Genomic DNA, 288358 nt, shown 5'->3' on the forward strand with positions numbered 1-288358 from the left:
GATATCCAGTGACAAAATCCAAACCATACAAACTGGAGGCTTGGCAGGACTTGAGAAGTCAGCTATTGTGCTCATCAGCTTTACTAGTAGACTTACACTTACATCTGCCATCCAGCAGTACGCGCCTCTGAAGCCCATGTCTCCGGAGTCCTCTCCACATGCACATTCCCCTGGCTGCTGGAGAGATCTCTCAAGAGATCTCTGTCTGCACTCATCATCATATACCCCTTCTCCCTTCTACTATTCAGTGCAAATGCAAAGAAACAGCAGTTGTAGAAAATAATGAATTCTGCTGTGTAAAGTCCCTTTGGAATATCCAGGTAGAAATGTTCAGTAGGCACACAGATGTAAAGTGGGGAGTTCAAAAGAGAAATGTGGATTTGGGAGTCAGTGGTGAACAGTAACAGAAATCTCGCTGAAGTTGATTGAGTTACAGAGGGAGAGAGCGTAGCGCACAGAGAGAGTAGAAGGCAGAATCGTGGTGCACATCGACAAATGGAGGAAACATGAAAAGAAAGTAAGAGGAGCAGTGAGAAGTCAAAGGAGACACAGGCCCACCACGGAGGCTGAGGGAAGAGCTCATGCAAAGGGGACAGCGACCTTTGTCTTACCCAGTAGGAAGACGTGAGTGAGAACAGCCATGGGGGTTAACAGTTAGGAAGTCATTCATTTTACAGCAGAGAAGATGCAGAGATGAAAGAAGATAATTCTTTGAGGATGAAAAGACAAGTGGTAATAGTTACAGGGGAATGCAGGGTGGAGGGAGGGTTTGTATTCTTTTTACAGACTAGGGAAAGATAAAGAGGGAGTGTGGATGATATGGGAAAGAAGTGGGTCTAGTGGTGGAACAACGTTCTGTGGATCTGGAGGCTGGAACGAGGGCTAAGCCACGAGGCAGAAAGAAGAGATGAAAGAACAGATGTTGAAGACATAGATGAGTCTGGAAACAGAATCGCTTTGCAAATTTTCAAATTCATTATATTACCTATTATTTCATTTAAAATATTTGCCTACTTTTAAAAAGCCATCTCTACATTTTAAAATTTTGATACATTCATTTAATTTAGCACAAAGGTCAGAGACCTTATTTAGACATGAATCAAAATATTCTGATCTCCTGTAAATGAAAGGAAATTAGTTTGTGCCTAAAACTCTCAGCTGTAATTATATCAACCACAGTACAAGATTATGGCCTCTTAAGATAGTCACAGAAAGAAATATAAAAAGCACTGGTTTCAAAGTGAGTTGCCTGCTGATTAAAACACTGCAGAATTTAAGACGGGAAAGAAAAATACATTAGATTGCTCGTTTCTCCGGAAGTTAAAACTTAGACATTAAACATAAATAAACCCAAACAAATGACCTCATCAAATCAAAGTTTTTTCAGCCAAGGCAAGCAAGAACCTGTAAGTATCTAAATATTTATTATAAGAGTTGGTTATAGAAAAGTTTTTATGTTCATCCTTAAAGCAGATATTATGTACTTTTCTCAATATCAGGACAACTACTAATTTTTTTAAACTCAAAAAAATCATGTATCTTCCCCATCACCTCAACTATATTACGATAAGTAACACAGGTATTTTTCTTAAGAGGATATTGCGCATTTTTTTTTAAGTGTAAGTAATGAACTATCTAAAGGTGGGAGAAATTATTTAGAAGAGTAAACAACTAATAGGTGCTAGGTCCTATGGGAGTACAATGACAGAAATTTTGTGCTGTCAAAGAATTTTAGAGACTAGTCATCTGATGTATACATTAATAATAATACAAGGTGGCCCATGTTCATTGCCATGCCAGCAGCAGAGGAGAGAGCAATTCCTGTTTGTTTACAGATCCAGAAAGCCAACACAGAGGACAGTTCATGTGACCTAGGGGTTTTGGTGGGCTAAAATAGTGGCCCCTTAAAGATACAATGACTTCCTAATTTCTGGAACTCATGAATATCACCTTATATGGCAAAATTGTATTTATTACCTAATTCCAAAAAAGAGTCTTTGAAGATTTTATTATGTTAAGGATTTTGAAATGATATTATCCTGAATTATCGAGGTGGGCTGTACAGGTCGTCATAGGTGCTTTTTATGAGAACACTGTGTTCTGTATGCCAGAAATTGGGCACACAGACTCACATGAAGAAAAAGTGGAGCAGAGAGAGATGCAGTGACATGCTCAGGAATGTCAACAGTCACCAGAAGCTGGAAGAGCGAGTAACAGATTTCTTGTAGGGCCTTCAGAGGGAGTACAGACATGCTGACAACTGACAGCTTGATTTTGAATTTTCGGCCACCAAAATTGTGAGATAATAAGTTTCTGCTGTTTTAAGCCACTCAGGTTGTGGGAGCCTGCTACAGCAGCCTCAGGAAACTAACAGGCATCTTGAAAGATGAGAACTGCAGTGTGTGAAAAGGAGCATTTTATTTTGAGAGAAGGGTGGGGTCAAGGCAATAGAATGGAAAAAAAATGGCAAAATTTTCCAACAAATAGTTCAGTTCAGGTATAATGTAAATATAGAGGGCTAGGTAAGAAGGGAGGGATGGGGCAGTTGTTTGACAATGTGGACACAGTTAAGTTTTTGATCAGAAAAGGGACATATTCAGGGCTGTGCTGAAGATATATATATAGATATATAGATATAAATATAGACATAGATATAGATATCTATCAGCTTGTGTAAAGTCTTTTGGACTTGCTAGAATGATTTACAGATAGTCTATATAAACTCTACTCAGCTCCCAACATGGGATTATATTTATATATTTTTATATGTATTTATAGTTTTTTATTACATAAAAATAATAAATTTTTATTGTAATACTTTTTAAAAAGGTTTATTTTTTTATTGTCATTTGAGAGAGGAGGGGGAGAGAGAGAGAGAGAGAGGTGAGAAACACTGATCGGTTGCATGCTGCACACGCCCTGACTACGGATAGAACCCAGAGCCTAGGCATGTGCCCTGACTGGAAATCCCACTGGCAACCTTCTGGCGGACGGGACGATGCTCCAACTAACTGAGCCACACTGGCCCGGGTTTATTATAATACTTTTTATTTTAACAATTTCAGACTTTATAGACTCCTTCAAACTGGAAAAGTTACAAAGTCTTTTTGTCTTTCATGACCATGACATTTTTCGAGCATGTAGGCCAACTAAATTACAGAGTCCTTCCACTTGGGGTTGCCTGGTGTTTCTTCAACATTATATTCAGGTTTTCATTTTGGGCAAAAGCGCTACGGAAGTGATGTTTAGTTGTTCTCAACAGATCCTATCAGGAGCACCTACTATTGGTTTGTACCATTACTCGTGATATCAACTTTGACCACTTGATCAAGGTGGTGTCTGCCAGGTTTCTCCACTGTAGAATTACTATTATTTCCTTTATTATTAATAAAAATCGTATAGGGAGGATATGTTGAGTGTATGTTACTATTCTGCTACTAATCAAATTTTTCACTCACTAGTTTTAACATCTATTGATGTATCTTGCCTTAGTCCATTATTTCTGTGATAGTTGCCAAATGGTGATCTTTCTAATTTCATTTCTTTTACATCTATTGGTTGGCAAGGACTTTCCTTCTCACACGTATCTATTTATCTACCTACCTATCAGTATGGACTCATCTATCAGTATCTATCATCATCTATCAGTATTTATCACCATGGACTTATGAATTCTTATTTTATTCAGTTATAACCTATTGTTATCATAAGTAATATTGATGAGCAAATTGTCCCATATTTGATGAGTGGTAACCCCTTCAAGATGATTCCTGTGTCCCTTTGATAGTTCCCACCATTTGTTGAATATTTTTTACTACCTGGAGCAGCAGGGTATTTATGGCTCATTTTACACTTTCTCAGCTGCAGCCCTAGAATTAGTCAATCAGCTATTTCACCATGAAGCTGTGGTTTCTTTTACTGGAGAATAGGGGAGAGTGGGTTTTGAAACCAAAATCTGGGCACTCGGTATATTCATTGCTACTGGAGTGTTGTTAGTTCTAGGCTCCCTCAGGGGACAGCTTGAAAATCTATGTACATTTATATATACATGTGTGCACAAATATAAACATCATATTTCTATATCAATCATCTACCTATCATTTATCTATTTTAGAATCCATGTATTCACACCAATACTTCCAATTTCAAACAAAAACCATAGGGTTTATTCTAGCATTTTTCTTTTCAATGTATGTAACTACTCCAACTGTGAAAAATCTGATTCCTATTATATATATTATATTTAGTTTTTGCTCAGTCTTTTTGCTCAGTCACAGAAAGTAATGCAGGGGTTAAAAAAACATTAATGTTTTTTCTTTCACCTTCCAAGTTCATCAAGGCTGGGCCAAAAAAATCAAATTCAGAGACACAGTAACAGGAGAAAATCAAGTTTTAATACACACACATGGGGAATTCACATAGTATAAAAAATTCCATGAAAAGTCCAAAGACAGTGAGGCAACATTGGGTATATAAGATATTTTTGGACATAGGAAAAAGTTGGGAAGATGGATTGTTAGATTTCATAAGTGAGAGTGGGCAACATAAGGAAGAGAGGACTATACGTGGCAGGAAAATGCTTGCTAGGCAACTCAGAAGCAGTGGGATATTAGGGGGTATCTAGCTGATAGGCTTGGAGGCTTCGTGCTAGGGCGAAGATTCTTAAAGTGATTAACACAAAACTCCCTTCCCAAAGTGGATTTCTCTGCCTGAATCTCTTGGACAGGAAAAGGGGGAGGGTCTAAGTTACCGTTTGTTTCTTAATAAACAGCTTAAAATCAATACCTCCAAAAAGCAGCTTTGATATGGCAAAACTTTGGTTCCCTTCATAACTTCAGAATTTCTAACCCACAACTCTGTGAAAACTTGTCTAACTATAGCTGAATATTTGTTTACTATTCTTTTAAAAAATCTTTTGCTGAAGGATATGTAGTCAAATACTCTGAGCTAAAGTTACCTGAATTCATTAGTTTCTCCTTCTTCAGTGTGACTATCTTAGTCATTTGAATATGGTTAGGTTTACTTCGGTCTATTTGCATATACTTTTAGAGTTTTTCTCTACCTTTATATACATGTACATTTATACTGACATTTTATTATGCGAAACAGTAACTATAATAGTTTCATAAATCAGAACTTTATAAATAGGTGTGTTCAAAAGCATCACACCCCTTTTCCTCTTCTATTCCTTTCCCACCCCTAATTGCTTAACCACTTGTATTAGTTTCCTATTGCTGCTGTAACAAATTCCCACAGAGTTAGTAGTTTGAAACAACAGAAATTTATTCTCTGATAGTTCTGAAGGCCAGAATTCTGAAATGAGCCCCATGGTGTTAAAATCAAGCTGTTAGCAGGGATGTGCTCCTTCTGGAAGCTTTTGAGAACAATTTGTTTCCTTGCCTTTTCCAGAGTCTAGAGCGGCATTCCTTACATTCCTTACATTCCTGATTCTGGGTCATTTCCTTCGTTTTTAAAAGCAGCAATGTAGCATTTTTTTGATTTGGCTTTCCTCTGTTTCTATTACATGGCTTTCTCTTCTGCCCGTAGTCAAATCTCCCTCTGCCTGCCTCTTATAAGGATATTTGTGATTATTTTTAGGGCCCACCTCGATAATACCAGATAGTCTCTCCATCTCAAAATACTGAATTCAATGATATCTACAAGGACCCTTTGTAGGAAGTTGTGAATAAGGTAACATTCACAATTTCCTTGGATTAAGGACTTGGATGGCTATTATTCAGCCAACTGTAGGTAATTAATCTCAATAGTTTCTTGTTTACGCTTTCTGTGTTTCTATATGCACAAATGATTACATACACGTTTTCTCATTTTCCACCCTTTCTTATACAAAAAGTGACATACTATTAAAACTCTTGCTATTGGTCTTTTTCATTTAAAAAATATCCTAGAAATCACTTTACATTAGTTCATAAAAAATGGCCTCATTTTTTTTACAGATGCATATACTCCGTTGTATATATGTGTCACAGTTTATTCACATACTCTCTTAGACATAGAAATTTAGTTTTTTTCATGATATTTTGCAATTACAAACAATACTACAATGATTAACTTTGTCATACTTTTGGAGGTGTATTATCAGAGTAGATTTAATTTGCATTTCACTTATGATGAGTGAATTTAAATATCTTTTCATATTTTTGAGAAATATGTGAGAAGTGTGTATGTGTGTGTGTGTGTGTGTGTGTGTAGAAGAAATTTTTACCTGGTTAGTAATTTGTCTCTGTTTATTTTTTTGTTGTTCAAAAGTGTTTTAAAACATAGTCAAATGTATCAATTTTATTTATTGCATCTGAATTTTGATACATACTTAGAAAGTCTTTTCCTACATCAAGCCAAAGAGAAAAATCATGCATATTTGCGTCTAGGCCTTACATGGTTTCATCTTTGACCTTTATGTCTGTGGTCCACTTGGAGTTTATTCTTTATTATAGTGTGAAAATTGGGTCTCATTTTATCATTCTCCAAATGACAAACCAGTTGTCCTACCAATATTTATTAAATTGCCCATCTTTTCCCAAGTAATTTGAGATACCACGTTTATTACGTATCAAATTTCCATTTGTATTTGGATCTATTTCTGGGACTTTCTATTTTATTCCACTGGTCTTTTAGTCTGTTCGTCCACCGGTACCATGAGTAAAAAAACAAACCAGATTTATAGTTATTTTAATGACTGGGAGGGCTAGCTTCCCCTCATAAACTTTTTTTCCCCTTGTTTTCCTGGCTATTTTAGCATTTTTGTTTTTCCATATGAATTTTAATGTCAACTTGTTTGGCTCCATAAAAATCTTGTTGGTATTTTTATTGGTATTTGTTAAATTTATAAGTTAACTTAAGAGACAACTGATATCTTTACATTATGGAATGTCTTCCCATTTATTGAAGTCCATTTTTGTATCTTTCAGTGAGCTTTAAAGGTTCTCATTTAAGGTTTGCACATTTCTTAATAACTTCATTCTGAAACATTTTACTATTGTATTCTCTATCTTCAGGGTACAAAGTAACTGCATCCATGAAATCTATCTTATTGACTCTGCTATTTATATCTATAATTATTTTCCTTATTTTTTGTTTGCTTGGTCTACTTGTACTAAAAGTGACATATTGAAGTTTCCTACTACTAGTGTATTTATATTAATGTTTCTTTGCATGTCCTATAATTTTTTGCTTTATAAATGTATTGCAGGATCCTGGTTGGGCAGCTGGGTTGGTCCCAATATGCCATGTTTGTGGATTCAGTCCCGCGTCCGCGTCAGGGGACATAAAAGGATCAACCAATGAATCCATAAATAAGTGGAACAACAAATCTATGTTCCTCTCTAAAAATTAATCAATAAATAAAAAAATTAAATGTGTTGCTATTTGGTGAATATAATTCATAACTATTACGTTATCATTGTGAATTACAACATTAAACCAGGCGTCAGGGACATTGCCATATTCAGTCCTTCACTCCTAGTGAACAAACTTTCCATCTCTCACCTGGCTATTAATATCTGAGGTAGGTGGTTTTACCTGTCATTGGTATATTCCCTTCTAAGACCCATGGGAATTAGGAACCAATTATAGTGGAACCTTGGTCCTCCAACTTAGTTTGCTCGGGAAGGCTCTTCAAGGAACGATTTCCTCCGAAACCGAATCAGTTTTTTGAACTGAATTGTTCTAGATGAGAGACTTCGGAGAACCGAGGTTTGACTGTATTATGGACTTTGGGAAAGTACCTTGAAAATAGGACTGTGTTTTATTCTTGAAATACCTAGCAGTCTTTTGTATAAGGTGGGGTGCAGCTGGAAAATGAAAGAATGCTTTTGGGGTTATTGTTAATAGGAATTCAATAGTGCATGCAAAGGACTTGGAAGAATGTCAGGTGTACAAAAGTGTTCGATAAATAATTTGCTCCTGCCTCAATTTTTCTTGCTGTGAATAGGGTTGTCTCCCAGATTAAACAAGAATATTCTGTGTGAAACAGCTTTGTAAACTCCCAACACTATCCAAATGGACTCATCTCAGTGCAATATATTAAGAAATTTTAGCAGCAAGCAGCCGTGTGGCGGGAAGGGCTCTCACCTGGGGGTGCGAAAACCTAACCCATCGTAATTCTTATCACTCATGAAATGACCCCAGACAGTCGCAACTTCAGTGTTCTTTTCTTCATATTTAGGAGCACCGCTGAACGGCCTTGGCGTCCACTCCGTGTCTCTTTGCCGGTCTTTTCTTTGCAATGGCAGGCGGTGACTGCGCGCCCGGCGGGACCAGTCCTGAGGCGGAACGCAGACTGGGCGGACCAGTTCGGGGGCGGGGCGCTGGCTGGGTGGGACCAGTAAGGGGGCGGGGCAGGGCGTGTCCCGGACGCCAATGCGGGGCCGGGCCGGCCCGCACGGGGGCGCTGCTGGAGCCGCGCTGCTTCAAGAGTTGCAGGGCCGAGGAGGAGGCGCTCGCTTCCGAGTGGGGGCCCCGCAGTGTCCGGCGGCCGCGCCGAGGGCCGGGCTGGCCGCAGGTCAGTCTGGGAGGCTGCCTACCCGGTCTCGCCAGTGCGGAGATCTGGGCTCCGGGTGGGCCGGGGGCCCGGGAGGCGGCAGGGCGCCCCGAGAAAGGGCCCGCGCCGCGCCGATAACACAGGCGGCCGGGACTGCGGGATCGGGCTTGGGGCCGATTCACTGGTCGCCGGGCCGCGGGGAGACTCCTGCGCCGCTCTCTGGTGTCCCAGCCCCTTTCATCCCACCTCGTGGGAGAAGCGCGAATTCCTTGAGCAGCGCTTCTCCAAGTGGGTCCGCGGGCAGACTACCGACCCCTCACACTTTCTGAACCGGACCTCGTGCCGTGGCCCGGGAATCTGCATTTCAGCAGGCATTCCTGATGGTTTTGATATAGCGGGTCACAGAACCTCACTTTGGGGACACTTCCCCAGAGGGCAGGGCACTTCCGACACAGTAGGACGCCCAAGTGGATGCATTTGAGTATGGGGCGCTGTGACTGGACTTGAAACGGAGGTGGTCCTCTGCCTTAGGAGAGACTGATTGAGGCAGGGGTTATGTGTTAAACCCTCGCACTGAGGGTGCTGCTGTGCTCCTGTGATGCTCGGCGTGCAGTGCCCGCGTCAGGAGCCTTGGGGAGGGGTTGGGCGTGAAGCAGTGCTGAAGGAGGCAGTGTGGGGTGCAGCAGGAAGAGCTTGGAGTTAGTCCTGCTGACCAGGGTTGGAGCTGTCTGCATCCCTTGCTAGCGGGGCAGCGTTAGTACAGACCCTGCACACATCGTTCTATTTCTTTCCCCAGTATTCTCATCTGTCAATAGGCGCAGTAGGTCATATCCAATAGGGCTTTTGTGTGAATTAGGTAACGTCTGCCAGCTGTCTCCTACAGCGGGAAGCACATAGTAAGCACTCAGTAAATGGGAATTATTAAGAGTGACACAGGCCCTGCCTTCCAGGGGCTTACACTCCACCAAACTAGAGATTAAACCAGTGAGGTAAAATGTAGGCAGAGGTATAAAGTGTATTTGAGAATTGTGCAAAGATTCTATCTTGGGGGTGACTGGGAAGGCTATGCAAGTAGTGAGATTTGTCTGGGCCTTTGAAGAATACATAGGATTGCAGGGAGTTGGGAACTGGGGCGGCATGCACCAGTTGTCTCCTGTGCCTCAAAGGTGGTTCTCTCACCTGGATCATTGCAGGGCTGCTCCCAGGACCTATAGGTAGCTCAGGAAGGCACGTCCGTAAGTGGTGTTGGAAAGCTGGGTCACTGATCTATAATAGTTTCTGTCAACTGGCCATGTTTGACACACACGGTTTTCCTCAGACTAATGGTCTCCTTCCCCCTTTTCACTGGAGACTGGAAAAATTGGGGCATCTATGAAAGGATCTGAACTGATCACATAGTAAAAGTGAATTGCCATGGATACAGTTGAGGCTCTTGGCTCATTTTACACTTGCTATGGAATGTGTAGATGTGGTGGATCTTAACTTGGGAGTATTTTTTTTCATCACAGGATTGTTTTAGGTTACATAGAAATGCCACAATCACCTGTGGTTCATCCATTCCCAGGACTGGTTAAGAAGTTAAGTTCTTAAAACTGCTCGAAAGCTTCAGCCATTTTAAAGTGAAGAAGTCAGGTGACTTAGAGATGTTATTTGTTGTTCTTCTGGACCAGTCTGGCAACTGGCATGCATAGGATTCTGATCTCAGTTGGTAAATTATATCTTCCTTAGTTACGTAACTTAAGAATTACAATAACCATTTTTATTGTAATAATTTCTGTTCTTTTGTCTCCAGAGCCAATATCAAATCCCTAGTATACACCTTATGGTAAAATTTATATCATTATAGGTAATATTTATTAAGTACTGACTTTGAGCCACAGACCGTTCTGTATGCTTTTTATATGTTTTGTCAATTATTCCCCTGATAGTCCTTGGAGGTAGGCACCATCCCTATATCCATTTTGTAGATGAGGACAGGGGTAGAGGAAGACGAAGTGTTTGCCCGAGGTCCCAGAGCTAGTAAGTGACGGAGCCTAACAGCCTCATCCCATGGTGCACGTGTCCTCTGCAGTCTAGCTAGCTCCCTCAGACTTACTGTAATTTAAAAAGATACGGGAATATTCAAGGTCATAAGCACATCCCACTGTTGCAGTACATATGATAGGCAATACATAATTTAATTCTTTAGACAGTCATCTCAACAGCTATGATTTAGCTGGTAATAGTCTGAGCCAAAGTTTTCCAGATTCTCAGCATATCTCAAACTTCTTTCGTGTTATAGAAAATCCTTCAGTTCGATATTGCCAGTGCTGAAAAACTTATTTGAAATAACATTAGAATGTATTTATTTTATTATCTATTGTTGGAAATGTCAGTGGTGATTGTCCTTTGTTTTTACAGAGGGGGACCAGGACCACTATTGTTCTGCAGTTTCTGAAAGTTTCGAGGGAAAAATTCAGGTGTCGGTAGGTGCAATGGAAGGCCACAAGGCAGAAGAAGAGATGTTAGATATTCTTCGACTGAACGTGGGTGGCTGTATTTACACAGCCAGGCGTGAGTCCTTGTGCCGATTTAAGGACTCCATGCTGGCATCCATGTTCAGTGGTCGTTTTCCTCTAAAAACAGATGAATCAGGTAAATGTCTACTATCTGTAAGCGTGATCACGAATATTCATTAAAATAGGAGTCTAGTTTAAATCCCTTTTGATTTTCCTAATTACAAATATTAGGTTAGTTTACTAATTGGTGGGACCATTAGGACTGAATGGAGATTTATTAAATACCAGTTTCTAGAATCTGTGATGGTCTTGCTGAAAGTTGACAAAAAAGTGAGAGTGTGTGAAGGCCAACCAGGACCTAATTATAGGGATTAATGATCTTTTGAAAGTTGTTACATTCATGAAATTCCTTGGATAAAGGTATTAAGGCTGATTTCTTTTTGGGGTTTTCAAATAAAAAAATATGTGTCTCTGGAAAAAGTAGTTGCCCTCAAAACTAACAGCGTAGTCATTGTTCGTGTAGTTAGTGTTAAACCCGTCACCTGGTCTAGCTGGAAGTAAGGCTTTTTGCACTTCTTAGAGGTTCCGGGGCTCATGGAACCCATTCGTGCTTCTGTGTTAGACGGAAGGGACTGAGGGGTCATGAGCATGAGAGGCTTTTAGTAAACCCTGGGTCTTGAGAGATTGCTTTGCCTGCTGAATGGCAGTAGAAAGCATGGCAAACTCCCTGATGGCTGGTGCCCAGGGCTTGTCCATCTAGACAGAAAGGTTGCTGGTAAAAGATGGTAAGCAAGAGATTGAATTATTTGCCTGTCCCCAAGTTTTACTTTCTTAATATCTTAGTTTTTAAACTAATCAAGGGAGAAAAGGAATTACTGAGCAACCTCACACAGAAGTGTTTTTAAAATTCTGCTAAATGGCCTAAGAAAAACATTTTACCATAAAGTAGTACCAGCATAGCATTTGTTTTTTAAAGTTTAGATTTTCACAGTACAGAAGGACTAATCTAATAACTGCAAATACATGGCATGCCTGGAGCTGGGAACCCTGGGCTTCTATGTTAGTGCTACAAATCAATACAAATGCTGGACGTAGTAGCAAGTATCCTGCAAGCCCTCATTAGAGAGGAGCCATAGGCCTTTCCTGGCCCAGTGGGGCAGGAGTTAGGGGTAAGCTTCCATTTCTACCTGCAGTTTGAGGTCTCCATGGCTTTTGCATTGGCCATAGTGGGAATGTGGTCATTGCACCCAAAAATCCAAACGGAGCTCAGAGTACATGTTCCTACATGGTAGGTGAGAATGCAGCAGACCATCAAGTCTGACTAAACCTATATGAATACTAGATGTAAACTTTCTTGTGAGAAACATTTCTCCCTTGGCCTGATCTTAGGTTGACATGCTGAAATTTTGTCAATGGTCATATGTATCTGTGCAATTATTTTTGAACTAAATATTTTCTAGGGGCTTGTGTTATTGACCGTGATGGACATCTCTTTAAATACCTTTTGGATTATCTTCATGGAGAAGTTCACATTCCCACAGATGAGCAAACCCGCGTTGCTCTGCAGGAAGAGGCTGATTACTTTGGCATCCCTTATCCGTACAGCCTGTCTGACCACTTGGCCAATGAAATGGAGACATATTCTTTAAGGTCAAATATAGAACTTAAAAAGGTCTTGGCATTTTCTTCAGTTTTAAAATATATATATGTTTACATATATATATTTATTATGCACAAAGCAATGTGTATTATTTTGCATAGTCTGTGTTTTCACATAAACCAAACATGAGACAGTTTTACCTTGTAATTTTTGAAGACACATTTCTTAATGACTCCTGGTAATTTTTTAAGGCCAAAGTTCTATTTTAGGAAGGTGTGTTACTCAAAGGTTTATGGAGTTTATATTCTTCATTGAAGATTTAACACTTTTTGATGGCTATTTTATAGAACTGTTATTCTCTTGAAGTCTTTTTTTTTTTTTTTAAAGTTAAGAACAATACTATAGTATTTGAAGGTATAGTGGTATTTTGTTTAGTGAAATGGTTTTTTAAAAGAATGATCATAATGAGTAAAAGATTGTATAAAATCTCTTACCTGATGTACGCATGATGCTGTGTCCTTTCTGCACTCAAACCGGGGATAAAAGACTACAGAGTTGGGACTTCAAAAGATGAATGTTAACCCACCCCAACCTTCCAGTTAAGCTTAGTGAGTTTAGAGTTTGTCACTTAGTTGAAACAGTTTGATTAATTCACTTTGAGATCAGTAAATCTTTTTAAAGATGCTTCTACTTTAAATGACATTTTAAAGATCTTACTACTAACTTACCTATTTTTGCCTTATTGTTACATATTATGTTTGCTATTAATACCTTTGGACATCTAAGAAAAATATTTTTCCAAGATAATTGTTAATAGTGAAAACTGATCTGCATTGGTATGAATTCTTTGATTTGGATAGTAGTTTTAAAGAGAGCAGTCTGATGCTGTGGTTATTAGGAATAGAACGTAAAGAGAAAGTTGGTTTGGTTCCAGATCCCCTTCAGGAATTAGCATGATTGTATGGGTTCTGCCACTGGAGTTATTTATAAATTTGCCACATCTGCAGAACGGGGCTAAAAAAGCTTAACTGGAAGGTTGGGGTGGGTTAACATTCATCTTTTGAAGTCCCAACTCTGTAGTCTTTTATCCCCGGTTTGAGTGCAGAAAGGACACAGCATGCATACATTCATTCTATCTACCAACATGTTTATTTCAAATATTTTTGGCATATGGAGCAATGTTCTAGAGACTGTGTGGGGCACAAAGAAATACAACATATAATTCTTGTCCTTGAACAGTTTATAATATAGTTGTGAAAAGTGTGCAAGTAATAAAGTTAAAAGCCGATATAGGAGTTAGATAGAGATATTAAATGAACATACAAGACATATCAGGGTCCTATTTTCATTCACTGAGTCTGTAAATATTAATTATTTCCTTTGGGTCAGGCACTCTTTCGGGCACTATTCCAGGCACTTGGGATGTAACAGACAAAAAAAATTTTGTGCCTGTCCTTATGGTCCTCACAGCAATAATGATGCCATTTTCCCAGGGAAGGCCCTTGCCACCCCACCAGCAGCGCCCTCCCCCTCTGTGCCCCTGAGCACCTCGCAGGCTCATCTAGTAGCACTTATTTAATGACTGGCTTCTGCATTAGCTGTAAACTCTGCGAGGGGCAGGACCCTGTCTCTTGCTCACCATTGAACTTCCAGGGCCTTAGACAGTGCTCAGCACATAGTAGATACTTAATATTCAAGTGAATGAATAACTAGGTGGATAAGTGCCAAATGAGCTCAGACACTATGTATTGAGTTGTATATTCATATTTTGCAGTGTAAAAGAGCAACTTAAAATCTGCCAAATCCATGATTGGATTTGGATTTAAAAATAAGCATCAACCACGGGGCTAGTCAGTAAAAGATGAAAGGAAGATGGAGTCAAATGGGGAATTTGGGGGGAAATAAAGGGAAAAGTAAAAAGGTCTAACTCTTAGTTATTATGTAAAGGTTTTAATATTAAAAGTGATTTTGAAATAAAATGTAATTACCATGTGGAAAAGGATTCTCTAGATAAAAATATGCTGGGTTTTTGGGCGGTGCTTTTTTGTGATTTGCTCCCCACTCCAAATTCAACATATGCATGTTTGGTTTTTAAAGGCATAAAGACTAGTTATAATCTTTTTATTTCACTTACGACCAACTGAAATTGCAGCTATACATGAAAGTAACAGCAAATTAATTTTTTATTAAAAATTACTTTCCAGAATTAAATTCAAATTGATATGTATATATTTTTTTGCTCCAGGCTTTAACAGACTTCTGTGATTCGTATGGTTTAGTTTGCAATAAACCAACAGTTTGGGTTCTCCACTATCTTAACACATCTGGTGCCAGCTGTGAGAGTAGAATTATCGGTGTATATTCCACAAAAACTGATGGAACAGATGCTATTGATAAGCAGCTGGGAGGAAGAATTCACAGTAAAAGCATTTTTAAAAGGTATGTCCATATTTCCATATTTAAAAATGAAAAGGAACAAAATTAAGCCTTGGCCTTTTCTACGAGGTGTTACTGAATGGACCTTGTGGTTGAGAAGAAGAGACCATTGACACCTCTGCACGGGCAAAATGGGCCTTCAGAGCTGTCGAGATGGGCCTGCTGCCAGGGGAGTTATAATTAAGACCATTTCACACATATATAAACTATGAGCCATCTCTGTGGTCTGTTACTGTGCTTCTCAGCTGGGAGTGGACATCAGAATCCCCTGTGAGCCTTTATAAAGATAGAAAAGAAAGAAAAGCAAAGCCACGTGCCTGAGTTTCGACTGTAGTCTACAGGCAGGTGGACTGGCCAAGGAATCAGCAGGCCCTCTGAGTGGCCCAGGACTGGCCTGTGCCTTGATGCCTGTTCTGAGAAATGATGAAAGACTTCCCTGGTCCCTCCCAGCCTTAAAATTCTATCACTGTAACACGTTAAATTTTTAAGGGCGATTCTCTTAATATTTTCCCTGTAATCTTATTTATACTGGTCTATTCACTTAGCAAAATTAAAAAAAAACGATTCTCTGGGATATTGGATTGGGGCACATATTAATGACTAATGCATGATCACATGAGTTTGTTTTTTAGGTAATTAAATGTGTTGTCATTGTCTGAATTCATTACAGGCAGAGATGTTTCTATATAGGATATATAATCGCCTGCCAAAGTGCTAGGAAAGTTTTAGTCAAAGTTGAGTCTTTCTAACTTTACTGGAGTTAGGTGGTTTTTTTTAGAAAAGTTATTTTAAAGATTTGTTGATTTGTTTGCATTGTCTACATTGTGAAATTAACAACAACTTTACAACCATAAAAGAGATCAAATGTAGGTTAGTATATTCATATAGTATATTATACTCATATAGTATATACTAATATATATGTGTGCTTAAAGGTCACAGAACAAACCTTTTCCTTAATGAATAAGCACTTACTGTCTATTAGCCATACACACACACACACACACACACACACACACACACACAGACACACACACATTTATACCTAGGTAGTATATTTTCATTACCTTTTGCAATATTTCTAGAGAGGCGGGAAATAATGTTCAATACATTTGGAGCTATTATTCAGTAGCAGAATTGAAGAAAATGATGGATGCTTTTGATGCCTGGGAAGGAAAAGGTACTGTACCATTCTTTTATTTCATGGCAGAAGGTAGACTTATCCTTAGTAAGACAAAGTACCTTAAATGAGAATTTCTTTTTTCAAGAAAGTATTTTGTGTGTATATGTACGTGGGCCCAGGTATTTGTCATGTCATGGTAATATTGCAATAATTTACTTATAAATCGTTAAACCTGATGAGTTGCTTGATATTATTAATAGTTTATAATCCAGTAACCTAACTTATGCTTCTCTTAGTTATGCTTATTTAGTTCAATTAAACAAGACTTTACTTAGCACCAACTGTGTATCTAGCATTGTCCTAGGAACTATGCCTCTAAATTAAGCATAAAATGTATAATAAAAAAAAAAGAGAGAGACAGAGGAAATGAAAATAATGCTGGGTAAAAGGTCTAAAGAGCCCTTATAAAACAATAAAATAATCTTTAAATGCACATTTGGAAATGTGGCCATTTTTACCAAACTGCTTATATGAGAGTTGGTAATAATAATGCTGTTTAATATCCAGTGTGATAATGTATTTTACATTCAGTATCCCAATCCTAAAATAACCTTCTATGCTATTTACCATTTTATTGATGAAGAAACTGAATCTCAGAGAGACCATGCCACTTGCTTAAGGATCATGGAGGATTAACTGTTTTATGCCCAAGTTATTTTTTCCCCTTAATTAATAAGCATTTATTGAGTGTTAAGTGCAGGTGCTATACTAAATTTTAAAAATGGGTCCAAAGATAAATAGCATACATCTCAGCCCTTAAATGATTTTAAAAGGGCTGATAGAAACACTGATGGCCACTCACGTAAAACTGAATAAAAGGAGTAAAAGGGGGCTTTAAGAACTACATCAGCTGTTCCTCCTTTAGGCGGTGTGCTAGTGTTAACATCCACCGTTCCTTCTTTTCTCATGTTTGCCTCTGCCACTTTTGTTCTTTTGTCTTTCCTTTTCATACCCCTCAAGCAGACAGGATGAAGTATAATAAAAGACGTGCTATTCTCTTTAAGCTTATTATTTTAGATTTAGTTGACTTTGAGACACTTGGATTTAAGTTGAGGAACAAACCTCATGGTGTTCTGTGTCTTCTTTTGTGCCTCTGGGCTGGCGGGCTGCCCAGGAGGCTTTGGGAAGGCCTGGCTGGGCTTCTTTCTCTACTGACTTAGGAAGCTGCGGCAGAGAGCTGGGGTCCCTGACTTTTACAAAGTGTGCAGCTACTTTTAACGTTTTAGAAGGCATGTAATGGAGTATCATTATTATTTAATAAAGTTCTGGAAGGTCTGTGGAAAAGCCATAAGGCAGGAAACAGAAGTAAGAGAAAGACCAGTTGGAAGGAAGAAGAGTGCTATTGTTATTTGTGGACAACATGTCTTTTTAGAAAACTCAAAAGAATCAAATAAAGATATTTAAATGATGAGTTGAGTAGACTTAAGTAGCTGGGTACAATATATGTAAACAAAGAGCAGCTTACTTGTGATAAATTAGAAATTATAGGAGGAAATCTCATTATAACAAGAACAATAAATAAAACAAAAAATAGCTAGGACTTTCCTAAGAAATACTTGAGTGTTTTATGAATAAAATTGCTAAAATGTACTTATCCATTGATCTATTTATATAAAAAAAGAAGACATGAAAATTATGATGAGGCATATGATGGTCCTGAATGGGAAATCTGAATACTACAAAGATTTCAGTTCTTCCTAGATTACATTGTAAGTTTAACACAATTCGTACTAAAATATCAGTAGGACTCTTTGGGAATCTTGAAGTGATTCTAAAATTCCTTTGAAAGAATAAACAGGTTAAATAGCCAAGAACATTTTCGGAAGTAGAGGTCATGAGAAGAATGACTATAACTCTGTTTGATAGTAAAACATGCTATGGATAATGATAATAAAAACCACGTTTCTGGTATAAAAATAGATGCAGAATTCAATAGTAAACCCTAATAAAGTTATAAGAATAAAAGTACTATGTAATAAGAAGGTCACATGGTTGATTGACTAAATAGCAATGAAAAAAGACATTATTTAATAAGTAATTGAGAAGTATGTTTGAGAAAAAACAACTTTAACCTTGCATCATTTATCAAAATGATCCTGAGTATATTTATAAATGAAAAACGAAACTATAATAAACTAAAAGGGAATTTAAGCAAAAAGTTGATTTCTTCATAGGGAAAGAAATGATAAGCTTAAAATAAATAATTAAATCAATAAATTCAATTACATAATATTTAAAGTATTTAAAACATAACATTTAAAACAAAAAATAAAATTAAAAGACTAATAAAAACTAGGACAAATAATGTTACATTAACTGGAAAAAGAATAGCCTTAATAGAGAGGATTTATTTTAATTGATTAGAAAATCAGGCCGGGCTGGTGTGGCTCAGTGGCCTGAGAGCTGGCCTGTGAACTGAAAGGCTGGTGGTTCAACTAACAGTCAGGCCACATGCCTGGGTTGTGGGCCAGGTGCCCAGCTGGAGGTGTGCAGAGGCAACAAATCCATGTATTTCTTGCACCTCAATGTTTCCCTCCCTCTTTTTTTCCCTCCCTTCACCTCTCTCTAAAATAAATAAATAAAATCCTTTAAAAAAAAAAGAAAAAATCAAATCCATTCCTACTACAAATTAATGTGCAGCGTTCATTAGCATAAAATTCCCAAAAAGAAAACATGTGGCAGGAGGTTCAAACTCATTTTTTATCAATGAAATGTTCATTAAATGACAACTCTTATTTGTGTGCCAGGTTGGTAAAGATCTCATACATTCTTGGCAGGAGTAAAAATTATTACTTTTTTAAAAAAGTAATCAGTACATATCAATTGCATCAAACTTGTTTGTATTCTTTGACCTAGGAATTCTACTTCTAGGAGTCTACCTTAAGGACATAATCAAATGCAGAAAAGACTTAAGAACGGAGATATTCAATTAAGCATTACTCATTATAGATAAATAAGAAGAATCTGAATTTTTTTCATTTTTAATTATATTTTATTGATTATGCTATTACAGTTGTCCCAATTTTTCCCCTTTTGACCCCCTCCACCCAATACCCCCCACTCCCGCAGGCAATCCCCACACCATTATTCATGTCCATGGGTCATATGTAGGTTCTTTGGCTACTCCATTTCCTATACTGTACTTTATATCTCCATGGTTATTCTGTAACTATTTATTTGTACTTCTTAACCTCCTCACCTCTTTACCCATCCCCCCACACCCCCAATCTGGCAACCATCAAAATGCTCTCTTTCCATGATTCTGTCTGTGTTCTTCTTGTTTCCTTAGTTTGTTTCTGAGGCTCATTGTTGATAGATACTTATTGCCATTTTATTGTTTATAGTTTTGATCTTTTTCTTTTTCTTAAATAAGTCCCTTTAACATTTCATATAATAGTGGTTTGGTGATGATGAACTCTTAGTTTTTTCTTGTCTGGGAAACTCATTATCTGCCCTTTGATTATAAATGATATCTTTACTGAGTAGAGCAATCTTGGCTATAGTTCCTGCTTTTCATGACTTTGAATATTTCTTGCCAATCCCTTCTAGCCTGCAAAGTTTCTTTTGAGAAATCAGCTCACAGTCTTATGGGAACTGCTTTTCTCTTGCTGCTTTTAAGATTCTACCTTTATCTTTAACCTTTGGCATTTTAATTATGATGTGTCTTAGAGTGGACTTCTTTGCATCCATCTTGTTTGGAACTCTCTGTGCTTCCTGGACTTGCATGTCTATGTCTTTCACCAAATTAGGCAAGTTTTCTTTCATTATTTTTTCAAATAGATTTCTTGCTCTTTCTATTCTCCTTTTGGCACCTCTATGATGTGAATGTTGGAATGCTTGAAGTCCCAGAGGCTGCTTGCACTATCCATGTTTTTTTGTTGTTTTGATTGGTTGTTTTTTGCTTCCTTATGTTTCAAATTATTGATTTGACTCCTGGCTTCATCCACACTACAGTTGTTTCTCTCTAAATTGTTCTTTATTTCAATTAGTGTATCCTTCCTTTCTGACCAGATCTTTATGCTATTGATGTCCTCACTAAGTTCCCTGAATATCCTTATAACCAGTGTTTTAAACTCTGCATCTAATAGATTGCTTATCTCCATTTTGATTAGCTCTTTTTCTGGAGTTTTGATCTGTTCTTTCGTTTGGGCCATATTTCTTTGTCATCTCATTTGGCAGCCTTCTTGTGTCTTTTTCTATGTATTAGGTAGAGCTGCTATGACTCCTTGTCTTTGTAGTGTGGCCTAATGTAGTAGGTGTCCTGTAGGGTCCAGCTACACAGTCTCCCCTATCACCCAAGTTGGGCACTAGATGTATGCCCTTCGTATGGGCTGTGTACACTCTCCTCTTGTAGTTGTGCCTTGGCTGCTGTTGGCAGGTCAATAGGAGGGATTTACTCAGGCCAGTCAGCTGCAAGGATTGGCTGTGACCACTGACCACCATCCTCTCCCCACTGGAGGATCAGCTGTGCAGAGGCAGGGTTGTGGTGCTCCAACATGCTATATAGCTGTCTATAGCTGTCCACTGGGTGCACTGGTCCAGGTGGTGCAGGCCAAGGTCAGTCCCCACCTGTGTTCTGCCTGGCGCAACCCTGCATGAACTATAAAGCAATCTGCAGATGGCTGCTACTTGTTCTGGGCTTGGTGGTTCCCAGGTGAAACTGAACTGTGTTCCAAAGCTGGTTGCTGCTGGTGTGGGGCCTGAGGTACCTTAGTAAGAAGTATAGAGGCTGGGGGCTCACTGAGGCCAGCTGTTGCTTGTTTGAGAGGATTTAGGAAGTTGTGAAGCATGAGCTAAGACCAGCCATTCATATGGAAAAGCCACTGTTAACAGTTTGGGTGGGCCTGTAAGTTGGGTGGGATGGAGTCTCAGGGGATCTCCGGGGTGGGGAGAACAGTGTTAGCCAGGTTGATGGAGTCTCAGATATGGCACCTGCCTGCTGGTTCTGTGGCTCTGTGGGAGGAGGGTTCAGAAGAGGGACAGTGGCCTCTGTCTACCTTTCTGTGTGGGATAAAGCTGTCCTCCAGCTCTTGACTTGATGCCAGACACTTTAGTTCCTCCCTGTTTGCCACTGGTGTGCCTTTCAAGCTGCTAACCTGGTGCTGGAGCTCAGAGGGAGTGAGTCTGAGTAAGTTCATGTGAGGGGACTTTAAGAGGAACTTCTTGGGACTCTAGAAGTTTCTTCCACTGACTCAGTCCCCAGTGGTTTTTCCAGCCAGAAGTTTTGGGGACCTGGCATTGGAATGCTGGGCTGGGGGTCCTGGTGTGGGACTTAGATTCCTCACTCTCAAGATATCTCTCCCGAATTTTTATCCACCACACATGGGTGCGGGACTAGACCATTCTGCATCTCTCCCCCTCCTACTTGTCTGGATGGATGTGGTTTCTTTAATTCTGTAGTTTTCAGACTTCCATTCAACTCGATTTCTGATGGTTCTGAGTGATGGTTGTTCTATAGTTTAGTTGTAATTTTGATGTGGTTGTGTGAGGAGGTGAGCTGTGTTTGTGTATGCCTCCATCCTGACCAGAATCTTCTAAATTTCAATAATAGAGGGTTAAATACATTTTGGCATATCCATGGGATAAAATAGCTATTTAAATTATTTTGAATAACTTTTTACATAGATCAGTGATTTTCAGCTGGTGTGCCACAATAATTTTTAAACCATGCAATACCTGACTATTTAGTCAGGGACACTGACCTCTTTTCCCTTAGATTATTGTATTCAAAAAATGACAATAGCCAACACAACAATAGCCATCTGAATGAATCAAAATTATACCTATTATTTTATCAGATTGGCAAAATATATATATTTTTTGGTGTGCTGCAGAATTTTAGTAATTAGTTTATGTGTGCCATAAGATGAAAAAGTTTGAAAATTCCTGCTATAGATGAATGCTCATGATAAAAAAAGAAATGGTCAAAAACAAGAAAGAAAATTATATGTCAAGTGTGTTTCATTACGTGCATATCATATGAATAGAAAAAAGACTAGAATGAAATACATCAAAATAACATAAATCATGGTTTCTAATTTTAGGATTAGAAGTGATTTTGATTTTCTTATATATACTTTTCTATATTTTCAGAGTTTTATACAATGAATATGAATTACTTTATAGGCAGGAAATAAGTGGAAGTTTTAAAAACAAATAGTGGTATATCCATACAATGGAATACTACTTAGCATAAAAAAATGATCACTGATACATATATCAACAAGGATGAATCTTCAAAGCATCAAGCTAAAGAAGCCAGACACAAAAGATTACATACTGTGTGATTCCATTTATATGACACTCTGGAAATGACAAAACCAGGACCTTTTGGGGGGCGATAGAAATGTTCTATTTTGACTGTGCTTTGGCTACATGACTGTATGCATTCATCAGAAGTCATTGAACTGCGTACCTTAAAAAGGGTGAATTTTATTTTCTGTAAATTATATATGAATGAATGTGACTGAGAAAAAAAAACCCTTAATAGATGAGATTTGGGAATGTTTTTGTAGCACAAGTAGGTTTGGGAGCATTATAAAGCAGTTCCAGAAAGTTACTGTCTTAAAATGAGGTTCAGAGAGTTCTTCAAGAATTGGACATACCTATTATATGTAATAATTTACATATTCAGCTTGCTAAGTTGTGTATTATTACCAGACCTTTAATGATAAAAAAGAAGATACTGAATCCCTTGTTGAGACTTCACTGTTATTTTTTTAATGCCAAACAATTTTTGTTCAACATTTTAAGCTTTTCTTTATGAGTCTATATATAAGTTTTTATGGTTGTTTTTAAAAATTGAGGTGAAATTCACATAACAGAATTAAAGTATACATTTCAGGGACATATATGGTATTGACAATGTTGTGTAACTACCACCCCTCTCTAGTTCTAAAATGTTTTCATCACCCCAAAAAGAAGCCCTTTACCCATTAAGCAGCTACTTCTCATTCGCCTCTGCCCTTAGCCCCTGGCAACCTCTAGTTTGCTCTCTGTCTCAATGAATTTGCCTCTTCTGGATATTTCTTATAAGTGAAATCATATGATATGTGACCTTTGTGTCTGTCTTCTCTCACTTAGCATAATGTTTTTAAGGTGCATAAGAATACATTTTCAGCTTTAAATCAGAAACATATCAGGTTTAAAAATGGAAATGAATTTGACTGGCATTTTGGCCTAACATATTGACTCAGATTATTCTTGTTGGAAAAGGCAGTCCTAGGGTAGCAGTATCTCATATGCACATAGCGGTTGCCTCTTACAGAATGGTTCCCGAAGTTTACCTGATTTGATGGTCACAGCAACCCAGTAAAGTAGACAGGACAAGTGTTAGAACCCCCACTGTCCAGTCCTTACACTGCTATCAACACTGGCTTACAATAAAGGTAACTAACTCTCCTGAGTGCTGAGCCTGTGCCAGGCCCTGTCCTAAGCAGTTAACATTTATTTATTCACTTAATCATCACAATAATCCTATGAAGTATGTATTATAATTGTCAACATTTTGCAGATGAGGAAATTGAGGCACAGATAGGTTAGATAACTTTCCTAAGGTCATGTGACTAGCAAGTGACAGTGGAAATTCCGACCCGGGTGGTCTAAGCTCCGGAGCCTGCCCCCAGCAGCCCGCACACTCTCAGCTGCGCAGGGCCCCGAGGAGACCTGCCCAGGGAATTTGTGGACACATCTCCCTGCATCACGTGGGAGGTGTGAACCTCAAACTCTCTTTCTGGCTTATGTTATACGAAACAATGTTTCTGGACATGTTGCAGTGGACAAAGGGTCTCTTAATTATGTCTTTCTATCTTCCAGGTGTTAGCTACTGGCGGGTACCTCATGAGCTGATAGAATGTTGGACTCTGGAAGAGCGGCCTTTACTTGGGAGCCTGCGTCACATGGCCCCAATTCGAAAGAGGTTATCTGTGCTTTGTTGATGTTTCTTGATTTTTTTTTTTATCTGTGACCTATATTTTTACTGCCTTTATTGGGGAAATGAACAATAGTTTTTGACCTTACTAAGTTTATTAATCACCTAGGTGAATATTCTGCCTTACTCCCAAAATATAAATCTTGATAAATTCAAAGTTACCAAAACTATGTAAAAAGTGCAAATCATTCTTTAAAACTGGGTTACAGTATGTTACTTTAGGGAGACTGTGATTTTAATAGCACTAATGGGCACAGCGGGAATGCTGTGGTAAGTAGTTTTCCCCACAAACGTGAAATCTAGGCTTCATTGGCAAGAGTCAAAACATGTGTTTATTAGACTTTATATTTGAAGTTTTTCCTGACTTATTCTGAATTCCTTTTCCTCTCATTGCCACAAATGACATTTTAATTTAATGGTATTTTCTTGTGTTCTATAAAATTATTAGCACTAATTTCACTCCACATGTGTGTCTTTCACTGTGCTTTAAATACATTTAAAAATCATCTTCCTTTTTTTAGTCCCAGAATTATTCATGGCTTTCAGATGATCCGATTCCTTGGTCTTCTGCTCTAGAACTTGATTCAGTGCCCCTGTGACTTTCAGAATGCTCTCGTGCTTGTGTCCTCTGGATCTTTCTCAGAAATGCTGAGTTTATTCAGTTTTTGGTAGTTAATCATCTCTTGTTAGAGATATTTTTTCTTAAAGGACCTCATTTTGTTATCATTATTTATTTTGCCCATTGAACCTACATTTAGCAAATATCATTTGGGCCTAGAGTAGTGGTTCTCAGCTGGGGGTGATTTTGTCTCTCGGGGAATATTTGGCAGTGTTGGGAGACATTTTTGGTCACCACACTGTGGAACAGGGAATGCCACGGGCATCTAGTAGGTAGAAGCCAGAGACACTGTTAAATGTCCTAGAATGCACAGGGCAGCCTCCACAGCAAGGAGTTATGTGACCCAAAATGGCAGTGGTGCCAAGACTGAAAAACCTTGGTCTTGAGTCTAGTGAAAGATGTGGACAGAAAACAAAGCAGCAGAAGTGGTGTTTTAGAGACTCTTCTCTGTGTTCATTGTCTTTCCTCTGGGGTTTTATTAAGTATCATTTTTGATGTATCAACAGGATAATGATAATGATGACTTACAAGCACTGGTAAGGTCCCAAAGAACCATCTGATTCACCAGATAAAATTTATTTATGTTCAACAGAGTTTTAGGGCTTAATACATTATAGAGTAGTTCCCATTATCCATGGGGGATCCCTTTCAAGTCACCTAGTGGATGCCTGAAACTGCGGATAGTACCAAACCCTAGATATGCTTCTTTAGTTTCATCGCTTTTGAAGACTTGTTTTGGATAATATCCTTTCTCCTTAGTCCACTTAACTCTGCCTGAAATGTGGCAGCAGCTTCATCAGAAGACACAGCCTTCAGTAATTTTTACATGTTCCAGTGCAAACCTACTTCTGAATCAGCATAACCATCCCTTGCTTGCAATAAATGGCCTGTTGTCACTTGTTTCAGGGGATCCCTTGCTGAGGTCTTTACATAGGCTCAGTGCTTTTTGTCACAATGTGTTGCCGTCAGTTGGAACATGCTTTCTGTTCCTGTCTTCCACCCATCTTCACAAAGCATTTGACATGCGCTGTGACCCTAAGGTTTGTAGTTTGAGGTGTAACAACAAAGCTAGTACAAATTTATTTTTTCTTCACAATTTCATGGGTAGAAGATTCATTCTTCTACATACAATGATAGAAGATCTTAGCAACCGCAGTGTATGATGTTTTTGTTTTTCCTTTTTAAGTCAAGAAATTTCACTCTCTCCCTTCAAAGAAGAACTTTACAGCCCTTCTTTGGCATATACAAATTGCCAGCATTACTGCTCTTGTGTTTTGGGGCCATTATCAAGTAAAATAGTGTTACTTGCACACAACACTGCGATGTCATGGGAGCCGATCTGGTAATCGAGACGGCTGCTTCCCGCAGCGCGGATGTGCTGGACAGAGGGAGGGCTCCCGTCCCCGGTGGGGCGGGGGTAGGACACTGCAAGGTCTCATCACACTGCTCAGCATGGAAGGCAATTTGAAACTTACAAGTTATTTATTTCTGGAATTTTCCACTTAATACTTTTGGATCATGGTTGACTGTGGGTAGCTGAAACCATGGAAAGTAAAAGCAAGGATAAGGAGGGATTACTGTATTTGCATTCTTTACTACATGGGGCAATTTTAAAATCACCATGCTATTATCCCATTTCCAAGAATCAAAGTTCACTAGGTTCTGTTTGCCTTTGGAAACATGACAAGGCCAGGTGAGAGAGAGGCGGCCCGGAGGGTTGCGGTTAGACTTTGCGTGCAGGAGGTGGTCTTCACGAAGGGAAACTGGGGGCAGCAGTGGAAGGAACGGGCAGGTTTTTGACAGTGGTTGATAGTTTTAAAGTCATTTAAAGCAATGTCCCCCTTTTAGGGCTTTATAATGAAAGAAAAACTCATTTGGAATCTTTGAAGTTTTATCCACTACTCAAATTCAAAAAGTATCTAACTCTTCTATGGGTTTGACTGTTTTAGCAGTTTCCAAAATGTGTCCCGTAGAGTGCTAATTTTACTGGCTGCCAAAAGTATCTTTGCGGAATGACTGGGAACTATGACCCAACAAAGTGAAACAGGTGCCCTCGCTGTGCGCCTTCTCAGAACCTTTTGTGTATTCATATAGATGTTAACACTCCAAGAGGAGACTAAAATATGCAGCAGCATTTCTCAAGTTTATTTAACTGTGACCACCCCCCGCCAGTAAATCGCTTGAAATTACTGTTCTGGGAAAAGCAACTTGGGATATTTCTGGTTATACTCTGGATCACATTAGGATTTTTGGGAACAGAGTGTCATGTGGTTTAATTCTCATGTAACAACTCATCTCCAAATTTTAACATGTTGGTATTATATGTGATTTTAAAAGAGTGCCTGCTCAAGTTGAAACACTCTTTTATAAACTTGCTAACTCACTTACTCACCTTGGTGGGCGATGAGAAATGAGGTATGTTGATACTTACAAACCTCTTGACTCTAATTCTTCACGAAAGCCTTTTTGTTCACTGTAAAGGTGAACTTTAGAGATGGTTTCATGGGCTGCTGAACATGTAGCTGCTGACAGTGGCTGCTTCTGTGTTTGCAGGAGACTGACGGCGTTCGGCGACGAGGAAGAAGGTGTGAACTGTAAGATGGCTCCTAAGCCTGTCAGGTTTCTAGGGCCTTCCACCAGCACCCAGATTAAGGTCAAGAACTCGGCTGCAGTCAGGGTGTCTTCCACCAGTGCCCTTCAGGCCTGGTTGCCGGCCATGGCAAACCAGTCTTCGGGCGCGACGACAGCTCAGCGCTCTGCACTGCCGAAAGCCCCGTCCGCCGCGGGCGCCGAGGTACCCGGGCATTCCCCGGCTGCCCACGGGACGGGGAGCGCTGAAAACGGAGCCTCGCTGCCCCCCTCAGCCAAGGTTCTGCCCTCCGACAAGAAGGCCACCCCACACCGAGTGATCAAACTGAGGCGGACTCCCCTGTGTGCCCCCGGGCCTTCCCCGAGGCCCGGGGGCGCCGCAGCGCCGCCACCGGCCCAGGCGCCCACCTTTGATGTGCAGACCGAGAACTTGCAGGGCAAGGCTGATTGATGTCCTGTTTGCCTCCGGAGCTTCCAACCCGGGTGATAGGGTGATACGCATACGGGGCACTGTTGATGCAGGAGAGGTGAAAAGTTAATGGTTCTTTTTAGGATAATTATGAGAAAAATAAATTGTGTGATATAAGAATGGAGGAGGGGAGACTTTAGGTGGTTGAGGCTATAGTTACTTCTCATTTTCCCAACTTTTAAGTGATCATCTTCTATAGGCAATTTGAATTTCAGGTTTTTATTGTTTTGAATGGTTAATTGGTAGTAAGGCAACAAAACGGTGCAGAGAACATCACTACAGAAGTTTACTTTGTTGCTGAAATAAGTATAGACTTTAGGCACTTTTGTAATGTTACTCATTGAAGCCCAGGGACAGGAGTGACTTTGGGTTTAGATCTTCCTGTTTGGTGAAATAGCGAGCGTGATATTAATGCTTCCCTGAGCTATGTCACAACCGAGAGAGAAGAGAGAAAACATAGATCAAGGTGAACTCACTACAGGTTATTCCCAGTCGCAAAAGGCGACAGGAAAAGAAATGATAGGGAGGGGAAAAATGATAATAATTTGAGATCACACTTTGTCTTTTACTTAATTAAATTATTTTCTAGATTGGATTTTTTTTTACCTTCTTCCTTTAGATTTATTTATACATCACAAGATTTCTTGGGATAAGGACTATATAACATCTCTTTAGCCTAAATTGTTAAAATATTTTAATTTGAACAGCATAGTGTTGAAAGTACTTTGGAAAAGAGAAGTTACAAGTTTAACTTTTTAACTAAAGTTAAGTTTTGTTTTTCAGAAGTGACCGTTGCAAAGTCAGTCTGATTATACAATATGATTTTTATGCATAAAAGATCCACATAACTTGAATTTAATATTTTTAAACAGAATATTTTGATTAATCCTCTATTTTTCACAACTGTTCAGTTGTGTGTGTTTACGCATACATGTTACGTTTTACAATTGGATCACATGTTGCTGCCTTCAGTGGGTTAAAAATAAGTTCATAAAGCAGGGTACTTTTTACTTAGTGCTTATCATTGTACTTGCATTGTTTTGAAAGAGTAAAGTAACTATATTCAAAACATTACTTTTTACAAAATAAAGTAAAACTTTTCCATAAAAAGTGACATTTTCTATTACTGTACTTATTGTTAAGCTTTGGAGCCCTTTAGTAGTTTGAAAGCTGGTCAATTTATATAGGTTATCTATTTCCACCTCCAAAATTGCTTTCCTGTGTAGGTAATACATGAAATAATTAAACCAGTTGCAGATGGCTATTCAAATACCAGCAGCCTTTTAAAACAGGTGGTTTATTTGGCTGGGAAAAAAAATGAACATTTAGCTGAAGAGTCATGAATGACATTCCCTGTAAATATATAAAAATACTCAGTTACTTTTGAAAAAATACTATTGTAGGGAATCCAGATATTCTGAATATCAAAGACCATGGTGAATTTTGAAAATGTCCAGTTAGGCCATTATTAATATCGCTTCATCTAGGATATTTGGAATCAAGGATTTATATAATAAAATATACTACTAATAAACATGTTTACTTTATACATAATAAATAGTTATCTGGGAAAGAAACATGTTGAAGATTAATCATGGATGATTCAGTCAACAGCCTTTATTTCTTTGCACCAAGTAATTTAAGGTGTAGCCTAGTTAGCACATTTAGCCTTTGTAAGAAGGGAGTTTTTGGAACAGTTACGGGGCTAAGGTGCAGCTGAGGTGGGAAGCAACAAATGGTCCCATACGGGTGTCAGGAGTTAAAGTCAAATTCAGAATGTTGGAGTGACCTGAACCTTACTTTGTTTGAGGTAGTTCCCTGGGGTTCAGGTTAACTTCACGTGAAAACAACATTTTGCTTAATACAAGACCCTGTAAACATGAAAGGGTTGGTAATTCATCATAACCCATTGTTCTTCCTGGAAAAAATAAAAATTAAAAAAAGGAAAGCATGGTGTATAGATATTCAGTATTATTACTTTGGAGGAGTAAGTTTATGTAGAAGTTGAATCAAGGGACACAACAGAAATTCTTACTGGTAAGATATTAGGTATTGTTCATATAAAAAAGGGATAATATATTCTGCCCTTCCAGCTACTCTCTCTGTTGAAAAACTGGTTTGCCCTGATTAAAACTGGTTATATCATGGAGAGCCTAGGGCTGGCAATGGCACCTAGTGAAGGGTTGGTTTTGTTTTTATTTTTAAATATTTTTGTTTTAGTATTGCTTTATGTTATAAAGTATTTTCATATATTTTACTTCATTGTGTTCAGTACAAAAACCAAAATGAAGCTAGTCTTCCCAAGTCCTCAAAGATCACGAAAATGAGGTTCGGCAAAGTGAAGGCTGTACAATAGTAACAGCCTCTGCCCCTCCACTCCGGCCCCCCCCACGTGGCCCCGTAATCTGATTTCTGCAGGATGCCGCAGGATCACTGACCACAGGATAAGCTGGAGGGAGGAAGTAGATGTGAAAGTGTGACTTTGTTTAATATTTAAGGTTTTTGAGCAGAAAGTATTAATATTGGATGACATGTCTCCTACTAGAGAGGGCCTCTGTCGGCTCTGTACCTGGTGTACAGTAGGCCTTCAGTAAAGTTCTGAACAGTTAGCGCACCGTCCCCCTCAACCCCCCGGGTATTTTAGAAGGTGTATCTGGTAGCAGTCTTCAGGGGGTGTGGACCCTGATTTGCCACCATGCAGAGTTTATGTTGTCACAACAAAGTGGAAGTTCCTCAGTACTGTGATTATTGCTCATGGCAACAATTACCATTAGTAATGACCGTAGCTGTTACATAACTTGTCAGGTTGTTTAAAGTAAGTCAGAGACATGGATCACAAGATCCCAGTGAGGTCGCTGGTGAGTGTTGTCTGACTTCTGAGAGAGGAAAAATGCAGGCTGGCCTCCTTCCTGTTTTAGTGCTCCGGTCTGGCTAGAATTGCTGATGCAATTTCTTTTTCATTCACAGACTGAATCCTGTTGCTTCCTTACCAAGTGCTAACACTGAAAAGAATTGTTGATTCACTTTCCAGTGTATGGTTAAATACAGTATAATTATTATCCAGCTATACTTTGTTTTTTAACATACAAGTCACATTTGGCTTTACCTGAGAAGTTGTTCATAGAAAAAACTTTGATTTAAATGGAGTTTTGAATATGCACAAGTTGTTCTGTAAAGGGAAGAATACTAACATTCACATGAATGTAAGGTTGCCTTATAAAGAATTATTATACCTGCAATCCCTTTGAATAGCTTTAATCTACATTTGGTAGGATGTTGGTTAGATACTAAATAGAAAGTATGAAGCTGATAAGATGAAGGGAAAGTGCTCCTATAACAAATGAAAAATATTTTTCAAATGATTTCCATGTGTGTATTCCTAAGTTGAGTAAGAATGTTCTAATTTTGGAAAATACTGTCGTTTTCCCATATGCCAAAACTTTCCCTTGAAAACTGTCAACAAGTTACTGATTCTTTAGTCAGTGAAGAGTGGATGAGTGATTCTTTGTTGAGGGCAGCAGTTAGTATGCAGGATTTCAATCATGTAGTGCAGCCAAAAAAGGAAACTTCAGGAAGAGCTAACAGAAGAAAAATTGGTTTCTAGCTGTTTTCGGAATTTCATATTCGCGGAATTTGGTTGGCGGTGCAGCCTCAGAGGGGACATTTTCACTGTCACCCTGTCAGCCTCATGAGACACACATGGTTTACATTGTTACAGAAAAGCTAATTTTTCTTTGTTCACATGTGTTGCCTCAGACGGCACATACGCATTTTATGTTAGCTAAATGGTTTCTGATGAAGGTTGTGGCTAAGACAGACAGAATTTTATGGTGATCCTTCAGTCATTATTCTTGCCTTGCTTGTTTATTTAACAACTTTTCATCTTATAATGTTGCTTCTCAGACTTTTCATTTCCTTTGTTTACCCTAACGCCCTCATTACATTCATAAAATTTTGCTCAGCTGCAAGAATGAGTTTGGGGGCCTGAAGCTTAGAAGAGAAACTCATTGTTAAACAGAGAGCATGTTATAGAAAGAAAAGGTAGCATAATTTTGGACATTTTCTTTCAATAGCTGCTCTTGCAGGAACTCATCCTTTAATTCCTCAGTTTGGAAGATGTGGGAACTCAGCTTCTGTGTAGATGACACAATAGCCCAAGGACCTCAGAGGCTGAACTCTGGCTGTGGGTTGGACAGTCTGGATAAGGGAACCCACCAAGAACCCAGTGTAGCTGGAGGAGTGAAGCAACACGCCTTTGTTTGTCTTCTCCATCTCTGCTCCCTGTCTCCACTTCCCTTGTACCCTCCGGATCAGGGATTTCAGCAGTGACACTACTGCCACTTGGGACTGGATAATTCTTCATTTTGGGCGACTGTACTGTGCTCTGTAGGATGTTGAGCAGTATCGCTGGCCAGTACTCCCTGCCTCCACTGTGGCAATTAAAATGTCTCCAGACTTTTCCAAGTGTCACCTTGGGGTGAGGGATGGGCACAAAATCGATTACCCCCAGGTGAGAACCATTGTTGGGTGATTTGACCTGAGCAAAATAACTGCCTCCCCTGGGGGGGGGAGGGGCAAGGACGAATGAGGGGGCGTCGGAGCTGTCAGTCACAGGCAGGGCTAGAGCCGTGGGAACTGAGGGGGTGGATGATCCCAAAGGAAGGGTGCCTCAGGCTGGCCGGTGAAGCCACCCGTCCTATTAGCTTCCACTCACATTTCTGGTTGCGGTGTAATACTAGAAATATTTTTGTTTGCTCTTCTGACTAACTAATGAAAACTCAGATGCACTCATCTAAGCCCTTATGTAGTAACTTATTTAATACAGCAACTCTATTATGCAGGCGTATTATCATCCTCATTTACCAAAGCACAGAGGGGCTTGGGAAGCTGCCTAGCAGCTAGTCGGGGAGGATGAGGCAAAGACCGGATTCACACGTGTGCACCTTCCTTGAGTCCAGGCCCTTGGGCACCACATTAGGGCCTCCTGTTAACAGGGGCTCACTCCATTCCCAGACATGAGTAAGGCAGACTTAGAGCCTCTGTATGCTGCAGAGTTATTGTTTATTTACCAAACGTTCTTACAGTGCTCTCTGAACGATATGCCCGTTACCAACTCTTTGCTGCTTGGCTCCAGATCCACTCTTTACTGCCTGCTTGTGATCCTGGAGCTGGACCCTGCGGGCACTTGTCTTTACCCAGCTGGCCTTGTCATTGGAGGGACACTGCAGGAGAAGGGGGCTCCTTCCGAGTTTAGTCTGTGTCTCTGTGCTCTGGCTCCTGCAGCACTTAGTTAAGCGTGGGACCCCAGGGGCCCTCACCCCAGAAAGTTTCAGTGGCAGCATCCAGTCCCCGGGGTCCCCTGCTGGCAGCCCAGATAATGCAGCAGCACTCCTGGGCAGTTGCCTGGCGAGTTTGGCAGGCACACCAGCCAAATACCCAGTTCCTTCAATGGCATCCCTGCAGGTGGGCCCTGGGGTGGGTCAGCCCCTCTGGGGGAAGCGCCCTCGTTCTCCAGTGTCCCGGGGGCGGCTCCCACTCCCAGCACCTCAGTGAGCTGCTTGTCCTCCAATGGAACACGGCCATGTCCTCCCCCGTGCAGTCAGAATCTCGGCCTTGTGGCCAGGAGTGGGCAGGAGAAGAGAGGCTCTCCCAAAATTGTCCCTTCTTTGGGCACTCCACCTCATTGCTGGATACAGCCTCAACTGTCCCTGTATTTGCTTTTTCTGTATTCTTTAGTAGGTAATCCCCTGTTACTAGTTATTCATATATAAAAAATGTATAAAGGAGTGTGTGTTTGTATGTGTGTGTGTGTGTGTGTGTGTGTGTGTATCCTTCCCCATATAAATTTATAAAGCTTCCCCATTCGTATTACTCTGTGGTTGCTATGGTTACTAGCCCTGTGTACCCACGGAGAATCTGAGGTAACAAAGTGTTTAGAAATGTGCCCAAGTTTAGACAGCCAGTAGTAAGAGGTGGTGGAGCCTGAATGTGAATCAGGACAGTCTGCTATGAGGGTTGGAACTTTAGCTGCTCTGCTCCCTTCCCATCTTCTCTGGATTATTTTGCACAAGTCTTTTAGATTCCAGAATTTTCTAGGGGTATTGGGAGTTGACCACTCTTCCATATCTGCTCTCTCTTCTTTCTATTTATTGAGTACCTACTGTGTCTCAGGCATTGTCAAGGGGCCAGCTTGCTACATGATGATGGCAATTTATAGAACGTGTTTTCTCAAAGATTAGGACTAGGAAAATATAGTTCCAATTTAAGTATCTAAAGTTTAAGGTAGTTTTCTGTTTGACAAGAAGGCTTTTTACACTAATACTTTAGGAATTCTTTGTTCCTGTCATTTTTTTTTTGCCAGAAATCTACATACTTTCTCAGACAAATGAACATATTTGCTTAGAATTTTTTATTCTCTAAAATCTGTGTTTGGCAGTTTCTCCTGTGAAACTTGAACTTAGTGATAGCACCAAAAGCTCTGCTGAGCCGCGGGAAGAAGCGGAGTTCACAAGCAAGGAGGCCTGTGAAAATCAATCACCAAAAAAGATTTGTAAGAACCTCGAGTCCTGAGAGCACCACTGTGCGCTTTCTCAGATAGCAGGGCTAGACCACACTGGAGTGCTGGTGCCTGAGGGACCGCCGAAATGGGATTAAGCGCTGCTTTGGCTGATCTGCCTCCAGGGACTGGGGACTTGGTTCTTGGAAACTAATAATAGAAAACTTCCTTAGGATTTAAAAGCTTGTTGTCAAAAGCAAAAGTGAAAAAAAGAATTCCTTATAATAGCTCATAATGAATTAAAATTGTGCTTCAAATTATGAGGTAACAAGAGAATCCCTGGGACTGAGCAACTCTTCATAATTTCCTCTCATAAGATGAGAGCTGTTAAGAGAATTTGGTACTTTCAGGAAAAAGCTGGAGCAATGTATTAGCCAATCAAATTGTTGTTATTAATTATGATCTTTGGCTATTTAATAGTTTCCTTAGGAAATTTTCGAGCAAGTGACTGGGTCTTTCTCTTTTGCTTCATTGTTGGTACCTGGGAGCAATCTGGAATCCTAACCGACCTGGGCCTGAATTTCAGGTATGGCCTCTGAAGCAAGTGTGGTAAAAAGGTGCCATTACATAGTTCCCCGATGGTGTCACCAGAACGTCCGCTGGGAGACTGCAGTCCTACCACGTCTAGACACAAGAGGGCACTCTAACCAGGCTGTACAACACAAAGGCTGGGAGCGATGGAGGGGAGGAGGAAGCTCAGTGAAAGGTGGTGTTCAATTCAGGCGTTTCTCCGTCTAATGGCTGTCTGTTTTGTTCCCCCTTCTCCTCAGTTGCCCCAGGAAACGAGCTGTTCAGACCCTGGATTCCCTCTTCTCATGGTTAAATAAAAATTGAGGCTCAGACGTAAGCTTTCAGAGTGTAGAGAGCGGGACCAGTGAAATGACGCTCGTCTGGTCAGGGTAGGATAAAGCATATAAAACAAAATGGCATCACTCTTGTCAACCAAGATGGCTGACACTTTGGTTCAAGAAGGAAACTAAGTCACAGCAGGTGCCCTGCCAAACGCCTGCCGGGGTGGTGCACCCAAAATGTCGGCAGAGAGGGCACACCTCCCGATAGAGCGCTGGGAGCTCTGGGCCCCACGCCACGGAATTTCCCAGCTCAATCGGGTGCCAAGGACTTGGGTCTCATCGAGGTGGACTTAAGAGCCACTAGCGAGATAGCAAATCTCCCCCCACGAGACACTGCTCGACACTGCTCGGGGCCTAGCACTGCCGGAGGCTCTGCGTGACTGAGCTCCGGGACTTCCACGCCGCCGGAGGCACTGCTCCAATTGCACCAAGACACAGGCTTGTCCTACCACCGATCCCGCTTTGGCCTTAGAACCCGTCAGAGCAGATCTTCTTTGCGAGGCGCTGATGGCTCACTGCCTGCTGCGCGCTGTCTCCTGGGCCTGGGCCTGAGACTCTGGAACTCTGCGTCATTAATCCCCTATTGACTGTTGTGTGTTAACTGTGTGCGATAATGGACAGGATAGAGTATTAATGTAATGTCGATGTTCTACCTCGTGCGAACCTGCATTTCATAAACGCTGAGTTTGAGCACAAGCTCTTGTGGCTCTTGTTTTCATTCCTTGCTGCTGCTGGGTATAGACTCAGCCTGGTGACCTACTTCCCCTGAATGGGAGGTGTGCCCTGACTTACAGGAAAGTGAATGTAAGGTGACCTTCCTCAAGAGGGACGGCCTACAGGGGTCGTAGTGAGGGTGCCCTTGACACAGAGTCAGAATTCCCAAATCTCTTTCTTTGGCAAAAATATGTAGGTCACTTTTGGTCTGGCAGCTTCTCTTATTAGCCTCTTTTGATGTTGCTTCCCAAAGAATGTTTAATTAGAATCTCTTTTTCTGATGTCAGCAGAATTGAACTGCTCATGAACTGAGCCTTAAACTGGCTATGGCGTGTTTCTGGTTTCTTCCCCCAAACTCTTGTATGGCCTTTCTTGGGGCTGAGGTTTGTACTGATGGGGGTTTAACTTTCTGAGCCTTGCTGCATTCGGCACCCCCGGGAGAGTCTCACCAGCACAGAGCTGGACTATGTAGAGATTTTCAAATGAAATGTAAACGTGAAATGTAATTGGGAACCCAACCAGGAGGTTTAAATTTCACAAATGGAGTCTTGATACAACATAGGTGAGATTTGAAGTTATTCCATCTTCATGGGAATTGAAATGTTTTAACCTCTGCTAGAGAAATGTTCAAGAAAGAAGACTCTCTTCTGGCTATTGTGCATTAAGTAGAGAGATGAGAGCATTCGCAGCCCATGGGTTTTTAAAAGGGGTTTGAAACATTTTAAAAGAATGGCTGAATTTGACCCAGATCTCTAGGGTCACACCAATGGTTCCACTAGAACAGATAAATAATTTAGTAATAGGATATTTTAATAGCCTGACATTGGCACCCAAAAACTGAAATGCAAGCTAGTAAATGCTCACATGCCCAGGGTCTACAAAAAAGGCAAAATCTAGGAAAACACATAGTCTGGTCTGAACATTTTCTAGCATTGTTTTTTGTTCCTTTTCAGTGAACTGGGAGCATTTGCTATGCGTTTAGGAATGCGTTTGAGCCCTCTTAGTCCCTAGAGCAACTTGAGCGAGTGAGTCAACGTTGAGGGTGACTGGGTCCAACTCTGCCAAAGGCAGGTGCACTCCTGACCTGGGAAAACCCATTGTGTTCCTGTTGCAAGGATTACTTGACTCATCTTTAAAGCTGTCACTTATAAACTGACATTTTTCATTGGTGAGACATATCTTGCCACACACAATTTCTGCAAAGTCCTTCTGTCTTGCACAATTTAAATTCAGGGCCTCAGATGGAGTAAACGGGGAAGGCAGTGCTGAACATTTATCTTTCTTATTTGAACGGACAACTCTTCCTTCCTTCCCGGAATGTGCCTTAACATTTAAAATTCCTATTAAATCTCTGGGTACACCCAGAGACCTCAGAAAGCCCTCTACGGAAAGAGCAAACATCCTCTTGCCCTTGGCAAAGGAAGAAACGGATGCTTGCGTGGTGTGCAGGCTCAGCTGATCAGTGGAAGAGGACTACTGAACCTCAGCTGCCAGAAAAAATGTTAATGTTGAGCTGAAAAATAAGCACTTGCACTTGAAAGAGATGAACAAATCTGTAGGACACATGGAAGTTTGGTGGGAAGGGGTGTCCAAACTGAGTTGCCCTGCAGTCAAAGAAAGGGACTGGGGGCTAGTTGGGGTTTGGCTCCCCTGTATCCATTCTTCCTAATGTCACATGTGCTTCTGGAGAGCTGCCCACACCCCAGCTCTGGAGGGGGGGGACCTGATTAGCCTCTGCTGATTAGTACATCTCATTTGCTGCTCCCTCCCCAGCTTTGATGATTAGATAAGGGACAAGACTATCAGCCGTGCAGACGGATGATATGCAAAACCTTTGCTGGGACTCCTGTGAAAGACGCTTGTTCCATGAGGATGCTATCAGGGAAAATTTCCTCTTCTTCCAGACAGTGTTGGGGATGAATTTGAATCTTAAGAGTGAGGTGGTCATTAGGAGCAATGGTCATTTGCGACCATTCTGAGTGCAATGTGAGTCTGAGTCTAAAAAGGAAGAGGGAATTGAGATAAGAGAGAGCCCTGATCAAATTGGACACAAGATATACTTGTATACCAGCCTTTTCAGTCACTGAACCAATAAATTTGCATTGTTTTAAGCTAGGCTGAGCTGAGGTTTATGTTACTTGCAACCAAAGTTTCAAACTGCTGCATAACATCTAAGGTGACTGGGGTGCATGTCCGTGTATATGTGAGGTACGTACTGGCAGGGGCCATTGGGTGGCATTACTTTTTCTGAAAAGACTACTTGTCCTAAGAGAAACAGTATTGTACAGAGCTCTGTGTCATGACCTCTAGTCTCTAAAGTTTTTTTTTTAAGTACTACACATACATTTGGTAAGAAAGTGGTCATCAATGAAAGAAACAAGCCAGGTGTCAAATGCAGCATATTTTAATTTGTTTCAAATAAAGCAATATATGTATATATATATATATTTCAGAAAAACACCAGATGTTAAATTCTACAAAAGCGCATGTGTCTTCAGCAGATCATGTTTGTCTGATCAATAAGAATTTTTTTTTCAACATTAACTCTCTAAAGACGATCAATGGACTGACATCACTGCTACAACATAGGTTGCTACTGAGCCTCTGATCTTTAGCCACATGTTGATTTTCCTAACAAATGAGTAAATACTGCCTGGCTAAATTGCTGCAATGTCTTGATGAGAAAAGCATCAACAGATCAAGCAAAGCCGTGAAAGTTATGAAGCAAGCTAGAGCTGATTATTAGAATTAGTAAAAATGATTAAGAGAGGAGGACACAACCCCATAGGGTTTGTCTATTCTGATTGACTCTCTTTTGGCAGCGAATTGGGTCAGCACCTCGGGCAGGGAACCAAAACTGAGTGAAAAATGCTTTTTTGTCTCCTAGCTCAGGCCACCAACGTCACCGCTGGGACTGAGAGAACCGCGGCGTCTGTGGAAACTTCTATTCTCGTGGGACAGAGATTGCACTGTGAAACCCTGGAGATGTTACCCCGGAAAGGCCTCGCCTCCGAGTTGTCTGTGGCGTGCTGCCTTCGGCGGGGCTTTTCTGAATGGACAGGAGCCTCGGGGATCTTGGTTCCCAAAGAGGCCTCTTGATTTTTGTTGCCGCCTTTGTTTTTGGGACGGAAGCCGTTGTGTGGCTGTCTTCTGTGTTCATGGCGGTTGTTGCCCTTCGCCATTGGATCAGCGTCATTACCACTGCCCTGCAGCCTGGCAGACCCGTTTAGTCTGTTATGATACTGAGGATTAAATCTTCGTCTTTGGCTAGAAGACCCATTCTACATTAAAAAAAAGAAAAAAAGAAAAAAAAGAGAGAGAGAGGAAGAGAGAGAGAGATAGGTATTAGATGCCAACAGACCACTGATGACACCAGTAGACAGCAGGGAAACCAATTCCCTAAACCACAGTTAGCTTTTTGTACACCCCAGAAGAATATGACGACGTGCAAATGAGGTCAAGCTGACAAAATCCTCCATCTTAAAAGGACAGTGGGCTGTCTTGTAAATGAAACTCTGAGGAGATTACTGATATTGAAAGAGAGGTTACAGAAATATAAGGCAGACAATTCAAGAACCAGGCCAAATAAAGTAAACTTCAAATATAACAAAATGAAATGTAACACAGAAAGAAGCAGGGCCATGATGATTCTCTATGATGAAAATTTTGGGGACATCCGGTACAGACTACGTATCCAAATTCTTGTTGCCTATATGTAAAAAATGTAAAATTCTGTTTGTAATTTTTCTTCTCTAAAATAGTTTTTTCCTATTTTATTTCAAAATAAATATTATAGTTCAGAAATATTATCTTGGGTAAACACAGGGATGAGGTGAATCCAACAGATCTTGGTGGGAGGTGGAGGCAATGTGTATTTTCACAGAGGTAATTCGTTCTTCTCCTAAATGTTGCAGTTCTCAACCAACAAATTTTGAAGCACCAAGTGAAAAACTGGCTACCTTCAACAAATCGGCAACCAAGACCATAAAGGGATGAGTAGAAAGAAAGCAATGGGTTGGCATGTCTGTGCCTGTTGAAGGGAAAATTTTTTAAATTCCTTCAGGTCAATAATAGCCAACATTTATTGAGCGCTCACAGTGTACCAGGTGCCATCTCGTTTATCACCACAATCACCCTTTAATATAGTTGCTATTATTTGTTTCATTTCATAGAGGAGGAAGATAAATTAAAGGGACTTGGCCAAGGTCTTCTGTTAGAAAATGGTGAAGCTATTCCCACTTTACACATTGTCTCCTGACAAGATTCACAGGTAGGCTGTCACATGAACACAGACCTTTATTGCAAATCCAATGTCTATTATTAAAATTTGTAATTTTATGAGTTACAAATACATGTGAAGTTCTTAATCTGTGCACTGTGACTATATAGTATAGGTGAGGGCAGAGCCACCCCAATCCAATTCTGGGCTCAGGGAAAGAGCAAAAAGACTGGCCCACATACCACCTGCCTGGACACTGTGTCTTCCCACCTCCGGCTCCATCACACATTGTGAGGGGCCCTTGCACACGTGAACGCGGGCACTCCGGCCTGCACACCCAGGCTTTGTCCTCACCCCGACAAAGAATCACCCTTTGGACGTAGGGGTCTGCAGACTGGTAGCGTGGTTTGCTCTCAAGAGGACGTATTGAGACCACCACCAGGGAAGTGGTTGCAACAGAGGGTAGGCTTGGGGCCATTTAGGAGTAGAATTCCAGGATCTCAAGTACTTGGAGCACTTTCCATAGGGAGAGGACAGATTTTGGGTTGTCTCATCCCCTTGGTCTCGCTCTGTAGAAAGGGCCGTGGCTGTGGGAGGCCCAGGAGGGGTTACTCTAAAGCACACGGCCCAGCTCAGGGTCCTTCCTTCCGGGCGTGTACAGTGTTCTAGCTTAGGTATTTCCACTAAGCCATTGCCTGCAACATTTTGCTGAAAAATCCAAAACAGTGAGCTGAAAAGAATCTATGTAGATAACATTTAATCTGGCCTCTTTTGCTTTTAAGGAAATTGTGAAAGGGACTAAATTTTAGACTTTTAACAGGGGTTTAATAATGAGCAAAGAACAAAAGCTGTGAAGATGGATTTAGATTACAAGAAAAACAGATTTGATTATGATCTTAAAGCTATGTGTGTACGAAATGCTCCTTGTTAAAATACAATTTTAAAGTCCATGAAGATATTCAGGGCCAGAGAAATGCCTGTCAGTGCCATTAATGAGAATTCTAAAGGTCCAAGACCACTAAATCCAACACTTGTTAAAAAAACAGCATTTTGGAAAGCTTAAATGTCTTTATAACATGCCTGGCTTCTGTAGCATCAAATCCCATTTCTTGTTCATTCTCTAATGATAAGGAGCAAATTACTTCTGAAGGACAGAGTGGAGACGCAGAAGGAAGACTGCCCTTTGGACACTTGTATTTTTAGAGGACATACTAGATAAGAATTAACAATGTCACTTTGACATGTGGTCTCTTTGCTAAAAGCCCAAGAGAAGAGAGAGTAGTTTGAACCAACTGTGGCCTCCTACAGATAAGCTAAACATAAACGGGAATTAAAGAATCTTAAAAAATAAATGTCGGATTTCTTTTTGCTCAGCATCAGGAGCCAGGTTCTGAATCCTGTTCCCATGTCTGTGTGAGTCCTTTCCATATGTGGGCCAGTGACGGGGACCTGGGGACAGTGGCACTCGAGGGCATGAGGAGCTGTCTCATTTAGGTGGATGCTTCGCTAATGCTGCTGGGAGCATGCAAAGGCCACTTCCTCCACATGGCAAGGCCCCTGTGAAGTGTGGACCAGAGGAGAACCGTGAGGCCAGGCCATGCACTGGGGGTTAGAGGGCCTCGGTGGGACCCCAGCAGGCTCTGCATCTAGCAGTAGCTGTTTTCTTCCTTGGCAAACAAGTGGTTGCTTCCTGGCCCCAAGGACCAGGGTCTGCTGGACCCCTGGAGGCAATGCAAAGAGCCTCCCCAGAGCGCTTACCTGCTTGCTAGGTGGCAGGGCCTGGTGAGGGAGGTCCGCGGTGCCGGGAAGATTGCTCACCATTTTGGGGTTCGCTGCTTTACCCTCGGCGGGCTTGTTGTGATTGGACAACTTTCGGGTAAAGTTACTCTGTTTTCCAGAGGCTGCTGTGTGAGCGGTCAGCAGCGGCAGCAGGGAGCTGCAGGGAGTTCTTGAGGAATAGTTGTTCTTTGGATGTGTAACTGCAACAAGAAAGCACGAGGCATTAAGGGCTGAGCCACAGACATGGCTGCTTCAGTAACTCATTAGGAGATGGAGAAATTGGCAGGAGCTTCATAAAACCATTACGAAAAGTTTTTAGTTTTAAAGATATCATTTGAAAGGGCACCTTGCTGCCTGGAGACCACCACATTCTTCTGTGAGAATCACTGAACTGTGATTACAGCATGATCATCCAAGTTGGGAGACGTTTGAAGGAAGTAAGACTTATCTGAGAAAGTTTAATATTATTCCTTAGGTCAAGAACCACCAAGGGAAGATAATGAAATCTTGAAGTGCCCCCTCGGCCCTGTCCATAGACGTGGATCCCCACTGTCAAACCCGCTCTTGCTGTCCTCGTCAGATCCCTCCTCCAGCTGAGATGCAGGAAGACTGAGAGGTACATGGGCCCTTGGCCCATCGCAGGCCATGATACTGCTCTGAGATCACATGACTGGGGTGACGATGAGTGTCAGGAATTTTGTCACCTGGGTTGTACATATCCCCTGACCACAGGGCCAGACAGAAAGCTGCCCTTAAAGCATCTTTTATGTTCCATTAGAGCTACATCATCTGGCCTTTTTATCAACTCCATTTTCTTCAGCCCCACTGCAAATCTGTACCAATTCCAATACTTAAGTCAATGCAGGCTAATCAGACAGGTCCCTGCAGGGCTCAGGCACATCTGTTCAGTGTTTATTATCACCATTCATGCTGGTTTTGAAAGGGTGGTTTCTGATGGGATGATTTCTACGTGATTACGCTGAACCGAGGCCAGAGGGAATCAATCCAAGGATAAAGTCATGATTCCCTTTCACAGGTCACCAGAATTTGACTGCCAGCCTGGAAAGCAAGACCTTTGAATTGTAACATTGTCACCAATTTTTAGAAGCAATTTTCTCTGCTACCTGTGTTGGATCAGACTTAATCCTAGGGTTGGTTCTTGCAGAGGATTAGCAGTGACTAGTGGAGATCAGAGGACATGAGAAGTGGAAAGAACAGGGGTGTATCTAGTCTGCTCGTTTTGCAGGTCAGGTGCGATGGCACACTGGTGGCGGTGCAAACATCCCAGGGGGTTGCAGTGGTGCTTGTGCTCACTAGATTCAGTTTCCTGGGGGTCTTAACTTCCTACAGCTCAGAGACCACTTTGCTTCTGGTTCAGTAGCTGTGCGCAGTCAATAAGATGAGAAGGAAAGGGCCTTGGACAACTACTGTCCCCAGCATGGGAGGCTGTCTTTCATGTGGACACTTGGAATTTGGTAAGCGATGGCTCCTCCCGCTGGATGTCACTGGGTGAAGCTGTACCTCCCCACCCCTCAGATCAGTGAGACTCACTAGGCATCAAGGTCTCCCTCATCATCAGGCTGAAGTAAAAACTAGGATGGGCAGTTAAACTTCCAACCGAGAATCAGACTGTTTACAAAAGCTGAGAAGGGCAGGGGGAGATGTCAAACAGATAGATTCTTTCATAAGGGAGGAAACGTATAGGAAAAAAAAAGGAAAATAATTAAAATCAGATAATTGCTGAAGATATGTGAACAAGGGTGTTCACAGCAGTGGTTATTTTAATGTAAAAGCTGGAAGCAACCTACATGCCCACAATCGGGAATGGTTGTGTTAATTTTATTTAAATAAATTATAGGTTAAATATATTGGCATGGAAAATAGTCAACCGTGTATTGTGAAATGATAAAAGTAAATTCTATTACTATATATGTATGCAGTATGGCATAGCAAATTATAATATGTAGTATAATATATTGATATAATTTATACAATAGACTGAATGTGCATAACAAGTGTGAAGATCCACCAAAGTCATGTCATATTCTATTTACTATAGTTCTGAAACTTTTATTTTTATTATTATTTTTTAAAATCTTCGCCCAAGGATATATTTAATTTATTTATCTTAGAGAGAGGAAGGGGGCGAGACAGAGAGAGAGAGAGAGAGAGAGATCAATGCGAGAGAGAAGCATGGATTGGTTGCCTCCCATATGTGCCCCAACGGGGGGCCGAACCTGCACCTTTTGGTGTACAGCATGACGCTCCAACCGACAAGCTACCTGTGGCCAGTTCTAAAAGTTCTGTAACTTTTAGATCAGGCTTATATTTTTTATACTCAGGGAAAAAAAAAAAAAAAAGACGCAATTTCTACTCTGACAAAAAAAAAAAAGTACAGCAAATCTTAACTTTCAGCTGACTGTGAAGCTGGGGACACTCCATGTCCCTCACTAGTCCTTCTTTCTCCTTTGTGGCTGTCCTTAAGGCCACTTTAGTGTTCCTTTCCGCCTTCCCTGGTGGGCGGGCTAGAGCAGGGGGAGAAGTATCAGCCAATATTTTTTTCGCACATTAGCTGCTCTAATTAAGGCTTACTAGAGAACAAAACTAAAGCTCATGGCTGGAGTGAAGTCTTTCATTGTGTGCAGACTTCCCTCGGCACAGAACCACCGGAGCAGCCCGGGTACTGCTGAGCCGCACCCACACGGCAGCCGGGCCCTTTGCGGCAGCAGCCGCTGGTTCCCAGACTTGCTAGGAAGACTCATTCTCAGGGTAAAGGTTTCTACTGTGGATGCAGGCAATTTCAAATGAGAGGCAGTTTATCTGGCAGTGCTTAAGAAAAGTTTGCAAAAGGTATATGCTAGTTGACCTGTTCTGTTCTGCTTAATAAATCCTGGGGATTTACTGATGGGCAGTGGCATTTGAAGACTCTAAGTTCAAATCTTGACATTTCTAGTGACTTGTGTCATGACCTTAGATCATTCAATCTCGTTAGACCTCACTTTAGCCCCCTGGGGGACCATACGCCTGACATTTCCGATGTCGACTCCAAGCTGCGCCAGGCTTACTCATCCAGAATTGGTTAGCAAGTATGCAAAACTCACTTTCTCCGCAGAGCATGATTTGGGACTTCAGCTGTTCAATGTCACAGGAGAATCGGGCAGCTTTCCCGAGCTCTTCATCATATTTACGCTCGCTGACAAAGTGCTGGAAGAGAGAGAAGTAAACCGGGAGTTCCGCAATGACAGACACGAGGGGGGCGCACCGCAGACGCGTCCGCTCTGCTCTTCTGCGACTACCGACTACCGACGGTGCTAACCGGGTGGGGAGTTTTGCCAGCCCTGGCACTGTGAGGATCCGTCAAGTTGGACTCGGTTTTGACCTGCCTGAAACGCGATCACCTTCTTGCCCTGGGAGTATGTGTGGGTCCCGACTTTCCTCTCTTGGGGCTTAGAAACAATTGTGAGACAGGGAAAACGTGTGTCCGACTCCTTAACCTTGTAGCACTCCTTGCCCTCCTTCGAGCATTGCGTGTCCGGTGGTAAGTGTTCGGGCTGCAGTCAGGCCGGCTTCCTAATTTGGCCGATGGCCTGCTCAGGTACTATTACTCCTCAAGAGAAAACATGTCACCCTTCCCTAGACAGCCATCTCTCTTTTAATAGGGAACCAGGAAGTCCAAACAGTCGTTAGTAACTAGAAAACATTATCTTGGTAGAATTCCAAGTGCTGTTAAAGGAAGTGGGAGATTAATTTCGAATGCCTTTGAAATTAAGATTTATGTGTAGATGACAGAGTGAGGAACACAGAAATAACTATGACTCAGTTCCTCCTTGAGTTTACCAGAGAGTTTGCCACATGGGAAGGGAAACAGATACCACTAAATACAATATAGGGTAGAATGTGGTAGCTACTTTAGGAATATAAAAGAGGAAGAAATTATTTCCCACTGAGGGGAATGGGGGATTATGTTAGGGAAGCATTTGGGCTGAAACATTAAAAAATGGGCCAAATTCATAACAGATAGTATCATTTTCATCTGATCATAGTATTATGAAGTCAGTACTATTATTATCTCTGTTTTACAGGGAGGAATTGAGGTTCTAAGAATACGTAATTTATCCAAGGTTGCAGGAGCTAGACTTTTTCACCCCAAAGCCTGTATTATTAACCCCACTGAACTATCAAATATCAAAAATATCAAAACATGTTATGTTCAGTGGGATTTTGGTAGGCAGAAATGAAACTTAAAAGATGAGTCAATTACAACAGACCAGGAAGTGGGCAACTTAATATTCCTCACTTCACGTTCTAATAAGAGGGAGGGAGAGGTTGGAAAACAGTCCAGTTGGAGTTGAAGCAGGAGTCCAGTTGGGGATTTTACGCTGAGGGGAAGGGTCGGCCACACTGGGGAAGCTCAGATCCGCTCTGTGGCTCTGACTTTGGCATTAGGGCGGGAAGCACCAAAGGCCAGAAGAGAAGGTGAGAAAGAAAAGACCTCTAGAGTCTCTCAGGACCCTCAGAAGGGGTGCGGGGGTGGGGGGGCCTTATTTCCCTGTTGCTTTTCCTGCCTAACCAAACAGAGGGGAGTGGAAAGTCATGTGCCACTTTCTGCCACACCTAATTAGTTTGATGTCCAGATGAGCAGACATTCCTACTTATAAAGCCCATGGCAATCGTGTCTTCAAAGTGCTCTAGTTCCCAAGAAGTAGGTCAGAAGCTGGAGGCATGTGTGCATGTGTGTATGTTTGGAATACTGGGGAAAAAGAACAGAATAAGGGGGAACTCATAAACTGTAACTTCCTATTTTATTGTAGACACTTGTTTCTGCCTTTCTGTTAACCATTTCTTCTTCTGCTAACTGTGCCCCAAGACGGTTTCAAAGATGCACAGTCTTGGTGGGTCTGCCCACCCAGACCTCCCTTGGCTAAACAGTGGGCGTGACCCAAGTGGAAGCCAAACAGAATTTCTCTTTGGGACCTGAATCCGGTGGGGTGGCACAAAGCCTGAGGACGTCTGGAGGTCACTTCACTGCGACGGTGGCCTGAGGAGTGTCTGGTAATTACTACTGCCTGCATTACCCAGTGGCTGCCCACGTCTCTGCCTAATTGTGGCCTGGAATCTTCAGATCGTGCTCTGCTACACTCATATTCTTTTGAATTTGACTTGTCCTGAGGTTAGTCAAGGTCAATTTCTGTTGCTTACAACTGAATAAATTTAATAAATACATACTTGTGGGTGGTATCCTTAGTGAAAGGGCAACTAAGCTAGACAAGGATGTAAGAGAGGCGTCTCCATATATTGTACATTCTTTAGAATCCTAGGTTCATACTTACTGTGTGTTCACATGGTGTGTTTAGATACATACACACAAATTACATATGGTGAAAATAATAATCCCCCATCCCAGCTATAATTAATGGTTGAATACATTTTATTTAGGTCAGTCTTTGCTGACTAAGAAAAGTAGCTTGTACCTCCCTCTGTATTACTATGTCCTTTCAAACCGCAGTATGCTTAAATATAGTGATTAGATGGTTCTTCACCATTCTGTTCTCTGTTTCAACCTTGTGAAAGGGAGCTGTGTATATGATGTTAGGTCCTCAGAGAGCAGCACTCTACGGGTGCAGGGCCCACATAATGGGGATCGGATCTCTCAGATCTCTGGCTCAGGATTCGGGCTGTGATCATTTGGAACTGACCTTAATTTCTGCCCTGAGTTCGGCCAGCTGCATCTCTGCCATCTGACTGGCTAGATCAGTGAGTCTCTTTAGTTCTTCTGCTTTCTTCTGACGAGCAGTCAGGATTTCCACTGCGAAATAAGAAGGAATAGTACATCAGAACCAGAGATTTAAACATATTAAATAACCTAATTTCTTGGGATCTGTTCTCCTTCCACAGTGATTGCTCTGTTGGACCATGACTGTGTGTTCTGCGTTGGTCATCAAGGTGGGTCTGCCATTGGTGCTCATTATTGACCACCCATTTCTGTATGTGCTCACCCACTGATCCCAAAGCCAGACATGATCCTTCTGATTCACTGTACACCCACAATTTTCTTCGTTTTCCTCTTTGGCATCTGATCTCACTTACTTAAATTTGGACTTTTTAATGTATGCATTGCTCAGAACAGCTATTTCTAAAAAAGACACTTATTAAAATCCTATCTGAATGATATTGCAAAGACAGGGAGTCCATTAAGCAAAATCCATTCTTGTATGAGCTCTAATATTAAATTCTAACAGTGCCAGACTTTCTGAACTTTCATACATACTCATTTAGGGCAACTAGCTGTGTTGCTGGAATATGACATAAAGGTTTTACTTGATTAGCTTTTTGTGAACTAAAAAAATATGTCTTCTTTTGATATTCTGCAGATATGTTTCCATTTTGCAATCAGATCAAAGTTCCAGACCAGCGTGTCCTGTCTTTGTTTTGTGTCCCCAGTGGAAACATTTCAAGGGTGAGTGAAAGCCCCTTTGAACTGGATTCGTGTGACTCTGTAGCATCTGCACATGCAGCAAAGGCACCAGGGAGGTTTCTGGCACCACATCTCACACATATGTCAGATGAGCTAAAGGTTCAAGTAGATGTAGTAGCCCACAAGTTAATATGTGTGCGTGTATCTGTGTGTGTGTTTCCCAAAAGATCACGGAACTTAAAAACAATGAATACAAACTTACAGGGTGAGATTTAAATATGAAGGCTGATCTTTCAATAGACAGACTTAGAGCTCTCTAATTCAAGCCACATACAAAATGCCTTCACTTCTTTTTGGACTAGCATTTTGAGTTATAAGAAAGGAGAGGTCCGTCTAACTAAGATAATATGCACTTTAAATTCACATTCTATTCTTGGCTGAACAAAGGTCAACTGCTTCATTAGACCTGATTCACAGCAAACATGCAGAGCCAAACAATGTGATTGCTCATTGTAAGAGTTCTTAATTTATAAAAGCAAAAACAGTCACCTTAAAAACCCCAAAAGAAGTTCAGAAGCAATCAAGAGTTAAGAGTTCCTACAAATCATAAATCATTCTTCAGACAGACTGAGAAACATTTTCTTTTTATTCTGCTATCAATGCTGATGTGTCAATAAAATAAGAAATCTATAACTCATAAAGCCTTATCGTCTGCCAAACTACTCTAATAATGCTTTATTTACTGAGTTTCTCCTGCTTCCCACTTACAATAAAACCATGTAGCTGGTCAGAGGCTGATATATGCCTGGCCGTCTTTCGGAATATAGAAGAGCCAGTGAAAAACTTGTCCCAGTGATGAAAGTGAAGGGGATTTTCATCTGAACATAGACAGTGTATTACTGAGTGATGCCCCAGGTTGCCCAGCTAGACCAGAGGACATGAAAACGTGACCCACTATCACTTTTGGCCACAAAGTATATGTTCTGTTTGGTTCACACGTTACAAGGTAATTTTTCAAGTTAATTGCCCACATTTGAAAATAGAGAAAGTCCATTTGAAAGCTGGATTTCTGGCTCCTCTTAAAATATTGGAATTTCTGGCCATAGTTGGCGAGCGATCCCACGTGGCAACAGCTGGCTAACCTGAGAACTCGTTGCCCTTTTTAGATGAAGCATGGTGCTCAGCCTGCCTCGGTCCCTCCCTGCCCTGTGGGGGTGATTATTGCTACCCTCTGGCCTCTGGAACAGGCATCCTCAACCACAGTAGAGACTGCACATGTCTATCGGTGTCCACAACACCGAGGGGCTGGCATACAGGGCGTGCCCCACAGGTTTGCTGAATGAAGGGCCGAATGAATGAATCAACCCATTACTTAAAAAGAATATGTGGAGAAGGATAGAAGTTCCTTTCCTACAGGGGCCTCTTAAGAATGTCTAGGACTTGTACTTTGATTATTTATTTGTTTTCCATTATAGTTCAACCTATGGATGGGACTAATGTCCAGAGCTTGAGAAAATTACTTTTGAGTAAGAAGATGGAACAAAGTGCTTTCTTCTTGCAAAGACTAAAAAAAATTCTGAAGGCGTAGACTTGACAAGCAGCTAGTACAGGGGTCAGGGGACCCTGAGTGACTACATAGCTAAACAGTCCGACTTTTCTTAATGGATCATTGTGGACAATTGTTCTTTTTGATTCAGTAGAACTTGGGCAATCACACCAGACAAAAGATTTTGTAGAAATAGATATAAGTGGGCCCTAAAATAGGAATGCAGGTGCAAGATCACCAATACATTCTTAGTTTACATTCATGCAAATGTGCATGGAAATGAATATTTTGCATCAGCGTCTGGATGAGATTTACATATAGTCTCATGAACATTTCAAAGCCTTTCATTATGAAAAAGCCTTAAAACTTGAGATCTAAAGCCAGAATTCTTTGAGGGGAAGCAACATTTTTACCTCAAAAACATCAATCACAGAAATAAAAAGCAAAAACAAAACCAGATCAGATATGACAATTCACTAAGCCCAAAATTTAAAATAGAATAAGTACATTTTGAAAGCACCGTCTCTTCATAATCTTCACAGGGGGACAGTTCCACATGGTTAGGTGTCCACTAACCGTGGACATTCAGGACTTGATTAATATTATTTAGCTACTTTTATAAACAGTATCTTCTATGCTGAAATCCGTTTTCTCAAAAGGATTTATAGATTCCTTCCAGTTTTTGAAACCCAGGGAAAGCTTGCCCTTATTGCTTGAACCATGGAAAATTTTAGGGCTTCTCCAATCATACGCAGGGGATATACTTGAAATCCTGAGGGACCGGGAGCTGGGGCAGAAGTAGTTTTTCAAGCACGAAGATTCTTTGAAATCCTTTCCTATTCCTAAAAAATTCGTGTGAGTTTTGCATTTTATTTCATAATATATCTGTGTTCCTATTAATATAAATAATGCTTTCTTCCCGTATCTCTTGTAAACTTGATACTCCAAGGAGGTGCCTCTGCAGTCCTTCAGTTCCCTGGGTATGCAGACCAAGTTTGAGACCACAGCACTACAACAAGCCCACTTTCTTCATCTGTAAAAGGTAATGGGCAGGCAGTAGGCACGCAGACCTTGCAGGGTTATTGTGAAACTCAGTGAAATAACTATGTGAAATGTTTAGTACAGTACATTTAAAAAAAGCTAACTATGGATATTATTAATAAAGCGAGATATGTTCATCTAGAATATACTTCCTCTTTTTGTAACTGTATTAACATTCATTGATATTGGATTCGACAGCCTATGGATACTAAGTTGATTATAGTACAATGATTTGTTTAACAAATATTATGAAGTACCTACAGTCTTCTCAGTGTTGTGGTAGGTGCCATGAGGGATATAGGAGTTTATATTAAAATTGAGGAAATATGGTTTATGCCATGGGCAGGAAATGAAAAATACTCATGAGACAGTTGATAAGCAAGCTCAAGATGGTGGTTATAAAGACTTAGTACTTTGTGGGGAGGAAGTCACTGGTTCCTTCTATCTGTGGAGAGGCCACATAGTTAACACAGGTATGTCACCTGAGAGATGCTGCATAGCCCCTGCGATCTCCACTCTCTGACTGTCACGTGAGAGGGCTGGGCCAACCTCTTTACTAAGAGCTTTTCCCTTCTTACACACATACTGTGTCAGGCACTGTGCTAAGTGCCTGGCATGTATTCTCTCATTTTATCTGTACAATAGCTATTTGGAATAGGTGTTATTCTTATTCCCTCTTTTCTGGTATGCAACCACAGACTTCAAGAAATTAACAAAATGGTTCAAGGTCAGAAAGCCAGTAAATGGGTAGAACTTGGATTTGAACCCAGTTCTCCTTGTTTCCAATGCACGTGAACTGGCTTCTCCGGGTCTCTGGGCAATTCTAACACCAGGAGCTACAGCACCAGTTACAGAAGTTAGGTGACTCCTGTCAACCAATCTAGCTGTTGCAGCTGGCCTGCCTGCTCCCTCAGGTTGCTGTTTACTGTTTATCCCAGGCACTAACAGTGCTTAGTGCACAAGGAAGCATGCAGAAAATGTTTATTGATTGAATGAGCTGTAAAAATGGGGCTGCTCTCCAAAGATGCTCCAAATTCCGTGGGTCTTGGTACCTAATATTGTCCCAAGAGGAAAGAATGAGCACATGCAATCTCAGGTTTTAACGTCTTAAAAAGTGATGTGCTAGCAACTTCGTGTTTTGGTACTGGAGAGAACATGTGTATCTGTGTTGGCTCTTAGCGGCTTTGCCAATAGGACATGAAACTGAAAAGGAAAAATAAGCTTCACCTGAGAAACAGGAAAAATCCTGTCACATGGAAATCTGCTTTTACTGAAGAAACCAACAAAGTTTATAAGAATAGAGCAATGTCCCAATCAAAGGGCTTGTGTAAATACCTAAATATTCTGCAGTTTCACCCTGGATCACATTTAGTTTTATTTAATACAACCGGTTCTATTTTAAAACCTAAAATGTTGTTTTAAATTATTTAGAAAAATTGGGTAACAAAAATAATTATAGCTATTTTCCACAAATGAAGTATTGAATTATGGCCAAGGGCCAGGTGAGAAAAATATTTTAAAAATGGAGAATTTGATCTGATCCTTCATTTTGGTAAAAAGAAATGTATTGCGGTCGAAGGTAAAGGAATTAAGCTGAAATCTGGCTGGGGTTGCAGGCTGCCATTTATCTAATTCCTGTGGTAAAGTTTCAGTAAAGGTGAAGAATTTAAAATGCCCAGGAGATAAGAATTGTAAAAATAAATCTCAACTTAAAAATATAGTCTTAGGGGTCCCATTAACATAGCAGACAGAATTAAACAATAAGAGAGAGCCCAGCATGTCCAACTGTGGCTTGTGTTGAATCTGACTGTACAATCTTGTCTCAGTTGAAATTTTCAATCCATGAAATTCACCCTATTTGAGATGGTAAATCTGCCCTACTTGCTGTTGGGTAACTTCACAACAGGGGCAAGGTTTAGAAATAAGTATAAAGATAATAAAAGAAATCAGCCCAGAGTACTAATATTTTGGGTAAACATCAGGAAAAGTTTTGCAATGATCAAGATCATCTGTGTGTGTTCATTATTTAAATAGAGTATTTGGTACATTAAACAATCTCATTTGTGATTTCAATTTAAAACATGTAACTCATTTTCTTTTGACGTGTCAAGTTGGCAGGTGTCAGTGAATTTGACTAAGCTTGTGAACAGAATTGTAGTGTTGTTAAGAAAACTTCACTGAGTACATCTCTAAGTTTGAATTATTAACCTTATAAGGGTTGCTTAAAAGCTTGGAATACTTTGCACATTAGGTTCGTGAGTTTGGTCAGGTGTCTGAAGTCCTCAGGAAAAAAAAATCAGATATATTAAATCTATAAATGTTATTCAAAATGTTTAAAATGCAACTAATTTTTTAGGGGCATTTAACTTGTTCAACTTGAGTTAGTCGAACCTAAAAAAGACCAAGTGAAGAGGATTATGTAAGTTGTATAGCAAGATTTGTAAACTGTGAAGGCTTAAAAGTTACCTTTTAAAATTTAATACTAAATTTAATGCCATTTAAAACCCAGCTATAAATGCCATTTATAAGTAGTTCATTATAGGCACCAAAGTCCCTTTGGACTTAAAAGAGCTCAGCTGACACCTACTGTTTGCTGAGCGCCTGTTCTGCCACGTGCTCAGTGGGTGCTCCTACTCTCCTTGGCCATGTGAGGTTACTGAGGTTTCCAGGGGCAAGGTGACTTACTTGCCTAAGGTTACAGAGCTCATGAGCCAGGATTACTGTGAACTTTAGGACCCCACTCAGAATCCATATCCCTCCATCTGACCTACAGATTGCTTCTGACTGAGAGGCTCTAATCCAATAACCGGGAGTCTACTTACTGGCTTCTTCTTTAACTTTATCCATTTCTGCCATTAATGAAACTTCTTTGTCAATAATGCTGGAGGGAAAAAAAACAAAAACAAAAGCAAAGAATGCTTAATCAAAGACAAACTTTTAATAAGCACTGGAAGTAAAAGAAAGATTATTTTCATTAAACAAAATACAAAATTACCATAAATATTTCTATGTTACAATGCCAGCAGCACACTCTGCTTTTCCAAAAATGAGCCAACGTGGAAGGGATGCTCCCAAGTATTACATAGTGACATCTGCTGATTAAATCATTGTCAGCAAATCTAAAAACAAAATGCCTTTTTCAGACTTTCCGAATGGCACTGCTTTGAATTTAAATTAGAAAGTACTTTTGTCCTACCAACCCCGAAGTAAGAAAACAATATAATAGGTATTTAAATGCCGGCACTCAGGTTATCCAGGCTTGTAGTTCTCAACGTCTCTATGCTCCACTCTCCCAGATTCTGGCTAGGGGTGGGGTGGCGCCTGCAGTGGGTCCCAGTCTGCTGCAGGTGGTCCCGTGACCTTCTCAGAGAAATACGGTCTGGGTCAGTCCATCTACGTGTTCTGTAAAACCAGTCTATGCCTTCTCATTTTCCCAGATAAGCATTTCAAGCAACATCACAGTAACGTTGTTCCAATATATTTATTTTTGGGTTAGTCTTTTGAAAAGGTATTACCTACATAAAGTAATTATTGGTCCAAAAGTTCATTTTTCTCCCATTCTGACTCTAACTCCCTGCCTAGAACTAACGCATCATCAGAAATCCCTTACATATCCTTTCCACAGATTTTTTATGTCTACATAAGCATAGATGTCACATGTGTTTTATTTTCATTTCAAACATAACTATTTCAGTATGTATCTAAAAAGATAAGGAATTTTTGGTACCATAATGGTGGTATTACATTAATATCTAAAAATGTTAACAATAGTTTAATATTATCAGATATTAAATTTCCCTAATTGTCTTATAAATTTTTTAAAAGTTTGTTTGAACCAGGATCTAAATAAAGCCTGTTTATTGCAACTGGTTGATTGTTTCTTAAATCTGTTTTGATCTATAGATTCCCTTCCATCTCTTTTTTCCCTCTCCTTTGTAATGCATTTGTTGAAGAAGCCAGGTTGTTTTGGACAGTTGTCCAAGGTTTGAATTTTGCTGTCTGCATCTCTATGATATTATATAACCTATTATTTTACATTTCCTATACATTTGTTATGAGATATAGAAATTTGATTGGATTCAGATTTGTTTTTTATTTCAGGAGAAATACTTACGTACTTTCATTGGCAGACATGTAATGACCCAACACACTTATAAATATTCCTCCTGAAACAAAATCAAGCCTGAGTGTATTCAAATTTCTACATCTTGTAACAAGTTTGTAGGAAACACAAAGGAAATCTCTATTTTTTTCAATGATGAATAGGTTTGGGACAGCTGGACAGGAATATGCCATTTTTGATCACTGCCTAGATCAATAGGGTTTGAAAAATGCGGATATTCAAATTTTATTACTTCTTCATTTACTTACCAGAAATTTTTCACAAAGAGAAACTTTCCTTTATCGACTATTTGGGTTATCTTGAAATAAAGCTTGTATAGGTAAGGCAGGATAAATACTTGTTTCTCTCCTTTTATTTATCCATTTTCACAATGATAGTTGGATCCTTAACATTCTCCAAAAGTAGCCAATGAGATATTTTGCTTGTTTGTACAATTATGAACTCATACTTAATGCACTTAAATATACTACAGTTTTTGTCCTTATTCCTACTCAGATTGTTCCATGAGATGTGCTTTTTTACCCCCCGTAAGATGTACTCTTAAAATTTAATGTGTGTTGAAAATTAGTTTCCTTTTAAGAGTTAACTATTTTATGTATTTGTCAAGATTAAGAAGTGGTACCTGGGATACATCTATAGGAGTGTTGGGGATCCTAAACTAGATGTTGCAACCTAAACACTTGAACTATAAGGACTGTGTGCTGAGGAGCTCAGCTCTTTCCAACCCGGAAATCCTAATGGAAAGAACTGACGTGAACAGTGAAAGGCAAATTCTCTAAGCCTAATCCATCAAGCTTAGACATCTGCTATTTCCATGACACACATGGCTGAAGGTCACCGGACAGGATAACAGGCGTAACCAGCAGATCAGGTTACTGGTACCTTACTTATTGACATTATATAGGTATGATGCCAATGTGTTTTAAGTATGTGATAAACAAATAAAGGTGTGTGGTGAGAAGGAAGTCTTTATCCCATCTCTGTTCCGACTTACTTAGTTTTCCTCCTTGGAGGTCTCCACTGTTACCGGCTTCTTGTGTTTCTTTCTAGAGACCATCTATTCATCAACTGGCATATATTTGTTATTGATAAGAAATGTTGAATTGGATCAACAGGCTGGCACTCCTGTGATTATGAGGTATATTTAGCTTCTCTGTCAAGTTCATAAATGTAGCCACCATAGAGGCCAAGTGATTTTTTGTTTTAAACAACCCTCTTAGAGAGGGCAATTCCACATCAGTTTAGGAAAACAAGGTTAATGGATAAGCGATTAAAGAGATAAGGTGAGAGCTTAGAGAGCTGGAGTCAGGAGCCCAAATTCCAACAACATGGTTAAGCTACTGCCTGAGAAAATGTTTTGAGTTTTTTCCCCGATAGAAGAAGAGACCAGAGAGAGAGAGAGAGAGAGAGAAGAGTCAGTATGGAGGCTGGGGGCTGTGTAGGGTGAAGATCCTGGGAGAAATCGCTTGCAGTGGGGCGGAGGGTGGGCAAAAGCACCTCCCAGAGCCAGAGGGTCTCAGATGCCACTGTAAGGTGCACACTGTCTGGTGCGCACTCACAGACACCAAGGAAGCGGCTTGGTTTTGTGTCCACATCAGGGCAAGGCTCAGCAGAAGGGGAGAGGCAACAACCTGGGGGCAGAGTGAGTGTGGGAATATGTCCCACTCCCGCCCCAGAGCTGCTGCAAATCTGCAAGAGGGCTTTTTATTTCCACGAGGCATGGACTAGGAGCCCCAGACAACTTCTTCAGGATTTTAGGGGCTGGAAGACTCCAGATGACTTATGGGTTACAGGTCACATGAGGCGTGCAGGCGACTTGTCCTCCACCTTCTTCCCCAGTGGTATATAACAGGGCTGCATAGTTTTGGGACGCCTGGACAGGAATATGCCACAGAGAGCACTACAAATAGGCGGAAACTGACATCCAGTGAACAAATATTTGGTGAGCACCTGCCATGAGCCAGGCGAGGACGGCGGGGTTGGGTACAGCTGTGGATAACAAATACCCCACCATCCGTGTGGGCTCTACGTTCTCTTTGGGAAAGATAAGAGGAAGAAGGTAACAGGATCTTCCAAAATTACTGGGAAAACAGTGAGAAATGAAAATGGGAAAAAAATGAAGATGGCAAGAAGGAGAAATTAGGGTTCCATCACCCTCAACCAGCCAGAAGGCTTCTCATTAGTCTCCTGGTTTTGAGAGCAAGTACACAAATTAAGGAAATGCATGCACGTGATACAAGATTGAGTGTCTTTATACTTCCAGTGGGGTGGGGGAGGGGAGCAGACTGCAGCGAGAGCGCCAGGACAGCCTCGCAAAGTACCCCCCCCCGCCCCCCCCCGTCAGTCCCCAAACAAGGCCATGGGCCCTGGAGGACGGAACCCTGCAGCCTGTGTGTGTGTTGGGTGAGAAGGGTGTAGGAAGGGGCCTCTGCTAATTTCTTTGCCAGTTACAAAATCATGGCAAATTTCTGTTGTTTAAATTTGTTGACATAATGATGTGCCCATAGAGTTTACAAGATGGGCATCTTGCGGTATAAGACATATCCCCAGGTCTAACGCTTATCACACAAAGCTGGCTATTCATACAATGGTTAGGTCTGGCCTTCTGGGCTAACAAATGGAGGGATGAAGGTTATACACAATAAATTGTTAATCTGCTTAATGCCCACTTGAGGATGTGAAAAAGCCTGTGGTGTTGGCATCAAACCATGTTTCGATTCCTCTGGGTATTTCAACAAAACATTGTCCTCAAGAGTCTTAGTATTTCAAGCACTGCTCTGTATAACTGCAGATAAAGGCGAGCCAGGGAATCTCTGCTGAGTCAGCACCTATTCCCAGCTCACGTTTGGAATGCAAACCAGGATTGGCGGCTGTCCTGAGACATCTTTCCCTGAGCCGCCCTCAACAGTCTCAACAAGGTGCACCTGAGGGTTTTCTTGGATTTTTTTTTTTTGCTTTAGAGGCAGCAGGCTTGTCTTGGAAGGGAAGAAGAGCCGTTGGAAAGTGGGTGCAGAGGACGAAGCAGTAGGGGCCAGCCTGTCCTCTGGCAGGCAGTCACATAGCGAGGAGCCAGCGTCATGGCAGGCTGAGCACCAGACTAAAGGGAGGGTCCAAGAAGAAAAACTGTGTCTAAACCCTTCCAGATGTCCAGAGGGCCTGGTGTCACACCCAGCGTCATGAGGAATTTCATCAGTGCCATTTGCAAGTCCTACTGCACCCCCTTAGAGGAACTGGGACAGCGATGCACACTGAAAAACAGCTCTGCGGGCTGGATAAGGAGAGAGTGCGGGCGAAACCCTGGTACGGAGTTACCGGGAGAGCTGGGGGTGGGGGGGTGGGGCGGGGCAGGCCTTCAAGAGGAATGACATCAGAGAGTTGATCACAGAGCAGAAAAATCACAGGCAGTGTCACAAACCACAGTCCCACAGAGGGAACAAAAAGGTCACCTGCTTGCTTTCGAAGTAAACCTGTGTAGACATATCAGCCCTAAGTTGCCCCAAAATGAGAGCTGATCATAGCTAACACAGCCTGAGTGTTTACTGTGTGCCAGACACATTGGCTAGGGCACTGGTGCCTTACTGGATAATCTCAGTTAAGCTTCATGACACCCTTGAGGGTATGTGCTCTGCGCTCTGCTCTCTACTCACCACAGGGCCTTAGCACATGTCCTTCCCTCCTCTGGAAGACAACTCTCCTTCCCAATCCCACCTTTGTTCATTTCATTAACTCTGAGTATCCCTTCAGGTCTCTGCTTAATCATCACATCTTCAGGGAAGTGCTGAGTTTTTAAAAACTCCTATTTAACTTTATGATCTTAGGCCACTGTGGGTTGTTCGACAAAAACTGCTTGATAGTGATGAATGTAAGGAAAGAAAACATTCGTTTTCCTATGGCATATCAGTAACGAAACTTCTTAATTGGTATATTGCAGTACTTGCATATAAATCATGTTTATACACAAATTTATATAATTTTTGTCCCTGATGGAATCTAATCATTTGAAACATAAGCTTATGAATAAAAGTGCAACGATATTCACCAAACCACACAGGGTTCGGCTTAGAATCAAAACAGGTAGTTAATGATTCTGTTTGCAAATTGAGGTGGTAATAAATTATTGAAATTTGTACTTTCTCTCCACTAATCATCTGCAATTCTAAGTTTTGAACATTTTTGCCTTTCAACAGTGATCGTCTGTGCCTGGCAGAAACACAGAATTCTCTAACTGACTTTCACGGAGTGCTGGAAGTTCTCTCAATGGTTGAATCAATTCTCCCGCAAGGCACCAGACTTAACATACATCGAACATGTCCTACCTGAAATGAACTCACATCAAACCCACGCTGACCTCACAGGTTCTGGATGTGCCCTTTATCCTTCCAAAAACACATCTCCTCATTTTATCTAAACTGCCTGGACAGTAACGTTTTATTCTGTTGCCATAAAAAAGCTTTTATTATCACAGCAATAAGGTGTAAGGAGGAGATTACCATGGCAAAGCCATAATGGTTTATTATATAGTTAATCACAGAGATAAAGTGTCATTTTATAAAAATGTTTCCACTGCCTTGATTCCTTTCTATAAAGGACTAATAATAACAATAATAAAAAGGATCAGAAAGCCACTTCAGCAGGAATAGATTTATCGCTTTCTGCTCGGTGAACAACCCTTCTTTCCCTTCGGGGACCGAGACACGGAGGGACAGAACTGCTTCACTGGGCAGCCCGGGAGAGCCCAGGAAGACGCTGCGGTGCGGGTGGCCACGGACTGGCGGTGGCTGATAAGCTGGAGAGCAGAGCCAGCTGCTGGACGATGAGGAATGAAAGCAGGATTTCAGAGGGGATTTAGAGAAATCAATCTGCCACCACAGCCAGAGTTAGATGTTAAAGAGTTAAAACTAGACCACCTTTCCTCTCAAGGAGTTTCCCTCAAGGGTACTGTAGTGAGAGAAACTGCCTGGGACCACCTGATCCCAGACGGTTTTGCTTCAGAACCTCCTTGTGGATGAAGTGCTTCAGGTGGAGCTTCCTGAACTCCTCAGCTGCCAAGCAGAACGAAGCGAGCAGAGAGCTGTGGAAGGAGGCAGAGCCTCCGCAGGATGAAGAGGCTGAAGGAGAGCCTCCTATCCCCCTGCCCGTTAAAGGGAAGGAGAATGTGGGAACTGCTGGGGGGAAAGGAGTCTGATGAATGCCAAGGGGATGTTTCAGCCTTTCTGGCCTCTGCGCTTAACATAAAGCACACAAAGGAGCGATAAGCTGTAAATCAAGAATTCCTGTAGAAGGAATTTCTGTTTCCCTCACATTTCACATATGTCCCCCACGGTGGGTCCTGCTCCTTACTATTGCATGAGGCGTAAGAACCGTGAATGCCAGCTGGGTTCCCGGCAGCCTAGCAGCACTGCGACGTGGGCCTTGCGCTGAGGAGTTAGCACGGATGGAGGAGGCTGCCTGTACTGCCCCCAAACTGAGGTGCCTATGTCCCTTCCCTGGGGTGCGAGGATTTTACTCACCGGGTGAAAGGCAGAAAAACCCCTTGTACACATTCTGGGTCTATAGCATCATGGGTGCCATTTCAGTCCAACTCCTCAAGTTATTACCCAAATTTTGGGCTCAGGGAAAAACCAGTCAGGGGTTTCAGCCTCTCCACGTCTCAGGCACGAACGCAGCAAGACTGTGTGGTTCTCGAATCCTAGGTCAGGAGGACTGGCAGCCCCAGCACTTATGACAGGTGCCTGCATATGGTGCCCCTGCTCTTGCATGGCTGCCAGTTCGCATTCCCCTTTTCTCTGTTTCACACCCTAAAGCGCAGCAGAATATGCCACCTCCAAATATGGCACTTTGGTATATTGATTATTTTGAGCTATAGGCATTTGAAAAACAGCAAAGAGACTTTCTCTGAATCGCCCTTATCTGCCTAAAGACAGATTCTTCAAAAGGAACTCAGTTCTCATAAATCCACATCCCACCCCCAAGAGTTTTATCAACCAGGGAAGATTGTTGACTCTGTCACAGAAGAGAAGACAAGGAGTTGACACCATCCCCAGACAAACCTTGTCGAAAACTCTCGCACTGCCCTATTTTCCTAAGTTCCATTCATCCTCCTCAAAAATCATTTACTCTCCTCTGAGAGGCCTATACCCCTCCTTCCTTGCTCTGTTGAGATGGTATTTAAGCTTGAATTCTAAACCACTTCTTTGAGTTCCTCATTTTTCCTTGAGTCACCTCCCATGTATACATGAGGTATACATGTTAATGAACTTATGTTTCTTTTTCTCTTGTTAATCTGTCTTTCATTAGAGGGATGTCTCAGCCAAGAACTCAGAAGGGTACAGGAAAAATTATTTTTCCTCCCATACATCTCAATTCCTCCCCCTCTCCTAAACCTATATGCTGCTTAGTGGTATCACCACTCACCCAGTTTCCACGACTCCTTTTCCTTCACTTTCCCATGTGATCAAGTCCCCTGAAGTCTATCGCAGAAATGTTTCTCATGCCCTACTCCACTTGCACTGTTGCCAATTTAACTCCAGGCTCATTACCAAGTATTTGGCTATGATTTTTAAATTCTTTTTAATTGAGATTCCTGAATCTGTTACCTTCTCTTCTGTCTGCTTTTGCATTTAGGTTTTACAAAAACGTGCATCTGGAAAAAAATAATTCTTTTTTTTCTGAGTGCAGCAGTGGTGACAAAGTGACCTTTCTAAATTTTCTGGAATCCCACAGTGATACTTGGCAAATATACAGAACCCAACATCTATATCCACAGCATGTAGACTGAGGGTGGGGCACAACCCTATGAGGAGATGCTGTGTCATCAGGGCTGTCAGGGAAATAACGTAGCTGGTGCCTCGAAGCATGAGCCCCTCTTAACATACGAAGCACTATTAAAAACCCTCTGGCTGTCTATGAATATGACAACTGTCCTTGATTTGCCCATCAGGCTGGGCCTGTTTTATTTCTATTTCTTTTATCAGAGGTATTATAATCTGTAAGAGTTAACACCTGTTAGTTTGTGTATTTTATATTGGAATCCTACAATGATTTAAATGATAGTTAATGAATATTTCATCACACTGCCTGAGGTACCTTTCTGGAATGAGATATATACAGATTGAGCACAAGGAATAACTCCCAACACTTATAAAATCCTAGCGCTCTTCAGTAAAGACATTGTTAACTGAAAAACAAACACATGGAATTTTTAATAGGACATCAGATTTGCAAAATCCTGTAAATTCTATAAATTCCACAACACCACACATTCAACAGAAAATTCTAAATGCCTTATACACCTCCATTTAGAACTTTAAATGTGATTTTGCTTAATCACATAATTTATCTTTGCTAATTATTCCTTAGTTTTGTTTTTTTCTTATGGAGGTCACTAGTCAAGGAAAGTCACTTCAATGTGTTCAGTTTCTATAGCTACAAAAATTATGTCATTTACCAAAACCCCCTGAAAAAACAAAAAACTGAAACTACATCTATGGAAAAGAAAGCAAACTTCTATCTGTAGGTGGTAATGGTCTTCCAGCACAAAGATTCCATTTAAGGTACCGGGTTCGCAGCCAGTGTTGATGTGCCCCGCTCCACGCACAGCTCCCCTGCAGTTTTTGCCATACGCTCTTCACAGCGTGTTTGTCTGCTCCCACTAGAACTTGGATTTTTTTTTTTTTTTTTTTGGAAAGAGATCATCTTTTACCCCTCCGTAATTTTAGCAATGTTCTACTGAATGCAGATTCCTGGTCCCCACATCCACAGAATCTGGGAATAGGGGACCTGACGCTCCCTGTACATTCCAATATTTGACAAGCACCAGACTGTCACACATTCATCCGTCTGTTGTTTGGATGGGCGAATGAAGGAAGGAGAAGAGAAGGTAGAGAGAAGGCAGGGGAAGGCGCGCAGGGGGTAGGGGGGCTGATCTGGAGGCAGCGGTGGCCATTGAGTATCAGGGGTTCCTTTGCCTTATGCATCTCTTCATTGAGCAGTAAATAGCAAGAAGTTGTGATGCCATATCTATATCTCATACCTGGATCCTGCATGCTGAAAGAACAGAGAGACGGACAGAGTAATGTCTTCCCAGGGTCTTGGGATAGTGGGAAAGAAATTTACTAAATGCTCATCTGGAGAAGAGAACCAACCTAGATCAAACTTCTATCATGGGGCAGGCTAGAGTTTTTCCAGAATAACTTAAGAAATGCATATCTTGTACTTGAATCTTCACAAAAACCCCAGGGAAGTAATGGCAATACCCCTGTTTTGTAGCTGAGTAGAAGACACTCAATCATCTTCAGAGCTAGAATATGTGGAGATGAGATTTAAACCCTATTCTGTTTAACTCTACACCCCATGCCTCCAAGCAGTTAATAAACCTTGAAACTGTGACTTTTATTGGAATATGGCCTACTAAGAACCAAACGTTTGCAGTCACTGAAAAAAATAACATAACACACATTTAAGAGACTTTATTATAGTAACTTCAGGTATTTTATAGTGTCTTTCATATGATTCGTTGCTGTCTTAGCTACAAATTGACCAAAAATGACATCTTAGTCTACTCTGTACCCATCTTATAGACACAAATAAGCTCCAAGATCCATTCAGAAATTGTGAGATAATGCGTTTTATATTTATACTAATATATAAGAACAAATTTGTCTTATTTTCCAGTGAAAATGGATTATACTATAAATTAAAAAAACACAATACATACTCTTCGATTATAAAGATAGAACAATTTTGCTTAATTCCTCTTTATATTTCTATTCTATGATGAAACTAACAATTCTCATTCAGGAGCAAGTTACCAAGCTGGTTTGATTGGTAGCCTTCATTTGCTGAAAAGATTCAGAAATCTTTTCAGATTTCAAGCTGAAATTAGAATCAACTTCTTGTTCTCCATCTTTGATGGTGGGTCTATTATTCTGCAAAGAAGGCTGCGATGAACAGAAAGCCGACTTCCCACGCTAAGTGCACGACTGACATAATGTATGGAGGTAATCACATGTGTAGCTCAGAAAGGTCCTTAATACAAGGTGCTATTTATGCCGGTTTCCTGGGGACTATAGCAAAACTGAAAAGGCTAGTTCTGTATTTTTTTTGTATTTATCAACCTGCTCTTCTCTCTCGTCGGCTGATTCACTCAGTCCTTGCAGTGGCCCTGGGGAAACATCTAACACAGAGAAAAACCTTGGGGAGAAAAGAAAATAGGAAAAGAGAAGCTTTCACCTCCAAAAAGCAAGCTACACCTATTTAGAATGACACATTCACAAACGAGGCACGATTTGAAATACACGGTACCGCAGGGACTTGCCTTAGTCACAAAGTCACGGGAACCTTGAGTTTCTCCATGGTATATGGTATTTACCCTTTTTACAATTTCAGAATGGGTCCTGGAGCATTTTTCTGTTTATTGGACTGGTGCAGAGTAAGGAAATGGAGTTATTTTGGGCAATTTGTCAGCTAGGACAGCAACAAAAAAATCACACATATGGCCCTCTTGAGGCTCGTATATTTATTAGCCTTTTCTATTATTGTCTCTTGATATCCTTTGCAGGTGTATGTTCATTTCTGTAGCGTGCATTCTTTCAATATGCTGGCATAATCGTGAACATTGGGTGTGGGGAGAAGGAACAGGTTTGTTTAATTTCCGTTGTACCATGCTTTGTACAATTCGCAAACAGGCGTACGCTTAGGAAAATCATTTGAAGAGAAAGAAAGTCTTGTTTGTACAGGTTTTGACCAATGGAAAGATTATATTCATTCCCAGAGCAGAAGGACATAGAGACCTTTTATTAAATTTCTTCAAAAAAACCATAAAAATACAATGCAAACTCTTGGTTTTATCTTTATTACATGCTTGATCTAAGGAGCTGGCAAAATCTGGCAAGCCTTTAACACATTGCTGATATTTTAATAGGGAACTGAAGGTTTTGTAAAATTATTACACAGCAACACCAAGTGGCTAAAAAGGTTCCTAACATCAGCTCTTCTGCTGGTAATTCCATTACCAATATCCCTTGCTGAATGGTGCAGAGAAAAGCATCATTTTATTACTGGACAACATACTACTCTGGACACTTTCGATGCTCATGGGGATACCAGGAATGTTTGCTATTCCAGCCACATGGTTTTAAAATGGAGTCTCCATTCATTATCTATGCTTATGTCAACATTCTCCAAGTTTGCTTGTCAGAGCACCTTTTCGGTGACACAGATCTGATTCTAGGACCTGTTTCACCTAATACTTATCTTTCCTATATTTACCTATCAAAGTATATACAGTGGCACAATTCCAATGACTCTCCTAATTAAGAGAGGGTAATTAAATGGTTAACAAGTATTTGTTCAACCACTGCTGAAGCATAAGATATGCAGAAAGACCAGTTTCCATTCAGTTTACCAAGCACAAGGGCTGGCACACCTGAGGATGCCACTGTCACTGGCGCTAGGGTAAATGGACATATGCCATGTGTGCCCAGGAGCACCAAGAATACTGCTGCCTGGCTGAAGGCAAAGAAAAACAAGAATCCCCTAGATAGAAATGTTGTGTCTCTCTTTACATGCTTTGGATCTTCACCCTAATCCCGGGCCTGACTGCGCTGTCTGGATTTATTGCAAAATGAGAAAAAGACGCAGGTAGAGACAGAATGGTTAATGAAAGTGACTGCCTATCATTAGCTACAAGCATTGGTTCTTAATATTTCCATTTTTTCCTAAAGACTGAGTTGAATTCTATAATAAAAATAGACAAAAAAAGCAAAGCCCTCAATTTTCTCTACACTTCAATACAATTGTTTTTCTGGTCGTAGGAAGACAAAACTGTAATTTGACCTTTAAAATGTGTTGCTGGAAGGTTTACATTTCAGGTAAATGGAAAAAAAGTTCTCCCACTTCACTGATCTGAAATGACAAGACACTATGGTTATGTTCTTTGGGTACGTAAATGAGTGGAGAGGAAATTTCCTGTCTCATGTCTCCAGGGGTGCATTCAGAGGGCGGCTGGGGGAGCGGGTCGCCAAGGGAGGAATCCCGTCCTTCAGCTACAGCAGAAGGTGCAGTGGGACTGGGTCCAATTGGATGGCGAAAGAAGACACGTAGGCCTTTCCTCACTTTCTGCGCTCAGGCTTTCTCAGCATTATCGATGTCTTGAGACAGATAATCCTTTGTCGTGCGCGTAAGTTGTGGGGGAGAACTGTGCTGTGCATTCTAGAATATTTAGTAGCATGCCTTAACATTATCTACTAGATGCCAACTGTGACAACCACAAATATTTCCAGACATTCTCTCTCCTGGGGGAGCAGATTCGTCCCGTTGAGGGCATCGCTCTAGCCTAAGACATATTCTTCCCTGCACAGGACTCTCAACCAGGGAGTTTCAAGCACAGATGCACAAGAAGATCACCTGGGGTCCCTTTAAAAACATTTTTCTGTGTCCACTTCAGACCAGTGACATCGGCAACTCTGGGGGTGGAACCTCAGCAAAGGATGACCGCAAAGCCCTGAGAGTTTTTAAGTATAGTGTACACCCATATCCTTCGGTGAGGAAATAAGTAAATATTAATTTATAGGCATCATCTTTCAGTCACTGTTAGTCACAAAGAGGACAAATAAAAACCCTGAAGAGCACAGAAGAACCGGGCTTTAAGCATTGTATGGAGAGCCAGGTATTCACCAAGAAGTTCGGGGAATGGGGCCGGGGGGCGGTGCGCTAGGGGGGACAACCAATGAGAAAAAACTCTTGCTATGTGATAAACCCACAAAAGAAGGAAAATGGCCTTATTTGGACTCAACCGGAAGTAGTTCCAAGGCTCTGTGTTCCAAGAGTTAGCTATTACTGGGGTGCCCAAAGAGCAGCAACCTGGGAATGTGGGTCAGACTGCTGTAGAGTCTGTTCTGAACGCAACAGCTCCAGTGGCAGCCTCCCTCTGGGGAAGCCTTCTCAAGCTCACAGCTCCGACAAAGGACACAATATGTATAACGCCGCAGTGATGGCACCTGGTCTGTGTGTGCGCCGACCTGCGACCGCCAGGGTGGTCTGTATGCTGCTTTGCTTGACTACCATCGGGGTTGCTGCAGCAGATGGGAGGCCCCCTTGGTAGTGGGACTTGGGGGAGGCCGGAAGAAGACAGGCTTATCTCAAAATAGCTGTTTCTGCAGCCTGAAATTCTCATTTTTAGAGTTATTCTTTTGGTTGGTGGAGAGTCTCAACAGATTTGGTTAACATTTGTTAACTTGCAAAGATATCACTTTGAGAGGGACGACACATGGTCAAGAAAAGGATGAAGTTATCATTTACACAAAAATGAGTTGTCATGGTTAGAAGGAAAAGGGAAGGGAACCAGGGACTCATTGCAAGATCCTGTCTTGTGGAGCGTGGTGTCAGGGTGAGGAGCCCCGGCCTGCAGCAGGCAGCAGGAGGTTTGAACCGTCTCTGCTTGGAAGGAAGAAACTCCAAGGCTGAGAGAAGGGGAAAGTGGGCAAGGGCGTAGGGCCAGGGGAGCTGGCGCTCCTGACCTACTTCCCAATGCTCCTTGAGCCAGACCTGGCATTGCTTCAGGAAAAAATAAACATGAGGTATTGAAACATTTCTGGCCCCTTTATACAGGAGGGCTGCTTTGGCTGATTTCCCTTTCCTATTTGAACCCCAAGCAGCCTAAACGTATGGTCCCCTCCATCCCCTATTGTCTGTGACCCTGTTATCCCAGCCCCCGCGCACACTCTGTTGGCTTATTACCATCGTCCATTTTCTTTGGCAGTGCTTTTAAATAGATACCAAATTGCCAATAGCACCTTAACAATCTTTACAGCTCTGTTTTGGAATCCTTCCTTCCCCGGCATATGGAAGAACTATCAAATAATACTCTCCTCCCTCAATGTTTTTTGAATTCAATGTTTTATTGTTCATTTAAAGCCTTCCCCATCAACTTGGACATGCACAAACACATATTTGCTATGAGAAGCTAGACCAGTTTGCACACAAAGCAATTAAATCTGGCAGCTATAATTCCAAAGAATGAATATTTTCCAGTTGTGGTGGGGGCCAGTCATATAGAAAAGAAACCAGCTGTTTCATGTTAGTTCTTGATGGGACTTTTCACACAGATGCTCAAGTTGCAAAATTTATTTTCTGTGAGGATGTATTGTGAGAGCACTGTGTCATCTTTGTTCTCCTCTCAAATCCCCAGTGCTTTCTGGGAAAATAACAATGATCCATGCAACGGTCATTTAGCCCTACGTAACTGTGTACAGGTTAAATGCCAACTTTGATATTATAATTTAGCAACTTAATGGTTTTCTTCACTAACTGTATTGAATGAAGCATTGTTCACCACCAGACAGGGAAGGATAAGCATTTAGTTCGTTTTATTCAGCTGTGGGCTCACTGGGTACTGAGCACATGCAAACAAGTGCCTCCTCCCAGCCTCATAAAAATCATCATTCCCATGAATTTCAGCAGTGTTTTGGGGGAAATTCAGTCAGGCAGGGTTCACCTCCTGAAGCTGGCCCTTGGGTAATGAAGTCAACGTTTAAAATTTCTTACCTGAGAGTTTCTATGTATTTCTACACTGGACACACGCCTGCCTGCTGAAAGCTTTGGGGAGAGAACTGGGTGGCCCGAAGGAAGGAAAGTGGGAGAGTTGGAAGTGCAGTGTCGCTTGTATACCAAGGAGGTGCTGTCTGTCTCGGAAACAGCGCTTTCCAGAACTCTCCGGAGGACTTGCCCCATGGCCTCCAGGTCTGGATATGTCTTACAATGTAATGCTGAGGTTTCAATTGTATCGAATCAATGGCGCTGCGTTCAAAATTCTCTGTAATGCCTATTGTTCATGATTTCACCACTAATAGAAAAGCTTAATTTAAAAAAAAAAAATTTAAGCTGCCTTCTTCAGTTCTGTGACCTGCTATTTTTCAAAAGCACCACAATCCCTAAAATTCATCCCTCAGAAAATGAAAGGGAAGCTTACTTCAAGTACATCAGCATGCTGGCTGGGCTGCAGGCTTGTTTGGAACAGAGTCAAAGTTTTACCATTTGGCAGAGATGCACATGAGTGGTTGATTACAGAATACTTTAATTTATTTTTAAGTTAACATTTCTGTTATTATTTAGGGATCATTTTTATTACGGGTTAGATCAGAAAACAACATACAGAAAATGGCTGATCTAAATTTTTTCTTCTCCAGTCGAGATGAAAAGTGCCATTTTGTCAGGCAGGTGACTTTAGGCAGCAGCGTCGCTTGGCAGAGCTCATTCAGAAGGGAGCCTTCCCACTAGTTCCAAACAATGTGAATTACAAGCCGAGGAACGATAACCAATGTCCCTGGGTGCTGACTTTCCCCGCCCCATGCTTTTAGCTCTTGAGGAGTGAAACAGTCAAAGAATCTGCTATAAATCTCAAAACGTCCCATAACCCACATGATGGTCATTTTACTAAGGGAATAAAGTAAAAAAAAAAAAAAAAAAAGGTACACAGAGCAGCTGGAGGAGGGAGGTAATTTGAGGTCATTGCTACACTTTGTCAATTAGTGTGTGAGTCACTCAGATGGAAGGTATAATAGGAGCCTCAGAGGAAGAGTTTATTCTAAAATGCTACACAAAAGGATAAGACAGAGAGGTCTTCTCTGAGCAGCTAACTAGTGCCTCCAGACAGAGGCTGGCCAACCGCGACCCCCACGAGCCAAGTCTGGCCCGCTGCCTTTTTGCATTATCTCTGCCTGCTTTTGGGCCACAACAGCAGAGCTGAGCTGTTGAAGAGACCTTATAGCCGATAAAGTTTAAAATTATTTACTAGCTCGCGCTTTGACAGATAAAGTTTGCTGACTTTGGCTCTACAGAACAGGCCTGGAAGTTTAGTGTGCTATGTATATATTAGGGTAACTTAAGGAAAGATTGGAAAAATCATACAGCTATGAAATGTAAAAGCCAATAAAAATAAGAGTAACATCTTTTATTTGTATAGTATCTTTACCTTCTCTAACAGTTTTAAACATATTCTTGGAGTGTGCTTTGAACAGTTAGGTTGTAATCTGATCAGAGAAGAGGTCCATGATGGTCCAGGTGCCGTGACTGGGGGAAGGGTAAGTGGTTCCTTGCTGAGTGATAACTGAAGGGCATGGATTTCTCTTAAGGGCATCTTATACACCCATAGAATCTTGTGTTATATGTAGCAGATAGTTCAAAATTCAAGAATTTTAGATTACATTAGTGTTAAGTGTAATCTTTAGTTTTACTCAACTCAACAATGAACTATAAAGCATACATATCAGTGTCCAAAAAAGCACTTGGAGTAGGAAAAATATATAGAAGGTGTGACCAAATTCTAGAATCATGGGAGGCCAATGAGATACAGGGAACATGCTATGGGAACATGGGCACTAAGGATGCATTTTCATCCTGTATTTTTCTTTTTAGTACCTCAATTTTTCTCCGGAAACCATATTTCTTCAATTCTCAGTTCATGGGTTTCAGGTGGCACTCACCCTACCACCAACTCTGTGGTAGACATGAGACTCCACCTGGCCAGTGAGAAGACTCTGTCCCTTTAGCTAGAGTGACTGGTGTAGAGACAGATACATGACCAAACCCAGCCAATGGGAATTGGCCCTTGGACTTTTGTTAGAACTGCTGGAAACAAAGCCCTCTCTTAGATGACAGGGGCTAAGGATTATGTAAGCTTGGAGCTGCTGGGGGCGGGGTGGGGGGGAGGGGGGCGCGCTTTGCTGCTACAAGGAGAGATCGTGCCTAAGAATGAAGCTGAGAATAAGCAAAACCAGGAGACTGCAGGAGATACTGGGTGAGGAAAAGAGAGGGTACGAGGCAAAAAAGGAGGAAGAGAGAGGAACTAAATCCTGATAACATAATTTTGACTTAGAACCAAATTTGCCTAAAGGAATCTTCTGGTGTTTTCATGTACATCAGCCAATAAATTCTCTTTTGTCTTTGACTAGTGGACCTTAGGTTTCTGTCACTGAAGCCCAACTGAAAGAGTTTTGATTGATACACTGAGAGCATTTTTCTTCTGATAAAAACTTAATTTTTACTAACAGATGTTTCTTTCCAGTTGTGGACCGGAGCCAATGTGCAGGACTCAAAGAAATATCTTCCAGCAAAATCAGTTGCAGGGCAGGGCAGGACCAAAACCACACCAGTGTACCATTTCTTCATTCTAGTTTTAAAAACCTGAGAATGGGGCTATCACTAAGCTTATGTAAGAGGTTTCTGAGTTTTGTTAAGAGCGTTTTTCTTTTATAATGACAAGGCTGGAAAATATTTTTTCTTAGTAGCATGCATGACATTGGCCTTCTAGAGATTTGTCAAAAACACCATTTGTTGAGGTTTTGTTCTTTGTTGTGTTCTACATCATTCATACACTTTTGGGCCAACTTCAAACACCAATGAATTATGTGTATCAAGTTTCTTTTTATTCAAACACGTTCTCTTCTTTTTATTCCCAAGATATATGCCTCTGCCTGCAGGGCTTAAAAAAACCTGCTGAAGAGTTGTTCTGTGATGTTTATATATTAAATAAACAATGTTTCCCATGTGATGCTTTTACTTATAGAAACAGCTCAAGTGCCATAAATTTATAGTTTCCATGTTGAATTACTTACCAGTTGTGTAATTCAGCAAAGGCAGCTTTGATCTTCTTCACTGAACTATCCACTTCTTCCTTGATCATGACGCGGTATCTAGTTAGAGACACGGTGCAGCGTTGCAAATCCTTCACCGATTTCTCAATATTTGGGCCTAAAATTAATGTCAAGAAAAAAAAATGTGCTTTTTAAATTTGAGCACTTTATATTTGTGAGCTGAACAATAACAACAAAATCCAACTAACTCACCCTCCTCCAATAAAGAGATTTGTTTTTGTTTTTCAATGAAAAAAGAATGTTTTGTCAAGAGGTTGTTTATAGCTCAGGGTTTTTAAAATCCAGATGGGTGCTTTGTACAGCCCCTGGGACCGCTGTGACTTCACTGGTGGATTCTCTGGCTGCGCAATTCTGGGCACGTGCGTCTCCTCTGCTGTTTGGAAAGCATGCTCTGATCATATGTTCTATCACACACTGCAGTTTCTTGGAGTGTGGTATGTCTAAAGACCATGTGTGCTTCTGGCTCCCACGGTAAACACCACTCTGCGTGGGTAAAAGCCAACAGGGCTTTTGGAAGAGGAAAATGACTTAGAGATTGGGAGAGGTACAAATGGGCTAGAGGGAGGAAGGAGCGTCGGTGCCAGGTACGCTGGCTCTGGCCCCTGCAGTCCCGAGCCAGGCCTGTAATTATAGCAGCGGCACTTAAAGCGGCTCTGTGGGTGCCAATCTAGCCCGATTTCCTGAAACTGTCACCAGGGTTTACAGATAGTGCAAAGCAAATCAGCAAACTGTATTTATCCCAACAAGGGCATGTTTCTTAGAAGAAAGAAATCTCCCTCAAGAAAAGCGAGAAAGTGTGTCAAACCAAAGCCAAGGAAATCGGATATAACTGAGGCTGAATGAGAAGAACATTGTTTAATCTTCTGGGGATCAGAAAGGAAGTGATTTAACCCCCTTTATTTTTAATACTAGTTATGTGTAAAGTATATCAAAGCTTGCAAAATAATAAAAATACGGCATGCCAAATATAAAACCCTCTTTCAGTGTTATATTGTCTGAAAGTTCTAACACAGAACTGAATTCACGTGAGAAAGATTGTATCTGAAGATATTGCAGCCCTTAGAATCATCTTTGTTCCATGCAAGTTCAGAACTTGTGTATCAGGGAAACATTCAGCATTCACATTTCAAAATGGGCTCCTGCATTAGCATTTGCTTTAGAAAACATTAGGGTAGAAAGTATTTGTGGTGCAAATTTACCCATAGACTACAAAGAAGAATGGTCACAGAGAGGCAGAGAAAGGGGGTGTAATTCCACTTAAACATTCAAGACCTTTAATTAACATGGGAGGAATCACATCTGCCTTTCAATCTATGTGGGTCATGGAAGGAAACACAATTTCCTGTGTCTCTCTCTTCAACTCACAGCATCTTTTGGAAAGTTCTGTCACTCTGGCGCTTTTCTCTGTGTGCAAAATATGTTGAATCATTTGTGCAAAAGAAATCACTTTACCTCTTTTCTTTGCCAACTCATCTGGCTTTATTTCAAGATGAGCTGCAGGGGCATTGGAATTAACAGGAGATGTTTTTGCCTTAGGCTTGCTTGGGTTACAAGGCTGCTCAGCTGACCACTGTAGGCCCTCTGACCTCTCTGGTGTCCCGTGTATAGGTTTGGGGTTGCCATCTAAGGATAGTTTCTGTTGCAGTGGTCTGTTGCCTTCTGTAAGAAAACACCAAATAATGACTGTGAAGTGATAAACTAAAAACATTGATGACAAAGTGATGGAGGATGGCACGGTTTTCTTTTGTTTACATGTGGGTGATAGCGTCTTTCACCACGAACAGTCAAGAAACTGTTTTAAAAGAAGCCCCAGCAGATTAGAGGATGTACTAGAAACAGAAAGAGCCTTGTACTTGGAGCCAAAACATGGGTATTTGGGCTCTGGTAATTTCTTGCAGGGTGACCCTGGGCAAGCCACTTAACATCTCGCAGCCTGAGTTTTCTCACCCAGAAGTTATTAGGAGGCGTCTGTGAGATACATAGGATGATCGGGTGTTTTCTTATTTTTTATTTTTCCCCATTCGGTAAAGGCACAGATGTCTTTAAGTGTGATTTCATATTGAGGCTGTAAAAATGTAGCCCTCCTGTCTCCAAGTATTCCATTAATGTCTTGTGGTATTTTATTTTGAATTAATGAAGGCAGAAGAGTGATTGGAGATGGGGCAAGAATGAAGTGACAACAGGTACTATAATCATTTCATTGAATTTATGGAGGGATTAAATCAGAAAACATCATCATAATATCTCAACTATATTTAAAATCCAGGGAGTCAGATTCTCTCTGGAGCTCTAATAGATGTTGCAATAAATTAGCAGCACGTTGCTCTCGGCATCTTTTAAATGTAGGTTCCCATTTAGTTATTATTGCTGGAGTGAATTAAAAGGCACCTTAGTGGCTGGAAAAGGAAATGTATCACCTTTAACATCTTACTACCAGATAGAGCTTTGGGTGTGGGAAAAGGGAAGTACTTGTAGTTTTGAAGGCCAGGTTCTTGGAGAAAGCTGGGTGTAGTGGGAAGAGTGCAGGTTTGGATGGGGGATGCCTTCCTTGTCTCTACTCCCATGGTGCCTTGTAAAAACCCATGTTCCGAACTTTCCGAGGTCCTGATGACCCTGTAGGCATGCTCTTGCTTTTCTGGCTGACTGTGGTGCACACTCAAACACAGCACAACATCATCGCAATGAAATCCAGCCCCCTTTTCAGACACTCGCCCTGCCTTCCTTCTCTCTACTCCCATGGTGCCTTGTAAAAACTTAGTGTACTGTGTTCTAACACAGTACTTATATGTCTGCCCCTTGCCTTTGCCTTGAAGAGGCTATGGTTTCCTTGAAAGCAAATATTAAAATATGATTCATTTTTAGGCTCCAGTACTTGTATCTAGCTCCACAGCTATCTGTAGAATTGTGATTGAATTAAAATATACTTAGATTTCGTAGAACAAAAAAAAAAAAGAAACAAAGAACAGTTTTCCCAACACCATCACAAACATCACAGAGACTGCACCTGGGGAGTACGAAAGAATATGATCTGGGTCCTAGTCAATTTGATTTTAGACCTTAGGCGATCTATGGGAAGTGTAAGTTTGAATCCATCATTCATAACCTACATATCAAGAAAGCACAGCATATGTTTTATGAGCTGAATGGTGAGCACTCTTTAAATTTCCTTAAAGGGAAATTACAGTACACAAGGAAATGTTCAACAAAGGCAGTGAACATAGTAATTACATGCTGAAAACAGCATTTCCTCCAGTAATGAAACATTTAATAGAATCCCCAGAAGATTAGAAAATACACTGGGAATGGAAAGAACCTTGTACTTGGACTCAAAAGACCTTGGTAGGTGTTTGGGCTCTGGTAATTACTTGTGGGGTGACCCTGGGCAAGCTACTTAACATCCCTGAGCCTTAGTTTCCTCACCCAGAAAGGATTTTAGGAAGACTTTAGTTATACTAAAGTGGAAGTTCACTTAGGTAGTGGTTGTCAAACTTTAGAGTGCGTGGGAATCCCAGAGGTTCCGATGCAGCGGTGGGCCCAGGGTTCTGCCACCAGGTGCTTCTGTTGGGGTGAAGATGGGTGGCACCGCCCACCTGGAAAAATTCTACCGCAAATGATGAAAAACTAAGTTTCTGATGAGTCGATAAATGTTTTGTTAAAACAGTAATTAAGTATAGGCTGGTTCCAACTCCTTCCCTCTCTAAATCATAGTTAAGATTCAGCCCTGATAAAATATTATACATTGAGAAACTAAAATAAAGCTCATGGTGAACAGTGTAGTAAATTAGTCTTATTTTTAAAAATAAGGGGATTTATATGATAACCTGATGGAAGTAATGACCTAAGGAAGAAAATTATTATGTGAAATGCAAAAGAATTTTACTGAAGACAAGTATGCAAATGAGGATAGGCTCACTTAACCGAGAGTTGAAAATATTTTGTTTGTGTATCAGAAAACTGATATGTGGGCTATTGGTTCAGTTCATCATTCATTCAACATATATTTATTGAGAAATTTGAGTAGAAGTTTTTTGTTTTTGTTTTTGTTTTGGAGGAGGGCCTTGAAAATCTGTTTCAACATTGGTGGGGTCATTGAACACTGGGATGATGTGAAGTTATCAAAGATTACTTGATATACTATTTGCACATATATTTTCAAGTGTAGGAAAACTCTGGAGTTCTTTCAGATGAAAGTTGGTACGGAGTTATTCACCTATAACAGAATTAGGTTCATTAGAATAGTGGGACTTCTCTCCTGGATATAGTGGTTTTCCTCTAACATTACAGGCCAGAAGTACCAACAATTCTCTGCATTTCTGGAATCCACTTGCAAACGTCAATGGACTGTGGCTGACTTAATGTTGATTCATAGCACTGTCTAATAAGGTGTCTACTAGACACGTGTGATTGTTGAACACATGAAATGTGGCTTGTCTCAATTGAGATGTGCTGTAAGTGTAAATACACACTAAAATTTAAAGACTCAGTACAAAAAATATCTTTGATAATTTAAAAAATATTGATCACATGTCAAAATGATAATATTTTGGGTATATTAATTTAGACAAAATATATTACCCAATTTAATTTACCAGTTTCTTTTTATTTTTTAAATGTAGCGACTACTATTTCTGTTTTGTTGTAGATGTTCTAAAATTTTCTACATAGGCTATAATGAAAATGAAGTTTGACTTCTCCTTTCCAATGTTGCCCTGTTGGGCAGTTAGGAATGCTAATACAATGCATAATAAGCATCCTTGTATTGATCTTGGATCATTGCATTCAATATTTTATTATTAAGTATGATATCAGCTGTACAATATTTCATGTTTTTCAGAAAGTTCTCTTATATTTCTAATTTGCTAGAAGTTTTTACCCTGTCAAGTGATTTTATTTTGCTTCATCTTGAGATAATCATATTGTTATTCTCCTTTATTTGCTAACAAAGTAAGTTACATTGATTAGTTTTTTAAATGTTAAACCAATGTTGCATTCTTGAGAAAAAGTACACTTGGCAATGATATATCACTTCAATTTACAAATATTTTGTTGAGAATTTTGCTTGTTTCTTTATTCATGACCAATATTATATAATTTTTCTTGTAATGACTTTGTCAGGTTTTGATATGATTATGCTGGTCTCATTCTTCCTATTTCTTTCTTTTTAAAAAAATCTTTTTCTCTCTATTCTTCAATTTGGATAATTTCTCTTGATGTGCCCTCAGGCTCACAGATCCTTTCTTCTTCATTGCCCAAATTGTTGTCAAGTACATTTGATGACTTTAAAAATTTTTTTTAGACACTGTACTTTTTAGTTCTAGGGTTTCCATTTCCTTCTCTTTAGAAGAAATTTTCCTTCTCTTTATCCTATATATTAATCTTTTTTTCCAATAATTTTTTTTAGCATATTTATCATTCTTGTCTGCTGACTCAAATATCTGGGTGATCTATAGGTCTGCTTCTAATGACTAATTATTCTCTTAATTATAGTTCACATTTTCTTGCTTTTTCCAATGCCTAGTAATTTTAAAAATTGGGTATTGAACATTGTGGATGACACATTGAAATATGTTGGATTTTGTTATTTTCCTTCAATAGTTTGATTTTGTTCTAATAGGTTATTAAAATACTAGATCATGCTCTGCTCTCTTCCCCTGCTATTTTTTTTTTTTTGTCTTGAAGGTAAATATTAGGCATTTTATAGAACAAGCTGGAGTAGAAGAGATGGTATAGGGATAATGGACTGTTTCTTAGAATACCTTCATTTAATTCCCTTGTTTTATTCCTTCCTTCCTATTCTTCTTCCTTCCTTCCTTCCTTCCTTCCTTCCTTCCTTCCTTCCTTCCTTCCCTCCTTCCCTCCTTCTCTCCTTCCTTCATTTTTTTAGAGAGAGGGGAAGGAAGGGAGAAAGACAGGGAGAGAAACATTGATGTGAGAGAGAAACAGGTTGGTTGACTTTCATATGCACCCAAAATGGGGACTGAACCTGCACTCAGACATGTGTCCTGACTGGGAATTGAACTGCAACATTCCAGTTTGTGGGACGATGCTTAACTGAGCCAGGGGGGTCAAGACATACCTCTTTTCTTAAGCTTGCCCTCCACCCTGTCTTCTGACTCTAAATCCAAAGCCTCTCCATTCTCTGCTGGGCAGCCATCCTCCTCATGGCCAAAGCTCGCTCCTTTGTAATTCTGTGCTGTAGCTCCCTATACTCTGCTTCATCTGTCAATCCTCTTCCACCTACTTTCCCTCTTCTATTAACTGAAGCTTTCTTTTCCTTTTTCTTCATTACTGTACTACATTAAAAAATTCAGTGGGGGTTGTGAGGAAGGAATACATGCATGCCTTTTTATTTTCTTAAAAAAGTTATTGATATGCACTGATGAATTATTTTCCAGTCAATTCGTATCCATTTACACTTAACTGTAATGCCTGCTATTGTTCTCACAATTAACTTTTCAATACTGAGGACTTTCAATTTTCTAGGGACTAAATCTTGGTGTCAACTTACATATTTAATTTGTCCTTTACTTGAGTTATTTTACATAGCAGAACATAAACTGTGGTGGTCATTTTTTGTTAACAGCATCAAAGAAAACAAATCTTCTTGGGAGAAATGCATGAACATGGATTCAAAGATTTTCATAATATATGTATAGCCATGTATGTGTTCATATTTCAAAATTTCTGTAAACTCTTTTTCCTCTTTAGTTTTTACTTTTTAGTGAAAGCTTTATGTATCTATAAGTAGACTGAAAGAAGTAAATGAAGTATTCAAATCTAACTTTAAAAACTGTATTAAACATAGAGTAGTTCTAAAATAATTAACTCATTGAGTTAAGGTGGTTTCATAATGTCCCATACATATGATTTCAGTAAAACATGTCATTTGATAATGATTAATTTAGTACTGTAGAGTAGTTTTACCTAAAATTTTGAAAAACAAATTATAATTTGTTGTTATAAAACTGTCTAAAATTCCTAATGTCTTTGTACTTAAAGCATGTTACCATTCTCTTAAAAGTACTTAAGTGATTATGAGAGTGTTTTATGATAACTGATAATAATATTTTGGTAGTTCTTTGATCACTGATCTCAAAATTCTTAAATATTCACAAAAGAAGAAGTATAAATGAAAATTAAATATCTTAAATATCTATTTTCCCATGAATAAATTTTACAAATAAAAAAATGAGATTAGTATAGTTTTTCTAGACAGCAATATATTAAGAACTTCCAAAATATCCATACCCTTTTGAATGTAATAATTCCACTTCTAGGGAAATATGCCAAGAAAATAATCAGAGTTGTTTGTAAAGATTTATATACAAGATATGTTCAGTACAGCATTGTTTATAACAGCAAACAAATGGAAAAAAATCTACAAGGACAATAGTTTGGTAATAATTAAAAGAAATATGGCAAATTCATAAATACATTACTTTAAAGGACACATAATGATATGAGGTTATGTTTATAATGTTATGTTAGTAAAAAAATATAAAACTTCATATACTATAATATGATACTTGAAAAAATATACACCTCTATATATGCATTTAAAAATTTCTGAAATAAAATTTAACAGTGGTTGTTTCTGGGAGGTAGAATTATTATTTTTCCTTAAGTCTTATTGCATTTTAAATTTCTTTAATTAGTATAAATTTCCTTTAAAAACAGAAATATAAAACTTTTAATTACCTTTAAAAAGTGGCATAGCAACTTGACAAACCAATTCAACTACACTTCTCTACATATTTTATCACTAATAATTCAACAGAGGACATGAAAAATTCTTGTTCGAGCGCTTATTATATCCAGTTCTCGGCACCAGAAATACAGTGGTGATCAAAGACAGATGTGGTCCCTATCTTTCCAGAACTTGCAGTCCAATAGGAAGACATATAAATCAAATCACCACACAAACAAATGTAGAATTCCAACTGTGATAAATGTTATGAAAGAAAAGTACATAGTATTCTGAAATATGCAATTAGCATCTTGACTTAGGGATAGCAAGAAAAAATTCCTCAAGGAAAAAGCACTTAAGCTCACTTAAAATCACATGAACTGGTCAGGCAAAGAGGGCAGAAAGTGCATCCTAAGCTCACTTAAAATCACATGAACTGGTCAGGCAAAGAGGGTGGAAAGTGCGACCCTGGCAGAGAACACTGGAGGCAGGAGGACGCATTGTGTGCCAGTTATCTACTTGTTCTCTCCCGTCACCCTGCTTTGCGATACTGGAACTGGACCCTGTAAACAATTCTCTCTTCCCAGCTTGCAGCATGTTAACTTTGTCAGTAGAGGGCAATAAAGTGGTCTTGCAAGCCTATAAGGATGGGAACATACATCTAGGTTCTGGTCCTTATTATTACTAGTATTCATCATGGGAAGCAGCCACTGTCATGAGTGGTCCCTGCTTCAGCCCCAACCATGGCTATGGTTTTGAGCAGTTCCAGTCTCTCTAAATCCTCTGGCAATGGTAGATCTCTTCTACAGAAGAACTCAGTCCATGCCCTGTGACAAGTCTCTTTTTTTCTCCCCACTATAAGCCTTCATGTTTCCCTGGTAGCTACATACCAAGGAATGCCAGTTTTGGATTGGGGGACGATCCTAGTCCTATTACCTTTATTGTTGAATCTTTCTGGAGATAGTAACTTTCTTGCTAAGTCTGGACCCCTTAGAGTCTTCACTCATCCTTTTAGTAGTTAACTACCTCCTGCTGTTTTAGTTAGCAGTTCTTTACATTACACTCCTCTCACTCAAATAACCAGTGTGGCTCTGTCTTCTCATGTGAACCTGACTGATATACATGGCCAGTGAGGGACTGAAAGGAGACCAGCATGGCTTGAGTAGAGAGATTAAGAATGAGCAAGCCATACAACAACACTGGAGCAGAACACAGGGCCCAGACTATGCTGGGCCAAGGTGATTTTGGTTTTTATCTTAAGAGCTCATTTTTGTTATGAAAAGATTACAGGATAGAGAATGATTTAAGGGGAACAAGAATGAATGCTAGGATATTAATGAGTGGACTATTGTGGCAGTGAAGGCAAGAGAGGATGGTTGTTTTGCTGGGAAGGAAAAGGGTAGAGATAGTGAGAAATAGATGGGGAGACCCAAGAAGGCGTAGGAGTAAGTGGAAGCTACACTACTTCCTTCCAGGACCAAACTGGAATTACAACTAAATCATAGAAAAATCATCCTGGATAACCACCTGAACACTAGCTGGAGAGAAGTCTTATAACCACGAACAGATGGAAGAAGCCACTTCACCACAACAAGACTGGTAGAGAGTGCAGGGGTGTGCAAAAGGGCTAGCTGGACTCCCATGGGTGGCAGCTGAAGTTCCAGAGGGATATTTCAGCAGCCAGGGAGCTCCCCTGAGAAATGTAGGGTCTAAACATTAAGCTGGGCTCTCCAGCCTACAGCACCAGAACTGGAAAAGGAACCCAAATAACATAAGGCTGTGAAAAGCAGTGAGGTTTCTGTCTGCCAAGGAGGGACAGCTGGAGACTCAAAGAGCCTCTTAAAGGGCCAACACACAAAATTCCATTTGCTGCCACTTACCCTGGGCTCTCGCAGAGGAAGGGCAGAGTGGACTAGAGACATTTGAGGAGAGACTGGGGCTGGTGGCTATTGGGAGAGAGCTGAAGGAACAGCCACCAAGGTCCCTGTTCTGAGTCATTCTCCATACTATAGGAGCCATCTCTCTCAGTCAGAGCAATGCCGTCCAAGTAGCATCAATCTGAGGGGAAGCAATAGCCCTGCCCACAGGAATAACTCTGCCCCACCTTGTGGTGCTTAAGCCCTGCTGCTGAAGAATACAGCTGGAAGACTTTCACTCAACCCTACTGAAAGCTGCAGGCAGAGATGGATGGCTGGGAGCTCTGAGGTTTCAACTGACCTGTCTGCAGGCCTGGTGCTGGGTAAAGCTGGCCTTGGTGCACAGCCTGGTTCTTTCTGCACACACGCAGGCCCAGCAGAGGGAACACACACTGAGGATCACTGATAACTCTAAGCAGGTTGCCCAGGGCCAGTCAGAGACAGGGTTTGACTTATGGCTGCACCAGAGTCTTACAGACCTACTTAATACATAGAACAAATACAAAGAAGCAGCCAAAACGGGAAGACAAAGAAACAGATCCCAATGAAAGAACAAGAGCATTCTCCAGAAGAAGAACTAGATGGAATGGAGGCAAACAATGTATCAGATAGAAACAAACTATAGAAATGATCCCTGAAAGTATAGTCTTATCAGATAGAGAGTTTAGAGTAATGATTATAAGGATATGCAACAGCATTAAAAAGGACATAGAAACCATAAAAAATGACCAGTCAGAAATAAAGAACCCCATATGTGAAATAAATAATACAGTGGAAAGAATAAACAGTAGGTTAGATGAAGCATAGGACTGAATCAGTGGTTTGAAAGACAAAGTAGAAAAAAAAACACCCGAGCAGAGGAACAAAAAGAAAAAAGATTTAAAAAAAAATGAGGAGAACTTACAAAACATTTTGGACAATATGAAGCATAACAACATTTGCATCTTGGGAATACCAGAAAGAGAAGAAAGTGAGCAACGGATTGAGAACCTATTTGAAGGATTAATGACTGAAAAATTCCCGAATCTGGTGAAGGAAAAAGACACACAAGTCCAGGAAACTCCGAGTCACAAATAGGTTGGACCCAAGGAGGCCTTTACCCAGACACTTCATAATTAAAATGTCAAACCTTAAAGACAAGGAGAGAATCCTAAAGCTGCAGGAGAGAACAAGGTAGTTACATACAAGGGAGCACCAATTAGACTGTCATCTGATTTCTCAACAGAAACATTTCAGGCCAGAAGGGAGTGGTGTGAAATATTCAAGGTGATGAAAAGCAAGGACTCATAACCCACCAAGGCTATCATTTAAAATTGAAGGAGGAATAAGGAGCTTCCCAGACAAGAAAAAACTAAAGGAGTTTAACACCAAAACAGTACTGCAACAAATGTCAAAGGGCTTACTTTAAGAAGAAGAGAAAGAGAAAGAAGAAAAAAAAAAAAAAAGCAGAGGAAAACAGCCTAACAATAAAATGGCATTAAGCATGTATCTATCAATAATCACCTTAAATGTAAATGGTTTAAATGCTCCACTCAAAAGACATAGGGTAACTGAATGGATAAGAAACCAAAACCCATACATATGCTGCCTCCAAGAGACCCAGCTCAGATCAAAAGATACAAATAGACTAAAAGTAAAGGGATGGAAAAAGATATTTCATGAAAATGGAAAGGAAAAAAAGTTGGGGTAGCAGTACTTCATATCTGACAAAACAGACTTTAAAATCAAGGCTATAGTAAGAGACAAAGAAGGACATTATATAATGATAAAGGGAACAATACAACGAGAGGCTATAACCCTAGTAAACATTATTGCACCTAACATAGGTGCACCTAAATATGTAAAGCAAATCTTGATGGACATTAAGGGGCAGATTGACAGAAATACAGTCAGAGTAGGGTATTTTAGTACCTATTTGACTTTAATGGATAGATCTTCCAGACAAAAAAATCAACAAGGAGACAGTGGCCATAAACAACACACTAAATCAAATGGATTTAATTGATACTTTCAGAGCATTTCACCCCAAAGCAGCAGAATATACATACTTTTCAAGAGCACATGGGACATTTCCTAGGACAGACCACATGTTAGTGCACAAAAAAAGTCTCAATAAATTTAAGAATATTGAAACCATATCAAGCATCTTCTCTGGCCACAATGCAATGACACTAGAAATCATTCACAAGAACACTTAGAACACACAAAGACATGGAAGCTAAATAACCTGTTACTAAACAATGAATGAGTCAACAATGAGATCAAGGAAGAAATCAAAAGATACCTTGAAACAAATGAAAATGAGAACACAACAATCCAAAATCTGTGAGACACAGAGAAAGCAATCCTAAGAGGGATATTCATAGCATTATCAAATGTCAAAAAACAAGATAAAGCTCAAATAAACCATCTACCTTTACACTTAAAGGAACTTGAAAAAGAACAACAAACAAAGCCCAAGGTGACTAGAAGGAAGGAAATAATAAAAATCAGAGCAGAAATAAACAAAATAGTCTAAAAATGATATAAAAAATGAACCCAAGAGCTGGTTCTTTGAAAAGATAAACAAGATTGATAAATCTTTAACCAGACTCATCAAGAAAAAAAGAGAAAGGACCCAAATAGATAAAATCAGAAATGAAAGAGGAGAAATAACAACTGACACCATAGAAACACAAAAGATTGTAAGAAAATATGAACAACTATATGGCAACAAACTGGACAACCTGGATGAACTGGGTAAATTCCTAAAAACATCCAATCTTCCAAAACTAAATCAGGAAGAATCAGAGAATCTGAATAGACAGATTACACCTACTGAAATTGAAGCAGTGATCCAAAAAAAAAAAAAAAAAAAAAAAAATTCCCAACAAACAAAAGCCCTGGACTGGATGGCTTCACAGGTGAATTTTATCAAACATTCTGAGAACTAAAACCTCTCCTTCTCAAACTGTTTCTTAAAATTCAAGAGGAAGGAAGGCTCCTAAACTTATCTATATGAGGCCAGCATTATCCTAATTTCAAAGCCAGATAAAGACAATACTAACAAAGAAAATTATAGGCCAATATACCTGATGAACATAGATGCTAAAATCCTCAACAAAATATTAGCAAACCAAATATAGCAATGCATCAAAAAGATAAAAAACCATGATAAAGTGGGATTTATTCCAGGAGTGCAAGATTAATAAACATCCACAAATCTATAAATGTGATTCACTGCATAAACAAAATGTAAGATAAAAACCCCTTGATTATTTCCATAGATGCAGAAAAAGCATTTCATAATACCTAGCATCCATTTATGATAAAAACTCTCAGCAAAATGGGATTAGACGGAACATATGTAAAGGCCAATAAATATGACAAACCCACTACCAGTATCATACTCGAAGGGGATAAACTACAAGCATTCCCCTTAGATTGGGACTAAGACAGGGATGTCTGCTTTCACCTCTCTTATTCAACATAGTTCTGGAAGTCCTAGCCACAGCAATCAGACAAGAAGAAGAAATAAAAGGCATCCAAATTGGAAAGGAAGAAGTAAAACTGTCACTATTTGCAGATGTCATGATACTGTACATAGATAACCACAAAGATTCCACCAAGAAACTACTAGAACTGATAAATGAATTCAACACAGTAGCAGGACACACAATTAATATACAGAAATCAGTTGCATTTTTACATGCCAATAACGAACTGACAGAAAGGGAAATTAAAAACAAATTCCACTTACAATTGCTTCAAAAAGAATAAAATAATTAGGAATAAATCTAACCAAGGATGTAAAAGACCTGTACTTGGAATATTATAAGACACTAAAGAAAGAAATTGAAGAAGATACAAGTAAGTGGAAGCACATACTGTGTTCATGGATAGGAAGAATTAATATCATTAAAATGTCCATACTACCTAAAGCAATCTATAGATTCAATGCAATTCCTATCAAGATCCCACTGACATATTTCACAGAAATGAACAATTATTTCAAAAATTTATGCGGAACCACAGAAGGACCCACATAGCAATAGCAATCCTGAGAAAGGACAACAAAGTTGGAGGAATCACGCTACCTAATATCAAACTATACTATAAGGCCAAAGAACTCAAAACAGCATGGTAGTGGCATAAAAACAGACATACAGATCAATGGAACAGAATAGAGAGCCCAGAAATAAACCCACACCTTTATAGTCAATTAATATTGGACACAGGAAGTAAGCACATACAATCGGCTAAACATAGTTTATTTAATAAATGGTGTTGGGAAAATTGGACAGGTATGTGCAGAAAAATCAATCTAGACCACTTTCTTATATCACATAAGAATAAATTCAAAATGGATCAAAGACTTAAATGTTAGACCTGAAACCATAAAATTGTAGAAGAAAACATAGGCAGCAAAATCTTGGACATAGCTCATAAGAATATTTTATTGGCTATCTCCCCACACAAGGGAAATAAAAGAAAAAAAATAAACAAATGGGACTACATCAAACTGAAAAGTTTTTGCAGAACAAAGGAAAACACCAACACAATAAAAATACAACTCACTGAATGGGAGAACATATTTGCCAATACATCTGAGAAGCGGTTGATATGCAAAATTTATAAAGTACTTATGAAACTCAACACCAAAAAAACAAACAACCCAATTGAAAAATGGGCAAAGGACCTGAATAGACATTTCTCCAAAGAGGACATACGGACAGCCAATAGATATATGAAAAGATGCTCAATGTCACTAATCATCAGAGAAATGCAAACGAGATATCACCTTACACTTGTCAAAATGGCTGTCATCAATAAATCAACAAACAACAAGTGCTGGTGAGGATTTGGAGAAAAGAAAACCCTACCTGTTGCACTGTAGGTGGGAACGCAGATTTGTACAGTCACTATGGAAAGCAGTATAGAGATACTTCAAAAAATTAAAAATGAATCTGCCTTTTGACCCAGGATTCCAACTTATGGAAATATATCTTAAGGGACCCAAAACACTAATTTGGAAAAACATATGCACCCCTATGTTCACCACAGCATTATTTACAAGTGCCAAGATACAGAAGCGGCACAAGTGTCCATCAGTAGATGAGTGGACAAAACAACTGTGGGACATTTACACAATGGAATACTACTCGACTGCAAAAAAGAAGAGAGTTTTCCCCTTGTGACAGCATGGATGGACCTGGGGAACATTATGCTAAGTGAAATAAGCCAGGAAGAACAAGGCAAATACCATATGATTTCACTCATATACGGAATCTAATGAACAAATTGAACTAACAAGGAAAACCAATGCAGACTCATAGATGGAGAGCAGGAGGACAGATGAGTGGGGGCAGGAAGGGGACGGAGGGATTGAGCAAAAAGGAAAAAGGACCCATGGACATGGACAACAGTGTGGTGATTGTGGCAAAGAGGGGCTATTAGAGGACTAAATGGTAATAATACAATAGAGAAATTATTTTTAAAAATGGATGGATTCTATGACTACTTGGAAATGAAAATTGATAAGACTTAGTGATTAATTTAAAATGTGGAGTGAAAGAGAGGAAAATGTCATAATTGATACCTATACTTCCGACTTGCACAATGGGATAGACAGTACAGTAAGATCAGATACGCTAAAAGAAAGTTAACTGGGGAGATCATGAGTTCATTTAGATCATGTTTTAAGTGCTTTGAATTGTCAAAGTGAACATATCATGCAAGAGTCTGGAGTGCAGAGAGTAGCCTGAACTGGGAAGATGAGTTTGTGAGCCAGCTTACCTTAAAGTTAGGGCATAGTTGAAATGATCTATGAAGAGAGTATAGCTTTATATAAGGATTTGGAACCAATCAAGCCTTGGCAACAAGCTTCAACAATTAACAGTGAGATAGAGAAGAATGACCATACAAGGAAACAGAGAAGCAATAAAGATGGAGAGGAAAACGAAGAGTGTCAAGTCATAGAAACCAAAGGGGAAAAAGAAGAGAATGGTTAAGGATAGAGTGGTCAATACTGTTGAAACCTCCTAAAAGAAAAACGGAAAGTAAAAATTGAAAAATGTCTGCTGGTGAGTATTCTTAAAGAAGGCTGTTTCATCTAGAAAATGTATCTCTTCCATCCCCTTTGCCTCCTGCCTCCTGCCTGGAAAAGCTGATGTGTTTGCAGGCATTTCAGCAGCCAGTTTGAGCCATGAGGCACTGCCTATGAAAGCCTACATATTAACGGAGCAAAACAATGTAAAGAGTGTAGGTCCCTGATGACCAAGTAACCACCCAACCAATTCTAAACTCCTCCTTCTGCACAAGAAAAATAAACGCCTCTCTTTTTTAAAAAGAAAAATATCTACTATATTCAATACATGGAGGTAATGGTAAATTTAGTGGGAACAATTACTTTGGAGTGATGGGGCTCTTAGCCATAATGAATAGGTTGGTAAGTCAGAGAGAGATGAAGAAATGGAGAACAGTGAGTAAAGTTAAACGTCTTGAGATGTTAGAGAATAATGGTCTATGATGAAGCTCCAAGAAAACTCTTTTCACAGTATAATTATTGTACACCTTGACTGCGCATTCATGTTCATCATTCTTCTATCACTACATGACAGGGTAATTAACAGATATTCAGAGGAACCAATAACTTTGGAACAGACACCAAAACAGATAGGTTTATTCAGAAGAAATAGTGTCAGCCAGTTCTGACTTTTCCTAACATCTTTATCAAGTACAGATAGAATTCATTATTTCATTCAAGTCCTGTTAACTTACTCAGCTCAGAGGGCATATAGCTGAAAACTTTCTAATTGAAAACAAATATTTTAGTTTTGTTTATTGTCTTTACAAAGTCTTATATGTCGTTAATACCTCTATAAGTTTATTTATATTAAGAGGTAATAGATAATAAAGTCAAAGAATTAAGGCTGTCAATGAATTAAAGCAGTCAATAACAGCAGGTAGGCATGTTAATTTGATTTGTTTCAATGATTTAGTTCCTCACAAAACAGGATTGATTCTTATTGCATTTTGATAGAACCATTTAAATCTTTGTTCAAAAAAATTTTCAGAAGGACTTCTGTTGTTTGCAAGGAGTGCACTCCATTTAATATAGTCTGTTTGTAACTGAAATCCCCCTAACAAGTACGGGTGCAAAGTTAGGAAGGTATTCAGCTATTCAGAGATGGGCAGTTTTGTGTTTTTGCTGTAGGGTTGCAGCAAAAGTAGCTTTTGAACAAGAAGGAGATGAGAAGGGTCTCTGGGTTTCGCTTCACCTGGGTGGCAGAAAAATACCAGTATTTCTTGTGCCCTCATGTCACTACACACCCCATATCTGTCTCTTTCTGTCCCATCTTACACAGGGAAAAGAAACAGGTCTAAGTCATTGAAAACGCAACTTAAGGCTTCCCCTAATGTTATTTGAACAGCTCAGACACAGTGCTGTTGGAAGCCGAGGTTGAGACTGAACAACTATACATAAGAGTTAACACCCAGTATTCAGAGGCTAGAATAATAATTAAGGAGTAACAATGAAAATATGTTTATGCACTTTAAAATATAAACTTTCAAAATGCATGTTTATAATAACAGTAGTTAATGTTGGCTGTATATATTAATAAGCTATTCTATCTTTAATTTAAAAAAATACTAAAATAAAATCTATGGTTATACCGCTACAGGAGTTTCAGCTACAGTCCTTATAATTAAGGTTTAAATAAAACATTGGCTCTTTGACTACCAAGGCCTGGTGTGACAGAACCTGAATTAAGGTATTTGTGCCTCAACGTAAATGTCTCTTCATTCACTCAAGTCACATTGTGGCCTTATCTGAAGTTGCTGTGCACAACCTTCAACCCCTGCCTTAGTCTCTTTCTTACTTGCTGCCTTCACCACATTTACTATAATTTATAATTATCTTGATAACTTAGTTGATATTCTAGTTTATCTTACATCTTTTTCCCCATCCCCCCAAAAGAACATAAACTCCATGAGGGTAAAAACTGTTGATTTCTTTACTTCCTCTAGGAAAATTCCTGACACATGTTAGATGCCTTAAAATAGTGACTACATAGCTAAAGAAATGATTTGAGGGTTTTCTGTGTGCCAGATGATGCGGGAATCTCTTTATGTATCTCACTTACTGCTCCCCCAGTCTGGTGAAGTGGAGTCACATTTTGTAGGTTAGGACACCAAGACACCGAGCAGTTAACTGGCCCAGGGTCACAAACCTAGTTAAGTGAGGACGCCAAGATTTGAATCCAAGCACATCTGAGGCTAAAGCCCTGGCTCTTAGCTACAATATTATATTGTTTCCATTTGAGAGCTGGCACCAGTTGCAGTCCTGGAAAACACACATTTGGCTTTGTGATTCAGGTTCTAGGGGAGCTGCTTTCTTCTTTTTGATTTTTCCTAATTCTCTGGTCCAATATGAGGCTTAGAGAAGCAGGGGAGTTAATCCTGAAGGGACACCAGCATAAAAAAGCCTGCTTGGAATTCTGCGGGGAGCCTCATACCATAAAAATACCATGCAAGAGTCTGGTGGGTTTGTTTGTTTGTTTGTTTGTTTTCTTTTATTTATAAGAAGCACACATAAGGGACAAGCAGACCATATTCCAAAATAACAGGAAGCAGTCCTGTGCCAGCACCAGGCTGAAACCCAGAATCTCCGCTGCCAAGGGAAAATGACGAGGCTGCTCCTGTTCAATGATATAGGTCAGATAGTGAAGTCCAGTGTGTGGACGTCAGCAAACACAGCACGGAGGCTTCTGTGTGAGACAAGTCACAGGTAACAGAAGAGCCGGCTTCCTAGGATGCATCACAAGATGAGGAGACACAGAGGAAGGCTGGCTGGGCTGGTGAGAGGAGCTGAAGCCAAGGAAAGCCCTGCCCCAAAGGTGACCTCAAGGGAGCCAGTTGGTGGCCTACAGTTCTGCTCCTTTCCTATTCAGTGGGAATTGTGTCCAATGGCAGAAAGACATCATGGGACTGTGAATTCTTATTATTCTGGCCTACAAGGTGATAAGCACCTATACATTTTGGCCATTTGAGACTTAAGAAAAACAGAGCAGGAGGAACATTTGGGAAAATTGGACCCTGAGGTCATAATGCGCTTAAAACATGCAGGTGGCGCCTTAGAAATAAAAATGACCCTTGGTGTTATTTTTGGTAAGAATACATCTTGATCTACCCTTTGTCCAGCTTTGTACTTGGATGTGGGATGGTCTTGATTGGATTATGTAAAAGATCTCATTTGAGCTGTTATTAAAAATTCTGAAACCCAGAAAAAACTACTCCAAGGCTTAAAGAAGTAATTTTGTACTAAGTTTAAATCAAACTCCCAAACTTCTAAGCTACGTGCTGACAAGCAGCATTGTCCCACTCAATAGTGCTATATTTACAGCCTGAAATGATGATGCTTTGGGTGGTTATTTTTCATGTAGGAAGTCACACTAACACCCCTGAACCACCTGCATATATCTTAAAGCTAACTTTTCCCTTCCCAGAAAATGATTCTGTATAAAACTTTTAAAAAGAGAGATCTTGAATGTCAAGGTGTTATAAAAAGATAAAACACACGCTGCACATGTTCACAGCCTGCTGCCCGGCAGAGCGCTCAGGGCAGGCTTTCTTGAGCCAGTTTCATTAAAGGGAAGCTTGATAAATGCTTACAACGAGCAGCCTGGAGATTTCTTTTAGGCTCATCCTTTGAACCCACTCAAGTACAGAATGTCATTATACAGCTTTGTTATGATTATTTTCCCTAGTTTTTCTTTTTTCTTTTTTTTTTTAAAAAAACTATTCTTTAATTGAATTTATTGGGGGTGACATTGGTTAATAAAATTACATAGGTTTCCGGTGTACAATTCTGTGATACAGCCTCCCCATATTGCACTGTGTATTCACCACCCCAAGTCAAGTCCCCTTCCACCACCATTTATTTTGAAGCCAGTCAGAGAAAGACAAGTACTATATGATTTCATGTATATGTGGAATCTAATGAACAAGATAAACTAACAAAATAGAAACAGACTCATAGATACAGAGAACAGACTGACAGTTGTCAGAGGGGAGGGGGCTTGGGGTGTGACAAAGGGGAAGGGGTTAAGCTAATAAAAAGAAAATAACCTCAGGCACAGACAAGAGTATGGTGATTACCCGAGTGAAAGGGAGTGAGGGGAAGCAGAAGAGGGTAAAGGGGGGATAAATGGTGAGGAAAGGAGCCTTGACTTGGGGTGGTGAACACACAATATATTTTTCAATTATACATAATTTATGAGTTAGGAAGCCCATGGCTTTAGCAATAACTGTCTAATGCATGTGTAAAAATACATGGATTTGGGTTAGACTTTTGCAGACTAAAGAGTGTGACCCCAGGGGTGTGGGTTATCTTCTCAGCTCAGTGTGGGGGGGCCCCGGTCTCCTGAGCTATAAAATGAGGGGATTAAAGGCTCAGTGCCATCCTTTCCGGTTCCAGCGGTCTACAGAAAATGGGGGGCAGGATGGCCACGATCTGACACCCACATGTGAAACATCAGTTAGAGATCTCCGGATTGCCAACAGGCTGAGCGAGCATTTTAAAGTCATCCGACAGTTTTGGCATCCACTTCCTGATAATCTCCATTATTTTGGGGAAGAAAAACGGAACTGATCGCAAACTCATTTCAAAATGTATGATCTTAATAAATGGGTTGCTAATGAAGTTCATGGTCAACCAGGAGTCCCTTCCTTTTGCAAAAACATCTAGTAAGCTTCCATTACCATCATTGATTCTTTAATGGAAAAATTTACATGAAGCCTAGATTTGTAATGAACCAATGACGTTAAAAAATAATGCTGACACACCCCAATGCCTTCGCACCAAACTTACAAGATGAGAGGGCTGTTGGGATGGCGCTTTGTGCATGAAAGGAATCTTCACAGGAAGTTTCATGGTAGGGTTTATAACAGCCCTCTTGAACGGGAACTCCTCTCGTGGGTACTTAACTTTCAAGGCAGCTATCCTCTGTGAAGTCAAGCTCTTCAATATTGCATTTGCTTTAAAGTCATATACTTGATAGAGTTACTGAAATTGTTTTAGGGAGAAGGTATAAATTATCAGTAAATGAACAAATATATGTGCTAGGCTTTTAGCCTATGATTGATATCAAAACAGCAACTTGAGTAATTAGATTTTGAAAGTAATTCATGAGAAAGCAATAACAAGCAAAGTTGGGACTCTGCCACTTGATTATTTAATTTCTTTCTCCTGTCCTAACTATAAATCAAAACATTCTCAAAATAGTAGGCATCATAAAAGTGGAATTAAAACATTCCTGGAAAATCCAGATTCTAAATGGAAATGGGTTCGTTTTGTTGTTTGCTTGTCTGGTTTTAAGAAACCACTGTGTACTAAGGATTACCTGAATCACAGCACTATTAACAGAGTTGTTAGGTAATGTGTTTATGGAAGAAAATTAGCGCTTTGCGCTCCACCCACAAAGCTACTAGTGTGTTTTATAGTGTGTCAGTTATTTAGTGCTGCCTTACTGCATCCCTGATGTGGTGCGTGTCAGCATGTGATTTTATATTTTGCACCTGTCTCTTCTGCTAGACTGAACTCTGCCTAGGCAGGGCCCCCTGTCTTATTCATCTTTGGTTTATCAGAGGATAGCACTGCCTCATATATAGCAGGTGGGGGTTGAGTCAAATTCTCCCTACTGTTTTCTAACCCTCCTAATCCTCTCTACCGCTTCAAGTCCATCGGTCCTTCAGTGCCGACAGCTCCCTGACATCTCCCTGTATCACCCAGTCGGCTGCGGCACTTCTCTTCCCCAAACTGTAGACTCACCAGAGTACACACAACCTCTGTTTTAAGGTAAGAATGATATTCTCCCAGGGTCTTGACCATACCAAATCTTTCTCTAAATCTACTGTGGCTTCTGGCACACTTCTTTGCATGGAAGAGGAGATTAAAAAGTCGCAGATTCAATAAACTCAAGATTTTATATATGGGTTCTCACCAAGGGATCTACCGTCTCTTCGGAGGCATTTTGAAAAACTGATGGGACGTTTTTGAAATTTATCAAAGTGATGTGGGTGGGAGGGGAGGGGTGGCTTCTATACGATTTACAATCCCAGGAATCCCACGCAACAAAGAATTGCCCAGTGTCCTGAAATTTCTCATTTCCTTCTAGACACCTTACATACAAACCCAAGGTATTTTTTTGTACTGTTTTCCTATGGTTTTCTATGACTTACTTGGATTTTCAGGATTCAGCTGTGCAAATTAAGAAAAGATTGTACTTTATGGTGTTCAAAACTTTACCAAGAGCATCTCACCAGGTAGAGAATCACACAGTCAAGCACACCAGCTCTCCTGGTATTTGAGTTAACAACCAGCACCCCTGGGTCGCTCTGCTTCTGAAGGGTCACTTCCCTGTGTACCTACAAATACGCTTCCTTAGCTCTTAATTCACATGTCAAATATAAAGAAGCAGTGTCCACAATACCTAGCGTGGCGTACTTTTTTTAAGTGCAAAGTGATTCATTATAAGTGGGTTGAACCTCTAGCCGTTTTATTAAACCTTCTATATTAGTTGTTTCAGATTTCTTACATTTCTTACTTCACTGGAACTCTGTTGCTAGGTAGATTATATTATTTATGGGTTTTATTTCAAGATTTATTGTGAAAATGGAGCTTTGGGTCAGGTAGTATTGAGGGCCACTGACCTAGTATATTCTAGTACAGCTTCCTTATTTTACAGAAAGGAAATGGGACAGTAGAGATGAAATGATGTACCCAAGGTCACAGAATTGATTAAGAATTAGCCTTTGTAGATTCATTAATATACAGCTGTAGCCCAAATAATTTACACTCCAGGTTCTAACACCCTGGAAGATTATGTTCTGTCACATAATAGAAATTACTACCTTTTAATAACATTTCATTTTGTCACCAATTATCCCTCCCTTATCCCAACAAAGGTGTTCAGAAAGAAAATTTCTTTAAACTTGGGATTTCTATTTTCCTAATGATCCTAATACAGACTAGAACTGTGTTTTTAAGGAAAAAAACACAATCCTTTGACTGAGTGCAGGTCTAGGCCGAGCATTGATTCTGGGCCCCGTTACACTCCTCCCTTCCCCCACCTTCCTGCAGGAAGGCTGAATCCGTGTGCGCTGAAGAACAGCCTTTCACTGGCAACAATATCAACAGCAGCAATGGCTGAGCCGATAGGTTCTCTTTGCATCCTTTTCTTCCATGTCTTCCTAAGCAACTTAACAGTTACTGACCTGTGACCCCACGGAGAGCCTTTGAAGTCTCCTCGAGTGTGGAGATTGCTTTCTCAGGAGGGATAAGGACTGATTTTTCACCGGCAGAGTCAGTGGATGAGCTGTCCTTCTCGCAGCTGTTTACATGGCCGTTCTGTATCTGTGGCGGCGGCTGCAGGGGCCCTGCCTCAGGCCTCTCTGCCTTGTCTTTAGCATCTTTGTTGCCTTGATGCTGCTTGGACTTGCTTCTTTTTCTTTTGTTGTTCTAGAATGAGACATAAACGAGAAGATAGTGTTATTTAGCTCAGACCCTTGAAATATAAGATGAACCTGAGAGACCAAGATAAGACGTTCTATATAAAATGTTTTTTTATATATATATTAGGGTGTGGTGAAAGTAGGTTTACAATTGTGAATACATGAAGCATAGAGTTCATTCTTGTGTTATTCTTTGCTAAATAGATACAGTTTCCTGGCTCTTCTAACAGAATGCGTGAACCACCTACATCTTTATTAACCACCCAATGTAAGTACATATTTTCTTTCTTAAAATAAGTTGTAGAAACTTTTACTTCATAAATGTAGTAAACAAAAAGGTTCCTCTAAAAGGAAAAAATAGCAGGGAATGGCTTAAATCCTGACATACTGTTGGAGCAAATCGAGGCACCGCACAAGTGGGTAATGCAGTGAAATCCTGCAAGCATGGCCTGCAAGAACTAGAACTCAGCTACCACGTCCTTGGAGGACAGCTCTTGTCTCTTAAAGAGGAGATGAGGGTGGGGGAGGCAAGGAGGACACTAAGGTCATGATCCTCTGTGGAGGAGGGGAGATGGACGGAACGACTGGCAGGAAAAAGGCAGGCCAGTCCTTGCAAAATGAGGACATAAAAGGCAGATTCCCCAAAGTCCACGTTGGGTCTATAAAATAGGCACCAAACAACCCGGAGATCCCAGGCAGCCACAGGACCCAAAATCAACACCATGAATATTTACGCCGGAGCAGATAACTGCTGCAAAGTAATGCCAAACTGACCTGTGTCCACTGGGTTTAGATTGTGCAGCATCCTGGACCCCTGGACCCTTGGCTAGTAGCTGAACAGCATTACAAAGCTTCACTACCCTGCATTTCAGACAACTACAATTTTTTAGACCTGAGTTACTACAATATGACAGTTTTACTGTTTCTCTCCTGAAATGTCATAATGATCAATGTACATAACAATTCAGAGGAGAGGAAGGTGTTGTTCCTAATTATGTTGTATACTTTATTGACTTTGATTTTGTATCCAGGGGATATTCAATGTTCTTAACGTTCAGCACGGTACAGGCCTCAGCCAATCAGAACAGATGCTGACCCATCAGGACACACCCTGTCCGCCTGCTGCATCCGTGGGTCCTGGCTGAACTTCAACGTGGCTTTGTTCTTCAACGCATTTGGAAAAGAAATAAAAAGAACAGCTTTCTTTTCTGAATTCTCCTCCCCGCTCCCTTTCTTTTCCTTTGAAACCTCAACCATGCCCCCGAGTAAATGCCCCTCTAGAGAAGTGAGGGAAGTACGCTCACTGGGTGACGGGAAAGGCCAGCGGCCCCTATTCCCACACAAGCCCCACGTCTCCTGGGCTGGGGCAGCCATTTTCCCACTGAACCCCTAAGAGGGAGGCTCAGTAATGAGTTGGGTCTGCAGCTGCTGTCTGCTCCTTTTTTCACATCAGAGAAATTTTTCCATGTAAGTGTAAATACTGCCTTTCAATCACATGTGAATCATCTTCATCTCACACAAAAGCCTGGGAAGCTATGATTAAAGATAAGCAGAGATTGTCAAAGATGGTGGCACACAAAGACTAGGAAAAAAGAATCTCATAATTTTTCCTGTTCTTCTAGGAAGAAACTAGGAAGAGGAAAAAGGGGGAAAAATAATTCCAGTGACCTTGGGATTTTATGAAAGTACAATAATAATGCTTGTTCGTTTCGTTTAAAACCTGTTTCGCAGGCCTGTGATCTTCCCTCACGGAGAAGGATAGACTGGTGCATCATATCCTATGATACCCAGAACGCAAGGCCCTGCTGGCGAACAGTGGCCCTGGACAGGGCAGTGACTTTGAAAAGAGCAGACTTTCCGTGCAGGCACGAGGCAGGTTATAGGTTGAGAACAAGGAGGGAGGTGCCCTGCAGGGGCTACGGAGCATGCTCACAAGATCAGGAAGGTGTGCGCTGGGGACAGAGGGCCAGTGTGTGCATATGTACACCTCGCAGGTGTCCCAAAGTCACTCTTGGTGACTAGGCAAGACGGCAAAATAATTTGAAAGGGGCAGGTTAACATCTTCCCTCTGTTTACAAGAAGGAATCTGCCAGGGTTCTAGAGAAGGAAAAACAGGTCCTTTACTATGATTTGAAAGTATTTTCTTTTTCCCTTCGTTTATTAAAAAAAAAAAAAAAAATCTAGCTTAGACCTCAGCAAAAAGGTATCTCAGCACAGCTTTGGACAGATGCTTTCAGTTGGGAAAACATGTGAAAATATATTTAGAGCTTTTTCAAGTATCTTTAAAACACTCCCTAATTTTTTCCTTTGCGCTACAGGATATGTTCGGGCAAGTTAATGTCTTGCATCCTTTGAATTCTCAGGCTAGGCTCCCCTTAATACTTAAAAAGAAAAACTCGGGGACTTCTAAAGCACACCTGGTGGTTAAAAACACTGAAGAGAAAACAATGGCATTAGTAGTGAGGGGGGCTGGTAATTGGCGAGCCATGAATTTGGAAGCTTTCTGGGTGTATATATTAACGTATTTGAAAGAAGCATAAAAATGGCAGCTTTGTTAAAATGATAACAACCATAAAAGTTTTGATTGAAGATGTTACTAATTTACAATCAATATTAATCTTACCTTCTTTTTTCCCGTCATATTCCATTCTTTTAGAACTTGAATTGCACTGCCTAGACAAAGACAAAGGATCTTTAACGTGTATTCACATAATAAAACCCCATACAAAATTCATCTCAGTCTTTCCATCTTGGTAGCAATTTTTTTCTTGGCATTTTCATTTGTTTTGATACATCCTACCTTAATAAAAATGCCAGTTTTGTGTTTTATTTCCAGATTTTCATTTAATTCACTGCATGATCTTGGTTTTATCAAAATATTAAACCCTACTACATGAAGCTTACTTATTTTATCATTATGTTGTCTTAAAGAAAATAAAATGTATCTTGTGAATTTTCTGATAGCTTCATTGCTATAAATAGAATTAAAATTGTTCTGTTTGATATATGAATCAAAATACCTATAATCTTGTTGACCAAACACGGGATTTTTGAGTATATTTTGCATATGAATCACAGCTTTTTGTTTGGCCATTCCTGCTCTTTTTTCTGCCTCCACTCATTCTGTTGGCGACTGGCAGGATGATAAGGAGAACAGAGGTTAGTTCTGCCCTCATCACGGTGGATAGGGAAGGGATGTGGTCTTTTCAATGTGTCCACTTTGAAACAAAAAGTAGTTCATCAAATGAGAACTGAGTCCCAGGATCTGTCAATGCCAGTCACACCCACATGTGGAACTGCACTGACTCAGAGGAAGAGCTTGACGTGATACAGGGCACAACATTTTAAGAGGAGTGTTTTACCATTGGTCAGCTACAGGGAGTGTTTTCACCTCTTCTAACAAAGTTCTTCCACTCATTCCGGCTTGCTGGGGGCAATTTCAACAATAACTTATTGGTAATGAATACATCAGTTTTTTAAAAAAAATATAAACAGGTACTTCTAAAAGAGTAGCTTTTAAATAATAATCTTTCAACAATTGAAGCCTTCTCATACAATCTCATTATACTAATAGTTCTCTACAATGAGTGTGTTGGCCAAACAAAGATAAACTTCAGCTTGGTCTTTATAACAAATTTCAAATCAGTAGGGTCCCAATTATTGAGTCTACTGTCACTGTTGGATAAGCAGAGGCCATATTGCTTTGACTATTAGTTTAGACAGCCTAATTATTCCCGTCTATTCAAAGTTTCCAATTCAATGCTCCTCTTAGGCTTTCTGAGTTATATGTACTTGAAATAATAAGACTGTACTTAAAAGTAAGCTCTAATTTAGACTTTTTATTAACTGGGCTGATCTTTCTCTAATTTTCCCAGAGAATTAAGGCTTCACAGTATTTTCATTTGGAAGAACTTTAGGAAGTCACTTTCATTAGGTTTTTTTGGCAAGTTGTGCCAGTGGTTAATAATTAGGGTAGTCCTTGCTGATAGCTAAACTTCAGTTTTCTAAATAAAATTTATATTGAAGAAAGTGTTAAAATAATGTCCTTTTTAATCAGAGGAAGGAGATGAGTTGCTTCCTGCTTTCAATTGCAATAATCAATTATTCTTCTGGTTTTCACATTTTGACATATATTCTATTGTAATTTTTTAAAATTGAGCTTTTAGAGGGTAATTCTGAAGAAGAAATGTCCATGTTTACAAAGAATTTTGAAACTGTTACTATTAAATGGAGACAACTGTGCTTGAACAACAATAAAAAAAAGAAACTGTTATTATTAAATTTTAATCACACTAAAACTGCTTGGAGATTTTTAGGCCACTTGGAAATTATGCCACATAAGTGATTCCTAGAAAATATTTTTGATTCTCAGTGTTTTTTAAACAAGTTGTCTGATTGGTCCCCAACCAAGATGACAAGAGGTTTCTCAGAGATCAATGAGGTTTGTTTTTTTTTGTTGTTTTCTTTTTTGTTTCTTGGTGAGAGCTCAACACTAACAAGGTGAACATTTCAAGAAGGACAAGCAATGCACTCTATTTAAATACAAATGGATTTGATGACAGTGTATCAGTTACTGAGCATCTGTGCGTTTCATCAGAATCACTTTGTAATAAAAACTTTCATTGTGGGGGCCTCAATCCAAGTGAAGGTGGGGAGCGATGGGGATAATAACCTTGTTCCTTTCCTACAGCTCTTTTCCAGACGGTTGATGTTGGCAAGTGAAACCTGTAAAGAGTTTATCTGAGCCGGGAAGTGTATAGCTCCAAGATTCTTTTCTTGAGACAAACTGCACTGAATGTTGCAAAGTCAGACTAATATTGCACTCTCTACTATTTGTTTTTTAATGACTAAGATTCTGTGTCTGCTACTCCATGAATCAGGGAAAAGCAGAAAGGCTATGCACTATGGTTCTGCTTGCAGGTCTGTTTTAAATGATAATCATTTTTCAATTCAATTAGGACCCTAAACCTTGACTGCAGACCTCAGAATGTGAACATGCTGCCTGGTTTCAAGACCTTGCCAGAAATGCAATTACACTTGTAGAGACTTGGGAAGATTATTCTACTCCTAGAAAAGTAAGTAAGTCAAAGTGTCCTTAATAAGAGTAAATAGGATACTATTGAGAAATGTGCTGATAAGTCTTCCCTGACCTTATTTGACAGATTATGTTAAGTTAGTCCATATTTACAAAATAGAAACTAATACCAGGACAAAAGAAATTATGATAACCAAGGATAGGTATGAGATCTTCTTTGTTCATATATAAAACTTAATCTCATTACGAGAAGAAAATTACCCCATAGTTTACAGGAAATCTAAAGCAGTGAATTAAACATTTATGGGATAAAAATATTCTGAGATTTGAGATTCTACAACATCACTGGCAGTGGGCTGTCTGAAAAAAAATTTTTAAGTAAAAAGGTTCTAGAAGTAAACAAGATGAACTGATGTTTTATTAATAAGGCAAATTCAAAATCATAAAGTAAGGATTTAAAGAATAAACCAATCCTCTCAGATTGGGAATGAGGTATATTATCTTCCATTCACAAGACACCATCAAATAAAAGACATGTTTAATAACAAATCTGAATGATTGGTAGATAATGGAATTAGTAGCATTATAATTGGAATCATTTAGAAAATATAGTGTTTTTTAATGATAAAAACTTTATGTTTATTAAGTATGTACATGTTTTTAAAGATGCATATTTTAATGAGAAAGTATTAGTAATGAATTGGCATACAATGCCTTTAAGAAAAAAATATTCAGAAGTGCATGGATTATTTAGTTCAAACATCTTCAGGTTCAGAGCACATGCATACTTACCATCCACAAAGGCCTGCACTGCTTTGTCTACATTAAAATCATACTGCTGTAGCACTAGAACTATTTCATTATTGCTTTTGTTGGGAACAACTGATCGAACTGCATAGATCTGTAAGAGAAAAGAAAAGGAAATGAAAACTAAACACTTTAAATATTTTCCATGCATGGATTTCTCACTGGATAGAATTATAACTGTTAAAAAGGCTTTGAGAAGACAACTAATCTATCTTCTTGCTATCAGGCATACTCGAGGCATTTCAGACAGGTAAAAATTCATCCTCATAATCACCTTGATACCCACTTCATTGTGTAAACATTTCTTACAAAGATCTCCTTGTTAGGACTGTAATAGCAAGTGTGAAAAGCCAACTCTGGTTTAGCCATTTACCCTCCTCTCAGGCTCCAGATGTACACAGATATGTTTTTAGTGAGGACACAGATGTTTTCTGTCTCAGGCTCTCTGCCCCACTGGCTCAGGGGGGTATCTTTGGAAAACAGGCAGAAATGGCCTCATGCTTCAGCTTCTCTTATCTGCACAGTGGAAACAGTCATCTTGAGGTTCACACAAGTGTGCTGTGAAACTCCACAAATGTTTATAGAGATATAAAAAATGTGGGGCATTGCATTTTTGAAATGGCAGTCTGAGCCATAATACAGAAAACGTTCCCAAATACACTTCTGAAAACTAAACATTTAAAACATAGTAAATACATACATGAGAGCTAAGGATTTCACGAGATTAAGCTGACAGTCAATTTTTAATGACTTACATGTATTTATTAGTCAAATCTAGCAAGTATTCTTTCATCTGGCTTAATAGAATGAGTTGATCTTAATCTCACAGAACTTGCAATTATTATAGGATGCTCTATCTACTTCAGCAATACCTGGCTCACCCAGCTTTCTCTCAAGGGGATCACTGCAGCTGCTACTGACAAATACTAGAGCACTGCATGGTGCAACGGTAAGTGGTATCATAATGATAACCACGGAAGCACTGCACAGTCTTTACATGTTTCAATCAATGGCGATTTATGGCCAGTTGAGTTTGAGAGTTACCTACAGTTTATTGTAATCAGACTTATGGCATATGGATTATATGGGTACGATGTGTGTAATGTGACTCTATTGACTAGAACATTTAATTATGCAGTATAGCCTTTTCCCTAATTATGTCAGAAAATAGGTAGCCTTCTCCATATAGAACTGTTATATATAAGAGTATTTAGATTATAACGAGAAAACAGTACAAGCAATGGGATATGACATGGAGAACTTCTGACAACACAGATCGGAAAGCTGTTTTTGAATCGTAACATTTATAAATGCTAACTATGTGGGTTTTACAAAGGACTCTAATACAAAATATGTGTCACACATATGTGACCCAACATTCTTCCAATTTTCTCTATTCTCACATTTTATGGGTTTTAGTTTTTCTAGCCTCCATATTAAAAAATGATAACTTCTTCAAATCTAAGTTCTTTCTCACCTTTTTTCTTTTCCCTCTTTAAAAATCCATTCAGTGAATATTTTTTGAATGCCTACTGTGTGACAAGGCTCCAGACTTCCTGGAACTTCCAGACTAGAGAGAACTGTACATGTTGATCAAATGATCACAGAAATATATACTTATACATTGTGATAAAAACTATAAAATCATATGACAGGGAGATGTGCCTTTATATAGGTATGCGGTGATCTGCATGGGAGGTAAGGGGGAAGGATTTTAGGCAGAGGGGTCAGCATGAATGAGGAACAAGGCACAGATGAAGAGAGAGCAGCTGGAAGTAAGGAGGAAGGCAGAGGGTGAGGCTTCCAGAGTATAAGATGAGGTCAGAGATGGGCAGGGACCAGAACACACAGGGCCTACAAGGCTGTGCAAAGGATTTAGGTCTTGTGAGCATCCTTCAATGATCCTTGTGTTAAATTGTCCTCTATTATTCATTGGTTGTGTTAAAAAGATAGCTTTCTCGCTTTGTCTCTTTCTCCACATGTATATACACCCATATACAGATTTATAGATATATAGATTTATATATCTATGCATCATTGTGTAAGTTAAGGAATTGATTTGATACACTTATATATTCCAAAACAATTATCACCAAAGCATTAGCCAACATCTCCATCCAACACATAATTACCATTTGTGTGTGTGTGTGTGTATGTGTGTGTGTGTGTGTGTGTGGTAAGAACATTTAAGATCTACTTTCAACAGCTTTCAAGCACATAATATAGTGCTATCAGCTACAATCAACACACTGTACATTAAATCCCCAGAATCTGTTAATCTTACAACTGGAAGTTTGCATAATTTGACCAATATCTCCTCATTTCTCTCACTTTTTAAAAGAAGCCAAGATATGAGGTAAAACAAGAATAAAAACACCTGCATCCAACCCAGAAAAGAATAATTTGTGTGCCCAACAATAAATACAACGGCCTCATATTTACCAGTGCTATAGAGTTATGTATAAACGTTACATGCTACACTTCTAATGTAGTTCTTTTAAATAAAATTCTAACATTTCAAGCCAACTACTATCATTAATACCACATCAACCATGTCTTTCTAAGTAATAAAATACTTAGTTATTAATTACATTAACATGGGTTTGAACTTGGATTTTTCTAAATAATGTAAATATATTTTTCTTCCATTTGACTTTCTTAATAACATTTTCTTTTCTCTAACTTACTGTATTATAAGATTACAGAATATAATACATGTAACAAACATAAATGTGTTAAGTGTTTATGTGATTGGCTTCTGGTCAATAGCAGGCTGTTAGTAGTTAAGTTTTGAGGAGTCAAAAGTTACACTTGAATTTTTGACTGTGTGGGGAAAGGAGTCTGGCCCAGAAATCCCTGCGTTGTTCAAGGGTCGACTGTAGTTACATTAGACAAGAGCTTTCAATCCACATACACAGTTGTGTGATCAGTAAAGAATCACAATTATGCAGTAAACATAAACTAACTGTTCTATCGCTTTCCAGTCTCTCCCGGAAAAACATAACGTATTGTACTGTGTTAAGACAAAACACAGTAAATATCATGGCTTATAGAGACACTTCCTTTTTAGACGTTTATACTAACCTTGCCTAACCCTCTTTTAAAAAAAATATAGCCATGGTCAGATATAGTAAACATCCATCCTTGTCACTTTTATATATCCTAGCTCTGAATGCATCCTTAGAAAATTGTCAGTAACTGAATTCTGACATCAAATCTAACTATGAATATTGCATACAATTCCCAGAGGAGGATATTTAACTAAGACAGGAATATCAAGTTTAAAAAAAAAATGAGAGAAAAGGGGAAAAAATAGTTTCTGCTTATTTTAGATATTCCAGAGTAATGTTGAAATTTAGTGAATTTCTGGACCAGGCTCAGTTTCTGCTTTAATCACTGAACTTAGCTGATGTGAAGGGAGTAATGTTGTTTCTCCACCTTCTTATTCATATTCAGTACATTTATTTTCCTATGAAGATGTCTTTGAGAAAGATGGTGAAATCATGTGCACTCATATATGCGCATAAAAATACAGGCGCTTCACAATGTCACTATTCACATGCAGCCCAAGTCATAAAGGGTCTAAACATTTAAATCTAAATAAGATCTCGTTATGAAGTAGCTTTAAATATAAGGAGGGGTAACAAAGGCAGTGCTATAGTGAGGTTGCATTGAAAGGCTGCCTTTGCATTTGGAAATGAAGCTCCTGGAGGAATGGATCAATCAACGCGTGACTAATGGGAGTTTGCATACGGGGAAGTCATAAAATTCATGCCTGCACTGGCTGTTTTGCAGAGGCTGTTTTTGGCGTGGCTTCAGATACATAGCCCTCAGTTCACTGCCACAGCCCAAGCTCTTCTGATGTGCCTGCTGCTGCAGCTTCACACGGAAGCCCGCCGTTTGAAGCTGCACTTGACTGCATCCCTCAAGGGTTCGCAGGCCATAAACAGAGTGGTCCGGGAGGACCCACCACGCGGTGGTGCAGACTGTTGGGTGACAATCTGGACCCCAGTTAGCAGTTCATTTACCTTTCCCAAGTCACATTCCTCTGCTTTGCTTCTAAATGAAATCTGTTTTGGCAAATCAATCTGTTTTTGAGAAATCTGCATTTTTACAGCTCCAAAGTTGTTTTGATTTAACCTTCAGCATTTTAATCTCCGCTCCCCTCCGCTCTCTGGGGCTTTCTATCTGGCTGGGCAGGTTTTGCCCCATTCTGCCTCAAGCCTCCCCTGCTGGCACTTTGCCCACACTAAGCAGCGAGGCAGTGCACTTTCACAAGCTGTTTGATTTCAGTTTCCTACGTTAGCCTCCCTCCTCTGTGCCCGAGTTGTCTGGTTTCAGCGCTGTTAGCAGGTTCCCTCATTCACACTGTGCTTTTTTTGAGCCTGTCTGTGATGACTCCTTAGAAATTCTTCTTGTCTTACCAATGAGTCATTTAGACTCTGAGTTTTAAAAGTGGTTCTGACCAGTTTTCCGTCCACCTACACAGCTGTGTGATCAGCAGACACCCAGTATTATCAAATAAACATAAAATAACAGCTCTCTCTGCCTCCAGGCTCTCTCCTGCAAGTTCATTTTAAGGATGCTGCCAGACTGCTCTTCCTAAAGGATAACTGTGACCATTTCACCACCTTTCTTTCTAAGAATAGTGTCCTACAACCTGGCATTCAAGGCCATCAGCAATTGGGCTCCAACCGGCTTTTCCAAACACCCTTCTTGCTCTGCCCTTCACAGACAAGCACAAGCCCAGTCTTGGCCTTCCGCCCCGATATCTGCGTTTTGCCTTTGACCTGAGCTGTGTCTGTCTGTCCGAACCTTACATTCTAGCTGAAATACTACGTGTTCCATGAAATCTTCCACTTTCCCTGCCTCCTTTCAATCCCCATAGCCCTGAGCAGTCGGTATCTCTTAACAGTTAGCAGCACCTGTTACTTTAAATCTGAAGTGTTTGTATACACGCTGTGCCTACTAGAGGCTAAGCGACAAGGACAGAATCCTCCTCTCAGACATTTTGCATAAACACCATGCCCACCCCAAGTGACTAATAATGTACATTTAATAACTTGAATGAGAGAATGTCAATTTGTAGGGATACCAGGCTGCTGTTTTGAGTCAAAAGAATATTCCACCAGCAATTTTTTGGACCATTCTATTACTCTGCATTTACCATCCACAGTAACAACGGGTAAGTCTCAGTTGACTGTGATGTGACCTAAACATTACCTGGGTAGGAATAATGCACATATGTTCTTTAAATTTCAATAATAGAGATGGAAAAGTATTTCTAAGACTTGATAATTTTACTTTCTTTTAAAGGTACTCAGGGTATTTTGTGAAGTTTTAAAAATATGAAATGGCATAATAACTGCCTACCCTTCCAAAGCTCAGCCCAGCAGACAGATATTGGTTGAGCTCCCATTAAGTGACAAATACTGAGGACTCGAAGGAGAACCAGATAGAGTTCCTCCCCTAAGTGGGACGGACAGTGTAGCCCTGGAGCCAGAACCCCATGTTCCCGAAAGTGTGTGATAATGCCGTGCTGTCTTTAGGAACAAGGTGCTGTGGTACTACGGAGAGAAGACAGCAGTTAAGTCTGCCCAGGGTGGGGAGAATACTTTATAGAGGAGACAGCCAAATGTCATGTAGGCAGCTTAGGAATTAAACACACCTACGTTCTAACATTGGCTCTGCTATGTGCTAGTTCTATGACCTTGAATGAACTGCTTAAATCATTGAAACTTGGTTCTGTAGCTGTAAAAATGAGGATATTACCTGCTAGAATCTCTGCAAAAATGAAAAGAGATGATGCATATATTAGCTGCTCAATAAATTTTTAAAAGAAAAGGGTGGGAGCCTTTACATTGGGCCACGAAGGAGGAGGTCTCTCCAGGTGTGAAGGTTGGCATGTTTTTGCAGTTGGAAGAACACATGGCTAGTGCGGTGGCCAGGACTTATTTGGGGGAGGTTGCCCTGTGTACCTCCCTTCTCAAGAACCTTCCTCCGCAGCTTCGGTGAGTGGTCATTGGACCCAAGGCTCTCCTCAGTCCCCCATCTCCTGCAAGCTGGCCACAAGGGAGCCCATCTCCAGGGTGACTAATAGCACCCTCCCCCCCCCATTCTTTCATTTATTTATCCACTAAATGCCTTCTACAGTCAGGCAGTGTACGAATGGTTGGATATGGAAGTAACAAAACAGATACGGTCATTACCACACCTAGAGAGGAAAAGAGAGTAAATGGAGGGTATATATATGTATATATATACATATACATATGTGTGTGTGTGTGTGTGTGTGTATATATATATTACAGCAACTCACACTAAGTGGGTGACATGACAGAAGGAATCAGAACAGAGTGACGATGATCACAGTGGTCAGGACGCACCTGGTGAAAGGATGAAGTGAGCCAGTCCGATCCTCTGCTGTGGGACACTGTGCTGTACCACAAAGCAGAACAGAGGCGTTTTGGAGCTGCTTCACTTCTTGCCTTTCCTGCTGCTTTCACTTTGCCTGAAGTCCTATGAGACCCTACCAGACCTTTATAATAACTTCTTTTTTTACCTGCACTAGTTTGAGAGGGTTTAATTTTCTAAAACAAGTAGTGAGTGCCTGAAGGCAACATTAGTAGCTAGGGCTGAAAACAAAAATAAAGAAGCCAAATAATTAGTCCAACTGGCAGAGGGGAGAAATAGACAATTTTAAAGTAAATTCAGTTAGCATGTAAATGCCAGGTGGAGAAGAGAGGTCCATGAACCTTATTCACATACCTCTTCCAGCATTCATGTTGACATAATTATTTACTGTGTACCTATTTGCCCCACAGGAATGTGAGTTCTTGGGTGACAGGGACCATATCTTGATATCCACAGGGACTGGAACAATGGGCAGCATTCAGGAGATTGTTGATTAAATGAATGAATGACTGAATGAACGGAAGGAAGTAGGAAGTCTAATATGATGGTCCCTGAAATATTCCAGTTTTGATTATCTGTTTTTTTCAGTGCATCTCTGGATTCAGCATAGAGTATTACACAGTATTAAAAAGTACTCAAGCCCAAAATGTATGGGGTGCCCCCTAGATCCCCAGGTACTGCATGGGGCTGGTCCTAGCCTTGAGGAGCTTGCAGTCTCGGTAGTGAGCTTAGTCTTATCCCTTGCAATAAGGACAGCAATCAAACCGTCAGTAGCCTCCTTTTCACACCAGTGAGAGCCAGAGTTATTTATGGCCATTCCTGAAACTCTGAAAGGAATTTTATAATCAGCTTTGGTCACATTTCTCAAAGACTGAGCCATTCAGAGATGCCTTAGAAACAGCTCATCTGTGTACGTTTTGCTTCACTTGCTGGGCCACCAATATTGTCTTCACACTAATGAAGGCAGTTCTCCTGTGAATCTTCTTGGGGAAGAAAATACTCTTTGCAGACCAGTACCTTTGCATCATGGCTAATTCTATAATTTAATTGCTTTTCCTAGCATCTACTTTCTGCCAGCAAAAAAATATGCATGAGCTGTTGTCAGGTTCTACTTGGCTGACTTTTGGGGAATTAACACCAGGGATACAAATCAAAATTAACTTTTTTTTTTTTGGCAGGAAACCAGGGTTAGAAAGAATAATGAAGATCTGAAGGTGGGGAAAAAATGCAGTTTTCATAGAATCATGGGAAGTTTAAAGCAGGACTTAGAGGTAGTCTGGTTGTGGCTTCTCAAACTTTAAAGTACATTCAAATCACCAGGGGACTGATTAGAATGCAGATTCTGATTCAGAAGCTTGGGGTGCAGCCCGATATTCTGCATCTCTAACAAGCTCCCAGGTGATATAGATGCTGTTTGTTCAAGGATGCGGTAGGCAGAATAATGACTCCCCATAGACGTCCATGCCCTAATCTAGCAGAACCTGTGGGTATGTTAGGTAACATGGCAAATTAAGGTTGTGGATAGAATTAAGGGGGTGGTTAGCTGACCTTGATATGGGGAAGTTATCTTGGATTATCTCAGTGGGCCTAATATAATCACAAGGTCCTTAGAAGTGGAAGGAGGAAGAAGAGTGTCAGGGTGATGCAATGTGAGACCAGCCGTTGTTGGGTTTGAAGATAAAAGGGGACCATGAGCCAAGGAATTCTTCTAGAGGCAGGAAAAGGAAAAAAAAATCCCCTCAAGAGCCTCCAGAAAGGAATGTAGCCTTGCGCACACCTTGAGTTTAGCCCAGTGAGACCCATTTGGACTTCTCAACTCCAGAACTGTAAGATAATAAATTTGTACTATTCGAAGCCATTGCATTTGTGGTGATTTGTTACAGCAAATCCCATTTGTTACAGCAATGGGAAAACTAACACAATAGCCCACCCTTTTCGGAACAAAATTCTACTTTCTTCCTCCTAATATGAAGATGTCTTTCTCTTTCCCATCAACTATCCTCTTCTTAAAAAATACACTTTCCAGAGAGCAGCTCTCTCTCCCCATACACACGTGTTTTGGAGGAATTCTGTTCATTCAAGCCATATTTTCTGGGGGAAAGTGAGATAAATCTGACAGTCTTTGACCCCAAGGAGCTGACAGAATAGTAGGAAAATAAGGCAAAGTCATAAATAACAACTAACTCAACAGTCATTTTGACAAAAAAATTCCCTCTGAGCCTCACCTGTTCTCCATCCTTCCTTTCAGGACAGGCTCCCTTTGCCTTCCACCTGGACTCTGGAAAAAGCCTTCTAACTGGATTCCCTGGTTTGGTTTCTCCTCTCTCCAATCCATTGTTAAACAATTACTGCACAATTAATTTCCCCAAAGTACCTGAGCATGTTCACTGAACTGAGGGAAGGGGCCTGCAATGAGAAAGGATTTGAGAGAGGAAAGACAGGAGATGAATTATGAAACAAAGTCCCAGAGGAAATACCAGAAAAAAAAAAGAGATCAAAATCCAGAATCATCGAGGCAGCTGATCAAGGCATCTGTGGTCTGTGCAGGGGGATGATGGGCTGGGAGACTAGGAAGAAGCTAAGGGATGAGAGATTCTGTGGAGAACGAAGAGCAGATGTTAAAGAGACAGAGGGGATGCGAAAAGTAGATGAGAAGAAAGCTGGGGCGAGACATGCTGGAGCAGCTGGGGACGGGCCGGCCGTCTCCCTGTCTGTCTTCATGCTGTCTCGGGTCTGCTCCGTGCCGTCTCCCCCCGGGGCCTAGTCTGGGCTTCCTCAGACCATGGTGGCCTTGGGGCAGACTATTTACGCGGCAGCCCTGAGCTCTGGCACAACTGTCCCAACCAGTGAGGAAGAAGCTGAATCACCTAGCATCATATGTCACATAGGGTCATCTCCTTCTTACTATCCTGGTCAAGCAGTTCCAAAAGCCTACCCAGTTTAAAGGAAAGGGGCATAGACCCCAACTCTCAATGGGGCAGATACGGATGTGGTCACTGGAGAACACAGTGTACCTCAAAGGGTTAAAAACAACAACCTATAGTTCTTTCTGTCAATTCTGGGTCTGTATTTTGTCAATTCACTAAACTTTTGAGAAAAAAAATGATTTAACAGTTGTTATAATAGTAAGTGAAAATTTATAGTTTAGCCAAATCATATAACTTCTTCAAGTCCTAAAAACTTTACTTATTGCAGAGCAAAAGACAATACACTCAAATGGGCTTTTCTCCTATCTAAAAAATCATAAAATTGAAGTCTGATAACCAAAGTATCTTAAATCTTGTAATTGGGTCTATGATAAATTTTCCACATCAGAATTCTTACCTTTAATCAGACACTTGTAGCGCGCGCGCGCACGCACACCCACACACACACACACACACACACACACACACACCCCCCCTCAAAAGATTGCTATTAGGAGATGTTGCCCCTCTAACCTCTATTGAGACAAGCAGTGGGCTTCACATGCATTTCATTTCCCCGACTTAACTAGCACATATTCAGTGTACACAGAAAAACATTGCGTGTTTTCTGTAACTGTGCTTGATTCTTCCTCATGTTTTCCCAGAATTACTAGGTAGCCGTGTACATATTTAAGGGCAGGGTGAGCCCCTGAGGCCGTTGGAAGTCTGTTTACAGCCAGCCTGTTACACCCACACAATTTAGGACATAGGTAAATACTTTCTCTGAGGAAATCCATATTTGAATTTATATTAGTAAAGACAAAAAAGGCAAGGTTATTTTTACAAGACATTTGTTTTTGGTATTTAAACCAGAATAGAAAAGGAAGATCGTTTTAATTTATCTTGTGCTTCTAACTTAAGACTATTCAGTGAAAACCTTTCCTCCTTTTCTTTGGAATTTAAAGTTTCTACTTAGATGGGGGGTAAGGTGATTATTGACATCCACTCTCCCTGTGGATTTTTTTCCTCATTCATTTATAGAACTTTTCAGAGGAAGAGTACCATGAAAATGTAAGTCACTAATACCCTTTAATCAATACAAGAATAAAGGAGTTAATTACTCTTTAGTCAATACCAGAATAAAGGAGTTAAGTTAATCTCTAAATTATATCAACCTTGGATATTTCTTCACTGTGGCATGAAAGAAGGAGACCATTTGAAAATCATGGAAACGAGAAATATACTCTGTGTTTGGGGGAAGTGTATTTGTCCACCCATGTACCATTTTTTATTTTAATAGGATTTACCAATTAAAAAAACAGAGACATCCTGGTTTAAACACCAGTAAAAATGATTACCTCACTGCCCAGATCTTATTTTCTCAATGATTTTATGAGTTTGTTTGCTTTTCCTCTGAAGGCAGTAAAAAGAGTTAAAGCTAGTTGGTGCATTCATCCTTAGTCAAATAGCTGAAATTACAGCTTGAGTCACTTAAAAAAACTATTAACAAATGTCCATCGATGGATGAGTGGATAAAGAAAATGTGGCATATACACACAATGGAATATTATTCAGCTTTAAGAAAAGAAGAAAATCCTGCCACATATGACAAAAATGGTGGTTGCCAGGGACTGAGAGGAGGAAGTAATTAATGGGGAGTTGCTGTTAAATTGGTATAAAGTTTCAGTTGTGCAAGATGATTCCAGTTTTAGAGATCTGCTGTACAATATTGTGCTTTTAATTAATACTGTTGTGTATGCTTAAAAAGAGTAAATCTCATGTTAATATTCTTACCACAGTTAAAGACGAATGTTAACTTTAAGTTACATAAATTATTCCAGTCATCATTTCAATACATTTTTATTGATAATTATCTTCAAGGAGTGAGAAGCTGAGTTCTGAAGCATCTGTAGACAAGGCAGCAACAGAAATGCCAAACCAGTGAACAGTAAAAGGACCTCAGAGAGGGTCTAATCAAATTCCTCTATTTCACAGGAAACTGACTACAGAGAAGTTAGGAATACATTCAAACTGTGTCAGCTACCTTGTATCAGGACCAAGGCTGCCCATGGCACAGCCCCCTTTTGTGGTCTCGCAGGCACCAAAGAGGTGGGAAAGACCATGGACTCCTTCAGCTTCAGAGCTGGGACGGGTTTTGGGGCTCCTCTGCATGAACACCTTCCTTTGGCAGATAAGGAAACTGAAGCCCAGATGCACCGACGGACACACAGTTTTTCAGTAGAATTAACGTGTCCTTTTGCATCCTTGAATATAGTTAGAAATAGAATATACTTTTAAAAGAAAATGAGACTACTAACTAAGTCATCATTTGCCCTGAAAGTTGAGAAGACTCCCTAATACAAGTGGCAGTATGACTCAACTTACGGAGGGAAGGGAAATAAATTCTGGAGTTTGTACTTTAATTTACTAATGACTTGAGAATAATGGTTCTCAAACTTCTTAATTCTTGTCAATAACCATATACATCATATGCTTTTCTCTTATATGCCTGAATTCCCAAATAGGTGTTTCAATGTCATACTCTCAAATATTGTGGTGGCTCTGGAAACCGCCCACTATGGGAGGCACAGTGGACTGCCAGCCCAGCTGTCACCCCCATGGGTCCACCAGTACCTTTGTACCCAGGGCACAGTCCTCCCAGGAGGCTCCCAGTCAACAACTGAGGCGGCGGGGTCCTTGTGGAAGCTCCTGTTGCAGGGATACAGGAGTCCCGCAGTGGGCAGCTCTGGCTCATGGGCTCCACATCAACACTGCAGCTGAGGCTGCCCGCTCGACTTCCCTTTCTTCTCCCTCTTCTCTCAAAGGTGTAAGGCCTGCGTGGACACCTGTAGAAGCTCCCTACTTGCTCATGCTTCCTTCCTCTCGATTTTTTCTTTTCTAAGCACTCCCCCTAACCCCCCCAGCTCATCTTGGCATCTGTTTCCTGGGAGACTCAGAGGGACACAAATATGTTTTTTCTCATTACTCTTTTCCCTACTGACATCCTAAGGCTTGTCTCAAACTAGGAAGACATGCTCCACTTCCTCTTCCTGTCTTCCTAAGAGTTGAGAATCATCACTATACAATCTTGGCTCAATCATTTAACTAAATATTGATCAACAAACATTTGGGGGCATAAAGACTGTAATATTACTATTATAAGAGCTATTAAATACACACATAAATTAAAAAGTCCATTTGTGCTTATTAGAACCTAGTAATCAAGTTGTGGAGAAATCACCAACAGAGAAAAAGTGGTTTTAGTAATGCTGAATCAATCAGTTTAGCTATCTACCTACCTATCTAATCTATCTGGACAGATTTTTAGTGCTCAAGATCAGGAGACAAGAGACCATTGCAATCTTGTCATTTTTTCAATGGGCAAAAATTGTATAATTTAATATGAAGGATCATTGTTAGAAATAACTAGAATATTGGAGAAATACCCATAAATTCCAAAGGATTGCCAACAGAGGGAACTCTTTTCCTGCCACCAAAGGTTTTACTTTTTGACATGCTCTAGTAGTCTTTATTTTTTTATTGTATTTTTTCCATCACCATTTATCCTTCCCCCTGCAATCACTGCACAGTTGTCCATATTCATGAGTCCTTTCCCCTTTTTGCTCGATCCCTCCGCCCCCTTACTTACCCCCCAGAGCTGTCAGCCTGTTCTCTTATCTATGCATCTGTCTCTATTTTGTTTATTGGTTCAGTTTGTTCATTAGATTCCACAGAGGAGTGAAATCATATGGCATTTGTCTTTGTCTGGCTGGCTTATTACACTCAGCATAGTGTTCTCCAGATCTATCCATGCTGCCACAAAGGGCGAAAGTTTCTTTTTTACGCCCGAGTAGTATTCCATTGTGTATATATCTCTTGTATTCTTTAACATTAACCATCCATTTGAAGTGTACCTCTCAGCCACAGTGCAAAAGAAGCCACAATGAAAGGCAGGAAGGAGAGGGGGCAGGAGAAGCAGAACAGAAACCCTGTGAATTCTAATCGTCTACCTTCATAAAAGCAACGTGGTGCTAACCCTGCAATAGTAAATTTCTTCTTATCCTCTGAAACCGATGCTGACATTTTCATTTATTCATTCAGTTCCTTTAGAATCCTTGTCAAATCTAGTTGCCAAGCAACAATAACAGCAAGCTCTGTACATAAGCATTAGGCAATAACTATTGTCAAATCTCTCTCCTTTCTTTGAAAGGGAAATTTAATGACTCTTTCCTATGAGGAAATGATGACAAGAACCTGTCCGTAGCGAGACCCGAAAGCTGTGCGTGTGGCTTTGTGTTCTTGCTGTTTGAACTTAAAGATTGAGCTAAATGGACTTAGACACCCCTAAAAACTTATGAAATTAAGATGTGCCACCAAAGCTTGCATGGTGTGGTCTTTTAAAAGCAATTACATGTCATTAAAACTTGTCTTGAGTTGAGTCCCATGGAATGAGTTCTCTGTTACATGGAGTTAATATTTTAAAGCTACCTGATGACTGGCTGCTTCTGTGCTATCTCTGGCCCTGCTAAAATCTCTATAATCAAATGCCTGGCTTGTTCTGACCTTACTCCGCCCCACATAAAGACTTGAACTATATTTTGGTACTTTGTAAAATAATAGATAAAGGCATTCGCAGAAAAAGAATAAAATGGGGACCGGTGGTGGGCAGTCTCTAGGACACAGAGTCTATCTCAGTCACTGGCAGAAACGTGAGAGACCCCCTTCTGTTCCCACCGTGGACAAAAGGCTCTTCTCTCCTCTTCTATTTCTCCCCCACTATTTTAATGACTCTATATGATTATTGTTTACAATGAATTTACCTTTATAACGCTAACAGCTCTAAAAGGTATTCACAGCAAGTGGTGCTGCTCAGCAAGGAAATTCCAGACTGAGCTATTCCTCATTTCCACGGCACCATATTTTCTAGTCTCACTTATTTGTCTTGAGTCTCAGCAACAGCTCTCAAAGTTTGAAAAAGTCAAGTCCACTTTCATGTTCTTTTTCTTAGTTGGGCTTTTTTTTTTTCTTTCTAATTTCAGATCTTTGTGAATTTATATTTTGAGTGCCGAACAAAAATGTTAACTGGAGCTTTTTTTCCCACTTTTTAAATTGTAAAATAAACAGATGAGCTTCCCCATATCCTTTATAATTTATTCGACTAAGAGTTTATAGAGCAGCTCCACATTTATTACTGTATTGGGTGACATTGTTAAGTAGGTGTTATTTTCACGTCCAATCTACAGAGCAGGAAACTGAGGCAAATACAAGTTAAGTGACTTGCTCCAGGCTGCTCAACTAGTAATTGAGGAGCTCATGATCCTGCTTCTGTCTCCAAAGTCCATGTTTTTTACACGACTTGACCTCCCCGAAGCTTACTTCCCGAACATACTGGGTTCTCAGAAATAATAACCTCATTTTACCCCACAAAGACCGCCTTTGCTTTCCGTCACCAAACTTTATTGCTGAATTGTGTTCTATTTAAACTGATTTATAATAATGCATGAAAATATCTAACTAAAATTTTTATTTTGTCTATTCTAGTTCTAATAAACCTTTCTTATTCATTGGAGAATTAATATCTAAAATTTTATAAGTCAATTTGGTTTGGTACCCCAGTGTTTCCAAGGAGAAATAATGAAATAGTCACTACTGGGTCCTATCCTTAGCTCCTCTATAATTTTCTAATGTTGAATTTCTTTAAAAATATGTCATTTAGAAAAGAGCTGTGAAAGTGAGTATGCCCTAAATATAAAGCTCAAAGATTTTGTTCTGGTATCTCTCCTTAACAAAATGAAACAGGGGGATTCCTTCCTCCCTCTCTCCCTTCCTCCCTCCCTTCCTCCCTTCCTCCTTTCCCCCTTCCTCCCTCCCTCCCTTCCTCCTCCCTTGCACTCTCCTCCTTCTCTCCTTCCCACTCCTTTTCTCTCTCCCTCCCTCCCTCCTCCTTCCTTCCTTCCTTTCTTTTTTTTTTCTTTATTTTTTGTCATAGTGGGATATTACTAGTTACTCACCAAAAGATATCATTTGTTACCATGAAACCTATCTATGACCACCTGTATTTGGTAAGCGTTTTATAAACATGCTGTTTTTGGCAGAACCACCCAAGTAACCTTCGCTTCTGTTTCTAGAATCAATTTAAAGCAATTTAAAACTTGCTTTATTTATTAGCAAAGAGAGTACTAAAATGAGATGACATTTTCATTAACCTGTATTTCAGTTTTCAAGAAGGCTTGAGATTTTGCAAAATAATCCTAAATGGGAAATGTAGTCTCTAAAGAACTTAACTGTTCAAGCAGGTATGTTCATTCATCCGTTATCCATTCACTTATCTGATTCTAATTGGGGGTCACCTAGGTGAAAGGCCCAGTCCCTGTTCCCAAGGAGCACATAATCTTACCTGAGGAGACAGAGAGACAACTGACAATCACAATGCAAGGAGCAATGGCTGCAGGCAGAACGCAGGAAACCCCACTGAAGCGAAAAGGAAACAGGAGTGCAACAATTCGGGAGGGGCAGAAGGAAGGCGAAAGGAGTATCTGAGAGGTTCATAAAAGGGAGGTGAGTGAGGGCTGGGTCCATGAGGAGGTCATCCCACATAAAGAAAACTGCCTCTGCAAAGTCCTGGAGGCAGAAATGGTCAAGGCCGGGATGGCTACTGCAGCGGGTGCGCGGAGAAGTGGCAATAGATGAAGGTGTAAAAGTAGATGGGGGTCAGGTCACACTGGAGATGGATCACACATGTCACACTAAGGAGACTGAACTTTGACTCCACCAGTATTTCCGATTTAAATCCTTACAGTTATAATCCAATAATATAAAGATATTTTAAAATAAAGCAGTCACAGAGTATCGATTATAAATTTCAGTTATGTTGGATATTAAACCTTAAGTTATTAGTTCCTCCTTTGAATTAAAAGCTGCCTGAGGACAGAAATTATTTCCTCATCAAAGCTCCTACTCCTTTTGCAGTCAGCCACCAGTGGGCCCACTAGAGATAACGGATGAGCTCATTTCGTGGCAAGGCTTTTATTGAGTGTTTAATTTCCCATAGCGCTTGACTAGATATTGTATAAGAACACTACATAGATCTGTTCTCAGATGTCTAGAAGCTTATAATTTATAATTTAAGACATAACAGTTGTTATTATTCTTAATTTTCAGAACTAAAATGCCATTGCTCTATGTGACAGACTGAGAAATAAACTAATCATAAAAAGGCCATAAAAGCTAATAAGTAAAGGAAATAAATGTACTGAAATAAATCAATGTAAAACTATAAATGATCAGAATTTTCAGTTGTTTATTATGATTTATTTATTGAGTCGAGAAATCTATTAACCTTTTGACATAGGAAGATGGAATTACTAATTGAGTTAGAGGTGCTCTACTTCCATTGTCATGTGGACTGATAATATTTACAACTTAAATAGAGCACTCTTTCAGAGTAATGCCAACATTTTGATAAGTTACTGAGGTGGGATAGCAAAAACACTACCTACTGTTAATCTTCATATGCATACGTGACATTGATCATGACAGGCAGGTAATGTGGTACCTAAAGCCAATGTCTGGAGTGTTCATCCTGACCCTCTGTGGCATGTGCTGACACATCAGCCATCTTCCTCCCGTTGGCTTGATGCCACCTTTGTTTTGAACAAGACACTCTATCTTTGCTGAAACTACCATACTGGTCCGTCCAATAGTTGTAATTTGCAGGGAATCAATTTTGAAGGCTCTGATGGTTTAAAGTGCTTTTCCTCCCCACAGCCCAACTTCAGAAGCTGCTCAATCCCTCCATCAACAGACATCTGGAAAGGGGCCAATCTCTAGTAAGCAGTGTGGTGCTCGGCCCAGTCTCTCCAACTGGGGAAAATACTGTCTCCCCTGAGAATGTGACTCAGGTAGTCAGGCAGAATGCGAAGCCATGATAAAAAAGGGGTGTATCTTTCTGCTATTGTGTGCGCAATGGTCAATAAGTAAATACACTTTTGCATAAAATAAAATATGGATTGTGGAATATAACAGATAAAAAATGTACATCAGTTTTTAAGGTAACACGTAAAACTCCAAAAAAGGTGTATGTTGGTAGATGCTGCAGAGATTTGGGGTGACAAGTTTGTTCTGACTTTGAGTTTTACCTCAAGCCTCTGTGTCTTCTACACACAGGAAACCTATTTAATATGAAGATATAAAAAACAGGTAGCATAGTGGCTGACAGAACCAGGGTGTCTTTTAAAAAAAGACCACTCCAAGTCATGCTTCTACTTAAAACCTTTCAACAGCCACCTCTGCCCTTTGAATAAAGACCTTCATGGCTCTTCTCAGGTTCTAAACCTTTCGGGGCATGGACCCCCTTTGGCACTCTAGTGAAGTCTATGGGGTCCTTCAAAGAATAATGCCTTAAAATTCATGAAATAAAATATACCTGATTACAAAGGAAACCACTCCTACTGAAATAAAGTTAAAATATTAACGAAAAAACAAATTTATGCTATGGTAATATATGTGCCTGTCTATCAACATCAAGTAACAATAAAGTGCAGGCAATATTCAATAATATTCAGTTCTGTTACAAATGTAATTGGACACAAAGATATCTGTGATTTCCAGTTGTGAAAATCACAACTACTCCTGCTACAACTGGGGGTATTTTTTTTCCTTTCCCTACATTCATGACTGAAGGCAATGCTAAATTTCACACTCGTGTTAGTGAAGATGAAAATATTTTTTCCCATCCAAGTTCATGGAACCCTGAATTCTACCCGTGGATCCCTTAGGGTCCAGGAACACAGGTGCAGTGCCAATATTCTGCCAACACTGGCTCCTGCCTCATTCTCTGATCTCACCTCATGTCATCATCCCTTCTGCCTCTCCTGCTGTGACCACACCGTCCACTTACTCTTCAAACCCATTCGGCTTAGCCCACCTGGGCCATCTGCTTTTGGTTTTCTATCTGGAATGCTCTGCCCTCAGAACTCTGTATGGTGTGTCTTTCTTTCTGTTTTTATCTCAGCGCAGATATCACCTTCTCCAGGAGCGCGGTGCTGACCAGCCCCATCTAAGCTGGCCACCTCCCCTTGCCACCCTGCTTTCCTCATCGTGGTTAGTTATCATTACCTGAAATGACTCTGCTCGTCTAAATGTTCTTGTGTTTATTCTCCATTTCCCTCCCCAAAAAGCAAGCTCCAGGGGAGCAGGGACTTCATCTCCATGTTTAGGGCCATATCCCCGGCATATGGAACAGTGTTTGGTATAAAGTAAGGGTTGATATATGTTGCTAAATGAAAAAAAAAATAGTAAGAACTCCACAAATGCTTCTTCTCTCATTCCTCACTCTGTGTTTTAGGTGCTATGGGGACACAAAGGGATGAAAGACAAACTCCTGCCCTTCAGTAATTTGCAGACTGGTGGGGGTGGACAGCGGCTGTGCAGAAGGTGGACAGAGTTCCAGTCCAGGCTGTCCCTCTCTGCTGTATGACCAGGAACAAGTCTCATCTAGGGCCTCAGCACTCTGGTGTCAGGTGAATGGCTTGAACGAATTTACCTCCATGGTCTCATATGGTCCATGGTTCATGTTCATTCAGAGCTAACAGTGCAAGGTAGCATATGTAGCAAGTGAGGGATTGTGACTCTAAGTGAAGGACAGTTCGCAGAGGAGGACAAGACTTGGAAGGACTCTTAAGTGTAATCAATATCCAGCAAATAAGAAGGGGGAATTTTCAGAGTCATGAACTCTCAGTGGTAAAAGAAACTTCAAAGGCTACATAGCATGACCCCTAGGAGAGGCTTTGGATATCTCTATATGAGACCATTTCTGAACATGTAACATAACACTCGAGCACTTAGATGCAACCAGTATGATGGCTAAGAGTATGGACAGCAGAACAGCACTTCATGGGTTCAAATCCTTGCTTTGCTCTGTCACTTACTACTTATGTGAATTTAGACAAATTACTTCTCTGTGCCTCATTCCCTCCTCTGTGAAATGAGAATAACAACAGTATTAACTTTATGGGGTTAGTGTCAAGCTTAAATGAGAAAATGAATTAATATGCTTAATATACATTCAGTAAATACTACTTATGATTGTGTTGAATGGTTTCCTACTGTGTCAAACTTACTATATATACCCCAAAACCATTTTTCCCTTCTTCCATTGAAATTTAAATTTTACCAGCTAGAGACTACATTGTACAATTTGGAGTTTCTGCAAACCTACATGCAGTTTTATCTTACCTTCTCCTTGACATTCACATGAGTGTTGAGCTCAGCCATCTTGTTTCCAGTGGAATAAGCTCTATAAAGAAGGGGAAAAATGATTAACTATAAAGTTTTCAAACTGATTTCCCAATGTGTTATTTTTATGCTCTCTTCCAACACAGTAAACAATTTCGTTCAGACATAATCATAAATACCATTTTGGAATGTAAAAATACTTTTAAGCTAAGTACTTATCTTATATGTTCTAAAAGCATGTTACCATAACTCTAGGAGACAATATAAAATATTTTATTCATACCGTATTGACATGAAAAATGACAAAGACAGGTATGCCCACCCAAACCGTTTCTTCTGATTATGCAAAAGAAGGGTGGTCAAAGCCATGAGAGGAAGAAAAGTGTACCTACATTAACTAAGCGTTGCCATTACAGTTCTTACTGTCCCAAAGCTTTTATCAGCCTCTAGATAACATAACAAACATTTATTGAGCCTTTCCTGCATGCATTTAAGCACATCACGCACTCAAAGAAGAAACAGGAGAAATGATTCCAGATTTAAATATAAGAAACACTGAATATAGTAGTGTATAAAAACCTTCCTTTTTCACTTAGCAACATATCATGAACATCCATACTTTCACCATATTTTTAATGACCATAATTCGTAATCTTGGGTTTCAAATAGACCCTTACAACTGCCCATAATCCTTCTGTTTCCCAAAATTCTTTAGGTTTTCTGTCTTTGATGTCCAATCTTCTTTGTGAAATAACCCATACCGAAATGTATGTTCTTAACATCAAGCTGTGGCGTTTTCCGTCTTCTCATCTGGTCTAAATATTTCACCATTATTATGGAGCTAGATCTTAAGTTTTTAATAGTTTCAATCTCTTTTTGAAATATAATATAAATGAGTGAACATATTGGTTCAAATTAGAAGCTAGACAACCCAGGATATCAGTACACTACCTATCTGCATGTTTAATGCTGTCAATCAGGAATCACTGAAACACTTTACTATATTCTTTTTGACTTTTGTTATAAAGAGCATATCTACAGTTGATATAACTTTAGGGATAACTAACAAAAATTCTCAGATTTCTCCCTATTATTTTCTCTTAAACTCAGATCTTAAGTAAACTATAAATTCAGAGTCATTGCCTTTTGTTGATTTAAGGATGAAAGCTTGGCAATTTGTAATCTTCACTACCACTCAAATAAGAATCCATATAGGTATATTATTATATATTACCAAATATTAGGAGCAGTAAGATTTTATTTTTATAATTTTCCACATGATAGTGCCACTGATAGACACGTGCCTATGGGCATAGGAGCAGGAGAGACCCTGCCTACTCTATCCCCATTAAGGCAGCTCCTTCCCATACTCTCTGCTAAAAGTACCCATCCCATTAAATGCACCTCCCATTTAAGTAACTTCCAAATGATAAATTTTACATGCTCTAACTTGACATATGGGAGAAAGTAAATAATACTAGCTGTCAAGTAATATCTGAATTTCATTCTCATTTATCCCTGCCCCTGAGAGTTTCTGGTAAAAGACAACAGGATTATTTTCTGATTATGTGTACCAGTGAACAGAGATCATATGTGAGGTACAAGGACAAATAACCAGGTGTTCCTGTTCATAAGCCATACATGAAAAGGGAAACCTTTGATCAGTCATCACAATGCCTGCAAGATGGTCTACAATCATGCTACTGGAAGACATTTGGATGGTTAATTTTCTTACTCACATGGAAGTTTTGGCATCATGTATACACTATATTTTGGGGTTTTTTTTTCTGTGTATGATAGCATGTGTATCAGTGTGTGAGAGAGTCAAGATGGGGGGAAAGTGAGTGAAGGACAGAGAGATACAGGTTGTACCTGTGGGACTATAAAGGATCGAAGGTGACAGCTGGATTTGGCGCCACTTGTTAGGATGGATCTGTGAGTCACAGTTCCTTTCACTAGACTAGATTAGCTAAATCTTTTGGACACACCTAATCTTGCCTTTATGGAGATCTGTGAAATCTGAGAGAAAAGGGTTTTTTTTGTTTTTGTTTTGCTTTGATGTCTAGGATTTGGGCATGCAGCATTTTCTAAGGCTAGAGTGTTCTAATCCACAGAGGTATGAGGGAGGAATTCCACTGAGGACAAAAACATTTCTGAGAATGGCAGCACTGAATGGTGAGCTATACTCAGGATAAAAAAAATGAATGCACATATATAATATTCATAGGGCAATATATATACACACACATACATACATACATACACACATGTGGTCTGTCCAAAAGGTATCCAGCCGTGTAATATGAAAAACAGATACATTTATTGAAGAAGAAACAAGATACATTGTACATAGGAAAATGATGCCTCAATCCCTTGCAAAGTTATGGCCTTCTTGAGGAAATCTGGTTCTTTGGTAGAGGTTTGAATGAAGTCATTAGCAACTGCAGCACGATGTTCCTTCTGCTCTGGTAGCAGAAGTCGCAGAATGAATTTTGCCATGACTTTTTGCGCCAAGATTCTGCATCAATATTTTGGACACAGTAGTTTTTAGAAGCCCCAGATCAGCTTCTAGTTCTTCCACTGTCAGTCTCTGATGTTTGTTGATTGCAGCCTGTACAACATTCAGCATTCTCAGGTGTTCTGCTTGTTGCAGGCCTTCCAAAAGGTGGATCACTTTCAACAGATTACCCACGTTTGAAGCATTTGTACCATACTTTTATTTGTGCCACACTCAGTGCACCATCCCAAGAACCTTCCGAATCACCTGACTAGTTTCCATGGTGGAATGTTCAAGCTTAATGCAAAATTTGATGCCGATTTGTTGCTCTACTCACTCGGTCATTTTGAATGCAATGGCCACATGATACAAATGCTCACTCAATGGCATCTACTGCTCCCACTGAATAGTACAGTGAAGTTGTCATTGTTCACGCATGTTCATTCTAGTTCACTCTCCTTGGCTGCCAGGTTATATCAATGTTGTGCAAACCATTTTTGTTATATTAATAATGGCTGGATTTTTCCTGGACAGACCCCCCCACGCCCGCCCCCCTCCACCTCCCGCTGCCCACACACATTTCCTTGGCAATTCCCTATCTCTTTAATCTGAAAGTCTGACTCAAGGAAAAGCTCTTTTTTGGTAGTGCTACCAGTAAGATTAATTACAACATTATTATTATTTTTTTGTGTGTGGAAGGAAAACGTTGGCTATGAGGATTGAATAAGGCTATTACAGGTTTCTCAGATGGGAAAGTAAGACAAAAAATAATTATATGGAGCTGCATAATTTGCTCACTTGACTCTTAAATTTTCTTCTCCTGCATGGAAGACTGCTTCTGCAGCCTCTACATCCAGGTGAATTCCAGTGTCCTCTACGCATCAAAGCTTTCTGATGGCTGGTGGACCACATGGATGGGGAAATATGATCCAGCTATGCAACCTAGATGAAGTATTTTAATGTAAACAGAACATAAATTGGGTTTGTCTTAAAGAATTAGGAATTTAAGTGACTAGATAGTCAAATTGGATTCTATTGATAAGGACAAATGCTAGGGAAAGATGGAACAAAAGAGGGTGGTCTTCGGTGGTCCTTGCTGAGTGTCCAAAGCCCTGTATTGGCACTAGCCCCGCCAGAATACTCTAAAGCACACCTCGCACCAGCAAAGCGCTGCATGCTCCTGACGTTTCCTGATCCTCTCCCCTATGATGATGAAACTGTGCTGTGCCCCTATTATTTTGAGATTCTGCTGTCTGCTATGAACTATATTGGGACAGATCAACTTAATCTGAATCTTAACTGTTAAATTTAGACAGTTAGGATCTTTGCCTCCAGAAAACGTATTGTCACTCCTTCCCAATTGACAGGCCCAAAGTTCAGCCACTTGAAACCCCAGCCCTCACAGTCACAGACCCCTGGGTTAACCTGACAAGCCTATAATGCTGTGAGTGAGTGACAGATGTCTGGGGCCAACAGACCTATTTCCCTCACATCGTGCCCAGTCACCATGTGTGACAGGGTGTCACTCCTGGATGTGACTGCTGCCCATATCCTAACAGAGCTCAATCACAAGAGCTTTAGATTCACGAGAAAGGTATTGGCACTTCTGACTTCTTGGGAAAGAACTTGGTTTCTAATTCCTATTATTACTTAAGACTGTTCCTGGAACCAATCTGTTACTGAGGCCTAACTATTTAAATCTGTGGTACATGTTCCAGGCATATCAAAAAGTAAACATAAAATTAAGATAACCAGAAATATAAGTCCTGATACTGATGGAACATTTCAATAGTTTAGGCATTACTTGAAATATTTTTCCTCTAAATTATACTTTAGTTTTCACTAATAACATCACAAACATATATAAGTGGCATCTAAATTATATATATATCCTAGAGAAAAATAAAGAACAAGATAATTATAGACTGAAATTTTATTTATGAAATAACCAATCAATCTTACTTTTTCTAGATATATATCTTTCATAGTCAAAACCTTATTAGGAAAAAATATCAATCCCAAAGAAAAGAACTTCATAATTTATCACCAATATATCAATCCATACACTTCTCCAGTGGAAAGTTAATAAACCACAAATATGGTTACCACCAATCACTTCAAGGACAAAGTTATGCAAACTGAACTACTCATTATGCAAAAACATTACTTAATATGCATTAATTCCACTCAGAAAATTTATTAGTCTATGACAAAAACAAATATTCTTTATGAAAAATAAAACTAAATAGTACAAATTCTGGCAAATATGTTTCTCTCAGCATTTCTAATTAATACAGCACAGTGAAGTTTAATAATATATGACAAACTAATTAACAATTTAAAATATATATTTATATTTCTCATGCAATCATTTAAATGTAAAAAGTTAAAACAATGTATTAAAATGCCAAATTGCTTTCTGACTTCCCTATTACTGTTTTGACTCATGCTTTGTTGTGTAGGCAGTAAAAAAGTTTCACTTTTGTTTCTCTGAAACCTATTGCTGCTTTTGGATTCACTTTCCTGTTCTCAGGTATTATGTCACTTTTCTTGAATTAGATTATGGAATCAGAGGAAATACATAAGAAACCTTTTTAAAAATAATGATTTAAAATAATAATCGGCACATTCATGGAGCACTTATAATGTGCCAGGCACTCTAAATGTTTGACACACTTTGTCATTTAACCCTCCTTTAACCAGTCATGGGTCTCACTGTAGTAAGATCTCTGCAAGGAGAATCAAACTGATCCTGGCACCCTGCCTCCGCAGGCCGGGCAGACATGTAATGTGTAGGTCTTGTACATATATGCAGGGCACACAAAGAGCAGAGCAAATCACTAACTTCATATAAGAATTGTCAGGAACATACTGGCTATAAAGAAATGACTGTTTTCCTACAGTTTCCTACCTGAGGTGAGAGTGCAAAAAACTGCATTTAGTGGGCCCTCCGCCAACAAATTGTTTCCTTGGTTCCACAGTGCTGCCTTGGGGCTCCATGACATTCCAGGGTCTAATGTTTGACTGTTCTTTCTTCCTAAATGAAAGTAAGTTGTCTACATATCTGACTTTGGTACAAACAGCGTGGTGATCCCATGGAATCTTCTCATGGCTGCCTCAGAGGGGAAGAATCAAGAAGTCAACTATGGGATGTGATTGGAGAAGCAGCAAAGGCCCTCTCAGTCCAGACAGTGTCCAACAGTCTCCCAGAGTGCCGATTACTAATCTATAAGAAACATCTTAAGAGACATTTGCATTTTTACATATCTCACGTCATGCTATTATCTCTGGAAGAAGGTACAATATCACAAATGAATTGATTTCATTCTCTACAATTGATTGGCCCTTCGCAGACAGCAGTGCTCTGACGGACTAGGGACAGGAGGCAAGTGTTGATAGAGCTGAAAGGCTACACATCTATTTGTACAGGACACCATTAATCCTGATGTGAACTTGCGTAAAGGTTCTAGATTGTCACAGTATAGCATGAGGGCCTCCTCAGGTCTCTAGCTGTAGAATAAAAGGTTGGAGCTGTAGGGGAGGAAAAATAATTTTACTTCTAACCTTCTGAGTTCTTAGCTGAGACCCCTGTAACAAAAGACAGATTTAACAAGAAAAAATACCAGACAATTTTACTGACATGTGTACCTTATGTTTACATGGGAAATACTCTAGAAAAAAGGAACTCCCTGAGATGGCTTAAAAGTCAGAATTAAATACCTTATTAATGGGGAAAGGGGGTAGAGTGTTTGTCCCTTCTTGGAGAGTACATGATTTTTAGGAAACATGAATGGGTCTTTAGAGGAATATATGGGAGGTATGAGGTCTGTACAAAGGGTGTCTGGTTGTGGCGTCCACTTCTGTCTCCTTTTCTGTGAGACTTGGTTGGTGAAACTCTGAGGAGGGGATTTATGACAATTAAGTTCTTTTTGGAGAATTTGTCTTTAGGAAGATCAGGGGAGTTCAGGGAAAGATTCTCCCCGCATTTTCTGTTTTTCAAATGCCTCTAGCGCACAATAATCCCTCTGTCAAAATGGCCTATTCTGGGTAGCACGTCCTTACCCCTTCCAGTCCTATTTCAGAGTGGCATATTCTCTGCCCTTCAGAGTTCATGGCTGCTGTGGTTCCTTTCAGCTCCCAGGCATTACAAGTCTGCAAGGGTCCTGGGAATGATGCTTAGCAACTAGGGTAGCAGAAAGCTGAAAACTCAACTTAAAAAAAATAAAAGGAGTGGGTGTTGTCGCCAATGTACTAGGCTATTTCCCTGTGTGGATGAAGAAGGGCCACACACTAACCCCGACGAGCGCAGAGGTGGTCTTCATGACGGGTCTGACAAACTCAGAGACAGAAAGTAACTGCATAGCATGGCCTGAACATACAAAGTCCTAACTGATGGAGGGACATGGTGGGTAGTCACGTACTAGGCCCGTAGCTTCCTTGACAAAGGTCAGTTTTGACGTTAAGTGAGCCTGTCTATTGTCTTTTTGCACCTAAGATAACATCACCTTTGGAATGGCAAAGTAATCTCCTTCTCCGGACCCCTCAGGGCACACCCACTACACTCAGAGCAGGAGACCTCATCTAAGTGCTGTAAACGTTAATTGTTAACTCTCCTGTACCCACCAATGTAAAAGAAGTACATGTCTACATTTGACTGTCTATCCAGTCTCAGAGATTTCCTTGTTTTGCTTTCTCTGGCCTCCCTAATCTACCACCCATGGATTTCCTGTGACCCTTCTTATGTCTCCTCCTTTGACTGTAATGTATAGACTAAGCTGTAAGACAGCCATTCGCTGGAGCATTATCTCAGTCCCTTGCTATTTTCCTTCCTGGCAATTGTAAGTCAGTTTGGCTCAAACAAACTCATACCAATCCTCTTCGGGTTTGGCTGTTTCTTATGGTGACACCTGTAAAATCACCTTTAAACTGGTCGAGGACTAAGGGTTTAGTCCCATAACACAATCATGGGTACTTGCATGCCAACTGAAAAGAGAAAGTGTTCTTCTATAAAACTGGGACTTTGTTTAAATTTAACATTATGGAGGTTTTCTGTTATTTAACTTTTCCGTTGCCTGATCTCCCTCCTGTTTTGTGCCTTCTTCCCTTTCCCTCCTTTGCTATTATTCTTTATCTGGTCTTGTAATTACTGAGGTCTCTTCTATTCCAAGTGCTTTAGCTCTTTCTTCTGTGGTTTAACTCCCACAGTTTAATAAAAGTTCCTGTGCAGTGCCTTGTCCCTTAGAGGGAAGCTGCTTCAATTATTAGGAATGAGGACACATAAACAATGAAACACAGAATGACGACTGAAATATGATTTTCATATAGAGATATTTACCTAGGCTTTTTTGTTTAGTTTGAAGGGGGAAAAAAATCTCAAGGTTGCATATTTATTCAGACACTTCAATGTACTAAACCCTCTGTTAGAACAACTTCACTGGAAAGCATTTTAAGGGCAGATGCCAGACAAAAATTTCACATTTAAAAGCCCTGGCTCTGCCTCTTTAGAAAAGCAGGGTTAGCCTTTGGTTTAGAAATGTCATTGCTACTAAGTCCTTTGTCCTGAGAAGAAAGAAAATTGAATGTTTTATTTAAACAGGTCATTAACAGTCAATACTTATTTGAAAAGGCCTGCTTCCAGAGGCAGATAAAAGCTTCCAATCACTAAGACTATCACTTGAGCACATCTAGGCCAAGATGTGCTGATGGGAGCCTCAGACCTTTATGAGAGCAAGTCCTCACTCAGCGTCCCTGTGTGCTTGTGTCAGAGACAGAGCCCTCCCAATTGTACGCCCTTGTATGTGCCGCACACACAGGGAAGCGAGAGCAGCACAAAGCACACTTGATGGCAGGCCCGCTTTGAATTTTCCATTTTAGTGCTGGCAAGTGCGTATGAATGAAGATTAACCATTTTTGCATAAAGTGCCAAACCACCTCCCCATGGCAGCAGAATGCAAATGGGAGCAAAAGAGCAAAGGACAGCTAAAATAAATGCAGTGGATCTCAGGCACCGCAAGCCGCGGGGGAGGGTGCATGGCAGGCTCTATTAGCATTCATCTATGGCATGCTTTTTCTATTTAATTTGAAATTATTTCATTTCATAGGTCTCTGATGGGTTGAGAATACAAATAAATGCCTTTTTTTTTTTTTTTTTTTAAGTGACCCAACGCTGATTCCTGGGTAGCTCTGTTTCTGATGGCTGGGCTTTCAAGCAAACATGTGTTTCCATAGAGATGTGGGTGACCCCGGCCTGTGCAAGCATCCTCTTGTATCAGCAATTCAATCATGGCCAGTTCTTTTAAGATGCTATGATGTCAACTCCAGTCTTTAAAACATGCCCATTCTCAGAGATGTCTTGGGAAAGGGAAAGGGGAAGTGGCCAACGTTATGAGATTCAGAATAAATCTTACCCTCTCCAAGCACAGCATAATGGGCTCTCCCAGCATATGCCACCACCAGCCCGCTGAGCAAATCCCAAATCCCCCGGGGGGTCAGACAAAAGATCAAGATCAGTTCTCCTTCACACCCCAGAGCACCAAGTACCTCACCACAAACTCTCCAATGTTGAAAAAGAAATATGCGTTCTCCTTCCTTCCTTCCTTTCCCCCAGCTCTCCAACTAGCTATGGGCAATTCCTACATAAAGGGCAATGTTTGTTCCTATTATTTGACATGCATTTACTGAACACTATAATGTGCCAGACTCTTTGGGGAATTCTGGCAGTGGTCACAAAATAACACTTTTTGAACCCTTCCCGTACGTCCGGCACCGCTCTAAGCACTTTCCGTGTACTAACTCATTTAATTTTCCTAATAACCCTATGGAATATGTTATCCTCATTTTATAGAAAAAGAAAGGAAAACACAGAGAGCTAAGTACTTACTCAAGTCCCACAGCTAGTAAGATGCTGAGCTGCGAACCAGGCTGGACCTCCTGGCTCCAGAGCTCTTGCCCCTCAAGGAGTATAAATTGTTGGATGGACACAGGCATGCACACAAACACACAGAAAACTCTCAGACAGTTAGAGGTGGAGTTGACCTGGCTCAGGGATCTGGGCACAGCGACACGGGCTGTGATATCTCCAGTCTGCAAGTCTCAGCATCACGGAGACCAGGTACAGCCAAGGAGGGTTAGAGGCAGTTTCACAGGTAGCGGGTGAGGCAGGGGGGCAGAGGCTGTACGCTTTTAAAAACTTTTTGTAGCATCTTTTAAGGGGAAACACTGCATATTCATCTCCAAAGAAAACATGCATTGTGGTTCTGCAATAAATCTCTAGACTGGCAAAGAGAAATTCTAAGAAAATCTGGCGAACAAAAGCTATGCGTTCAGAGCCAACTCTGGGGGCTCATTTGTCATGGGATGAACACGTGGTAGAGGAAGCTATCATCTCTTCAGAGCATATTCTAGCTTCAAAACCCTCTGTTCCAACAAAGTCACAACATTCCTAGTTCATTAAGCCAGAACTCTCTTAGTAAACATTTAATGATGTTCTCAAAGTAGCAGAGAAAGTCAGGTTCTTCCTACTTCCCTGAAATGTCACTGGCACAGGCTGAATACAAACAGTATATGATGTACTAATTCACACAATGAAAGAAATACTAGGGAATGAGGCAGAGCCTCGGCATTGAGCAGAGGAGAACTCCCGGCAGCCAGCCCCCCGTATACCTCTTCCTGCACCCATTACTGTACCTCCTAAAGTTTTCCAACAAAATCATGCTCAACTCACTTTTTAAGGTTTCCTGGTGTTCTGAGTTACAGGTTCCAGCACACAGCCTGACTACTGGCTTTCTCAGTAGGCAAATAAACCCTGCTCCCCAACTGGCCCCATTTATTAACTTGCATTTACTGTAACCAGTAAGTCATCTCAAAAGTGACGCAGATAAAGCCAGAAACCTGGGTAGGTGGCAGGATCCTGGGTGTGGCTGAGGAACCAGCTGGTGGCCTCAGGAGCCTGAGGCTCAGAGGGACTCACCTTCAGGGAAACTGCTTGCTCCCTTTCTGTAAAACTGCCAGGCGCTTTGGTCTCAAGGCCTGTGAGTGAATGCGCAGTTCTTCCCTCTTCTTATCTTGGGTGAGCCATAGTTTTAAGACTGAATTTGCAACCTTTACACCGCTCCAGAGGCTGAGACAGAGCAGGCCGGGGCTGTAGCCACCATTCCAAAGGTCAGTTTCTGTATATGGTCTAGGCTGAGGGCTCCTAATCTTCTAGTGACACCAGTACAGGCATATCAATCAATTAGCAAACATTAGGAGCACTGCACCCTGAGGCTCACTCTCTCCTCCCCCTTCTGAAACTGTTCCTGGTTCTGGACCTACCTGGGGGTATCTGCTGGCTAATGTTGGGCTTAATGAATAATGTACTACCATGGCCGGGGGAATATACACATTTTGTTAGGGGTCATGCTCTCCCCCAAAGGAATGATATTCTCACGGTGAATGTTTAGTTTCTACCAGTGAAAAGCTAGTGTGAGGAGCATGGGGGTGGGGTAATGATGGGGGTGGGGGCAGAATGGGGACGTCTTTCTTACCTGCGGGCCTGCTCTACCTTCAGGCAACTTAGTGCTGTACGGGTCACTTGTTTTCTGGTTTGATGTTTTAAAAACTAGCATGTAAGTTCAACATGTTCTTAGGTGCTATTTCTCTGTAGGGTTAGGCTTTTCTTGGTCCCCACCTCGTTAACCACCCACAGGCAAAGTCAGCCAGAAAGTCCCTATAGCATCTTTTTTAATTAAGGTGCCTCTGTCAACAACTGCAGTATCTTGGGTCCCTAAATGATGGCAAAGAGAAACCACTGCCTATTTTCTGCTATTTAGATTCTTCCTTACCTTATATGATAGAGAAAATAAGTAATTACAGTTTACGAAGTGTGAATCCCTACTTGGCCTCTTACTAGTTTTGGGATTTGAGCAAGTTACTCAACCCCTCCATGCCTTCATTTCCTCATCAGTAAAATTAGAATAATAATAGTTAACTGTCTCATAGGGTGGTAATGAGGACAAAATGAGTTCACATTTGTAAAGTGATGAACATAGTGCTTGACACACTGCAAGTGCTACAAATAAATATAAATGGATAAATATTCCCCTTAGATTCCTCCAGAGCCTATGTGGTTGCTTGCCCCTTCTGCTCATTTTGCACGTGAGAAATGAAGCCTTGAGAGGCTGTGGTCACGCATCCAGGCAGCAATGGGGGTGGCTCTTGAAACACAACCTTCTGACCATGAACTGCCCTCGGAGGGCTATACTCTTCCCTCCCTGCGGCCGAGGTCTGACTGCAGTACTGCTAGGAGGGATATAAACTCTAAGGGCTCCATGCCCGCGGACTCATTTGTTTTCCAAGTTCTCAAAGCTTACGCACAAGCAAAAGTAAATACAAAACTATAATACCTCTTCCGCGTAGAAGAGCTCTGAGACCCATGGCAGGCCACGGGTCCCTGCCTTGTGGCTACCAGAGGCCATCAGTGCCCTCCCTAGTGCCCAAATTCATAGCTCAGGCACTTGTCTTTTGAGGAGAGTAAGCAATTATGACATAGAAAGAGCACAGTTCAAATAAAATCTTAGAGCTACTTCTTAAGAGAACAATGTAAAAATTAGTAAATCTCTTTTCACACATTCTGATTTCAGGTAATTGTATCAAGATAGGTAAGAGAGAAATAATATGATTTTAATGTCCTTGAGTTTATTCTAATGCAATCACAGATAATAAAAACTCATTTTGACCATTTTATGACATGTTCAAAATTCTAGAGGTCATATTTATTATCTTAGTGAATTTTATTTCAATTTATAATAAAAAATAGAAATTTGCCACCTAAAATATATTTTGGGAAAATTAACAAATACTTTTAAAAGGCTTCAAATATACAAGATATAAATAGGCTTAATGAATTACAAAAATAATTCTTTTCTTTCAAAAAGCCCGTCTTAGATAAATTCCACATCTCTTTTCTAAAGTACCTAGTAGAATGCTTTTGACAATTGACTGTTCAATAGAGACATGAGAAAAGAAGAATAAATGTCCTCTCATATCTCCAGTTTTCAACACCTAGTACTGGGTTATCATTTTAAATACCATCACTAAAACCAGCGTTGTCAAACGCCGTTCTAGCCGCATCTGTTTACACTCTCTCCGGTACACCTCCCAAAACACCGCCCCACGTCTCCACCCCTGCAATGTTTTAAGCATCCTCAGAGTCAAGGTCTAATCATGAGCCCCCAAGCCCTCCTCATCTTCCTGCGTTGGACACCATGGGGCCCATATCTTTAACCAGGCAACTTCCCCAACATGTACTTATTTTATTTCTTCTTAACAGAGCATTGTGGATAATCCAATCACTAGACTAGCCTATGATCTGTTCAAAACAGAAAGACTAAAATTTTACTTTTCTTATGCATTATAAGAAAACAAAAAATAATCAGTTTCTAACCCAATGCCAAACACAATTAACCACTAAGCTCACCTTTATATACCCCTGTAACTCTACCGATAGACATGGGTCTTTACTGCTGTTGATAACACAGGCATGCTATGGGTTCTTTGTCAACCTTCTCATGGCCTGGCTGCTCACTCCTTTAGTTTCCAGCATTAAAGGCCCAGGAGCAGATATCCTGGCCTCTCTACTTTGCACTGAGCTCCAACCTGCCATATGGCTCAACTCACACTGGGGAATGTTCGGAAAGTATCAAATGCTTAAGATGGTCTATAAGCCTTAGCAACAGGTTCAATTTCTTCCAACTCATTTTTCTAAAGATTGAATAAATCAAAACTATTTTTGTACAGTAGTTCAAATATTATACAGGCCTCTCTAATAAATATAATGCCATATATTATTTCCCTTTGGAAGACTTTCTGTTAGTCATCCAATCTACCTTAAAAGCAATTTTGAGGTGTAAATGCATTAGGTTTTGATCACTTGTTTGATGTAAAAGGTCCATCTCTCACAGCCTTGATGCCATTTATACCCATTCCTGGCAGACTGATAGAAGCCAGCCAGCAGCATTGCCTGGTTTCCTTTACTAATGCTAAACATTTCTTTATCCAGCGGCAGAGCATGACTTTGGGTGAGTGCGCTCCCCATAGGCTGGAGTCTGCATGTGGAAGGGCATCGTGCGTGTATCCCTATGGCAAATAGGACTGAATACCTATTCTTTTTAAACAATTTATTTAAAAATAATCTTTTAAAAACTTCGATTACAATTGAGGTATAGTATTACATTAGTTTCAGGAGTACAAGATAATGATCAGACATTTATGTAACTTAAGAAGTGATCCTCCTGATAAGTCTAGTACATGACATCGTACATAGTGATTACAATATTATTGACCGTATTGCCTGGGCTGTACTTTACACCCTCGTCATTGTTGTTATAACTGCCAATTTGTGCTACTTAATCCTTCCCATTTTTTTACCCGGCCGCCCAACCCCTCTCCCACCTGTCCACCATCAAAATGTTCTCTGTATCTGTGAGTTTGTTTCTATTTTGTTTGTCCATTCAATTTGTTTTTTTAGATTCTACATAGAAGTGAAATTGTATGGTATTTGTCTTTCTCTGTTGGACTTAATCATTTAGCGTAACACCTTCTAGGCCCATCCATGTTGTCTCAAATGGTAAAATTTCATTCTTTTTTATGGCTGAGCAATACTCCTTTGTATACGCCTATTCTTGAGGGTGCATTTTGTGGACATGGGGTGTGTCAGAGCCAAGAGAAATAAGAATGCCAGTGACAGAATCTTAAACAAATCATTATGAAATGACTACAACCGTGTTTACAAAAGGAGCTTCTAGAGGTGAGATGGCTTGGGTTGAGGTGAGTGTTGTCAGGGTGGGGATCTGAGGGGAAAAGCTCTTTTCCAAGGCTTGGAGGCAGTGCCTGCAGCGATGGGAGTGGCACTTCAGGTAAGAGGAAGGTCAAAGCTGAAACCTCTCCGACAGAAACAAACAAGTCAAGTGTGAGGCCAGAAAGAAAACCTACTTGCATAGTGCACAGAGTCAGTCACTAAATATTATGGAGAGTCCACTATGTGTGTTGGCTACATGCAGTGGGTTAGCTAATTGCAATGCAGTATAATTTTAAGGTTGATGGCAGATAAGATTAGCAGGCAGTAAGCAATTAGATGACATCAGAAGGCAGCATGTGAAAAAGTGTTGTGTTGTGGTTTCAATTATACGCTTGTCCTGTCTGTAATGAAGCAAAGAGATAACACCTTTGTTTCATTTTCCTTTTAGCAAATGGGGGAGTTCTTCTCACCCCCACCCCACCCCAATTCTCCCTGTTACCCCACTGTCACTATTGCTTACAAGGTCCAGACTCTAGACTTATCTTCTCTGTTATTCTTGAAATGCTGGATTTCTTTTTTAAGCATGTCAACTTGATGCAACTTGATTCTTTGTCCTTTTAGTTTTGCAAAAACATACTACAATCTGACTAATATTAAAGGCTCCAAAACAAATAAAACTATGTAGCTGAGTTTCACTTAGCTCTAGGAAAGCAATTCATATATTACATTAAAGATTTCATTTGGTTTTATTTTTGCCTGATGTTACATCCTGGGCGTGTGTAATAACCAAACTCAGTCTTGAAATAGATATAACCGGAAACTGAAAAGACACTCTTGCTGTTTTACTAAATGCTTTTTTTAAAAAAATATGAGGAAGTATTAGTGAAGGAAAATGTCTTTGAAAAGTAATCTACTTTAAAAAAGTCTATTTCTGAATGACTACCAGCCAGACTTAACTTGGTTTCATTTCTCATTTCAAGCTTTCAAACAATATGATTAGACAAAATGAGATCATTCTAGATATCTCGTGGAAAACATAGGGTAAGAACTGAGGAAAGACTACATAATGGTCAGAATTTTAGTTTAGCTCTTTAAAAAATACTGAAGCTATGCTACACAATAGGGCGGAAACTGAGCTATGCCAAAGTATTCTCCTTCTTCAAACCTCTGAATAATCAGCCTCTTGTTTTACTAAGACTCTCATGTCTGATAACACTGCCATCACTTTAGCAAGAGCTATCATATATTGAGCACTTCATTCATTCATTCATTCATTCATTCATTCATTCATTCATTCAGTGTTAATTTAACAAAGCATACAGAGTATCTCCACTATCCGAGGTTTTGGGGATACAACAGTAAACGAAACAGAATCCCCTCAGGCACCATGTTGGATGATTTTTCTCTCTTTCTCTCTGTTTCACTGGGTCCTCACAAGGCTTCTGCAAGGTAGACATTCCTTGCAGATATTGTAGACATCTACAGTGGAGATGGTCCCAGAGCCAGGCAACAGCACGGCAGGGGCTCAGACCCCTGCAACTGGCTCCCAGGCTTGTGCTTATTCCACGGGTCTGCGGCCATCATTCCAGTTCAACGCGAATAAAGGGAATTGTTTAAAAATTACTTAGTGGTTTCATTCCAATCGGGAAACCTTAGCATTCAGAAGAATTAGAATCAGAAATGTAAAGATGGCTTGGCAAAGAGCCTTAAGGAGCGGGAAAACTATCAATGGGGAAAAGAACAATGTTATGTCAGTGGTTTAAATTTTCATCTCCACTCCTCAGTGTGAAGAATCACCAGGGATTACACTGTCCCAGACCATTTTCCATATTCTTGCTCACCCTTTCTTTTACCTGCTATATCATGTTCCCTTCCCTTTCTTCCTGTTCCATCTGATGTCTTTAAATAGCGGCAGCTGTATTAGGAGGTAGGGAGTGTCCTATCACAGATTTTGTTCAAGCAGAGGCTGGATGGCGACTTAACAGGATGTTGGAGAAGGGATTCACTTACAGTTCAGGAAGATGGGGGATCTCTGAGTCCCTCGTAACTCCTGGATTCTAAAAGGGAAGACCATGTAGTCTGTCGTTCTTCCTCAGTCTTTCAGTTTCCCATGAAGCATCTAGAGTGCTTTCATTCTGCCTTAGTCATGTATTGTCTGAAAGTTTGAAATGGAAACTGAAACCAAGTTAGGTCGAGTTGGTACTTGGCATGCTCCCAGACATGAATTATTTTCTTCGGGCTTTTTGTGCCTAGAAACCTGAGATTGTCATGGAAGAGCCTGGTGGCTGGCAGGGCCAGGAAGGCCTCCTACTCGATGGCTTTGTTGTGACTTATCATCTGAGGCAAAATCTAAAGAAACTGTTGCCAGGAAAACACAAACAAATATCTCTTGACTTAGATTTTGGTTGATTTGGTTCATAACTCAACCTCACTCCTGCGGAAAGCCACCTCCAGGTCTCACCTACCCACTGTCCTGCAACCTGGCGCAGCTTCAGCACTGAACATCCATCCCTCACTACTTGTTTCACACAGAGAGTTAGTAGTTTTCCATTCTTCAGGGGTCTTGGGTTACAAAAGAACTCAGAGGTCTCCCATCTTCCTGACCTCTAAGTGAATCTCCTTTGTAATATCATTAAATGGCCATGAAGCCTCTGTTCAAACAAATACCATGATAGAGACTCAATGCCTCCTCATATGGCACAAGAGTAAATTCTTAGATAAAACGGAGCCAACTGCCTTCCTGTAGCTTCCCACGCAATGCTCCTAGTTCTTTCTGCCTCAGACACACCATAAACCTAACCAGTCTTGCAAAAACAGATTTGTATTAAGTATGCTTTCTCTATCCTAGCACAGAATCACACACTGAATCACAGGATATTGGAGTGGGAAAGGACTCATAGATCCACAAATTATTTTGTGGATAAGATATTTTGTATTGTCAGATCTTTAGAACTTTATTTTTGAGAGTTCACTCAATCTTCATGTGACAATATTGAGTCTTCTCACTCTATATATGTCTACATTTATGTATATATGTATCCATAAGTATCCATATGTATATATGTGTATTTACATATAGGCATTCTATGGCTTTATTCTTTTTCTAATGCAGTCTAAGAATGCATTTTGTTGACGAGATTACACTATACGTTGGTCATAATGATCCCCTATTAAATAAGAGCCTCAAGACTTCCTCATTTAATCTATTAGTAAGTCCCACTTCCCCAATCTTCACTTTTACACTTGATTTTTTTGGAACTTAAGTGCATGACTTTACATCTGGTTCAAATTAATTTGGCCCATTTTCCAGTCTATTAGAATTCTCTTAATACCAAATCTATAACTTTTTACTTTAGCTGTGCATTTCACTCTGGTCATTTACAAATTGACAGATATCATTTATATAACTTATGCCATTAAGGGAACAATCTGGGCTTGAATCTCAGCTCTCCACTTAAGAACTATGTGACCTTGCGGAAATTACTTAAAACTCTCTGTGCTGCAGTTTACTCATTTATAAAGTAGAGATAAAAGTGTCAACTGCATAGAATTGCTGTAAGAATTAAATACATATAGAGTAATAGAACAGTGTTTGACACATAAGAATTCAACAGAGATCTGTTATTTCTATCATTTGCACCAAATTCGTAATCATTCGAGTCATTGATAAAGACACATCTAGCATAAAACACAAGTAGATGTCTACAGATCACCCCCTGTGATCACATGAACCCAATCTTTTAGTGTTCAGTTTGGGTTTGGTTATGCAAACCTAGTTGTGAACCTACTTAACTCTTCTGTTATTCAGTTCCTATTTCCTCGCTAAATCCACAATAAAATCTTGAGATATTGTGAAAACTGCCTTGATGAAATTCATATACATCATCTCTACCGCATTTTCTTCATCTTGTATCCAGTTACTCTATTGAACAGGAAAATCACTTAGTCCTGCTTGACTTCTTGCTGGTACCTCATGATTATCACTTTTCTTCCCCCGAAGTGTTCTCAAAAGTTTCAGAATAAATACTAGAATGTTACTGGGATTTTACGTTTTTTTAAATTTTTATTTTTTATTAGTCCCCAGGTTTGGGGGGCTTTCCCCATTTGCAGAAGTCCCAAGACAGCTGTCTGAGTCAGTACAAGTTACAGGTGTGAGGTTCTCAGGCCTGCAGATACAATCTGGGCCAGGAGACCCCAATCCACAGTGGAGGATGAACGACTCAATATTATGCTTTCGTGGGCCTCAATTCCCTCAAAGTCACATTTTGTTCTGCCCTTCCCACGTGGGAAATCGTGACCCTTGATTACAAGGCAAGAATAAGAAGAGATGAATAGTGCTTTGTTTTTATCATGAGGGGTCCTATCTCTTTCTTGTTTTTTATTTTCTACAAAAGTAAAACAAAATTCTATATTAAAAAAACCGTATTCCAGTCTTGACAAAAATTGTAACTATGTCATTATCAAAAAGTGGGACCAATACATGGGACATCACAAACCTTCCAGTTTTCTATGTCTGGCATATTCACTCCCATAGAACTCCATTTTCTGTAGGACTGTTCCTTGCCAGCTTTTAAGTCTCTTTTTGTTGTTTTTAGCATTTTTAACATACTTCAGCTCACTTTGGACTCTTGGATTGCTGACACTAATGTAATGGAATTATCTTTCTTGGGTATTTGTCCTTGGTTATGTACCTCTCCTTACATTCTTCTTTAAATGGTCTTTATATTTTTAGTTAATCTGAACATGCCCTTTGTAGCCACAGCCCTCTGTCTTCCTATTTTTTAGAACTTTCAAACCTCTAATTCTAATCATTCAAAATATTGTGGCTGCTGGACTTGGTGTGTGTGTGTGTCTGTGTGTAATTTACTGCATGTATCAGCTATGTGCTAAGTACTGTCCTATTTGCTAGGATACAAAGATAAATGTGACAGATACAGCCCTGCATTCTAGAAGCTTAAAGTTGCACTATAAATAGAGATGAATACAAAAGCAATTATGATCCAATAGGATATTAAATTTGAGAAGGGAGGTTTGAGGAGGGCCCATAGACAGGATCATAATCTGAACTAAATAAAGGGTTGGATTTCTCATTTCTTTAGATATCTTCTTTTAGAGTCTCCTTCTATAGAACCACATCTATGTCTCTGAATAAAAACTGTAATATATATCTGGCTATATCCATCATGTGCTCCTTGATTATCCCAAAAGCTAAAATGACATGGCCCCACAATCTTCCAAGTGCTTAGCACATAGCAGACATTCAAAAATATTTATTGAATAAGTGGATAAATATTTCTTTCACTTCTGTATCATTAACCAATCTCTTTTCAGTTAAAATTAGATCCAAAGTAACTGTTCCCTCTATTTTCTGTACCTTCTTGAGATGAAAATGTCAGTGAGGTAAACTGGTGCCCTCTTTTCATTTAAACACAAATAAAAAACTTCTTGCAGATGCCCAAATACCTTAAATCTCTCATCACTCCCACTCATTACCTTCCCGTCGCCTTGGCACGCTACATGAGAAGTAAATTACACCAATGCTTGGTATGGTGGGTGGTCTAAGCTCATTCATTCACTCCAAACTACTTACTGAGTGCCTACTATGTGCAAGGAGCTCTTCTGGGCACTGTATTTTTTTCTTCCCCCTTTTAACCTCACCAAGTGTGTGTCTTCTCTTGGGTTTTTGGACACCCACACTTCTGTCTCTCCTGGAATGCCCAGGGGAACAACTCATTATCCTTCTGTTTCTTCTCTGTTATAAATTCTGCCTGTTTTAAAACTGCAGATTAGTTAAAACAGGGTTTCTCAATATTTTGGCAATAAAACTTATTTTCCTATCATGTTTTTTGAAATATCAAATTAAATATAGTAATTTTAAAAATCAGAGCTATGAGATAAAGCACTACATTGTTTATCAACTATATCCCTTACTACCCACTATCAAGAATCATTAATCTTAATGATGGAAATAATTAATATTTTTAAAGGACACAGCCAACTTTATAATATTATTCAGCTGATTATCAACATGAACAGTTGATGATCACCTGAACAGGATTTAAACTTTATATATCCATATAACCCAGACATAGCATAAAAACTGGAAATCACTTTCAATACTAAGACATGTAAATATAAGCATTTCCTTCTTAAGTTTAGTCTACTTTTGCAAAATAATTTAAGTAATCTATAATCAAATGCAAACGCTGTCCCCAAATAAAACAGTTTATTTTCCTTATGAAATAAAGCCATACTTTTATTTCCCTGAAAAGTATAGATTTTTATCAAGGTTTCTATATGAAGAATTTGAGTCATCAAATCACTTTTACTGGCTGTGAGTTGAGCTCAGAGCAACTTGTTAGTAAAGAAACAACAAATCCATTTGTCTTTGCTGTTTTCCTGATGTGCAGGTAACAGACTACCCTCTGTCCACAAAAGGTCATGGCCACTTGACCTGGAAGAGGGCTTTGCTGCGTCAGTAAGTCAGAGATCATCATGGATTGCTAAATAAGCAATAACACATGAAAGTGATGAGGAGTGGAAAAAACAACCTTAATGCTAATTAGCCCGTAAACTAGGCCAAATACAGTTTTGTCCAAAAGTGAACTAAATTTGGCATTGGCAAAAAAACTTTCAATTAAGAAGTGAGAATAAAAATTGTTCGTAGTGAGTTTACTTAGAATACTGATGTTTTAGCCCATCAGATACATTATATTATATCTCAATAATATCGATCAAGACTTCACAGTGAAATTCAAAAGTAATTTTTGAAAAATTTCCAGTCTATCTTCAAATTTTGAATTAGTCACAATTACCAGGAAACGGAGAGCAAATTTTAGGAAAAATCAATAATACTTATACAAACTTTTAGTAAATTACTACTTCAGATTATGACACATGTTAATGAAACATCTAAACATATTTAATTTATTAGCAAGAAGCCCCTGAGACATGGTAAAGCTTATGATTCTTATAATAATAAACCTTAGGAAGGTGAAGGAAGCAACCCCCAAAATGCAGAAGCTCAATACAGCTTTGTAGTTAGACATGGATTCCTTTACCATGCAGTTAACCTTGCAGACACGATGCGTGAGCTATTGCAGTGGTATACATTTGACATTCACACTGTCCATGGACAATCAGCAAATTTTGCAGTTTTTTTTTTTTTTTTTGTTTCCTACTGCTGTTCTGATATAATAGTTTATTTAATTACCTTCACTTAATTCTTAGTACAACAAAAGATTTCATTAACTTTCTTGAGGTAAAAAAGAAACAAAAGAACAAAATAGTGGACACAGCAGAAGTTATTATTTTCTCAGGCTTACCAGGCTCCTTTTGGAGTCCCTCACTGTAAATAAAGAGAGTATCCTGCAGAACGTAAACCACTGGGTCAAGGACAGAACTATCAACACAAAAACAGGTATGAATCTGGTGACCCTTAATGTACAAAAGTGAATGAAATAACCAATCCATGTTCAAGAAATGAAGTTCATGGTAATGCTCCCAATTTATAATTTGCAAGATATGATTGTTGATTTATGGTTTCTGAATGGCTAGTGAGTTGCATTATGATCCCAATATGTTTTGTTTGAAACATGAATATATCATCTCAATGAAATCTGTCTTTTCATAAATGTGGAAACTGAAGTCCTAAGCATATAAAGAACTTGTCAAAAGCCGCACAAGTAGAAAGCGGAAGGCCTAGGACTCGAACAAAGGTCTTTCATTCTCTGTTTATTCAAGAAAAAAATTTTGACTATTTCCCATATTCACAGATCTGTGCCAAATACTAACTAGAAGAATAGTGAATGAAATCCAGATGCTGGCCTGAGAGAACTTTGATTCTGGTGAGAGTTATCAGACAAGTAAACAGGACACAAGTCAACAGAAGCTCTTAGGGAGGAAGTACAAAGTTTTATGAGAGTACTTTGACTTGGGGTGGGGGTCAGGGACAAATAGTCAAAATTAGGAAGGTCAAGGGAAGCTTCCAGATGGACGTTAAATCTAAACTGGGCCTTGAATTAGCCAGGTGGATGGAGAAGGATGAAGAAGGTAGGAAGAACAAGGTGTCAGCAGAGGGACCAGAATACACCAAAGCCCAGACACAAAAGAGACTCAGGCCTGACTATCCCTAGAACTGAATGAAGAGACAAGAGGTGAACCTAGAGAGAGGCCTGTGACTCAGGTAATAGAGCCTCATCTTTATCCTGGGGTAGCACAGAGTCCCTGAAGGGTCACAAGCAAGGGAGCCAAACGGCCAGATGCGTAGTTCACGAAGAACAGTGGGGCAGTGTAGGGTTCAGACTGGTGTGGAGGTCAAAAGAAGTCTGTGAGCCCTTGATATTGGGAAGGGGAGGCCTTGTCTTGAGGAAGAAAGAAATGCCCTAATAATCAAGACATAGCTTTCTGATTTATTCTCCATTCATATAAAAACTTTGTTAGCTGAGTACATCACTGTAGAGTCTGCATCTCAGAGCACACAGAAAAAGCCCAATGTAAGGGCCTTGAGGACTGAGAATCAGGCTTTGGAACATGACCTCAACCAAAAAGTCCTGCCCAGGAGACCAGCTGACAGCGGCCCCAGGCAACGGTCACAGCCAACCTGCCAAACGAGTACAGCTGCCACGCTCCCTGTGCCCCAGGGTCCTTACCTGTAAATGAGGGTAATAAGATCTCAATCTATTTCATAGTGATATTGTGAGGATACTCTCCCTTCCTCAGCAGGAAACGAGAGTAGTAATACCTATTTCACAGCAATGCTGTGAGGATTACAAGATAACATATGTAAACACACACGGTTTTAGCACTTGGGTAGTAGCAATACAATTCTGTTGGTTTCTTTTCCTGTGATCACACAAAAGCTGTTCGATGTGAAAATAACTGACTCAACATAGAAGAGAAAAACCTGTGGCTTTCACTGCATCTCCACAAGGCTCTGCCCTACTACTTTGTGGAGCAAGTCAGCAAATGTGACACTGAAGATTCTCATTTTGGGGGAAATTTTCTTAGCCACTTAAGAAAACAGGAACACACACACAAACACACACACTTTGCTTAAGTTAACAGAGAAAACAATACACCGAGTTCACTCTTCCCAGCTGGCTCAGGCTCTAATGTAGAATGCCTGTCACTGCCTTATGGGGGTGTTGGTAGCTGGCCCTTCTCTCCTCTCTGCTTCTGTGGGATCCCCACCTCTCCACAGACCCCACCAGGCCTTCGGGCATTTCTTCAGACAGGGCAGAAGAGGGGGAATAAGGGCAGAACAAGGGGAGGATAGCTTTGGGGGAGGAAATAAGAGCTGGTAGTACATGAGAAGAACCTCCCACAATTGAAATATAAAATCAGTACATGATGAACCTGAGGAAAAATCTACATAGTCCCCTTAAAGAGACAGGGCCAGCATAAAACTTGACAGTTGTTGCTGACATAATCAAAGAAAGAAGTCTCTCAGCAACTTAAACAGCTGAAATGTAAACTCAAGGAGTGCAAACCTTGCCTGTCTGAACATTGGCAGGGCCAGGATATGGCATGGGGTTGCCTATGCCAAGTACTCCTCACAGATTATTTAACGCTTACAAAAAACTTGCAACATAGATCATTCTATTCTCATTAAAGAGGAGGAGAAACGGAGTGTATTAGTTTTCTACGGCTGCTGTAACAAATCAGCACAAAATGAGTGGCTTCAAAGAACACAAATCTATTATCTAACAGTTCCATAGGTCAGACATCCAACGTGGATGTCACCGGGCTAAAGTCAAGGAGCTGGCAGGGCTGTGGTCCTCCCTGAAAGCTCCAGAGGAGGATCTGTTTCCTTGCCTTTTTCAGATCCTGGAGTCTGTCCACACTCTTCCGCTCGTGCCCCCTCCCTCCATCTTCAAAGCCAGCACTGCAGCATCTCCCTGACCATTGTTCCATAGACACGGCTCACTCTCACTCGGACTTCAGCCACAACACCTGATTTTTTCACTGTCCGAGAACCAGTTTTCAATTTGGGAGTGATATACCTCTGTGGAGAATGTACACTCTATTCAAATGGGAATAATAACCCTGAAGTAGAATCTATTGTTTATCTTTTTCAATTCTCCTTCCTCTGCTATGTAGCGGTGTGCAGGGTGGGTGGGAGCGAGCCAATGCTTAAGCTTTGGCCGCAGAAATTGGGGCAACAACGATACATACTGAACACTCAACAACTGAGAGCTTTCATCATTATTCTATTATTATTTCCACAATAGAAATGTTAAATTTGTATGTGAAATAAATGATCAGCTGAGAAATAAATTTTAAATACAATTTTTTTTGCATCCCCTGTACACTTAATCCAATATTTAGGTTTCCTGGTTAAAATAATGGATGTCCCTGATCTAATTCTGCCTTGGGTTTTGTTTTTTTTTATTACTTTTTTCAATAACAAAAGCCAGGCACAAAATCAGATTTTGCTTCTAGCAGTTTAAATAGATAAAATCAGTGTGACTGTCAAAATCCAGGTTGTTTTTGTCAGGTTAAGATGAAAACCAGGGTTACAGTTGAAAAAGATGAATGTGGACACTAAAAGGAAAAAGCACCTTGCTAATCACGTAAACAAACAAAACACGCAAATCCCCCACGGAGCACATGCAGCCCTGTAATCAGCAAAGTAGGGTTTTTTTTTAATGGTTATTTTCTGAGGCCATTCTTAAAGTAATGCAGATCTTGCAAGGTGGCAGGAGTACAATTTTTTTTTTAACTTAAACTCTTCATTTACTAGCATTTAAAAAGTTTATTCTTATCATTACAAGCCTCAAATATACATTACTGCCTTTTCAGAGAAGTGTAGCAAACCTTTGACTAATGGGATGATATAGGTCAGAGTGTGAGGAGGTAGCGTGGCTTCTGTAGGCTGAAACTATAGTTTAACTGAGCAAAGTTGTGACCTCAGTTTTGTATTGAATCTACTTGCTCTGGAATCTTCACCTAGAAAATCTATTTTCATTCAGTTTTACAGTAACAAAACACATTCTTGGGGTTAAGGTTCAACGTCTTTTTCAGTAGCAGGACAGGTGAACTTTAATATTGAACCCCAGGCCTGAGATCCACAAGGTTGCCACCAAGCTTATCCAGTAGTCTGGGCTTCTACGGCAGAGCAAGATCGCCTCCTTTTTATCTTTTCTACACTGCTTACAAGTCCCATAGTTGAACTCATGGTCAAAAGATGCTCCTCAGGCTGGCTCTACCATGTGAGAGACAGAGTTAGCTGTTGTCTTTAAATCCATTCTCTGCAACTTCCTTTAGTAATAGAACTTTGAGGTCCTACCTGGGTGCATGCTCACCCAGCTAAAGGCCGTAGTTTCCAGCCTCCCTTGCAACTCAATGTGCTCATGTAGCTACGTTCTGACCAACAGGACATGAAGAAGTGATACGCACAACTTCTTGGTTGTACCTTTAACAGGAGGGGTGTGCTTTCCGCTTACTCTTGTCCTCCTTCTTGCCAGCTGATGTGACAAGCTCTTCCACTGGAAGCCACAAAGAGTGGTCCCCATCACTGTGGAGCTTCCACGCCAGCCTGTACAGGCTGTTCACAAGGGAGAAATCAACATTTATCTTTTTAAGCCACTGTTGTTTTGCTTTTATTACAGCAGCCAAGTTGGTATCCAAACTAATAATTATCCAAAAAATTTCCTGCACTGACTTTCCTAAAATTTCTAGCATTTGTATCTTCGGATTAAGAAGCTTTCTATATCCTATAGACCTATATGTAAATGTCCTAATTCCCCAAAGAAATCAATTACCATTACAGTTATTTAAAGCTGAATACTTAGAACAAATACATGGAATTACACAGAAACCATAATGCAATCTTTTAGATGAGTTTCCACAATTAAAGTGTGTTGTAGAAAACTGGAGTGGGTGCAGAGGCGCCACAAAGGGGAGTCAAGGAAAACTAAGTGGGTGTGTAAGGGCAAAGCATTCATGCAGTCATAAATCTAGTGGTCAGTTTAATGTCCTTGTGTCAGACAAAAGATGGTGACGAACTGTCCCTTCCATTATGAAAAGGAAACCATTTTAACTTGGAGCAAGAAGTCTTGACACTTTGGAGAAAAGTATTCTGAGTCTGTGGTTAATCATTTTAATTAGTTATTGAGGGAGGTTGTGAAATCTCTTTCTCTGTAGATATTTAAAAACTGGATAGATTTTTATCTTCCCGAATGTCATGTCAGAGACCTTGCCTCAGTAAGTTCCCTCACCCAGGGACCAGATGTGCTTCCAGTGCATCTCTCTCTATCCCTCTGTCCAGAATGACGTACATTGTTTTCTGCTTACAAGCAATGACAAGCCACAAGCTTCTGTTTCTCATGACCACATGCCTTGACCTATGTCTTCCATCCCATAATGTGCCAGAGACTGCAAAATTTAATGGTAGGAACTCTGTGTGTGGGGGGAAGAGAAGGTGGGGCTTGAGGAGGTGGAGCTAGGAAAGGAGTATCCTGAGGAGACGGACAAGACACGCAAACACACACAGACATACACACCACCCACCCCTGTTCTGTTCCATCACAGTGCCGGGAAATCAGATTACAAACTCTGGGGCAAGGCCATATAATGGCATCAAGCCTCAGGCCTCAGTACAGATGTATCTTGGGCTTTCAGGTACACAATTCAAAATCCTGTCAACAGCTTTTGTGCTTTCTGCTTGTTCTTTTGGTAAAACAGGAGAGTGCTCTTTTTTTACAAGATACATTTTAAACAACACACAACCTTAAACGGCTGGCCTCTCTCTCTCTCTCTCTCTCTGCTATCTGCTTTTCTTTCCCCCTCCAAAAGTGGCTTATCGCATAGGTGCATTTGGAAGAATAAATTGAGTACACCCCACCCAATCCCTTACTGCTCTCCCCTGTTAGAATCCTTCCGCCTTCTTACCTGCTCTTGGTCAAGCTTTGGGTGCAGGGCCTGCCCTGGTTGGGAGGAGCAAGGTAGAAAAGGGGCTGGATTTTCCCACTTGGCCTGTGTCTGGGCCTACTTATTGCAGGAGTGAGGTTTTAGCAAACCATCCTGGCCCTCCCTGATCTACAGCCACAGTTTCCAGTGAGTTTTTATCAGAAATGGACCTGACATTTTGATCTCCTCTTGCCTGACTTTTTTTATCTCCCGACACCCCCTAGCACACTGTAGGGGATTAGTAAACAACTTTTGAATGAGAGAACAAACAGACTTGTCTGGGTCAGTTTGCTCACCTAAAGCCCCCATGAACTTGTTCTGAATTTGAGACGCTCTATATTTTTTGATCATTCACTCCATTAGTAAAAATTCTTGCTCACAGACCCTCCGTATATGCATATTATTTATTAGTAAATGTTACACAGGTACCTTTGTACTAAAATATACTTTATAAAAATAGTCTCACACAAATGTGAAAAGGTTACAAAAATGTAAAAACAAGTTCCAACATATTCCTCCTGCACCCCAGTGGGTTATTTTGAGTGCTCCATTCCGTAATCCACTGGCCTAGACTTTAAGTATTATGGATATTCAGAAGAGAAGGATCTGGAGGTCTGGAACACCCCAGACAGACTCAGGAACTACAGCAGGGACCCTGTGTCACACAGTTTTGCACTCCTCACCACACACTGCAAGGTGACTTTGAAGTTAATGGCAGGTACTCAATAAGTACGTGCTGAATTGAACTGGAAGGAGAAGATGAGGACTGAGCCAGCTGTGGATGAACAGGCAGGTACTGAGCTAGACGGAAAAAAGGAGAGGGATTCCAAGTGAGCCTGATCTTGGGATTCCCAATTCCAAGAACAGAGATCACAGAAGTGGGAGAGAGGGTTGATTTTCACCAGATGCTGACTTGAGCACCAACATATCGCAGAGCAGCAGGAAATACAGTTGGTTATTGGAGGAGAGAGAAGAAAGAAGGTGGCAGGTTACCCTGGACCATGAAATCTAGGCTGAGATGTTTGGACCTGATTTGTTGTAGAACAAAATATGGAATCATTGAACGTTTTTAAGATGTAAACACCATCATGACCTCCATGTTTTATGAAGGTTAGACTGGGGTTGGGATGCATATTGAATGGAATGGTATTTGAATTTGGTTAGAACAGTTCTGCAGAGTCCGGAAGGAGACCATGGGAATATGACTAGAGTGAAGAAGGTGATAATAGAGAAGAAAGTTTGAAACTAAAAGTCAATTACAAGAAATATGATTAAGCCTGGGCAACCAATAAGATATAAAAGGAGAAGAAACCAAATATGCCTAGAGATGATTCCACCATTTGGAAAATGAACAACCTAAACTGATTTCTCAAAATCTTCCTCTCTCTTCATTTACCATGGTAAGTAACTCCCATGTGAGTTGGTGTTTCTTTGCTCTTACGTAAAAGCTTGGGGCTCACCCTATAACCTCAAAGTAGAATTATTTTGGTGTATGGAATGATGCTCCAACCACCTGAGCCACCCAGCCAGGGCTTCAAAGTAGAATTCTTAAACATGAACATGAACCAACTAACTCTTCATGAGCCCAAGGTATTACTTACTAACTTTGCTGGAAGACACAATTTAGAAATGGCATTCTGCCTTGGAAAAAAAGGAAACATCGGTTTGTGTGTATGCAGTTGACAATTTCTGGTTTTCTGGACGTAAGTGAACAATCCAGTCAACCACAAGATGAAGACTAGTAATAAGTGCATGACCTTTTCAGCCACATTTTGCTATATGTGAACTCCACGGTACCATAAGCTATGCAGTTTAGCTCTGGGGTAATTGAGCCAGCTGAAAATAAAAAAGATAGGCTAGAGGAGTAGGTCATAACAATGCTGGAAGAAAAAGAAATCCAAGCATTTTCATCATGGAGCTATAATTCTGTGGACAGGTTATATGATGTCCCTATGACTGCACAATTCATTTTTTGAAACCTGTGTGCTCAATGGCTTTCTGAAAAAAGTCTCCTAAGATGGTAAGAAATGACCAAAAATTACATAAAGCTACTTTCCAAACTGAGGTCTGCAGAAAATACAGCTGCCATCTGGCCTTCTGGCTAACTTCACTTCTTTCCTTTCAGGCAGATAGTATTTAATCCAGACCACACAGTTTGTTCATCTAGTTGGTTCATGAAAATATCAGAACACGAACCTGTAGCAGAAATGTTGGGCAAGTGACAGAACATTAGCTGCTTGACATGAGGGCAGTTTCCCAGTCTCAGTGGTTAAGCAAGTCTTTCCCAGACTCTGTGCTTGGGTACCTTCAGCTATGAAGTCAGACTGATTATCCTTGTCATCTCTCAAAGATGATACCTGCAATGCACTCGGGACAAGTACTGCCTTGTACACATACTGATGCTCTAAAATCAATGACAAAAACTTGAAAACCCAGTGCTAGTTCATGGTTAACATTATCATGCTCTGCTTGAATGTGAATGGACCCAAACCTAGTCCCATGCAAAATGGGAATAAAGTTTTCCTATTCTCACGCTATAAAATACATCCTGTGTTTTAAAATTTAGCCAGGGTGTATTAAGTATGGAAAAAGTAATTTGGTCTGGGTTGGCTTTTCACATTCTGTTTAAACTAAGAAAAGAGGCACTTAGTTAAAAAAAAAAGTCACATCAGTGACATAGGTGCTTTTCCCGTGAACTGTGGTCTCAGCTCCATTTCTAAGGGGCCTTACTTAGCCAGCAATGCTAACAATACAGCGGGGCCCAGAGCATAATTCTACAGATATTGCCGATGACATCACTATTAGAAATAGTGCTGGTCTATCCCAGTGAGGCAGATTGGAAGGGTAAATAGATGTCAAAAAAAACCCGGTGGTAAAAGTGAATGGAACAATATTCAACATCCGTGGACAAGGTTGCAAGATGATGTTATAGTTTTTGAGAAAATAGGCACGTGGAACTTTACACAATTGTAATCATAAACAAAATTCTAACAAACAGTAATTCTATGATCCTTAATGCATTATTATGTATTTACCAGCTTGTTTTCAGATTTTAATTTCCTATTAAGTCTAACTGATAACAGGTTTATTATTTATTTGCATAATTCCATTTCCTTCACCATTTCTTATTCAGAGCTTGACATGGTGTCAGAGGATGGAAACTGTTTCTATACTTTGGGAGAAAAAAAAGCAATGTTTTTGATAACCCAATTTTTTTTCCTTCTTTCTAAGCTAAACACATAATTCTTAACACATGTTTTTTCTTGGAACCATTTTTACTTCTGCCTCTATGTAAAATGTGAGAATTTTCTATCTCAGAAAATGGCACCAGTTCATCTCCTATGACGTTCCCATTATATGTTCATTGCCAGTGAGCAATCTGTTCAGAGCTATCAATATTACTACTATAAATAGAACTGTGTAATGTGCTTATATGCATGTTTATCATTTCCACTTTCAGAATTGTGTTCTTCAGAGCTTGATCCAAAAGGTTATCACATGAAAACATCTAATGATATTTTGATAAGCTTTTTGGTATGAGATTCAGATACACTTTGTAGATACAAATAATACCCATTTACCAAGAGCAGACTGACTACTGTTAGTAAGTCAAAAACCACATATGTAAATATGCTACTACTGTTGGGATTAGGCATATAAACAGAAATACAATTCGTGAATTTTAGTAATCATTTAAGCAACTATTACATAGATATTTCTCAGTCAAGTTGTAATATCTTACCATTCAGATTTTTAAGTGTCTTATTACTGCACACAGTATACTCAATCTCTTATTGCTTATGCAATAAGGTCTACTTATCTAATCTTCACCTTCCAGGTCTAGGGTCTTATAAAATAGTAGAATATTGAGGTCAGAGATGGTTTGAGAGTCTCTGAATTACAGTATTTGCTAATCATCTGGAATTGTGTTTGCTTCACTATTTTAAAAGGTAGAGATGTAAGCATGTGTGTACACATATAAAATCACATACATGTATAAAAATATTCACACACAATGTAATATAGAATAAAGGACAACTCAATTCAGAATTAAAAGTTTCAGTTCTAGTCCTGCTTTCATCAGCTCAAATATTTCAAGTTCTCTGAGCCTCAGATTCACTCTTTATAAAGCAGCTGTGAAGAACAAATGTGTGTGGAAACCTTTTGTAAACAGTGAAATACAAAGCACTAAACATACACGAGGGGGGGTGTGTGTGTATGTATGTGGTCACCATCGCTTGACCCATTCACATGCACACATAAATGAACAAAGGTTGTTTTCCTCATCTCTCTCATAGATATGGGATCTCTGGGGGAAAAACGATACTTTAAGTCTAAATGAATAAAAGTAAATGAAGTTAAAAATAATTATGTCACATTAGAGAAAATATCAGGGAGTCCATCGGGTTCTGTTCAGGAGCTATCTTTGGGGTCATGGCCAAATGTGCGTATTGTGCACAGCTGCTTCTACCTTAGAAACCACAGTTTTCCCAGAAGAGCCCAAGTTTTCCACAGACAGTTGCTGTGGGACAGTTTCCCATAGCCCTGCTGAACCGGCCTTGGCATTGAAGGGGATGGGGGTAGAAAGGCAAAAAGGAGAAATGAAAGGGGTCCTGAAAAGGAAGAGATGGAGGAAGGGCAGCCTTTTATGTCTACTGGAAACTTGTTTGTCGAGCTCTTGTAAGTCAGGGATTGTACGCACATCCGACCATACTTTATTACAATTTTTGAAAGTCATTCACAGTTGACATTTCCTAAATGTCATGTTTAGCTACGAAATACAACCCTGGCAAGACGTCAAGGGTACTGCCTTTGTTGCTAAAGTCTGGTTTGTTTGGTCACAGCAAATAACTAACAAACTCATGGCTATTTTCTCTTAAATTGAAAAGCATTGTCTCGTGGATCCCAGAAAGCACTTTAAAATACATCTATGGACAGTTAAAAAAGCTACTTGCTTTTATTACAAACAATCCCCTACCCACCCTGCCAAACGGGAAAAAAGACATGAACAAGAATCCCTGGCAATAACTAGCCTCTTATATTGGTGGGGACTTCAGAGGGACGAGGCCGAAGCAGGTAAGCAAGGTGGAGATGGCCAAGCGCGACTCTTTACAAGGGCTAGTTACACTGCACAAGGCCTACGGCTCCATTTTCAGGGTCATGGAGGCTGAAGCTGAAGTCATCTCATTGTACAAAGATGGGGAACATCAACATCCTTTTCTATTGAGAACAAAGAGCTTCTACTAAAATTCATGGTCTTGGCCAATGCATCTTTTCCTCATTGGAATCAAAGAGAGGGTCTGAGCTAATAATTCACATTGTTAAAATTATGGACATAGGTAAATAATTACTCATGGTTAGCTAGGCAAAGGTTTGCTCCAACATGCCTTTCCTGAAGTAACTCCTCTCAAAAACAAACTCACTGGGCAAATGTTTAACTTCAGTAAGCCTGTACTGACATCAAGAGGGTACATTTCCCATGTACTTGGCCGGGCAAAATGTGTACCGGGCATCTTTACCGAAGGCCTACTTCGATATTTGTGGAATGTTCTCTTCTTGCTCAAAGGAAGACCAGACTTTGGCCAAGAAAATGTAAAAGCTGTAATTCTCTACAACAGTGTGGCAATTTTCTTTTTTAGGCTGAAGCACAGTACTTGTAAAAGTCACTGTTTCAGTAAGAGATGAACATGTGTTTATTTCTCAAGAACAATGTGTCTGAGTGGGAAACACCCTCAGAATTTTTTTTTTTTTTTTTTTTTTTTTAGGGATTCACTAAAGAGGGGATATGGCAAGACAAAGGGTGTTTAAAGTCTGACAATCTGGGGCATTGCGGCTATTGAGGGTGGGAGTGGTGAAGAGTTAGGGACCGTGACACCCATGTGCTCTCATTTTCCCCTTTAAGGGTAGGGGCTTCTTTTGAAAAAGGAGAGATTTATTTTCATAACAGGCAGTGAGGAATAGCTAGGCAGATGTGTGTGGGTTGGTTCTGGCCCTTGATTAGCAGACAGGAATGATACTGCCTTTACGTTTCACCAAATATATCCATAGAAACACATACAAGGGGCCTCCACTTGAGTTGCACAATCAAGATCCCAAATTTCAATGCAGCGATCATGCTGTTTTAGGAAAGTTTAAATGGAGCCAAATTTCCATTTGCAGAACTGTTCTCAGATGTGGTTAACAAATTACAATGGGCTTTTTCATCCTCTCTTCTTTGCTCCTCTCAGTTGAAAAGTCTGAAATCAAGGTATTCTGAAAATGTTTCTGGGTCTTGATCCAGGAAGTACTTGATAGAGACCAGATGGAATTCTAATAGCAAAGTGGAGGATACAACCAAACAGTGCCCTTCCTCTGAATAAGAATGATCCCAAGCCTTTTAAAGAGCGTTCCTGTCATGTACAACATGTAGATGCTCTTTGCAAAGTAGCTAAGTTTTTCGACGGCTAAAATTGGAATGTGGCTTTGAACACACTCTCAAAAGCTCACTGTGCGGCTATGTTTGTGTGTCTATGTGGGTGTCCCCCCTCCCCCACTTTTTCAGTGTTTCTTTTTCCTCCTAGAAGCAGGGTTTTTTTTTTGTTTTTTTGTGTTTTTTTTGTGTGTGTGTGCTGTTAATCCTCTTGGAATGCAGCTCTTATCACCACCTAGAAGAATTCATTACCCTTTCACCCTCGCTGCTCCCCCAGCCCAGGAGACTAAGGAACAAGAGCACAATTGTCTGGGGAGCTGCCCCCTGAATTCAGGTGCGCTGGCACCGAGACACGGTGCACTCGATTTTTCCTATAATCAAAAGGGAAGGGGAGAAATTAATCCTGCTGCCCTCTCCAAGGGAGTGGGAGGAAAGGAGCCTTCAGAAACAGAGGCTGAGGCCCCCTGCCATTAAACCCAGATATTCTAAAGTCAAGGGTTTAAGAAAAAAAAAAAGGAGCAGATTCACAAGAGCATTCTGTAGCTGCGTCTACACAAGGCCAGAGCAACTGATCAATATAGTGGGAAAAAACTACTTAAACCAGTTGTTTGGAATGATGTTTGAGAGAAAGAGGGCTTGTTTGCCTTTTTTCTTTTTTTTAACTTCTGCTGGTTATACAAGCACTTCAAAGCCAAAATGTTTTATATTTTGTATAGAGCTTGCAAAACTCATTTTACTTCTTCAAGTGAACACCCTTTTCCATAGTCCTTAAATCATCAGTTTTGCTTACAGAAGAAAGCAAACTCAGAATACAAATGCAGCATGCACCTCTTTCGGTTGTAAACCATGAGGCATTGTCACGTATTCTGGGCGTTAACAAAAAGCAAGAGGTGAGACACAGAAATGCATTGGTCTCTGGTTCTTTCTCCAAGCATGTTAACGTGAAACTAGATGGACGTTGAAATGGGAAACTACGCAAACCAGAAAGGTAGCCAAACAGACTGGAGAAGAGATATTACAACATTTTTAGGATTGATTAAAGGCAATAGAAAGCAACCAGTAATTGAATGATACTGAACAAACCCACCCTCTTCAAGAACCCTGTTAAGGGGCAGGGTTTGATAACCAAATTCCTCAGGTATTTCTAGACTACAATACTTCCTGAATAAAGTCCACAGGACCACCTTACATTAAGGTCAACGTTATTGTTAGCTACGCTTTCACAAGGCTGAACTGTCATTGCATCAAAGTAAAAACTCAATTCATATTCCCTCACTGGAGGGATTGGGGGAAGTGAACACAAAAATTTTAATGCTTCATCCTTCAGCTTAAAGCTATGTTAACTCAGCCATCAATTCTGAATACAATATTAGTGAATCCCTTTGGTAGCAATTATGCATGTCAACACCAGAAATAATGCAGTGTTAACTAAAATATATCAGGAGTTAGAGAAAAGTTACTGATGGGCTAATATATTTATGTTTTAATGGAAAATTTTAGTCTGACTAAATAAAATATGTGTCATTCATTTAATTTTAATTTCTCAGGATTTTGAAAAACATCTTGCCTTCAAATGTTTTTACTGCAAACATGTTGCTGTAGTCAAAAATCCTCTACCATACATTACTTTTATTTACTTAGCAAACATTTATTCCTCTGCATTCCTGGTGTGTACACACTTGGAGGAAAGTTTCTAATGCTGTTTGGTGCATCTAAAAACACAAACACTGAGAGATGTTTGGCACTTCCTCCCCACAAGTGGTCTGCTGCAGAAGAAATATACAAATCTGCCTCTCTCTGGGAATTCACATTGATTTCCACCCTTTGATTTCATAGTGGAGCATTTCATTTTCAAAACACTTTCATAAACATGATTGTGAACCATGTTGGGAGGCTAAGTTTTTGTGATAGCACAAAAAACTGAGATTTCTCAGAAGATTCATGGCAGTGACTGAACACATGATGTGTTCTTTGCTGAGGCTAACTCCTCACACATGAGAACCAAGATTTCCTTAACCTGTTCTCTGCATTACATCAAGGTTCTCAACACTCCCTACCCTCGTCCCTAATAATTAATTAATTAATTAAAATGAACTGCACTAAGCCCTTTACGGTCAGACATTAATCACTGGACTTTCAGTCCACATTGGAATCTCGTATTAAGAGATGAAACTAAAAAACAAAACAAATAAACAAAAAAACCCTGTTAACATTCTGGAGGGAGGGATAGTGTGGTTAACAGGCTAATCTCGGTTTCCTTCTAAAACTCATTCAGGTGGTGAGAAAGAAACAAAATGTATAAGCCCCAAAGGAAATGGGGTAAGGGGCAAAAATGGCTGAGACACGAACGCAACAGAAGGTGGTAACTGACATGGCAGAGGCAGCTAAGATTTAAGGTCACACAGATAAGAACGCAAAGGAGAAGCCAGCCAGCTGGCCCACTCAGAACCCCAGGATGATCAGGAGGATGACAGATCCACTCCACTTAGAGCAGTCAGGCAACCATCCCTCCCTAGCACTGTAGGACATGGGTGGTTTATAGTCTAGAAAAATTGAACCCAAGAGGTTGGAGATTTCAGGCATTAGGGAGGACAGTGTAGAGAGCTAGGCTGAAAACAAGGGGCTTAAGAGGAAGTCTGGACACAAGACAGTGAGGCCTCCAGCCCTTCTCCCATTTAACAGCTTAGCTCAGGATACATGGCTTCTGTTGATGGGAAATTGAGTAGCTACTACGGGAAGACCTATATACATGCTGACATTTGGGGAGAGGGTAAGTTTGATTTGCTAAAAAGAACGAATTCCTATCCATCAGTGGTTGGATGATACTGGCAATTAACAGGAGACAAGAACAGAGGTTATGAATATAAACAGTAGTCTAGGCTTCTGGTCAGATGGTGATGTAGGCAGCCATGGCTCACCTCTTCGCACAATCATATCAAAATTACAACTCAAATATAGAACAACCATCACTCAGGAAAGTTAGAAATCTAGTTGAATGGAAGTCTGACAACTACAGAATTGAAGAAACCACATCTACCCAAACCAGTAGGAGGGGCATGTACGTGGAATGGGCTGGCCCCACATCCACGCAGATAAAAATTCAGGAGGGATATCTTGGGAGCAAGGAGACCCAGACCCACACCAGGCCCCTCAGCCCAGGATTCCAGTGCCAGGAAGATAAATCCCCACGACTTCTGGCTGCAAAAACCAGCGGCAACTGAGTTGGTAGAGGATGGAGGAGGCTGCTGGAGCCCTAAGCAGTTCCTCCTGGGGAACCCACATATGGACTCATCTACTCAGACTCACTCCCTCTGAGCTCCTGTACCAGGGTGGCAGCTTGAAGGGCACCAGCGGTATACTGGGAGAGAATGAAGTGTCTGGCGTCGGGGTGAGCGCAGGCCATTATCCTTTTGCTGAACTCTCCCCCAACAGAACAGGTAGGCTGGTGCCATATCTGACACGCCATTATCCTAGCCAACACTGGGTGACCAGCCAGCCCTGGAGATCCCCAGAGACTCTGCCCCACCCAACTTATAGGCCCACCCAAGCTGCTTTCCCATAAGAATGGTTCATCTTTGTTCCTAAATCCTATCAAACAAGCAACAGCTGGCTTCAGGGAGCCCTAATGGCAGCCAGACTAGAGTCACGGCTTGGCTTCACCCAGGAATTCCCAAGCCCAGCACAAGTAGCAGCCGTCTCAGATTGCTTTACTGTTCAGGCAGGGCACTCCAGGCAAAACACAGGTGGGGGCTGACCTTGGTCTATATTACCCAGGAACCCCCAAGGCTAACGCACCCAGTAAATAGCTACAGACCACGTCAGAGCACCACCACCCTGCTCCTGCACAGCTGATCCTGCACTGATGGCGGAGGTTGGTGGTCAGTGGTCAGTCAGTCTTTGCAGCTGACTGGCCTCAGTAAATCTCTTCTGTTGACCTGCCAATAGCAGCCAATGCTCAACTACAAGAGGGGGGTATACTCAGCTCACACGAAAGGTGAACCTCAAGTACCCAGCTTGGATGATAGGGGAGGCTGTGCCACTGGACCCTACAGGACAACTGCTACATTAGGCCACACTACTGAGACACAGAGTCAAGGAAGCTCTACCTAATACATAGAAGTAAACACAGGGAGGCTGTCAAAATGAAGAGACAAAGAAACATGGACCAAATGAAAGAAGGATCAAAACTCCAGAAAAAAAGCTAAATGAAAAGGAGGTAAGCAGTCTATCAGACGTATAGTTCAAAACAGTGTTTATAAGGATGCTCAAGGAACTTAGTGAGGACCTCGGCAGCATAAAAAAAATCCAGTCAGAAATGAAGGATACACTAATTGAAATTAAGAACAATTTACAGGGAAAAAACCAAGGAGTGGAAGAAGCCAAGAATCAAATCAATGGTTTGGAACATAAGGAAGCAAAAAGCAACTATGCAGAACAACAAGAAGAAAAAAGAACCCCCCCAAAATGAGGATAGTATAAGCAGCCTCTGGGACAATTTCAGGCATTCCAACATTCGCTTCATAGGGTACCAGGAGGAGAAGAAAAAGAGCAGGAAATTGGAAATCTATCTGAAAAAATAGTGAAAGAAAACTTTCCTAATTTGGTGAAGGAAATAGACATGCAAGTCCAGGAAGCACAGAGAGTCCCAATTATGATGGACGTAAAAAGGCCCACTCCAAGAGACATCATTATTGGAAGACCAAAGGTTAAAAATAAAGAGAGAACTCTGAAAGCAAGAGAAAAGAAGTTAGTTACCAGAAGATTGCCAGATGGGAGGGCGATGGGGGAGAATGGGTGAAGAGGGGAAGGGGATTGAGAAGTACAAATAGGTAGTTACAGAGTAACCATGAGGATGTAAAGTACAGCACAGGAAATGGAGAAGCCTAAGAACTTGGATGCATGACCCATGGACATGAACAATGGTGGAGGGATTGCCTGAGGGAGTAGGGTGTGCTGGGTGGAGGGGGGAAATGGGGGAGAAATCAGGACAACTTGTAATAGTATAATCAATAAAATATAATGTAAAAAAAATAAAATGTCCAACAAAAAAGTAGTCTAGTGGCTGCAGTCATTATTTCCCCTGACCTGGGCATTAGGAACCTTAGGTTTGGGTACTGTGTCATTGACTCTTCATGTGGCCTTTGAGTTACTTCTCCCTTCTAGGCTTCAGTTCCTGCATTTGTAAAATGAAGGGTAATTGTCCTGTTATTCTGAGATGCTCACTCTTCCCGCAGGTCTAAAATCACAGGCAGATCAGGGGCCTTTGACATGGTGTCATCTACTCAGCCGGAGGCTACACTGACTTCTTGGGGTCCTTGCTGCTTCCACAGCAGGTGGTTGCCATTCTTGGATGTGATGCAATGACACCATTCTTCCAAAAAGGCTGTTTTCAACATACTTCCACCCCAAGTACAGGACAGAACTCTGAAGCACCCATGATATGCCAATATGAACTCTTCAGTTTTCCAAACAACAAAATAAATGCACTCTCAGGTGGAATCAACCCAAACTCTACTTCTTCACTTTCACATTTTTTATGTTCTTAATGAAACTCAGGAGGGAAAAAAAGTGAAAAACTCAACACTCTCTCTTTTTAAGGTCATCTTTGAAAACATTTACTGGACACTTAGGATAGGTCTGAGGCACTAGGCCAGAAGTTTTACATGCCTTTTCTCATCAGATTCTCATATTACCCCATTTTACAAATGAAGAAATCGAGGCTCCAAGAGCTTACTGGTACACATGAAGGGGCCAGTGGCAGACCTACATCTCGCTCTGACTGCAGAGCCTGCACTTCCGTTCCTAGTATCTTCAGCCCAGACAGCCAGTCCCCCAGCCAGAGCCAGAATGCTCTCTGCAGTCCATCCTCCAATGACATTTCCCGTGGCTCCCAAGGATTGACATGATTGGTCCTTCCGCTGGAAAGCTAGGAAGCAATCTGAAAAATCAATACTGGCTCCTGCAAGAAGCAGCCTTGCCCGAAGCTAATTGAAAGCCATCTGAACATTTTCAGAACTGCGGCCATCACCATCTATCAGGTTGCATACCATGTCCCAACATGCTACTGCAGTAAATCACTCCCAAATCACTTCTCCATGTTCACTCATACGAAACAGAAGACCACAATATTTTTTGGTCATTGCCCTGTAGCTCCACCATCTAAACTCGGGGCACTTGGCATTATGGTTACATAATAGGCAGCTTGCTGACATTACTATTTTAAAGTACCACTTTTTCAAGGTTTATTGCAAGTCGTTTTAAATTTCATTTAGCTCTAACTTGTTATACAACTCTATGTTTGGAAACAATGTCTTCTGCCGCATCAACAAGCTAGATTGGAAAATACAGTTGTTTGGGTTTTGAAAAAACTGTTGTTAAACTTTTATTTTACCCTTTTAGACAGCCATTTATAGGGTGGTAATGAGAAAGAGAAATGATATGGCTTTTTGCAGGAACTAATTTGGAAAACTAAGAGATATACATTTTCATATCTAATCTGGATTAATGGTGTGGTCCTGAGACTTCAATTTCATTTATCATAAATGAATCCAATGACCAAATTACTGTTCAGTGTAACTTTGTAAACCAAATGATCACGTACCTCATTACCAGTGACTATAATAACTTGGAGAATAAACTGGTGAACTTGGTGGGGTGATGGGTATTTGTAGTTTGATCACCCAGTATCTATCCACTCCCATTTGTCCTGACCACAAGCACTCTTATTACGCTTCAGAGGACCCAGTGAAGCTACCTCCGGAATGGATCTCAGGGTGGTGGGGTATAGGACCCAGGATGCACCCACCAGCACATTATTCCGTGTGTCTGTTACAGGTTCGATGCAGCTCAAAATGGGCTACCAGGCCAAGGAGAAGCAAATCTGGAGCTTTGCTTGACTATTAGGAAATTGAACTTTCTCTTAGCTAGGCTCGAATGAAGAGGATGATGGGACTAAAGTTGCCTCAGCCATCTGGTGGACATGTGGAGTTCAGAAAGAGCCAGCTTAGAGGTACAAAGAGGAAGCAGTCAAGAAATGTACAGCCCAGTCAACTCCCACTGAGGGCATTTCCCTGAAGTCCCAAGTATAATTTCTCTGTTGGCCCCTAACTACAAGGGAGTCTGGGAAATGCAGTTCTTGACTGGGCATATTGCTCCCTTGAATAAAATCAGAGTGTGTTACTAAGGAAGAAGGAAAGAACTGGTATTGGGGCGGGGGGGGGGGGGCAAATAGTAGTCTCTTTTGTGGCCTATCTGGGTTAGGTTTTCTGTGCAGAAATAGAAAACAGGCAGATGTATATGTAAAAGTGTTATCGCATATTTCAGGGTCTATAAATAGCAAGATTAAGCTAAAACACACAAGTATTTGATTTGTAAAATCTTTCATTAAGGTAATCTGATTTTTCTTTTATAGTAAATTCATTTGAATTATTCAATTTTAAAATGCATTATCTCCAGTGGAAAGTACAGGATTGGCAGCATGTACCGCAGCCCAATTTGTCTCATTCAATGTAGATACTGAAAAAAAAAATGTTGCTAAAGATGTTAAATATCCTGATTTCTTCTTAAATTATAGAGATACATCATACTAAATATTTATGTGTCCACTGTCTCAGGGAGAGAATTTTTCTGCTTCACATATTATGCCTTAGACTCCTATAGATTAGGTTAGAAATGATTATAAACGCAGGTATCTTTGAAATGACATTTAGCTCTCAGGGGAGAGCTTTAAAAACTGGAGAATAATGAAAGCTGCATTTAAGAATTTTTTTCACTAGTCACAAAGACACGTCATGCATTAGAGGGTATAGAGAATGCCAAAATGAGGTTCTGTTTGAAATATCTAGTGTGGCAAGAGAAAAGGAAGAAACACAAGAAAACAGTGGTTTATTGGACCAAGAGAGATAAGAAGCGGGGGAGTCACTGGGCTGGATTGTTAACAGGTGCGCTGCCTTCAGCCTTGAGTTACGTAGGCAGCAAGAAATGGCCTTTGTAGACACTTTTCATACAATTTCAGAGCCAGATGGAAACCTGAAATATCACTGAATTCGACTCTCTCTCTTTGCAGAGGGCAAACATTTGGACCTAAAAGACTGGGTCGCCTCTCTGGTGTTCTACAAGTTCATGGCAGAGCCAGAATAAAAATGTGGGCTTCCTAAATCGTGGCACAATCCTCACCCACTAATTTCCATTCTGAAGTTACAGGATTAGGGAGTTCGTCTACCAGATGTGTATTGTAATTTACTTCTATGTTTACTGTGAATTAATTCTGAGATGATATTTTTAAAGGTAGGAAAAATTAAACCTAATACCACAACATCTGTCAAGAGTGATTAATTAAGAAAAACATAAGATACCTTGTTTCAGTGAACTACGCTGGGCCTGGGGTGTGGGGACGGATAGAGGCCTCCCTGGTACCTGAGGAAGAGGCCGAGTTAGGGCCTAACCCCTGGTGGGACCTTACTTACTAATGAAAGTGAATTCTTTGTCACCTTTTCAACTGCTTACTACCTACTGCTGAAGCTCCCCTGAAACACTGAGCAGTTCTCAGGTATGTGACCCTCACCATAAACTCTCCCCCAAAATTCAAAACTAGGGTAATCTACAAGTGATGGGGCAACTAGATCATCTCTCTTCAAAACAGCAGAAAACACAACCAAGGGTAACTTGCAGAGTGGTTAGTTTGACTATACTACAAAGAGCAAGATGTATTCTTCTCATTACTGTACATTCATCACTTGGCAGCTTGTAAATATGAAGCATGCAGGACATACCCACTCAGCAGTTTCTCTAAGTAAATCTAGGAAGAGTGGACTTGGAAGTAGGAAGAAATGCCAGAGGTGATCTAATAAGTTGAGTTGCTTCATTTTTGCAGAGATTTGAAAGAAAGCTGATAATCTCTGCTAAACCAGTTATGAAAGAGCAATTATTGTTCTCAAATCATACCACACCGGCTGAAATATGTTTACAAATATACTCAGCTGAAAAGAATCACATGACGTCTCCAGTTACCCAGAATCAGTCATTTTCATGTGGTTTGGCTCGTTTCTTTTTTCAATTAAAAATAAACTTTGTGGGTTCTGTCTTATATATAAAAACAGTATTTGTTCACAGTAGGAAAATTAAAGACAGAGATAAACAAAAAAGGAGGACAGTTTAAATACCTATGATCTTACCACCCAGAGAATCACTTTAAAACCCTTAACTATATTTCCAGGTCACTTTCTGAGAATATATCCATAGATTAACAAAAATGTGAACACACTGTGCATACTTGTTTTTTTATAACATGATTTTTATCACTTAAGAATATACAATGAATGTCTTTTCATTATCAATATTTACATCACCTGTAATAACTGAACAGTATTTTATTATTTGACTCTAACATAATACATTTAACTAAGCTGTTATTGTACATGTGAAGAGTTTCCTATTTACCCTTTTGAAAACAATTATGTGACTAATATCTTATGGCTAAAACCATTGCACACATCCTTAGCTATTTCCTTAACATAAATTCCTAGAAATAAAATTTCTGTGACAAAACAGTGAACTCATTTTAAAGGGATTAAACAAATACACATTGCCAAACTATCCTCTTCAGAGGGAATCATATAGTTGTAATTTGCTTGAGTTACATGTCTATCAATTGTATCGGTCAGTTCAGCACTTCATGAAGAGGAACTATACAGGCACATGTGGGTTGGTCAAATGGGATAGATATGTTTCTATCTATAATTCTGATAAATGTGTAACTACAGACATCTTAATCAATGAAATGATTTATACTAGGAGACCTTCTAGTATAAATTGGCTTAAACACTCCATTTGGACTCTTTCTTGGGGATTTGATGCCTTTTTTCCCACCCCTGCATTAAGCAGTCTTTTTACACACTTAGCAATATTCGCAGAGAGATTCTAGATGGTTAGTCCCTGGCAACATTCTTGTAGTGCTCTGATTACATGCATGAGCTAGAAAATCTATCATCTAAATTATGTTCCCAATTAGATGCCAGAACCAGTTTGTAGTTCGACATTTTAATGAAATAACAGAAATGCATCTGAAGTTCAGACAAAATCAACAAGTACCTGCAAGACTCAGGAGAGGAAATGGAATGTGTTGTCAGACCACACATTTTCTTTTAAGTGTTTTATTTATTCCATTTGATTCCAAAAAGGACTTAAAGGAGCTTTTCTTTTTAAATGTTTTCTAAATTGGACATTTTCACATCATTGAGGCTGCCAACATAGAATATCCTAACATAAGGATATTCTTCTATCATAACTGCTTGCTATATTTGGAGACTGAATGACAAGGATATTGTTTTTCTCCAGGAAAAAGGGAAAAAAACGGCTCATTATGACCATGAATTCTGCCTGGAAAACTCCCCAAACCGAGTGACCCTGGGGATGCAATACCAGTCCCATAAAAAAAAAACCTAGGAAGGACTCAATTTCTAGGCTGCATTAAAAAAGCTCCGAAGAATCACAAAGTGCCAGGACTTTGGGCTCGTCACTTCCTCCAAGGGGCTGTAAGCACTCGTATCTCCCACATTCTGACGCCAGAGCACTAAGAGCCTCCCAGCATCGGAGGTTGGAGGGACCCTTCCACCTCCCCTAGATCCGCGGGAGTGAAACGCCCACCTTCCGGCTGGCTTGTCTTTCTCAGTCTCCTCTTCCTGTTTCTTCCCCGGTCCTCCCGTCTGCCGGCATCACCCACCACACCTCGCTGGGGTCTGGCTCTGGCCTCCTATCCCACACTTGGAAGCATGACTCTTTCTAGTCCGTGACATTTCTAAATCCTCACTTTTGGACTCTTTTTTGCCCACCTCTCTTCCACTGGGCTAACCCTTGCTCGATATCATTTGTTTCAGGGTCGCATGCGAAAAAGACACGGTCCTAGACCCCGTCATACACAATGAAGGACACTTCATAACAAGTCCCCAGTGTGAGGGGAGCAGAAATTTGGAAGAAAATTCTTTTGTGATTCAGAAAAAAAAAGAGGGAGCATTAAGTGCTACATTAATGGGGGAGAAAGGGAATGAGTGTCATTAAACTTACCCGGCACATTACGAGTGTTATGCTGAGACTTGCCCATGTCCTACATACTCACAAAAGCCATCATTTTGGAAGAAAAGGATCATTTTCATTCTGAAATCTAAGGTTTTCTGAAATGTCAAGAAGGCCTCAAGAAAAGCTGGCAGTTTTTCATCTGAACCAGCAGCACATCCAAGGAGCAAGGGCCCAAACCGACTACCAGAAAATATCATACTGACAGTTGTTAGCCCAAACATACACCTGATGCCATAATGATCTTATTTGATCCTCAACACAATTTGGTAGGGTACGTGTTTTCATTCCCATTTCAGAGATGAGGAAGCTTAGGCTCCCGGGGGTTACATGATGCACCTGAGTGCTTTAGGTAGCTGCTCAGTGGTTAAGAGTGTTGAGTACAGAGGCAGACCACCTAGGTTCAGGTCCAGGCCCTGACCACCGTTAATTCTGTGACCTTGGGCAAGTCACTTCCCTCCACTATGCCTCAGTATGTCTCCATCAAAAAACACAAATGACAATATTACCCACCTCACAGGGTTGCTGTGAGGACTAGTTAAGACATTATATCGGGTAAAGAATTAGGAGGTTAGTTGGCCAAAACCCAGACACAGTAAACACTTAAGAAATGTTTGCCACACTCAACTCCCAGAGCTAAGTGCTGTAAAGCCATATGAGGCATCCTTAGCTTTAACAATTTTACATTGCTTCTATGATTCATCATTTTATCAGCAGAGAAATTAGCTATTTCTCACAAAAGGAAAATACATGCTAAAAGAAAACCTCGAACGGGATATAATAACTCTAAAAGGAAGAAAAGGGCAAAAGTTCAATTGTGGCTTCTTAAAAGAACCCCATTTATTTTTTGCTTCCAGAAAAATACTGTACATGATTTAAGTCTTTTCAGTCATTTTAGAGCACAATGAAAGGTCAAGCTAAATGGAAGTAATATTTGTGTAGCTCATGGTGACTGTTGGGGAGTCTGTTTCCCATGGCCTGGTCCTTGATGTTGACAATGAAGCACTTCTCTGGGCCATTGCGGAGGAAAAGGGCTGTGTTCCCCCCCACCCCCCAAGCGCATGAGCTTTCTGTGAAGAGAAGAGAACAAAGATGCAGCTGGCAACTGTGGAGTGCTGCGGAAAAGAGCAATTTCACCCAGGGGAGCAGGCAGTGGGAAATCGGCAGAAGAATATTACTGGGATACGTTTTTTAATTTCCAGGTTTTTTGTGGCTGTGGGAGCAAAGAAAGGCTGAAACGCAGAGAATCTGGTGTTGGGAGGGTGGAGAGGAACAGAGAGACCAACCAAGACACGGGGTTGGCAGAAAAGAAACGCAGGTGTCTAGAATAACCACAAAAAAGGCTCGGTCTGCAGAAGATACCAAAGTAACAAAGAGAGTGTCACACTAAGAGACGTAGTGGAAAAGTAGGTATGTTGGAGGACAGCGGCCACATTAAACAAGAAATGAGTGATTCTCAGTCCTTTCCTGGTGTACGAGAGGGACTGAGAGCTGGCCACAGTGGGCCCACTGGCAGTTACCTATAGAATGCAGATGTGATACGGCCTGAGGTACCTTCCTAGAAAGTTAAGCCTCCTTCTAAAGCCTGACGTGAAGCATGCTTCCAGTGGCTCAAGGGTGGACTGGAGGGTACAGTGTGAAGGAACCCAAATAAGGAACTCAGGGCATAAGACATAAGACTTACGGGAGAAAAAGGAAATCTCACTGGAAACAGGAACATATTCAGCATCAAAACACAAAGTTACAGACTGTTGTCCAGCCGTGAGGCTCTGCATGTGGAAAAATAACACTAACAGGATTACATTTGTATCTCACTTTAAAGTTGATAATTTTATAACAGCGATCTTCTGTCCCACTTGCATGTTTTTCGTGTCCCAACAAGACATGTTTTTCATATTATCATGAGTCCCTAAGAATTGACTTTGTTACTGCAAAAAGTTTTTTAAAATCTAGGAATACTATTCACAGAATTTTATCTATAAATACTAGACAAAAATGCAAAACAGTGGGTTTTAGGTCCTAAATCTATTCTAAAATATCTACTACTTTTCCAGAATGACTAATTAAATATAAATTGCATTAGCAGAACTAGGTGTAAACATTGTAATGCTCTGCATAGACCATTAAGTATCTCTCATTAAGAAGTTTCTATATTTCTAAGCTCTCACACATTCTAAGGGGGTACTATAGATGAATAATTATTTTAAAAAGAATGTATTAAAGGATATCCCTTAAGGGTCTTTAAAAACAGCTTTAATGAGCATAAACAGGAAGCATGCTGTAAGGTTATGAAGAATAGTGAAATAAAAAAGATTGTGGCCTATTTCCATAAAGAAGCATGAAAAAAGAAAACAAGCTAAAATTACTTCCAGCTTGCTGAGTTGAAATGAACTGTTATGTCATTAGGCAAGTGTCGTATTTACTCTTTGCCCTATATACAATAATATCATGTGTTGTTGAGAGTCAGGAGTACACATTAGCATTTTTTAATTTAGCAAAAAGGGGAAATTGTAAACCCTTAGGAAGAGCTTTCCGGCTGACACGGTTCAGCATGTCTGGAGGGTGATGTGCGCTTGTACCCAAATCTTTATGAAATGTTTTGTCCTTGAGATACAAAGATATCACTTCTGACCCACAGTCAGCAGAGCATTTGCTTTGAGGGTTTTTTTTTTCGCCCCTTTCAGCTTTGACAATAAGTTTGTGCTGAGCTCTTCTCTTTTGGTCATCTGGTTTCCTATGTGACTGACAGCGTACATTTGGAAGACAGCTGCCTGGCTTTGGGAGAGAAGTTGCAGCTTGGAGAAGGGAAGTGAAGCAGAAAGCTCACCCTTGGTCTGGGCACTAGGCACCAACCAGCTGATGTATTAAAAGCAAAATTCTATAAAGTTGAAACTGATACTGTCAGTATGGTCAGAACTCTGCAGTCCTATATACATTAAGAAAAGCTGTGGTAAGCTGAACATTTTCACTGGATATGCTAACTTCTGGAGTAAATTAAGCCTTTTGGAAGGTTGTACCAATTCCTTCTATACCATTGAGTTTTTGTGTTTTTCTAGATTTTGGTTTCTCCAATCCCGTAGTGCCAATCACAGCACTCAGCCTGGTGAGATCTTTTGTAGCCTTTATCACTGGCTACACTTACTGCGTTTATCTTCTTGGTTACTTGTTTTTTCATCATCTGGCTCCACCAGGACACTGGCTCTAGGTACTGGATGATCTCAAAGTTGGATACTGGTTCTTTCGTCAGAGTTAATCTGGCCCAATATATAATTCATCAATTTCAAGATTACACAAAGATCTGCCTGAATATATTCCTTCATTCAGCAGATATTAACTGAACATCGCCTCCATACCAGGCAATGGGCACAGCACTGAGGGCGGTGGGGGCTGGGGAATACGGAGGAACAGAACTTAGGTTAAAACAGTGGTCTGTTATGAGGTTAGCTGAATATATCATGTACTATCTTGCTACATATTTGAGAAGACCATAGAGAAAGAAGACATCAGCTCATTAATCAGAGATCAAGTTCATAGAGTAAAAAGCCACGTCTCTCCTACTTCTTTGATTTCATCTCCTTAACATTTTGTTTCTCTAGGTAAGCAACACATGCCTCTTAATTGGATTCCACAGCCTTCTTCGAGCATTCTTTTCAGAAAGCTTTGCAAAAGTCTTATAATCAATTTTGCTATTCCAGAAAATACTAATGCTCAAGGTACTCCTTTAAATAAAAGGAAAATTCTTTTGAGATTTTTTTTCTCAGTAATAAGGGATACAATTAAGTCTATACTTGGCATTTTGTCAGTTTTCAAAGCCAAGAGATCTCAGGGTTAGGAAAACAAAGTTACCAAGATGCTTTTGCCATTGACTATGGTTGGCCCAAAGTTCAAGGGTTAAAGCCTGAGAAGGTTTACCTCTTTCTTTTAATTTCCCATGTAAATAACTTCCAAATACCAAGGTTTACAGGGCCTAGAATGCAAAATCTTTTCCATTACTTTATTGAAAAATTATGTATGCTGTGATTTATTGCTATTGCCGGTGTTTCAAAGAATTAGTCAGGACATCTGCAAACTTTTGGACAACAGCTGCCAATACGAGTTTAGCATTTCATGTGTCAGTACCTAAAATCTGATGAATTATGTAAATCATTCTTGTAACCAGGGTGAGGCACTGGGTTGGTAATGTACTGAGAGTTGGTAAAAAAGTATGAACTATAGATTACGTTATAACTCAGCACTCTGGAAAATGGAGGCTAAGTAAAACGACCATGGTTATTACCATATCTCCTCCTTCCATGGTATTGTATTAACAATATAAAATTTGGTGATCTCAGATGTGTATGTGCTTCAAAAACTAAAGATTTTCACACTCTTTATAGCTTCACAGTGAATAATCCAAAGGGGACAATTTACTTAGGACTTGTCAGGGCAATATTAAAAAGCAATGTTTTTAACTTGTTTTTGGAAGATACTCATCAATTTTTTTAGGCATATAAACATTTTCACTCTTGAAACATTATAAGTGATTGCTTGAGTCCTGGTAGGACAATGCTACATATCAGATATCTATTTGGTGTGAGGAACAATCGTCTGGTTAGGAATGACTGTGACATACTCAAATATATTTTAATAGACTCACAAGAGAAAAAATATTAAGGCCCTTTAATAGTGGACAACTTGCCTGGGGTGCACAAACTCTATGCACCTCCCTTATCATCTTTCTACCTTGGCATAAATTTTTAAGGCAACTCAGGCCATCAGTGAAGGAGGCTCAGCATTAGGCATGCTGAAGTTCACTTAATGCCTTCTTTCTAACAAGAGGTAAAGCAGAAGCTAAAGGCAGAAATGGAGACAAGCCTTAGAGAAATAGCCTAAGCAAAAGGACATCCCTTGGGACCTGCAGAGAATTTTCAGCATCTAATGAAAGTGGCTTTAAGTCTAGTGCCCACCTAGAGAACAAGAGAGGAAACCCAAGCTCAATTCGGTGTGTTGACATTTATTGAAGGAAACAATCACATATTCTTCCATATTTACATTTCTTTGATTCTTTTTATGAAAATTCCTTAAAGAAAGTTGAGTCATTTCCTATTAATTAATTAAAAACATTAATGCCAGTTGTAGGTGGACGCTCATAGGGACCCCCAGTTTTCAGAAGTGGCCCATATATCTGTAGCCAGAGTTCCCAGAAGTCTTGTCTATACTGTGCCCTTGTCCTCTTACCAGAGGCTGACAGGTCAAAGAGTGGCTGCTCAACCCAAGTTGGACGAATTAGATTCTCTCTTCTAGGGGCCTCCAACTTGAAACTGTGAAACCCAAAGGGTGGAAGTTATCTGAGTTTGATCAAATTAACAGCAATACATTAGGGAAAAGGGCTACGAAACCCTCTGCCACAGAGCTTCCCTGGCCGCGGTCCTTCCTTCAATTCCGTGAGATACCACAGGGTCCTTCCAATAAAACATTTTAAAAATAATTCTTTTTTGGTTTACACTAGCCACTCAAAGAAATTTGTAGGTTAAGGACATCAGCACTTTAATATAAAGTAATATTTTGTTAAAGGGGAAGTATAGGGGACATGCTTATAATTTCTTAGGTTTGTAGGAAACCCTGAGTGTTACAGATGCTCTTGCATGTGATCCCTGTAAAGGTTGGGGAGGTGCTGCTGTTATCCTCAAGATAGAGAAACGGCAATGACAGAGAGGTGGGGAGGGTCTGCTTGTATGCTGTGGCTGGGCTGTGGGCAAGTGGCAGAACCAGGCTTAGGGCCCAGGTCTACTGACTGCTGGTCGAGCGCCCTTCCCAATACAGCCAGGATGCACGTGCATCCAGTGCTTCCCATTACTCCTGCTTTGGCAAATCCTTCCTGATGGTATACAACTTTTTTTTAACATACAAAATCCTTTTTTTTTTAAATTTTAATTTATTTTTTCAAATACATTTGTCTCTGCCTACCCCCCACCACTTTCCCTTGCCCCCTCCCTCCTTCCCTCCCTCAGCTCTTCCCCTTTGGTTTTGTCCATGAGTCCTTACTATATGTTCCTTGACTTTCCCCTTCCCTTCCTTTTCCCCACCCCCTCTCCCTCCTTTCCTCTTGTCTCTGTTGATTTCTTTTCCTTTCCTTAGCGAAAAGGCTATCTTACAGAGAATATAAACAAAACAGAAAAAGGGAGCTATTCTGAGTGTGTATAAATATGTATGTTATATATGGACATATAGTATAATTTTTTTCTCTCTTACTTGCCAACTCCAACTCGGTGGCTACAAGAAGTTTTAATACCAATTATTGCTGAATTGTTGATTCTTGCTAATAAAAAGAAATTAGGACTGGGCCCTGACTGGTGTGGCTCAGTGGGCTGGGCGCCGGCCTGCACACTGAAAAGTCCCGATTCCAGGTCAGGGCACACGCCTGCGTTCCTGGTTGGGGGCGTGCAAGAGGCAACCAATGGATGTTTCTCTTACACGTGGATGTTTCTCTCCCTCTCTTTCTTCCTCCCTGTCCTCCCTCTAAAAATAAATAAAATCTCTTTAAAAAAAATAAATTAGGACTGAGAGGTGCCTCCTTCTGATATGAAGAGAAAGTTTACCCTCTTCTACACATTACAACTCATAGCAGGGAGTAGCCTTTAACTACGTGACAGAGGTGTCCTGAAATGTTTTCATCTTACATGTTTTGAGCTTTTCTCCTCAAATATGTTTGGTTATGTGTTTATTATTTATATACATATATTATATTAATATGTTACATATATATGTATATATACCTTATAAAAACATGAACAAAATAGAAAAGAAGAATAATTGAACTGATGTAATGTTTTGTTAACTCTGATTATCTCAAGGCAAATCCATATGGAATGAGGCTCACAATTAATTAACCACAGTGGATATAAATCCATATGTCTTCCAGATAATTGAGAGTTTTGCAGCTGGCTTCTTGCCAGATATGATTTAATGGTCACTGTCGTTACTTCATAATGTGGCTGACAAAGAATTCATACTAAACTTTGCCATTTTCTTGTAGACTGTAATATTAAAATTATCTTCACTTTAAGGGCATTCTTTGTAGAATCTTTTTAAGTATCTATTAGTTTGTGAGGGCTTGTTAAAACTAAAATAGAGAATTTGTAAATCCAGTCACCCAAGCACGAGGCATTTCACAAAATAACCAAAGCTGATGAACCAGCGGGGAAATCGCTGTGAAGGGGAGGCCTCACTCTCTGCCCTCCAGGTGATGATACCTGACCACCTGACAAGGGGACCCAGGGACAATGCCAGTGTCAATACAGCCACCTGTTGTCATCCTGTTTCGTGATCAAACGGATGCGAATGCAAGTTCTAATCAATTTCTTCTCTCCGAGTCAATCTCGAGCGCTCCCTGGGGCGCGCAGCCCACTGTGCCATGCGGCAAGACAGTACTTTCCTTCTGGAGCCGCTTATAATCACAGGAACCTCTAGGCCTAAAACCATGCGGGACAAAGCCTAACCAACGCAGGCGGAAAATACAGTGATAGCGCACGTTTTAAAACTTTTAACTCACAGCCAGAAAAACACATAGAACATTAATGTTAGCCATAATAGGCTGTGTATTACCCATGTAACTGCCAGCACAGTCAAAACGCAGGACATTGCCAGCCCCCCAGAAGCCTCCAGGTCCGTTCTCCTTCCCAGTATTACCCCTCCCTTAAGCGGTAACGGCTCTCTTAATTTTTTCCAGGGATAAATTTCTTGCCTTTCATTATATTGTAGTTTTAGCCACTTATATATGCTCCCCTTAGCAACACAGTTTAGTTTGGAATGTTTTCACACTTTGTATAAATAGAATAAGATAGCTTTGTACACTTTTGTATCTTCTTCCTTTCAACATTATGTATGTCAGATGTGTCTGTGTTATTGTGTGTAGCTTTAGTTTATTCTTTTCCCATTACTGTATAGTATTCCATCTTATGATTACACAATTTATTCAGGCGTTCTACTACTGATAGGTATTTTGAATGTTTCTAATTTGAGATGATTATAAACAATGCTGCTGAGAACATTTTACACCTGTTAATGGGTACACGTGCGTATACATTTCTCTAAAATGCAGGCACATACATGCAAATGCACTCGTGTGCCGGTGGGTGAAATTGCTGGGTTCCATCTAACTTAGTTTAAAAAAAAATCCTAAGTGAAGGTAATTCTAGTACATCTCCTGGCACTCAATTTTAATATTAACTAACTCTTCTGTAGCCATGAGCTCATTAAATTACTAGATTTATCTTTCCCCAGACTTTCACTCCTGGCACAGTCATTAAATTTGTACCATGATATTAAATACATTTAACTGTGTTAAAAATACTTTGAAAATTTCCAATGAATTTATTGTAGGCAAATGCCCCAAACCTCCTCCCCTCATACACACACACACACACACACACACATTTTTTACATATTGAAAGAACAGTTTTCCTTTAAATGAAGGCCAATGTAACGCTTAGGCTGAGAGATCAAAATGTTCATTCAAAATTTAAAGCAATTTTGCAGCAAAAAGTTCCAAGTTAACACTCATATTGATCAAACATGAAAAGCCAAAAATGTTAATACTGTAGCCAAACTGAGGAATAAAAAGACAAACAATAAAAATTAATTCCAACTTCAGAGCCTCCGATGTTCTATTAGAGTCATGAGGGACCCGCAAAGGGACTACATAAATGGGACATATTTAGGTGACAACATGTGGTACCAGAGAAACCCATTCAGTGGTCTTCCATTGTCTCATTGATAATAAACGTAATAACTAACATTTATTATAGAGTTTTCTGCATATCAGTGCATATATACAATGGTGTTTTAATCCTCAGAACAGCCTTATGAAGTAGGTATGATTATTCTTCCCATTTTCAAAAGGAAGCTGAGGCACAGAGAGGGAACAAGTAACTTGACCAAGGTCCCATGGCTCTAAGTAGCTGAGCTGGGAATCAGAACCAAGCTCTCTGGTGCTTCAGTTCATACTCTACTGTACTGTCTGGTGACCGGTTAGATTTGTCATTGTCATTGTTGGCATTGTTGTTATTATTCTGATAACAACAAGAATAGCTCTTTAAGACCAGAGCAAAAGTGTGAACTGTAGGGGGGAAATCTATGTACATTTGTTTTCATTTATGGAAATTTTATGAAAATGATTGTAACCAAGCAGCTCTAATTCTACGAGAACTAATTAAGAAATGAATTAAGGGATTCAATGGATACCCAAATTAGTCATTAGGGCTCAAAGATCTGGAGTTCTGGTCTAAATCCAGCTTTGGCACTTGCATCCAAAATAAACATGACCAGATAAGTACCATAGCTCGTGATTAAAATGGATTTATATGGCTCGTGCATCCACGTGGGAGAGGCCTCTTCCTAATTGAATTCGGACACCTCTTCGGTTACTGTGAGTTTCATTTGCCATCTCATCATTCTTTTGTAACTGCTGGCATTAGGATTATGCTGAGGGAGAAATCATTGCAATCAGTGATGTCTGCAGAGTGAGCATAAAAAGAGAAAAGAAAAGCCTTTGAACTGTAATTAGAAAATTCTTGCAGGGTATTCACATGTTTGAGACTACTACTAACTAGAAAGGTGAGTTACAGAATGGATGTCCAATGTAACTGTTCTGGGATAAGCAGCCAGTAAAAGTCGTGTTTCAACATGCGATCAGAGTAATCTTTTGCAGGCCAAAACATTCCTGCTTTCCACCTCTAATATGATTAGTGACAGACAGCTGGAGGCATCTCATTCTCCTGACAAAAATATGATCAGAATTGTTTTCAACCGGCATTTCTTTCCATCAAGCTGTTTGTTGCCTTCCAGCAGAATAATCAGAGTTTCTGATTATTTGGTATGTTCCAAGAAAACAGGAATTGATTGTGCACTTGCGTGTCTGATGGGAGAAGGCTGCCAAAATGTACATAGTAACTCTTCGGTGGCCTAACAGGAAGAAAAACTAAGAAGTGTGCGTGTGTGTGTCTGTGTGTCTCTGTGCGTGGGGAAGGGTGGGGGGAGAAGGTCAACCAGGAGTGTCTGTAATAATTCTCTTTGAACAACAATAAAGACAGTGTTTTCATGGTGACTCAGATTTCAGATATGAGGAAATAAAATATTCTATTCCATTCATGGAAAACAACCAACTCCCACAAACATTAATGGTTCTTTTCAAAAAGTTAGTCATCTTACTAGTAAAATTTCAGGGTTATGGAAAAATATTCAGGTTTATATTAAACATTTATGGAAATATCCAGGTGCAATGAGATCTCATTAATTCTGAACTATCTCAATTTGAGATTTATAATCATTTGACAGGGTCTGAACCAGAGATGATCTTTTCACAATGAATATATGGCTTGCTAAGCAAATTAAACAAGCAAAACTACTGGGGGAAAAATAAAAAAAAGATTTCAGGGAAAATATGACGAACCAAAAATAACATGTTCTTGTCCAGCAAATGTTATTGATGAACCCCTTCAAAAACCAGTAACTGATAACAACAATAAATACCATTTAATTCAAAGTCAATCTGTACAGTTCACTTTATATCGATGAACTACAAACATCCCAACAACTCTGTAAGATGGTATAATTATCCCTCTCTCAGAGAGGAGGAAACTGAGGCTCAGAGAAGCAGGTGGCATATAGGAGTGCCCAATTACTAGGCAGCCGAAGCAGAAGGCAAAGCCAGCCAGGTTGTCTTGCTCACATGCCTCTGTCCTTCCATTCCCACCCAACCCTGAGTGAGCGCTGAAGACTGCAAGTCAGACTTCTAGGTTCACTGGAGCAAGCTCTGCAACAACGGAACAACAGCAAAAATGGCACTCACTGACAGGAGGGAGAGCCAGGCAGTCTGGCTCCAGAGCTGGCTGCTTTTAACGGTAATTCCTTTCTAAATCACAAGGACATCTGCAAAATACGTTTTTACGTGGTACTTTGAAGTATTTTCATGCATAAAACTACCCTAGAAAACCCACAGAAATGTTGATGTAGGTGGCGAAGGGGGATGTAAGTGAGGCAGAAGTGCCTTGTGCTCACCGCCCCCCCCCCCACCTCCACTAAAGTGACTTCAGCCCATACACCTATAAACAAGAACTCTGGTGTGAAGACCCTGGGAGGCAGACGAAAGCTGTGACAAGGCCTCTGGGAGCCAGCTGCAGGTGCAAGGGCAGCTGGCCATGTGCACCGGATGAGGCTATGGAGAAGGGAAGGACTGTCCCTACTTACCGGGGAATCCACGGAGATATTGCGGAAAGCAGCCTGGGTTCCGGAGCACTCTAGGAAAAAGGAAATTTGGGAGGTCAGATCTCACATTTAGCAGCCACACCACCCATTTCCATCCTACCCACACCCAACTACAGGTTCTGGAGTCAGACAGACAGGGCATTTGTCCTCATTCATGACTATAGCTGTGTAGGTAGAATAACCTCTCTGTGCCTCAGTTTACTCAATTGTACATGGAAGTTAATAGCACTGTCCTCACAGAGTCGTTGAGAAGATTGAATAATATATAAATTGTGCAATGAATTTAGCACACAGTAATGGTATTTTAATAACAGCAATAGATAATATTTGCTGCTTGCTTGGACAGTGCCTAACATTATTCTAGAGCATCAAATAGGCTAACTCTTCAATACTCTGAGGTAGGCACTATTACCATTGGCATCTTGCAGATGTAGAAAACGAGGCACCTAAGGATCCAATCACCTGTCTCATCAAAGTATAGAATGCAAATGGTGGATCAGGGATTCTACCTGTGACCACATACCCCAGAGCCTGGATTCTAAACCACAATGCTATCCTGCCGAATTTATTACAAATAAGGGTTAGGTATTGTCATTGTTATTGTTATAATATTCCTTTTTCCAGAGATAGCCTATAATATATAACCGCACAGCCCCACGTGGGCATAGGGACAGGTGCCAGGATTATGAGAAAGCCAACCAATATCTCACTAAGTCAACAATGGCTTCAAGTGTCCCCTGAGGATGCCTGAGTATCAGCTGCTCTGTCAAGCACCATGTGGGGCTTCAAATGTTCTGGTTGAACATTTGAACCAGAACTGATCCTGCGGAGTTAGATCAACCTCCATGAAACAACTGGGAAGGACGACAAAGAAGGGGCACTGGAAAGGATGGGAAAGGACCTCCGAACACTGGGTGCTGGGCCTGGTTACGGCACCAGCTCTCTGGGTGACCTTCTCCAGTCAGCTGGCCTCTTTGGATTTCATCTTTAAATGAGAGGGCTGACCTAGACGCTCTTAAACCCTGAGGTTTTAATCTACAATTCTATTCTGACACTTTTGATCAGACTAACTTTTCCTCCTGACAGTCCATTTTTGAGGGTATATATTGTAACCCTTCATTTTTCTAAAAAGCATTGAACACAGTGCCAGGCATTGTGAATGGTGCCCAGGATGTCAATGGAAGACCTGGTCTTCACTTTGTAATTAGCTCTGTGAGCATGATGAAGTCTTAGCACAGAATATCTTAGCAATTAGAAGACTAGAGAAGAGTATAGCCCCGAGGACAACTGTGCATGCCCATGTGCCCAATCTGAACCCTGGGAGTGGCCCCCCAAATTCTGTACCAACCCCTAATCCAGGGTTCTGGTGTCCCAGATGCCCAATAGTCTGGGGGAGGGGTGACATGCTAGATGATGGGACAGATAAGAATGTCTAGGAAAAACAAGGCAGAAACTAGACAACAAGTTAGATGCTTGGGTTGAAGGTTAGATTTGTTTTCTAAAAGTAATGGCGTTATATGCAACAATTCAGAGATGAGAACTCAGCTGGAATATAACTAGAGGACTTTCTTGACCTTAATAAAGTATCCTACTGGCTATTTTGATAACAATCTTTTCGTGTGTGTGTGTGTGTGTGTGTGTGTGTGTGTGTGTGAGTGAGAGAGAATGTGAGTACACATCAGCCTGAACCCTTGAGAAACATTTACTTTGACACAAGATGCTACTCACTTTATTTGCAGATCAGTTCATCACACTTATATTTGCTTTCACAGAAACTCCTTAGAGGGGAATAATTCAGTGAGTATAATACTTCCATTAAAAAAGAAATTGATTTTAAAATATGTTTTTCAAACTTTTGACAAAAACAATTTTCTGATTTTTTTATGAACTATGAAGCAAATATTGTGTTGGCAATGTCATAAATAACACGAGTTGTCAGATGAGATATTAAACATGTATAGATTTAATTTTTAATAAAGACTTCTAAACATGGCCCAAAATATCCATCAATCTCTGACATGGAGTAAGTAGCATTTTGATAAATTCCATCTCCTACCACAGTAGAAGTCAGCACAAGATGTTTATGGTTCTTGGAGAGGCAAAATGATGGTATTCCTTACAGATGGTTAAAAATTTGCAGCAAATAATTTTAGAAGACATGAAATGGTAGAAGATATAAAAATGTATTTTGATAGGTATTCAGGTAATGCATGTATGTACTGTCTCTGCTGTGTCTCTATTGAAGTACCTTGTGCATGGGAGTCTATAGAGAATTTAGTTCCTAAATTAGCTCTGAAAGAAATTCCAAAAATGTTTTAAGCATTTGGCAATGATAATGGCAACATTATTGGAGTACATGCATATATTTCAAAGATGACAGTTCTGAGGAACAATACTCTCCGGGATATATAAATCAAGAGTTTGCTTAAGACTAGAAAGAAAAAAATTAAAATTTTAGTAGTGATTATATCTGGGGTGAAGAATTACATGTGATCCTTTTCTTTTTTATAATTTTCTCTGCTTACCAAACTTCCTATAATAAACATGTGATGCTTTAACAATTTGAAACAATTGTTTTCCAATCTTATGATATATTATGGAAGATGGCCCGATGTAAAAACTTTAGAGGCTTTGGAACCAACAAACTTGGGTTCAAATCCCAGTCTGTACCCTTTCTAGTTTGGTATCTTCACATAAGTTACTCAGCAGCCCAGGTTGCACATAAAATGGAAATAATAATACATGCCTTTAAGCATCATTTTGCCTATTAGAGATGAGATATTGTAAGTGCTTAGCACAGAGTAAGGGCCCAATAAATGATAACCACTCTTCTATTCACAGTACACAGGGAAGAGACATTAGGTTTTTTTTGATAACAGTAAATAAATTTGATGGCGTTTATAAATTGATGCTTCAGGCCATTTGTTTATAGAAACAAATGAGTTTTTGACAGGTAACTTTCAGAAACCTTCTAACACTTGAAAGTTCAGCAAAAGAGTAAGTAGGAATAGGCTCTAGCCCATTCCCCATTCCATCACAATTATTAAATTCCCACAGCCTGAGACGCCTGGATTCGCTTGCACCCGCTACTATGCTGCTCTGTGTTCAGACAGCCTCTGGCTGGGACGGGAGTTGAAAGAAGGGTTAAAGCAGACCCACGGGAGCACAGCTACCACGGTCAAGATCTTTTCCATATTGTCATTCCGTATGACAAAAGTGAGCAAAATAAATCCTGAGATTGCTTAAATGAGGGGTGAGGAACACGATTATAGATTCTCTGGCTTTTATTTTTAATGGTAGCTATGTTGATATTCTCATCCTATTCAGCCAAAGGTAGTTCAATCAGTGAGGTTTGTGATAAAATATATGTACTCAACACAATATGGCTGTTGGGGATAAGTTGCCCTTGGATATGTGTTGCCGTACCTTGACTACAGCAAGAAATATTGATTTAACTGGCTTTAATATCAAGTCAGGTATTTGTTGACATATCAAAATGAAAAATATCAAAACCATGAAAAGCTTGATACATAGGTCAAATCCCATTTTACCTCACTCCAAGGGACTGTCCAGTCTTTTGTATTGGAATTGTGTTCTAATGATGCTTGCCCGAATCACAGATAACAGGAATTTTCATTATAAAGGGATTTGCTACATAAATGAATACTGGTATAGATTTTTATGTAGTACCATTTATTGTAAAAAGTACAGCAAAAAAAAAAAAATCATTACAAATTTAACATCTCCCTCCTCCCAACTCTGGAGGCGTATCTTGCTTTCTATTAAAGGTAGGCAATGTTCTCTCCTTTTCAATGTCTGATTACTCTTTGCTCCTCTCACAGTGCCTAGGACAGAGCAGACCCTCAAGAAATAGTTGGTGAAGAAATGAGCTGAATGAAATGTGGTACCAGAGCAAATGATGGAAATTCAGAATAGTTTCCAGTGTAGGAGAAATAAATTTTAGAAAATGAGTCAAAAATGAGATTTAGCCGCTCCCAGCTAGCATCCTCAAGGAGTCCTGGGACCTTGGTCGTCCGTTGGCTCCTTACTGCTGAGTGATCATGGAGGCTTGCCTAAAATGGCCCAAGCTAGGGTGGCAGTGAACAAATTCTGTCCTCTTCCGATGGAGAGAAAACAACTGCGTGGGAGGCAGTAAAAGGCAGGGAGGTTAGCTCATAGCAGCCCAGGGAAAGGGAGTGAGTGCTGTCCCAGGCTGGGGAGTTACAGCCTTGCAGCTGGGCTCAGACGTAGTTTCTGAGCCCTTGCTGACATAGCCAGGTCTGGGGGCAAAAACTAAGAGAGACTTCCGAAAAGCTTCCATGGATGCCACGCCGTGTTAAATTCCTAACTTCTGGTTCTCTTTCCTTCTCCTCTCCAACAAAATGATTACTTTAATAATCAAAGAGTTTCCGTTAAATTTTTATAATTCAGTCTCTTTAGAATGTTTCTCTACGTGATAGTCTTTTTTGGGAGATCTTTTTTATTGAAAGCTACAATAATGCATCAAATATACAAGTTTTGCTTCTGTCTTAGAACAACATAATGCCTATTTTTATAAGGGTCTTGACTATGTTCAAAAGAACCACCTGTTGATGCCAAGGGGCTCCCTCCCTCATCAGAGGACCAGCTATGGGAGAGAGCTCTGAGAGGCTTGAAGCTAGCCAGGGGTTTCCTGGGCAGAGAAAGCGCCTGCCCCATTATCTCTGGATAAAGTATAAGCAAAGAGTTAGGAGAGCCTGGTGAGGTTAGCTCTAGGGGTGGTGTATTTTTACATATATATATTTTAAAATTATTCCCATTATTCATTTGACAACATTTTAAGTGGTAAATCGGCTTCTCCTCAAGAGGGATAACCTACGGCCATTAATTAATAACTGATCATAAAAGCACATTAATTAAAAACTAATCATAAAAGCACTTTTGAGTTAGCCAACTGGTTTGCTCAATACTTTTACTCCTCCATATGACCTTTGACGATGCCATCGTCACTGTCTCCATGAGAGAGCTGAGGGAGCTGAGGCTCAGAGATAGCAAAGCACTGCCCAGCGTTAGACTAAGCAATGGAGCCTCATCTGGAATCCAAGCTGCAGATTCATATCCAATTCTCTGCTCTCAGTTCTAATTACTCACTAGTTGTGTGGAGAGCCCAAATTTAACCTGCCGGGCCCTCCCCACCTGCAACGCTGCCATGGGGGCCATACTCTCAACAGGTCAAGTTGGCGGTCATGTCCTACCAAGATCCAAAACTTTTTTAGTTATTGGGCTATGAATGACAATATCCCTCCCTTGCCGGAATTAAAATGACTGAAGAAAACTAGAACAATTCAAAGGCAAGAATACATAAGCTCAATGGCTGTAAAAGTTCAAGAACTCAATAACCAAAGAAAGCTGACTAGACAATAGTTGGTTACAAACTGTGCAACAGAGTACCTCTTGGATATGAAATATTACATACCAGATTTTTAAAAAAAAAAAACTTATTTATTTACTTTTAGAGAGAGGAGAAGGGAGGGAGAGAAGGGAAAAAAAATATCGATGTGAGAGAGAAACACTGATTCCTCTTGCATGTGCCCCGGGACCAAACCCACAACCCAAGCGTGCGCCCCGACTGGGATTGAACTGGTGGCCTTTTGCCTTGCAGTCCGTTGCCCAATCACGTCACCCAGCAACTGAGCCACACTGGTCAGGGCCACACTAGGGTTTTTTTTCTTTCATATTTACTAAGAACTAAAACCTATAAAATGACAAACCAGCATTACCCTATTAAAAGATATCGTCCATTGTTCCTTGTTCTGAGAAACTGTGTTATGTACTGATGGGCTCTTCCTCTCCCATCATCTTCATATTAATTATTCACTTTTCCTACAAAATTGATTGTCATATGATATGCTGTAAGTCAGATTTGAGAGCTGCCAAGATAAATGTTCTGAATGGCTGATTTTTTAAAGACAATCTGTCAGTTCACCAAATAATTCTTTGGGGGTTACTCCCAGTACACTTTATGTCTCCCCTATACCTATCCTTAGACCTATAGCAATTATTACAGCTCTTTACTGGTGTATCATCTTACAGCTAAGGCTAAAGGTTTATCCTTTTGACCCCTAACACAAAAGTAGTGAAACTTACAATTTCTTTTGACAGCATCAATTTACTCTGGCTGTTATTACTGTTTAATTTTATATTGACTTACGTGAAATTCTCTAATTCTTAGGGAGATAAGTAATTCTGGCTTAGTCCATACAACAGAAACAAAGATGACTTTTGTATGATTGACTAAATAAATATTTTCTTCCCTGATGTTTGCTTTCATCATGTTTTATTTCCTTTGGTTAACACCTTATTTTAATGAGGCTCGATTCCAAAACATATAAGAACATACGCACACAAGAGGTACTATACTGAGTAAGCCAAGAGTCCCGGCCAAGTGTCCTATCTTTTACGTGGCACCAAATGACATTTTGTAAAAAAGCACAATGGTAACTATTCATTCCTCCAGCCTTAAAAAGATAGGCATGGACTCCATGCCAGAGTGGAAAAGCATAAGCTTTGAATCAGACAGCTGGCTCCAAATACCATTTCTACCACCACTGTCTGTGACCTTGGCCAATCTGCTTATCTCTCCTCAGAGCCTTTCATCTGAAAAATGGGGGTAACAGATTTACCTCAGTAGAGTTGTGGGAGAATTAAACGAGAATTCTGCTGTAAAAAACCTACCAAATACCCTGCTACATTAGTAGACACTAAAGTATTGTTAGTTTTTTTCTGCCTCTCATAAAATGCCATTAGTAATTCATTTTGAATCTGTTGTCTATGCACAAAAATAATGTAAGGATATTAACTGCCGTGCTCTTTATGATAGCAAGGAGCTGGAAATGGTGTAAGCACAGGGAAATGATTACATTAGGGTACAGTAATATATTGAAATGTATGCAGTCATTCCAAATATTTTTCAAATCATATTTTATGACAAGGGAAATTGCTACCCTAGAACTTAAGTGAGGAAAACAGACAAGAAAACCCATATAATAATAGTAGCTCACATTTACTGAGCATTTACTATGAGCTATGCAGCATGCTATATACTTTGCCTGCATAATATTATTCTTACAATAAACCTTCTAGATGCATGTGGTTATTATCACCATTTTATAGAAGTAGAAACTGAAGTTTTGATAATTTAAGTGATCTACAGTCACTGCGTAAGTAGCATAGGCAGGATTGGAATCTCAAAGTGTTTGATTACAAAGCACTTTTAACCACTATTTGACACTGATTCTTCAGTACAGATGGCCTATGTTCACCGTGAGGCCAGTTTAAACACACACAAATGGACACACGTGCACAAACTTACAACACACATACATGTATATCTGGAAGGAATACGTGCCAGACACTAACAAGGATAGTTTCTGGGTGGTGAAATTTTAGCTGACTTTTAATTATTTTTATCCTATTCAGTATCTTTTCCAAATTCAATGAGTATGCATTATTTTTACAACTGGAAAATTTTGTTTTCAAACAAGAAAATGTGTGAGACTACTTCATGAAATATAAAGTACTGCACAAATATTAGTGCTTTTATGAAGTGATAGTTTATTCTTTGACTTACTATGAATTTAAATTTCTCAGTGCTACTATTCTTTTAATTTATTTATTTTTCCCATTGAGTCCAAAGTAAAAGAATGAAAAAACCTATTTGGCACATGAATACAATAAACTATAGTACAAAAAGCACCATATGTATATACGACAGACAGTTGATATTAATATAAAAAGTCAAAGACTTTGTGTGAAGGAAAAAAAAATGTTCTTTTAAAATCACAGAGAATTTTCCATTTAGAGAAAACACATCCATTAGTGACACGGTGCCATCAGCACATTCTGTCATGGTCATGTTAGTGATACTGTCACGGAGCTATTTACATGGACGCCAGCACACTGCTTGGACATGCCTCCGCCTGGGGACTGTCTGTCCCTGGAGGTGCGGACATAATGAGGGGTGGGAGTAGCACCGGAGGAGCGCTTTCCTGTCATCGCGCCCGCCCGTTTTCAGAGCGACGCTTCCATGAAGACAACCGAACGATGGACGAAAAGCAGTTCTTTTGAACCAAACAAGTTCACGTGAATCGAAATGATAGGTGAGATATGCATTTATTTTTATACAATTATTTTTAAATAACTTAAAAATCAGGTGATTTAGATATGCTTTTCAGTAAATGTGTCACAACAAACATTAATGCAATCTAAGTTACTCCCAATTAATCTCATTTCACGTCATAGTAGAGGATCTATGATTGGCAATAAGAGGATCAACAATGAGAGCTTCACTAAGACTTTTTTCTCCTTTTTTTATTGACACTAGTTAAGAAAGTTATACAGATTTCAGGTGCACAATTCCACAACACATCAGCTGGCCACTGTACTGTGTGTTCACTACCTCAAATCATGTCTCCATCCATCACCGTTTATCCCGCCTATGCCCTCCTCACCTCCCCCACCCCCAACCAGGCAATCGTCACGCTGTTGTCCGTGACCACGAGTCTTTTCTCCTTTTTTCCTCTTTTTGCTCAATCCTTCTACCCTCCCACCCCGCCCTTCCCTACCCCAACTCCCCAACAGCTGTCAGCCTGCTCTGCTCTCTATGAACTAAGGCATTTGATTAAATCTTTCCTCACTATATCCTCTTAGACAACCTGGAGACAAGAAAATAAACACAAGTAAAGGATCGTCAAACTAGTTTTTTAAAAAACGAACAAAATTCACATATCGATGTCAAGAAGTTTCCTCTAGAAAGTCAAAGGATTCTATCTGTGGCCCGTGTTGTGACCAACATTTTGTCAACGGCAGAGAAAGTACCATTCTCAAATGTGTAACTGTGGATTGAATTATTAAAATTAGATTTTAGAAATGGCTTGATAGGAAAAATGATTTGACAAAAGGAGACAAAACGTAACAAGGATAAGGTTCACACAATTAACTGCACAAGGAGAAAATAAGGGAGACTTGGGGTGGTAAGAAAAAGACTTGGAGGTTTTATTTGATTTTGGATATAAAGTAACAATGTGCTGCCCCTGATTAAAATGGAGGGCAACACAATATTTGACTGGATTAATAAAAGAAGAGTGCCCTGAGCAAGGGCCCTCACAACAGCCTTGGGTTTTTTACTGCTCGGAGAACTCGGGAGTGGCGTTCAGATTGCCTCACTTTAGAATGGCACAGGCAGAGTGGCTAGTGACTGGGAGTGTTAATTGCCAGGTGGGAAATCTGTTGAAAGAACTGGACCAGGTAAGTCTGAAAAGAGAAGACTTTGAATAGGACTACCATAGCAACGGTCAAATATTTGGAGCGCCACCACACAGAAGGTGCATGTCTGTTCTGTGGCACCCCAAAGGACGATGGAAGAAAAGACAAGGAAGTTACAGGAAATCAGATTTCAAAATTTTTGTCCTCCTGTGCTTGATAATGAATATTGGTCAACCCAAAAATGAGACAAAGTCCACATCTAAAGAGGTTTAAGATCTAGGAGTCCTACAGACTATTGTTAGCAGAATTCTTCAGCATCATAAAATTATGAACTCCTGGTCCCTGACAGGGTTCAAATGGCAGCTGGCTGACTGGGACTCTGTGGAAAGGATTTTGCATTTTCGGGGGGAATCTTAGCCCATGGCATCCACTATCCCTTTCCAATGCCCACATTCTATGCTTCTCATTTCATATCAGTGACTTTCATGAAGACACCCTTAGTACACTTATGGAAACAATTTCTGAATATGCTTTGCCTTAATAAATGAGAAATAGTTGTAAATTGAAATGCAATCCAGAAGAGTCCAGAATTGAAATCCTACCAAAGTTTGGCAATTATAAATTAATGTTGTCATGGTAACCTTAGTTGATATCATCCATTTCTGCTGAAAGCATTCTTGCTCTGGGACTACCAGAACAATAAATTGAGTTTACATATTCAATGCCACAAACCAGCACTAAATAATCTTTTTAAAGCTTTTATTTTTAATTTTTGAGGCAGTAGATTTACATTTTCTCCTTGCGTGTTCACAATTTTAATATGGCACAGTACTGAGGCCACGGTGGTTCAGTGGGGGAAGTCGCTGGCAGCCAGCACATGTACTGAATCTAGTCCACCATTCAGACTTCACCGGGCACATAAATGAGGAAGGACAAAGACCTTCCAGATCAGGACATTAGCAGTCGCAGTTGCCAGCATTGCACCTTCCACTTTCCCCTTTACAAATTATAGGACTGCCCACGTTTCTCTGAAAAATACTCGTTGATCAGAAGTGGCAGTATGTCAGATCAGACTATCTCACCGCTGTTTATGACACTTCAATAAATGGGTTTTCTCGGTTATGCATTAGCAATCACTGTAATATATGAAGTCAGCCCACACTGAGAACAATATTGCCTCCAATCAAAACCATTCTTCCTTAGTATACTAAAGCTTTCTCTCCCTTCTTGTAAGCAACAAAAGCTACAACAAAAGAACTTTCCAAACACCCACAGTTAGAGAAAGAATGGCTCCAACAAAATAAGTGTGAAATCTGTCCCCCGTGTCTAATTTGTATCTGAATCTTCCTTTTCAGGTTATTTTAGTGGCTTCCTTTATTTGTAATTTGTCAGCAAAGAATAGAAATAAAAGTTTATTTTGATGGCGGTGTACCTGACTATTCAGAGATTTAAAAACTTGCTTTGTTTAGTTTTACATTATCCTGGCAGAAGATGTAAACATGCCTTTGTTCCATGGCCTCACGCTGTATTCATAATCCCAGATGAATATTTTCACAAATGCAAACCACCAGATAAGACTGGCCTTAAGCAAAATGCGAAGGTAACTTCCTTCTGGTCCTTCTTACCTTTGGATGGGTAAAATCTGTGCCCCTAAACCCAGACTCCTTATTTTCTTCTGTATCAGTCTCAGGGAAGGGTCTATAAAATTATTCATTCTAAGGAGCACACGTCTAAGTTACCACTTCCATAGCATTTGCAGCCTAGGCTCTGCTGCTGGGCACTTCCTATCTTGTTTTATTCAGTCATAACAATATCATAACAAAACAAGTAGGAGTTAGTTTCACATCATACAGGAACAAAACTGAGGTTCAGGAAGATTAAATAATTTGCTCAAGTTCATATAAGTCAGCCAATTACATGAGTCAAAACCAGGTCATTCAAGTACCAAATTTGTCCTCTTTTTCTTCTAAACTGGATTGGTCTTAAGAAAAGGACCGAAGTTTTCATAACATAAGCTTTCCCATATTAGAGAGCAGGAAAGTGAAACTGTTGATATTTGAAGTGGCCTTTAGAATAGTATAGATTCTGAAATCACATCATAAAGGCAGCCACCTTTTTTTTTTTTATCAACACATAATACTATCCTTCCCACAGGGGACAAAGAAGTGGATGTATCACAATTTAGAAAAATATCAGCCCATTCTTGCCTTCCCAATTTCTTCCCAAGTTGCACATATGGTACAAATGGGATCTAGAGACCGGTGGGGCAGCCAGTTAGCAGGCAGTGTTTGGTGTCAGGGGTCTAGAGCCAGGGAATGCCCAGTATCCAGGCAAGCTATTCAATTCCACAAATACCAATTAAACTAACTGAGTTTCCTGCCCCTTGCTGGTAGGCTTGAAGGAGCCTGGAAGAGAGTAGCAAGGACTCACCCTAGACCTTCTAGCTCAGAAGGAAGACTACTGTCCTAAGACGGCTTGGAGACAGATAGTGGCACACTTACCCAAAGCAATTTGGGATTCCTAAACAAGAACTCAGAGGGACTTGGAAATGTGGGAGACAAAATGGACGCTGGGGCACAAAGTGAAACTTTGGTTACCCAAGAGTGAGGCTGAGTGATGGCTTCGTAGCTGCATTGTCTGGGCAAGACAAACTGCACAACCAGTCGGATGGATGGACAGTCACTAAGGGAGCTGGAGCCTCCTGCGTGGGGCCTACACTGGTCCCAGACCCTGCAAGTGGGGGGAAAATAATCTCACCATGGAGGTCACCACTTTCTCGGGCCATTTTCTATAGATGTTTGACTTTCATACTTTTCTTTTTAGTACAAGAATCTTTCCCTTTAACAGAATCTTATACTAATGCCTAACATGTAAAAGCAAGGAAAAACAACTGCTGGTCAGGGGGATTCTTCTCAGAAGCAAGGTTCAGCAGAACCCTGTACGCAAACTACTCGGGGAGAACGTGCTGAGTCACGCTGCCTATCAGACTTCACTGGAATCTGATCCTGCTGAACCCTTCCCCTGATAGTCATGGTTTCTTCCCCTCACCTCCAGCTTTCTCCCTCCTGCTCCAAAACAATACGCTCTCATTTCCTGTCACTGGTTGGCTTTCCACTGTGAAAACATAAAGCTCCACATATCTTGTGGGGCACACCATGTCATCTTCTGGGCCTTTCTGACAGCCTATGTGCCTGTCCTCAAAGCCTTTGGGGCCAACCGATGTACAGAACACGGCCCTCAGCATCGTCAGGCATTCTTAACTTCTGTGCAGCACTTCAGCTGTTTCGCATGTCATTTTGTTTGATACACAATGGCTGTGGGATGTACGTACTATTGAGGCTCAAGATCTGTTGATTTACTAACTTGCTCAGGATCCTACAGCTAGACAGTGGGGGAGCTGGGGCTTAGCCCACTGGGAAGGATTAATGGCAGGATGGAGACTTCAGAGACACAGGCGTGGCTCTTGGCCCTCTGCCTGGTACCTCACAGGTAGGAGCCTTCCACGGAATGTGACTCCACTTGCCCTTCCTTGCGCCTTCTGTCTCAAATCCTTCCTCTAGCAAACGAGTATCCCTGCTTCCCTATCCTCACAGTGATTGGGGAGACAGATGATCGTGACTTCAGTACTGTGAGCGTTGTATGCATGACTCCTGGCTGTTGCTTTCACATCTGTCTCTCTGATTCTGAATCTTATCTAAAGCACTTTATATCTGTGGATTTAAGAAACTGAGCAATTGCTGTTTCTCTATACCTGTAGGGCTGACTTAATCATTCAAAAAGCTCATGGGCTTGGCTTCTGTAGGATGCATCTCCTGACAGTGAAGAGAAGTTCTATAACAATGCTGTCCAATGGAACTATAAGCTGAGCCACACAGGTAATTTAAAATACTCTTGTAGTCATATTTTTGAAAAAAGTAGAAAGAAACATGTGAATTAATTTTAATAATATATTTTATTTAATCCACTATATCTAAGATATTATTGTTTCAACATGTAATCAATATTAAATTGCTATTAAGATATGTTACATTATTTTTTTCACGTAAAGTCTTTAAACCCATGGTATATTTTACATTTACAGTGTATCTCAGTTGGACTAGCCTTATTTCAAGGGCTCAATAGCCAGATCGAGCTAGTGGCCATGGCACTGTCAGCACAGTTCTATGTTCCCATCCCTCCTCTTATTTCTTTCCTGAACAACTCCCGTCCTTTAGTAGGGAAGCTATAGGCAGGGGTAGACAGTGGGAATGAGGATCATTAGAGAAGACTTTGATACACACCCGAAGGGAGAGCCCAGATCACAAAGGAGCTTTTGTACTGTGCTAGGAAGCTTAGATTTTTATCCTGGAGAAGCAGTGACTCTGCTGAAGGATTTTAAGCAGCAGAGAGTCGTGATCAAATTTGCTTTTAGAGAGGCAGCAGTGTGGGGAGTGGATTGGAGGCTGGCCAGGCAGAAGGCAGAGAGACCAGTTCCGGGGCTACTGCAGTAATGCTCCAGAGGAGCGACGAGGGCCTGAACCACCACAGTGACTGGGAAGGATTAATGGCAGGATGGAGACTTCAGAGACACAGGTGTGGCTCTTGGTAGCGCCAGTCTAGAGAGGTGAGGGCAGATTCAAGATAGTTCGAGAAGATACTTTCTACCGGGCTTGGTGATCAATGAAATATAGGGATTGAGGAAGAGCAAGGAATCTAAAGCAACTCCCAGATTTTAAACTTGGTGAAATGGGTCCCTTTAATTAAAAGAACACAAAAGGAATGTGTTGGGTGTGAAAGTGGAGTTTTCAACTTGCTGAATTTAAACTTATATTATGAAAATTCTGGTCCTTTTCCTAAGACCAGTATAGTTTAGAAGAAAAAGAGGACAAATTTGGTCTTCTTCTGACCTGGAGCAGAGGTCAGAAGAACTCAAGGTTGGAGTTGTAGATTAAGGAATGAGTGGCATATAGTTGGTAGCAGAAGAAAACCATAGGTGAGTCGCCTCAAGGCAAATGTGAAGAGCAAGCAGAGGGTTGAAGAGTGAACTCAAGGGGATGCTGAGGTTGGGAGGAGGAGAGGAACCCACAGAGAAGTCATACAGAGCACTGGACAACAGGGGAAAATCAAGAGAGAGGAATGACTCAGAAAACAGGTGGGCAAACTTTGAAGGGGCAGAGAGAGGTCATTAATACCAACACAGGTCAAGAATTAGAAGAATCCTGGACAATGGATCTGGTGGTTGGAAGGACAGAGGTGGCCATTATGAGAGGACAAGACTGTGGAGGTTGGAGAGAAAGAGTAGGTGGGGGAGAGCAGGTACTGCATGAGGACCAGTCTTTCAAGGAGCTGTCTTCTCAGACCGGGAATGAGATGGAACATAACCAGACCCGGAGGGAAGGTGCCAAGGGGATTTTGTTTGTCTTGTCTTCTGTTTTTATAAAAAAACAAGAAAGACTTATATATGCTCATGCGCCAAGAGAAAAGGTTGGTTGAGACCCTGAAAAAAAGAAGGATAGTGGTATTTTTTTCTCTAATAATACTATGTATCATGTATACAATCAAATAAATGGTGAACATAGTAGAAAGAAGTCACTAGCTTTCTGGAGCTGAGCTCCAGATCTGCAGTCTTAGAATATTACCAATCCTTTCACACACCTTTGAATTTCCCTTAAACATCACCTCAGGTGAGAGTCATCACCTGGGAGAGCCACAGTGGCTCTTTATAGCTACTGGCCTCTCTGATTGGTTGGTGTCCAGTGTTGAACTGACAGGTAAATATTCTCAGTGTCATCATGCATTACCTCACAGGGTAGGGTAAGAAAAGAGCTGGGAGCGGGGGTCAGACACCAAACAGATTCATCTGCCACTTACCAACTCTGCAGATTCAATCAAGTTATATGACTTCCCTGAGTTTCAGCATCCCCTTTTTAAAGGGGTACATAATCCCTACATTGCAAGATCATGTGAAGTTTAAGTGAGATGATCAGAAAGTTGGCTATCATGATGATGATGATAATCGTATTCTCTTTGTTCTGATTTTCTAGGAACTGGGTGTGCTGAAAATGAATTAGTGCTTTGCAACAATTAGCATCTAGACCCCTAAGGAGAATGGAAGAATCAATCCTATGTTAAGAAGGGCCCTTGAATGTTTGTATCATTTCTTCATCCAGTACATATTCAGTCTCTTCCCTCATACTGCATGGGCTTAATACCTGTTCTACAACTTACTTGGCTATAGCATACTCCTAACCCAGCCTCCTAGCCTAGTATTGCTCTTCAGTAAAATGGGCGTAATTAGCATACATACATACTTCAAAGCACTGCTTTGAGAAAGAAAGGAGGTAAAGCGTGTATTTAAATGAGACATTGCCTATGGCATTGCCTATGCTTGAATGAATTTAGCCATGAGAGGCTTGCCATCTAATGAAATAGTGCAGCCCATAATCCAGAACAGCACTACTTTCTTTACACTGACCCTATATCTGTCTCCCTGAAACTTATACCCATTGGTTCTAGTTCTACAGTCCATGGTGGGTAGTTCTACAGAATCAGAACTGGGGTTCTACATACCAGTATGTTTCCCCGTTTATTAAGCTCTGCTGAGTACCCTGGGCAGTGTCCCATAGACGACTGGCTCTTTGGGAGCAAAATCAGGCAGACATTCCCTATTTACATTACCATAAAAGTTTCAGCCTTCAGTGGTGTTTCCATAATGCAGGAGGCCTTTCTGAGCATTCTGATCAAGTTGGATGCTACCCAGGAATGCACTGGTTATATTGCTTAAAAGATTTATTTTGTGCTTTATGTCATGGTCAGTTCAGCACTTGGCACCAAAAGTAATTATTGCAGGTGTCCGTATATCCTTCAAGTCTCATTATTGAACACTGCAGACCACCAATGCCCAGGAGAGCCCTGGCATACTACTGATATTAGAGTCAAAAAATCCTGGGTGCCTCCCGGGCACCGCCCCCAGCCCTTCTACTCTTTATTTCCAGTAATAGCTATTGAAGTCTTACCCAAATCCTTTCAATAATCAGCTCAAACAATTATCACTCGAGGCAGCCCCCACCCACCCCAAGAAGGAAACTTCCCCTTCTGAGCTCTCTTAGACCTTTGTTTCTGGAATACATGTTATTACTCCTGCTTGACTATAAACTCCCTCTTGGCAGAAACAGTGCATTGTACAAAATGAGTCTTATTTTAAGTTTAAAGAATTGGATTTTGTCTTGAATACAATAGGATGGGTGTGGCATCTCTTCCCTACCTCAACTTCATCCTCAGATGGATCCCCCATCTGTAATATATAAAAAAATTACAAGGAAGCTTTTAAATGAAAAGGTTGGGTAGCCCTGCAATACAGTCTGGGATCTTAGGGCCGATTAGCTGAACTTTTATATAACTAATAACTCAAGTCTAATTGTCTTTTACATAAAATACTGGCGTAAGGCCAGCATGCTTTTATTTTTGCTCACTAATGGGACCCATCACTCTCCCTTAAAATAACAACAACCTCCTTAATTCTAACTCACAACTACCAGCTTCAATCATTATCTCAACTCTGGAATATGCCAGGCCTCGGAATGCTCACAGCTGATGAATAAAGAGGCTAATGAGAACCACTGAAATGGGAAAAACTCCTTGACAAATATCTCCTTCAAATGCCTGTCTGTCCCCTTGATCCAATGTCTACATTAATTTCTATGTTAACAAATATTTATTGAGGTCATTACTAGGTGTCAAGCTGTAAGCTAGGCTCTGGCGACATAGGGGTGAGCAGTACGCTGGCAATATCAAAGCCCACTATTAAAAAAAAGTCATTCTTCTGGTTGATTGATGCTCCATGTATACTTGTCAAGTGCTTGCTATGTCCAAAGGCCTGTAAATGATTCAAACATAGCATACAAGATACATCAGTGCCCTCAGGGAACTTGCAATCTAGTTGGGAAAGCAAGATTTAAGCACACAATAGTATAAAAGAGCATCTGAAGGTCTAAAAACAAAGATGCAGGCAAAAGGACAGAAGAGGAGGAAGCCCACAAAGGTTATATGAATAGGGCAGGTGGACTTGACCTTGTGGTTAGGTCGGAGAAAAAAGGAAAGGCATTCTAAAAGGTAGATCATGAACAAAAGAGTACAAAGTTGTTTTTGAAGGGCAGGGAGATCCAATTAGTCAGAATAAAGGTTCATGGTGGAGAAAAGTATAAAATAAAGTTGGATAGTTAAACTTTGGCAAGACAGGGAGGTACATTAAGCCAGGTTGAGAGGTATGACTTCATGCCAAAGGCAATTGGGAGGGGGCATGGAAAGTATTTTAACGTGTGGAAACAGCACTAGCTTTAGAATCAGATAAACCTGACTTTAACCCAGGCTTCCTGTGAGACAATCCTTGGAGGAGAGTTCTAAGGAGAAGAGTTTTAGGAAGGTCCATGTGGCAGAAGTGCGCAGAAGGGGGAAAACTTGGTTACAGAAAGACCAGGAGGCACGAAGACTATATTCATCCTAGAACACTGTGGCGGCTGGGGGCTACCGGGGGAAAATGAGGACTACAAAGAAAAGTGGGGGCTGGCTCAGAGAAACTGTCACAAAGGAAGAGTTAACTATTCCAGTTAAATGGATGGCTAGTTTTACTGAGGGGATGAAAGGGAGAGGAGTCAGGGATGGTTCCTAGGTCTCAAGTCTGGGTGATGAAGAGAATGCTAAGGCTATCAAGAAAAGGAAAGTCTTTTCATTGTGAAAGGAAAAGGCTTAGCAGAGAATATGAAAAGTTTGCCATCAGGGAGGAGGCCTTTGAGCCCAATAGCAGGAAGTCCACTAAGAAAAGTCCGTTAAACAGGTGCGTAGTGAATAAGGAGCTTGTGTCAGCACTCAAGATTTATGTGATGTAAGGACAGATGACACCATCATATTCAAGAATATTTTATTAGGTAATACTATTAAACAAAAGTAATGGAAATGATATAAATAGTAAAGAGAAATCATCTTCACAAACTAATTTTCTTAGGTGTGGTACTTAGAGGATCCTGTCCAATACCACATCAGTGAATGCATAAACTTCTGTAGAAATTCAACATATGGCCTATTTACATAACAAGCATCACAACTCCAAATTAGCCATCGATGTGTCAAGGAAATGACACCTTCACAGCAGACTACTTCAAATAAGGGAAGGAAAAACAGGTTTATTTTTCTTCTATAATAATGTGTACTGGGTTATTAGCTGTTTGTATCATGAAACTCATATTTTAATTGTGTGATTGCATGGTGAGACAGAACAGTGATGGAATGAATTGATTAGCTGAATTATGCACAATCATTTAGAGATCAATAAACAGACTCCATCACTCTGTCATATTATATTTCTGCCTGCATGTCCTCCGTCATGTTTATAAAAGCCATTCTTCTGTGTACAGAAATTATGGCAGTCATATGATTCAATTGTCACAGTCAAATAATAGTAACGGGTCCACAGACGATGAGTAGGAAAGAAGTACTAAGGAGCAGTGAGTAAGCAGTACCTGTTTAATGCACACAGAACCTAACCCATTCTTATCATATCGTGAGACAGGTGATAGTAGCTTAGATCTTACCATGAGCAACTTGAACTTCTTCCACTTTATCAGACAAAACCAGAAGTTCCTGTCCCAGCTCACCTCATAAAATGCTGATTAAAATTGTGTAAAGGTAGTAGAATAAAGACCATGTAAGCACCTTCAACAAAAAAGCCATAAATCAATATTCATCATTAGTGACAGCACAGTTCTGTGATCAAAGGCTGAAAATGATAAAATTCAGAACCAAAAATGAGCTATTTCTCAAGATCAACTACTGATGGAAAAGTATTTCTATTTGCACAGCAAAACTGACCTATGAGCTTCTTCTGATTGGCAGCACTACAAGACTGCAATGATGTGGTCGAAGCATTTTCTTTCCCTGATCATTTCAGAGATGGCAAAGCAGCTTCATAGCTCATAGATATCTATCCCCATAAGGACCACTCGAAAATCAGTGGGAACACAGAACTGATCATGAGCACTTTCATTAGGGGCCTCCCTAAAACGAAATGAATACAAAAGGAGCTGATCCTTTTGCCTGTCCAAATAAGTATATCAAACTAAGTTGATTCCTAGAAAATCATTTAATATTTTCAGAGGCAGGGATTAAAGAAAGAAAGAAAATTGCCAATTAATATAGACCTTTCCCAGATATTGAATTTTTACTATCCTCTTAAATATTCTCTGCATTCAAGTGATTGCATTTTTTATGCAAATTATCTGTGGGGCTAGTGTAGAGTGTGTGTGTGTGTGTGTGTGTGTGTGTGTAAAGCCACAAAGATAGAGAATTTTACATGCTTTTTGTTCTGCTGCTCCATAACATAGGTTTTAACAAAGCTTGAGTTTCATCCAAAACTCTAATTAGAGACTGCAGCAGTAAATGCCTTGTCCAAATAGAAAATCATTCCCAAAGTTGATTTTTCCCCCAGTTAAAGGTCCATCAAATATTATCATAAACAGTTATTTTTAAACACTACCGTTACTTGACAAAACCGCCCCCATCCACAGAACACACTGCTTTCTCCTTAAGTGATACAATTTTATAAGGCCGACCAAATACTTTACCCAGAAGGCAACTTTAGTCTTTATCTTGAGTATCTTTCCAAATAACTGGATTTGTTACTTGAATATTCTTTTTTTTTCCCCTGAATGAAGCAATTTTTGACTTCCTATCCTTTTCCCCTCTGCCATATTGCATCTGCTTTATCTCTAGAAAACATAATCAGAATGGCAATGAATCATTCCATTAACACAAACAAAAGCCATGTCATAAAGGTCACACGACCTTACTCTTCCAAATACTGGCATAAAGCCTCTTCCTCTGCATAGGTTCTAAAATTTCGGAGTCGTTTTTTTCCCTTACTTGTGAAGGGATGCAAAAGTTCCTAATGCAACATTTTAAAAAAATGTAAATAAGCAAAAGAAACTATTACACAATATTTTATGTAAAGAAAGAGGTTGTGTTTGAAGTTCACTAGTTCTCAAGCCACAGATCCTGTAATATACTCGAAGGAAAATGCTGTACGAAAAAGAACCACTACAGTGTCAGGTCTCCAAGACCTTGGCATCCACTAAAATCAGGAACGCCGGGAACTGAAAGCTTATGAAGTTCACAAACACACACCAACCCCCCCAAGAACAGGAAACCTCTACTCGTGTAGATGGGAAGCTTCGGTCGCATCCCTGTCCAGGTAAAGTCTCACCCCTTCACCTCCTACGTGTACTGTAAGTACTAACAGCCGAACAGAGTGCGAGCGAGCAGCAGCAGGGTGCGAGCGAGGAGAGTGGAGCGAGTGGTGCAAAGAGCGCGACAAACCCTTCCCGGACCTCGGAAACAACCGTTGTCCTGGGCTTCATCTGCTGCACAGTCCCGAGCCCGGCCGCTGCCTGCGGGCTCCTGGTCCACCCGCCCAGACACCGCGGCACGACCGCTTCGTCCCGCGGTCAGGTCGCTCGGCTTCTCCTCCCGTCACCCGGCCTGCAATCTCAGCGAGTTCGTGGGCACCGGGGCCAATGCATCCCGCTTCCACCGGCGCCCAGGGACGAGGGGCCACAATCGGGGGCGCGTTGGTCCCGCTGAGGCGGCAGCTCTGCTCGCGGGCGGGCGGCAGGCGGCGGGCGGCGGGCGGTGGGAGGGGGTGGGTCGCACTCCGCTCTGCCAGTAGAAGGGGGCGCTCGCGCCGGGCAGGGCAGATCAGGGACCGCGGCCGATACAGATCCGGGGCGGCGGGTCCACGTCGGAGCGCGGCGGCTACACGCTCGCCCAGGGAGCTCAAACGTGCAGCGGACCCAGCGCCTCCTCCCGCTCCCCTGCCCGCCGGCCCGATCGCGCCGGTCAGAGAAAGGAAGGACGGCGACCTCCGCGTCCGGTCCACGCCGCCAGCCGGCGTCGGCGCCGAGCTGGGCCACACCCAGCGCCCCGGGAGGCAGCGGGGGCTGGGCTGCCCAGGCTGCCGAACGTCCGACCGGGACCGAGCCACCGTCCCAGCCGCTCAGGCCCCGCCGCGTCCGTCCGAGTCCCGCGTCCCGGCTCGGCCCCGGAGGGCGGGAAGGGAATCCCGGGCGGCTGTGGCCAGGGTCCTGGGCTTACCTCTGTGCCGATCGCCTGGCACTCTGTCCCGGGCCGGGGGCCGGAATCGGGGGCGCGGTCGCGGGGGAAGGCACAGCGGAGGTAGCGGCGCGGAGAGCGGGCTGAGAGGGAGCCGCTGCCTGGGCCGCGCGCGGTCCGGAGCTCGCCCCGCGCTGCCGGCGCTCGCGGCGGAGGGCGCAGCCTGCTCGGCCCCCGACTGGATTCCTTCACTGACACAACTCCAGGTCGGCCAGCTCCACGCAGGGACACTCCCGCCCCTCGCTGGCTGCCCCCGCCCGCTGGTCCGCCGGCCAGCCCGCCCCTCAGTGTCACTCACCCAGGCGCACACACCCCGAGCCGGCGCCCCTCGCTCCCGATCGCACACACAGCTCTGCCCACGCCTCTCTCGGGTTTTGTATCCGCTCACACGCACGTTCTGACACAGATCCCTTCCCTCCACACGCCCTCCCTAGCTCCTTTCCCACCCCACTTTCTAGAAGAATCCCCGTACAGCTTCCGCACTTTGCTTGCTTGCCCCACGCCAACCGCCTTGCCTTTCCTCGACCTCCACCTCACTTAAACTGCCCCTATTACTGAAAGATTTTGTCACAGCCGACACGTGTTGCCGGAGAGGCATCCTCCCAAACCCAGGAGAATGAACTTTGCTCCCCTCGCCCCCCCGCACTGTCTTCAGACGCAAGATACTTCTCCTTTTAGAAGGTACTAATGGTTTCTGGGGCTGAGCCAAGCTCAAAATGTAAACAAAGGGAGCGGATTCCTAAACGATCTAAAGAACTAGACGCGGAAAAAGTACTGGGACGCTGGTGTGACCCTAGAAACCCCGCTTACCCGGAGTGTTCCGGCCCCTCCCTTTCCCTGCCTGTTCACACTGGGATTCTGAAGATGGGCTGCTCTAAACGTACGTGATAACCAAGTTCCAGATCGACACATGGGCATGAGCCCGTGGTTTTCTGCCTGGGAGTACAGTAGTCGGGAGAGTACATGCAGTTTCTCAATCATTATTCATGATGGAAGCACTTTAGATAGCACACCTCTTCTTCCAAAGGCAGTAGTGTGAAATACAGGCAGCTCTCCAATTCAGTTTTTTTTTCCCCAGTAAAAGAGGACTTCTTAGCCTCCCCCCCCCCTTTTTTTTTTGAATACCAATAACTTTCTGAGCGCCTCCTTGGATATTAAAGCCTCTTACAAAAATCAGACCATAGTTGTTGATGCTTCTCACGCTCCAAACTCTAAGGAGCCCCTGAGTGTACGGGAGAATGGTGCATCACCCGATGCTCAAGAATCATAATATGAAATAAAATACAAACATCTTTCTGGCAAAGTTCAAATCTACTAACATAAGGTGCCCCAGCTGACAAAGAACAGCCGTAATAAGAAACAGAGGGGCTAAAAGTAAAGGAATACATTTTCTTATGTGACTTGTGGTGATGGTTCTTGTTACACCGAATGGGTGTACAGATCATATAATTTACTTAACAAGCATTTGTAAGTGCTTTATAAGAATTTACTTCCTTTAATCCTTCAAACAACCTTTTAAGATAGGTATGCACTATTTTTGTCTGTTTTACAGACAAACTGAGGCACAGAGAATTTAAATAACTTGCCTAGATTATTAATATTTAGCCAGCAAATAATGGAGGTAGGATTTGAACCTACATAATCTGGCCCTGCTTATGCTTCAAATGGGAAAAGTTGCTTCTAGATGCCATATGACACATAAATATAAAAAATAAACACCACCTGATTTCTTACTAAATTTAGGTGGAAAAGGTAGCTTGAAACAATTTGAATTGGAATTTGATACACTTTTTAAGTTCTCTGGCAATATAATTTAAGTTTTTGGGAGTTCCTCCCCATAATTAGAATTCAAAAATAAATAAGAAATTATTCCTTTCCTGGGAAGGGTTTTGGAAATAACATTGAGCTCAGTCTTCATTTCTTTCTTCTACAACTTCATAATCTTCCCAGGACTCCAAATCTGACTTGCTTTGTGAAGTCTGAAAGCAAAATGCTTTCAAGAACTGGATATGACCACAGGGAAGAAAGAGTTTTCTGAAGCTCACACATGGCCCTTTACATCTGAGGGCTATTTCCCAGTTCGTGGGTAGTAGCCATAAGAAGAACTGATATGTGTGTTGACAGCAAAAGTATTAAACCATTGAATTAATGAAGAAAACAAATAGGAGTGTAGTAGTAGCCACTGTACCACAAACTAGACTAAAATGAATTCTCCACTGGGAATGGTGGCCTAGCCCATAGAAAGATAACTATAAAGTAACTGAAGGAAATAATTATGCCTTTCAAGAGTTAGCTAAGGGACCTAGCAAAAGAAATAAGACTTTTGAAAGTTTCATAGAGAGTGAGTTTCAAGACAAACTTAAATCTTTTGCTGTTTAAATTTGCTCTGAAAAAAAAATGAAAATTTCTGTTTCTTGGAGAGAGGGTTTAAAATGCTTATTGAAAAGTATGTAAAAACTTCTTGCACATCAAATAACTAACAAAGCAGGATTTTGATGAGTTAAGCATAAATGATTTTAAAAACATGAGTTACATTCCTGTAATTACACAGATATGTAAATCCAAAGAAATAGAATATGAAAAAAATATATTGTTGGCATCCGATGTTGAAAACTTATTTGAAAAATTACATTATTTAAAATTTCTATCAGGAGGTTATCTGTCTAATGGTAGCGTGATTCTTTTGTTCAGAATGACTGTCTGATTAAAATCTATGAATTTCTTTTTATTATTTTCAAAACTAAATAGAAAAGTGAGGATCTTTTCTTAAGCAAGCAAACAAAATATTAGTTTACATGTCTTAATTTTCTATTATATCTTTAATCTGTGCCTGCTGCTTTTCCCTACATTGTCACCTATACTTTTTATCCAATGTGCTTAATTGTGAGCATGGGGGAACAATGACGTGTCTTTCAATGACGCTGACTGTTTCCCTGCAGTACTGATTTCAGCAAAATGCCATATTCTCTACTTTCCACCCCTAGATTGTGCTGTGCTCCTGACTCTCTAGGTATGGGCATTCAGAGCAGAGTTCACATCCATGGATATAGTTTAAAGCTTAGAAGCATGTTTTAGACCATGATCACTTGTCTCTATTAGAATTTTGGCATCTGAATCAGTGGTGGACACAGAGTGATTTGAGATGGTAGGCTCTAGACCACTATTCAGACCTGCTGGAGAGTCTGTCATCTGGAGTTCCTTGACTTCGATTACGTTCAAGGACTGGGTGAAACTTGGGTGACTTCCCTTAGGCAAACAATGAACATAGTCTGTGTGTGTAAGTGTGGTGTTCATTTGGGCTGTTCACAAATATTCCAGCTCTGATTCCTCTGAAGCACATGATGGAATTGCACTTCTGAAGTATACTACGGAAGTATAGTGTAGTTCTATGCTTCAACCAATGGGACGTGGATCGAAGTGATGACTGGTCGATTCTGGACTGAAGTTAAGGACTAGTATATGCATCATCACATTCTCTTTCCCCTCTAAAACTGCAGCCAACAAGGTGCACCTGGTAGTGGCTGCCTCATGGGACGGGAGTGAATGATAAAAATGAGCAATGCCACCTCTGCCGCCCCTTTTGGATATGTAGCATGAATGAGGAATAAACCTTTGTTGTTCTAACATACTAGGAGTTGTTTGTTTCTGCAGCATAAACTAGTCTATTCTAATTAAAAATAGTAAGAGAGAAACAAATAATTACAAGGCACAATTTGGTGGAAAATGGCTAATAAATCTACAAATCTGTTTTCCTTTTTTCCTGGATGCACAGCTAATTTACATTTTCCAGCTTCCTATGTACCATATTTTGCTGTGTATAATGCGCACCCCCCAATTTTTGAGGGAAAATAAGGGTGCGCATTATACATGGGTAGTACTAATTCTGTGCCTATATAAATGTTTTTAATTCTTTTATTTATGTTTATTAGAAGTGTACTTTAGAAAGCAATAATGATATCCATATGCAAAATAATACCCTGGAATACAGTAATTGCTTTTGTAGTACCAAATATCTTGTATCTTGTCTCTCTTCTTGGGTTTTGTAATTATTTGTTACATAAAATTTCTTGTACCATAATATATTTAAAAATAAATACTAAAATTGCTTTATAATACAAAAAACAAGTATCTAAATATAAATAAAAAGTTGAACTTAAAAATTGAAAGATTTTTTTTCCTGAAAGTTTGGGCCAAAAACATGGGTATGCATTATAGATGGCTAAATATGGTAGCTGGGTGAGGCCAAGTGACTGAATTCTGACCAATGAAATGTAGATGAGAGGTCTGTATTCCACTTCCAGTTCCCAGCCATGGAAAACCTCCTGTGTGATCTCTCTTCTCCATTGGCCATGTGGAAACTAAGGTATCTGAGACATCAGAGCAGGAGCAAGCAAACTTTTTCTGTAAAGTGCTATATATATAGTAAATAGGCTTTGTGGGTCACTGGTCTCTATTGCAACTACTCAACTATTCTGTTTTACAGGAAAGCAGTCATAGACACTATGTAAACAAATCAACAGGGCTCTGTTCCAATAAAACTTTATTTACAAAAGCTGGCAGTGGGTTTGTGTAGTTGCCTGCAGTAATTGGTTGACTCCTTATGTCTGCATAAGGGTAGAAACACAAGATGGAAGGGGCTCTAGTCTCTGAGTCACTCTATGGTGTTTGCTTCCTGAAAACCCACATTGAAATATTATCTTAGTAAAAAAAAACCCAAAAAAACAAAAGAACCCTTTTGCATTAAGTATAACTAACACACTGTCTTAGTCCATATTTCAAGGGAAAAAATGCAGAGGCATTAACAATTAAACAAAACTATAAAAGACTAAAATAAAATATAGGAGATTTTTTAATAATATTGGTTATCTTTATAATAGTAGTCAGAAATATCACAATTAAAACTCTAGAAACTATAACAGAAAAGATTAAACATATTTGACAAAAAAGAATCCCACAACATTTCTATACAGTGAAGAGTACCATAAAAAAAGTTATTTAATGGGAGCAATTATATGCAACACACATACATAATAGGAAGGAGTTAATATGCAAAATAACAAATATTTGTTATCAATATTTCTTATTTTGGAAATATAACATGAAATCAACTAGAAATCAAGATGACAAAGATAAACAGCAAAATAAGAAAATGGACATAGGAAAGGAAAAAGTAATTCTCAAAAGAAGGAATATGTTCTAATAAGCATGTAAAAACGTACTCAACCTCACCAGTGATCAGAATGTAAATTTAAAAAGTGGCATTTTTGGACTTCTAGTCAAGATGGCAGCATAGACAGACATTGCTTGTCTCTTTGCACAACCACATCACAATTACAACTAAAATACAGAACAGTCATCATTATGGAATGTCAGAAATTGAGCTGAATGGAAGTCTGACAACTATGGAATTAAAGAAATCATGTCCATCCAGACTGGTAGGAGGGGCACAGATGTGGAACAGGCTGGTCCAGCACCTGTGTGGATAAAAATTCGGGATGGCTACGTCGGGATGAGGAGTCCCAGACCCACACTAGGACCCCCCAGCCCAGGGTTCCAGTGCCACAAAGATGAGTCCCCACAACTTCTGACTACAAAAACCAGCAGGGATTGAGTTGGTGGAAGAAACTTCTGGAGCCCCAAGCAGTTCCTCTTAAAGAAACATACACAGACTCACCTACTCAGATTCATTCCCAGCACCAGGGTAGCAGCTTGAAATGCACCAAGAAGCTGAAGTGTCTGTCATCAAAGTGAGCAGAGGCCATTGTCCCTTTGCTAAACTTTCCTCCAACAGAACTAGTAAGGTGGTGCCATATCTGAGATGCTAAGGACCTGGCTAACACTGTTTGACCTGCCTTGGAGATTCCCCAGAGGCTCTCTCCCATCCAATTTATGGGCCCACCCAAGCTGCTTTTCCGAAAGAATGGCTGTTTTTGGCTCCTAAATCCTATCAAACAAGCAATAGCTAGCTTCAATGAGCCCTAGCAGCAGCCAGATTAGTAGTCACAGCTTGGCTTCACCTGGGACTGTCCAAGCCCAGCACAAGTAGCAGACATCTCAGATTGCTTTACTGCTCAGGCAGGGCGCCCCAGGCAAAACAAAGGTTGGGGCTGACCTTGGCCTGTACCGCCTGGGAAACCCAGGGCCAGTGCACCCAGTGGACAGCTATAGACCATTTCACAGCACCACCACCACCCTGCCCCTGCACAGCTGATGCTCCATGGACAGCAGAGGTTGGTGGTCAGTGGCCACAGCCAGTCTCTGCAGCTGACTGGCCAGGGTAAGTCCTTCCCATTGATCTGCCAATGGTAACCAAGGCTCAACTACAAGAGGAGGGTGTACTCAGCCCACACGAAGGGTGCACCTCGAGTACCCAGCTTGGATGAGAGGGGAGGCTGTGCCACTGAACCCTACAGGACAACTACTACATTAGGCCACACTACCGAGACACAGAGTCAAGGCAGCTCTACCTAATGCATAGAAACAAACATAGGGAGGCTGTCAAAATGAAGAGACAAAGAAACATGGCTCATATGAAAGAGCAGATCAAAATTCCAGAAAAAGAGCTAAATGAAATGGAGAAAAGCAATCTATCAGATGCAGAGTTCAAAACACTGGTTATAAGGATGCTCAAGGAACTTAGGACCTCAGCAGCATCAAAAAGACCCAGTCAGAAATGAAGGATACACTAATTGAAATTAAGAACAATTCACAGGGAAACAACCATGGAAGGGAAGAAGTCAAGAATCAAATCAATGATTTGTTTTGGAACATAAGGAAGCAAAAGCAACCATGCAGGACAACAAGAAGAAAAACGAATCCCCCAAAATGAGAATAGTATAAGCAGCTCTGGGACAAACTTCAAGCGTTCCAACATTTGTCTCATAGGGTTACCAGGAGGAGAAGAAAAAGAGCAAGAAATTAGAAATCTATCTGAAAAAATAGTGAAGGAAAACTTTCTTATTTTGGTGAAGGAAATAGACATGCAAGTCCAGGAAGCACAGAGAATCCCATTATGATGGGTACAAATAGACCCACTCCAAGATACATCATAATTAAAAGGCCAAAAGGCTAAATTAAAAGGCTAAAGGAATCTTGTTGTACACACAAACTCACTATTTGAGGAGTTAAAAATTGAGAGACTCTTAAAAGCAGCAAGTGAAAAGAAGTTAGTTACCAGATGGCTGCCAGATGGGAGGGCAGTGGGGGAGAACGGGTGAAGAGGTGAGGGGATGAAAAAGTACAAATAGGTAGTTACAGAGTAGCCGTGGGGATGTAAAGTACAGTACAGGAAATGGAGTAGCCAGAAGACTTATATGCATGATCCATGGACATGAACAATGGTGGGGAGATTGCCTGAGGGAGTGGGGGGTGCTGGGTGGAGGGGAGTAAAGGGGGAAAAATTGGGACAACTGTAATAGCATAATCAATAAAATATAATTAAAAAACACTTTAAAACAAAAAACATAGCATTTTTACTTGTCAGATTAGAAAAATGTTTTAATATCAAGTGTTGGTGAGTATGTATAAAAAATAACTTTCATACTGAACTGACTGGAGTAAGAATTGATAAACATTTTTAGAAAGCATTTTGCAGCATCTATAAATATTAAGAATGCATATATACTTTGTGCATTTCCCCTGTAAGTAATCTATCCAACTGAAATACTAAGTGTGCCAAAATATATTTACATGTATGTCAATTGTAGTATTATTTGTAGGAGTCAAAAAAATTTGGACCACACCTCAACAGTTATGAATAGAGAGATAGCTAAATACATTTGGTACATATACACTGTATAATAATAAATAGCTGTTTTAAAATGAGGGAGATATGTATTTGTTGACATAGAAGAGTGGTAATGATATATTTTTCAGTGATAAGAGCATGTCAGAATAATACGTACAGTCTGTGCTCTATAAAGGAGTGGAGGAGGAGAAATCTATGTATCCTGCAGGAACGTACACTGTTGACACTGGACTTCCATTTTTAACTTTGTACACTTTTTTCCCTTTTGTCTATCATCTTTATAATTCTAATTTTTAAACAAAAAGTAAAAGGACAGAAGTCAAGAGAGCCTGAAAGAAAAGCCTGTTGTGGACACGGGCCAGAGCCAGGGGGCCGAGGAGTGGACGGGCAGGGGAACAAAGGCTTGTTGAAGACTTGCTGAGGCAAATCCAAAGGAATGAGTCACTCTCTTGGTGTTCCAGTGGCAGTAGATCGAGTTGTTATGAACTGGAACCAGGGTTCTGCTTGGAAATTTTCCAGAAAACAGGAAGACTTGGGGTGAGAAGAGAAAGGATAACCTTGCTGGCCTGAGGGTAAAACATGTTGGATACCAAAAAAAAAAAAAAAAAAAACCAAACCCAAACAATGTCCTTTGGCTGAACTTGCTTAGTCTCTACAGGAGCTAAATATTAGGTTATCTTTTCACTGCCTCAGTTTGTTTTATGTTTAAAACCCTCTCTTCTCAGAAGCTGGCCCCTGAAATGATATGTACCTAATAGAAGTTTTGTTTTGTTTTGTTCTGTTTTGTTTTAAAGATTACATGTCACTGTGTATTCTAGAAAGATAATTCCGGGTTCATTCAACCTTAGTTGTGCCAACAGGAAGACAAACGGCAGCAGCGTGTGCTACAGGTGAAAAGGCTATCATTCATTCAGGATGTGGGCATTCAGCTGTTCTCTGATGTGTAGTAGCATCTTCTGTTTACCAAGAGTAGTTTTGTCACAAATCAAGTGCGAGAGAACATCTTCTTGTATGTTTATTTACCATTTACTTTAAGTAGTGCCACGTTGATTGGTTACTTACCAAAAAGCTTTATCTATTGGGTTTAGCTTGTACTTTAAAATTCCTCATATTATTGTGAATTACTTACCTTATAAACGGAGGCCTCCTGGTATTGCTTTTGGATACCACACTAGAGAGACTAAAGGAATCTTCTTGTTCAAACTCACTGTTTGAAGAAACCTCAAGATTCCTCTGGTTCATAGCATATGAATGAGTCAAAGGCAGATTTAGGCTTCTTTTCTTTTTTCTGGTTGGTTGTGTTCCAAGGCTCAAAATCTCCCATCTGTGGGAGTGGCCTTGCCTAGGGCAGAACCAGAGATGTGAGATATGCTAATGACGGTGAAATGATGTAGTAGTTTGTTAGGGCAGTCACAGCAAAGTACCACAGACTGAGTGGGTGGTTTAAACAGAGGAATGTATTGTATCACTGTCCTAGAGGCTAGAAGTCCAAGGTCAAGGGGTCAACAGGGTTGTTTCCTTCTGAGGGAAGATCTGTTTCAGGCAGATGGCTGACTTCTCCCTGTGTCTCTTCACAGTGTCTTCCCTTTGTGTACATCTGTCTTCATGTCCAAACTTCTTTTTATAAGGACACCACTCACATGGATGAGGGCTCACTCTAGTGACCTCATTTTAATGACCTTATCTTTAAATAAGGTCACATTCTGAGGTACGGGTGGGAGTGGTTAAGACTCCAATATATTTTTTTTGGAAGGGACACAGTTCAACCATAATGACAAAATTATTAAAAAAAGGGGGGTTAGAACCTGGGTCTCTGACTGGCTACCCAGGGTTTTTTCTCAGAACCCAGTACCTCTGCATTCCAGGATGTCTCCCCTGACCCTTTCTCTTGTGTTCCTGTCATTCCTGTCCTCTGATCATAATTAGGTAATTGTGCATTTATCTCCCCAAGGAGGCTTACATACTCCCTGTGAGCTGGGACAATGTCTTGTGCTCCTGATGCCTAGCCCAGTGCCTGACCCAGACAAGGGGGATGAGTGGGTGATGAACAATGATTCAAAGTTCATCTCTGAACGAGCGCCAGTCCACAAGGCCATGTGTCACCCGGACTGCACAACCAGACACAAGTGAACCTAGACTCACCCCTGTGAACCACAATTACATGCAAACTTGAAAACTGAAAAAAAAAATCCCTATTAAGAATATTGTAATACATTGTGGATGGCAATTTCTCCATAGGAAGGTGGAATCAGAAAATCCAAAACAGGGGAAAAGGACCCTTATATTTAGCTGCTTCATAAATGAAGCAGGTTCAGCCAAAGGATACTGTGCCCTACTTACATTAATAATGAGCCTGAGATTTAAAGTCTAATTTAAAAATTAGAGTTAGACAAAGTGGAAATACATCTGTGGAGCTTATTCTATGGTTAATAAATAGAGTTCATGAAGAAGACCTGTGGGAGCTGTGTGTGTTTAAAACCCGGGGAAGGCAAGTCAGAAGGGCAACTTAATAATACTCTTCAAGTGGAAACGCAGGCATGTTGATGAGCTTTTCTGTCGCTGCTGAAGACAGAGCAAGAACAGTTTATGCTACAGCATGCAAGGGTTCGGTTGACTATGAAGGAAGAATTTCCCAGTAGAATACCAAATATCCGGACAGCTTGGAAACCAATACAAGTTGTGGTCTTACCTCTTTCTATCATTTAAATTAAAACTCCTAAACTCAGTTGAGCCAAGCTCTTTCACTTACTAGCCATAAGACCTTGGAGAAGTTACATCATTTCACAGAGGGTCTGTTTCCTTACTCATAAGTGGACTTAATTTTTACTTCATAGGGTTACAGGAGATTGGATATGAGGCATGAAGCACAGTTCCCAGCCAGTTACACCTACGTATTATACCTCAAGGAAGGCTTTAATAATGAAAATGATAACAAATATTTATTATTTACTGCATGTCAGACACTATTCTAAGTACTTTATGTGCTATTTAATTTTGGTTTCATAATAATCATGTGAGACAGATGCTTTCATTTTCATTTCACAGATGACAAAGCTGAGGTGTAGAGACAGTAAGTAACTTGCCACAAATCATAGTGCTAAAACCCTAACACAAACCCAGGCAGACCGTCTCTATAGCCTATGCTTCTGGTCACTATATCAGCAGCTTCTACATGTTTATAAACATTAGCTCTTTTTTTTAAAAAAAGTCATGCTCTTTAAAAATTCATAGTCTAGTGGTTCCTAGCCTTTTTCATCCTTTGTATTTTTCCTTCCATGTTTTGAATAGTTTTATTTGCTAAAATACTGCAGTAAGTAATAATTAATTCCTTTTTTATTGTTATTATTCAAAGACACATGTAACAGAACTCCCTGTCGACATGAGGTAATGACATGATCTGAATTGATATAATTCTTGTCAAAGGCAAAACAACTTGGTAATTTCGGTTGGCTCACGTAGCTTTATCATTGCAGCTTGCACCAGTCTTTCTGAAATATCTGTAATAATTAATCGGCTCTCTTTCTCTAAATATTAAGTTCACAGAAGTTAAATGGGCTACATTAGTAGTGCCCAAAAAGTGTGGTCAGCAATTTTTTGGATAAATCTATTTAGGATCCAGAACGTATTTTCAAATTACCAAATGTTAAAAGTGAATGTTTTAAGGTGGGAGCCAAAATGGCCAATCACTGGACACAGGTGAGCATGAAAAGTTTCTCTGCAGCTGGAAGCTAAGGTGGACTGAAGAGAGGAGGATTTGGTGTTGGAATTGTTGTATGTGTGTACATGTGTGCATGCATGCAGGGGGCAATTATAGGGAGAAACAAGCAATGGTGTGCTGTGCTAGTAAACCACCTTTCAGGGGAAAAAAATGTTCCTGATTTGCAGTATTTGCCAGTTTCCACATTGCAAATACCCCTACCACGGCCAATTTCAAGCTTCCAACAGTTCAACAAGTTCTATATGTATGTTTATTTTATTTTTAATACATTTTTTATTTAACAACTGGCTCTCTCAAGGCAATATGAGCCTGCTCTTGCAAACTCCTGGAAATAAACAAACAAGCCTGTTTATCAGCAGTCTCAGGAGAGAGCCTAGAGATGCTACTAGTGAGAATGAGTGTCAGACAGCACAGGTGAAAGAGAAAGTCAAGAAAACATAATTTCTAAGATGGAATCTAAGACTGAAGATGTGTAGCCAGAAATATGATTCTGAATCAAGGAGGACACAGAGAGGAAACATTTCAGAAGGTAGCAATCTAGTTACTAAACTGGGAGGGAGAGCCTTGGATGCAGGGGCATGTTTCAGAGATGATGACTGATTAGACAAGGAGAAGAAGAAGGAGGAGGGGAAAATGCTACAGTTCACAGGGCAAGGAGCTGCTGGCCTCAGACCTGATGTGTTTCTGTCCCACATGATGATCGTCATTGCTGTTTGCCAAGCCTGTTCCATGTGCAAAATACTCATCTTTCTCTCCCTAGGGGAACATCAAGCATCTTTGGCAATATTGGAAAGTACTGTTCACCAGGAATCCATAGAGAAGAAGTCCAAGCCTAGTGTCAACAGCGTGGAAGGCCAATTAGGGGTAGTCAAGTAATTTAAACCATTATGTTGACACAGCGTAGCCATAGAAACTCTAGAAGCAGAGAGTATCTAGAGACTCAGGTAGACAACCAGTGGACAGTTAGATTGTTAGAAGTCTATCGGCAGGTATTAGGGTCAGAGAAATAAGATACGACACTGGTACAGGGGAAAGAGGGAGGATAGAATGCAAAAGGCAAACCTTTCCAAGCTAAGCAGTTAGGTCAGAGACCCCAAAACCACCATGTTCCTCTTTTCTCCTGTTTCTTCCTTGCAAGACAATGATGGCAGGGGCTTCAACAGACAATTTGGGCTGTAAGGCAACTTTGAAAGTAGAAACAGTGCTAAGGAAATTGTTCCAGAAAGAACGAATGTGGTCTCTGACCAAAGAACTATCATAGCAGCCATGGACTATCTGCCATTGGATGTTCTTACATGAGAGAAAAATAAACTTTTATCTTGGTTAAGCCACTGTTAGTTCCTATTTTGGTACCAGCTGAAATTCTTGTCTGATATAGCCAACTAACAAGCCAGGTACTAAGGAACAGGAGGCAGTAATGGGATTTTTGTTTCAAGAGTTCTAATACAAGGTAGAGGAAGAATAAAGAAGTATTAGCTGGTAAGACTAGGACATCAGATAAAAGCCAAACAAGAAACACTACTCTGAAAGAAGTAAAAACTTAAATCCAAACCCTAAAGCTTCCCACCAAGCACTTCCTTCTGGCACTAAGCCACAGGCAGGATTGCAGATGGACTACAGAGAGCAGTCAAGAGCTTGAACACAGAAGGGCCATCTCAGGGTAGCGGAACAGGTGGTCATTACACTAAGGAGAACTGCCCTGATACTCAAGATTACAGACATTTCAGTATAATTCTCATCTGGAAAATCAATGCACATTTAGCACCTTACAGTCTCGTGATCGAACTCTCAAGACTACCCTTTATGTAGCACTGCAAACCCCCATCAGAGCAGGACTGAATTCTGGATGCCTGAAGATGGTAGGAGAGCGGGGAGTTTTAGCAAGTGGCCATGGACATCTCTTTGCAGCAGCTTGGAGAGATGGAGCGAGAAATATGGGCCAAGAGGACTTAAGTGAAGGAGAAAAAGAATGATGAAGTAATGACTGCTGTGAATTCTGGTCAAAATTAGGTGAGTATAGTTGTGTTTATCTGGGAGGAGAAAGAGCCGAGAAGTGAAAGCTAGAAGTCTAGACACATAAACGTCTTCTTTTGATTGCTCCAGTGTGTTGTGAAGTTCTGTCTGAGCAGGAATGATTCGAATGTCCAGCTGCTTCTTTTCTGACTCTTTTACAATAGCCGAAGTGTAAGGCGAGCATATTACCACATTGGTGTCTGGTTTCCTCTCTGCAACGACATGCAAAGTGCTCTCATCAAAGTCACTGGGGAACTCTTAGTTGCCAAATTCAGTTGACACTATTCACTCCTTATCTTCCATGGCCTCCTTGAATCTTCGGACACTGTCCTGCTTTTGAGAATGCTCTATTCCTCTGTGTTACCCCTCTGAGTTCTCATGCAAACCCTTGGATTAACTTTTTTCAGCCTTTTACTGGCACATCTTCCTTCTGCTGACTCTTATATGTTGGTACTCCCAGTGTTCTGTCCTCAGCCTACACAGCAGTGGCCCCTTATCCATGGGAGACATGTTCTAAGGAACCCAGTGGATGCCTGGAACTGCAGGTAGTACTGAATCCTATATGTATTCTGCTTTCCCCTATGCATGCACACCTATGATAATGCTAATTTACAAATTAGGCACTGTAAGGGATTGACAACAATAGCTAATGAATAAGTAGAACAATTATAACAATATACTGTAATAAAAGTTATATAAATGGGGCCTCTTTCCCTCTTTCAAAATATTTTATTATACTGTCCTCCCCCTCTTGTGATGATGTGAGATGATAAAATGCCTACATGAGGAGACAAGGTTATGTGAGTGCGGTATTATTAAGTAAAAGAAGGGTTACTTGAACACAAACACTGCACTACTGTGACGATCAATATGATAACTGAGGTGGTTACAAAGTGACAAATGGGTGGAGATCGTACGGAGCACGGATACCATGGACAAACGGATGGTTTACATCGTGGGACGTACAGGGTTAGAAGGCGTGAGATTTTGTCACACCGGGAATGGCATGCAATTTATGAGTTGTTTATTTCTGAAATTTTCCATTTAATATTTTCAAACTGCCGTTGACTGTGAGTAATTGAAACTGTGAAAACAAAATGTGGATAAGGGGAGGAGGCTACTATAATCTATTTTTAAACCACCTTTTTTTTTTTGTGCAAGTTATTTTATCTGCTCAGTATATCCTAACTCCAGTATCTATATTTTCAGTTCATAACTCTGTTCTTGTCTCTAGACTTCTAGATCCTAAATCTATTTATTATGTCCCACTAACAGCTCCAGACCCACAACTCCAAAAGTAGAACCTTCAACAACTTTGAAAGAATTTGGAGAAGAAGGGTTACATCTCATAGTTTCAATGCATGGAGGTATTAAAAAATATTGTAAAATGACAACAAGCCTAACTATGTTCAACAAATATATACTTAAATGTTATTTATTTAATATTTTACTGGGGTATAATTGACATGCAATAGATTGTACATATTTAAAGTACACAATTTGATATTTAGACATATGCACATCCGTGAAACCTTTATCACAATCAAGATGGGGAACATAGTCATAACCCCCAGAAGTTTCCTCTTTGTGTCCCTTTGTAATTTCTCCCTCAGCCCCAACCCCTCCAGCCACTGCCAGGCAAACACTGATCCCATTTCTTTCACTATAGACCAGTTTCTATTTTCTATAATTTTATATAAATGAACTTATACTTTATGCATTCATTATCTTTTGACCTGACTTCTTTTATTCATCATAATTATTTTAATTTTCCATATTGTTTCATGTATCAACAGTTTATTGCTGAATGGTATCCTATTATATTGGTATACCACAATTTGTTTACTCGTATACCTATGGATTGACCTTTGTGTGTTTTTTTTCATTTTTTTAGTTATTACAAAAAAAAGCTGCTATACATAGTTGTGTAGAAGTCTTTGTGTGGACATATGCTTTCATTTTTCTTGGAGTAAATAAATAAGAATGGAATGACTACATTATATGGTACGTATATGCTTGACATCACAAGAAACTATCAAACTTTTTCCAATGTTTTGTCCTATTTTACATTCCCACTAATAGTCTAGTTCCTCCACATCCTCAGCAACACATTGTATGGTTAGTAGTTTTAATTTTAGCCATTCTAATAGAAGTGGTTTTAATTTGCATTTTACTATTGACTAATAATTTGAGTATGTCTTCATGGGCTTTTATACCATGCATATATCTTCTTTAGTAAAGTGTCTGTCCATTTCTTTTGCCCATCTATAAAATGTGTTTTTTTGAGAGTTTGTTATAGATTCCGAATACAAGTTCTTTACCAGATATATATTATTTATTTGCCAATATCTCTCTCAGCCTGTGGCTTGTCTGTTTACTCTTTTAACTGTGTCTTTTAAAGAGCAGAAATTTTAATTTTGGTGAAATTCAGTTTGTTCTTTTATGGATTATGCTTTTGGTTTCATACCCAAGAAATCTTTGCCTAACCAAAAGTAACATATTTTCTCCTTTGTTTTCTTCCAGAAAGTTTATAATTTTAGATATTACATTAAGTCTATGATCATTTTGACTTCATTTTTGTATGTGGGGAGAAGTATGGATTAAAATTCACTATTTACATGTAGATATTTAATTTGTTGAAACATATACATTTAAACAAATTATAGAGTCTCTTCTTGCTGTGAATCAGTGAAAGCCTTGACTTAAAAATTTTTATAATCAACAATAATATTCCAAGAGCCCAAACCACCTGCCTGCCTAATTTTAAAAAATGTATTCTCTACTAAACCTATTTTCAAGGTTTATACATTATTTTCTTTTATTTTCATGGTAAAGGAATCAATCAACATTATTCATGTCTCATGTCCCATTGACTTCTCAGCCTTAAAAGTTTGAGCTCTATAAGCTTGTTTTAATCCAGAGAGCTCCTGGGCCTTACACAGTGGGAGAGGAATAATGGGCAGCAGGGTAGGTATGAACTAGGGATAAATATGCATAATTGACACCTCATTAAAATGCTCATAACTCTGAACTGGCACATTAGGGAACCTCCCACGTTATTGCATCAAGTATCTTTTCTGTGTGGATTTTGACCCTTGCAAGAATGGAATTTCTTTAACAATATGCGTATAACTGCATTTTAATAGGAAGCAGAAAGGATATTGTTGATTACAAATCTTGTTTATTTCAGTTTTTAGAGAGAGAAGTCCTGGGATACACCCATCTTCCTCTTTTGGAATGGCTCACCAGACTTCTATCAAAAATGTCTCAATTACCTGGAGTGGTCTGGGAAGTCTTAAAGCCATTCTTGGGCCTGATGTGACAAAGGGGCTTTTTCAACCTGTTCATTGCATCTGAGAGGCATCTTATTGTTGGTATTGGGAAGTCTCCACTCCTTTTTAACCACTAAAATAATATCCACATTTTAAATGAGACACAATCTGTATTAGTATCTTCACTCTCTTTTTTCTACTCTCACTTGTGGTAGTTTCTTTTCCTCTCTAGGGATCCAAGGCTCTTAGGGTTTGATTGCTCACTCCCTTCCTCAAATCTAATTCTATCCAGAATTGATTATTATGTCTGAATGTATTATCTTAACAGGGATACTTGCATGTTAGTGGAGGACCAAAGCTTAACCAAAATACTTAATAAGAGTGGAATGCCAGGGTTCAATAAATCAATGGAAGAGGTATATCTTTGGGTAGCCATTTAGTCTAGTAATGGACATGTGTAGACATGAGTTGCTTTCAAGCATCCACTTCCTACTATCTCATTCTCCATAGCTCCCACTATCTTTGAGGAGTCATGTAGTTTCATAAAGGCTGAGCCCATCTCTAACTTCAACTTTGGAACATTGACAGTTAGCTCTTTCAATGCCCCTGGCCCTTGAGATTGGTTCATGGATGGCAATATGACATGAGTTAATTCAAAAAGAGTGAATCTGAAGACTTGTGCAAAAACTATCAGAAGTTTCTTCTCTATTCCTCTAAGCATTGGAGTTAAAAACTGTAAAGGTTGAAATTGCTGCCACCATGAGAAGGAAGCTTCTATTTGAAATCTGGACATGAAGCCAACACAAGTAAAGCAGAAGGGCTAGACAATGAAAAAGTCCTTGGCGATGTAATGTAACTGCTACATCAAAACTTCATTTGACGGCTTCAAGGCTGTTCAATTGTGTGAGGCAATAAGTTTCCTTTCTCTTTTATGCCTGTCACTTAATGGTAAGATACAATTGGGTATTTTAAGGTTGCTGGGTACTGAAGTCTGTTCAGGTTCCCTCAGGTTTAGGAGGATAGAGCCCAAAGCCTCAGCAGGCCCATTGCAAACTGAAAATTTGTTCACATTGAGCTTTTGCAAATTAATTTTTTAAAATTGCCTCAGAATTTAGTATCTCATCCTATTCTCATGCTCTACTAGATTGGCGATTTAGCTGCTTTTTTTGCTCCAAATGCTAGCGGTTAGCTGACTTTCTTCTATTCTATCTCATGTTCAAATTTTGGTAAAGTCGGCAAACATAAAAATATGTGCGTGGTCCCCTTCACCCTGGCAGATGCTAAGACAGAGTGATAAGCAAATATGGTGACGAGGGTAAGGAAATGCTCAGCAGTAGGCTCAAAGGGTGCATGTCGCCGTGAGGTCTCTCAGAAGGGAGTCTGTTAGGTGCCAGAGATGGGCTGTCCAAGGCAGTGCGCTTTCTGGAATTCCGAAACTTGTAATGGGCAGTGTGAGAAAACTGAAGGAGCTAAGATGTTGGGAGTTGGCAGGGATCTGATCACACATCTATAGGAACTTCTGGAATAGTCCTGTTGGCAATTCCTATGCCATCATAGAATAAAAATGTTAGAATATGATTTTGACAAAACCACCAAGTGTTCAGGAGATGTGGGTGGGGCCACCACAGTGTCTCATTTGACTACATGACTATGTCAACCAGCTTCCTTGCCCTTGAGTTCTGGCTGGATTCAGTTGAGTTGGATTCAGTTCAGTCCTAGTGAGAGATGGGTGAAATGAAAAATAATGTTAAGCGATTCACTTCCCCATCTCTCTTCCTATTGGATGGCCTCAGGCTAGTGGTGTCCTTTGACCTAAGGTCACTACTCAGCATTCTGAGGGTTACAGGTCCTCTCAAGGTGACCTTTTCTACACAATTCTGTCCTGCTGGATTAGGGTAACCTCTCCCTGCCCTCTGCTGCTGCCAGCTCTGGTCTGGCACTACATTTTTGGGTCCTCTATGTCCTGATTATAACTTTATAAATAGTTCCTTTCTAAATATATCTTAGTTTTCTCCTAGTTTGTGACTTGTCTATTCTTTTTTCTTAACAAGGACTTTTGATGAGCAGAAGTTTTTGTTTTTGCTTTTGGTGAATTCTAATTTATTTATTTATTTTTTTCAAATTAGTCATTGGTTTTGTGTTCCAACAAAATATTGCCTATCCCAAGTCATGAAACTATTTCCTAGGTTCCCTTTCAAAAGCATTATATGCTTTTAGATTTTATGCTTAAGTCTTTGATCCATTGCAAGTTAATAGGTGAGCACAGTATGAGCTAGAGGTTAATGGTTTTGCTTTTTTTCCCCCTTGTATGGATAATATAGTTACTCCAATGCCATTTGTTGACATTGTTGGATTTATGGCTACATTTTGTTATTTATTTTCTGTTTGTCACTGCTGTCGATTTGTTACTTTATTTCTCCTTTTATGCATTTTTTTGGGGGGGGTCATTCAAATACATTTTAGAATTACATATTAATCTACCTTTTGGTTGCATTATATGTTTTAATTAATTTCTCTAGGAATTATAATGTCTATCCTTAACTTTTTATGGGTCTCTTTGAGTTATCCTTTACTATCTTATGTTGAATGTAGAAACCTTGCAACCGTAGAGGTTTATTTACCCCCTTTGTCTTTTATGCTATAGTTGTCATATTTATTGCATCTCCATGTATTATAAATTCCAAAACCAATGTTATAATTTTTGCTCTAGATTGTATGCAAAGTTGAAGGAAAAAGAGGTTTTTATGATTATCTAGCTCTTTACTATTTCCACTGTTCTTTGTTTTCTTCCTGAGGATTCAAGTAGCCATCTCGTATCACTTCTTCTAGCCTAAATTATGTTCTTTGGATTTCTTATAGTACAAGACTTCTGATGATAAATCCTGTTATCTTCTTTACTTTTTAATCTTAAAATGTCTTTGTTTCATTTTCATTCTTGAAAGATATTTTCACTGGACATGTTTTTTTTTTCCTTCAGCACCTTAAATATGTTACACCACTATGTTCTGACCTTCTTTGTTTTAGATATGAAGTTAACAATACCTAGAGGAAATGTGATGTTTTCCTCAGGGTGTTTTCAATATTTTTTCTTTATTATATTTTATTTTTTTAGCAGTTCAACTATCATGTGCTAGGTATGGTTCTTCATATTTATCCCACTTGGGTTTTGCTGAGCTTCTTCAGTCTGTGTATTTGACTTCTACCAAATTTTGGAAATTTTGACCATGATTTCTTGAAATGCTCTTTTTTGCTCGATGTTTTGATAGTCTGTCAGATCCCTGAATTTCTGTTCTCCAATTTTCATTTGTTTTTTTTTTCTTTCTTTTATTTTCCTTTCCTTTCCTGTTCCCCTTCTCTTTTCTTTCTTTTACCCCTCTTTTGACTGAATAATTCTATTGGTCTATCTACAACTTCACTGACTTTTTCTTCTGTCATCTCCTTTTGGCTCCAGCCAATGAAATTTTTTTTTTTTCAATTTTAGGCACCTCACTTTTCAGTTCTAGAATTTTCATTTGATTTTTAAAAAAGATTTTATTTATTTAGTTTTAGAGAGAGGGGAAAGGAGGGAGAAAAAGGGAGAGAAACATGAACTGATTTCCTCTCACATGCCCCGAACTGGGGACCCAGCTGGCAACTCAGGCATGTGCCCTGATGGGGAATCAAACCAGAGACCTTTTGGTTCACAGGCCAGTTGCTCAATCCACTGAGCCACACCAGCAAGGGTTCCATTTGATTTTCTTTATAGTTTCTATTTTTCTACTGAGATTTCCTATCTTTTTATTCATTTTGAGTACATTTCTTCTGCCTTATTGACCATATTTAATAGCTATTCAAATATTTTATTTTAAATAAATAATCTCAATATCTAAATCCTTTTGTGTTTGATCTATATTGATTGTTGTTTCTCTTGAGACTGGGTCACAATTTTCTAGTTCGTATGTTGGGTATTTGAAGCTCTGTCCTAGACATTGTGATTATTATGTTGTTGAGACCGGATTGTATTAAATTCCTCTGAAGATTTTTGACTTGTTTTTTTCTTTGTTGGTTTTGGTTTATCAGGCAACTGACTTGGTTACACTCAAATTTCAAACTCTGTTTCTTAGATGGAGGTTTAAATCTCAGTTCAGTTCTTTTAACTTTATCTAGACTTGAGAGGTCTGGCAGAGATTTGTAGAGTTACTTGGAGCTCCATCTATTTAAATACTTTCTGGGATAATTTCCTCATTTTCTTGCAGCTGTATGCACTATTGTTATAGTTTTGGGTGTACCCAGAACAGACCTTGAATCGAAGACTTGAGTAAAATAGTTTATTTAGGCAATAACCCTTAGAAACAGAGGTAGGGCCATGGGGAAATGAGACAGGAAAGGTCAGGGAGCCCAATAAAGGGTGTAGTATCAAGCATATTGCCACTGGACCCTGAGACTTGATGCTACTGGTTAACTCTGGGAGCTAGGGTAGAACATACCTTGAAATTGTTTCCCTGAGGTACAAGGGGCTGAGGTAGTTATCCTTTGGATCCTATCAATTATTGGCTGAGGGATGCTCACAGAACCAACCACCCGCCTGGGACCTTCAGCTGCTCTGTGTACAGGTCAGGTAGATTCCACTGGCCTAAGGAATCTGTCAGGCAAAGAGTTGCAAGTGCTTCAAATTAAAAGCCATTGAGGCTTATTGCTTAGCCCATGGAGCCAGGCAGACAGCAAATTTAACCTTCCTTTGTCGTTTTGTTCCATTGAAGACCTGCACGGATTAAATGATGGCTGTCCACATTAGGGAGCTCTGTTCTGGTGCAGTCTCTGTGCTTTTCCTACGCTCTGCTCCCATCTTTGTAAATTATTCCTTGTATATACACCCTTTTCAAATTATCCTCATTTGAGAGTGTTGTCTGTTTCTTCTTGGGACCCTGATGGGAGAATACGGTTTGAAATAGAAGTTAAATGGTTTTGAACTGGCTTACCCACCCAGACACTACCATATAACACATTCCCTGTGGAGGGCAAACCCTACTTAGCAGAGGAGAATTTCCCCCCCCTCAGGACTGGCCATATCAAAGGCAGAAAGAACTAAGCTAGGAACAATTAGTTCCTTTCCCTAAGTTCATCAGTTAGATACATCCCTTGCCCTCTCTTGAGAAGGAGCAGTGATGTGGAATGAGGACAGAGTCTTCCCATGACTGTCAAAGAGGAAGACTCTGTGGGCCAAGGAGGGAGGGCTGGGAGGAGGAGAGGTGGTCTCTAATACTCAGCTCAGCCAAATGCTCATCTGACGCTTTCTCATTCACAGACTTGTGGGTTTCCATCAGATGTCAAAACCTGGTAACAGAAGTGGTAGTTGAAGGGACAGTTTGTGAGCAGCTGACATCAATTAGAAAGGTGAATTACTTATGGTGTGTGATTAATAGTAAAATAACAACATTATTCTCATTGTAGCACTTGGGATGCTTGAGATCTGTATTCTTAAGATTGCTGTCATTTAAAAGTTTCTTTCCTTTGAACGTCCTCAGAACTCATCAGCCTGTGAGCATGAAAGAGGTTATGTTTATTAATAATATTTAGTAAGTTTTGTATTCCCACCTGTAATGCTCCCAGATTTCAACCCCAGTACCCAAGGAAATCTCCCTGAGTTTTCTTTGCCGCTCCCCAACCCTGCCTTTTTGGGAGTCCCAGGTGATATCTCATGATTGCTCAGTTCAGACCTCGCCACTCTGAGGTTTGTGAGAAAAGCAGTTATTTGCCAGCCACTTGGAGACGGCAGTTTCTCACTGCCTCTGCGGCCTGTGTCCTCGGTGATGGCACTTTCATGCCGTCTCCTGGTGATGTTTCTGGGGCTTGTGCCAATGAAGTCACTGAGTGTTCTGGGAAATGGGTTGGATGAGCTCTCCAATTTTGTGATACCCTTGCTTTATGGATTCCAAATGGCGCTATGTGAACTTCAAGTCTCCCCAGACCCTTGGTGTCTTAGTCTGTTCAGGCTGCTGTAACAGAACACCATAGACTGGACGGCTCATAGACAACAGGAATTTATTTCACGCTTCTGGAGGCTAGAAGTCCAAGATCAAAGTACAAGCAAATTTGGTGTCTGGTGAGAGCCTGCTTTCTGATTGATAGATGACCATCTTTTTGCTGTGTTCTTACAGGGCAGAAGGGTTTAATGAGCTCTCTGGTCTCTTCTTATAAGGGCACTAATTCCATGACCAGGACTTCATCCTTGTGACTTAAATACCTCCCAAAGGCCCCACCTCCAAATGCCATCACATTGGGAGTTAGGTTTCATCATATGAATTTGGGACTGGGGTGAGAGGGACACAAATAGCTGGCCTATAACACCTGGCTTCCCTAACTGATCACAGGTTTCTCCTTAGCAAAGCTTTCTGACCCTGAATCAGTTTGACTAGACAGGCTATGATATTTCTGGATCTTAGAAATTCCAAAAATTCAGTGGTCAAAACAAAACTGTACAATTCCTTTGTTTGCCTCTTCTCCTCCCACTGCTTCTCTTGGAACATACACATTTAGCCCCTCAAGGCTATGGTAAACAGTGTGCGGGTTGTAGGCTATAAGAAGCGCCCTCTACAGTTGTGCAGTGCATTCTCATGCCTAGTGGCCCTGCTAGCATTAAAGTCATTAATGCTGACCAGTTGGCTCTAGCCATCTATTCCTTTACTAGGCACCACATTAAATAAAACCAGTAGCTTCTAACAGCATTACTCAAACAGTGGACCATAGACTAGCAGCAGGAGTATCACCTGAGAACTTGTTAAAATGCAGACTTTCAGGTCCCACCTACACCTACTGAATCAGAATCTGTGTTTTAACAAGATTTCTAGGTGATTCTTATGCAGGTTTAAAGTTTGAGAAGCACTGGCCTATAATCTACATAATCTCTTGAGGTCAGTTAAGCTAATAAGAATTGAATGGAGGTGAGATATCACAAAGGTAAATAATCATAAACATCTGATACTCCCAAATAAACTTCTTGGAAAATGGGGCCAAGAGGGAGTACAAAATCAGTTACTGAGCATTCTCACCTTGGCCTGCCTCTAACATCAACACCACTTGTGAAGAGGGAATGATGATAGTGTTAGAGAACTTACTGGTTCATTGCATCTAAATGCCACTGACTGTTATTATTAACATGACTTAAGTCACTTGAGTCCCATGTATTAAACTTCTACTTTAATGAAATGCAACAGTATGTGGCAATTCCCCAAAATGCTAACTTTCGGCCAGTCAGTAAAAATGCAACTGATACTGCTATTGTAGATTTTAATATTTGAAAATATGTAGTCATCTTTTATCTGTGTTTTTCTATCTATACATAATTAAAGAATGCCTTTTTATACTATATCTTCCACAAATTGTGCCTGGAAGGGGCAGGGCTTTGTTTGTTTGTCTGTTTTTTTCCTTACTAGGATGAATTTTTGAAATCTCTTATCACAGTCACTATTACTAATCAGGATAAAAAAAGCTTTTGCCTCTCCAATAATTTTTACAATGAAAATAGAAATAAAAAATTTCTATTTTAAAAACACATGCTAGGACAGTTTCAGTACAATTTAGAGGTACAAGTGAGTCTATTTAAGTGTTATTTTTTAATTGCTATTTTTGCTACAGACTCATTAACAATTCAGAACTTGAATTAGAGGTAACCTAAAAATGTCTTACTTTAATTTATGTCAATGAAGTCTCTGAGACACAAATGAAATCCATTTTTGCAAGACTCAGTGAAGAACCTATCACACCTAATGCAAATCAGTTCTCAGATTTCTTAGAAAATAAGCTGAACAAAGTGGAACTAAGTAAAATGTAATTTTAATATTACATTGACATGACAGAGTAGGGGAAAGAGAAGGGTCAAATTGCTGAACGCATTTTTAGTTATCAAGGTGAGCCCAGAAGCTTTCATTTTAATTACACACTAGAGATGATGTTCTTAGGGAGTTCAAATAGTCATTATTAGCTTGAACTTAAAGAAGACATTGAAAAAAATCTTCGTGAATTCAGTAAAATCATCAGATTTCTGCTAAATCCTCAAAGTTCATTTGTACTTTTCCTTTGTTTTACTATAAGCTTTTTGTCTATAATTAAATGAGAGAGAATATATATGAAAGAATCTAGCATACAAATTAGCATATATACCCATAATAAATGTTAGTTTCCTTTCTTTCCCTGCTGTATAATAAACTTAAAGAGACATTAAATTTCCAGGCACATATTTATCTAGTTTTCTTTAGCAATTTTAAAAACAGTATGTAAATATGCTTGGAAAATGGAATTAAAACTCGAGGGAAAATAAGAGCTGTATAAAGACAAAAATTTTTAAGTGTTATTAAGTGCTTAAAATATTATATAATCACATTTATTAATTGTAAGCATTTTAACTTGAGCATAGTCGTGTGTATGTAGTTGACGCCTACATTTCTAACCACTATGTTCAGGCATTACAAATTCACACATATAATTCAGTTGAGAGGAAAGCTAAGAGCCTCAAATGACAGATGACCAAGTCAAAAGGAATTCATATTTAAAATAAAAGCAGAAGAGCTTCTTTAACTATTTTTAGATCACTGGCAGACATTTTAAGCCAAAAGAATATTATTGAAATGACTAATCCTATAGTCCTGGATTTATGAATATTTTGCTTTTTACAATGAAAAACTTTAGATTCATACAAAATGATATAAAGATTTAATTTTATAAATCTGCAACTTAAAATTAAAGTTTGAAAATTCTCAACAGCTATTATATATTAATGACATTGTTTGCATATTTTTTTGTGTGTTTGTGTGTGAACATGTTATGGACACAAATACATCACAGAACGTTCAGCTTTTCAAAGTTCGGTAACTCAGGACCAACTTTATTCCCTTCCAAACTGAAATACAAGAAATTAAAGTCCCTCACATACCCACAGGATAGGTAGTAGGGGTGATCAGGGTTATCCAGGACTTGGGGAAAGGGCAGGGCAAAAATGCCATCTAAGTAAGTGGCAAAACCCAACTAATCTAATCCTTCAATACCTGCTGTGGCTCATTATGTAGCCAAACACACCAGTGCTAGGGCGTCTCTGCTTCATCATTTAGGCTGGAGTCTTCAGGGGGGGCTATAGGGTACTTTAGACCAATCTTTTTGATTGTACAGATGAGACCCAGAAAGATGAAATGAAGAGTTCTAGTCACAAAGGCAATAAGTGGAAGAACAGGGTCTTGAGCTCTGCCCTCTCTGTTCTCAGCCCACTGCTTACCCCATTGTTTCCAAAGGTTTTTCTCCAGTGTTATCAGCAACACAAATGCTGCCTGAGAGCGGAAGTCAAAGGTTGGCTCAGCCTTTGGGAATGCAAACAAGGAGAGTTCCAGCCCTACCCAGATTTGCCTTGAGGTTCAGACTGGCCCAAGCGAGAAGTCCTAAGGAATACTTGGAAAGGTGGAACAGACATGTTCAAGGGTGAGGGTGGGGTATGTGAAGATGCACCTGTAAAGGCAGACTGGGACCATGTTGTGGGGCCCTCAACTGTCAGGATACTGAATTAGGAATTTATGTGAATGGACAAGCGTGCCCCTCCTGGTGCATGGCACAGTGCATATTTGTTATATTAAGGTGTATTTGTTACATGAATGAGTGAGCTGGTTCTGGGGCATGTTCTCATAAGAGCTATACTTACTGCCATGTTACACCTTGAGGGAGAATTTGACTGAGACTTGAGGAGGCTGGCAGTTGCAGGAGGAAATTCGATCACAAAGATGAGAGTCTGTAACGAGTTATACAATTTTAATATATATGTCAATAGAATTTTAATAGCCTTATTGGTATATAATTATACTTTTTAATAGAGTGATTGTTCATGGATGAATCTTGCATATATAATTTTAAGTAAAAGAAGCCAAATTAAAAACAGATGTGGGACAGTTCGGGTCTTCTACGAGGCAGATGCCAAATGGAATTGAAGTCCAGGAGATGTAATATGTAAAATAAAGGGGAGAGGGAATGGTAAAAGGCAGAGAGAGCTGTCATACTACAATGCAGATCTGACACCTGTGGAAGGAGAGGAGGAAGGAAGGAGGATTGGTAAGACTTCCAGACTATAGGGCAGCCAGGCTGATGATGTTCCCTGGAGCACGGATCACACATCAGAGTTTTGTGTAGAGCTTGGCTCCCATACTCTGGTCATGCTTAGTCATTGGCAGAGTGCAGCCTAGGGAGAGCATGGCCTTGGGGTAAAGTCTGCAATAGATCCTGATGCTGTAACAAGTAGAGGCTGTCAGCTTGCTGCACTCCTTGCTGTAGGTTTTCTCCTAGAGAGATCTAAATGGCACATATCCATGGCTGCTACAACACTGTGTGATTCTATTTACATAAAATTAATAAACAGACAGGTCAAGGTAGTGGTTACCTTTAGAGAGAGATAGTGACTGGAAGATGTTACAAAGGAGACTTCTGGGGTGCTGATAATGTTCTCTCTTTTAATCTGGGTGCTGGCTACACACCAGATGTGTTCACTTTGTGAAAATTCATTGAGCTATGCAGTTATAATTGTGTATTTTTCTGTATAATGTTAATACCAAAAAATGAAATAAGCTCACTGAGCTCAAAAGAAATATAATACTGAACATTTTAACATAGTAGAAGATATCAAAAAGTTTGCTAGAAAATCAAATAATTACTTCAAATATAATACAAATAAAACAACTGGTCTACCTTAGAGTTGGATTTAAATGGAAGAGTGTGGACTAAGATAGGCCACAAGGACTAGGCTGGTAGAATTTGACAAACCTGCAAAGTTTCTCAGTTGTGGGGGTGTAGATGGGGTGGGGGGGAGGGACCTATGAATGGAGGCCAGAAGTTGTGGGTGGGGGCAAATGTTGCCATAAAGTATGACCAGGCAAGGTGTGGAATACCAAATAGAGCCAAGTTGGATGGGAAAACAAAGATGGATTTTGTAGACTACTCTTGGCATTCAAGTGTTTTAAACACACATCTTGTCAACTACAGGAGAGAAAAATGTCAATATATTTAAATTATGAGATGGAATTTTAGGTCAAAAAGGATGGCTTTTCAAGTCCAGGGCTGGTAAAGTTGAAAAAGCGGTTAGCTTGAAGTGTGAAAATATTCATAGGTTATATGTGACTCTGAGCAAAAATATGATACAGGAGAAAAACCAGGAGAGTATAAAAGTATTCCCACTTTCTAGATATTAAGGGTATGAGATTGGCTCAGGTCATTTCCCTTGGAAATTTATTTAAGAGTCTGTATTGTATGTTTAGATAGGGATGGTGTCTTTATCATCGTTAGACCCGTGTATATGGCACATGATGGGTTTTCTATAAGAAAAGAGATTTAAAAAATACAAATGAACAAAAAGGTCACTTTGTCATCAGTCTGGCCTTAGTGAGCAAAGTGCACGTGAACCTAAGAGGCCACCTGGAAAACCCCTGTATAACCCGGTACAGAGAGTGAGGACTTGCTAGAGGCTGGTGGGGAAGAGCAGCTCAACGACACAGGGGGATCAACCTTGATATTTACCTTGAAACAGCACCCCTTTTTCTGAGGCCCTTGGGGACTATACTTAGGTCAAACTCGCCTGAGCCCACAGGCTAAGACTTGACTGGAGGAGAGAAATTCATGAAAAGGTTGTGTTCCGAAGAAATTTCTAGTGCTCACCTTTAAGTAAACTGATGGTTTTCACTATAAATTCTTAAGGTCAGGGTTTACTTAAAAAAAAAAATCCTTATATTTGTTTAGTATTCTATTTATTTCAAATATTTTTGTAAATATTATTTCTTTAGTTCATTATACCAGTCATGATGTCTGAAGAATGGATTCAGTTTATTCCCTTATTTAAAATGGAAGAAATGGGGTTGTATTAGTCAGTGTTCTCCAGAGAAACAGAACTAATTATATATATTTATTTATATTTATATATAATATATTATACATAGAAGACACGTGTTGTGTGTACACACACACACACACACACACAGAGATGGAGAGAAAGAGAGAAATTTTAAGGATTGAGCTCAGATGATTATGTAGGCTGGCAAGATGCAGCAGACCAGAGACCCAGGGATGAGCCTGTGTTGCAGTTCAAGTCTGAAGGTGGGCTGTTTGCTGCAGAGTTCTCTCTTGTTCAGGGCAGGTCAGTCTTTTTGTTCTTTTAGGCCTTCAGTGATTGGATGAGACCCACATACAGTGTAGAAGACAATCTGCTTTACACAAAGTGCGCTGATCCAAAAGCACCCTCACAGAAACATCTAAAATGACATTTGACCATATATGTAGGCACTATGACCCAGCCACAGTGACACATGAAAGTAACCATCACAAGGGTCCTGGAGTCCAGAACTTGTTCAAGCCTATGGAGCCTATTAGTCACAGGATTGTTTCTAAAATTCTATGCTTCTGACATTTAGCCCCCAGTGAGAGACTTAGTGAGCACCAGAACTTGGTGATGATTTTTAATAAATTCTAATGTGAGAAGCAAGAATGGAAAGGAGCTGGCTGGTAGTCAGAAATGTTAGCTATCATTCAGCAAATGCTGAAAGCGAGAATCAGACCCCAGGTCGCTGGGAACCATGAAAAACATCAGCCCTCCTTAAATAATGTTACATGTAACTATACACACACACCAAATCAGAAACAAACTCCAGATAAGAGAAGAGAAACTAAACCATCAGCATAAATTTAGAAAGACACCTGTAGAGATCCTTAAGTTTCGGCCGGAATGAGGAGTTCACTACAAGGTCTAGTACAGGTGTGATTAACCGCAGCAAGGGGTGGAGGCGCGCTGGCAAGGGGTGAGGCTCAGCCAGAGGGCTAGTGGGTTCCGGGAAGTCTGATCTCACCGGGGGCAGGTGTAAGCTTTCAGGTCTCCAGAAAAGCTGAGACAGGAGGGTATCAAGTAGCATGCTGTTTGTTCCCATTCAGGTATCATCCCCACCCCTCCTCATCTCGGCAGGGTTTTGTGTGTCTCACGTAGCTCGACCAATGCAACTCCCCATCATGCATAAGGAGTGCATGACCCACAGCAAAAACTGATATTCAAAACCCATAAATCCATGTAGTAATGATTCTGGAGGTTTTCCCGTCACAGTGCCGGTGAGTAAATTCCCATGTCCTGCAGAGTCTCTCCTATGGGCCATGATAACGAAGAATACAATTTTGTATGAATATTTGAAGGCCTCAGATAATCCCCAAACTTAACTTTAGCTTAAAAGCTTTTAAAATTTCAACTTCCTACTTCATAAAACAGCAGTTCCTTTGGTGAATTCTTCTCCCAGCCCTTCCTTTGCAAATGCTGATGGAGGCAAAATGGCACACAGAAGTGCGTGCCCCGTTTCTTACGTACCCAAAGTGTCCCTGAAAAGCAGTGTGTAAATTGTGCATTTTATTATTATTTATTTATTTATCGTTATTTATTTTTAATAGGAAAAATATTACTGAGACACAAGATGGAAGGTTTCAGGTTTTGTGTGTTTCATGTTAGAAATATCTGCTCTGGTCCAACTCTCTTGTTTTATAGTTGAGGATGTAAAAGGCCTTTCTCGGGTCACACGAGTCCATGGCAGGGCCAGGAGAGAACCAGTTCTGTGGACTAAGGGTGGCAGCTAACAGCTAACGTTTACTGAGGACTTGCTGCATGCTAGGCTGTCATAAACCCTATATGTAAATATCTTCTTGTGTTTACTAAAATTCTACAAAGTAGTTGCTGTAATTATTCCCATCGCACCGAGAAGGTAAATGAAGTACTGAGATACCATAAAACTTGTCTATTGTCCTACGGCCAGGAAGTGGGGGAGCAAGGATTTCAAATCAAGAGCATAAACTGTGCATTTTAAATGCACCCTGAGTGAGGGAACTTTCGGTTTAAAATCAGTGTGACGTAAAAGTGTCTTTTGATTTTTATAGTATTTGTGTCCTAATTTAGCTGCCTTCTAGTTCTTAGTTTTACAAATTGTATTTCCCTGAAGTAGACAGTATTAATGGAAAAGCATGCAAGAAATACAAATTATTAAGCACCTACTAAGTGCAAGTAGCATGCCAACATGGCACAGAATACCCGGTGGGAACAAGGCATATTGGTGTCCCAGCCTCCCAATAGGTATTTTGTAGCTCGATACCAATGCTAAGGACAGGCGTTATGGATCTAATGAGAGGCAAGCTCCAATACTGAGCACAGTTATGAAACAGTAAACATGCGACTGCTTAAGACAGAGCAATGAATCATGTTTCATTTCCCTGCCTGAACAAGAGAAGTGACTCTTTGTCCTGCCTTTCCTTCATGCTCAGCAGATGCTGGCTCCCCCTAAAGATAAAGCATTCTTTGTGAGCAGTGCCCTCAGCTTCCTTGGCTGTTGGATGGCGGCTTCTGTATGCAGATGCTGAGGAATCTTTCTGAGACTGTTTACATAGTAGTTGTCTCTTGAGCACGTTTATTTTTAGCGGTAAATTATCAGAGCTTGTGAGGCTGAAACCTCAGCTACTTTTTGCATATGTTTTCAGTAGCCAGAATTCCAGACCAGGGCCCACGGTAGAGTGCATATCAGTTTCCAGATCTCATCCTCCCATCATGCCAGGTAATTGAAATTGATTAATGACTTACCCATTTAACAATGGTCAGTGAGCGCCCACAAAATGCTTATTTTCAGATTATTCATAGTTGGAAGGCTATTTGTTCATCACTAAGAGGAACGAGCTAAAACATTTCTCCTTGTGGAGGGAGAAACCTTAGATCAGTGATCTCGATGCATTTGCTCGGCATCTGCAGAGTCAGAGCAAAGGAAAAAAGGTCAAGTCCCAAGACCTGATGACAGACTACTCAAATTGCTAATAGGGAGGAGGCGAAGGCTGCCTTGGATACTTAGGATTCCAAGATGCTGCTTTCAGCGACACCCTTGATACTGACAAGAGTGACAGAAGTTGCGCTAAATCTTTCTGGAAGAGACCTGGGAAACACAGTGAACTCATGCCCAAGAGAGCTGTTCTTATGGACACAGCAAATGAAGAGCAGGGCGTCTGCACCAGGCCCTTGACTTTGCACTTCATTATCGTTAGAGATTTAAGGATGCAACTTCACTAACTGCAAGGTTCAAGCATGTTGTAGATCGTTATTAGTGTTTTTCTTTTTAAAGTCAGAATACTTGGTTCTAGGCAACAGGTACTCAATCCAGCTCCTTATACTTTCAACCTAACTTCTCATGCTGCTTCTTAAACTTTCAGTTACATCAAACAAACAAAGGACCCTCCTTCCCATAAATGGATACACACAAAATATTTTGCTTATGTGTGTGTGTTTTATATAACTGAAAGTTGAAGAAATATACCTAAGAGTTCAACTGATGTCATCAGGGCCCTGTGACTCTCTCCATGTCTTGGCACTGCTTGTCTTTGCCCAGCTTTATTCCAGCTGCAGACTCTTTCCACACGGTGGGCAAGTGTCACATAGTCCACGGTTATAAATCACAGTGGAAAACAGAGAGAGCTTCTTCTGGTGTCCACATATATATTCCAAAAGAGAATTCTGATTGGTTGTATTTGAAGCACATACACACCTCTGGACTATCACAAAGCCTTGAGGGGTACAACTGGATAATCTGGGGAGTCATGTGCCCACTGTTATGGCCAATGGAGGCAGGTCTTTGTGATTAATGGCTCTGACAGGATCTGACCGTGCATGGAAGGGGTAGATTTTCCAAGGGAAGGGTAATGATAAATAAAAGGATGTCCACTACAACCTATAAATGGTCTGTAAAACTTTTTCAGTATTAAAAATAAGTGGGAGATTACCAACTACTCTTCCTTTCCATTCATACTGTTCTTCTGTTACTCAATGTCATCCTTGATACTATGTGGAATATATGGACTTGGGATAGGTTCAGATGAGTCCTGGACTATGTACTAACTTATTCCTGACAAACCTGAGGTTGTTGCCACCTTGATTAAGCCAAATTCTGTGAGGATAGCATACCATTCAATGATGTTTGGCAGACAGAGATGGAGAGAAACATAAGCTTCTTGGGAGGTAGTGCTTGGTTTCATTTATCTTTGTTTCTACTATAACATTGAGCAGTGTCTAGCACATGGAGGCCTTAAATCAAATCATTGTTGAACTGAATCAAGTAGATCAATATGTTGTCTGGGGGCTTACTGGTGAGCAGCTAAAGAACTTCCATCCTCTGAGATCTTCTAGTTCTCCTGAACTCTTTTATAACAGAAATTCCATTTTCCCTCCAAAGGATTCCCTTTAGATAAAGACCTTGGAAGAGCCCAGGCAGATAGCATATGAGGTCAGCGAGTGTAATGGCTGAGATTTTTAAATTAGGCCTGGTTTAAAAATTTCCAATGTTTAATAAAATTTTCAATATGTTGGGTTACCTCAGGCAAGTTATTTAATCTCTTGGATTGTTAGTTTCCCTTGATTACTATCCTCAGAGAAAGAGTAATATTAATACTTACCTCACAGATTAATATAAGGAATAACTGAAATAATATTTTAAAAACTTGGCACATAATAAATAGACAGATAGTAGTGTTGCTGTTGAAAGAGCAGAGACAGGTACTGATATGTGGGCCAGGAGACAGAATAAATACCTAGGGTGGTAAGGGGTTAGATGGGGAAGTTGAGGTTTCAGAAAACAAATTTATTTACTTAAGGCTTGCTCACAACAATGTATTTGTGTTATTGTGACTACAAAAGCTAAAATCATGTGTGGAAATGACATGTCCATTAATCAATTAGTTGTCTGCCTATCTTGGATCACTAGGGAGCAGCCTCTATAGTTTGATCATGGCATTTTTTTTTTTTTATCACCACCTGTGGCATCATAACAAAATTGAAGGAAGAGCTATCAAAGTGAAAAACAACTATCCTGAAGTTAGATGCCAAAAAACTCCCCATTCAATGGCATTTTTAATAAACCCAAAGATGTATTTATAAACTTCAGTAGAATATGAAAATTTTAGAGAAATAGCTTAGTATTTAACCTTTCTCTTACAGTTACTAGAATATAAAAAGTCTCTCCAGAGATAGAACCCTCCACTCTCACTCCATGGCTTATGTTGAATTAAAGTAGTATGATATTTGAGGAAGTTTCACATTCCTCCCAATGCAAATCTATTTAAAGGTCAGCTAAGTTCAATTAAAAATAAAAGCCCAAAGTGGGCCTGCTGCTAATGCTTTATACATCCCATTTGTAAAAGGGCTGGTTGGCTTATTGCTGCATATTGATATTTGGCAGGCCTGTTGTTATATGTTGATTATTTCTGTGTTGGCCCAACTGGGAATTATGGATCATGTGGTTGTCAGTGTACCACATTCATTTTTAACATGAGCTGTGTTGCAAACTTATAAAGAATTGGATTTTCATAGTTTTGAAATATTTTGTACTGTGATTTTAAAAAGAATAAAATCTAAAATAATATGGAGAAAAACTCAGTTCCATATTAGGCCTCTGTGGATCTGCACATGGTACTGAGATTGGGCCGGGACTGCTTTTAGCTCAGGCGGTCTGTATGGCTGGCTTTTCTTTCTTCCCACGGGTTCATGAGAGCTGTCTAGTTTCCTCTCGGAAAACAGAAAAGGCATAACTGAGATAATGGCAGAGAAGAAGTTTTTAAAAGATTAAAAAACAATCTTACAAAGTCCTCCTTTGGCAGTCGTATCTGCTTGATAATCCCTGATGGCTCTACCACAACGCCCAATAGGCACCTCAGAATCAATATGCCTAAAATTCGAGTTAATCCTTTCCTTGCCAGGCCTATCAGTTCATCATTGATTACCAGACTCTTCTGATGGCCCCATGTCCACCCAGTCCACCTGACTAGAAACTTGAGTCACCCTACACTAATTCTTGTCCTTACCTCTATGTCAAGTTGATCACCAAGTTCTTCCCTAGGATATATCCAAAAGTGTTCTGTGGTTCCATTCTTCTTGCCACCACTGTCATTGTCTGATTCAGACACCGACTCATTTTCACCTGGACTTTGGCAAGCAAAGTAAATGGCTTCCCTCTCTCCTTTTCTATACTTTTTTCCTCCCATTTATTATCCAAAGAATATCAAAATAATATATTTTTAAAACACAGATATGATCATTTACAACCTTGCTTAAAAAAACAAGACAGTCATCCAAGATATTTTTGATTACCCATAACTCTGCTCTATGCAAAATCTTATCAATATTTAAGGATTCCATCATGCAAATAATTAAGAACCCTTACATTAATGTTGTAACAAGGTTTATGGAAAGATGATACTTAATGGAGCAAGATCAACACAAACAACTTATTAGAACTTGACCTAGGGACTATCCTTTATTACATTGAGAGTGTTATCTCAGAGTCTTGTTGAAATTGTGACTTCTTAAAGAGATGTATCATCTATACCTCAAAATGGAGATTTAAAGCATTAATTGGTTAAAAGCTAAAACATATTATATTATTAAAAGTTAATCAAGCCATTTTTCTATCCAAAATCAATTACCAAGAGTAAAATAAAAAGTGACAAAGATAATGAACTACCCCTATTTTTAGTTAATTCCAACATATGATAGTGTATGTGTTTGACAACCAAATAACATATACTGGTTTAAAGTATTTACAAGCCAAAAAAAACCCACTTAAATGCAGTAATGTTTTTTCATAATTTTCTAATTATGGTAGCATTATATGTTAAGCAATATAAATAATTAATAAATAATCTATTATTTTCCTTATTTAAAAAAAATATTGTTAGATATACCAAAAGATTACATGTAAATTACCAGATAATACAATAAACCAACAAATCTGCCACCCAACTCAAGAACAAGACCTTTAGCTATAATTTCAATAAATGTATTTCCTCTTTCCGTTCGTTGTTCCCATCTCTCCTGCAGAGGTAACCCAATCTGAGACAGTTAGTTCAAGGAGTTGTTAGAGAAAATGGATGATAAAGATGAGGTTTTGGAGCTGGGTCACACACTTCCCTTTTGGCAATGAGACTCCCATCACTGTTGGTAGGAGGAGTCCCTGACCCAAGGGGTCACCCCAGTGGTTGACGTTCTCATCAGAGGTGCCATTGGAGTGTAATACAAAAGCTGGCATGACGTAGACTGTTGAGAAGTGTGTGGGGAAATAGTAACTCTAAGGGCAACCAGAGTGTATGGCATTTGCTAAATACTGTTTATGTCCTAGAAAAAGATTATGAAAAGCTGTGAGTGACAAACAAGCAATTGAAAAGTGAGGTATGGAAAACAGAGGTCTTCCCTGGTAGCTTACAAAGGGGCTCCATCTCTCATAACAGAAGGGCAGAGAAAGCTGAAGACCAGGCTCAGACCCAAGACTTAATGAGGTGACCAAGCCCCAGAAGACATTAAACATCCAACCAAGGCTGGTATGTTATGTCAAGGTCAGGCCCAATTTGGGGAAAAGTGAGGCCTCACCTTTGGGATGAAGACATGTGTGTGAATCAGCCATTAACATCTGAGTCAAAGATTCCTGAACCTCTTAATTTTCACAAGTGCCCCACACCTCCCTATTAAGAACTAGCACAACCCCCTTCCTTGAGAGAATTTAGTGTCTCTCCCCCATATAACAACGTGTCCACTCAGGATCTGTCCCTAACACTGCTCCTGATCATTCAGCCTATAATGAGAGTTAAGTCATAACATTAACCAGGTGGAGAACATTAGGGGACTGATTTGGGAAATATGGGACCATGCCCTAAAGGAGCTGCAAGGCATAGGAGCTAGCGTGTACAAGTGTGAGCAAGGAACATTTGCCTGGGACGAGATGTGAGTGAGCTTGATCAAGGAGATAGGAATATAAGATTAGATAGGGCAGAATTTACTTATTTGAGATCACTCACCCAAGATACAGAGTTTAACCCCATGGCAGGGAGTTCTGGAGATTGTTTCAGCTTGTTATTAGTGGAAAAAATGACGGTCCACATGAAGTTGAAATGCCCAAATTGCCACAGCAGTTGGTGGAGGAAGCAATTAAAAAGCTTAGTGAAGTCAGCATGAAGGCCCAACAGAAGATTTTGTTCCATGGGAATACCCAGAGGATATACTATTAACAGCTGTAGGACTTGCTGGTGGAGGGAGCACAAGCATCACTGAAATGTTCCGTGGTGGCTTTTACAGTCCAGAGCTGGAGGAGGAGAGGTCAGTACAGACCTAGGTTTGTTGTTTAACAAGGAGATTGCAGGTCCCTGACGTAACAGAGGCCAGATGGACACAATTATTGTAATGAGTGGCTACACTGGAGTGGCAGCTAAGGGAATCCACTCTACAGAGAGGCTAAATAAAACGTGGAAGACTTAGATGCACAATAGATGGGCAGCTGCAAGGGTACTACGCAGCTTGTACCATCAGAAAAAACAAAAAGAAAACAAAACAAAGATAAATGACAAGGAAACCAAGGACAGTAGCCTCAATAAGAAGACATAATCCTTTGCTTAATTTATGAACTGGCACAGGTTTTTAAATCTGGAATCTTAAAACGGAAGAGAAGACCAGGTCCTCAGGAGGAAGAATTGGGCGTACCATGATGAGGATTTGTGGTAATGATTATCCCAGAGCTTTCCTGCATGGACCTATGGCCGTTTAGGCAGGCACTATATACTTGAGAAAGCATGCTATCCAAATATTTCCAGGACTATTAGATAAGAGGTCATCATGGCCTATTAGTGTAGAACATACTAGGGCCAGGTAATAAACAAAGTCCTGGCCAACGTCAAATTACAGTGTGTCTTTGGCTCCATGGACTCGCTTGGTAATTTCTTTGGTCTTGGAATGCACAGTTAAAATTTCTCCACATGGCCATTAGAATAATCCCCAGAAGCCTTTGAACTGCTCCTCTGCTCAGCATAAATCAAGGACCGCATACATTGAGGGGGAAAAGGTATATGTGTGTGATAGTGGAGACTGATATTACCTTTAAAGATCTAAAGTGGACTTGGCAAACTTTCTCTCTTCAGGTCCGTATAATTACTATTTTAGGCTTTGTAGGCCTTATAATCTCTTGCAACTAGTCAACTGTATTCTTGTAGCAAAAACAACCGTGGACAACAGATAAACAAATGTCCTTCTACTGGTAGTGAGGGGACTCCATACCCAGAACCACATTGGCATCCTGGGGTATCAGCCAGCACAGAGTCCAAGGGTCCTTTTATTGTTGCCACAGTGAGCAATGCTATTGTCCAACCAGCCTCAGGTAACCCTGTCCCTTCCAGCTGCCCTGGCTCCTTGTATTGTGGCCTCAAGTGACTTGGGGGTGGGGGTGTAGGATAAGGAAGGATCTTTGACAACATCCTCTGTTTCCTGTGAAACCGGTCATGTCTGAGAGTGTGTTTTCAATAGAATTTAGCTGTTTTGTAGCAGGCAAGTCCCTCAGAGCATCTAATCGCCATAATGATGGAGGTGATGATCTTTATTTTTAAAAAATATACTAGGTAAGAAACATGCAAACTTTAGAATACATGTAAGACCCCCATTCTCAGTAGATATGATTTTTCACTAAAACAAAAAAAATCTGCTAGTTGTTATATATACTAACTTACTTTCACACCCATAAATCAGTATTTATCAATACACTGCAGTGATATTTATAGAAACTGTGTAGGACTCTTTATTTTGAACAATTTCTAGTTGTCTTTGCATTAAGCTGGAGAAGATACTAATGAAAGCAGAAGTTCGCTTACAAATAGCTTCTGTACAAAATGTCTGGTTATTCTGGGAATAAGTAACTCTACTTTCACCACTGTGATTTTAAACTTCTCCTTGTTAAAGATCATACCCTTTCATAGGGATAGCATGGTATTGGTAAATCAAGTACTTTACTTATTATATTAAAAAAAAATAAAGGTCATCACCTCCATCATAGTGATTAGATGCTCTGAGGGACTCCCGTGCTACTTAGTGGCTGCTCAGTAAGTATAACTGGCTTTTGAATGGCAAATGCACATTCTAATTATGTTGATTATATGTAAAGAGAATATATGAAAGACAAAGTACTGGGCTAAGTGCTGTGTAAGGTGTAAAGATGGACCATACGAAGATTAAGGTGCTTACAACACAATAGGAAAGATAAGATGAATACCTAAATAATTATACCACAGAAGAGATGTACAAATACATGCTGAGAAAAAAAAGGAGAAATTAGTTCTAGCTTGAGGACTGGGCAATGAGCTAGTATGCCAGGGTCTAGTTGGTTATGAGAACTAATCAACTAAGAACACTTACCTCTCGAAGAATCAGGGCAGAACTATCAGTATGTCAAGCCAATTTCCATGAAAAGAAACAAATGCATATTTCCATGTAAAGCGGTTGATTCTTTCCTTCCACATTTATGTACTGTCATGTAGATGTGCCCTGGAGAAGTGCTTTTTTTTGGCTAGTGAGAAGGTAATGAGTTAGTCATAAGTCATCATTATAAAGAAGCTATTACTCTAGAATGATATTCACGAAGGATTCCTCATCTGGATGCAAGGCACACCACTGCCCGATTAAGGCTGAGGAAGAGTTGGTGCACCCGAATACAGGAGAGGGAGGGTGCGGCCCAGATATGGTGTTACACTGAAATGTAATTCTGGCTGCAAAACAAAATGAACTCAGAGACAAAGCAAAGCAGAGAAATTGGCTCTCTGAAGCTGACACGTGAGCTCGACCACCAGCCAAGAGCTCCCTTTGTTTCCTCTTGGAGCAAACCTCGTCATTCTCTTAGCTCTGCATTCCCAAAAGCTTGTCCAGCTCTTCAGTCTCAAGTGTGGAGATGTGGGGTCTGAGAGTGTCATGCGGGGAGCTCCCCGCAGGGCCTTAACCGACCCCCTGCCCATCCTGCTCTCAGCCTGCTGCTGACTCTGCATTTGCAGTCCGTTCACTGCAATTCATGGGAAGGCTGGGCCTTCAGGAGAGATGCTCAAAGTAGAAAAACATCTGTGAGGGGAATCCCTCAACGTCAGACAGGCCCCTGGCCAACAAGATGAATTCCTGGCTGCCTCTCAGGCAAAGAGGTAGAGACAATCTCATACTATATTCTATCGCATGAAAATACAGACTTATTCATAATTTTATAAACACAGCTGGGATGGTTCATTTTATTTGTCAACTTGACTGGGCTATGGGGTGCCCAGAAATAATATAATAGCCTTGTGATAATGTTGTTCATTTTATTGAAATGTTCAATATGACACAAATAATAGAGATATAAATGATAATCTGATTTATTCTCCTTACTACATTCTTGGGAGAGTTATAAAGAGTCAGGGAAGATGACTTAGCAAAATTTAAAAATAATCTGTGGTTGTAACTGGAAATAGGTGATAAGACTCACAATTCACATATTAATTCCTACTAGAACATACTGCATCCTGAGAAATGCCTCATGCGGAAAACAGAATCTTTTGCTTTCTATATCATTGTGTGAATCTGAAAGAGTTTCTAGTTGTTGTTTCAAGAATTTTTGAGGCATACAAGGTAGATCTCATTACTAAAATGTCACTAGATTTATCATTTGGGTTTTGTCAGTGATACGTTATTATTCAGACAGTATATATGCCACCAAGAGATAGTATGGTCAGAGTGCCTGAATAAACACCCGAATAAGCTCCACAGCTTCACTTGGCACAATGTTACTCAGTATATCTCGTCCAAAAAGCCCCAGCCTAGCATCCAAAGGTAATTAAAGAGCCATTCACATCTCTAATTGTGTTTCTGAAAGAACTTTTACCTCCTGGTGATTGTATGATTTTATTTTACGATCCAGTTTACAACCTTTACAAACCTTCTGAGGGTTTCTCTTCCCCATTCTTTTAATTCTCCCTCCTCATGTTCTCCCCAGCTTTCGGCCCGTGTGGCCCTGGACTTCAGTTCTCCTCTCTACTTCCTCTCACATTTCTGTGCTCACAGCTGGGAGTAGGAGCTATGTTAGATGTTGCCTCAAGTCCTTAGGCTGTTTCTTTCTTTTTAAAAAAATAATCAATTTTCTTTGGAGCTATGTTCTCCCCGACCCCATCCACAGATGCATGCACAGTGGCCGTGGGTTGCCCATTGGAAGAAAGCTGGCACGCCTCTGAAAGTCAGCCAAGCTCCACCCAAATCCTGATGTGTGTCTGTCCATCTTTTTCAATGGCCCAAGCCCCTTGGAGCCATCATCCTACATTCAGATGGTATTGGTCCTGGGCCTTTACAACCAGAGGACTGAGATGCTGGTGCAGGGTTGGAACTCTGTTGTACATATTACTGGCCCATTTTATTTTCCAGAGCGACCCTATGGGATGGGCAGGGGCAAGTCGGAATATTACGTCCTTTATACCTTGGATTGGGCGTTTCTGTTAAATGTTGGTGAGTGCTTCAGAGCAATTGGGAGAGTTGTTCTGACTAATTGTAATTCTATTATCTCACATTTAGTGTCCTGGGTATATTTTTCCTTTTTATACTTAAAAGAAGTCCATTTTCAGATATAAAATAAACATGTTTTTCCCTCACTAAACATCATGCGCTTCATCTTTTACAAAGAAAATATTAAATGTATAAGCTTACTTACACTGTAATCATTTCCTGTGCTTACTTTTCATTTTTATGCCAGGATAACAAGAATTTATGTAGTGCATTGATTTTCCATAGTGCATCTATTCGGTAAATATAGGAAAAGAAAAAGCACCCCAAAACATCTCTGAGAACAACCATAAATATACCTTTTAATCATCCTTATTAGCAAAACATTCTTTATTTCCTCTCTGTCTCTCTCTCCTTGTTTAAGTTTACCAACCTTCCTTTTTCTGGAAGAGTAGTCCTTCACGCCAAGATTATGTCCTTTCTGCTTTTGTTGGTATTTAAATTTGTTCCTTTAATGAAGATCTGGTGATAGTGAATAATAGGACTTAGTATCATTGTTTGAATGTCTTACATGGCAAAATAAAAGCTGGCAGCTTTCTCTTAGTTTCCCAACTTATTTTTGACATATTACTGGTCTAGGAATCCTGAAAGTCTGGGAACCACTGAGCTAGTCCATGCCATTCCTCTTTCTCAGTTGGTTTCCAAAGAACTTCCTAACCATTCTCTCTGTGATTTAAAACAGACACTCAAACAATAAAAAGTTTGGAATCCAGCTCAGCAATAATTGTGTAAACATGGCTTTTCCTCCCAGGAGGGCCTCTTGCAGTCATCAGCAATAAGCACTTTCCCATGCAACGTGAAGCGGGGAGGGGGAGGGGGCAGCTGGCCCAGAGGGAGTGTCACCAGAGCCACCTCTCCTCCATGGTTCCTCAGCTAAGAGCACTTGCCTTAGTGGTGGGTGTGGGGGACTCTCTCCCCCTTTTGCTTCTCTTACAATCCCAATGAGAATTAATAGAAACTACCCATAAGTGTGTGTATATACTTGCATATGTGTGTGGTGGGGGGTGGGGGCTCTATGTGTGGCAGGAAAACTGGAGAATGATGAGAAGGCAGAATTGTGATGAGAGTCCAGTTGCATGTGAGAATTAGAAGTTAGTCTGTACCTTCCTGTTCAAAGAAATAACGTTGCATCACCTTAATATTCTTCCCAGTGACAAATTCTTAGAGCTGACAGGTCCCCCCCGCGCCGCCCCTACTTTACTAAGAATGACTGAGTTTTCCATTTGGATAAAGCTTCATGCGTTTCTCATCTGCCAGCTGAAAATTGCAAGCAAGAAAATTCTGTTCATTGGAGCATTTCCTGGAGCAGAGGAATAGTTTCAGTTGATCAAAAGAGTTTAGAGTGCCTGATGGTTTTTACTTTGAACTTTACGAATCAAAGATTTATTTATGTAAAGGAATGTGGCTTACTATTCTGTTCAATGGTATACTATTGATGATTAAAAAATGTGAGACAATCAAATAATAGTCTCATTTTAATAAGTAATAATCAATATTTTTACTTTTGTTTCATTTGATCTTATAAGACATTTTAAAACTATGTTTTTTGATACAATTATATATCTGAGATTGATTTAATGAATAATTGTATTCAACTAATATTAATATTTATTTTGTACCAAATATGTGCTAGGCTCAGTTCTAGGTGCTGGGATACAGAAGTCAACAAAACTATTAAAGCTGTCGTGTAGTTATTTCCAAAGAGTTAAACTAGCATTTCCTGTGAAATTGCCTTTGAAATAAAGTATTTTCATGGGGGCAATCTAATGTTATCTGATGCAGAAATTGAAAGTTAGCAACGAATATAGAATTGCTATTATTTTGTCCCTAGAGTAAAAGAGAAAGTTTTCCAGAATCCAGAGCCCAGAAATAAAACTGAGCATACATTATCAACTAATATTTTTTATTTTAATTTTTTACTGTATTTTTTCCATTACCATTTAGTTCCCTTATTCTCCCCTCCCCCCACAATCACCACACAGTTGTCCATGTTCATGTGTCCTTTTTCCTTTTTGCTCAGTCCCTCCATCCCCTAACTTCCCCATCCTGTCAACTAATATTTGACAAGGGAGCCAAGAATACTCAGTGGAGAAAAGACAGTCTCTTCAATAAATGGTGCTGGGATAATTGGATAGTCACATGTAAAAAAACAAAATTGGACCTATATTTATACCAGTCACAAAAATTAACATGAAATGAAGACTTAAATGTTTGACCCAAAACCATGAAACTCCTAGAAAAGAACATAAGAATCAAGCTCTTTGACATGGGTCTTGGTAATGACCTAAAGCAAAAGCAAAAAAAAACCACCCCAAAACAAAAACAAAAACAGAAACAAAAAAAAACAAGGAAACAGGACTACATCGAACTAAAAACCATCTGCACAGCAAGATGCTTTTGTTGAAAAACCATCAACAAAGTGAAAGACCACCTGAAGAATGGGAAAAAATATTTGCAAACCATATAGCTGATAAGGGGTTACATCCAAAATATATAAAGAAGTCAGACAGCACAATAACAAAACAAAACACAAATAACTGAAAATGGGCAAAGGACCTGAATAAACATTTCTCCAAAGAAGATAGACAAAAGACCAAAAGGTACATTAAAGGATGCTCAACATCACTAGTCATTAAGGAAATACACGTTAAAACCATGAGATATCACCTCACACCTGTTCAAATGGCCATCCTCAAAAGACAAGAGATAACAAACACTGGTGTGAATCTGATGAAAAAGGAACCCTATGCACTGTTGGTGGGATTGCAGTTGGTGCAGCCACTATGAAAAACAATATGGAGGATCCTCAAAAAATTAAAAATAGATCTACCATATGACCTGGTGATTCTACTTCTGGAAATACATCCAAAGGAAATGAAATCACTATCTCAAAGAGAAAACTACATTTTCATGTTCATGGTAACACTATTTACAATAAGCGAGACATGGAAACAACCTAAGTGCCCATAGATGGATGAATGGATAAAGAAGTTGTGGTATATATGTACAATGGACTAGTATTCAGCCATAAAAAATGGGGAAATCTTGCCTTTTGCAACAACATGGATGTGCCTTGAAAGGATTATGACTAAGTGAAATAAGTCAGAGAACAATGCTGTATGATCTCAACTACCAGTGAAATCTAAAACAACAACAACAACAAAAACCAAAAACCAAACTCATAGAAAAAGGGATCAGACTTGTGGTTCCAGAGGTGAAAAGTGGGGAGGGGAAATAGAGGAAAGTGATCAAAAGACACAAACTTCCAGTTATAAGATAAATAAGTACTAGGGATTGTATAATGCACAACATGATGACTGTATTCGACATTGCTGTATGATATATAGGAAAGTTGTTAAGAATCTCAGTCCTAAAAGTTCTGATCAGGAGGAGAAAAATTTTTTTCCTTTCTTTTCTTTTTATTGTGTTCATAAGAAGATGCATGTTAGCTGAACCTGTTGTGATAATTGTTTCATAATATATGTAAATCAAACCATCAGGCTGTATACCTTAAACTTTTACAGTAATGTGTATTAATTATTTTTCAATAAAAATGGGGGGGAGTTTCCCCAAAGGCAGAGAGATCATGTTTAATTACAGGTGTGTAATAGATGAAATCTCTCAAAATAAGTAATACATTTAAATAGAAAATAAGTTTTGAATTTCATGAATTCCTAAGTCTTTAAGGCTTAAATGGCTTAAGAGTTAGGCAAAGAACCTAGATTTCATCAGCCAGGCAACAACAAGGAAATCATGTTGAAAAAAGCCCTGATTTCCTTCAGGGAGATAGAGCGTGACTTGTAGATTATCTGCATAATTGTCTCAGTTCTCTACCTTTAGATGACCTGAGAGATATGCTAGGAAAAAAAAAACAAACCAAACCTTATTTATTGTTGTTTACTTCTCTGGATTCTTTAACAAGGTAGAGAGATTTATCTTTAACTGCAGCAAATTGCCAACCCAGGGCCTGTGAATCTGTTGAGGTATGCGGTGCTGCAATCCGGCTCAACCCCAAAGAGGGTTTCTCATGAAGGATTCTGGCAAGGACATCATCAACAGAGAGCAACAGGGAGGCCCACTTAAGTGACTGACACTCCGGATTTATATCTTGTTACATCAGATTGATGACACATCTTTTTCTCTATAAATATATACTAATCTGCTGTGTTATTTTGCTATATAATGCCAGGTAAGAGCCTTTCCATTAAATTTTAGAGAGAAGCAAATTCAGCTTATAGCAGCCTTTTTTCATAAACATGGAGTTGTATGGCAATTAATAGTGCTTGTCTAATCCAAAAGGATCTGTTTAGGAGCAAAAAAGAAAAAAAACTTTACCGTTTGTAACAGTAAAGATGAACCTGGAGAACATTACCCTGAGTGAAATAAACCAGTCAGAGAAAGACAAATATCATATGATTTCACTCATACGTGGATTCTAATGAACAAACTGAACTAACAAGGAAAACAGAGACAGACTCATAGATAGAGAGCAGGATGACCTTTAAGGGGTGGGGGAGATTAGGGGGTGGAGGGATTGAGCAAAAAGGAAAAAGAGCTCATGGACATGGACAACAGTGTGGGGACTGTGTGGGATGGGGGGTATAAAAGTACTAAATGGCAAGGGAAAAATACAGTAAAAAAATAAATTAAAAATACTGAGCCTCATAGTTACTTGTGAAGTTCCTTTTTGAGTCCTAAAATTTAATTTAACAATTAAATTTTAGCACTCCTTATACCTGTTCCATATGCCAGATGTTTTCCCAAGTACTTTACATGCATTATCACTCATTTACTCTTCCTCATAAAACCCTGTAACATAGGTACTCCTGTTTTACAGAATTAAGTTAGAATTTGGAGAGTTTAAACAAATTGCCAAACTCACCCACCTACTAATGGGAAGAGTCAGGATTTGTAACTAGCTTGAGCCAAAGGCTCACGCTCCTACTCCTTGATACTACTTCAGAGCTACCAGAAAGTGAAGTGAGATCCCAGGATGGTAAACCAATTCCTGGTTACTAAGAGAAAATAATGGGAATCTTTTCTCCTAGAGTAGTTTCCCAAATTTCCTCTCCCATGCCACCCAGAGAGCATAATGATGCTATTGTGCCTACAGTGTGGATTTCTCAGTTGAGTCAACACTCACCTATCCAGCTGGAACACACATCTAGAAGCTTCCTTGCACAAATAAACACTCACTATTTATAACATTAATTACCTTGTGCAGTACAATTATTTTAGGGAAACGTATGATGTGTGCTCAAAAAGCATTTTTTCCCCATACAGTCTTGTTAATCAAAAGAGTTGGCAAGAGATCCTAAGAACATCATAAGCCTTGCAGAGAATGTAAGAAAAATAAAAATACAATTGGATTGAAAGAGGATGTATTTATTTCAGAGATATTTTTGCTTCTTAATAATCATTCTTCCTTCAAGGCCAAGGTGGTCGGTCATGTTTCTGATGAGGATGGTGTTCTTCTGTTTCCAAATGCTACTCTTTAGTTTGACTCTCCAAGTTACTCTCTTATTTGACAATAATATTGTGAGAAAAGAAAGAAGCACACATATCATTGTAAAGGTTTGCATGCTTGTGTGTTTAGAAAGTTTTCTTTAAGGACAAAGATTTAAAATTAAATTTAGAATTTCTGGAGGAAGAAGTTTTTAGAATTTAAATTTTTTAGAGAGAAAATTGAGTTTAATGTGAAGACAGATGCAGTAATGGAAAAACAAAAATAAATCTTTATCTTTCAACTTAAGATTCAAACTGCCTAAATATTTATAACTTACAGTTGGTATTTCTATAGGTGATCATCTTCAAATTTCAAAAATATATAGATTTAGAGAATAATAAATTGTTCAGTAATCATTGGTAGGTAAACATTTGACTACATCAAATGCACAAGATTTTTCAGCAAAGATACTTACATCCAAAATTTAAATCAGAAGATATATATTATTTTAGAAAATAATTCTTGGCTAATGGCTGTACTCACAGGTGTGGGTCCAAAGCCACTGCCAATGATTTGTAACCTCAGATATATCACTTGACCCCTTGGAACCTCATATGTGTCATTTCTAAAGTGATGAGCTACTACATGAATAGTGAGCCACAACCCAATAGTAAGCTGTGAAATCAATGTGTGGGGCAAAGCTAGTAATAAAAAAATAATGAGTTATATAGAATGGGGTTAAAGGGTAGAAAATATCTGTGCATCATGCATAAGAGAAAAAAATGTTGTTTTATGTAACTTTTTTTTCACACGTATGTGCAGTGTACCGGTTTATGGATGTAAAATTAACTCTGTAGGTCACAATAAAAAAATTTTGAGAAATGCTGAGATAGGTGACTTCAGTGTCCTCCAGTTCTGATATTCTTTATTGGTTTGTTGTGCAAATGACTTTGTAACAGAGACTGCAAACAAACTGTCAACCAAAATGAGGGCTCCTCCAAGGGACATAAAGGAAAGAATAAATAAATGAGACTTCATCAAAATAAGAAGCTTCTGCACGGCTAAAGAAAATATCAATGAAATGAAAAGGGAACTAACTGTATGAAAAAATATATTTGTCAATGATGCCTTGGTCAAGGGTTTGGTCTCCAAAATTTGTAAAGAACTCACACGACTCCACTCCAAGAAGACAAACAATCCAATTAAAAAATGGACAAAGGACCTGAACAGACACTTCTCCAAGGAGAACATACACTTCTCCAAGGCATATGAAAGGATGCTCAGCATCACTAGTCATCAGAGAGATAAAAATTAAAACCACAATGAGATACCACTTCACACTGGTCAGAATGGCCATCATAAACAAATCAACAAATAACAAGTGCTGGAGAGGTTGTGGAGAAAAGGGAACCCTACTACACTGTTGGTGGGAATGCAGACTGGTGCAGCCACTGTGGAAAACAGTTTGGAATTTCCTCAAAACCTAAAAATGGAACTGCATTTTGACCCAGCAATTCCACTGCTGGGATTATACCCTAAGAATCCCCAAATGCCAATTCAAAAGAACTTATGCACCCCCATGTTCCTAGCAGCACAATTTACAATAGCCAAGTTCTGGAAGCAACCTAAGTGCCCATCAAAAAATGAGTGGATGAAAAAACGACAGTACATTTACACAGTGGAATATTACGCAGCAGAAGGGAAGAGCTACTACCCTTCATGACAGCATGGCTGGAACTGGAGAGCATTATGCAAAGCAAAATAAGCCAGGGGGTGAAAGACAAATACCATATGACTTCACCTATAAGTGGAACTTAACAAAACAAACAAGCAAGGAAAATATAACCAGCAACGTTGAAAGAATAAAACAAACCAACAGTAACGAGAGGGGAGGAGGGAGGCAGGTATCAGGGAAAAACAGGGGAAGGGTCAAGTCAATGAACGTGTATAAAGGACCCATGGACAAAGCTAAAGTGGGGAAGGATTGAGGGTGGGAGGGGCAGGGGAAAGTGGTGGCGGGAAAATGGAGACAAATGTATTTGAACAATAAAAAAAAAAATGAGGGCTCCTCTTCCATAACATAAAGTAGTGGCTGTGCACCCAGAAACCGTAATTCCTAGTTTCTTGCTTGCCAAGGTGGGGCCACATGACTAACTCTTACATGATATGCATCACTTCCAGGTCAAAGTGGTTAAGGGGCCTGAGTGTTTCCTCATGCCTTCCTCCCTTTCTGCCAGATCAATACAAATTTATTGACCTTGGGAACTCTGTGTTGAAGACGGGAGAGCCAGAAGTTGGAAGCAGCTTCAGATGCTGCTTGAAGTGCAGCCCCTACCTTTCAGGGATACCTATTTTGGTCTTCACATGAGCAAGAAATAAACATCTATTGAATTAAGGCCTTTAGACAGAATGGAGCAAAAGTGTTTACAATTGTTCATATGGAAAACAATACAATAATTAATAAATAATAATACGAGAATAAGCTGTGTTTTGCATACTCAAAACTGTAAATCTTCTTTCGTCCCACCCTGTACATGTTGGAGGTCTGCTTGTTACGACAGAGTGTTGGCCTTACTAACTCAGAGGCACCCAGTGGCTGGAGGTGCTGAGTTACTGTTACAGTCCTTGTGTGCTTGGCACATATTAAAGAGATGAGAGAGCATGTGTTCTATAGTTTTGACATTTTACCCTTTTGACTGAAACTTTCTGGACGCAGATCAGTTTCCTCTGCCTAACTATCAAATATTGGAGGATAGACAGAAAAGCCCTCTTCTGCTCTGATAGCCTTGTAATAGCAATTAGGAAAATAAAAGATAACATATTTTGTCATCTAAAGCAGGTGTCCCCAACCCCTGGGGACAGGCAGACAAGTGCCTGTCCCTGGCCTGTTAGTAACTGGGCCGCGCAGCAGGTGGTGAGTGGCGAGTGAAGCTTGAATCGAATTACCCACTGAGCTTGGCCTCCTGATACCCACTTGCCTCCCCCCATCATCTGGGGAAAAATGGAAAAATTGTCTTCCATGATACCGGCCCCTGGTGCCAAAAATGTTGGGAATTGCTGATCTACGTCGCTTGATTCTGCCAGCAATCCTTATGGTAGAAAATCAAGAATGGATTGCCCCATTCTACAAATGAGAAAATAAAGACTTTGTGAAATTGAGTCGTTGGTACCAAGAGTGCAGAGCCACACCTCCATGCCACACAGTCAAGTTCAAATCCTTTTCTTTTCCAAGGTGGTAAGAGGCTGGTGTTTGTTTGCAGCTATATTGCTACTGCCAACCTGAAACATAATAACGGACTGATGAGTGAAGGTCTACTGCTTCCCCTAGTTTGGTCTCAAATCCCTGCTGCCTTTGCTGCAGGAAGATGCCTCCATTTTTTTCCCCATCCAGCAGTTGAGCAAGTGACAGCAGACATCAGATTTGAGTTAATTAAGGTTGCGTTAGAAAGTAAAAAATGGAGTGGTGCACATTCTGCTGATGAAAAAGAATAATTTTTAGATTTAATGAGATTTAAACATTTTGTAAGGTTTTCCAGGGAATTCAAAACTTTCTTGGAATTATAACATATTTAAGCCACATAATGACAATATGCTCAGCATTGTTAAATGTTAAATAAATTAAAAATATCTGCTACCATTTTTGCATGTTTAAACATAGAATAGTATTATAGAATAGTATTTACCTCTTTTTTTCTGTGTCAGGCTTTATATTTTCCTATAAATGTGAGCAGAAAAAACGTCTTATGAGTAACCCTTTTTTGAGAGATGAGAAAAAAAATGCACCTATATTATCTGGGAAAAAAAGTCCTTGTCAGTGAAGCATCAAAAGAAACCTGCCATTGTTTTACCTGCTTTTTGTAGTCTTGGTTACACTTCTAGAGGTGGCTCTTAAGGGAAAACAGAAGAGCTTTTGATTTTACCAGTTGAAAGAACTTTTCCAGAAGTCACAGAAAAGATTAAGTACTGCACCCCGCATAACTATTTCAGAAATGGTATTTTTGTAGCTGTGTATAAATAAAACCATTTCCAAAGCAGAGGACTCTGTAGGAAATTTTGGACCAGCATTTCCATTATTAAATATGTCTCTGAGCTAAAAAGTTTCCTAGATCCAAACCTGGCCTGTCTAGTTATTTTTGGACACAGTGAAGACTCAGGCCCTCAGGAAAACGTCTGCAGTGTTCTGCTCTGGCACAGGCCAAGCACAGCACAACAGAGAGACAGGCATCTTCTGAGGCGTGTGGAGCCGGCACAGCCCCGCTGCCTCTTAGGCCACATCTTGTGGGGGAAGAACCAAAACAGTCACTGGATCTGTTCTTGAGAGCATGATCTGGAGCTTGTCTGAAAATGTAATAGCTACAGCTGGAGGTAGCCCAGCCACAGGGAGAGTCTGAGGCGTCTGAAAAGGGAGCTAAAGCTTGGAGCTGATTGCAAATGTTTTTATAACTGGGACATCTCTCTGAACCAGGTTCGTGAAGAAACATGCCTTTCGTTGTAGAGCTAATCTAGTTTGGTGATCAGCCCAACACATGTAAAAACCAAATGTTCTGTTCTGTTTTTTATGAACTCAACGGATGAAACATTCTAAAAATCAGTGTGTGTGTGTGTGTGTGTGTGTGTGTGTAAGCACAGGCGCGCACAAGCACTAAAAGTTTCTTCCAACACGAGGGAGGGAGGGGGCATTCTCTGATTTAATAACTTGAATGTCCATAACATTCCTGTTTTGTAGACTGTGAGTCCACATGGGCTGGGCATTTTCTAAGAGACTCCTACTTAAATCTGAAATGAATTTAAAGAAATTACCAATCCAATAAACATAGTTAATTACCTTCACATTTAATAATGAAGGAGGTGGAAAATGCGACTACTCTCAAACCATCTTGTATGTGCTGATAAAAGATTCAGACCCCTTGTCACAGCCCTGCATAATACAGCTCCCAGCGTGGTGCGCTGGTTAATGAAAACCCCGGCCCTGGAGAGCTGACTACACCAGGAAAGGCTCACATCAGACGCAGTGTTTACCAGAGTGCATTACACATTCATTGCAATGATTAGAGGAAAATGGTTTTCTAGACTGGCAATCGCTATAGGAAAAAAAGCGCCAACATTTGCCCCCTTTTTCTGTATCAGGCTTTTATATTTTCCTATACATGTGAGCAGAAGAAAACCGTCTTCTTAGTAACTCTTTTTGAAGGGGTGGTGAGAAATACCATGTCCCATTCAACAAGCATTCTGCACGTAAGAGAACCATGATGGAGGCGGGATGCAGACGGGCTGATTATTCGTTCACTAAATACAATTGCGGAAGGTCCCATAGGTCCAAGTGCTCATGTGAGGGGCTGAAGGTATATAAACATGAGTTTCTGGATTCCTGCCCTTAAAGAACTTACAATTTGGAAAGTGAAACACAAGAAGCCACAAATATCTATTAAATCAGGCACAATGTGAGGAGAGATGTTGGGTGTTATAGGAACAAAGAAGGGAAAGGGATAATTCTGGGGATGAGGGTGGTTTTAAGAAAGAGGTAACATCTGAGGTGGGCATGGAAGGGTGAGTAGGGATTCTGCAGGGGGCTTGCAGGGAGGGGAGAAAGGCGTTTCCTACAGAGGAGGGAATAAAAGCACTGCTGGGGAGAGGCTGGGGTGCTGGGGGGAACATCGGGGAGCATGCATGAGTGGAATCTGAACTTGGGGAGGTGCAGTGGGGCATAGGCCTGGCAGAGAACAGGAGCAATTATAAAATTCCTTTAAAAGTATTTTACAGAGTGAGGGTGTTCCCATTTCCTCCAGGGAAATTGCATTCTTCACCATACACAACAGCTGAATTGAGGACATAATCGGTTGTTTTAAGTCCAATTATATTTAACTCAGTTGAAGGTAAGGTTTATGGATTTTGATATTACTTGCGATGGGATATGCATAATAAGGCCTTTGGTAGAGGTTAAAACAATGGTATAAAGTACATTGGCCTGCCCCTCGGCTAGGAAACAAGAAAGAGATGACAAAAAATGAGAAATGAGCCAATTACGCAAAAACATCATGCTTGCAAAGAAACACACACACAAAAATCAGTCTTTGGGGTTGTACTTCAAAGTCTAATTTTCTTTCCCCTTTAACCAAAACTCTTACTTCATTAGTAATTTCTTCTCATCCATTTAGTAATTGCATGACACTCAGAAAAAAAAAAGAGGAAAAAATGAATCCAATAACTAATTTTAGGAAGGAATTGGAAATAAGAGATTTGATTTAGAATTTGTTATTTCTGATATCTATGTTTCCGCCCTGGGGGAGAGTGGTTTGTGTCCTGCCCCTCCCTCTTAGAAGATACATCTGTAAGTTCCGTTCTGCTTCTGATGCATCAAGTTAGTAAAGATAGATCCAACCATATGTAGCCAAAGTGAAAGAAGAAAGAGATATTACCTGATATTCCTAAGGGTTGTAAATACATGTGTTAAATTAAGAGATTTAGTTTCGAGTAATGTATTTTTTTTAAAGGCAGGGTATTTTAACAAGAGGAAGTAACCCCAGACTCATTGGTTCAACCCTTAAACAAGACACAATTCTGTAAATATTACTTTCCCTGTTTTTCTGTCAAAACACTCAATTTGTTTCCTTTATAGCACTGATCACACTGTTACTGTCTTGCATGTTTTGTGTATTTTCTGTTTTCCCCACCACAAAGGAAGGCACTCAAAGGCAGAGGCCGTGTCTTTCTTGCTCACAAATGTACGCCTTCGAGTTAGCACAATGACTGTCTTTATTTACTGAGCAGCTGACATACTATGTACACTTTGTATGTGTTATCTCATTGAATATGTCATTGAAGGTGATGGTGACATGTTTGTTGAACAAATGAATGAATTTCTCTTGAAGACACGTCATATAATTTGGACAAGTTATTTAAATGACAACGAAAGTTTAATTGGATCTTACTTGTTGCATAAAAACTAGAGATCTTGGAGATATTTTAGAAGGGAAAAAAATACGAAGTTAAAAGAAAAAAGTTGTCATGGTTAAGGCCAAAAATTTTACCCTTTTGGCCATTCTTCTCAAAGTAGTTTTATTATTTATTTTCCTCATAATTAAGCTCAGGCAAACCTTCTGAAAAGTGCATTCAATTCTAGGAGCATTTCACCCATCCCTCATGCATAAGCATCTTTTCCCCACTTCGCAGAAGGAAGATGCTTAATGACATGTAACAGAACTTTAGGTCCTTCATGGAGACTCAGTATACTCACTGATGATTAATTTAAAGCTGCAGCCAGAGAGAACTAATTTCTCATTGAACAAAATTTCAAATCAATATATTAAATTCCTTTCTTAAGAACCACATCGATTAAAAATTAAAGGGCAAATTAAAAGTTAGCCAACCTCTTGCTGGCCTGTATCGATCCTCAAGATTCTCAAATAGTGAGGCATGTCATAGAACCAGTTGGGTTTATCGCAATGGAAAATTAACATGCCCAACTAGAGCCTCTAATGCACATACATTTTAAATTCTCTGAGTGGCTTAAACATATGTACACATTTAAAAAGTCTCATTAATAAATTTGTAATGCCAGCAAATAGATATCAGAGCCCATTACCTAACCTTGTGCCTGCCATTTCTGGTTGCCGAAGGAGGTGACATGGTAAGCTTTTGAATGGCAGTGCCACAGCCTGAGCAGGCAGCGCTCCTCGTGACGGTCTCTGTCTGAACCAGCCTGCCTAAGTGGTTTCCTGCAGTTCACAAAGTGCAAGCACATGTGGTATCTCCATCAGATGCATTGATAGCTTGTGGCTTCTGTGAGGTTTGGGGACAGTGCACAATCTGGGAAAGTGAGAAATCATCCACGTGCTAGAAGAAAGATGGCAAAAGCAAAACTACAGCTGGGCTGCGTTGGTTTTAGAAGTGAGGGTGAGGGTGCATACAGGGTGAAGCTGTAGGGGCGCCTGTTTAAAGGTTGAAGTCTCAGTAGATCCAGGTCCCATTTCTTCCTCCTGCCCTTTTCACTCCTTCCTGACCCTGCCCAGACCTAAGTTCCCAATGGGAGCATCCCCCATGGCCACTATTCACCTGTATTTTGAGTGCTATCCTCTGAGAACTAGCTGTCTCTCTCTGCTAGGGAACAGCAGAGCCGCTGCAATGTGGCTACATCCTTGTAAAACTCTGAAAGATGCTGATGCCAGATGTGCAAACACTCTCAAATACAATAATTTTTTCCCCTTGTACCAACACTAAGAAGCAATTAGGGTGATCTTTATTCTTCCTTAGTAATTATTTTGTCAGTAAATGTTAAGGCTGGGACCCAAACCTAGTACTCTGATCCAAGCTCACTATTGTACAAGGAGGGCTCTCGTTCGTCTGTTGCCCCCTCCACTGTGCCTAATATCATGCCAGGCACAGTAAACGTTCCATCACTGATTGCTAGTAAATTCTGTGAAGGAAATTATCTGGTCTCTTTCTCTGGAATAATAGTAAGAGGTCTTGAAGAGAGGTACTGTTTATTTAGACTCCTGCAGTTTTAATGGATAGAATTTAACAAAAGTTCTCTTTACATAGGTGGTCAGGGTCAAGAGAACCCACAGGGGATGGTGAAACATCCAGGAATAAGCAGGAAGCCACAACTACTCCTAAGCCCGAAGGGGAACGGAACTGATATTACTGGAACCCAGGGCAAACTAAGTCTTTCAAAGGTGAACCTTCTGAGAAATCTGGGGACATAAAGCAGCTTAGAGGAGCTTAGGGGAATGCAACCAGTAGCCGAACCCTTGGCTGGAGTTGGCGGGGGCATGTCAGCAAATAAATACTCCAGCATCTCTCCTTCTACCATCAATCCCCTACCAATGCCTCTAGTTTGATGAACTCAACCAAAGGCAAAGAACCTAGAGAAGCTGTCCATGGAGGACAGTTTCCTGGAACTCCGAGCAGGAAAGAGACAGTAGACAGTAGACCTAGAGAGGCAAACCAACAGTACTGACACAGGAAAATAAGTAAGTACTAGGTGACTAGAATTTTTCTCTATTTCCTTTACTTTGTGCCACAATGTGTCATAGACCTGTTTCCTAACTTCTAATCTTTATAATCAAGATGCTTATTACTTATTTTTGTGTTTTTCTGTAAGAAACACAATTGTTCTCTCACATACACTTACAATTAAAAAAGCATAAAATATATATAATTTTTCTCAATAGAATCAGATTACTGAATGAGTAGAGTCTGTGGAATTGCATTGTGAAATAGCTTTATTTTCTCACACCACAATATTTCAGACCGCTCTACCAGCTCTCCTTTCTCCATCACTCGAAGATGCCTAAGGCAGACCCTGCCATTTTTCTCCAGTCACTTCCATATATTAATAAACTGTTCTATACTCAGGTATTAAAAAGTTCAGCTTAATATAGGTCATAATTTCCCATTTCTCATGCAATTTAAAGCTTTTCCTCTGCGGTTGATACTCTCACCTGACCCATGCTTGAATACCTGCAGAGGAAAGGAGGAAGCAGAGGCCCTCTTTTCCCTTTCTGTGTCTTGTCCTTTGGCTCTGTGTGGCAGATGTCTAGTGACAGTTTTCTCTCATGCACTTTTTGAGCTTCTCTGGTGACCTGTTCTCTTGGATCCTCCGCTATACTCTTCCTGATTACCTACAGCTCACCCTTCCTTACCACCACATCTCACATGGAGTTGTGCAGTTCACTGGTGGCAGCTCCTGCTTCCGGTAGTACCCATCTCCCAGGTTCTGGGATGAGGTCATCCCAGGACAGATCATACTTGGCTACCTGTTATGATGTCCACTATTTTCTACATGAATAGTTGCCTTGACAAACTCTGGAAGTTAGACACTGAAGCTCTCTCTGCTCACAGCCCTCGCCTCAGACTTATTTAAGTGAAAGGCGAATATATGTCCTATAGACTTCATGCACCCTCATCAAGCCTCCTGAGAGGCACTCTTGAACCTCCCCTCTCTTTTGCAGGTAGCCAGGAAAAGCATACCATTCTAACAAATCTCTCCAAAAATATTTCTCTACTATTCTCACTGCCACGTTTTCTTATGTACAGACTGAAGGCAGAGGTGCTTAGAGGTCATGCAGACTAGGTTTGGAGCCTTCATGAGACTATGTGGACACTTAGTAGCTTTGGCTCTCAGCTTCAATTCAAAGACTGAAAAACTTGCATTTAGGCTCCGATTACAATCTTAGTATATACTGTGAAAACAGTAGAAAATAAATTCCATAATCTCACCCTTACAGGGAAGTTATCATCTTGACTATTCTGCTCCAGTCTTTTACCATAGGTATATTTTATATAGTTGTAAATTCAATATTATGACACATTTTCTTGTTTAATCTCCTGTTTTGTTACAAGCACTTTTCCTATATCTATACTGTTCATTTAATAATTTAACAGACATTCGATGAGCACCAATTATATACAAACACTATGCAGATATCAAGAATATGGTAGTGAAGAAAAGAGACATTCTAGGTTACATTATATAAAGGCAGCAAGGTGTAAAAGAGATAATAACAAGCAACAAGAAAGTATGATGTGATGTGATCATTTAACATGTATAACTAATATTTCATCAGGGGATTTGCCATATTGTCTTGGTTATTTCCATATTATTTTATATTCTGAGCTATTTCATAATCATGTAAATAGTATTTTTCATATTCTGAATCATTTCATTAGGCTAGATTCCAACAAAGAAGATTAGGCACATTGTATTTTTAATTAGCTTATATTGAAATGCTCATGTTTTGAGAATTCTTATGCAATTTTACAATATCCATATATAGCACTTACAACAATGTTGAGCATATAGTAATCATTCTGTATAGATTAGATATTATTACTATAACTCCTATCTTTTGAAATAATTCGTCATCCTCAGCTCTTGTGACATAGGGTTTAAGAGTTATATGATGTTAAAGGAATGCTACATTTTTATGGGAAAAAAATCACTTTTCCCTTAAATACAGCATAATATATACACTGTATACACCATGAAAACAAGCAAAAATCATAGGAAACAAAAGTAGATTATATATTTTATTTAAGGCCCTTTGGTATCCTTAACCTACAGATTAGTGTTTTTCCCCCCGACTGCTCTAATTGCTCTTTACTGTGGAGCTATGCTGATGGCATTCTGGAGTTAGAACAGAGATCAGAAAATTAAGTTCCACAGTGTATGATCCCATCCCCTGGATTTCTACCAGTTGCTTCTGGTTTATCATACTTCTTTATGGGGTTTTTGAGAGAATATTTGTAAAACAAAACATATAAAAGCATGCCTGTCACTGGAAACAATATACATATTTTTGTACATAATCCATTCAGGCTTACGTCATTTATTATTGTGTTTACTCTGCATATGGATGATCTGAGTATGTGAGCTATAAAGTCTATATCTATCTCTTATGTGAGCTTCTCCACTGAAGCTACAGTGCTCTTTTAAAAATACAAATTCAACCATATCAGTCTCACATTTAAAACTCTTCAGTGACACTCTTCAGGTAAAATTCAAAAGCAGTCCAAAATTTAAAGTGCTAAGTTGTCTGATAAAAAACCTAGGAACCAGGGATGGAAGGGCATAAGAGGGAAGTAAAAGTATTTTAAAGATCACATTTCACTGAGGCAGAAGAGACATAGAAGGGAAAGAGAGTCTATTAATGGAAATTGGTGTACCATATTGCTGAAATTGTATTTTGTTTTCGAATAGTAGGTAAAAGTAGGTGAGTAATAATGAGAAGACGGTAAAAGGAGTAGCAATATAAGAGAGCAGAAAAACATTGTGAACTCACCAGGGGAAAAATGGAATAAAAAGAAATTTGATCAAATCAGGAAAAACAGGATAAAAAGGAAATGAAAATATAAAATAAATATAAGATAGGAGAAATAAAATCAATTACATCAGTAATGGCAATACATGGGAACAAACCTAAATCACTCATAAAAGACAGAGACTATTAAATTAGAACCAAAACAAAGCTTAGTTACATATCGATTAAAAGAGAATCAATTAAAATGTAATATAAAAACAAAGGAATGGGTGAAGGAGATACCTGGCAAATGCAAAACCAAACCAAATAAAACAAACAAAAAAAAAGGACAAAAAACAGACAAACAAATAAAACCCCCAGAAAAGATAAAAAAGAAAGCAAGAAAGCAGAGTAATATTAATATCAGGCAAACTGGAATTTAAGGTTAAAAGTGCTAAATAGGACAAAGAAGCAAATTATACAATGGTAAAAGTCATCATCTATGAATAAGCTATTAGACTTATAAACTCTAATGTACCAAACAGCCTAGAAAATAAGTAGATAGAGCAAAATCTGTTGAGAAAGCAAGGATGACTTAATAAAAATTATATTAGGTGATTTCAAAGCTGCTCTTTCGAAGTTAGCGATACCTAAGATAAAGCCTTTAGACTTTGCCTTCTTCTGCCCAAAACGGTTTTATACTAAATTATCATCAGTGGGAATCATGCTCACCTTTTAAATTTTATTTTAGAATTATATTCTTCAGAAAACTTTTCATTTACTTCTCTCTCCAGACAGAATTTACCATTTTTCTCCTTTGGGCTCCAGTGAATATCTTACCCAGATCCGAAAGCTTTTCTCATATTTACTGTTGAAAAGTCTATCTCTCTTAGGAGACTGTGTGTTCTTTGAAATAACATTAATTGGGATATTATTTTGATTTAGTAATAGAAGTGTTTCTACCCCCACCCTGGACTTCACTGCATTTTTTCTCTTGAACCTTGATTCTCCTCTAGTCAAGGCACCAAACATGGGCCCATCACCACACCCAAGGGGGGGTAAGAGCAACTGGGAAAATAATTTAATCTACCACAGTAAAATACAAAAGAAGTAGAAATGTTCTTCATGGTATGTGCTCACTGAGAGGATTGGGACAGCCCCCCAAAGCACAAGAGAGCTTCTGAAAATTTCTTTGCTCCATGAGGGTCATGCAAACAGCTGACAGTAGGCTTGTAATACCTGGATAAAAAGGATACAGAGAGTGTGGATTGAAGACATGACTTGACTTAGTACTGCCAGGTGGAGATATGGCCTTGCCTGAGAACCCAAGTCATCTTGGCAGTTCCCAACATAGGGCAGAGAGTGGCTGCCAATCAGATCTCTCTTTCTCCTCCCAGTACTACTTCTATGTTAATCCACAGAACTCAAAATCCCAAGACCCACAGAAGAAAAGGAGGAAAGGAAAAATTTGGAGGTGGACCTTGAAAGAACTGATTCTATCTGAAGATGAAGAAATTAAGGAATATTCCATTAGCCAAATGAAGATGATTCCAGTTAGTAAATAATAAATTGTATTTGTACTCATTTGAGTTATTAACTTGAAAATGCTCTATCTGCCACCTATGTTTATATCCCTTATCCTTGGCATTGTGAAGTGATTGTTTATTTGAGTCAAGGACTAAACAATAACTGAATAATTAACTAAAGTTTCTTATTCATTATTGGGATTTGGGTAAATCATTTCTCATTTTAGACTTCAAAGATTTGCTATTATTTATTTTTTGCTTTTCACTTTAATGAGAATGGTTTGAGACAGTGATGTTCATCTAGATGTTTGTAGTAATTGAGATGTGGCAATTTTGAGACTAATGCATGTAAAAGAGAGGCCAGACATGAAGGTCTGTTTCTCAGTGAAAGCCAAGTCTATCGATGACTGTCTGAGCCTTGTTCTCTAGACTTATTCTTTGGTTTCATGACAGAGCCTTCATATCCTGGAGCCCATTTTATTCTTCTCTATGAAATTCAGAATAAAATAAAGAGAAATAGTAAAAGAATTTTCTACCACATCTTCAAAGACTTAGTTATACACATGAACAAACACAGAAACGGTCACTTGTCTTTGAAGCTGAACTAAAATTAAAAAAAAAATTACTGTTGCTCAGTTACAATCATCCCCACTTCCCCCCATTGCTCTCTCCTGCCCTACCCACCCTGCACCCCCTGATGATTAATGAGGTTAAACACTACTTCATCTATGTTTATTGGCCATTTGGATATCTTTGTTAAGATTCTGTGAAATCAATAATGTTTTTCTATTGAGATTTTTGTTTTCTTTTTTATTAATTTGTAGGATTCTTTTTCTTTTAAATGTTCTAGATTCAAGTCCTTTATGTTAATCACATTATCTCCCACTTATTGAGGGTGTATTTTTGTTCTATTAATTATGCCCTTTTATAAAGAAAAATTCTATGTTTTAATATAGTCTAATTTGTACATCTTTTTTTTTATCCTCAGCACTCTGTGTGTGTCCTATTTAAGAAATTTTGCCAAGGGGAGGGGACTCAGGGGAAAGAAGAGGGTGGTATAGGGGAGATGACTGGTGATGGAAGGGGGCTTGTGTTGGAGTGGCGAGCGCACCACACGGTGTACAGATGGCGTGTAGTGGAACCGTGCCCCTGAAATCTCTATATTTTTGTTAACCAGTGTCATCCTAATAAATTCAATAAAGAGAGAAAAATAGAAATTTTGCCTACTCCAAGGACACAAAGACGTTCTCCCATGTTTCTTGTTCTCTTTTGAAAGTTAGTTTTCAAATACTTAATTTTCCACACTGGTTCTGTTGTCACCTTTTCTTTTTCTTGTACTCTTGTGGCACAAGAAAGATTACTCTGTTACATTGCCAGTTTTACATCCTGGAACCTGTGTCTACTCTAAATCATCGCTACCTCTAAATATTGAATCTCTGTGTGCAGAGCATTCCACAAGAGCGACATTTGAGTTTAAATTTTGGGTGTGTGAAAAAGGAGTCTTTGAGAAAAGCCCTTGAACTCTTAGCAATTCTCCTCCCTCCTAGTTCGCTGAGATTTTTATGTGTTTTCATAGTTTATTGTCCACCCCAAATGCCTATCCAAAGCCAAACCCCACAAAACCACACAGAGCTGAAGCCATGTTTTCCTTAAGGTAACAGAGGAAGCAAAAGGATACTAACTCCAACCCAGTGAAACCAGGTTTCAGGCCAGTTTTAGTTCTGAAATTGCTTGTCCTCATAACCATCCAAAAACCAAAAATTAATGATTTTTTTTTTCAAGGGCTTAAAGTGTCATCTGCCCTCCAACTTCATTGGTTTTTGATGTAAGCTCTATCTCAGTTGTTTTATACTTGAGAGCAGATATTACGAATGCTGGTCTCTGGGATGAATTTTTATTGGGGACAAAAATAATGGGTTTCTCCTGTGAAACTCTTCCAAAGTTTCATTTTGTTTCAACAATTTGAGAAGATATTCTTTCAGAAAAATAAAGCCATTATTTAAGCATCAGTCTGAAGCTGCTGTAAGATTAATGACCAAATTTTACGCCCTGTGCCAAAATTCATTTTCTCTACAAAGTGGAAACCACTAGCAAACTAGACTCTAAAGAGGAGTATAACTGGCATTAAGCTTGAGAAGACCTGAAAATTAAGGACAGTCTGTGTGGAAGGCTTTTGCTCTCTCATTCCAGTCTGTTATTATGGCAGCCAGATTGTAGTTCCACAAACGTATTACAGCTCCAGTGCACTAAATAACCATAACTATAAAATACGCCTACTTAAAGAAAAACAACTAATGCCTTCTCTCAACTAAAACATTCTGCTTTAGAATCAAATTTTGTTCTTTGAGGTCTAGGAATAAGAAAAGCCAGCTTCTCTTTTCAGATGCAATATGTCACTTTTGTCAATCAATTATTCATCTGCTGCACATTGACTTCTTAGTTTGTGTCAGGAACTATGTTAGGTATTGAGAATAGTAAAATGAATAAGCTATGGTCTCTGTCCTTTAGGATTTTATAGGGGGAGGGAAAGATAAGGAAATCGACAACTATATTATATGGTGCTAAGTGCTATGGAGGGGAGTCACAGGGCATAAATCAATACACACAATCCAATATACAGATGATGTATTATAGAACTGTACACCTGAAACCTATGTAATTTTATTAACCAATGTCACCCCAATAAATTCAATAAAAAATAAATAACATAAATATAAGAGGTAGTAAGTATCCTGAAATCCAATGTCAAAACCATTAATGATAAGTAGAAATTAAAAGTCTGGGATATATTTTTACTGGTTTAGGGGAACTGGTATTAAATCATTTGTGTCTCAAGATCTTCACAGTGATCAGAGAGATTTTTGAAAATTGTGAGGGCTTCATGTGTAGTTCCTAGTTTAAGTAGTTTTAAGCCTCTTATGAAATATTGATATTTTTGAAGTGATATATGTAATATTTTTTTCCTAGAACCAGATGCAATAATTTGGTAAAGAACACAGGTAGAAGAGATCACTAATTTTTATTTTCCCCAATAAGTTATTTATTATGTCAATTTTAATTACCATGCAATCTAATGGATTTAAGGCTTATATTTTCCACATCACTAGACATCACAAACATGAAAGCATTTTATACTGTCATTATACATCAATGTTTGTACTTGGTTACACACGTATACAAAAAATTATTCATACATCCTTGCTATTTCCTCCTTTTAAACTGACCTAATTTTACCGTGAAAGCAGCTTTTTAACAAATGCTGTAAGAAATACAGCAAGGCAAACTTTAAATTTTTTTTCCTTACCACCTCAAGAATCATAAAAACCAAAAGTCTTGAGCATAATTTAATAGAATGTCACCAGCTTATAATATACAACACCATATAGTTGTTTCTTGATGTGCTGCATGCAGTATTATTTTTAAAATAAAATGGCACTTTTAAAAGTTGCTTAAGTTTGAAAGACCAGTGTTTCTTCTCTATACTGTAATCAAATCCAATTGTCACCCTTTTGGGTAAAACTCTTTCAATAACATAGGCATCATACCATTATAAAAAGTTCATTATAAAAATGTCAGGGGCTCATTCCAGACAGCTGACTTTAATAGACCATCAATTCGGTGAGCTGCAGAACTTTAAAGAACAGGTAGGAGAAGAGGAGGCAAATAGAAAAGAGTCTTGCAGGAGAGGTGGGATTGGTAGAGGTAGCTTGGGACAGGAATCCGTACAAGAACAAGCAGTTGTGTTGAACTTCAGAAACAGTCCCCTAAAGAGAACCACTGCGCACAGCCAAATCACAGGCTCATGTGGACAAACTGCGTTTGGAAGGAAGAGCCATCTTGGGAGAGGTTTGTGTAACCAACAGTAGTGACGTGATGGGACAGAGACCAGCCTTGGCTTGGGAGTATGAGGCCACTCCTAAATCGCAGATGGGCTGATCTACAAGAAACAAAAAAGTGACAAAACAAAAAGGTGCCAGAAATGTCTGTTTAATTTGTAAAGCCCAGACCTTTGAGGACATTAAAGACTTCCATTTGGGGACTATCTGCTCATGTTCTGACATAAAAGGATACATAAAATATAAAGTGATTTTTATAGACTCGCCCCTCAAAACTGACATGGCGTTCAGAGAAACTTCTCAAAGAAGGTGAGATGTAAGCTGCCAACTGGTAGATGAGTTTGATTTTGTTAATTGAAGATGAGAGGAATCTAAGAAAAGGGAATGCATGAAAAGAGCCATCCATAAATAGTATTATACTTCAAATAACAGTAAAGAAAGTAGAATCCTTGTCCGTTTGGTGGAGAGGGAAGCTATAGAGTTAGGTGAGGGAGATATCATAAGCTGAATTTAGGCTTAAGGGTTTAAACTTCTAAAAACAAAGTGAAGAGAGTTCGAACACTATAGAGACAAAAAGTAGAAGAGGACAGAAAAGTGTTACTGGATTGGGCAGTGCTGAGGTCATTGGAGATGAAATCAAGATCATTTCAGATGGGTAATGGATAAAACCGATGGATTGTGGTGGGTGAGAGGCAATGAGAAATGCAGAGACTGACAGATATCTCCTTTCGGAACCTTTATTGGAGAATGGGGAATTAAAGAAAGATTGGTTAATGTATATATTTTAAAATTTTATATTTTGGCAGAAGTTTAGACTTTAGAGGATTTCCGATAATGCAAATAATTCCTATCATATACATCTTGTTTATGTTTTCTAAATGTTAGTATTTTATCACATTTTCCACATTTGCTTTATTTCTCTCTCTTTCTCCAATACCCCTGCTCCCCAACCATTGTTTTTTTGTGTGGTTTTTGCTGGTTGGGAGTAAGTCACAGATATAATGCTGCTTTACACTTCATATTTCCTAAAAAACAAAGATATTCTCCTATATAACTAGAACACAATGATCAAAATCAGAATACTAATGTTGATACAGTACTATTCCCTAATCTATACATCTTATTTAGATTTCATCTATTGTTCAATAACGTCCAGTATTACAAAAGAACATCCCAGATAATGTGTGCCATTCAATTGTAATATCATTTAGTTCCCTTTAATCTGGAATAGTTCAGTCTTTCTTTATATTTCATGAAGTATTGCATATTTGGAGAGAATAAGCCAATTATTTTGTAGAATGTCCCTTGAGTTTGGTTAGTCTGATGTTTCCCCCAATTACATTCTGGTAATGCATTGATGGCAGGGATGCTACAGAAGTGATGTGTCTTTCTTAGTGTGTCGTATTAGGAAGCACATGTTGATTTTTCCCAGTGCTAGCCATTTAATAATTTGGTCAATGTGACAGTATTTGCTAAATTTCATCACTGTAAATATACTGTTTTTCTTTTAGTAATTAATAAGAATCTTATATTTGAGACTATGTAAATGGCCTATTTCTCCTCAAATTTTCACTCTTAGCTACTGCATTTGTTGATTCTTGCTTTAGCCCATTAGTATTACACTGGTTGCAAAACGGTAATTTTCTAAATTCATTATTCCTTCTACATTTATTAATTGATTTTGTAGTGTAAGGAAGAGCTTTCCCTTCTCTATTTATTTAGTTATTTATTCATTCACATCATTGCAAACTCAGGGATTCTTATTTATTCAAATAGTTAAAAATCATTTACTCCGGGTTGATACTTGAGCACGTTTATAGGCAGAGGAAAAAAGGCAGGGGAGGTACAGGAAGGAGAAAGAGTGCATGACTGATGTAGCAAAGCAACTACCTTACTTTTTCTGCGTCTTCATTAAACTCTGACTAGTCTAGGTGCTGAGGATGCAAAGATGAGTAAAATAGGGCCACATCCCAAAGGGAGTTCATATATTGCAAGAGGGGGCTAGAGAGGGGACAGAATCATTTACTAATGTGATTTGCAGGAGCTGTAGATATGAGAGCAGAGCTGTGGGTAGCACTGAGAGGAGAATGATTAATTTTGGTGGGTTGGTGAAGATTTCCCAGAGAAATGACCTCTGAGACAGATCTCAGCACATTATTGAGTGGGGAAGCAGAGAAAGGATAATAAAAGAGACTAGGAAAGACATCCAGACAGAAGTGAAAGCCATGGAAATGTGGAAATTGCTTGTTAATTTCCCCTGGAAATTTGGAAAAATAAAAGGCCTTCAGTGAGCTGCCATTAAGGATATGTGGTCACTCCAGGCGTGGGTTGCCTTTGCTCAATTTGGGGACTGAGGCTCAGTGTGTGGACACTTCAGTTCCGAAAAGATCTTGATTTTTAAGGGAAGTCCCTCCCTGGCCAGGCCTCAGAAAAAGATGCCTTTCCTCCCCCTACCATGGTTACCAGTCATCAAAACAAACTCTCTTCCCAGTTGAAGGGGTTAGTTGCTAGATGTGAATTGGCTTGTTCAGGGAATCCTGTGGGAATGTGGAGTTCCCCTTAAAACGTTTGCTTTTGACCTCTGGGCATGTACTCACAGACCATGTACATGAAGGGAAAATGAACCTGACTGCATGTTAATCATTTAATTTTTTTCTTTGACCTACACTAACCAAATGTGAGCCAGATTATAAAAAGTTTATTTTCAGATTTTACCTTAATCCTAAAGATGAAGAAATGTGGTTAAACCTTTAATAGTTAATATTTTATACCCCAAAGTGAGAGGGGTTTTTTTGTTTGTTTGTTTTCATTGTTATTGTTTTGTCTTTTTTAAAGAATGGAGAGGCAGATTAACATGGTTTTAAATACCTGGAAGCTAGAAAAAGAATGCATTCATTACTGCATTACCCAGCCCACATAGTAGTTCCAAAGAAATTTAAACTAAAAGATTCTGAATCGTAGATTTCGTTTTAGCAAATGCTGTCTAGCTGCAAATGTAGGTCACATAGTTTTGGCATCCTGTGTGGGTTTCCAGCTGTCTGCTGAACACAGACAACAGAAGAATACGTGTTTCATTGCACAGCACACTTGAGAATAAATTTTGAGTTAAGGCCTTAAGTTATTCACTTATTTAAACTTATTTTTCTTCATCAGTCTCTCTTCTGGTTTTTGCTTCTCTCTGGGGTCAGGATTTTTAACTGGTAAAAAAAGACACAGCATTTTCTCTCTTTCTTTTCATCTGTGACTTCAGTTTTCTACAAAATTAAAATACAAATAAACTCACTCTTGAATTAATCTAATTAAGAATAACAATTGGCCTGTGATAGTTTGGGTTATTCCCAATGCAAATACAGAAAAACTAACATACCCATGGATTTATTGAGCTTTTAGAGATGGGAGGGCAAGTACGATAGAGCCATGCCCTGCTGTAGTTTATGGGCTAACGTGGAGACTGACCAAATAAGGGAGTAAATAATAGATGTTTTACAAGTGCCACAGATAACAAATGTCACAGCAAGCCAACACAGGGCACAGTTTGGGGCAAGGGAGAAAGAAAAAGAAGTGTGTGAAATTCTTAACCCATATGGTGTTTCCCCAAATTAATTGACCTGAAGGGCTCCCTTACTTTGTCACTAAATAATCTGTGATCCTCCAGCAGGTCAGCTACATAAAATTTCACAGATATATGTTGACCTCCTGATTTTGGGGAACAAAAGCTCACTAGCATTAACTTAAATTAAAAGTGGACACTTATAATAAGAATCCAAAGTCTTCCCTAGAGCCCAAGTGTGGAAATACACCCTGACCTCTAGAACTTTTGGGCTGAGAAGCTGGGAAGTCATCAGAACCTCTCCCCATCTCTTATCCCTTCTTTCTCATGCTACAGACTGACTTTGACTACTTCTCCCGTCCCCAAGCTTCCCACAGCTCTCAGGTTTATATGCTGCTGCCTTGGAATTCTACACCCATTTCTCAGAAGAGAGACTCTGACCGAGTCAGCTAGGAAAAGGGCACCGCTCACGTGTCCTGTCAGCCCCGGCCACGGCGGTCACAGAGCCAAACCTGATGGTGGTGTGGCGGAAGCGGGTGTGGGGCCCCAGCACTTCCCGGAGCAAGGAGAGTCTCCTTGTGGCCTGAGCTGGACAACACCCAAAATGGAGTCAGAGAACACTTGCTATTGATAAGCCACAGGGCTTCGGTGGCGATCTGCCCTCACGTAGAAGAGAGGGCAGCCGAGCCAAATTAGAGACGACCACTGTGAGAGAAGACATAGAAAGCGGAATTACAAGTGCTAGAGAAATCTGAGGAGGTGGAGAATCTAAGGATCGGAAGGGGAGGAAAGGTGTCGTGGAGAAGACGTTGAGATGGGCTGTGACAATGGGTAGTTTGTAAAGATATGCACAACGAAAGGGGGTGGGGACCGAAAAGGGTGGGTGCAGTGGGCACAGGGAACACTGAGCACAGGGGGCCTGAAGAAAGGACACCACATTCTGAGAAAACGAGGGGGTGTCCCTGGCATCACTCACAATTAAATGATAAAATCAAAAGAACAAGAAAAAAAAATCTGGCTTTAACAAGATGGTTTATTTTTCTCTCGTAAAAAGGGATCCCAAGGTTGAGAGTTCAGAGTTGGTAAGATGACTCCCTGAGCATCGAGGACCCAGCCTCGTTTTGCCACATTGTGCTGCCATCCTCAGTGTGTGGTTTCTAAGCCCAAGACAGCAAGCAGCCCAAGTTCCAGCCATCATACCCACAGTCTGCCTAATTAATAGAAGACATAATAAGGGGGACATTCTCTACTACTTAAAGATACACTCCACAAGACAGACACATTTCTGCTTTCATCTTATTTGCCAGAGCTTGGTCAAAGGGACATTCTGAACAGCAAGGCAAGCTCGGAAATGTAATGGGCCCGTGTCCATAGAAAAATCAAGAGTGGTGCCCTGGCTGTTGCGGCTCAGTGGATAGAGTGCTGGCCTGTGAACCAAAGGTTTGATTCCCAGTCAGAGCACATGCCTGGGTTGCAGGCCAGGTCCCCAGTGGGGGGCATGCAAGAGGCAACCACCCATGGACATTTCTCGCCCTCTTTCCCTCCTTTCTTCTCTCTCTAAAAATAAATAAATAAAATCTTTTAAAAAATCAAATATGCTATTTCTAAGAGAAAAAAAGGAAAAAATAAATACTGGGAGAAAAACAGCCTCTTCCATTCCCACTTTGCCAAAAATGGAGGCTCTATATGAGACTAGAAAGTTAGGTTTGAAGCCCTTGAGTGTTACATCAAGGAGGTTGTTCTGTTTGGTTGGCAATGGACAACCATCAAAGGTCCTGGGGCAGTCAGGTGATACGGTCACATTTCTTCCTGAAGAATTTGCTACTCAAATAAAACAATAACTATGAAGTGTCCTTTAAGAGTTACTCCTGATTTAGAATCTTTAGGCTGTGTTGGAGGTAAGAGAGAGAAAAGGTGGTGGTGAGGAGAGACTGGTTAAGCCATTACATTAGTTTCGAGTATAGAAGAAATTAATAGGATGTGAACTAGGCCTGCAGCAATGAGAAGCTGGAGTAATGAGAGAAAGGGAGAGGAAAAAGGCCATTCCAAAGGTTTAAGCCTCAGGGATTCAGGACTGACGGTGCACTTACTAAAAACAAGGAAGTCTGGAGGAGGAGCTGGTTGGAACGCAAAAAGGGAAGACCGTTGGTTTGGCTCCAGGTCTTGTGGGTAAGACATCTATGTCAGGGATGCCCAGCAGCAGGGCTGGAAAAGAGGGGATGTGACCAAGAGTCTCCAGGACAACTTCTGGCAGTTCTAGGATTCTATGGTGTCATATTGCTAGCACGTAAATAGCAATATGTGGCTCAGGAGTTATGATGCCACTGATTCATGGCCTGTGCTTGCTTCTCTCTGAGAAGCTGAGAAAGCAATAAACCTCCATCATTCTTTAGTATTGAAATCTCAGATTATTCAAGATACTCCAGGCACATTTAGCATGGATAAGTGAGACTTGGGTGTACTATACTGCTATATTTCCAGAAAAATGTCAATAAACCTGCAAATGTAATTTTTGACCTAGGTTTTAAGTGGAGGAGATTGATGTCTAGGTGAACACTAAAGGCTTTGCAGAAAAATTCTTATTTCAGGGTTTTATAATTTGTTTATAAATCAACTTTTCATTCATTCAGTAAATATTTATTAAGCACTGCTGTGATGTACTAAATACTACCGGGTCTATAAAAGAGTGAATAAGTCCCTGCTTTAGTCTAGACTAGGGGTTGGCAAATTATAGCCCATGGGCCAAATTTGGCCTATTGCCTGCTTCTGTTCTGCCTTCAAGCTAAGAATGGATTTACATTTGTAGAAATGTAAGAATGGATTTACATTTTGAAGAAATAATCAAAAGAAGTACAATACTATGTAATACATAAAAATTATCAGAAATTCAAATTCAGTGTTCATAAATAAAGTTTTATTTTTCGCAGCCACACCCATTCATTTACATGTTATTTCTGGTTGCTTTCACACCAGAAGAGTTGAGTGCCACAGAAACCAACCTTGACAGAATCAAGCAAACACATGATCACACAGATGAAAAATATATTTAAGCAAAGTACATGGGCTTTACTATTTATTGTCTGGTCTAACCTAGTACCTTTCCTCATTACCACTCACACCCTCTAAAATCAGTCTCCAAAAGATGGCCACCAATAGACTGTGCTTCCCAGGATTCAGTCTTGCAGGCATCCTCGCACCATAAATCTGGCTAACCTGTAACTTGCTTGTAATCAAGAGGACAGACAGAAGTTACACGGCGTGGCTTCTAAATGAGGTCAGAGGAAGCCTTGTCCCAGTCTCTTGGAAGGCTTGCTCTGAGAAAAACCAGTCTCTTGTCTGAGTCCACCATGCTGTAAGAAAGCCCTATCTAGCTATGTGGAGGAGTCACTTGGGGAGGGGAATGCCAGGACCACCTCCAGCTGTTCCAGGGACCCCAGGCCAAGGAATACACTTGTGGGTAAAAAGCCATCCTGGGTGGCCCATCCAGTCAAGCTTTTGGATGACCAGCTCCAGCTGAAATTCTTCTGCAACCCCCCTGCAGGATCCCAAGTGAGAACTACCAGCTGCGACCAGTCCATTCTCAGAATCATTAGAGGTAATAATAAATGTTTGTACTAAGTCATGAGTTTGGGGATGATTTATTACACGGCAGCAGAAAACTGAAACATGGCCTGGACCTCTATTTCTGAAGGGATGTTGGAAGGGGAGGGGTGGGTGAATTCCACATGTTGAAGTGCTTATGGGGCCTGACAAAGTCTTAGGGATGGACAGGCAATCTACTGGTTAATCCACAGGCCTATGCTCAGGTGGAGGTCAAGTCTTCAGACAGGACCAGTCAACTACAGGTCCACCAGCATGAATGCACTTGTTATTGTAATATGGAAATATTTTCTTGTGAGTTAAGAAATAATATCAGAGTAACTGCAATATGCAGTAAAATATATAAAGAACACACATCCCAGCACCTGCAGTTTTATCACAGAAATCCCATGCAGTGCAGTACTGAGATTTTTATTTTTCTGATTTTAGCACTTGGAGTGCAGATCAGTGGAACTTGCTGTGGACTTCAGGTTATTTGTTTCAGGAGTTGAAAAGTTGCCTCCAGTTTCTAAAGTCCTTTTTTTTTAAAAAAAAAAATTTCAGCTTCATTGAAGTATACTTGGCATATAAAATTGTAAGATAGCCTAAGTGAACATTGTGGTGATTTGATCTGCATATACTTGTACCACATGAAAGGATTCCCCCAGACAGTCCATGAGCACATCTGTCACTCCAGTTTCTAAAGTGTTGATGGAAAGGCTGCACTACACAACCAAGCTGAGAAGGGCCCGAAGGAATGCCTAGCTCTGCGCAAGGGGAGAAGCAGGGTCCAGGTTCAGGTAGAGGCTGAAGAAGCTTCTGGGCGCTGTTGTGCAGACTGGAGTTTGAGTGGGCAAAACCCTCCTGAGGTTTTTTATAAACTTCATTCCTAGGACCCTATTTAATGGCCAGGAAATCACGTGCACCGGCAAATGACAGTGTGAATTCTCTCTGTCACATCCCCTTCCCCGCGTTGGTGTCTGAGAAGAGGAACTGGCCCATTCCCCTCTTCCCTGCATGTCTTGCCCGCTCTCAGGACAGCAAGCAGAGCAAGGCTCAAAACAAGCTCACCTGCCTCTGACCAACGTGAGTGGTCAAACATTCACCTAGCTGTCAATAACTGCCATTTGTGTTTTCTTTTCTTTTACCTCTGCTATTCTGTTTGTTCTTCCCTCTGTGTGTGCTCCATCTTTAAACTGGGCCCCTCATCTCTCTCACCCCCTCTTCCTCTCCTCTTCCTTTCTACCTCTCCATATGGCTAGTCTACTCCTGGTTGGATGAGAGAGGCTGGCAAGAGAGATGCAGAGGACTGGAGAGCAGTGACCACATCTGAGCTGAGATAGGGGCAGTTGCATGAACCGTCACTCACGTCCTCATAGGACCTTCAGTCTCCTAATGATTAGCACTACAACAGAGAAGTCACTAAAAGAGTTTAATGAAATTCCTAGTGTCAAATCATGCCTCATTCCAGGATATAACTCAGAGGACATCTTAGTTTGGGTTTCTTTCCCAAGCACAGCTTGAGACAAGGACTTGGGTACAGGTAGTGTGTTTGGAAGGGGATCCCAGAAAACAGGGGAAAGGAGGTGGGAAGAATGAGATGGTGAAGGAAGAGAAAGAAGCCAACAAATGGGATGTTACTGTGCTGGTTTTTACTGTGAGCAAATGGAGCCTGAATCTGCTGGGGGCCCTTTGAGAAACCACACAGAACATACCTCAAAGTTATCCTCTCAAAGGACGGGAGTCTGGGGCACCGGTTCCCGTGGACGTCTGTTTACCATTGTCTGAGGTTGTCCCCGTGGTGTTCACTCCTGGACACTGTCAGATTGTGCCTTCACAAGGGCTGGTGAACTCCTGTGGCTTCAGAGACATCCCTGAGGCAGAAAAGCGAAGAGATTAGCAGGTACTTGCGTTGGGATGTTGAGGGTATGCATGGGAACCAGCGGTGTGCATGAGGACCAACTGCCTCAGCTGCAGCTGAAATCAAGGGGGTCCCATGAGAGGCAGGATGGGGTAATCAGGGGATTTCCCTCAAACAGCAACAGCTGCATCAAACATAGAGCACACCATCGATGGCTACAACCCAACAAGTGCTTTGGAAATTGTTAGAATGATTTAATGAATGACTTGTGCCTCATGGTAAAGAGTTTTATTCTCTAGATAATTTAGATAATAAAAGGGAATCTGTTTTTAGTTTTTGATTTATACATTGGTTTATATACTAGTGAATATTAGCATCTGATTTGAAATGCTTGGAGTCCACCCTGTGTATACATTGCCGCTCTCTCCTAGTGCTCCCTGGTGCAGACCCAGGGTGGTACCTGGCGGTCTCTTGATCCCAACTCCACTTTCCTTGTTCATCTGGTTCCCATGATCACCTCTTCAGGCTGTAGCACTGTCTCTGTTCTTTATCCCCATCCTCATGATCTGTCCTTTATAATTCTCACTAACTTCTATTGGAAGTTGAAAAACTGAGCATTAAATATTTCTTGCTCTAGAAAAATCCTAGTTGTTCTTGAGTAAATGGATGTGTTTGATTAGGGACAAGGTAACATATACATTGTGGGGAAAAATATTAATATTTCAAGTTATTATTCCATTGCGTAACACTATGATAAGTGCTATGGAGGAAAAGTGTAGGATAGTATGAAAAAGTATAATGAGGATGATTGGTTGGGAAACCAGAGAACACCTCTGAAGAAGTGACTTCTAAGCTCAGATCTAAGGGATAAGAAGAGATTGGGCAAAGCCAGGGAAGAGGTTTGAGAAAGAGAAAACAACATGTGTGAAGACCCTGGGGCACATGAGAAGGAATCTAACAGGAACGAGGAAGGGTGGGTAAAGATGGCAAAGGGCACACAGGCATTTACCTTAATTTCTCCTGAAATCCCATTAAACTGGTAGTAAAGAGAGACCCCAGAATTACAGCGTCTCATTAGATATGGAAGTCTGTGCAAGGGAAATTGGTTTAAGAAGATAAAAATTGACAGAACCTAATTGTTTGAAAGTAAGATGTTTACCCAACTGAGAGAGAGTTTAGCATTGACTTAGTGATAAAACAAAATCAAGCCAATGGAAAAAAAATGACAATCATCAGCTCTAGGGAAAGGAAAAGTTATTGAGGAAGAAAGGGGTAATCTTTGATAGTATTTAGCTCAGCTGCAAAAAAATGTTTACATAGTCAAAATAACGTAAACACAGGGTATTGATCTAACCATAATTACCAGGTAATTATGTTGGGAAGACTAGGGGATAGGAAGGGTGGTGTTAGGGGATGTGCTGGAAAGCAGCGTAAAAGAACTAATTATTGTCTTCCCTAGAATGCACTAAATAGAATATGTTTAAAACATAAATAAGAGTACTCTTAAAAGCATGGTATTTAGGGATGTGGGGGGAAAATACCAAAGAATCAGCTGAAGTAGTTGCAACTGCTTGTCCTTGGGGACATGGAAGCTGTGGGGAGGGGGGATGTGTGACATTTCCTCAGACGGGGACCTGCGGAATTCTTGACTTTCTTCTCTAAGGGTTTTTATAACTTGATTGGGAAATGACCACGGAATAGCAGCAGGTGTATCAAGGGAGTGGGAGAGGGAAGTGGTGTCAGCAAGGTCTGGGGTCACAAGCAGGGAGGTGGGATCTTCAGGGGTGTCCAACCTGCGGCCCGTGGGCCTCATGTGGCACAAGATGGCTATGAATGCGGCCCAACACAAAATCATAAATTTACTTAAAATATTATGAGATCTTTTTGTGACTACGTGTTGCTATGCATTTAAACGTGTGGCCCAAGATGACTCTTCTTCTTCCAGTGTGGCCCAGAGATGCCAAAAGGTTGGACACTACTGTTAGGCCATAGTAAGGATTTTAAAGGCGATAGGAAGGAAGTGAAGGAAAGATTTTTTTCAAAGGGGACTTGTAAGACCAGGTTTATATTTTAGGAAGGTTCCTCCAGATGTATGGAGAGCAGAGAGAAAGGGGAGACCGCGGTGGCTATGGGGAGACCAGGTGGTCACTTGAGAGAGGAGGGTGCTTGGACGGGAGTGGGAGAGTGGTGACGGTAGAGATGGAAAGAAGTAGAAAAATTCAAGATGTACTTTGGGATTAGAACCATCTCATAAACAACTCTAAAAGAGTGTAAGAGGAGGGAAGAGAGAGATTTTCCTTTATTAATAACTACTGTAAGCAACTTCAAAATGCCAGCTAATAACTCTAAAATTATTCCATTGAAAAACCATTCAGATTAATATTGGATGCAACATTGCAAATTGCCAAGGATACTCATTTCGGGCTGAGAGCCTCTAGAAAATATGCTGGCTGGCCCCTTCGTGGCTTTGCATCCAACAATCCTATTTTCTTCAATTAAGCGGGAATTTTAAAGACATGTCATCTGTTTACTATCAATACATACTAATATAGCCATCCATGGTTCAACGGCAAAGACCATCAGGAAAGGCTGTTATATTTGTATAGTTTTTATAGGCTTTTTCATATGCATGCATGTTTCAATTCCAAACCACCATCTTTAGAATGAAGTACTGTAGTGAAAATAAAATGACAGTAAATTTAACGCTGCTGGGGAAGAATGTATCAAACCTTATATTATTTAAAAATCAATGTTCTCTTCTGACTCCTGCTTGACTCATAAGCTTAAAAGTGAAGAGTTTTGCAGCAAGCCACCCCACCCCCCCGGCCTCCACACCAACAGCAGCCAGTGCTTCCCAGCCATCTGGCCATTTTTCCTTGCCATGATTTAAAATTTTCCTAATATTTGCTAACAAAATCGGGGTGTCATTTTCTTTCCATAACAGCCTCTTTTATTTCCCTGGAGATGGGAAGGGTCTCCGAGGTGTTCTGATAAAAGTCTGATTGAAAAAGCACAAAAAGGAGGGCAAGCGAAATAACTCCCTCTAAGCTCAGTCCTTTCCACAAAGGCACCTTGATTCTGTGCCCTAGTAACTTGATTTGCTGACTTACGAAGCAGCCAAACATGTCACAAAAACAAGCAGCAGTTTGTGTGTCTGGGATTTAAAACCAAAGCCTGTACAAGTGATCAGAATGAGATGAATGGAGTTTGCTCATTCTGCTAATTTTTTGGTCTAATTTGCTTTGCATCCATTTTGCATCTGGAGCAGTTTCAAAATGTTGACAGGGAGTGGGGCAGCCGGGAAAATGGACAGAATCTCCTGGTGTTTTGTAGCAGACAGTTGTTTCTATTCCAGGGCCAAAAAATTATTTGCTTGGGCAGGCTCTTGGTAACTCTTTCCTCACCAAACCTCCCGACTAATACATTTGAGAAACATCCGTATCGTTTAGCACTCAGATTTAACAGGTATTAATATTTTCCCACATTTCCTTCATATCTTTTGTACTAGAAAACAAAATGTCACAGATACCGCTGAAGCCCACTTTTTCTCCCTCCATGACTCCATTTTCTCTCTTTTTCTCCAGAGATAATCACTATCACAAGGCTTGGGTTTATCATTCTTTTCCATGTTTTACACTTTTATAACATATGGATATATCCATAAATGATACGTATTGTGGTCTGGAACATTTTAAGGTCCGTCATAAATGGTTTTATGCTCCACATTTCATTCTACAACTTGCTTGTTTTTTTTTTCCCCAATCAACAGTTCTTTTTTGATGTTTATACATGTTGATAAAAGTAGCCTTAGTTTATTCATTTTCATTGCCCTGATGGAGGAAAACACCACAGTGTATTTACCAATTCTCTTTTTTGGTGAACATTTGAGTTCTTTTTTCTTACTACAAACAATTTTGCATGGAATGAGGTCAATTGCATTCATAGACTCAATTCTTCACTGATCCCTGTGACCATGTTTTTGTCAGGTGACTTTGCAATTACTTCCACTAGGGTTTATATTTCTGTTTGGCCATATGACTTGCTTTGGCCAGTGCAATGTTAGCAGGCATGATTAAAGGCTTGGAAAGTACCTGTACAATTGGTTTGGTGCTCTTGTGTTTCTGCTGTTGCTGTGAGGAGAACGTGCCTAGACTACTCATTAACCCAGGAGGTGAATAATCCACATTGGTCAGAGCCAGGCTGCCTGGCTGAGTCCAGCCTATACCAGCTGATTCCCAGATGGGTATGAACTATCCCAGCTGACATGAATAGAGCCGCCTCGCTCAGCTACCTCCAGCCAGACTACAGATGCATGAGCTCAGTAAATATTTCTTCTTGAATGCCATTGACATGTGGTGGTGGTTCGTTACACAACCACATCTGATGAATACAGTAAAGATCCTTGTAAATGAAAAAAAAAAAAAGAAATTCTAAGATTTTTTACCTAGATATGGAACTGCTGGGTTACAATGGATGCAAATTTTCAATTACACTAGCTAATACTAAATTTCTAAATTGCAATTGTTTGGACTAATTTATACCCTCATCAGCGGTATATTCCATTTTCCCACATTCTTTTTTAAAATTTAATCTTCATTGTATTTTTTTCCATTACCATTTAGTCCCCCTAGATCCCCTCCCCTCAGCAATCACCACATTGTTGTCCACACCCATGAGTCCTTTCTCCTTTTTGCTCAATCTCTCCACCCCAACCATCCTCCACTAGCTGTCATCTGCTCTCTATCTTTTCCCACATTCTTACCAATACTTCTTATTTTGCATATCTTCTCTTGTCTCTTTCTGCTTACTCTACTTTCTAGTGAGGTTTACAGTCCCAGCTGTGCCTATTTGTCAATCATTCAGGGTCAGGCTCCAGCCAGTGGGTCAAGAAGCCATCTTGGAAGTAGATCTCCAGCCCCAGCTTTTCTGGCCACCAGGCAATGCAGTCATTCCCTAGCATATGAGTTGCCCCAGCTGAGGCCCCAGATGCTATGGAGCAGAGAAGAGCTATCTCTCTTTGCCCTTTCTGAATTCCCAACCCACTGAATCCAAGAGCCTAATACCGTGATACCTCAGTACTCATCGTTAATTCATTCCAGAACTCAGGATGAGTGCTGAAACCAAAACTCCCTGAGTGATAATGTGTTTTGCCCTGAGGGGTGGCAGCATGACTCATACAAGTTCTAGCAGGTGAGTGCTGAAACTTTTTTTTCATCAAAATGCGACGAGTATAGGGTTTGATGAGTTCTGAAGCTGATGAGTTCTGAAGCCAACGAGTGCCGAGGTATGACTATAAAATGGTTGTTGCTTTACACCACTGTTTTGGGGTAGCTTTTTATGCTGCAACACACAAAATGAACCCTGGCTTCATCTGTCTACTGTGGGATCCTGGTAGCTCCATTATAGTGCAGGGTGGACCTATGGCTGCTTGTGCACCAAAAAGTGGCTCCTAGCTTATGGCTTTGAATTATTGTTTCATTTCTTTATTCAAGAAATTCTTTGTGTTTGGTTTTGATCTATGTCTTTTAAATATTCTTTTGATATATTACCTCTCACTGCTGTATGCCTGGAGTAGAGGTGGTAGGGTTGCATTTTGAGTAAAAGATCTCATCAAGCACGTAGCCAAATCAGGCTCCTGGATCACATTTATACTTAGCTCATTCATTTATTCAAAATGTTAGTCAGCACCTACTAGGTGTAAGCACTTTTTTAGACATACTGGAGGACATCAAGAAAAGTTAGACACATCCTTGCTCTCAAAGAGCTTACCGTCTGGTATGGAGGACAAGATATAAACAAGTAACTATAATACTACATCCACATGTAAACTATAAGTAAAAAGATGGAGATACTGAAAAAAGTACTATGACTCAAAGATGACGAATAACCAGGTCAGAGGTAACATGGGAGGAAGAATGTGTCACCTGCTCCAAAGTGTCTGTGCTCCCTTGGAGAGCGCCACCCATCCTGCTTTTACCTCCACCTGGTCTGTTACCACTGCACAGAAGACTCTTAAATTTGTATCTCTGGTCTGAACTTCACCAAGGTCTTTCTCAATAACTTTTCTCCCTGTGGTCAAAGTCCCCACGTTTTCTCAGCTGTGTGGAAGTAAAACCTCGAAGTTGACTTTCCGCGTCCGCTTGCTTTCTCTTCCATTAGGAAGTTCTCACCTTCTGTCAAATGATCCTTCAGACTGGCTCTTGTGCGTATGTATCTATTATTTCATGACCACTCTCCCAGTGCGGGCTTTCAGCAACATGTGCTTGTAACGCTGCATGGTACATACAGAGGTGGGCAAAAGTAGCTTTACAGTTGTGAGTGTGTGAAACAGAGTTTATTCTCCATAGGAACAACTGTAAACCTATTTTTGCCCACCTCGTATTTGGCATCTCTCACTCTGAGCTTTCACATTTCCCATCCTTACTGTACTCTTGGGCTAGATTCTTCTCCTTAAATGACACTTTTATTATGTTTCTCCCTTGGCTTTAAAATTTTTAAAACTTCCCTATTTTTTACTGTATCTCATTTAAACTCCTTTGCCCCAATACCTTCTATAAATCAGCCAAGTTCTCGGTAGGGCATTCTATTTCCTTCGGAATATTGAGACCTCCCCTCCCTGTGCGGACCGCTTCCTCTCATACTGACTTTTTCCATGCAGCCATTGTCTGGAAGGTTGTTGCTCATGGTCACTACTTCTTAGGCATTTTTTTCTTCAACAGTTTTTATTATACCATTTCTTATTATAAAATATTCCCAGTTCTTTAAAATCTTCCAATAAATAACTGCTAAAAGAAGTGAGGGTGCTGTCATGTGGGGAAACATTGAAGGATAGCCCGCGATAGGGGAGCATGATATAGCTGTTAGGTGGGGTCCAGAAGCACCATTGAAAGGTGATTGGGCAGGTATTATTATCCCCATTGCCTGAATCAGTTGAGGCTCGGGGAGACAGATTGATTGATCCAAGGTCACAAAGCTATCCAGTATCCAAATGAGGCCCAAACCCATATATTCTCACTCTGAACCCAGAAAGGTTGCTATAACATAGCCAAGTTAGATGTTGTATTTATAGCCAATGGATAGAAGCTTCTTCAGGATTTCTGTTCAAAATGAGAAATAACTTTTCAGCAATTAAAGTTATGTAAGAGCAGAATACATGGCTTTAGTTTAAAAATGAGTTCTGCATGTAAGAAGCAAAGGTGAGATGATGGAAAGAGTGTTCCTGTTTGGAAGAGAGGAGATGGGACCTCTACGATCCTTCTGAAGGAGAAAATTCTGTGATTCCCACCCAGCTTGATAAAAGCAGCTTGTTAAATGCTGCTTTTACCTGGCTCAGTGAAGCGGGGAAGGGTGGGAACAGGAATAGGAGCTATTGTTTATTTAATATGCATTAGGGGTGATTTCCTAAGAGATTAACATTTTCATTTACAATGACAGCAACCCAGAGGAATAGGTTTTTATCACCATACCAAATTTGCAAAACAAAAAACAAAACAAAACAAAACCCCCAAAATGCCAAAAAAAACAAAAAATGCAAGGTTAAGAGAAGCTAATGAATTTGCCCAAGGCCACACAACTGAAAAGTGGAGAAAATGGGATTGAAGCCAAGTAGAGGCGGGAGGAAAGTGAGGTCAGCATTTAATTCATGAGCTCCCTCCACGTGGGAGTCTCCAAGGCTGGCTGCTTCTCTGGACCAAGGGGTTCCTGTCCCACACCCTCCCCAAGGTTCATTTTCTTTTTTATCACATTATGCTGCACATGGTGGGACCTAAAAATGATCATTACCTGATTACCTAGTGAAAAGACCAAATGAATAGAGGAAGAAAAAATACCTTGAGAATCAAGCCAGTGTACTAGCAGGTCAGAAGAGTATCGCTTTTGACCATGACTTATAGAGCAAGAGTAGATGTCCAGGAATATTTAACAAAACATATCCAACTCAACAACAATAAAGTATAGTCATAGAGATATTTAGAATCATTATGATAGAGGTGCTCTTGACCAAACATGGAGATGTCTAAAGTCGATTTAACTCCAAGTAATTGGAGTGTGCAGTAAGAGATATATACATTTATATGTGACATAAGGATATATGTATATAACACAGGTATATGTATATATTTGTGTTAATGAGCCAGCAACTCATCTTTTTTGGTATGATTGTGACCTAGATAGTTCTTAAATTACTTTCAAGAAACGCTGGTTTGAATATAGGTATGTGGAACTAATTAGAGATAATGTCAAACGTCTGCTCTTCAAGGGTCTCCATGTATTTACATTCGCTTGTCTGGAGGTATCCATTGGTGTCTGTCTTCAATCACGGCCGTGGGCTGCTTTGGATCCAGAGTGCTGGAAGGTACGCCTGGCCAGGTGGTTTGATCTACCATGATTACTTTTCCACTTGGAAAATATGGTATCCAAAATAGCCAGCCTGAGGGACATGGTGTTTTGATGGAAAATACACTCATCTAAACTGATGCATCATCTAAAATGACCTATGTGTGACTTGAAGTAATTTTGTGTTTAAAACCAGTCCTTATTCTCTGGCTGGATGTCATCAGCTGATGTTTCTCACAGGAAACCCAAACCAGGCAGAATTTTATTACGGTCATATGAGGGTGAGATGTGGTAGAGCAGAATCTCTGCCCATATTATGGTAGTGGAGCAGGGAGGCCAATATAAAAATTTGTAAGTAAAATGTTCTTTATGGTTTACATCTTTGAATTCCATGCATTATTCCAGATTCAAGCCCCTGTTGCATAATGAGTATAAGCCGCTCTGGATATGTTTTAGCACAAAGTTGATTATGTGGTTAACTTTTAAGAGAACCAACACTTTAGTCTGGCTTCTGACCTTGGGATTCTAGTTTCTACTCTTTTAGTGTAGGCTGATTAATGTAGGAAAAATGTGTGTACGTGTGTGTGTGTGTGTGTGTGTGTGTGACTATGTGTGTTAAAGTAAACTCTAGACATTTAAAGTATCTCTGTTTACTCCTCCACATCCCTTCTCTGTGGCTCGGGAGTCTGACCCCTACTGAACATGGTAATAACAGGTTCCTTTACTCTCTGGCGTCCAGTTGGATTAGGTCACCAGGAAGTACTAGAAAGAGACTGGAGGAAGCAGGTATTTATTCTGCTTGGTCCCTCCTTGTGGGGACCCTGAACACTGACAGGAGACCTAAGCTCCTGCTAGGAGGCCCTCCCCACACGGTACGCCCTGTCTCACTAATTCCTCCCTCCCTCACACCTACAGGCCCAGGGGTGGTGAGTTCTGTGGATGCCTTACTGGCCCGGGTCTTGAGTGCTGTCCTAGTCCCATGATTTTGCTACTCTTGCTACTAGCCACTTTATTAAACTCTTTGCAAATTACTTCTTAACTTATATTTCCTCTGCATCCTGCATTGTTTTAGCTCTTGAACCAGCAAAATAAACAGAAAGAAGGAAGGAGAGAGGAAGAAAGGGATGGAAGGAAGAAAGGAAGAAACCAGAACCTGGTGCTTTGTGGTATCTTTGTGAAGCTGCTAACGCAGAGTAAGAGATGTCTGTGAATGTTTGTGCCTCAGACAATTTCAGAGGGCAGAGGCAGGGCTCTGGGTGAACTGCCGAGGAGGCGTCAGGGTGTCTTAGAGGTGCCTTTGTACTTGATTGCACTAATTAACAGAGAGGTAAGTGCTGGTCACTTGATAATTGTCTTCCCTGGAGACTAACTTGTTCTGGAGGTGGATTCTATTGGATTTCTCTCAAGCTCTGTGCTTGTTCGATACCTGTTTGTCACACAGTTTGGAGGTTTATTGGGTCATAGGGGCCTGGGTTTTTTGTTTGTTCTTTTAATTATTGAGACAGTAGTTTTTCTCTTCTGGCTAAATCGGGTGTTCAGGGTTTAAACCCAACAGGCTAGATATTTACTGAATAATTCTGGAGGCAATACATCCTCTGGAAGATCTTACTTAACAGGAAAGATCTTTTTATTTCCTGTTGGAACAGAAGATCTGTGAGAAAAATTGGGTAAACATGGACAAAGCCAAGGAAAAAAATACCATTTAATAAAGCTATCTATTTGGAGTTCATATCTTAGGGGTAATATATTTCAAAATATATGTTTTTGCAATCAGTCTATAAATTTGGCAATATATAGAATGGTTTATGCTAGGTAATTTGGTTTTTAAAGCATTGAAAAATTATTTACGGCCCAATTGGTATAAGGCCTGTACCAGGCAAAAGAGACCCAATGTTGATCAAGAGAGACAAGAGTTCTACCTTCAGAGGGCTCAATGCTGGCTGACACATGCATGACCAAGCAAAAGCAATTGCCCCTACATGTAACATGAAGTGAACAGTAGCAACTTTTATTGTACCTTAGCCTCGAGTTCAACAGGTCATACAGATTTTATCAAAAACAGATTTTTTATTCATCATTCTTCTGTGTGAGTGGCTTTACCATTTCTCTTCTTGCTTCCTGAGCTTTACACTTTTGCCATTAGGCAGTTTCATCTCTTAGATGGTTATTGTATCAATAGCAACTTCAAGGACACCCAGCTATACAGTTTGCATAAGATCCTTGTTACACCTCTCGGACTGCACACTCAGAGCTTGAAGATGTTAGTTCTTTTCTTTGAGTGAATGCTTGGTTTGTGAGTACTTCCCGATTACAGCACCAGGCAGCTAAATGTCCAGGAAGGGCAACAACTTTCTAGTTGACAATGAACAACAGGAATCCTCGAGCCCTTGGGTCGGATCCCTCCTGTGCTCTCTTTGTCCAGAGAGGCATTTTGCTTTGCCTTCAAAGTGGCTTTTCTGAGACAGATGTTCAACTCAGAGTGTGTTCTGTGACTTTAGAAGGAAATCTGAGCACCTGGACAGTTGCTGGGAGAGGGGAATGCTTTAAGAATGGTAACAAAATGCCCAGCTGACACAGTCTGTTGTAATCAGCCAGGCGCCCGTGTGTGATGAGTCCCCTATTGTTAGATCAAACAAAGCAGGAAAAACTTGCTTTGTTTTTATCACTAATGAGATGTTTCTATACAGCCAGACTCTTTTCAAAGATCTGAAAGAAACCACATTTTATGAAAACTGCTATATTACATGCAATATCTGTACTTATTTTAAAAACAAGCAAAATTCTATTATTTTAAAGACACTGAAATCCATTCTGAATACTGGTCTGAAAACTCTTCTAATTTAAGAGTGACTCACAGTCCAGATGAAGTCCTAGAGTCTGCAAAGTTCAATCTGGCTGTTCTGTAAATGTAAACAAGTGCTGTGGTTCCCATCAGCAGGCAGGTAAAATTTTGCATCAGCGAAGCATTATGTCCACTTTGAACCCTTCTTTTCCCTTGTTTTCTGTAACTCTCTCCATTAAAGATTGAGTTCAGAAAACACTTTCCCACTGAAGGAGAAGTGACTGACTGGGTAGTTAAGAGTTCTGCAGGTGGCACATTTTGACTGGGTGCAAAGATGTGGATCCCCGAAAGAATGCAGGACATCAGGGAGTAGAAGAGGAAACGGAGGACAGTGATCCTCTCTCGCCATCCGCAGCCTCACGGGCTCCATCCACCAGCACCATCTACATGCCTGTGTGGGCGTGGCAGGTGGTAACAGTGGGCGGCAGCTGTAATTGTCATGTATGCTATGACAATTTTTAAAAGCAGTGTGTTTCCCAGTCCTTCTGGACTAGGACATCAAGTTTTATGTTTGACTTAGATCTTTTAGAAGAAAGAGAAATGGAGTTGAAAACTTCCCAACTCTGTTTCCTATTTCAAGGTTATATCTGCCTACGTGCGTATGATAAGGTAGCAAGCCGGGCTCATTTGTTTCTCCCTTTGAATAGAAAATAATGTCTGTCCGCGGATGACAGAGAGAGAGAGATGCCAAGACACAAAGGATGGAGACAGATGGCTAATGGTTACAAACATGGTCTCTGAAACTGGACGGCCAAGTTCAAATCTCCACTCTCCAGTTATTAGCTGGGTGACCTTGAGCAAGATCATCAATTTCTCTGTGCTTTAGTTTCTTCACCTGTAAAATGGGGAAAATACTAGTATTGGCCTCAAATGGTTGTTGTGAGTTATTTATGTGAAGTATTTAAAACATTGCCTGCCATATAAGAAGTACTGCATGTGTTAATAATAATGATAGTTTTTAAAATATTACTATTAGTGGGGACCTCTGAGATGTCAGAATCCAACATTTAAATCACTCTTTCTGTAAGATTCCAAAATCCCCAGCCCCCCTTTTCTTCTGCTGGATTCCCCTGGCAATACCCCAACCCTGGGTAATACCCCAACAGCCGGGCTCCCCCATGCCTGGTGCTGGAGCCCGTAACCTGGGCTGCCGAGCTGTGCCGAAGGAAACGTCACAGGACAGCAGATCTGTGTCACCACACATTTCTGGGCACCAATCTCAAAGGGTTTGTAACATTGAAAGGATCCGGCAGGCTTTCCAACTTGCCTGACTAATCATGACTCAGTTATCCCGACTGGCTTGATAGCTTGGGGCTTCATCACAATTCTCTCCCATCTTGCACAATAGGTATCTGGCACCAGACACAGTGGCCAGGGGTCAGACTGAGCTTCCTGGACGTGGAGACAGTGTGACCCTTCACCTAACCTGTTGTCCTGGCTCACATCCTGAAACCCTGAGGCAATAGTCCGGAAGAACAAGAGACTAACCCTTCCCTTATTCCCCTGCCATCCACGCTTTTTCTTTTAAAAACCCCATTCTTGCCTCCCTCTGGGGCTGCAGTCGGCCCAGACTCAGCACACCTGTAGTGTAGCTTCAAATAAAGGCACTTAGATCAGGTCATCTGGCTCCTCCCATCTCTCACGTGTGCATTTTTAACAAACGTCGCCCAGAAATTCAACTTCTCTTCCTCCTTCTCCACAAGAATTATGTCAAACCTTGCGCGATCTCTTCCAGTCTCCAGCTCCCCATCTCCCTCTCTCATGCTCAGTTGATAAACTTGCTTCTCATTTCATAGGAAAAGGGATGTGGGAATGAAATTCCCCTGACCCTGCCGGCTGCTCCACAAGCCCACCTGCATCTCTTATCCCAGGAGAAATGCCCTTTAGGGATTGAACATGTCTTTTAACATGGCTATATTGACCATGCCTTTAGGGGTTTCCTCCATCTATCATTCTTTTTCTCATGTTTTTGGTATGTCTTCTACCGCTTCCTCCTCCTATCCACACCTAGATAAACTCAAGTCTCTCTCTCTCTACACACACACACACACACACACACACACACACACCACACACACACGCACTCCTTTGCTTAATTTCATGCCATCTTTCAGTCAAGGCCCAAGCAACCTCCCCCTTCTGGTTCACAAACAAATTTTTAAAGTAATCATCTATATTTGCTGTTTCTATTTCTTCCCCCCAAATAAGCATATATTTTATCTTTGGATATCCAGTCCATAAAAGCTTCTCTTGCCTAAACTCCCAATGTCCTACACATTGTAAAATTTCAAGGATATTTTTCAGTTGTTGCCTTGCTCTCTTTTTTCAAAAATTCTCTCTTCCTGCCCCCTGGCTCCCGTCATCTGACCCTTCTTTGACCTTTCTGACTGCTTCTTTCCACATGTCTTTACAATCTCTCCCTTTGTACTCATTTCTTGAGTATCAGTACTCTCAAGGGATCTTCTCTTGGTTGCCTGATCTCTTTCCTCTCACACTCTGTGGACAATGCCCTCTCCCCACTACATGCTGATGGCACCCAAAGGTACCTCTCTCATGCAGACCCTCTGTTAAGTTTATAGCCCGTATACCCAGTTGCCTACTAGAATGTCTCTACTTGCATGTCTCCCTGACACCACAAATTTAACTTACCAAAACATAACAAATCAGCTCTTGTCTGAATCTACCTTTTTTATTCTGACCAACATTTATTTCAGCAAATAGGACTATCATTCACTCAGTACCCAAACCCGAAACTTGGGGAGGTTACCTCCATTTTCTTCATTCTCTGTTTATCAATTACATTTTATCTCCCTTCTGTCTTCTAAATGTTTCTTGAATCTATTCCTTTCTCTCAGTCCACTTCTCCCTGCTTTACCTGGCCTTTCTTTCTTACCTGAACTACAGCACTGCCTTATCCTTGGTCTTCCCTCCTATGTCTCATACTGTAACCTTGAATGATCTTTAAATATTCAAACCTGATGGTGGGACTCTTGCTTAACACCCTTCATTGACTTCCCATTGCCTTTAGGACTCATGCAAACTCCTGTGCAAGGCCTCTGGTTGGGGCCCTCCAGGCTCCAGCCCCTGCCCAGCCCCCAGCCCCCTCTCGTCTGTCACTGTCCCCTTAAACTCTTTTGTCGCACAGGCCCACAGCCTCTCTTGGGCTGTGCAGAGACACCTGTTCATACTCACTCTCTTACCCTCTGAATTTTTTCTGGCAAATATTTTTGATCCTTCAGGTGTCTAACCACTAGACTATAAGGTTTTGTTTGTTTGTTTGTTTGTTTGTTTAGGATAGGGACTATTTCCCCCCCAACAGCGGTACCAACTTTTGGCACAGTGCCAGACATATAGGAGGTACTCAAATATTTATTGAATGAGAAATGAATAAACAAACTTAAGAATTCTGGTGCCTCATCTTTTCAATTGTTTCTGATACCTCACATCTTATCAGGAGCCACTTCCATTCCCCTATCCCAGTCTCAAACTATCACTTCTCTACCTATAATTTTTCACACTCTTTATTTTATTTTTAAATGTTTATCCTTCTTGTCGCCCAAAAGTTGTGAATTACCAGTTTATGGATCAAATATGGCAGATAAATTTTGTTTGGTCTTCACAATCTTTTAAAATCTGAATTAGTTGCCAATATATTTACAATTATTGAGTTTTTACATAGTAATTCAGAGCTTTTCTTGCAAACAAATGAGGGAAAAAATCAAAGATCTCACTACAGTCTACCAGCAGTCCCACATGGCCATAACCAGTTGGGTGTTGGATACAAATTGCTCTCTTTAAAAGGCAGGTAGTTTCCAGTTTATCTTAGTCAAATCAGGCCTAACTCAAAACTAGCTTCTTTTGTAACACTAGTAGTCCCTTGGGCATTGAGTTTGCAACACCTGGTATGGATTTGCTTCCAACAGTAGATTCCTCAGGCAAGAAATTCAATCTCAGTCATGTTCGTGGAGCTCCCAAACATGCACAGGAACACCTAGGAATTTCTGTGCCGGGATGGTTCCCAGGGAATGGGGGCCACATTGTCATTGTTGCCCTCCCCAGCATGGGTTCTCTGCTACTCATGTGTCCTGCTGCCATGCTGTGGGTGACAGAGGTGTGCCTCGCAGGGTTGTCTCCCTGGACTAAAGGCTCAGTGACGGAGACCCTAGCCACCTGTGTTTCCGGATTGCATAAGCATGCCGCGGCCGTCACACAATCCATACCGCCCCTCCCTCCTGGGTCCTGTGTGTACCCAGGGCACATCTCTGCCACTCTTGAGAAACTCCAAAGTACCACCCCTTTAGGTCATGTGGAAGCTGCCTCCGGGGTTAAACCAGGTCCCCACATTAACTCAGAGCCCCAGCCCCAGCTCTCTTGCACCGCTGGCTTAATCTGATTTAACACCTTTCATTTGTGCCTGGGAACAGGAAAGATGTTTATTCCCCTGTGGAAGATCCAGAAGGGAAATCCAAACCTTTTAGAGACATACGTCTGGCTCTGTGCTGGTCTATGCTTTCCTCTTCTGTGGTGAACTTACTGTAGCAAAACAGTTACAAAATAAGACACCCATCAGCATTTTTCTCAGTGTCTCACGCTGTTATACCAGTTATTTCGGTTTCTTTGTGTTATCTTCCCCACAGGACTGCACATTTCTTCAGGACGAGGCTTCTGTTATTCATCATTTTTACCCCCAATATTTAGTTTAGGTTCTGCCATATAATATTTGCTCAATAAATATTATTTCAATAAGTGAATGAATTAGAGGCCAACATTCTGGATCTCTTATGTCAACATTTAGGGGAACACGAACCCTAATGCAGTTATTTTCAAAGACCACTTTTCAAAAATAGCACAGCTCTGTAGAAATCTTAGGGATCTAGAGAGACTAGCAGTTCAATTTATTCCATTCGTGGTAAATCCACACTCCTCCCCTTCCCCCACCCCTTCAAACATTTATTGGTGATAACTAGAGATTCTATTTCTGAGTAATTGTTTCTTTTTCAGTGAGTCAAGGTCAGGATATTTTCAAAGCTATCATCCTGTTTTAGCCACCCTGATTTCTGTCATTTAAGATTATCCTTGAAGTAGTGACTGCACATTTCTTACTCTGGGCTTAAAAGTCACTTGATAGTCTAGACATTCTTTGTTTGCTCTGGATGAAAGTTCACATTTCTCTGTCACACAAGTTACATGAACAGGTAAATTAAAACAAGTTTTGCACTGTGATTTCCCATTAATCATGATTATCAATTCATGAATTCCTGATAAGCCTGTTTGGTTAAATGTGATCTTTCACCTCCATGTTTAGCAGTTGAATTAACGATAATTACATGCATTATGCCACTTGTGACAGTATTTGAGCTGATTAGCTCGTAGAGGACTGATTAGGTGAGGGCTATAGTAGTATAAAAGTGTGCATTATAATAGTCTATGTAGATGAGCTTGTAGTGATATTGCACATGACACGAAACTAAAAGAACAGATTTTTATTCAAATTAGAGATTCTCTTAATTATATGCCATAGGCCTCAGGGTGCGTGACAGTTCCTGAAAGACTATGTAAATTCAGCCTCATATTTTTACCAACTGCCCATCATAACTCTCCTGCTCTCTGCCGAAGAAAAAAGAGAAAGCACACACAGAAAGTTCTGGCAGGTAGCATAAAAATGCACAACAAAGGACACAGAACAAAGCACTCTCCTGTGTGCAGCCCCATAGCAAGGCATGCTCTGCTGCCTGCCGGTCCATCTGCGGCCAAGCCTCCAGAGCCCCCGTTCGTTTGGATAAAGATCTTAGAGAGACCCCCAGACTGTCCAACAACATGGAAAGCCTCTTGTCTTATCTTCAGGCAACCTCTCCCCCATCCCCATGTGCTTTCCTTCTTATTAGCTTTTGATGTGTGATGATATCTCACTCAGCTTTGGTGTCCCAGTTTGCTTTGTATTTTTCCTTTTGATTTGTTCATTGCTGATAATTGAATCATAATTGTTTCTGGCAGCCTCGGTGTGCATATTCTGCTTGGTTTCTGCATGTTGCAATTACCTGATAGAATCTGGGCTTCTAATTTTACTAGAGAGCATAAAGCATCAGCAGTAGCTACTCCGAAAAGTAATAAAATAAACACGATCATGTCCTACCCTACTTCCTCTTGACAAACCTTCCATTTAGCGGCATATTTTAATACATCTCATCTTCAGCACTTTCGGCAGCAGAGATAAAGCAAAACGCGATGTTCTGCTGTGATGGTGACGGGGGACTTTTGAGGTATCTCAGCCTAGACAACTCAGGACATTTAGAGAGGATGTTATAAGAAAATGTGATTTTTCTTGGAAAACCATTGTGTGGAGAACTTTTAGCAAAAAGTGACCAAATCGTACAAAAGGTAGCCTAATAAAAATACCGAGTAAGCTTTTTTGTTATTTGACCACAGAGAATTATTTTTAAGTTGTTTTTTTCCCTAAGAACATACATTTTCTAATTTATATCTTTTCTTACACAACTGAAAACATTATAAATATATGCAGCTTGCTAAAAATATTTGGGGCACAGGTCAAAAAATGTAGTTATCATGTGACTTTCAAAGGTGGTTATTTAATTTTTCTACAAGGATCATGTACGGGCTAAGGATATAGCCTGGGTCAAGAGTTGTATAAACTACATTAGCCCAAATCTTGGTTTAGCTCACATTATAGTGGGACTTCCCATTCAATGCAATGTCTGGTAACCTCAGCTTTTCCATTGATAAAAAAAACAATGAAACTTACTATGTGTATAAGGTAGGATAATAGCCCCCTAAAAATGTCCATGACCTAACCCCCTTAAAAGGGATTTTGCAGTAGTGATTAAGGGTACAGATCTGGAGTGGAGGAAATCACCCTGAATTATTTGGTGGGCCCCCGCTGATCACAGGAGTCCTTCGAAGGAGGGAAACTTCCCTGGATGGGTTAGAGAGAAATGATGTAAGAAGGAAAGATGTGGAGCATGAGAGGAACTCAACCTGCCACGTGTTAACTTTGAAGATGGAAG

At 40.1% G+C, this 288358-nt stretch overlaps 2 protein-coding genes and 1 pseudogene across 11 annotated transcripts; 1 reads left to right on the forward strand and 2 right to left on the reverse strand.

Moving 5' to 3' along the window:
- Positions 1-8410: 8410 nt before the first annotated feature.
- Positions 8411-28532, forward strand: KCTD18 (potassium channel tetramerization domain containing 18). The gene is made up of 7 exons (XM_054586214.1): positions 8411-8521; positions 10901-11134; positions 12459-12670; positions 14844-15037; positions 16120-16214; positions 24033-24135; positions 27320-28532. The coding sequence occupies exons 2-7, from the start codon at positions 10975-10977 to the stop codon at positions 27804-27806; spliced, it is 1251 nt and encodes a 416-aa protein (XP_054442189.1). The 5' UTR covers positions 8411-8521; positions 10901-10974; the 3' UTR covers positions 27807-28532.
- A 9831-nt stretch (positions 28533-38363) lies between these two features.
- Positions 38364-198338, reverse strand: SPATS2L (spermatogenesis associated serine rich 2 like). Of its 10 annotated transcripts, none has more exons than XM_054585866.1 (13): positions 198315-198338; positions 176106-176155; positions 120216-120276; positions 100645-100753; positions 97441-97490; positions 94581-94824; positions 73173-73379; positions 71682-71817; positions 53768-53826; positions 47640-47749; positions 45045-45147; positions 41923-42143; positions 38365-39226 (listed from the first exon to the last, which is right to left on the reverse strand). In XM_054585866.1, exons 3-13 carry the CDS (start codon positions 120252-120254, stop codon positions 38834-38836), a joined length of 1671 nt encoding a protein of 556 aa, XP_054441841.1. In that variant the 5' UTR covers positions 120255-120276; positions 176106-176155; positions 198315-198338; the 3' UTR covers positions 38365-38833. The 10 variants fall into 10 exon arrangements, with proteins under 10 accessions (XP_054441847.1, XP_054441841.1, XP_054441839.1 ...); XM_054585864.1 differs by lacking the exon at positions 198315-198338 and adding an exon at positions 197803-197876; XM_054585863.1 differs by lacking the exon at positions 198315-198338 and adding an exon at positions 197487-197702.
- On the reverse strand, positions 81888-81973 carry LOC129080802 (uncharacterized; annotated as a pseudogene).
- Positions 198339-288358: the final 90020 nt, after the last annotated feature.

The sequence above is a fragment of the Pteronotus mesoamericanus genome, unplaced genomic scaffold (genome assembly GCF_021234165.1).
Source record: "Pteronotus mesoamericanus isolate MK-2021 breed Mesoamerican mustached bat unplaced genomic scaffold, CSHL_Meso_final contig_90, whole genome shotgun sequence".
NCBI lineage: Eukaryota > Metazoa > Chordata > Mammalia > Chiroptera > Mormoopidae > Pteronotus > Pteronotus mesoamericanus.

Bases quoted from the DNA above. Each gene is read 5' to 3' on its own strand.
- KCTD18 (XM_054586214.1), top strand. From the start codon at position 10,975: ATGGAAGGCCACAAGGCAGAAGAAGAGATGTTAGATATTCTTCGACTG. The intron at 11,135-12,458 runs GTAAATGTCTAC...AATATTTTCTAG, and splicing joins TCTAAAAACAGATGAATCAG to GGGCTTGTGTTATTGACCGT. The intron at 16,215-24,032 runs GTACTGTACCAT...TCTATCTTCCAG, and splicing joins TGATGCCTGGGAAGGAAAAG to GTGTTAGCTACTGGCGGGTA.
- SPATS2L (XM_054585862.1), bottom strand. From the start codon at position 196,753: ATGAAGCCCAGGACAACGGTTGTTTCCGAG. The intron at 94,825-97,440 runs GTAAGATTAATA...GTCTCATTCTAG, and splicing joins ATATGACGGGAAAAAAGAAG to AACAACAAAAGAAAAAGAAG. The intron at 45,148-47,639 runs GTCAGTTCCAAA...TCTCTCTTCCAG, and splicing joins AACTCAGGGCAGAAATTAAG to CACTTTGTCAGCGAGCGTAA.